We start from the raw sequence: 288,358 nt of genomic DNA, 5'->3' as shown, positions 1-288,358 counted from the left end.
CATTCAGCATTCTGAACTGTTTGTGTTTGTATTTGAATATTATTTCTAAACATGGGTGAAACACTGCTGAAAGGGATATTAAGCCTCAGCAATCTCTATGTAATTGATCACATTTGCTGTAGACAAAGAGACATCTAGATAAGCAGAGGTGAGAAAAGGACTGCTGATAATTCCAGTATATGCCTTCTCTCATAGAAATCAAGATGTCCTGGGTAAATCTGATGAGAATCTGTAAGAAATCTGACTTTTTAAAAACAAGAACCTGAAGATGATTAAATCTAGGGTATATAATCCTTAAGACTTGGACTCTGATTCCTGTTCAATAATTCATAATTTGTGATTTTTCCAAATTCATTCTTTCTAAGCTTTACTTTTTTAACCTCTACAATGAGGAAAATATTCCTACTTGACTTACAGGATTATTGTGAAAACTACATATAAAATAACTGTGCATTATTCCTAGCTGGATCTCTTGCTCATATTAAGTAACTGTTTAATTATTATAAAGATTATTATTTCATCAGAGTTGTTATGGGCTTCTTGACAGACCGGAACCTGGGGACAGGAGTCAACGAAAAGAAAGCAAAAGAGAGAGAGACTAACATTCCCTGGGTTACGTGGAAAACCAGTAAAGCCCAAGAACAGGGCTTGTACCACTCACGAAGGCACAGGGCATCTTCTCAAGGAGGTCTTGCCATAACTTGGGTAAGAGGGTCGTGACTAAGTAGTTTTACCGTAGGGTAAAAGTTACTGAAGGAAATCCACGTATGCGTTCTGTCCCATGACCTCAGTCCTGGGAACAGCATGCCGCTCCACTCGTTCCTGTATACCAGGAACTGATAAGGAACAGAGGGTTCATGAGAAATAGAAAACAATACACAGGATTCCTAAAGTCAAACGTTCCCTGACAAGAGTAATTTCCATACCAAATCTTAACCTTGAGAAAGGTCTGCGGTCTGAGATCCGGCAAATTACCTTCAGAACACACTTGAAAAACGCATGTTTCAAACTTTGGCCTTTAATGATAGATCTGCCCACATTTTTTGACAGTTAACTACTGGAAATTGCTGTATTGTCATTATTTTTTATATTAACACATTTTACTGTTCATTTTAATTTTGTTCTTTAGCCTCAAGTTGTCTCCAGTATGAATGGAACATATGTTCTTTAAAGCACATGGAATAAATTAATTGTTAAAATACATGAACCATACTTTCAAGTTGAAAAGATCTTCACTTTTTCTGATATAAATAATCCTAGAAACTATGTTTTACCTCTAGCTTTTGCTAGATTTTCAGGAGTCTGAGATTTTGTCCTTTAAATAAAAGTCATGTTTTTGTCATGGCAGTGGCTTTTAACAATGAAAATTCACTTTTATTGCACTAGGAAATTACTAAAGAGAAACAGTCCATACCTGGCAGTTGAGAAAATAAACAATTGCCTTGTTCCAGGAAGTAAAGTTTCTTTGTGTCAGTTAATATAATAGATTCCAACAGACTTAACTAAGACATAGAGTCTATGTGAGAACAGAAGGTGGGGAAAACATTCATATTCCAGTTTTATTTCAAGCCCATAGTGTTTGCTTATCAGAAAGTTCATAGGTTATTTTAATTACAAATAATGATTGAATACTACCATGGGAGGCAGAAAGTATAATAGACAAGAATATCAATTTTGGAATAGCTCCCTGAGGTACAAGCTTTATACTTGGTAAGATGTCATGTCCTGTTACCTACAGCTTTTCTCTACTGTAAAACAGGAAAAATATCAACTTATCCAAGTAACTGTAGAATTAAATAAGATCATGCATGTACAACGTCTGGTACAGAGAGCACAGAAATGATTCCCCTCTCCACGTTATGTTACCATTAGTATCATTATTATTTTTTTATATTGCTTTGGTGCTATAGATAAAAATATTAGACAACTGTCCAATCCAAATATTACTTTATTAAAACAACCTTGGCTTCCCTCATAGCTCACTTGGTAAAGAATCCGCCTGTGATGCAGGAGATCCCTGTTTGATTCCTGGGTCTGGAAGATCCGCTGGAGAAGGGATAGGCTACCCACTCTAGTATTCTTGGGCTTCCCTTGTGGCTCAGCTGGTAAGGAATCCACCTGCAATGCGGGAGACCTGGGTCTGATCCCTGGGTTGGGAAGATCCCCTGGAGAAGGGAAAGGCTACCCACTCCAGTATTCTGGCGTGGAGAATTCCATGGACTATGCAGTCCCTGGGCTCACAAAGAGTGGGACATGACTGAGTGACTTTCACTTTCACTTACCTTCTACTAAAAAAGCCTCTCTCTCCTCATTCCTATGATACACGCTGTATATTTTACATGATTCCATACATGTCTATGTCTTAAAAATAATAAAAGTCTTGAGACTCTGATATCCTCTGAGAAGTTTACCCAGGAAGTGTTCTTTTCTCTGCAACAGGTCCAGCACAGAGCCTTCTGTATTCACAGGCACAAACATATTTGAAAAGGAAAGGAGAGGGGAAGAGACAAGATCAGAAGAGAGCACGGGGACAAAGGGAACATACTGGAATAACATGAAATAAAGGAGAGGAAGAGATTTGTGACATGTAATGCAAACTAAGGAAGAAAGAGTTTCTCTGCTAGAAAAAGACAATCCTTCCTGTTTTTTTTTCTTTTTCAAGTTCTTGCTTACCAAGACTGAATTATTAAGAGTAAAATTAGTTTGGGCCTACATCTCAAGCAATCAACCACTTTGGATAAGCTCTGATTATGAGGAACAGTGTTCTTACCTGAAAATAGTTTAAACCATAATCCTTCAATAATACAATATGAACTAAAATTGGAAATATGAATTGGTCTTTAAAATATGCATGGTGAGATGATTACTTCATATAGGAGACATACTTTTTATTTACTTTTGACTTGTTTTTAATTAATGTTTTTGATTCACATGATTGACACTTGCATGGCAGTAGACTCTGATGTTGCTTATCCAATGGTGATTTCCCATTCTCCCTTGTTAATCGTTCCCTGATTTATGTGTCCCTGATTTTTCACATTCCTCAAGAAAAAGTTATTCTCAGTCCTAGCCACTGAAGTGAATTCTAACCAATCTAAATCGATGATGATAATTCTAATCTCCCTTTCCACTGATTAAATTAGTTGGGTACTATTGGTAACACAATTCCTACCAATGAGGAATTGATATTGACAAATTGGAAAAATTTTCTGGGCTTTTAGGAAATATATTTTAGTTATTAACAAAGAGAGATAAAGGTAAGTGTTTTTCTCTTTTTTCAGTGTCTGAACAATAGTCCACATACTTGGAGCTGAAGCAGTAATACACGGACCAAGAGGTATTGTAACAAACCTGCTGAAGCTAACCGGATAAAAATATGGGAAGCATATGGGTTTCTAGTGACAGTTCTGGGAGGTGAATTCACCAGAAGAATTTATTATGTGAGATAATAAACACAAGTTTTTAGATTGGCATTTTGACTTTGGGTTTTTTGTTCCTTGCAGGAAACACACCAGTATATAACAAATTACAACTACAGAGACACTTAAATAGATTTTAGTTAATAGATATTGATCAACATAATTTTAAAATAACAAATTATTACTGCAAATATTTTTTTTCTAAATTGAAAAATACCATTCCCCAAGTGAACTAGTTTGTTTTTTTCTATATTTTTGAATCTCCTTTTCCATCCCACTCTTTGTAATTTCCTTCTGTATTTTTCTTTTAATCTTCTAGAACTCTTTGAATATTAATCTTGAATAAAGTGAACACTTTATGACAGCAGAAAAGAAACTGTGTTTTGTTCACTACTTACTACAACTTTCATGGCACATACTAAGGCATTTTCTGAAAATAATTAGTTTTAAGAAATACTTTGATTTTTAATAAGCTTGTGTTAAAGAAATATTCTATATGTAACTGCCTCATGAAAGTATCAACTCATTAAAGATATTTCTAAATCTATTTTCAAAAGAAATTGTATTAAACCATAAATGAACCAATGCTTTTAATATTGTTGTACTCTCCTAGGATAAAACATTATCAAAGTTGCTGTTAAGAAGTGTCAAAAAATGTGATTATGTTTTCATTTATGGCTAGATGACTAAAGCCGTACATATACATGAAAATGTATTAAAATACCAGACCCACAAATATGACATAATTTTCAAGGCTAGAAAAGAAAATTAGTAAAGGGAATGTGTTTGGCCAGATCCTTATCTGAACCAAATGAGATAAATGTTGAAATCTTATAGTGTTTGAGCAGACATACAAGATCAATTTTCCTAGTGACTTAAATAAATTCATTCCTAATCTTAGGTAATTGACATTCTGTGGTTAGAATTTAATTCAATACTTATTTAAATAGCCAATTTTAATGACGGCAAAGGGTCATTTTTAGTAATTTTAAATTAGAAGAATAAATAAGAGAGTAAATTAATGTTTTGAATTTTCATACTTTTTGAGAGGGAATTATCTCAATTCATTTTATTGGTTCCAAAGAGAAAAATAATGACAGCCTGATACTAAATTTAAATGGTATTTATATATATAGAAAAATACGTCTTGTGAGCATTTTACCATGATGAAAAATTCCATTTTCAAACATTATAAAACATCACAATATTGTAAAGTAACTATCCTCCAATTAAAATAAATAAATTAATTCAAAAAAAGAAATAATATTTCAGATGCAAAATATAAATGATGCTTTTTTGTATCTTCTAAAAACAAACTTATTGTATTTTATTATAGACATTCTGTGAAGGTTGAATGCTGCCCTACGAATTTCTGCTAATTTATTTTTTAAACATCTTTTGTTTCAAAGTTGAAAAATGCACTTTATTTCATGATGTCTTCTGAGTTAATCTTACAACTATATTCACTTCAATTTTTTTCAGAAAAATGAGGCTTTCTCATTTGTAATATCTATATGACAATCGGGGTTATTAGAGTCACATTTGTCAAGTATGCCAAAGTTATGTCTGTACTTATGATATGAGGCAAGCTACTGAAGATGACAAAATAATTGCTGTATTCTTCTTTTTGTTTAATAGACTGTATCTTTTAGAGCAGCTTTAGGTTCACAGCAAACTTGAATAGAAGGTGCAGAGATTCTCATATACCTCCTGCCCTACACAGGCATAGCATTTCCTATTGTCAACATCCCCCAACAGAACAGTATCTTTGTTACAATCAACGAACTTATACTGACATATAGTTATCACCCAAAGTTCACCTTTGGTGCTGTACATCCTATGAGTCTAGACAAATTTCCAACAACATGTATCTACCATTAGAGTATGACACAGAGTAGTTTCACTGCCCTAAAAATCCTATGTTCATCTTATTTATTATCCTCTTTTAACAATTATCATAGGCCTGTTATTAGCTATGTGTATACAAGAAAAATATGTGAAGTTTAATACAGCCTTGAATCACATAACTTTTTTTTTAAAAAACAGAGAGCAGAAATTCTCAAGGTATGTAAAACTACAAGTGTAAACTTAACATTTTCTGGATGAGTAGGAAGATCCCCTGGAGAAGGGCAGGGAAATCCATTCCAGTATTCTTGCCTGGAGAATCCCATGAACAGAGGAGCATGGCAGGCTATAGTCCATGGGGTTGCAAAGAGTTGGACATGACTGAGCAACTAACACTTTCACTTTCAGATGCAATCTGAGCTATATTTCCCTTATGTTAAATGTTATTTTTTTTTTCAAATTGTCATTTTGAACCTAAATCATCTGATAGGTCAAATTTCTTCATGATTCAGGATAGAAATTGACTCTCTTTTATCTTCTTACTTCCTCTCTTTTTACTTTTTTAAAATCATATAGCTTAGAGATAACCTGCAGCTAGATGGGGTAAGTCAAAGTGGCTGGTCATACCCTCCCACTGCATTGCTCTGGTAACAGAAATTCAGCTAAATGCCAATGCCTTTGACAGCCACCTGTAAGAGCTTCTCGAAATAAGAGAATACTCATTTACACCTGTGTTGAGGATAAATTTAGATAATATCATATTCTGAGAGGATAGGTTCACTAATATTAGCTCAAGTGCCAATCATCCCTGCAAAACTCTCCTTGTTACAAAATATTACACAATGGAGTTAGAAACATCTGCAAGTGTTGGTGTCATGTTTCCTTGTGCCTTTGTTGGGGATTCTACAGAATTGTGAATTTGGTCAAGTGATTCTCCTGTAACAATTAAATGATTATACTATTTCTTAGAAAGCAAGTAGCGGAACATACAGCACAGAAACAGAGATGGAAATATCTAAATTTCATAGGTTTTAAGAGCTGGTAAGATGGTTGACAACACTGCCAAAGAGAAGCTACCGTGAGGTCTGAAATGCCCTCTGTGACAATAGTAACACCTGTTTGCTCCATGAAGCTCCTACATATATATCTTGTGAGTAGGAAACACTTAACACTGTGACAAAATGGGACTTTCCTGGTGGTCCAGCTGCTAAGACTTCAAGTTCCCAATGCAGGGGGACCAGCTTCAAACATTTTTGTCTGACACCAAATACGGTCATCCACAGGGCAGGCAATGCCCTTTGATTTAGGGTAATAACATTAGAGATGAAGAAAGAATGATCCGAGAGCTTAGGCAGGGCACACAGATAAAATGGGGGGGAAAAACTGATGGAGGATTCAATTTGGTAGATGAAATCAAGAATTATTGACATTTAATTTTGTGATGACTTAGACATCCAACTATAACAATTATGCAGTAACTTTTATATATACAGTTGGATGACAAGGAGGCATTAGAGGTAGATGTATATATTTAAGGGCTTCCTAGGTGGCGCTAGTGGTAAAGAACCCACATGCTAACGCAGAAGACAAAAGAGACAGGGGTTCCATTCTCTGAGTGGGGAAGATTACTTGAAAGATTACTGCATGGGAAACCACTTCAAAATTCTTGCCAGGAAAATCTTACGGACAGAGGAACCTGGCAGACTACAGCCCATAGGGTCACAAGAGTCAGACGTGACTGAAGTGACTTAGCACACACACATGCACTTGCATATTTGAGGGTCATAAGCACACAGGCTGAAGTTAAATGTACATGAAATGACCTATGGAAAAAATGTAGATAGAGAAGAAAAACAAAAAGATAACCTCCTTGCTGGTCACAGATCTGGCATGCTCTCAGGATATTCACGAGAGGTAGGAGAAGCACTAGATCAAATAAGAGGATTTAGAAACTACAAATAGAGCAGGATTATCTGAGAGACCTGGACTTCTGATTGTAGTTCAGAAGACAGGCAGAAGGGGAAATGGAATAAGTCTTAAGAGTCTCTTGAAGGCAGGTTCATGATTGGCTCATACTTTATGCTGCTTGGTTATTTCTTCTGAAGTTCCTGATGATGTCTGAAGTGGTCTGGGGCAGGACCAGTAACTGCCAATAGTATGCTGTATCCTCTTTCATTATTATTATTATTTTTAAAAGCCAGAGAGTGACCATATAATTTATTTGTAGAAATATCAAACAGTAGTATCTTTGTCACTTTAGATACCTGGAAAGCTTTGCTGGACATATAAAATATCCCATCTGCAGTCTCCTGTTAGGAAATCAAAATGACAAGGACAGCAAAAACAACAATAAACCAAAACTATATGGAGCAAATATTCAATACATATATTAGTTTATTAACGTCTATATAGAAGTACTTCAATTTTTGCTTACCTCATCTATATTTAAGAAACACAACCACACACACTAGAATGAGTAGTTTATAGTTTACACACATCAAAAGTTTTAAAATCATTCTAACATAGTGATTGGATGTCGTGTAATTTGAAACCCGTGTTGATATAATTTTGATGTAGCTTAAGAAATATGTGACTTTTATGACCCCATGAAAAGTTAACTATGTAACATCTTTTTATGTTATGATATGAAGTTTTATTGTAGGATCATTACCAAAAAACATCTAAGATTTATTTTACTACCCAAATTTGGACTTAGTCCAAAACAATGATGGTTTTTGAATCAAGAGTGCTAACATCATTTATATTTAATGCTTAAGTTTAAGGAAATGTAGTAGATACTGTTAGGCAAGAATTGACTATTTTGCACATAAACTAGCACTCCATAACTGTTTTAACTTTGAACTTACACACTTAGACAATTCTTCAAAATATTCTATGTAAGTGGTGGGATCTGTATACTACTGAGTTTCAAAACCAATGAGGATGATGGTTTTGTTTCACATGTTTGATATAATCAAGTTTAATCCATGTTTGAGTCAAATAACTAAAACCTTTACAGTAGTTAATTGCAATTAGTTGTAAAATAATTGAAAGTGTATTAATGACCTAGGAAGTTGCAGTTTAATATATGAAGATAACCAGCTAACATTTCAGTACATACTAGTTACTGTTTATAGCATTATTCAAGAATTAATTTACCTTAATCTCACCTGGATCCAATGACGTAAAAACATTATTATTATTCCCATTTTATAGAATAAAAAAGAGCGACATAGAAAATGTGCAAAATTGGCCCAATGTCACTCATCTACTCAGACATACATCAGGATCTGAACCCAGGAAATCAAGTTTTAGTACTCATATATCTAACAGTGTCACACACATGCTTCCAAAACAAGAACAACATTAACGATCAACATTTTTATTTGAATATCTTGAATTTACTTTATGTGAAATGTTATTTCTTATAAAATTGAATATGAAAGTGAACAAACTGAATTGCATTTCTCTTTTCATTAGCATGGTAACGGATTTACACACCTTGAAAATAACCTAAGGAAAAAAAAATAAAAAAATAAAAATAGAACTAGACCTTTGTGAAGTCTGCAAATGTCAAAAGATAAAACATCCAAGTTATCAAATTAAATCTTTAAGCTCAAGGATGAAGCAATGTCTGCTTAACAACAGAGTGTCGGCATAGGCTATAAAGAATTCATGAACTCTGTATGATGTTTTATTCATATATTGGTAAATGAATATATAACTATTTGAAAACATTTTTGTTTCTGACATAAACTACCTCATGGAATATGAGGAGTTTTTTTTTTAATTCTTTGTGCAATAACAGATACATGATCTTGCTTATTTCATTAAAAGAAAGAAATCATTGTTATCGACACATGTTAGAACTATTGGTGTTAAAACCCTAGTGAATGAAATCTGCTCTATAGTGGTTAGAAGCTTTATATTGTGATGGGAAGTAACAACAAATTTTTGAAAAGGAGATGGATACATAAAGCAACTTATTTTTTTAAATGTAAATTAAAATAAACTTGATACTTCTTGCTGATGGTTTATTTCATAAGTATGTTCAGTTCAGTTCAGTTGCTCAGTCGTGTCCGACTCTTTGCGACCCCATGAATCACAACACGCTAGGCCTCCCTGTCCATCATCAACTCCCGGAGTCTACCCAAACCCATGTCCATCGAGTTGGTGATGCCATCCAACCATCTCATCCTCTGTTGTCCCCTTCTCCTCCCACCCCCAATCCTACCCAGCATTAGGGTCTTTTCCAAGGAGTCAACTCTTCGCATGAGGTGGCCAAAAGTATTGGAGTTTCAGCTTCAACATCAGTCCTTCCAGTGAACACCCAGGACTGATCTCTTTTAGGATGGATTGATTGGATCTCCTTGCAGTCCAAGGGACTCTCAAGAGTCTTCTCTAACACCACAGTTCAAAAGCATCAATTCTTCGGCGCTCAGCTTTCTTCATTGTCCAACTCTCACATCCATACATGACCAGTGGAAAAACCATAGCCTTGACTAGATGGACTTCTGTTGGCAAAGTAATGTCTCTGCTTTTAAATATGCTATCTAGGTTGGCCATAACCTTCCTTCCAAGGAGTAAGCGTCTTTTAATTTCATGGCTGCAATCACCATCAGCAGTGATTCTGGAGCCCAAAAAAATCAAGTCTGACACTGTTTCCACTGTTTCCCCATCTATTTCCCATGGAGTGATGGGACCAGATACCATGATCTTAGTTTTCTGAACGTTGAGCTTTAAGCCAACTTTTTCACTCTCCTCTTTCACTTTCATCAAGAGGCTCTTTAGTTCTTTTTCACTTTCTGCCATAAGAATGGTGTCATCGCATATCTGAAGTTATTGATATTTCTCCCAGCAATCTTGATTCCAGCTTGTGTTTCTTCCAGCCCAGTGTTTCTCATGATGTACTCTGCATATAAGTTAAATAAGCAGGGTGACAATATACAGCCTTGACGTACTCCTTTTCCTATTTGGAACCAGTCTGTTGTTCCATGTCCGGATCTAACTGTTGTTTCCTGACCTGCATACAGGTTTCTCAAGAGACAGGTCAGATGGTCTGGTATTTCCATCTCTTTCAGAATTTTCCACAGTTTATTGTGATCCACACAGTCAAAGGCTTTGGCATAGTCAATAAAGCAGAAATTGATGTTTTTCTGGAACTCTCTTGCTTTTTCGATGATCCAGCAGATATTGGCAATTTGATCTCTGCTTCCTCTGCCTTTTCTAAAAGCAGCTTGAACATCTGGAATTTCACGGTTCACGTATTGCTGAAGCCTGGCTTGGAGAATGTTGAGCATTAGTTTACTAGCATGTGAGATGAGGGCAATTGTGTGGTAGTTTGAACATTCTTTGGCATTGCCTTTCTTTGGGATTGGAATGAAAATTGACCTTTCTGCGTGCTGTGGCCACTGCTGAGTTTTCCAAATTTGCTGGCATATAGGGTGCAGCACTTTCACAGCATCACCTTTGAGGATTTGAAATAGCTCAACTGGAATTCCATCACCTCCACTAGCTTTGTTCGTAGTGATGCTTTCTAAGGCCCACTTGACTTCACATTCCAGGATGTCTGGCTCTAGGTGAGTGATCACACCATCGTGATTATCTGGGTCGTGAAGATCTTTTTTGTACAGTTCTTCTGTGTATTCTTGCCACCTCTTCTTAATATCTTCTGCTTCTGTTAGGTCCATACCATTTCTGTCCTTTATTGAGCCTATCTTTGCATGAAATGTTCCTTTGGTATCTCTAATTTTCTTGAAGAGATCTCTAGTCTTTCCCAATCTGTTGTTTTCCTCTATTTCTTTGCACTGATCGCTGAGGAAGGCTTTCTTATCTCTCCTTGCTCTTCTTTGGAACTCTGCATTCAGATGGGAATATCTTTCCTTTTCTCCTTTGCTTTTTGCTTCTCTTCTCTTCCCAGCTATCTGTACGGCCTCCTCAGACAGCCATTTTTCTTTTTTGCATTTCTTTTCCATGGGGATTGTCTTGATCCCTGTCTGCTGTACAATGTCATGAACCTCTGTCCATAGTTCATCAGGCACTCTGTCTATCAGATCTAGTCCCTTAAATCTATTTGTCACTTCTAGTGTATACTCATAAGGGATTTGATCTAGGTCATACCTGAATGGACTAGTGGTTTTCCCTACTTTCTTCAATTTAAGTCTGAATTTGGCAATAAGCAGTTCATGATCTGAGCCACAGTCTGCTCCTGGTCTTGTTTTTGCTGACTGTATAGAGCTTCTCCATCTTTGGCTGCAAAGATTATAATCAATCTGATTTCGGTGTTGACCATCTGGTGATGTCCATGTGTAGAGTCTTCTCTTGTGTTGTTGGAAGAGGGTGTTTGCTATTACCAGTGCATTCTCTTGGCAAACCTCTATTAGTCTTTGCCCTGCTTCATTCTGTACTCCAAGGCCAAATTTGCCTGTTACACCAGGTGTTTCTTGACTTCCTACTTTTGCATTCCAGTCCCCTATAATGAAAAGGACATCTTTTTTGGGTGTTAGTTCTAGAAAGTCTTGTAGGTCTTCATATGTATGTTTGTATTCATGTATGTATGTATGTATGTATGTATTCATATGTATGTTAATGAACACATTTGAGTTGTTCTAAATTACAAGTATAATAATTTTCTAGAACCAAGCCTGAAACCTAGCCCGAGAATATAAAACTATGTAGACTGGCAGTGGGCCTTGAAGAATCCCTGTGTACCCAGGGTCACCAGATAAAATTCAGTTCACATAGGTATTTAAACTTCAGATAAACAGTGAATATTTGCTTAGTGTTAAGTGTGTCCCATTTGGGTCATAAGAATATTTGCTTTTTACCTGGAATTCAAATTTAACTGGATATTCTGTATTTTGATTTGCTAAATTTGGCAACTTTATGAACGTTCCATGGCTCTTTGGGCCTCAATTATGTTACTGACCATCAACCTATTTTATCTATAACATTACTATGGATATACAGAATGGAGGAAGTCAGAAAGAGAAAAGCAAATATCCTATACTAATGCTTATGTGTAGAAAATAGAAAAATGTTATAGATGATGTTATTTGCAAAGCAGAAATAGAGACACAGAGAACAAACATGAGTAACAAAGGAGAAGGGACAGTGGAATGAATTCGGAGATTGGGATTGACATATACAGTATTGATACTATGTATAAAATATATGACTAATGAGAACCTACTGGATAGCTCATGCAACTCTATTCAATGATCTGTGGTGATTAAAATGGGAATAAAATTCTATATACATACAATATATAGGTATATGAATAGATGATTCACTTTGTTGTACAAGTAGAAACAAATACAACATTATAAAGCAACTGTAATCCAATAAAATTTAATTAAAAATAAAATAAATTTAAAAAATAAAAATCTTTGAATGTTTGCTTCAATTTACTATTCAAAAATAATTAAGTTCTTCATATTACTGTGAATGGTCACTGAGACAGTTGTTATCAGTGAGCAAAATGCTGTATGTTTTTGAACACAGTAGCAAAGCCAAGAACTGATAATTACAGGAATTGATCTCAAAGTATCCACACATATCTTGGCCAGAAAAAAAATGTTACTTACCATGGTTAATGGCAAACTTTTGAAAAAATATAGGAATGTTTGTATAAAAGTATTTTACACGTACATAACACAGTCTCTGTCTACACAAATCCATGTTTTTGACTGTTTTAAATTTTATTTTCAGCATGTAGTCATTCACCTTTTCATTCAGTTCACATTATTAATTTGAACAGATAATTTAGAAAGACTGGTGAAGCACAAAATATATTTGTCTTGTTAATTTTCTTAACAAAGCTACAAAGAGACTGCATTTTCATAAATAGCTATGACAGCTGCCTAGTTAAAAGCATGAATTCTTCATTCACCAAATAATCGCCAAAGTGAAACATAACACTTTCTCCTTATTTTCATAACTCTTTGCTTAAGAAAATAATAACATCTAAATGATTATTCAAATGAATATCCATTGGATAAATATATGATTATCCAATAAGAATTCCTATAGTCTTTATCATGGCCATATTGGAAAATAAAGAAAAGAAAGAATCTTTAAACTGTAGTGGAAGTCATTCAGTCATGTCCAACTCTTTGCAACCCCATGGACTATACAGTCCATGTAATTCTCCAGGCCAGAATACTGGAGTGGGTAGCCATCCCCTTCTCCGGAGGATCTTCCCAACCCAGGGATAGTGAAAACACCATAATCCTAAAGAGACTCCAGGACAGTATACTTTTCTGCTTCTAGAACTATAGACTGGAGAGCCTATGTTTCCTTTTTGAATAAGAAATAGATCCTGCAGGGTCCATGAGTAATATTTCATCTCATTTTAGTTTCTGAGTGGTGAAGAAGTTGATCATATTGTAAGAGATGTCATCAGCAACACTATACTTTTTCCACTACTGAGTCTGATTTTTAAAGTCTCAAATCCAAAAGCATCAGAATTATGAGTATGACTTTATCGTCTTTGCTTTTTAATCAGTATCATATTTTAAGTTCTAAGCTCCAGTTTTCAATATAAAAGTAACAACATTAGAGAAAATAAAAAAAATATATGATTAATAAAACACTTAATCCTATGACCTAATAAAATGGAAACATACTTTTAGCTTTTTTCTCTGCATTTGTGTATATGTGTGTGTATATATATGTATATATTGAATGTGTACCACATTCATTTTATTACACATGTATGTTTCATCTTATGGTTTACTAAATAATTAAATGTGCTATGAAGTATTAGTTGAGTGAATATTCAAATTTATCAATACCTATTAATTCATCTATTTAAAAGTCTACAAGATGACTACCTGGAGATTGTGGGTGATTTTAAATTTTTGGAAAATTTTATATCAGTCTTTGTGAAAGGCTTTCTTGATTTTGGAAATGATAGTAGGCTAGGCCCTGTCTTGTAAATTTTACAAAAGAAACTGTGAAGTCTAATCATCTAAAAAAAAAATAAAACAAAGCCATTCTATATTTAAATGCAAAAGTTTCAAACTGAGATGTTAAGTGTTCTGTTAAGTAATATGAATTGGGTTGATTTTAGACTGTCCAGTTAAAAAATTAGTCACTTGGAATTTTTAAATCATCTCAGATTTTGTCTGGACTGTTAAGCATCCATCATTGTCGAAGATATTATTTAACTTGGATTATTCTGGGGTTTGAGAATGTTTTATGGTGACTAGATGGGCTGAGGGTGTCCTATGAGATAATTTCATATGCACATCAATCATTTTTGAATGGGGCCAAGTCAATTTTAAATTGAGACTTGCATGGTAGGGAGTTCATTTTTTGCAAACATGTCATCAGACACACACAGCTGAGCCTCTTCTTTGCTATGTGACAGCCAAAATTTGGTTCTAGTTCTGTGTAATTGTAGAGCTTGTACTGTTTCTGGTTGAGAAACAAGTTGCTGTAATATTGAGGTCTCCTTTTTGTGAGTCCTCCTGGTAATAGTCCCAACTAGCACCTCTTTTCTGGCTTTTTCATGAGCTCAAGTGATTAGCTAAAACCAGCTTCCTTCTCTTCCTCAGTATTCCATTACTGCCTCCCATACACCCACACTCACTGAGTGAAATGCCTGGGTTATGATAGTCTATCTCCATTTTCATACAATTTATTTTGGGATGGGGCGGAGGTGGCAGCAGGGCAGTTCTTCAGCTCCCTGATAACTCCCCCATTCCTTGGAGATCACTTCTGGTAGGGAGTGGTTTTTACTGCTCTGTTTGTGGCAGTGTATGCCTTGTTCTCAGCAGCTCCTAACTCAATGATGACCCCTGTCCTGTTTCCCCAAAGCATCAGCCAGGCCAGAGTGATGTGTTACAGCTGAGGGAAAGAGTCCCAGCTCCCTCAGAAATAAAGGGAGTTGAGCTGCAGTGTTACACTGGGCTTCTCAGCCTCCAAGACCTCCTCATATTTCCAGAATCCAGACATAACTTTGCACATTTCCCTTCCCTTCCCAGGATAAAATCAACTGTCAGAACGGGATGTTCCCGTTCTTCACCTGAGCTGATCCTAGCTTTTCATCCTCCTCCTCTGCAGTTCCTGGTAGACAAGTGCTATGTTGAAGAATACAGATAGACCTTGTTCAGACTGTCCTGTAGTTTGGCATTACAGACATGCTATTAGTGCAATAATGTGAAGGCTGTCTGCCCAGAGAAATATATAATTTACATAAGAAATTATTTTAACAAGTTGCTTTCCTACTACATGTTTTCCTTATCTGCTTTATTTGAGTAGATTTTATTCATTCTGGGACAAAATAAAATCAAAGACAACCAAGATTCTCTTGTTAGTTCCAGTTCCTGGTGTCACCATTTCTCAGCCCCCATTCAAGGCTTCTCTGTGTTAAGGACTGAAATTCTTGCTTTATGGGTGTTGAGAGGGTGGGAACTTGATCAACTAAACAATAATGCACTTTCCTTTTGCTCTGAAATTGCATGTTTTCTCTTTCTCTGAGTTGTAAAGAGTTCTCTGACCTAAAGAGTTAATTTCCTTTGTATTTTTTTAAAGAAAATATTAAAAATCAATGGGCCTCAAAAAAAATGTGCAAACTCACATCCTCACTTCATCTGTCTGTTGAGTGCAGCTGACTATCAAAGGGTAATTTATTTACATTTGGAGAATAAAAGTTTCAGTCACATCCATTCCATTGATTTGTTATTTTATTGGAAGTATCCTTGGTTCTGAAATATGATGCAGGCTTACCTGACATTGCCTTGCAAGTATCAAAATTAAAAACTTGTCACTCAGGGGAAGAAAACTATAGCAATGAGAACAACCACAACAGGAGGAAAATCCCTGCTGCTCACCTGACGTTCTGATTTGCTCTCCAAATTCCCTATTGTCCAACAGCTCAAATTTCTGTAGCTCTATTTCTGCACTGTCAGAAGATAATTTAAAATATCTTCTGCCAGCATGGACATAGTGCTCTCACTCTTATAAGCCTACAATTTACATCTTTTAAGATTAAAATACGTGACCGGTTGCAGCAGGGGAAGTAATGTGAACTTCACAGAATTCTGCAAACTGCTGCTTTGAGACCAGAAGACGGGCCAGCAGGTTCAATCGCTATTCATTTGATCTTAAGATTTTGCTATGTCAGGGAGAAATACTGTGTTTAGGGACAGGAGGCTCAATCTGCTGCTGGCCAACAAACTAACTGCGTAAAGTGCAATTTGCTATCTGAATAAAGAAATATTTTGGAATCACAGTTGGACTTGGATATTTGGTGCCTGTGCTGAGAAGCAAATTCAATATATTAAAAGATTTACTCCATCTTTCTGCTTATAAAATACCTCCCCAAACTATAATGATGCAATGTACTTGAGGGGGGAAGGGGATTGCTGAGAATTCACACAACACATTCCTGATTGTAACTATTTTCTTTTTTTTTCAGTTTTTTGCCAAATCAAGTACCATTTATAGATAAAAGCTGGGGAAAAAACATAGTGTTTCAAAGCTTAATGGACCTTATGAGCATTTTCAGCTTATATTCTAGACAAAATGACTAATGTTGGTTAGGAAGGAGCAGTTGGTGAGTAGAAGGGCTGAAACTGCATCTGATTTTTCTCACTGGAGATCATTTATTAGCAACTGGAGGCAGCAGGTAACAGTTGATGACTGAGTAGCTTTCCATGTGCTATTTCATGGGTTTCATTCGATATGTTATCATTTACACAGTGTGAAGTTTAGTAGCTAGCTCGGCAAGAGTGAAATATTTCCATTTTAAAAAACCAAGCAGTCTAATAGAAGCTATTCATCATGGAGAGATTCCTAACCATTTTCTTTTTTTGTTTTTTTTTTTTTGGTTGCTCTGACTCCGTCTCCTCATCTTTCAATTGTGATGATGGTTGTATCTACCCCAAAGGGTTGTTTATAAAGGAGTGTTTTATGAAGACGTGTAAAGCATATGTACGTAGGCACATGATAATTAGTGCATATGTGCTTGTTATCGTTAGAGCCTTTCTGTTCTAGAAAAAAAAATTAAAACTTAACCAGTTGAAAATGATTTTATTATTGAAACAAAAAACAATTTCTGAGAGTTTGATATTGAAACTCCAACTAAAAATCTTAATTTTTCTACTTAAACAATTGTAATATATAGTGGAACTATACGTAACTTTGTATTTTCCAAGTCCCCTGTAAATGTGTTATTATAGTTTAATAAATGAAAAAATAAGAAATATAAAAAGAAAAAGAAATAAGATTGGGGCCTTCCCTAGTGGCTCAGGGGTAAGAATCCATCTGCCAGTTCAGGAGACATGGGTTTGATCCCTGATATGGGAAGATCCTACATGCCAAGGAACAATTAAGCCTGTATTCCATAACTACTGAACCTGTGCCCTAGAGCACAGGCACCGTAACAACTGAGCCCATGTGCTGCAACTACTGGAGCCTGTGCGCCCTTACAGCCCGTGCTCTGCAATGAGAAGCCATGACAATCTGAAGCCCGTGCACTGCAACTAGAGAGTAGCCTCAGCTCACCACAACTAGAGAAAGCCCTCGCAGCACCAAAGACCCAGTGCAGTCAAAAAAAAAAAAAAACATGGAATGGTGCTCTGTTTCACATATGACAATACACATGTCTCAATGCCATTCCATGTTCGATGCATGTGACAAGGGCTCGGGGCCGGGGCAGTGGGATGATCCAGAGGGATGGGAGGGGGAGGGAGGTGGGTGGGGGGTTCGGGAAGGGGAACACATGTAAACCCATGGCTGATTCTTGTCAATGTATGGCAAAAACTATTACAATATTGTAAAGTAATTAGCCCCCAAGTAAAATAAATAAATTTATAAAAAAAAAAAAAAAAAAAAAAAAAAAAAAAAAAAAAAAAAAAAAAAAAAAAAAAAAAAAAAAAAAACCCAAAAACTCAAATGAATTTTCCCTGTGAAGAAGACAGCCAGTGCTGTTTCCATGAAGAAGCAACGTGTCTTAAAGTGCAACTAACTGTTTAGATTATGGTTTCTGTAACACCAACAGGCTTCAGCTGGGATTCACTTGAAAGACTGAGGCAAAATAATGAAACAGAGAAGTCACTGGCATGACTTGCCCTCCTGTTTGTCACTGAACCTGTACTTTCTGGGCCAAACATCTTACAAAACATTAGTTTTAATTGTCTTCTTTAGGGGAGGGGGAATAGGGCAAGAAAAACATGGGGAAGAAAATTCTCATTAAATTCACTGAATTATATATTACAGATATTTTTCCATGGAATGTTGGCATCCTGAAAGTAATACTTAAATAATTTCCCAGCATGGTATAATCTATGCCTGCACATATTTTGCATAAGTTATTACCTTCCATCAAGGAATGAAAATGAGAATTGTTTAAAATGGGATATGCTTGATAGTGAATCAAATTTCCCTAGTATGTAAATTATTTCCTGGGAGTGAATAAGGCACATTGGGAGCAATTTAATAAATGATACCCTGGAGGGCTGAATGGATTAATGAACCTGATTATCCTTCTCCTGCAGAAGGAGAAAACTGTCACTCTGCAGTTAGCTGAAAATGAGCTCTCCATAGTGTCACTTCAAGGTATTTTGTGGGGTGAGAAGAGATAAATATAGGTGCCCCATTTAATACTTCTTGGAGTAGAGCTACTTTATGTGGTTACTTTCTTTCTTTCTTAGTATGGTGTCATTAGCAAAAGAGCACATATAGTCTCACTGGGGCAGAGAGTGAACTAGTCTGTTAAAAAGTACACCTACTCTGGTGCTGTGGAGCTTAGCCTAAGGTGAATGCCACCGTCTTTCCTCCTAAATCCTGATGCTTAAGGCTGCACTTCGTTTCCTCCACAAATCTGCATAGGTATTTTCCCATAGAGCACTCTGTGGTATGGGCTTAGTGCCCTTTGTCGGCCACAGACAAAAGATGTATGTAAGTCTCAACAAGAAAACAAAGTCTCTTATCTTTTCATTAAAAATAGCTTATTAGATTGATACTCATGTGTGACAAATTACTACAAACGTAGAAGCTTAACACAACAAAACACCATTTTATTGTCTTGGTCATTTCAGGCCGCTATAACAAAAACACCATAGGCCAGGTGACTTAAACGATAGACATTTATATCTTACTGTTCTGGAGCCTGGGAAATCCAAGGCCAAGGTGCTGGCCAATTCAGTTCTTGGTGAGGACCTTTCTTTACAGATGGAGGATGCCTTCTTGGTGAGTTCTCACACGGTTTCTGCATCCTTTTGTGTGTAGGTGCTCTTGCCTCAGTTGTGTCTGACTCTTTGCGATCCCATGGACCATAGCCCACCAGGCTCCTCTGTCCATGAGATTCTCCAGACAAGAATACTGTAGTGAGCTGCTATGCCCTTCTGCAGGAGATCTTACCAACCCAGGAATCAGGAGGGATGACATCTTGGTGAATTCTTACATGGTGGAGAGAGAGAGAACTTGCTTTTTTCCTCATCCTGCTACGAGGACACAAATCCCATCATGGGGGCTCCATGCTCACAACTTCATCTAAACCTAATCGTCTCCTAAAAACCCCACCTCCTAATTGCATCCTATTTGGGGTATCAAAGTTTTGGGCCTATGTAAAGAATCTTCTAGGCTGTCCTTCAAATTCTTTCTTTTCCCATATCGTTCAACATTAAAGAAAAAAAAATCAATACCAACATATACCTATCCAAAAAGAGAAAAAAAAGTGACTTATAAGCTACTCAATCTAAAAACTAAGAAGAGAATGGGAGAAGTAGATCTATACTTAAACAATAAAATGCAGACTATATTCATTATTGTAACAAGGAACATACAATTATTTTATAGTAAGAACAAGGACAGATTAATTTCAAGAGAGTTGTAGAGGAAAGAGGAAAAGTTGGAGATCAGTTGATGGAGGACAAACTGGATGGGAGCCAGGCTTTCAAAGTTATGTGAGATTTTAACAGAGATATTCAGAGTGAAGATTTATAACATTTTAGAATATTTATCCAATTAATCATTGACTATTTAAGCAACACTTTTGTGCACTGAAATGTATATGGCACTACATTATTGAGTGCTGAGTATATACCAGGAACATGTGGTTGAACAGGCCACATATATTAACTCACTAGATAATTCAAACAACTCTAAATGGGGAAGCACCATGATCAGAGAAGCAATTATGGGCCAAAATAAGAGAGAGGACATTTTTAAAGTCTTCCTCAATGATATGACCCCTGAGTTAAATTTTGAAGGAGGTATAGGAATTGTTCAGCAATCAAAGAGGGGTAGAACAATTATGTACTGATATATAAGTCACCCAAGCACTGGAGAGCAGGGTACATTTGATAACAGTAAGTTCTTCAATTTTATTAGAACTTGGCTGTGCGGATAAGAGACTTCTATAAGCAAATGTGATAATTTAATGTGATTAAGAAGAGGTACTTCCTTCAAGCAGACATACTGTCAAAAAGTACCCCTCCTCCTGCTACCTGTAACCAAGGTATAAAGCTTCTAGAGTGGAATGGAAGCTAAATTTCAGATCCTGTTTATCCTGATGACCATAATGCCCAGAAAAATCATGACAAATTTATCCAAATCCCTCACCCCAGAAATTCTGATTTGGAGCACAAGGGAAGTAGAGAAATTCAGAGATGGAGTTTAAGGGAAACAAGTCAGTTAATAGCTAATGAAATCTGATAAGAAATTGTGTAGCAAGACGCCAAAGTTAATTCTACAGGGAAATAGTACAAAGTTATGTAATAAATATCTAGGCATGAAGATCCTGCTTCTCAACTGCAGTCTTCTGAGGAATCAGATCCCTTGTCAAGAACCTTGAGCCACCTTAACACAGAAGAGTAGATTAGAAAGAACACGCTATCTGTGAGTTTTGTGTCAAACTTACAGACCTGAATCTACCTTACAGAGTCCCAGTAGGCCTCACAATAAGTTTTCTGAGTAAAAGGGACATGGACATGACCTTGAGAACCATCAAGGAACATACGTGGAATGGGACCTTGAAGCCAGAGTAAAGCATTCAAAAATAAATAAATAAAGGAACTAGCAAGGTGACTGTGATCTCACCTTGACATCACTGGCTGGTGATGTCAGTTTGGATCAATGACCAGGATTAAGCTGAAATGCTGTCTCTCCTCCAGGTCCTCAGGCAAAATCAGTTCAGCTCAGTTCAGTCACTCAGTTGTGTCCAACTCTTTGTGACCCCATGGACTGCAGCATGCCAGGCTTCCCTGTCCATCACAAACTCCTGAACTTGTTCAAACTCATGTCCATCGAGTCAGTGATGCCATCCAACCATCTCATCTTCTGCTGTGCCCTTCTCCTCCTGCCTTCAAGCTTTCCCAGCATCAGGGTCTTTTCCAATGAGTGAGTGAGTGACTGAGTGGAATGACTGAGTCCTGTTATGAGCATAGTAGTGGTAGTTGAAGGCCTGGAGATGAGATGACTCACAAGGTATAGAAAGGTAAAAAAGAAGTTCAAAATAGAACACTAGAAGGTAGGGAAACACATGACCCAGAGAAGAGAATGAAACAAGTCACAGTGGAAACACCGCTTTCCAGGTGGACATGGAAGAACATAGTTTCACAAAGAAAAGAAAAGATCAACAGTGTAAGTGTCAAAGAGTTCAAGTATGATAAGGACTAAAATGTGTCTATTAGAATAAGCAAAGAATAAGACAGTGTTGACCTTTGTGAAAAATTCAATAAAAATGGTAAGGGCAGAAGTGAAATTACAGGAAGCTGTGATATGGGTGGGAGGTTAGCCATTCATCCTTCAAGTATTTCCATCATGAAGAGAAGGAGGGTTGGAGAACAGGTAGAAAGGTCAAAGTCACCAGAGTATATTCATAGAAGGGACAGTATCATCCACAAGGGACAAAATTAGTTTTTTAGCAAAGGAGTGGGAGTGAAAAAACTTTTACTTTTTGTGTATACAGCACTGTGATACACGTAGAACTCTAAGAGAGATAGAGTATATCTGTGGTATTAAAACTTCATGGGGTAAAACTAAGAAAAACTGTCTAAAAGTTTCCATAAGGGGATAATAATAACAGCAACAAGAATAATAATTAAGAAACACTTGTGTAAAGCAGTGATGTTTGCAGAAAAGGAAGTATTGGAAGATGGAGGAAAATAAAAGTATTTATAGTCAGTAAAAATTTTATGAAAAAGTTGGGATTCAAAAGTACCAGATAATGAGAAAAAGATTAACCTTTAGGAAGTATACATGATAACTCTTTGAAAGAAAGAAAGGGTAAGAATGTGTGTAGAAACCCATATTTTGTAAATGAGAGGGTCCTGTTTAATGTCTTTTTTCTTCTTGCTTCTAAGAAATAAAATCATTCACTCAGACTGAGGGATCAAGAAGTCAGGAAGGAGAGATCAGAAGTTTAGAACATGTTAAACTATGATGGAGAAAATAGTGTGGTAGGCAGAGTTCTGAGATGGCCTCCAAGACTCCTACTCCTTGGAGTACAAGTACTGTTTTAGTTCTCTCCCCTTGGGTGTGGACTTCCCAGATGGTGCTAGTGGTAAAGAAACGACCTGTCAATGCAGGAGATATAAGAGACAGCACAAGTCCGACCCCTGGATTGGGAAGATTCCCTGTAGGAGGGCATGGCAACCTACTCCAGTGTTCTTGCCTAGAGCATCCCTTGAACAGAGGAGCTTAACAGGCTACAGTACATGGAGTTGCAAAAGGGCTTTATAATCTTCTTAAAAGCTTCCCTGGTCTTTCCCATTCACAGTACAAACTGGCCTTATTCTGTTGGAATTATAGTTTGACTTGAACATATACAGTAAACAGTATCCCCTCAACCCATTTATATTCTCTTTCAACTAAAGAAGCAGATCCAGGATTTACCAATGCAGAAGGTCTCTGGTGTTTCTTTGGTTAACACATTGAAGATTTTCTCTGTGTTTGGAGAGCGGTGGGCTGTCCCGAGGTCCTTATACTGAGAGTTCAGCTCTGCTCAGATGTCATACAGCATGTGTTTGTCACCATAGCCCCGGAGGCTACAACCCACGGGGACACAACTGAGCAACTAACACTTTCACTTTCTTTTCTGGGTGTGGGAAGGGCTAGAAAATAGATTAATTTTGCTCTCAAGATTAGATTAATTTATATGACAAAGGAAAGGATTTAAATATGGAATTAATGCCCCAAATGCTTTTAAAGAGTCCAAAGAAAGATTATGCTGGGTGGGCTGATCCAATCAATCCTTTCAACCTTGATTGGGACTTTCCTGAATGAAGAATTTCAAATTTCTGTTAAGTTTCTCCTGTTGGCCTTGAAAAACTGAACAGCCATTCTGTGAACCACTATGGAATGTGTTGACATGATAGGGACCTGTGAGTGGCCTGTAGGAGCTGAGTACTCCTTGGTAGACATTTAGCAAGAAGATGTGTAACTTAATTATACGACCACCAGGAAAAGAATTCTGCCAGCAACCCAAATATGCCTAGAAGAAGATCCTGCCTTAGTTAAGCATCCAAAAGAGAATTTAGTCAGTGAGACTAGAATCAGTCTGCACAGCTACAGAATAATTTTCCAGAATCACTTAGTCACCTAGAGGTGTGAGTGTGTGCTAAGTCGCTTCACTCATGTCTGACTCTTTGTGATCCTACGGACTGTAGCCTGCCAGGCTCCTCTATCCATGGGATTCTCCAGGGAATAATACTGGAGTGGGTTGCCATGTCCTCCTCCAGGGGATCTTCCTGACCTAGGGATTGAACCCAAGCCTCTTGCATCTCCTGCACTGGCAGGTGGGTTTTTTACCACTAGCATCACCTGGGACACCCACTTAGAGCTGAAGAAGGAGGAATTAATTGCAATTTTTCTAGGAAAGAGTGGTAGAAGAGAAAGAGAGGGAAGTCAAAGAAGACAAAAAAGGGTGATGCTGGCAAAGAAGGGGTTTAAGTAATGAAACCTCAGAGGGACTCTGCTACTTGTCAGGAGTGTGATGATAAGAAATTTCCCTCTGCCATAGTTTCCTCATCTACAAAATGGGACAATAATAATAAATGCCTCATGGAATTGTTGTGAATACTTAAGACATTTGTTAGGTAGTTAGAATAGGAAAAAAGAGTCCAGAATGGTGGTGGCTAAAAGACAAAGAAAGGAAAAAGCCCATGAAAATAGAGCAAAAGAAGGTCCAGGACCTGAGTGAGAATCTCAGGTAAAACAAACAACCCTCCTGGCTAGCCCAGTTTACATAGGGCAGGCTCAGGGGAAGGAGAAGAAATCATATAAAAGGAGGAAGCCAAGACAGATTGAGGCCTCTCTTCTCTTCTCTTTTGGGTCACCCCACCCTTCACACCTTGAGGATGTATTTTCCTTTGCTTGCCAAATAAAACTGAGCTGTAACACCGGCCCATCCATCTCTTCAAATTTTGCTGTGGTGAGACAGAACTGAGGAAATTACAAACTCCTCTTACACATTTAAAGAAAATACAATAGTGCCTGCCTGTGGTAAGCCCTTCAGAACTGTTAGATAGTGGTTAAGGGAATAGTAATGTAGTGATAGTATTATAAGCTGAGTGAATGGAAAAAGGAAGATGAGATGAGAGTGGACAGATGAGAAGAAAATAGAAATTAAAGGATGGCTGGCATGAAAGCAGAGGGTCAAAGAGAAAATATGGGCAGTGCCAAGAAATGAGGGACCCTAAGGAAATCATAGAGTGTGATATCGGATTTACAATTTGGAAAAGAAGAGTATGTAAACAAAAGAATGGAAAACAATTCCAATCCAGTTTTCCAAAGAAGCAGTTGCTGACCTAGCATGTACCCTGAAAGAAATTCAGGATGAATGGCATAAGGCCCTCTGTGTTTCAGGAAAACAGGTGAAATAGACCCTATTTCTGAGCCTATGCCTCAGAGGCTAAATAGCTTCCACTCTTGCTAATTCTGTGACTGTCCTACAAAGAAGTACACACAATGAGAAATGTGAGGCATAAACCTTCTGCTGCCCTGGTCCACAATCCAGCAAGGGCCTCAAATGTGAGTGAAACCTTCCCAGGTCAGTTAACCATCAGCCGACCCACCAGCTAATGACATCCCATGAATGAGCCCATCAGAGTCAATCAAGTTGGCTCAGACTACAGTAGATGAACTGGCTAGCCAACATAAAATGGTGGGCTAAATAAGCATGTTATTTGGTGCCCCTCTGTTTTTAAATAGTTGGTGCAGACATAGTAATCCAATTAGAGAAAACAGTATTTTAATTATATACTCAATATGAACCACCTAAATGATAAAGGTGCTAAAATAGGCAAACATAGAAACAAAGTAAAGATGTAACACAATTTCTTAGGTTGTATTAATTGAAATAAAATGTACAGAACAATAATGATAATCATTCTAGGCTGCATTCTCACAGTCATGCTACAGATGAGAATTGAATATTAAAATTCAACATTTTATATACATACTAATTTATTGATGCATATGCAAGTAAAGTAGCCAGGATTTTACTCATAAGTCTCCATCATTCATTTTTTCTACAATATAGAGATATGAAAATTTATTAATAGGAGAACAATCTCCAATGTCAGATTTAACATGTCACAGAGAATTGAACTTACATTCTGCATGACTCTGAAACAATGAAAAAACTTTTGTATATATATGTTTTTGGGGGAACAAATATTAGTTTAATCCGAACAGAAATATTCAAGCAATTAAAATTCAAAGGCTTCCCTGGTGGCTCAGTGGTAAAGAATCCGCCTGCCAATGCAGGAGACACAGGTTCAACTCCTGTTCAGGGAAGATCCCACTTGCCATGGAGTAACTAAGCCCATGCTCCACAACTATCGAGCCTGTGCTCTAGAGCCTGTGAGCCAAAATTACCGAGCCCGATTGCCACAATTACTGAAGCCTGTGAGCCCTAAAGCCCATGCTCTTCAATAAGAGAAGCCTCCACAATGAGAGGCCTGTGCATCGCAACTAGAGAGTAGCCGCTGCTCTCCATAACTAGAGAGAAAGCCTTAACAGCAAGGAAGACCTAGCATAGCCAAAAAAGTAAATAAATAAATTCAAAAGGGAATGATCTGTAACTTGGTAGAGGGCCCCCCTCACAGGAAGCACAGTAATCAGTGTTAAGGATAGAACTCTAACAGCCCTTCCAATGTGGAAATGTTATCATGTTACATGCACTTTCTACCCAACACAAGGGACAGAATGGTCTTTAAGCTTGATCACATTGTTAATCAAGAGGACACCATGTCCCAAACTGGAAGTTCTATGGCTTGAAGTTCTGGGGATATAGAAGATTGAGGGGGAAAGAGAAAATAAAATGGGAAAGCATCCCAAACTCAAACTTCTTTATTTTCTCTTCTGTCAATTGCCAGCTAGCAATTGAGTTTACCTAGTCCATTCTCAGTTCAAGTACGATTGAGTCAGAGAACTTGTATCACAATATTCAAATGGGGAGAAAACCCCAAATAATCAGAGAATAGGACAGAGCTGGTCATAACTAAATGCTTGGTTTGATGGCCTCTGCTGTAAAAATTACAAGGGCTCAGTGAAACAAAACAATTTTATAGAGATAGTAGCATCTAAGAAAATTTTAAAATAAACTGAACCTTGAGTTTAGCTTTAAAAGATAGAAAGAAGGTATATTTAAATTTAGCTTCCTAAAGGTTATATCAATTCAAACAGAATGTAATAACAATGGGTAATATTTATGATTACTTAATAAGTACATGGAGAAGGAAATGGCAACCCACTCCAGTACTCTTGCCTGGGAAACCTCATGGATGGAGGAGCCTCGTAGGCTGCAGCCATGGGGTCGCGAAGAGTCAGACACGACTGAGCGACTTTACTTTCACTTTTCACTTTCATGCACTGGAGAAGGAAATGGCAACCCACTCCAATATTCTTGCCTGGAGAATCCCAGAGACGAAGGAGCCTGGTGGGCTGCCGTCTATGGGGTCGCACAGAGTCGGACACGACTCAAGCGACTTAGCAGCAGTTAGCGGTAAGTACATAAAACTCTGCCCGTTGTATCCATTTATCTCACTTCTAACTTCAAACAATCCTATTACATATGTATCCATATCTCTCCATTTTAGACATAGACTCAGAGAACAAAATGCTTAAGCAGTTTGCCTAAGGTTGCACTGCTAGTGAAGATCAGAGTCAGCAATCATCCTCATTCAGCCAGACCCCAGACTCCACGTGTTTAATCAGTAGAGTACTGCCTCAGGGCAAAAATCCTGTGCCAGACACTGCACTAGGCTTAGTGCAAGACACTGAACTAAATATTTCTAATTGAATGTCTAAAGACTATCACAGAATTAGAAGGACCAATATGGAACAACTGAATACATTGAAAAGAGAGTTTGGTAAATTTCAAAATGTACAAACCAAATGCTATGGGACAACCAGTGGGTGAGATCAGTCTGGCTGATGAGCTTAGACAACTTCATGGAGGAGGGACAATTTACCTTTGATTTTGAAGGAGGGGTATATTTAAAAGCATTTTTATCACTGACAATTTAGGAGAGACAGATGATGTTTTGTTGCTATGGGATAAAGCAAAAACCCCAGGGGGAATTGAAAGAGGATTTTTTTCCTCCTGTTCATAAGGCAAAGCATGCTCTGCTACCAAAAATGAAAAACCAAGTGCATGATCTCTTAGATTCCTGTGGATTTCTTTTACTAAGAGACTATTGTATTTCACACATGCTGCAATACATTAAAGTCTATCTCACACACAACTTTTTAAAAATTGTGTATGTTTTTTATATAATGCATCACTGCCAGAGGATTAATAAAATTAACATTGTAGGGTACAGTTATGTACTTAAGAACTATATATGAGTTCTTATAGAAGAATCTCCAAAAGAAGTTAGATCAATAGTACTTTAAAATCTGCAAACACGTTCAAGTGAGATTTTAAAAGCAGCCAAAATACTTTTAAAATCCATTACTAAGTTATCTTTTTTTTTTTTTTCTTCTCAGCCATAGACAAAGGTTTCCTTTCTTAGCATCACATAAAACAACAATGCCTAACTTCACTTTCAAATTAGAAACCCTTGCCCCCACCTCATCCCTTCTAGATAAAGTTTTAATGGAAAAGTGCATTGTTGGAACCAGCCTGTCACGTCTACTTGGTAGTTCAGTCTCCCATGAAACTTTCAGGGCCTTTTGGGTCATCTGCTTTATGTGCCACTGGCCTCGTTCACATCCCCAAGGTGTACCACACCATCCACAAAACTGACATCTCTGATGGAATGTCTCATGCTCAGTAATGCCTTCTTCCTAGAGATGTCCCTTTGGACAAAGACCAGAAAGTAGATAGGGTAGCAGAGACAGAGATGAACATAAAATATGAGCCTAAAAGAATACAAAACTAATTCTTTAAAGCTTGTAAATGTCATGCTATGATAAATGAACTTAACTGAGAAATTGGGGATTATTTAAACTTGGTGCCAGGATTATGATATGGTAATATATGTGCTGTATCAATGGCAAATAAAAACAATCAAGACAGTGAGAAAATAAAGGAAAGGAAATCAATTTATGATCTTGTAATGATTCAAATATGTGCTGAACATAGTCAAAAAGAGATGGCTGAAGTAATAAATAGGATGGATGAAAAGGAGCTGCAGAAATAGCATAAATAGAAGGTGATGCCATCACTAAGAATTGGTTAAGAGCAGAAAATAGCTAAGATTTTCAGCCTGGGAGGCTAATGAGTCTAATTCACTCAGGAAAACCTTACTAAGTATTCAAAATGTGCTCAGGAAGAGGTAATTGGATTCAGAAATGAAAGCCATAATCCTTACTATCAGATAGCTTGCAGTTTATCATGGCAGATCAGTAGTTGGAATAATAAAAATTAATAATAAGTGTAAGTATTGGAGCTTCAGCAATGTTTTGTATGTTTAAAAATAGGGACATAGTGTGAAAGTATGGTATTCAGGAAGAGCTTAAACAAATAGGCTACAACTGAGTGAATTATAGAGAATAAGTGTGTATCTATTTTCTAGAAATAGATAAAAGAAGGGTATACTTAGAAGAAAGTCAATATTTTTCAAATAGTTGTTGCCGGGGGTGTGGGGGATGAGAAACACTCACATTTTTAAAGCTATTATTCATACCTAGAGGTTAGAATTTAGGGGAAGAAGGAGAAAAAAGTAAAATATTGGGTGATCAGGGAGATTTTCAAGAAAGATTTCTGTAGATAACGCCTTGAATCAATGGAAAACCTAAAAGTATTTTCATCAAGGAAGTTCAAGAATCAGATTTGTACCTCAACATGATTTTGGACAGCATCATGGGGAGCTGATTCAGTGTTGGTCAGACTTGAGATGGAAGACTAGCTGGGAGAAGATGCTGTAAGAGAGGGGAGAAGCAGTGAGGACTTTTACTAATAGAAGGCAGGGAGAAAGGGAATAGAGGCTAGTTCAAAATGGTGTGTTGAAAGGATGTAATCAGTAGTATATGATGATTAAAAATATATGCTGAGATTCTAGTCCTTCAGAAAGCTCCCCTCACCTCTAATAAGGCTAACCAATGTCTCTTAGGTGGCAGAGACATCTGCCTGCCCTGCTCCTCCCCTCATGCTTTCCTTAATAACACGACTTCATTTGAAGTAGCAATGGAGATGCCAAAAGGATAGCATCCCCTTCAGCATGATGTAGCCAATTAGAATTAAAGGAACAGGACTTTTGGTGTCTTCAGGAATATTATTGAAAGGTTTTAACTCCTATGGTATGCACCTCTTCTGTCTTTTCTCTGCTTTGTTTTCTGCTGTCTGGAACTTAGACTCAATGGCTGAAGTCCAGCATCTTTCATGAACTGAGGAGAGATCTTGAGTTGACAGCTATCTTGGACAGCTCAGGCTGCTATAACAAAGCACCACAGCCTGGGGGGCTTATAAACAACAGAAATGTATTTCTCATAGTTCAGGAAGCTGCAAGTCTGAGATCAGGGTACCAGCCTGGGTGGGTTCTGATTAGAATCCTCTTCTGGGTTGTAGACTGCCAACTTCTTGCTGGATCCTCACATGGATGAGAGCAGACACAGGAAGGGATATCTCTCATGACTCATAAAAACACTAACTGTACTTGTGTGGGCTCCACTCTTATAAACTCATCTAATCCTGATTACTGCCCAAAGGCCCCACCTCCTAATATCAGTATATTGGGGAGATAAATTTTCAAAATGTTAACTTTTTTTCAGAGACATAAATGATGTATCTTTTACCCACTATGCTTAATATTTTTGTTACTTTCCATCATCTAAAATTATTTTCTGCTATCCAAAAGGCTACAAACAATAAATGCTGGAGAGGGTGTGGAGAAAATGGAACCCTCTTACACTGTTGGTGGGAATGCAAACTTGTACAACCACTATGGAGAACGGTGTGGAGACCCCTTGAAAAACTGGAAATAGAACTGCCAAATGAGCCAGCAATCCCACTGGTGGGCATACACACCAAGGAAACCAGAATTGAAAGAGACACGTGTACCCCAGTGCTGTTCATCGCAGCACTGTTTATAATAGCCAGGACATGGAAGCAACCTAGATGTCCACCAGCAGACGAATGGATAAGGAAGCTCTGGTACATGTACACAATGGAATATGACTCAGCCATTAAAAAGAATACATTTGAATCAGTTCTAATGAGGTGGATGAAACTGGAGCCTATTATACAGAGTGAAGTAAGCCAGAATGGAAAACACCAATACAGTATACTAACACATATATATGGAATTTAGAAACATAGTAACAATAACCCTATATGTGAGACGGCAAAAGAGACACAGATGTATAGAACAGTCTTTTGGATCTGTAGGAGAAGGCGAGGGTGGGATGATTTGAGAGAATAGCATTGAAACATGTATATTATCATATGTGACACAGATCGCCAGTCCAGGATCGATGCATGAGACAGGGTGCTCAGGGCTGGTGCACTGGGATGACCCAGAGGGATGGGATGGGGAGGGAGGTGGGAGGAGGCTTCAGGATGGGGAACACATATATACCCATGGCTGATTCATGTCAATGTATGGCAAAATCACTACAATATTGTAAAGTAATTAGCCTCCAATTAAAATAAGTAATATTAAAAAAATAAAATAATTTTCTTTGTTACTTATCCATTGTCTACCTTCTTCTTACTAGCTCCTAAGCACTATGAAAGAAGTTACTATTTATCTTGCTTATCATTATATCCCAAGCAACCAGCACAGTACAAAGTATAAAAAGGGCAGTCAATATACACGCTTTGATGACTAAAGGGATGAATAAGGTGGATGGGGATATGGAATAAATCAAATACTGGTTTCTGCCTTCAGAAGCTACCTCAGTGATTTAAACAGTTTTCAAATGGACAAAAACTGCAGATCTGAGGAAAGAATGAATTCAATTTTTATCATTTTGAACCTGAGATGTCTATTTCACATCCAGGTTGAATCATCCAGTAAAAGTCAGGTATATAAATTTAGAGCTCAAAAGTGTGTTCTGAGTTTGGGAACAACAGTATTGTTAACCATCAGTATACTGGGGATAATTTGAAGTCTAGGGAACTGATGAGGTTGTATAAAGAAAAGCATTGCAAGCAGAAGTCAGAGAAACATAATATGATGTGCAGTCGAAGAGGAGTTAGAAAGGCAAGAAAAGGGGAAAAAACCTCTTGCACAAAAGCCAGGGTAGTATTGAAAGTAAATAAGAGTGGTAAACACACTCAAATATAAAAAATAAATCAGCCTTTGAATTTCACAATTAGAAGACATCTATAAATATCAGGCCAGAAGTAGATTTTGTGGAGTGAAAAGGCAAAAGGACATGGAAACAAAATTGAGAAAGTAGACCACTTGTTCATTAAATTATAACAGGAAGGCAATGAGAAAGACATAGCAGGATTAAGAAGAAAAGATGGGGTTAAGAGAGTTATGTTTATTTTCAAATGAGAGCCATTTGGATAAATTTTTTATCTAACACGGGCTTCCCTGTGGCTCAGTTGGTAAAGAATCTGCCTTTACAATGTGGAAGACCTGGGCTCGCCCCTGGGTTGGGATCCCCTGGAGAAGGGAAAGGCTGCCCACTCCAGTATTCTGGCCTGGACAATTTCATGGACTGTATAGTCCATGGGGTCACAAAGAGTTGGACACGACTGGGCAACTTTCACTTTATCTAACACAAAGTAAGCAGCAACAACAAAAAAAGAAGCTGAAAATATGGGAAGAAGGAATTTTGATGGAATAAAATCTCTCAAGATCCTGAAAGCAACATCTTTGGAGTGAGATGTTTTGTAATTCTAAACTTGCAAGTAGGAAAGAGAAAGTTACTTTTATAGATCTAAATTCTGACTCAATTCTTGGTCCCAATTTGCACGGGCTTTTTGAAAACTATAACGGAAATGTTCAGCCTGACATTTTATATGGAATGATTTCTTCTTCTCAATCCCTGAAGAATATGAAAGGTGACTGGCTCCTTTCCTTGATGTGGAGTCAATACTTCCAAAATGTTTCCTGTGAGACTAAGATGTTATTAGGACTAAAGCTAAAGTCTGCATGGGATTGATGATTTCTCGGTTTTGAAAAGATGAATGTGGAAGTTGAGGCTATAATATTTCAGATCTCTAAAGTAGTGATTTTGAAGGATGAAAAAAGAAAGGAAACAAATTTTATCAAATGCCTGATATTTATATTTTTATCAATTCTAAATATGCAGGGATGATAATTTTATTTACACAGAGAGAGAAGTTGAGACATTCAATAACTTATCCTGGGGACAAAGCTAATAAATGGCAAGACAAGATACAAGTCCATTGATAATCATTTGTTTTATGGTAGGAATATGGGCACAGGAAATGGTTGGAGTTAGAGGCAGAGGAATAGAGATGGTGATGGTGGGACCTATGTCCCCTCCCCTTGAATCTAGATAGATTCTATGGCTGCATGACCAATAGCATATGATGCAAATGATAGTTAACAGGCTTCCAGGCCTGGTCCTTAAAAGGCTGGTAACTTGCATTCCTGTCTCTGCTTGCTCCCAGAACATGGTGTAAGGAAACTCCAGTCCTGTGGAGCAAAGCCCAGGCTAGGCTCCCAGCCAACAACACCACCAAATTCCCATGTACAGGAGCCACTTGAAAGTAAGCTCTGCACCCATGTAAGTCTCTCAGTGATCCTTCACAGAGCAGAGATGAGCTATCTCTTTAGAGCAACAACAACAACAAAATTACAGATTTTGAGAAAAATAAAAATCTGCTGCTGTTTTAAGCCAAAAAAAAGATACAAGTCCAATCTCTTTGATTCCAAAGTCTACATCATTCAAGCTTACTTCATGAATTCCTTAAAATTGTCCTAATTGAAATTATTCATCAAGATGTGTACTCCAATGTTGTGCATCCATCATCACATCACTTCCTGTGTAGAATAAATAATTACTTACCTTATTAAGGGTACATCCTGTACCACGGTGAAAAGGAACTGGACTGAGAAGCCAAACAATGCTATGACTTAAAGAATAAGAAAATATCTCAGAATATTTTAATTCTGAATTTACATATTAACCTCACAACATTAGTTCTTGCCAAAGACAATTATATTATTTCTTGACAAAATTCTCAGGTAGTAATTACTGAAAAAAATGATGTTGATTCTTTAGCCTTTACAATCACTCTACTTTTATCTGTATGCTTCATATTACTTAGCTCCTGTACCAGGGAAAGTATTATCCATTAAATATCAATGTTTTGAAAGTAACAACTTTGTGAAGTACTGTGTCTCAGTATTGAGCAAATTCTTTGGATTCTAAAAGTAAGAAAGCTTACTTATTTAAGTCAAGTCTTAGTGAATTAAATAAATCAAAAACCAAAAAGGAAATTTCTAGTCAAATAAAAATACAAAAGAATACAAAACCATTTCTTTGGTTTATTTTCATAAAGTCAATATTTTGAACCCAGCAATGTGATAAATGAAACACTGGATATTTAAGTAGTTGTTCTATTTAGCAAAAATATTACAAATAGAGACATCTTCATTACAGCAGTAATGTATTGCAGTTGGAAGCCTGGTTCTGAGTCAGAAAGATATGAGTTTAAATACTTGCTTTTTCACTTGCTACTCTGTAATTTTCAATGGTATATTCAAAATTTATTAGCCACATTTACAGAGTCTGAAAAATGGGGATACCATTATGTATCATAAAATTGTGAGAATTAAATAATGTATATCAATAACATATTTACTCTGTATCTGGATCATAATAAGTGTTTAGCTAGGTAGAACCTCTGCTAAAGTAAGATAGGTTAGCAGAATGGCTCAGCACTTAGATTTAGGAATCAGACAATGAAAGCTTGAATCTGCTCTACTGTTTAAAAGCATGATGTATGACAAGTTACAAAAAACTCCTTGGGCTTCAGTTTCTCCATGGGGTCATTTATACTATAAGGTTCTTTTGGGAATGAAGTTAGATAAAGCATGGGAAGCACCTACTGGATGGGGGATTAAATATCATACATCATAGACAATATGTAGCATGTATATGTCTGAGCTTATATTTAAGTGAAAAAGCTGCTTTCAGACTAAATATGTATTATACAATCACAGACACATGCATAATATACAATATACACACATATATATACATATATATATGATATATGATAATGCATCTGTATATTTTTAAATATATGCACACATGTTTGCTATCTATCATGCAAAATTTGGAAGCATTAACTGGAAATCCCAATATTTATTATGTATTCTAACCAACAGTTAACTATGTATTCATATTTCTAATTCAGTTGAATCTTTTTTCCCTTTATTTATATTTTCTGAACAGTTCTTTGTGTCATAAATTATAAGAGAAATGCTAGTTCCACCTTCATGGAAGTTGAACTAATGTAGGAATTTTACATTAAACAAGCATAAATTATGAATAAGTATATTAAAGTATATGGACAAGTAGGAAGAGAAATTTTAGCTGCAAGAAATAAAGAGCACAGCAAAGAGTCTTTAACAATATCAGAGTTCATACTTTTATCTGGAGTTAACAATTTAACTAAATCTTCAGCCCTCTTTTACTTATTTTTGAATCATTTATCTTAGATCTGGATCATGGAATATGAATGGAAGTGACGTATGATATTTATACCATGGAAAATAAAAATATCTCATAAAATCGGTCCATGTTTTATATCCTCACTTTATCTCTCTCTGTATCTGTGTCTATCTCTTTCTCTCTCAATTCACTCTGGGGAAAGTTAGCTGCCTGCACTGAGGGCTGTGAAACAACCTGATGGAGAGGGCCAAGTAGTGAGGAAAGTCCATGGGAACCAACTCTCTTGGAAATAGATCCTTAGTTTTAGTCAAGCACTGAATCTCTGGCTGATACTTTGAAATCTTTGACTTGAACTTTATGAAAAACCATGAGTCAGACCACTTGGCTAGGTCATTCTTAACCCAAAGAAGATGCTGGATGATAAATCTGGGGGTTTCTTTTAAGCTGCTAAATGTTGGAATACTTTGTTACACAGCAATGGGTATATTATTTTTAGTTTTCTGATACCTTGCTTTTGATAACAATGCTATGACTTAAAGAATAAGAAAATATCTCAGAATATTTTAATTCTGAATTTACATATTAACCTCACAACATTAGTTCTTGCCAAAGACAATTATATTATTTCTTGACAAAATTCTCAGGTAATAATTACTGAAAAAAATGATGTTGATTCTTTAGCCTTTACAATCACTCTACTTTTATCTGTATGCTTCATATTACTTAGCTCCTGTACCAGGGAAAGTATTATCCATTTGATAACAAAACCAAACAAACACTTTTAGTAGCAATCTCTAAGTACAGACATTATTATCATGCTAAACCTTAATCCAAGTCTATTCCCCAACTAATAATGATGAAGAAGCTGAAGTTGAATAGTTCTAAGAAGACTTACAAGACCTTCTAGAACTAACACCAAAATGGATGTCCTTCTGATTATAAAGGACTGGTATGCAAAAGTAGGAAGTCAAGAAATACCTGGAGTACAGAAAAATATGGGCTTGGAGTAGAGAATGAAGTAGGGCAAAGGCTAACAGTTTTGTCAAGAGAACTCACTGGTCATAGTAAACACCCTCTTCCAAAAACACAAGAGAAGACTCTACACATAGACATCACCAGATGGTCAATACCAAAATCAGACTGATTATATTCTTTGCAGAAAAAGATGAAGAAGCTCTACAGAGTCAGCAAAAACAAGACTGGGAGCTGACTGTGGCTCTGATTACAAACTCCTTAATGTCAAATTCAGATTTAAATTGAAGAAAGTAGGTAAAACCACCAAACAATTCAGGTATGACCTAAATCAAATCCCTTATGACCATATAGGGGAAGTTACAAATAGATTCAAGGGATTAGATGTGGTAGAATGCCTTAAGAACTATGGACAAAGGTTCATGACATTGTATAGGAGACGGTGATCAAGACCATCCCCAAGAAAAAGAAATGCAAAAAGGCAAAATGGTTGTCTGAAGAGGCCTTACAAACAGCTGTGAAAAGAAGAGAAGCGAAAAGCAAAGGAGAAAAGGAAAGATATATCCGATTGAATGCAGAGTTCCAAAGAATAGTAAGGAGAAATAAGAAATACTTCCTCAGTGATCAATGCAAAACAATAGAGAAAAACAATAGAATGGGAAAGACTAGAGATCCCTTCAAGAAAATTAGAGACACCAAGGGAACTTTTCATGCAAAGATGGGCACAATAAAGGACAGAAATGATATGGACCTAACAGAAGCAGAAGATATTAAGAAGAGGTGGAAACAAGACACAGAAGAACTGTACAAAAAAGATCTTCATGACCCAAATAATCACGATGGTGTGATCACTTACCTAGAGCCAGACATCCTGGAATGTGAAGTCAAGTGGGCCTTAAGAAGCATCACTACGAACAAAGCTAGTAGATGTGATGGAATTCCAGTTGAGCTATCTCAAATCTTAAAGGATGATGCTGTGAAAGTGCTGCACTCAATATGCCAGCAAATTTGCAAAACTCAGCAGTGGCCACAGCATGCAGAAAGGTCAATTTTCATTCCAATCCCAAAGAAATGTAATGCCAAAGAATGCTCAAACTACTGCACAATTGCCCTCATCTCACATGTTAGCAAAGTAATGTTCAAAATTCTCCAAGCAGGCTTCAACAGCATGTGAACTGTAAACTTCCAGATGTACAAGCTAGATTTACAAAAGGCAGAGGAACCAGAGATCAAATTGCCAACATGCTTTGGTTCATCAAAAAACAAGAGAGTTCCATAAAAACATCTATTTCTGCTTTATTGACTATGCCAAAGCCTTTGACTGTGTGGATCACAACAAACTGTGGAAAATTCTTAATGAGATGGGAATACCAGACCATACCTCTTGAGAAATCTGTATGCAGGTCAAGAAGCAACAATTAGAACTGGACATGGAACAACAGACAGGATCCAAATAGGGAAAGGAGTACGTCAAGGCTGTCCGTTGTCACCCTGCTTATTTAACTTATATGCAGAGTACATCATAAGAAATGCTGGACTGGATGAAGGACAAGCTGGAATCAAGATTGTTGGGAGAAATATCAATAACCTGAAATATGCAGATGACAACACCCTTATGGCAGAAAGTGAAGAGGAGCTAAAGAGCCTCTTGATGAAAGTGAAAGAGAAAAGTGAAAAAGTTGGCTTAAAACTCAACATTCAGAAAATGAAGATCATGGCATCTGGTACCATCACTTCATGGCAAATAGATGGGGAAACAGTGGAAACAGTGACAGACATTTTTTTTCAGGCTCCAAAATTACTGCAGATGTTGACTCCAGCCATGAAATTAAAAGAAACTTGCTCCTTGGAAGAAAAGTTATGAGCAACCTAGACAGCACATTAAAAAGCAGAGACATTACTTTGCCAATAAAGGTCGATCTAGTCAAAGCTATGGTTTTTCCAGTAGTCCTGTATGGATGTGAGAGTTGGGCTTTAAAGAAAGCTGAGAACGAAAGAATTGATGCTTTTGAACTGTGGTGTTGGAGAAGACTCTTGAGAGTCTTTTGGACAGCAAGGAGATCCAACCAGTCCATTCTAAAGGAGATCAGTCCTGGGTGTTCATTGGAAGGACTGATGTTGAAGCTGAAACTCCAATACTTGGGCCACCTCATGCAAAGAGTTGAATCATTGGAAAAGACCCTAATGCTGGGAAGGATTGGGGGCAGGAGGAGAAGGGGATGACAGAAGATGAGACGGTTGGATGGCAACACTGACTCAATGGACGTGAGTTTGAGTAAAGTCTGGGAGCTGGTGATGGACTGGGAGGACTGGTGTGCTATAGTAAATGGGGTCACAGAGTCAGACACTTTGATTTGGTTTTCAGTCTGTATGCCCTCTGATGGAGAAGGATAAGAGGCTTAAGGAAGCTTCCTGATGGGAGAGACTGACTGAGGGGGGAACTGGGTCTTGTTCTGATGTGCGGGGCCATGCTCAGTAAATCTTTAATCCAATTTTATGTGGAAGGGGGAGGCTGTGTTCCCTCCCTGTTATTTGACCTGAGGCCAAACTATGGTGGAGGTAATGAAGATGTTGACCTCCTTCAAAAGGTCCCAGGCATGCACTGCTACACTCAGTGCCCCAGGCCCTGCAGCAGGCTATGGCTGACCCACGTCTCTGCCAGAGACTCCTGGACACTCACAGGCAAGTCTAGGTCAGTCTCTTGCGGGGTCACTGCTCCTTTCTCCTGGGTCCCAGTGTGCACAAGGTTTGTTTGTGCCCTCCCACAGTCTGTTTCTCGGGTCCTGTGTAAGTTCTCGTGGCTCTATGGTGGGTTAATGGTGACCTCCTCCAAGACGCCTTATGCCATACCCAGGTTTACTGCACCTAGAGCCCCTGCCCCACAGCAGTCCACTGCTGACCTGTACCTCCTCAGGAGACACTCACACACACTTTTGTCTCAGTCTCTGTTGGATCTCTGGGTCCTGGTGTGCATAAGGGATGTTTGAGCCCTCTGAGCATCTCTGGTGGGTATGGGGTTTGATTCTAAATGTGATTTTGCCCCTCCTACTGTTTTGCTGGGGCTTCTCTGCCCTTGGGCATGGGGTATCTCCTCACAGCCGCTCCAGCACCACACAGCCATTGCTCTAGCGCCATGCAGCCACGGTTCCATGAATGTCAATGGATACTTATAATTTCTAAAGATCTTAGCAGTCAAGAATTTTTTTTTATATATGATTAGATAATGTTTTACTGCTTATTCTAAAATAATCCCAGCAATGATTTCAAATTAATTGCCTAGCAGGACTTTAGAGGAAATACTTGTGCACATTATTTTTAAGAGCAAGGGTAAAGGAAATAAAACCCCAGTTTTAATGAAGCTGTATCTTGTAGCTGCCATTGATTAAGTCCGCAACACAGAAAATGAAAGTGATTTTTCAAGGTCAAGGTTACAATATACTGCTCCAAATACATGGATCCTTACCACTGAGTAGTTTCATCCATGAGATCTTAGGCTTCCTGGAGTTAAAGGTATACTGCATGGTATTCAATTGATCTTCAAATAATAGCATGTCTCTAATTCACACTCTAAATTAAACAGCTGAAAACAGAACTTTGAATTTATGGTACTTTTATTTTCATTGAATATCAAAGATGTTACTATTTGCTTTAGGTACATAAAGTCCCTGTCATCATGGAATATTTAGTGAGGTGGGAAAGAAGGGAACTCCCCTGGAATGCTTATAAGATTTTCAATCTTACTGAACTTTGGAAAAGCATTTGATTTTAGGGATCATAGACTACTTGCATGGACTAAAATTATGTTGACCACAAGACTGCTAAGATGTTTTAAAAGGTCATTTGTGTGGAGGTGGGGTGGTGGATTAAGGATATTTTATCTAGAGAATGTGCATTACATTACCAACTAGAAAAGAATGTCAGTAGATAATACTTATATGTAAAAACATTTTTAAACATGGTTTTGGTAATTAGGACTATAGAGATCAGTGGTCTAATGGAAGAATCAGTTCAAGTAACTAAAATTTGTTACCTGTAGGAGGAAGGATTTAGGATAGAAATATATGGGAACAAATAATTTTTTATTTGTTTTTCTTGTCTTGAATTTTTGTTAGGCCATATAGTTCTATTTCATGTTATATAATATGGAGACATATTATCTAACTACAAATAAAAAATATTACTCTAGACTTTGTCTAGCAGTATCTGATAAATATCAATAATAGGCAGTCAATAAATGTTGGTTCCTTTTTGTGAGTCTCCACTTAAATGTCCCAAGAGCATGTAAATAATTTTTATAGTTTAGGATGCAAATATATTATTTTCTTCTTCTTCATGGTTATTTTTCCATCTTTAATGGTTTGGTGGTTTAGTCACTAAGTCGTGTCTGACTCTTGCGATCCGTGGACTGTAGCCTGCCAGGCTCCTCCATGGAATTCTCCAGGCAAGAATACTGGAGTGGGTTGCCATTTCCTTCTCTAGAGAATCTTCCGGACCCAGGGATCAAACCCGGGTCTCCTGCATTGCAGGCAGTTGATTTACCAACTGAGCTATGAGGGAAACTCAAATATTGATGTCAAAAGAAAGAGCAAGTGGCACTCTAAAATGATGGTATTTAGAATCGGGTACGATTTTTCAGAAAAGGTTGCTGGTAAACTTCTTAAACAAGTATGTGGTGAAGCAAAAGGTAGTAAGTGTAGAGATAGCTGCCAGAGGTCTCAGAAGCAGGAATCAATATGATGTGTGGGGTCAACTGCAAACTGACTTTTATGACTTAATTATGGAAATACTTTAAACAAATAACATAAAATGATATTTTTAAGCTTATACAAAATACTATTTTGTTGATATGTTCACTTTGTTTTTGTTAGGGAGTTTAAGAAGCTTCTGCATGTTTCTGAGGAAAAGGTTAAAAAAAATAAAATCCAAATTTGAAGAATATGATTGCTGAATGAACATACACAATAGTTTGAAAGAGAGGCCAAACAACTACTTTATGTTCTGGACTTTCTCATGTAACAGTAACTATATATCTTAGTTTTGCTTCTTTCTTTTCTTTTTATTTTACTTTATTCATTAAAGTAAACAAAATTTCATCTCTGTCTAAAGGAAAAAATTATCTCCTACACTTTTTAAAATGAGATACAATCACAAATTTATCTAGCTGCTAATTTCCTTACACTGATTTGAGTTTACTGGGAAGGCTAAGAGTGGATGATTCACTAGTTTCAGAGGAATAAATGTTTAATTTTTACTCGATCTACTCCAAACATCAAGAACACTAATTAGATAACATTAGAGAAATTTAGTTTAAGTCCCATCTCTGAAATGCTCAGCTCTTTCAGAGGAATATTATATAAATCAAAGAATGCATTTACATATTCCCTGATTCTATAGAAGATTAATCAGTTGATAAGCATGCATACAATAAAATGAAAAAAAAAATATAACCAGATAAAAATTGCCACCAAATATATGGATTAGGATATGGCAGAAAGATATGCAGACCACTATCCTACTAAGTTATTAAAGCTGAACTTCATGAATGGCTTGAGTTTCTAGGACCCCCAAATTAAATGAGAATCATAGTAACGTGGTGCTAGTGTTAAAGATTCCACCTGCCAATGGAGGAGACATAACAGATGTGCATTAAATCCTTGTGTTGGCAAGATCCCTTAGAGTAGGAAATGCCACTCCACTCCAGTATTCTTGCCTGGAAAATTCCATGGGAAGAGGAATCCGGTGTACTACAGTCCATGGGGTCGCAAAGAGTCAGATATGACTGAGCGAATGAGCACTACTGCTACAACAGTAATAGTTCTCAATATTGTAAGTTAGAAGAAATTATAATTTCTTACATGAAAACACATCTTTTTTCTGGAGCTTATGTTTGAAAACTTCTCTTAGTGGTGTTCATGCAAGAAACAGAGCAAAAGGAATAATAATAATAAAAATAACTAAAATTAACTGGTTCTTAGTATATGTAAAATACCATATTAACCATGTAACAGAAATTGTACTACTTAGCTATTAACTTAGTTACATAATTTCTATTTTATAAAGAGGAATAAAAGAGCAAATTTTAAAACTGTATCTAAAATCACACAGCTAAAGGTAGCTGAAAAGTGATTTTATACTTTCTTTTAGTAAATGACATACTCAGTTGCAACCCTATGAATGGAAGATTAAGGTACTAAGGGATGGAGTATTATGTGGGGCAAATAAAGAGAGTACAGGGATTGTAAAGGAAGGGGGACCTAAGAAGTTTATTTGGTTTGATAATTGCCTTATGAAATGTCATTTTTCTTTCTACAATGTAGCTGCTTCAATTAATGAGAATGTCTTCTGCTTTCACTGCAGGCTTTTGAAGATAAGCCAAACCAGCATGCAGCCCAGAGAAATGTACACATTGAAATTAGCATTTTAGTGCTTTAAATATTAAGAGGAAACTTGCCTTATAGTGTACCCTCTAGTTTTTATCCTTCTATAGTCAGCATAATAAAATCTAGAGTGCTAAGACCATGGTATGACTCTTCAGAAAAGGAGGCATCAAGAAAGGAACTCAGTCTTCTGAAAGTCTAAGGACTAGTCTAAAGGTTTCAAAAGCATTATTTTCTTTCATCTGTGACCCAACTGAATTCAAGAGATAAGAGTACCAGATAAGAGTTTAGACCCCAAATTTTGTCATCAACAAAGAGTATTATCTGGCATCAAATGGAATTTATGGTGGGGAATCTAGAATTCTGGTTGTACAGTTGAAATAGTAAGATTTCATTATTTTACCATCTGGACTTTCTTCCTTTGAATATAGTGAAATACCAGGCATGTGCTTACTCTTCAAAATACCTTGACATACATGAAGAAATAAGTAAAATAGGGTGTCTACTGAGAACCTTATAGGAGAAAAGACAAACAAAAACTTCTGTTAGAACAAACTTAATTTTCTCTTGGAGTTCTAATTTGATTATTATTTGAGAGACTCAATGGTTTGGGTAGCCTCTATGGATTCCTTCTTGAAGGGTTTTACCATCAAATAGATCTGTCATTTTTTAGTGATTATTCTTCATCATTTTCTCTTCTAACTATGATATTATCTTTGTTATACTGTTTGCAAATTAAAGAATATTAGATTGAATGGACCAAAATATGTTCGGGGGAAAAAACTGCTCTGCATTTGATATGATTTAGATTTGCTGGAAGTTCTAAAATCAATTACAACTTTCTAAAATTCATAAGCATCAGAGTCTCTATGGATATTTGATGACAAAATTGATTTAATTTTGGAAGGATAGACATATTCTTACCTCATTGAAATACAATGATTTTATTAACAAGCATAGTTTATTCTAAAGGACTATTAGTGTGCCAAGGCAATTAAAAAAATAAAATTACAATGTTAGAAACTTTTTTGTATGTCAAAATGGACTATTGATATTTCCTATCACATGTTGATTATCCAGAATTCTTAATATAGCCAGTCCTTTATTACAAATATTTGATTTGAAAACAAATCCTTCCTCTGATTATCTACTGCCATTTACAGTCAATTGCTGCCAAAAATGTTGCCTTCTATCAAAATCTGTTTTTGAGGACATCTAACCAGAACTTGTTGCTCTTGGAAGCTTTTTCAAATCTACCACTGTAACTAACCTGCTTTGGGTACAGATGTACAGATTTAATTATCTACTTAATTATTTACTCTCTTAAGACTTAGAAAACTTAAAGCCCAGAAATCAGATTCAGAATGACTTGTATGAAGATTACATGGTATGTAAAATAATTTACATATGGAATACTGAGAATTTAAACAACACATTCTGACATAATTTTTATAAGAAATGTTCTGGGTTATAGACAACTTACTCAAATATGAAAATTTGAAAAACATTCTATTAATCATCGCTAAAGTGTCTTCAAACTTCTGTAGAAATTTACTGGGGGCAAGTCTTAAAATACATTTACAGTGGTACTACAATTAACTGTGAGTTTTAATCTCAAACCACTTCATTGCTCTAGATATTTCGAAGAATTACACTAAGCTGAATCAGGGTTAAATTAAAGAGCCTGGTAGATAAACTACCCTTTAAGTATGATGTTTTATAATTTTTTTTTCACTTTAGGATGCACTTAATACACATCTAAATAGGGATACAACAGTCAATGGATTATTCATCTCAGCATAGCAATTTGGACATAGATACTAACAAGGTAACACAGATGAATGATGTGATACAAGCACTCTAACAAGAAAGAAGACAGAGTATAAGAATAAAACTAAAAGCAATTATTTGGATCATGAAAGGCACAAAATAGGAAAAATAAATGTCTCAGAGGAAGAAAATAATTACATTTTATTCTTTTCCTTCACAAAGACTATATAAAGACTATTCAAGTAGTGTAATAAATAGACTAACAACCAAGAATGCACTCAAGATAGCTGAATGATCCACAAGTCACATAGAAGACACATCCAAAATAGTAGGTAAGATGCCAAGAAGCCTTGTAGCAAGTGTCAGACCAAACACTTTACAACAAGCCACAGCTGCAAACGCCTGTCATGGTTAATTTTATGTTAATTTGACTGACCTCAGGTATGACTCGGAGAAGGCAATGGCACCCCACTCCAGTACTCTTACCTGGAGAATCCCATGGACAGCGGAGCCTGGTGGGCTGCCGTCTATGGGGTCGCACAGAGTCGGACACGACTGAAGCGACTTAGCAGCAGCAGCAGCAGCAGCAGGTATGACTAGGCTTTCCTGGTGGCTCAGCTGGTAAAGAATCCAGCTGCAATGTGGGAGACCTGGGTTTGATCCCTGGGTTGGGAAAATCCCCTGGAGAAGGGAACAGCTACCCACTCCAGTATTCTGGCCTGGAGAATGGAGTTGCATGGAGTGGGACATGACTGAGCGACTTTCACTTTCACTTTTCAAGGTATGACTGGTAGCCAGTAGAATATTATATCTGTGTGTGTCTGTGAGACTGTTTCTGGAAGACACTAGCATTTTATTCAGTAGACATAGTGAAGAGAGGAGGCCCCACCAATGTGGATAAGCAATCATCCAATCTGTTGGGGATCTGAATGGAAAATACTGCTGCTACTACTACTGCTAAGCGAATGGAAAATAAGGGTGAAGAATAGGTGAGTTCTTGTCCTCTTTTTGAATTGGAAGTCCATCTTCTCCTGCACTTGGATGTCACCAGAGTTCTTGGCTTTCAACATTTGATCAGAAACAGGGAATTAGACAATTATTTCTGCTGTTCTCAGGCTATTAGAATCAGACTGAATTACAATGAATTCTCCAGCTTGCAGGCATCATACTGTGATACTTCTCTGACCTCCATTATTTTGCAAGTTACATCCTATGAGAGAATCCTGACTATTACAATGTCTAAGATTATGACTAGGTAAAGAACATTTAAACATTGAGGATTCTGGTATTATTGGAAAGGTTTTGCTTCCATATCTCTAATTTGATATGGAAACAAGATACCTTGATTTGCAATATCTTTAATTTTGCTACATTTTTTGTTACCTGTCTTGATTTCACACTGTATTACAAAGTGATAATAAAGCAGTATGTTACTGGTATTAAAATAGACACATAGATCTATGAAACAAAACAGAGTCCAAAAGTAAGTCTACAAATTTGTGGTCAGCTTCTCTGACGAGCATGCCAAGTACACACGCAGATAGTCTCTTCCAATAAATAGTGTTGGAAAGCTGGAAAGCCACGTGCAAAGAATGAAACTGGACCCTTATATTACTCAGAAATATTAACACAGACTGGATTAAATACTGAAATGTAAGTATTTATGCTTCCGCTCATTACTTTAGTTTTCTCTCCTTGCTTTTCCTTTTATTCTTGCATATAGAATAATTTGATATTGGACATATTTGGGTAATTAGTATGGATTTTTTGTAAGATAATTAGCAGAATATCTCTTACAAGGTGTTTCGTAGGGAATCTATTGTAATATATTAAGATATCTTTTTGTATTTGTATTCTTAACACTTAAAAAAAGGAAACAATACACAGTATAAATATAACTAAAGTATCCAGTCTTTGTATTTTAAGTATTCTTTATGATAACAATTGCTGTTAATGAATTAAGTTTCTTTTTAAGCCTATGTGCAAGGAAATATAGCTGTTCTCTTTAAACAGGCAAAGCTTGAAACAACTGAGACAATGCCGACTATGACTGGATGAATTGAGTTGATTTCCTATCCACTTTGCTCATCTGATGCTCTACAGTTAGTGCCTTTCTTTCAATATTCTACATGTCATGCTTTAAATTAAAAAAATAATAATAATTCATACTTTGTGCTTTGAGGCTATGGTTTCAGAAGTATGTTAAATATATGACTCTTGTATAGTAGGGATGAAGTTAATTGCATTATTGAAATTTCTGATGTATCTATCACAAAATTTGAAAGATGTTTGCTGTTTGCTTGCTCTTTGCTTCAAGGTAGTATTAAAAAAATTTAAAAAAAAAACCTTGCTTCAGATTGAAAAAAAGTATTAGTTTTTCTCTTATAATCTAATAACAAATAATTCTTTGTTATTATCCTGTTTGGCAAAAATAAATGTGCAATATTTCACAAAATCAAGTTGGGCCCAATGATTGTGCTAGTGCAGGGTGTCTAGAGGATTTATCATATGTCATCCCATATGTCCTTTACGTGTTTTTCATTCTAAGCACACTGGGATGAATCATATCCCTTGAAGAGTGTGATATAATTCCTGATACTCCTGAAGCCTGTGTGGATTTGGCAGTGTGGATTTGGCTGGTGGGGATGGGGGAATTGCTGTTTTTTTGTGAGTAATGTCTGAAGGTAACTCAGTTTTCAAATCGTGATCACTTTGTTTTTCTTTCCTTTTATTTACTTTCTAGCAAACACCTAATATACGTGTTAATAATAGCACTGTAATATATTTCATTATATGTGAAAGTAAATCCATGCATTTAAAAAATGTATTCAAATCATTTTCATTATTTAAATGGAACATTTAATCCCACTCTATTTTCTGCTAGAAATAAATGCCTAAAGGCTAACAATTAAACAAGAAGAAATTTGCTGATAATTAGTCATAAAAATTATCTAAGCATTTATATTTCCGTATACATACAAATGCACCCCACTCCAGTACTCTTGCCTGGAAAATCCCATGGACGGAGGAGCCTGGTAGGCTGTAGTCCATGGGGTCGCTAAGAGTCAGACATGACTGAGCGACTTCACTTTCACTTTTCCTGTTCATGCACTGGAGAAGGAAATGGCAACCCACTCCAGTATTCTTGCCTGGAGAATCCCAGGGATGGCGGAGCCTGGTGGGCTGCCATCTATGGGGTCGCACAGAGTCGGACACCACTGAAGCGACTTAGCAGCAGCAGCAGCATACATACAAATAGAATGCTGCTGCTGCATACATACAAAGAGAATGCTGCTGCTGCTGGTGCTAAGTCGCTTCAGTCGTGTCCGACTCTGTGCAACCCCATAGGCGGCAGCCCACCAGGCTCCGCCATCCCTGGGATTCTCCAGGCAAGAATACTGGAGTGGGTTGCCATTTTCTTCTCCAGTGCATGAACAGGAAAAGTGAAAGTGAAGTCACTCAGTCATGTCTGACTCTTAGCGACCCCAAGGACTACAGCCTACCAGGCTCCTCCGTCCATGGGATTTTCCAGGCAAGAGTACCGGAGTGGGGTGCCATTGCCTTCTCCAAATAGAATGCAGTATTATCTAAATATAAATATTTCTCTAGACAGTGACTTGTAATCTCTGTGATTATCTATAATAACACATTTTAATATGTTTTTGTTCGAAGACCAAAGTTATTTTATAATATGGAAGCAATTAAGCCCAGTTCACTTCTTCATCGTTAAACAAGCATTAAATCCTACAAACAAGGGTTGTCGATTGAGGTCAGAACCTTCATTCACACCAGATACTCAGGTGTGAGTGCTGTATGTGGACTACTGATTGTCTTTTTTGCACTGTTTCTGGATGTCATGCCTTGTATACACTGAGTCTTCGACTCAAATACAGCTCAAGAATGAATTAAATCTTCTATCTCTACTTCTCCATATTGTGGACACTTCTTGTCCCTGAAAGAATTATTCTAAAAGACTAAACTGTTGAAGGGAGGGGGGGGAGAAATAAAGGAAGGAAGGAAGAAAGGAAGGAAGAAAAAGGAAGGAAAATGGAAGGGGAAAGAATGTGACACTGAACAGTTAATAAATTCAATCGATTCTACTTTAAATTGATACAATAAAACTTAGAATGGAAAAGTGGAAAAAAAGAAAAATATACTGATCTTAACATTTTTATTAAGCCTTTCTCCTTTGTCTCTTCTTGCAGTCTCCTTCAACTTTTCAATATACAATTTATCAACAGGAAGCACTTTTAAAATGTCCTTGTCATCAAGATAGTTTCCCCAGCACCGTTTAGATGTAACTTTGCAAAGAGAGAGAAAAACCCATTAGGTTCATTCTGTTTATACTCTATTAAAAGTCATAACAATATAAGAGCTTATTTGTGTATATGACAATTGGTTTATAAATGTGAAGGATGATGAACAGGCAGTTCTTGTGGTGGGTATTTGTCACTGAATTGTCCTTTAGTATTCTATTGAAGTAGAACATCTGACCTACATAAAAATAAACTGGGTTGTGAGTTATTTAGTTAATTACTAAAGAAACCCTCATTTAGTAATTTTGCATAAGATTATGCCTAAATACAAATTAAAACAATCAAAATGTATATTGAGTAGCAGAGCTACATATTTTATTTATTTATTCAATTATTTTTTTACCTTTGTAGGCAAAGACTCCTTCCTCTTACAGCCAAAATTCAAAAATAACATGGAGGCAGAAAAGGTAGTAGAAATGGCCATAAGAGAATACCAAAAGAAGGGGGAATGTGAGAAGTAAAGTGAGATGAGAAGAGATTAGTTGATGTTAATGTTTGGTCCAGAAGAAAAATCATAGAGGAAAGACTTTGGGACATGACCAAAGCAGCCAAGAGCATCAGATCTCTCTGCCTTTTTTTGTTTGTTTGTTTATCAGATTGAACTTTTCTCTCTGTTCTGTGCTGCACTTGAAACATCCTTATTTTTGACAGTTGACTTTTTTTTTAATTAGTAATACAAAAAAGTTTCCCAACATATGATTTGCCATCTCCTTTTACTTCTAACATCCTCCTTGAATGTATACTACCTCACATCAGACCATTCTGTTTTCACACAAGATTCATTTACTATGCATGTACTTTGTGTCTGTACCTCCTTTCCTTAATTTAGTTGCTAATATGTAAACAGATTAAAATGTAGTACTTCTGTGTTCTAAACAATATGGTATATGAATAAACTAGCAATTCACCTACAATTTTAAAGATTAATCCTCATTTAGGTGCATATAATAATTATAACAATTTATTTAAATTAAGAAATTCCTTAAAGTATTCTTTAAACAAGTGAAAATCATAAAAAAATAAAAATGAAGTTCTTGTGCATATACAAAGATGAGTCTTATTAAGGAATATGATCAAATTACATGTCATGACAGTATTTGATTTACATTCTATTGTTGCAAAGATCGTTCTTGATCCTCTGTTGACTTTATTAATTGCTTCTGTGAAATGTAAGTGGGTGTTTAATGGGTTATTATATTGCAAGGTCTTTTTCAAAGTGGTTTTGTACTTGTTCCTCTCAATTCATCTTGAATTTGTGTTTATTATTTTGGAGTTTAATTGTGTATTTCTCTCTGATTAGATTGGAATGTGTTTGGTGTTTAAACTGTTCTAGATGATAATTGGCCTTAGCAAGACAGAATCTAAAAATAAAATCAGAAAATCAAATAAAACTCTAGCTCATTATTTTAAGAGAAAAAAAGCACTTTGTCTTTAAAGGAGAAGTAGTTCAAAACAATGTCATTCTTTGTGTCCTATCCTTTCATGAACTGCAGTTTAAATATTATTTAATAGGATGTATCTCTAGAGATATTTATTCACAATACATGGTTTTCTCCTAAATTCTTTTCCTTTAGGGACAGTTCCAATGTTTGTGTATTCTGCTTTGTTGGATTTGCCACTTTTCCCCTTTGTTTTCTCATCTGGTAGTCAGTCTAATATTTAAGATTGAATATGTTTTGTATTGCAGGAAATCATAGAGTGCTGAATACTAAAAGATGAGTGAAAATTGTTCATTTTCTTCATGTTACTGATGGTTAAATGTCAGATATATAGTCAGTGATTATAATAATGTCATAAAAATTGTGGCAGAGGCTCATAATAGCCTGCATAATAGAACAGGCTTGTAGCATAAGGCTTATCTGGGGAATTCCTTCAAGTTATAAGTTCTAGCATAACACAGCTACCACACACTCTCTATAAAATGTATTTCAATAGAACCTTAAAATTTTCCTTTGCTTGATCTTTCATTTTTTCTTAATAGTGCAATACACTTCCATTTATTAATTTAACATTCATGGTCTTAAATATTCATTATTTGCCCTTCACTGAATGAATCATGATGTCCTTATGCTTTTATGCTTAGATTGTAAGAGAATTTACAGAGGGAAAGGTAAAAAAGAAAAATGGATTGATGGTGGGGGATGTCAGTCCACACAGTGACAGGAATGTGCCAGATCCATTCAGAACATAATCACAGAAATAGTAACATCAAATATCAGCTTTCTAAGCTAACTTCTCTGTTGTCTCACTTTGAACTGAATTTTCAAGGATAGGTAAGACCTAGAATATGCTTAAATTTTTTCACTCTTGAGGTTTATGATGCATTTCTAATTAAATCATGTTTTGAAAAACATTTACATCTAATTCTCATAAATTAAAAAGCTGACTTATAATTTTAAATCTGGTACAACACACTTGTAGGAGTGGACAGTAGCCTGCCAAAATGTCAATTAGGCCAATGTACACCGAGCCTTTGATGCTGGGAAAGATTTAGGGCAGAAGGAGAAGAGAGTGACAGAGATGGTGTAGTTGGATGGCATCATCGACTCAATGGACATGAGTTTGAGCAAATTCCAGGAGATGGGGAAGGCAGAGAAGCCTGACCTGCTGCAGTCCCTGGGATCACAAACAGACACCAATGAGCGTCTGAAAAACAACAATACCTAGCCTTTGCTATACAATGTACATCTATTAATTTATTTAATAAAATAATATTTACTGTTTTTTATATGAGTTAATTAGTCTACTTTATAACTAAATCAAAAAAATAGAGGTAGCTTCTAAACTATGTTTTAGAGGTGAAACTACTCAACAAAGTATAGAAATGAGGAGCATTTTGAACAGAAATAATAGCATGTAAAATGTTATAAAAGGTAGAAAATTACAAACAAAATGACCACTGGAAAAACCATAGCCTTGACTAGACGGACTTTTGTTGGCAAAGTAATATCTCTGCTTTTCAATATACTATCTAGGTTGGCCATAACCTTCCTTCCAAGGAGTAAGCGTCTTTTAATTTCATGGCTGCAGTCACCATCAGCAGTGATTCTGGAGCCCAAAAAAATAAAGTCTGACACTGATTTCACTGTTTCCCCATCTATTTCCCATGAAGTGATGGGACCAGATGCCATGATCTTAGTTTTCTGAACGTTGAGCTTTAAGCCAACTTTTTCACTCTCCTCTTTCACCTTCATCAAGAGGCTCTTTAGTTCTTCTTCACTCTCTGCCATAAGAGTGGTGTCATCCGCAAATCTGAGGTTATTGATATTTCTCCCGGCAACGTTGATTCCAGCTTGTGTTTCTTCCAGCCCAGCGTTTCTCATGATGTACTCTGCATATAATTTAAATAAGCAGGGTGACAATATACAGCTTTGACGTACTCCTTTTCCTATTTGGAAACAGTCTGTTGTTCCATGTTCAGTTCTAACCGTTGCTTCCTGACCTGCATACAGGTTTCTCAAGAGACAGGTCAGATGGTCTGGTATTCCCATCTCTTTCAGAATTTTCCACAGTTTATTGTGATCCACACAGTCAAAGGCTTTGGCATAGTCAATAGAGCAGAAATAGATGTTTTTCTGGAACTCTCTTGCTTTTTTGATGATCCAGCGGATATTGGCAATTTGATCTCTGGTTCCTCTGCCTTTTCTAAAACCAGCTTGAACATCTGGAAGTTTACGGTTCACATATTGCTGAAGCCTGGCTTGGAGAATTTTGAGCATTACTTTACTAGCGTGTGAGATGAGTGCAATTGTGTGGTAGTTTGAGCATTCTTTGGCATTGCCTTTCTTTGGGATTGGAACGAAAACTGACCTTTTCCAGTCCTGTGGCCACTGCTGAGTTTTCCAAATTTGCTGGCATATCGAGTGCAGCACTTTCACAGCATCACCTTTGAGGATTTGAAATAGCTCAACTGGAATTCCATCACCTCCACTAGCTTTGTTCGTAGTGATGCTTTCTAAGGCCCACTATTTATTCCATGCTAAGCATGTCTTTAGCATGGGAAAGTCAAAGTAGAAAGTTAAGAGATACATGGAGTAACAGGCAAATTTGGCCTTGGAGTACAAAATGAAGCCAGGAAAAGGGTAACAGTTTTACCAAGAGAACGCACTGGTCATAGCAAACATCCTCTTCAAATAACACAAGAGACAACTCTACATATGGACATCACCAGATGGTCAATACCGAAATCAGATTGATAACGTTCTCTGTAGCCAAAGATGGAGAAGCTCTATACAGTCAGCAAAAACAAGTACAGGAGCTGACTGTGCCTCAGATCATGAACTCCTTATTGCAAAATTCAGATTCAAATTGAAGAAAGTGGAGAAAACCACTAGAACATTCAGGTATGACCTAAATCAACTCCCTTACAATTATACAGTGGAAGTGACAAATAGATTCAAGGGATTAGATCTGATAGATAGAGTGCTTCAAGAACTATGCAAAGAGGTTTACGACATGGTACAGGAGGCAGTGATCAAGACCATCCCCAAGAAAAAGAAGTGCAAAAGGGCAAAATGGTTGTGTGAGGAGGCCTTACAAACAGCTGTGAAAAGAAGAGAAGCTAAACACAAAGGAGAAAAGGAAAGATATACCCATTTGAATGCAGAGTTCCAAAGAAGAGCAAGGAGAGATAAGAAAGCCTTCCTCAGTGATCAATGCAAAGAAATAGAGGAAAACAATAGAATGGGAAAGACTAGAGATCTCTTCAAGAAAATTAGAGATACCAAGGGAACATTTCATGCAAAGACAGACACAGTAAAGGACAGAAATGGTATGGACCTAACAGAAGCAGAAGATATTAAGAAGAGGTGGAAACAATACATGGAAGAACTGTACAAAAAAGATCTTCATGACCCAGATAACCACAATGGTGTGATCACTCACCTAGAGCCAGACATCCTGTAATGTGAAGTCAAGGGAGCCTTAGGAAGCATCACTACGAACAAAGCTAGTAGATGTGATGGAATTCCAGTTGAGCTATTTCAAATCCTAAAAGATGATGCTGTTAAGGCACTGCACTTAATATGCCAGCAAATTTGGAAAACTCAGGAGCGGCCGCAGGACTGGAAATGGTCAGTTTCCAATCCTAAAGAAGGGCCATGCCAAAGAAAGTTCAAACTACTAACAGTTGCACTCATCTCACATGCTAGCAAAGTAATGTTCAAAATTCTCCAAGCCAGGCTTAAACAGTATGTGAACTGTGAACTTCCAGATGTTCAAGCTGGATTTACCAAAGGCAGAGGAACCAGAGATCAAATTGCCAACATCCGTTGGATCATCGAAAAAGTGAGAGTATTCCAGAAAAACATCCACTTCTCCTTTATTGACTATGCCAAACCCTTTGACTTGTGTGGATCACAACAAACTGTGGAAAATTCTTAAAGGGATGGGAATACCAGACCACCTGACCTGCCTCCTGAGAAATCTGTAAGCAGGTAAAGAAGCAACAGATAGAACTGGACATGGAACAACAGACTGGTTCCAAATCAGGAAAAGAGTACATCAAGGCTGTATATTGTCACCCTGTTTATTTAACTTATATGCAGAATACATCGTGTAAAATGCCAGGCTGGATGAAGCACAATCTGAAATCAAGATTTCCGGGAGAAGTATTAATAACCTCAGATATGCAAATGATACCACCCTTATGGCAGAAAGCAAATAATAACTAAAGAGCCTCTTCTTGAAAGTGAAAGAGGAGAGTGAAAAAGTTGGTTTAAAACTCAACATTCAGAAAATGAAGATCATGGCATCCCATCCCATCACTTCTTGGCAAATGGGGAAACAATGGAAAGAGTCAGACTTTATTTTTTGGGGCTCCAAAATTACTGCAGATGGTGACACAGCCATGAAATTTAAAACGCTTGCTCTTTGGAAGAAAAGCTATGACCAACCTATACAGCATATTAAAAAGCAGAGACATTACTTTTCTGATTGAGTTACTTCTAGTCACAGGTATGGTTTTTGCAGTAGTCATGTATGGATGTGAGTGTTGGAATATGAAGAAATTTGAGCACTGAAGAATTGATGCTTTTTTTTTTTTTTAATTGATGCTTTTGAACTGTGGTGTTGGAGAAGACTCTTGAGAGTCCCTTGGACTGCAAGGAGATCAAACCAGTCAATCCTAAAGGAAATCAATCCTGAATATTCACTGGAAGGACTGATGTTGAAGCTGAAGCTCTAATACTTTGGCCACCTGATGAGAAGAACTGACTCATTGGAAAAGACTCGGATTCTGGGAAAGATTGAAGACAGGAGGAGAAGGGGATGACAGAGGATGAGATGGTTGGATGGCATCATCTGCTTGTTGGACATAAGTTTGAGTAAGCTCTAGGAGTTGTTGATGGACAAGAAAGCCTGGTGTGTTGTAGTCCATGGGGTCACAAAGAGGTGGACGCGACTGAACTGAACTGAGCTATGTTTTTAGGGAATACGGTAGTGAATAAAGTCAATAGAAAGGGAGTGGATTATTAAAAAAAAAAAAAAGACAAATCAACAGGTAAGTTAAATGCTACTAAAAATGAGAAAAGCTGGTGTTTGATCATATACTCTTGCAGAAAATAATAGTCCAAAACACAGCAGCTTAAAAACAAACTATATTATCATCTCTTATGAGTCTGTTGTTTGACTGGGATCAGCTGGGTGGTTCTGATGCATATTGTAGTAGCTGGAATTTCAGTCATGGGAGGATTCAACAGGGTGGGTAGATCCAAAAGAGCTAACTCATAACTTTGTTGCCTTGGTAAAAACACCCAGAAGATTGAGAATAGTCGGTCTACTGAGGCTATTTGGCTTCCTTCTCTTTCCATGTAGTCTCAGTATGTTCTACAAACCTCCGTACATGATGATCTCTCCATGAGGCCTCGTCAGCAAGGAAAGCAGATTTCTTACATGGTAGCTCAAAAACAGAAACTGTTGGGTCTTCTTAAGATTTGTTGTTGTTGTTATTCAGTTGTGCCCGACTGTTTGTGACTCCATAGACTGCAGTACACAAGGCTTCCCTGTCCTTTATTGTCTCCCAGAGTTTGCTCAAACTCATGTCCATTGTGGTGGTGATGCCATCCAATCATTTCATCCTCTTTTGCCCTCTTCTCCTTCTGCCTTCAATCTTTCTCAGCATCAGGATCTTTTCCAACATTGGCTCTTCACATAAGGTGGCCAAAGGTTTGGATCTTCTTAAGATATAGCCCCCAAATTGGCACATGTTACCTCTGCCACATTTTCATTGGCTACAGTTAAACCCAGGGCCAGGCCAGATTCCATAAGGGGGGCAACACAAAGCCATAAATATTGGAAAGTATGGTTCACCAGAGATTGTCTTTGGAGAGTAGCCACTGCAGTTGGGGTGAAGATACTTCACAGGGAATGATCAGACACCACTCCTCTATTGAGAGAGCATCTGACCTGAGAGTTGAGTGAGGAAAGGAGTCAGTTATATAGCAGTCTGAGGGAAAAGCACTCCAGCAATGCAGTATGAAAACACAGAGATGAAAACTCTGGAATGTGTGAAGAACAGAAAGAAGCTGGAAGATCAGTGTGGCTACCGTCAAAGTGAAGGAGGAGACAATGGCATAAATGGAGTTTGCAGAGGTAGTAAGGACTAAAATCACAAAGGACTTTTCATGCCTTGTTAAAAGTTAGGACAAGTTCTCAAAAAAACAGAAAGTTAATAAAAGATTTGATCTTGGTTTTATTTCTTAAGTAAAGAGGTGGTATGATTTGAATACTAATTTTTAAAAAGAGCAATCTACTTCTGGTAAAAAATAAGAAGTCTAACAAGAGAAAGAGTGGAAGCAGGGAAGCAAGCTAGGAGGTAACTGCCACAGTCCAGGCGAAATGTATCAGTGATCTTGAAGGGGATTCATGAAGATAAAGAGAACTAGAAACTTCCTAAGAACATATTTGGAAATAAAGCCAACAGTGCTTGCTGATGGGACTGACATTAGAGAAGGGGGTTAGAAAAGGGGCATTATAAGGGGGTTATATCAGGGCATATAACTGTGCTTTTGGCTGGGTGAATGATGTGTGCTACTAAATGATGTGGATAACCCTAGGGAACTGTATTTGACTTTTGGCACCCGTTTTTTCACCACTTTCTATGGATGGAGAGGGCATTATTCTACCTTGAAAGTCTTGTCCTTATTAGAAGCAGGCTATGCCCAGTATTTACATTCCTGACCCCTGTCATAGTACAGGCACTTGTCCTGGGATGGCTTAAACAATGTATGCATCTCTTTGATTTATAGCTAGTGATTTGAAGAAGCTATGCAGTACCCATCCTAGAGAGCATGTTCAAAGCATCAGCAGTCATATCAAGTTATGGGGATGCAATTACTGTAGCAGAAGTATGCAGTGTTTGATACCAGGATAATCGACTCTGTAAGTGATGTAGTCTGTCCCTAGCAGTGATAATGCAGATGTTTTCAATAGACCATTCTGTGGCATGATTCTGGACATTATAACTGCTTAAGCTCTGAGACATATGCTTTAAACTTTCCATAAAGGGATGAGAGGCATTATGTTAAAACACACTCATACAAATGGTGGAAAATGAATCCCATGAACATATCAGGCTCGTCAGTAAAGTTTCTGAGAGCTCAGTACTTGATACTTGTGTAGTCACCAAGTTGTGTCCAACTATTTTCAACCCCTAGTACTATAGTCGGTCAGGCTCCTCTGTCCATGGAATTTTCCAGGCAAGAATACTGGAGGGAGTTGCCATTGTCTCCTCTAGAGGCTCTTCCCAGCCCAGAGATTGAACCCATATCTCCTGCTTCTCCTGCATTGGCAGGCAGATTCTTTACCACTGAGCCACCTGGGAAGCCCTCAGTGATCTTGGTACAACATTATAACATAAACTAAAAGGACAACTTGCCACATTTTGTTCTATCTATCACTAAGAAAGAGGCACAATGCTTCTCTGGTTTTAAAAAGCTCCTTCTATCATAGAGCATGTTGTTTCAATCTATTTTTCAGTTGAGCAAAAGCCTTTGAATTTTGAAAGGAACAGAGAATGAAAGGAAGGCTTATACATACTGTAGTGCAAGTCGCTTTACCACTTAGCCTTCACAACCCAGACACTAAACTCATCTGCAGCAATTGAAGGCTTGCGGAGACTGTGGCAAGTCCTATTAGTAGTACGTGAAAATTCTCTAAGATTTTTCTTTTCTTTCAATTCTAACTAATGGAGTCATGCAGATGATGAAACCTGGCTATCAACAACATGTACACGTATGACATGTGCTGTCCATTCTATAATGAATGCTATCTAGTCCACAAACCCATAAAGTTTGAGGCCCTTTACTCACTAAGTGGAAGTTTTTATGTGAGGTGATCTCAAGCAGTTACTGAAAGTGTAGGCCAATAGCTGGAGCAGACAGCTCGTAATCACTGTTGCCTATTTCTCCCATTCACCAACTTTCTTATAGCTTCACACAGAAGTCCCTGTCACTATATGAGATGAAAAAAAGTCTTAAGTTGCTATTCTATAATATTTTTCTGCTCGAGGAAAGAACTCTATGTACAATATTATAACCCAAGTGGAAAAAATAAATGCCTCCAGTGTGCAGAACTTCTAGAACTATACCAAGATGTACCCTCTGCTTGGAAAGCTAGATGGCCTGAGGTAGGGAGATACATAGATACTTGAACAATGGCTAACATATGGCTTAAGAGGTAGAGATATGAAAAGAGCAGCTTATAAGGAAATTACTAGTAAAGACGTTAGGGGGAGAGCTATACAACATAATATTGCATGCTTGCTCAGTTGTGTACAAACAAATAAACTGATCAAAAAGAGATCAGATTTGTGGTTACCAGAGGTGGGGGTTGTGAGGAGGGGGAACTGGATGAGCTGGTTAACAGATGCAAGTTTCCAGTTATACATAACTAACACTGCTGAAAGTTACATAGGAAAGTTTTCAAGAGAGTAAGTCCTAAGAGTTCTCACCATAAGGAAAAAATATTTATTTTGTGTTTCTTTAATTTTGTGTCTATATGAGATGACTAATGTTCACTATATTTATTGTGATAATCATTTCAGGATGTATATAAGCCAAATAATTATGTTTCACAACTTATACAGTGCTATATGTTAATTATGATCTCAATACAACTGGAAGGAAAAGAAAAAAAAATGATTCTTGAGCTAAACAACCTGGGTTCAAATCCCATTTCCACCTCTTAATTATTTTGTTATTTTTGTTAAATTTCATGTGCCTCAATGCTTCTATCTCTAAAATGGGGATACAAATTATAACAACATAGGAGAGTGAAAAAGTTGGCTTAAAGCTCAACATTCAGAAAACTAAGATCATGGCATCTGGTCCCATCACTTCATGGCAAATAGATGGGGAAACAGTGGAAACAGTGGTGGACTTTATTTATTTATTTATTTTTTGGCTCCAAATCACTGCAGATGGTGACTGCAGCCATGAAATTAAAAGACACTTACTCCTTGGCAGGAAAGTTATGACCAACCTAGACAGCTTATTAAAAATCAGAGACATTACTTTGTCCACAAAGATCCGTCTAGTCAAGGCTATGGTTTTTCCCAATAGTCATGTATGGATGTGAGAGTTGGACTTATTATAAGGAAAGCTGAGCACCAAAGAATTGATGCTTTTGAACTATGGTGTTGGAGAAGACTCTTGAGAGTCTCTTGGACTGCAAGGAGATCCAACCAATCTATCCTAAAAGAGATCAGTCCTGGGTGTTTATTGGAAGGACTGATGTTGAAGCTGAAACTCCAATACTTTGGCTACCTGATGTGAAGAGCTGACTCATTTGAAAAGACCCTAATGCTGGGAAAGATTGAGGGCAGGAGAAGGGAATGACAGAGGATGACATGGCTGGATGGCATCACTGACTCAATGGAGATGAGTTTGAGTAAACCCCGGGAGTTGGAGATGGACAGGGAGGCCTGGAGTGCTGTGGTTCATGGGGTCACAAAGAGTCGGACATGACTGAGCGACTCAACTGAACTGAATGGGAGTGTTAATAAGATTAAATATAAAATACCTGTAACCGTCTCAAGAAATGTCTAGTTTATAACAAGCAATCGTATTACCTATTTACATTAATAATTCATTTAAATAAATGCATTAAAGTGTCTCTAAGAGAGGAAAAGAATACAAAATTTTATCTGATGTGCTGAAAAAGTCAACTATTCCTGCTAAAACATTTTTACTAGCATAATTTTAATCCCTTAATTTAACTAAGGAAAGAAGATAGGCATTGACTCTCACTTCGCTGTAAGCAGAGCTGTCTCAACAGTAGCTAGGGTTAACTCTCTTACTCTTTCTACTGCCAAAAAAAAGACAAACAGAAAAATCCCATCTGTCCATGTGACAAGTCCAAAATCAGACACCTGCGTGGCAAATATGCGTAGCAATGAGTATCACAGATGCTCTATATTTAGTGCAAACCATATGCTCAATGATTTACTTAAATTGAATTGGGAGGATGAGCCACTATAGAAAAAGTCCACAGAGCAATTAAGGAACAACATGTTTTGCTGCTCTCATCTCATCTTTCCTCCTTTAGTCCCAGATGTTATGAGCACTACAGAGACATTAGTCAGTTTGTTAATTTATTGTCAGATTGTTAAGGGTTTATGAAGATTTTGACCCATTTTGCTACATTCATTTTGGCAGCAAGATTAATTTAATTATAACTGTCTTGGGGACAAAGGAACACAGTAGGATATCATATGTTATATCTGAACGGTAGTGCTTTCACCAGACACTCCAGCATTTGTGCATTCCCAATCTTCAAGTGTGTGATTTATCTAGAGAACAGAAGAAATAAAGGAAGCTGGCAGCTATGTACATTCTCTAAATGTACATTACCTGGTTTCTCAACCCTTATAGTTCTAAAGGAAAGTCCATAAACTCCCTAGACTTCCAATAGCTCTAGGATTTTATTCAAAGCCTTTTAATATGTATTTTATTCCTATGTTTGAAAAGTTGTCACTTAATATTTAGAGAAGTTTAAAATAATTGATAATATTCTAGCCTAGGTCATTACTAGAATTCTTCAAACAAAATGTGATTAACTTTTTTAAACTGATTTAAAAGAAAAAGTCATGGTGTAGGTTTTGCCCTAATTTAGTCCAATGCAAAACACTTGTTAATCCAATGATGTTGTTTAGACATGGACTCCCTGAGTTGAGGTTTTCTCATCTAATAACGAGGTTTCTCAACAATGTCCACACTAGTGGACTGTTACTGTACAGATTAAACAGAATAATATGTATAGAAGTGTTTTCAATATGTTTATGGGCAATACTATCTTGAGATTAGTATTTTTCCTATTTCTTCAGGTCATTTCTCCAGCTAGATCTAATTTCTACAAGGATAGTATTAGTCTATGGATACTAATATGTTACTAATACAGATACTTCTAATACAGAGACCTAATGAGCTCTTATTAAAATTAAATACATCTTGAATTAAAGTGAGTTCTACTTACTTAAGTATGCTGTGTAAATAAAAGCTGCCAGGTACAAAATGTAAAACTCAAAGAAAACAATGATCAAATAATTCAAGTAAAAATAATCAAAGAATATGGAGAATAAATATATAAATATGCTCAAGTCAGTGATTCTCAAAATGTCTTCTCCAGACCACCAGCAGCAGAATCACCTGGGAACTTGTTAGAAATCCTGAAAATCCTCAACTCCAGCTCTGACCTAGTGACTCAGAAACTCCAGGGGTAGAGGAAAACATGCTGTTTTAACAAGCCCTCCTGTTATTTGCTGAAGTGTGAGATGTACAATAATGATATGTAGAAAATACTTGTTTCTGTTATTGTACAGAATCTCCTCCAGGAGTTTGGGGGCCACCATCATTCCATAACAACAACTTAATTACTATACTTTAGTGAAGGAATTACACTAAAATCCATTTGGAAAAAAATTTAAAAATACCCATGAGAGAATCTTAATCCTGTAGTGTAGGGAGCACTGACAACTTTCTGCCATGATAGAAATACTCTGTATCTTTGCCATCCAACTGAAATGTGCCTAATGTGACTAAGAAACTGAACTTTTTAATGTCATTCCATTTTAATAATTTCAATCTAAATAGCTGCATATGGCTAGTGGCTACCATACTGACACAAATCTAGGGCATTTTTCTCTAATGGAGGTTGTTAGAAACTGTACAAAGATCTTCAACATTAAAAAAAATGGGGTTTAAAAAAGGCATAAACTATGAGAGAGGTCAAACTCTAGAGAGATCATCATTTGAGTCGGGCCCTGGAGAATAAGACAGAACTTCAAAAGATAGAAATGGGAGAGATATTAGACAGAGGCTATGACATACTAGAAAAATGCAGTGGAATACAAGTTTCAGAAATTGCCCAAATTGATTTGTGTACAAAACATATGTTGTGAAATTATGGAAAATAAGGATGGAAAATTTACTGCATCCAGGATATGAAAGGCTAAAAAGTTTGAGTTTTATTTTCTATTCTTTAAAAAATCATAGCTATTTCAGGTAAAGTAATGATGGAATTGGGAAGATGGTTAATTGCACAGGATGCACCAAATAGAGGAATGAAATAAACAAGGCAGGGAAATGTAACTTGATATAAGTTACATTTAATATAAGTTACTCTTGATATAAGAGTTCTCATTTAGTCATGTTTCAGTTTAATTGATTATTGGAATACATATTATAAATCCAGCATTTGCTTATGCACTAATTAGCAATGTTCATAAAAGTGTTGCCTAACTCAGCCAATTTCAAGAACTCCCATTTGATTCTCTAAGTTCAAATCTCCAAGTGTGGGGTCCAGGAATCTACAAAAAAATCAGCAAATTTATTCATGATTGTTTAGAGCACATTTTAGAACTAATGGGTATGTGATAAATAGTAAAAACTTGACTTAGATGGATCAAGTATACAGTTAAGTAAATATAAATACTTAGTGATTTGGCTGTAATATTTGCCAACTGATGACTTGGTTGCAGCAGAAGATATTAAGAAGAGGTGGCAAGAATACACAGAAGAACTATACAAAAAAGATCTTCACAACCCAGATAATCTCAATGGTATGATCACTCACCAAGAGCCAGACATCCTGGATTGTGAAGTCAAGTGGGCCTTAGAAAGCATCACTACGAACAAAGCTAGTGGAGGTGATGGAATTCCAGTTGAGCTATTTCAAATCCTAAAATATGATGCTGTGAAAGTGCTGCACTCAATATGCCAGCAAATTTGGGAAACTCAGTAGTGGCCACAGCACGCAGAAAGATCAGTTTTCATTCCAATACCAAAGAAACGCAATGCCAAGAATGCTCAAACTACCGCTCATTTGCACTCATATCACACACTAGCATAGTAATGCTCAAAATTCTCCAAGCCAGGCTTCAACAGTATGTGAAACATGAACTTCCAAATGTTCAAGCTGGATTTAGAAAAGGCAGAGGAACCAGAGATTAAATTGCTAACATGCGCTGGACCATTGAAAAAGTGAGTTCCAGAAAAACATCTACTTCTCCTTTATTGACTGTGCCGAAGCCTTTGACTGTGTGGATCACAACAAACTGTGGAAAATTCTTGAAGAGATGGGAATACCAGACCACCTTACTTGCCTCCTGAGAAATCTGTATGCAGGTCAAGAAGCAATGGTTAGAACCAGACATGGAACAACAGACAGGATCCAAATTGGGAAAGGAGTATGTCAAGGCTGTATATTGTCACCCTGCTTATTTAACTTATATGCAGAGTACATCATGAGAAACGCTGGGCTGGATGAAACACAAGCTGGAATCAAGATTGGTGGGAGAAATATCAATAACCTGAGATATGCAAATGATACCACCCTTATGGCAGAAAGCAAAGAAGAACTTAAAGAGCCACTTGATGAAAGAGGAGAGTGAAAAAGCTGGCTTAAAACTCAGCTTTCAGAAAACAAAGATCATGGCATCTGGCCCCATCACTTCATGGCAAATAGATGGGGAAGCGATGGAAACAGTGACAGACTTTATTTTTGGGAGCTCCAAAATCACTGCAGATGGTGACTACAGCCAAATTAAAAGACATTTGCTCCTTGGAAGAAAAGTTACGAGCAACCTAGACAGCATATTAAAAAGCAGAGACATTACTTTGCCAACCAAGGTCCATCTAGTCAAAGCTATGGTTTTTCCAGTAGTTATGTATGGATGTGAGAGTTGGACTATAAAGAAAGTTGAGTGCCGAAGAATTGATGCTTTTGAACTGTGCTGTTAGAGAAGATTCCTAACAGTCCCTTGGACAGCAATGAGATCCAACCAGTCCATCCAAAAGGAGATCAGTTCTGAATATTCATTGGAAGGGCTGATGCTGAAGCTGAAACTCCAATACTTTGGCCACCTGATGCAAAGAACTGACTCATCTGAAAATACCCTGATTCTGGGAAAGATTGAACCCAGGAGGAGACGGAGACAACAGAGGATGAGATGGTTGGATGGCATCACCGACTCAGGGACATAAGTTTGAGTAAACTGCTTGAGTTGGTGATGGACAGCCTGGCATGCTGCAGTCCATGGGTCGCAGAGAGTCAGACTCGACTGAGCAACTGAACTGAACTGAACTGAACTGACTTGGATTGATTTAACTTACACTGATTTTTACTTTCTGTTTCTCTGCCATACCATTTTCATAAGATTAATGAGTTCTAAGAACCAGCTGTGTGAGCTTTTAAACCCATGGGGTCACACAAAGTGACATGTCAGATTAAGTCAACAATCTCTGCAGTTTAGCCTAACATCAATTTCATGAAAAGTAATCAGATACTTTAAGAAAAGGAATTTCGTGTTAAACTGTTTAAATGCTTGTGTCAGTGTGGTACATTACTACTTGGTCAGATATATCCCAAATGTGTCTTTCCAGTAAGTTCACATTCCCCATTTTGCAGCATTAGGAGTTATTGTCTTATACTCCTCTTGTAGTTGGGAATCATCCTTCTTATTAGGAGAGGACACTAGGTGGAATACCTTTCCATACTCTATTCATTGAGAGAAGAGGCCTAAAACGGCAACATGAATGCATGTCCAGGCTTTTCTGATTGCATCGTTAGTTAAGAATATGTAATAAAAAGAAACATTTCCTTGTGTTCCTTATAGAAAGGTATTTCTTGCATAACTTGCACTCTATTAGCTAGTAAAGGATTTCTAACAAAGAGAAATATTTTCTTGTATTTATATCCCTAGCGACCTATTTAGACTCCAATTATTAGGAGTATGCAGTTCGACTCAGTAAGGAAAAAGGAATGGGGAAAAAATTTCCAATAGATGCTGATGGAGACAAAGTCCATTGTCCTATAGGCTTTATTTTGACTGCAGTTATAGACTGGATGCCAAAATCACAGTGCTGTTGTACTAAGCCTGGAAGTGGCAATGGCTCCAATGGTATGTTAGTGACAGCAGTAATCAAATGAAAGGAGTGACTTCTTGCTTCTCAGCCACACTGTAATGACTTGGGCTGTTCACAGCCTTCATGGAGAAGGTAAGTGATTGAATTGTGAAACATGGACACTTTCCTGACTTCATTTTACCAGCAATGAATTCTATTTCCTGCATGTTAAAGGAACTTCTGCTCACATACTGCTTTTGATACAGGAAATGAGAGTAATGGACATACTTTATAAAAACGAATATACATTCCCACTCGGTTTACAAAATGCTGCTTCTCCTACCTACTGCAATTGATTAAGAGTGAAATATCAGCCTTCACTGGGAACCTCTAAGCACTATAAATTTTTCTGGTCCCATGGTGTGTTAAAGATGTTTCTCCCTATAATTTAATTTTATTCACTAACTGTTTGCATATTGCTTATACATCATGGAGACTGGAAAATTGGGAATCTGCAGCCAGAAAATAATATAACAAACATTTACATTCCTTCTGTTAAATATTTATAAAACTTTAAAAACTGCTAGGAGCTACTTCCATTTTTAATTACAATCACGAAAATGAAAACTGTTCAGTTTTTCTCTGAAGAGCTACTTTATTATATACTGAGATAGTTTATTTTTTTAATAATGCTAGTCAACTCTTATCATTTCTTAATACAACTCTAACAGTTACTCTGTGCAATTTTATAGCTCAACTATAATGTTCAATGCAAAGTAATTCACATTATAATAACAATGGAGTTTTGCAAAAAGGTTCATATAAACTTAGTAAATAGTAAAACAGCAAGTTGACTATGTTTTAATGGACTTTTAAATGTGAGTTAATAGTGTTCTTTCCTGAGGTTTTTCTTCTTTATGGTTGAAATTGCTTAACCCCATGAAATAGAAAAATGCTCTCCTTCCTCCCTCATTTCAGTGCACTATGCTTTACATACAGTCATTTTACAATAGCGATGTTTGCACATTCAGCCACCTTCCCATCCACTCACTTCTTAAAAGTTGGGGCAAACTTTATGTCTTAAAATGAAGCTGATGTTGCATAGTAACAGTGACCTGTTCATTTTAAGCTGTATGCTCATGACTGTTTCATAAGAGCAACAGGATATACTCAGTTTTGACTGTAAATAAAATATAATAAGTAAATCAAACATATGAATTGAATCATGTACATCTAATCTTGTTGCACAGCAATCAGGCATACCTCATTGAAAAATAATTTTTAATTATCATAACTGAAACTCCATTTACAAATAAAGTTATATGTATATGCATATATATATAGTTTCCTACAATACATGATTAGCAATGAAATATGCAAAATTAAATTTAGAAACCACAAAATCTTGGGTCAATTTAGCATGGGTAGCTGTTTTCTAGGTCTCTTCTTTCGAGATCCCCAACACTCGTTTTCCCAAAATCATTGATCCAGGATGTTTTCTGTCTTCATGTAACTCACTTCTAAGTTCCTAAAATCTGGTGTATGCGAGCTCTGGGGGCCTAAATCCAATAGGAATTCTGTACCTCAAGCCTGTCCAATACTGATGAGGCAATCTTGAGAATGCAGCAATAATGTAAACCTTAGGTAAGAATTCAAGGAAGACTGGCTACCAGGCCATTTTGTATCAGCAAGGGATGATAATGTTGGAGCTCAGGCCTTACACTTTATTAAGCAAGGCAGGAAAATGAGCTGTGGTTTCTGGAAAGATTAAAAAAAATCAGACAACTCTCATAAAATAACAAAAGGACAGGAGTATAGTTTAAAGGCTGATATATAAAAAGCAGAAAACGCAGCAAGCACTCAGAGGAGAAAATTTTGGTTTGAAGTTCTCAGGGAAAAGTGATAAAATGGGCTTTAGGCAAACATGGAATTTAAATACACTAGAGGAATTGTAGTCTCTTTCTGGACATAACTCTTTGCTAGATACTTTATACAAGTTTACTAATGCTTCCAGCTTTTATGTGTCAATGGTTAATCAGGACACATATTTATAAAATATCTAGGAGTAACCATGTAATGAGCAGTGCTATTAGTAGTTAGAATTGTAAAGCAAACACTTTTGATTCCTTAAGAAAACTGAAATTATTTTTTAAAGAAATATGAAAGTGAAAGAGGAGAGTGAAAAAGTTGGCTTCAAGTTCAACATTTAGAAAACTAAGGTCATGGCATCTGGTCCCATCACTTCATGGCAAATAGATGGGGAAACAGTGGAAACAGTGGCTGACTTTATTTTTTGCGGCTCCAAAATCACTACAGATGGTGATTGCAGCCATGAAATTAAAAGACGCTTACTCCTTGGAGGGAAAGTTATGATCAACCTAGACAGCATATTAAAAAGCAGAGACATTACTTTGTCAACAAAGGTCCGTCTAGTCAAGGCTATGGTTTTTCCAATAGTCATGTATGGATGTGAGAGTTGGACTATAAAGAAAGCTGAGTACAGAAGAAATGATGCTTTTGAACTGTGGTGTTGGAGAAGACTCTTGAGAGTCCCTTGGACTGCAAGGAGATCCAACCAGTCCATCCTAAAGGAGATCAGTCCTGGATGCTCATTGGAGGGACTGATGTTGAAGCTGAAACTCCAGTACTTTGGCCACCTGATGCGAAGAGCTGACTCATTGGAAAAGACCCTGATGCTGGGAAAGATTGAGTGCAGGAGAAGAAGGGGATGACAGAGGATAAGATGGTTGGATGGCATCACCGACTCAATGGACATGGGTTTGAGTGGACTCCGGGAGTTGGTGATGGACAGGGAGGCCTGGCGTGCTGTGGTTCGTGGGGTCACAAAAAGTCGGACACAACTGAGCAACTGAACTGAACTGAATATGAATTAAAAAACCCAAATATCCATTAAAGATACATTCCTTCTAAGGAGTCACTAAGCTACTTAGTGAGACAAACGGGGACTTGAGAGCATAGAAATGCTACACATGTGCTTTAGAAATTCAGATTCCTATCCATCACCAATTTGTTTCTCTAGGAAAAAAGTCACTTGGATTAACCACTCATCATTATCTGGTGTTGCTCTGTTGCCACTTTCATCTGAATATAGTTCAGATATAACTTCTTAAAACACACACACACACACACACACACAGAAATAGAATATATCCTTTCTTTTTCAATATATATATGGATCCTCCACATGAGTATTGAAATTGCATTTCATATCTGGTTTGGAACTCAGTTCTTGAAAGCTAAACATAATCATCCTTAATCCTTCTGGCTGCTTACTTATTACTTTGAAGAGAGGGGAGAAAGGTGCCTATTGAGTTTGCTCTCCAATCTCTGCTTCTTTAAAGAGTGCAGGTGAATAATCTCTATTTCAAAGAAAGATGACCTTTACTTGATTTAATGGAATCTTTCTTTCAATATCTGAAATGAGAAAGTGATTAAAGCTTTGGTTGATAGGCAAGATGTATTTAGGAATAGATAAGCATAAAGGTCAGACACTGTCAGAAAGGATTTTGACTTCCTTTAATATTTAAGTACTTCATATGAATCACGGTTTATGCATTAATAGTATATTTTTAAGTTTGATTAAAACTGCTGCATTTTTGTATAATTCAAAGTTGGTTTCTGACATAAAGATATTGGGTATGGCAGGTATATTTTTGTTGAGATTTTCATTAATACTGGATCTGTACTCATAAGACCATATGAGAAGATAACGGTCATGTAACACTGCTTTGGAGATTTTTTAATTGTTTGACATATTCCTAAATTATAATTAATTTGAATTTTAATAGCTATGTTTTGACTGTTACCTGTTTTTAAGGAATATCTCTCAACAAATTAATAGGGAAAGAAATATCACATTTATGGACGTATTACAAGGTATTGAATGTCCCTAGGTGCTTTACAGGTATCAATTAATTTAATATGCACCTACACCGTTTGACCCATAGTCAAGGCTTATTGACAGAATGAATGATGAAATTTATAGAGCAGTTTTTGGTTTTTTTCTTAGGATCATTTTATAGATCAGAATTCTATGGCACAGAGAAGGTAAATGGTTTGCCCAAGATCATGAGATGAGTAAGTGATGGGTTTCAACACAGGCCGCAAGCTATAGCTTAAATTCTTAACCATGATGTCCTGCCATGTGTTCTTACTGTTAATAATAGCATGCAATTCATATTTGTTTAGCATCTTATGTTGTACAAAACACATTAGCTCAGCTTCCCTTTATTTCCTAATAACACTGTAGTATATGTATATTTCATTTTTTTAAAGATTTCCAACCACACTAGTTATCACTATGTATAGCTTATAGGTAAGTTCTTGGGTGATTATCCAAATCAAACAGAATAAATGTATAAAGACAACTACTAGGAGATTTAAAGAATGGTTACAGTTTGTTTCTGGATCAAGAAACATTTTATTGATGGAAAGGAAGTGTGATGACCATTCAAGCAAGATTTTGACTGCTAAAATATCTCAGGAAGAAAGTATGCCAACAGTAGGACAATAAGGCAGGTATTTACTGTAAAACTCTTCCTGGAAGTCAACTTGCACTTACATTCAAAATGCTCCTTAGGTTTCCCCTACATAAGAAACTTTGTTACCTGCCCTGACATATTCCAAAGTTTGTTGATGGTGCCCCAAATCTGTGATACCACTGGCTTCCTTTATCAACCCTTTACTCTGCCCTTTGTAAATCTAGAATATTATAATTAACCAGAAAAAGATACCTGGGTGAAATGCTTGGTGTAATGTGTTTAAGCAGTACAATGTTAGGCAAATTAATTAGCTATCTTTAATCTATCTTCTTGTTTTAAAAATGGAGATAAATATTAATATTACTTAATTCTTTAGAAAGTTTCTGAGAATCTTGTAAATTACAATGGATGTGTACTATAAATCTCAAAAATTTGATATATATATTTCGTGTAGAATATCACCACAATACAAAACATTTCCTCTATTTGACTTTTTTCCTGCTCTTTTAAGTATGTTTTTATTACCAAAAATAACATAAGAGCTTATTTCTACGATATACTTTTGGTAATATATAATATATGAAGATGACGTATGCTACTAATTAAGAACAAGACTCAGAAATGCAAAAATAAAAAAGTCAACATATATTTTAGATATTTACATTCAAAATCATAGTAAGGTAACTTAAGAAAATAGAGAACAAAACAAAAGCAAACAGAATCCCTCCCCTCCCAAGGGAAAAAAAAAAAAAAAAACAAGCCTGACAGTACCTACTGGAAAGTGAACTCAAATTCGAATCAAACTCTCTTACAGGCAGCAGTTCAGAAGAGTGTTGTGTGCTCCAGCTGCTGCCCAAGTCCCACCATCCCCATCACTGGAAGGGATTCCTCCTTTAGCTCCCCAATCCTCACAGTGCTCCAGGTTTTCCCATCACTCACTATCTGGGCACCCTCAAGGCTAACTCAGTGACGTCCTCAGTCACCACTAGAAGCTGTGGATTGCTAGTTTATTCCTCAGTGCCTAAGATTTTTAATCCTCTAGACAGTGATGTACAAACTCTTCCTCTCAATAACTCCTGAGGCTTTTCCACCGTGTCATCTGGAATACAGAGTCTTCAGTCAATTTCCCTGATGCTCAACTATTTGCCAAAAATAGTTATCGTTTTCCTTTGCCTTGTTGCTTTAATTTGGTTATCCCTTCAGGACTTAGCTCTCTATGAAGTCCCCAAACTGTTCATGAGCTGTTTTTCTTCCCATGATTCTCCTAAAAGTAAGCTTGATGGTAAGGTAGGTGTTCTTCTTGCACCTCATTCCCAGTTTCACACCATTTGGTCCCTTACTTCGTTAAAAATAGCCAGTATTGAATGACAACATCATGAATATATCATCTTGAAATGCCTTGCTTCAGTCATTCACCAACTTCAAGGTCACTCCCAATCATTCCTCAGAGAGTTTACTTAGTCATCACCCTCTCTCATTTACTCTTGCCATATTCTTGGCAACACCAGTGTTCTCATAGATCATTCTCCCAGCAGCCCAGCTTCTCAGTTCCTTCACTTCCTCTCTTCCATTTGTCTCGCCCCATATCCTGCCTTTCACTTCCTGAGTTAAACTCTAGAACATCTATCATTACCAGTAACTGAAGCCCCTCTACAATCTTAGGTTCAACCACCCAGTTATGACTCCACTTCATCCAGATAACTCCAACTAGCACTGAGACACCAATAATTTTTGATTCCTTCTGAGAATTATATTTGAACAATTATTATTCCTCTTCATGAACTCTCACTCACTTTATGCCCACACATCACTCTTTATCCAAATTAAATTCCTTGCTCCTCTAGCATCATAGACAGCCAATATCATCATCTCCTTATTTTATTTCATTTCTTAAAAACCTATAAACAGGCCTTCCCTGCTGGCTCAGTGGTAAAGAGTCTGCCTGGCAATGTAGGAACATGGGTTTGATTCCTGATCCAGGAAGATCCCACATGCTGCAGGGCAACTAAGCCCATGCACAACTATTGAGCCTGTGCTCTAGAGCCCAGGAGCCACAACTACTAAAGCCTTGGTGCCTAGAACCCATGCTGTGCAACAAGAGAAGCCACCGCAATGAGAAGCCTGCGCATCACAACTAGAGAGTAGACCCTGCACTCCACAACTAGAGAAAAGCCCTTGTGCAGCAGTAAGACCCAGCACAGTCATAAAAAAACAAATAAAATTATACAAATATAAACAACTTATTATGATTTGTAAAATATATTATTTTTTTAGATTTTTTTTTTAAATTGGAGTATAATTGCTTTACACTGTTGTTTCTGTTGTTAGTTGGTTAGTTTCTGCTGTGCAACTAATCGTAAACAATTTCTGCTTTACAATGTTGTTTCTGTTGTTAGTTGTTATTTTCTTCTGTACAACTAAGTGAATCAGTATATGTATACATATCTCCCCTTTCTCTTAGACCTCCCTCCCAACCCCTCACCCCATCCATCTAGGCCATCACAGAGCACCTTATTTAATAACCTCAATAATTTTACCCCTTTCTCAATTCTCAGATACTTATGTAAGATAATACTCAACAATGCTAAATATCTGCTGGTTTGGCATCCATACATGTAACTATGCTAACTAGTTTCACATTAGTTGCTACCACTCTTTTCAATTGAGCCCTTAATGCTGCCTGATACCCACACTACATTACTACATTTCCTTATCCATTTATTTACCCATGCTCCTGGACAATTATTAAACCTGTTATTTTCCCTGCTGAGACCCTCAAAATTCTTTCCTTTGTTCTCACACACAATGAGTTTGTTTCTTACTTTACCAAGAAAATAAAAGCAATCATAAGGAAAATAAAATCCATAAGCAAGATACCATCATCCTTTCTATTTGTTCCCATGCTTCATTTTATTACTATGGATTCACTTTTTGCTTTTATCTAAGAGTAACTCATTAACTTATGCTTTATATTTCATATTCTCTCATTTAAACCCAAGCCATTGTTCCAGCAATACCTGCCTTCCTTTTATTGAATCTTTTCTATCTGTATATAGTCATCCTAATACTTTAAAAGTTAAATACACAAATCTCTCTCATGAGTTCATATCTTCTCCTAGTTACCACTCAAACACTGATGTTTTCATTTACAGCAGTAATGGTCTAAGAAATGTGTACCCTTGAGGTCTTCACTTTCACTGTTGCTTGAAATTCATTCCAGTCAGGTTTGTCTCTAGCACTTCACATTGCTCTTGTCATGATCAACAACAACCATGACCTTGATAAATTATATTGTCAGTCTCAGCTCTCATCTCACTTGACATAGCAATACAATTAACACAGGTGATCTCGACTCCCGTTTGTCATACTATGTCATTTCACGTCTAGAAAAGAAATATTCCCTCTTTTTCTTCTTACCTCTTGACTGTTTCTAATTCTTCTCAGTCTCTTCACAGATTCTGAATAATCTCTCTAACTTTTTCATATTGGAGGACTCAGAGCTCTCAGTTTCTAGACTTCTTTTGAGATGGGTAACTTCTTGCCTAGGGGAACTGAGAAACATTGTCATATGAGCACAAATATCAATGTAACCTCATCTTTGTTGTCTCATGCAATTATTTTTTATATAAAGATGATAAAGTGTTATATATTTTTGTGTTACTGGAACTGGTGGGGAGTGGTTGAAAAAATGTACTGCTGCTGTTATAATAGTTCAACATAAATCTTGGAAAGGAAAAAGCTAAAATTTTTCCCAGGTCAACTGTTCTCAGTAACCAGCATGTAGTAAAAAGAGCATGGGGGAAATTTTGGCATATCAAGATTTGATTCCTGTGTTTGCCAATGATTAGTATGACTTTCTGATTTTATTTTAAGGTTTCTTATCAATAAAACATGGCTGGGAAATGATACTAAATTTTTACAAGTGATAAACCAGAATTTGGCTTCACTTTCTGGTTCCAAGGATGATTTATTTTTTTTCTGATATTCAAAGACAGTCATTTCCCTTGGACTCTTGACCTCATCTTTTGTTGTCATCTTTAGACCTTATACCAACCCTCAGTTACTCTCTCTTCTCTCTCTGACTTCCTAAATGCTTCATTTCATTAGTTGACAGGTTTGCCCAAGTCTCTATAATCCTAAAAGAAATTCATACTGATCATTCTAGAAGACTATACATTCCAGTGTCAACTTTAATAAGATCTAAAATAATTTATATATTTTCCATTAAATATTCCATCTTCATTAATTTCCATGCCAATGCTCAGTATTGTTATTCAGCCAGTTACCCAGTGAGCAGGGATTTAGAATTGCCTCCTTGACTTAACATCTTCCACATCCACCAGTTCTAATTAACAAGTTTTATTTATTGTATCTCCTAAATTATTCTTAAATCTATAACCCTCCTTTTCATCTGTATGGTCACTACCATAATCCAAAACTTTATCATCCATTGCTTAGATTATGGTAAATTTCCTTCTAATTTGATTGGAATTTTATTTATTGTAATCTATTATACTGTTTCAAGTTCACATACTTCAAGCTGACAACCTCAGCTCTCTGATAAAAGCAACTCATTCCTCATTTTGCAGCACTTGAACTTTTTCAACAACATATTCCTAATGGCAAAGAGTGGCTTGCCATGTACTTTAAAATTTTTGAGCTCTATTTCATGATATGTTTGTTATAATATATAAATAATTTTAACATCTTATAATATGTTGAAGGAAATCTTTCCTTCTGTATTCCATTCTACTTTTCTGCTTGTGTGTTTGGATCCTCCATTAGATTAAGAGCTACTTGATGGAAAGACATTTTTCTGATTCTCTGTTTCAAAAGTATAGTCAATACTGTCCAATTCATAGAGAAAATTTGATACATACAAGTCAAATGAATGAGAAAAAGGAAAAAGAATAATGTTGGCCATTATGTCAAGTTAGAAGTCACATACTCAAATACTCAGATTGAATCCATATTTCTTTCTTCTTTTGTCAATTACTAACAGTAGAATGGCAACTGTAAAATTAATCTCTCCCATTCTACTCATTTATTATCTATATTCTTTTTTATAATTTATTTATTTATTGTCATGTGCAATCCTCCCAGACTAAGCACTGAACCTATGTCTCCTGCACTGGCAGGCAGATTTTTTACTGTTGAGCCACCAAGGAAGCTCTATTATCTATAGTCTTGATTTCCTTGTTTGTAGTCTACACTATTGTTCCTTCCCTTTCAGGTTTTCTCTTTTATCATAACATATATGCTCTCTTTCTATGCCTCTTTTAGAAATGGCAATTAAAATGATTCGCTGGGGCAAGCATTTCTAGTAGTCCCCAATATATGCTCAGTCACTTCTTTAATAATAGAATTCCTAGCTTTTGACTGGGCATATAGCCACTGGGAATTCAGATGCAGGCCTGACATTCCATTAAAAGCTAGTGTGGTAAAACAACTAACTTTTTGGCAGAAATGCTTTGTGGGAATTCTAGGAAGTGGCCCTAAATAGACTATCCATCCCTTTTTCTCTCATTCTTGTTCCTGCTGACTGGAAGGTGGACATGGATGACTGAACCTGTAGGAGCCATGGTGGGCCATAAGGAAGCATAAATCTGTGATGACAGTGGAATGGCCATGCAGCCATGGGCTATCTTCAGATCCCACCTACCTAAGAAGACAATTAAGTTATATCTTGTATTAGTGAACTGCAGTTTCAATTTTACCTGAACACAGAGCTAACTTTAGTTCTAAGGAAATTTCTCAAATTAACATGCCACCAGAATTCCTCTCAGTATAGGGACTGTGGAGCTTGGGTATTGAAAGCAAGCATCCCTAAAGTCTTGGATTTGTAGACAAGATCAAATTGCCAACATGCATTGGATCAAAGAAAAAGCATCAGAATTCCAGAAAAATATCTACTTCAACATCATGGACTAAGCTAAAGCCTTTGTCTGTGTGGATCACAACAAACTGAGGAAAATTCTTAAAGAGATGGGAATACCAGATCACCTTACCTGCCTCCTGAGAAACCTGTATGCAGGTCAAGATTCAACAGTTAGAAATGGACATGAAACCATGGACTGGTTCAAAATTGGGAAAGGAGTATGCCAAGGCTATATATTGTCACCCTGATAATATAAGTTATATGCAGAGTACACCATGCAAAATGCTGAACTGGATGAAGCACATGCTGGAATCAAGACTTCAGGGAGAAATATCAATAACCTCAGATATGCATGTAACACCACCTTTATGACAGAAAGAGAAGAGGAACTAAAAAGTCTCTTGATGTAAGTGAAAGAGGAGAGTGAAAAATCTGTCTTAAAACTCAATATTCAAGAAATGAAGATCATGGCATGTGGTCTCATCACTTCATGGCAAATAGATGGGGAAACAATGGAAACAGTGACAGATTTTTTTCTCTTGGGCTCCAAAATCACTGCAGATGATGAATGCAGCCATGAAATTAGAAGACACTTGCTCCTTGGAGAAAAGCTATGACCAACCTAGACAGCATATTAAAATGCAGAGGCATTACTTTGCCAACAAAGGCCCATATAATCAAAACTATGGTTTTTCCAACAGTCTTGTATGGATGTTTGAGCTGGATCATGAAGAAAGCTGAGTGTCAAAGAATTGATGCTTTTGATCTATGGTGCTGGAGAAGACTCTTGAGAGTCCCTTGGACTGCAAGGAGATCCAACTAGTCAATCCTAAAGGAAATCAATCCTGGGTGTGCATTGGAAGGACTGATGTTGAAGCTGAAGCTCCAATACTTTGGCCACCTGACGCGAAGAACTAACTCATTGGAAAAGACCCTAATCCTGGGAAAGACTGAAGGCAGGAGGAGAAGGGGACAACAGAAGATGAGATGGTTGGACGGCATCACCGACTCGATGGACGTGAGTTTGAGCAAGCTCCAGGAGTTGGTGATAGACATGGAGGCCTGGCATGCTGTAGTCCCTGGGGTCACAATGTGTCGGACACGACTGAGCAACTGAACTGAACTGAATCGTCCTAAGAAAGCAAAGGATAAAGGAGAGAGAAGAAAAATAATATGAAACAGAAGAAGCGTAGTGGAAACATAATGGGATAACAGTGTGCTCTATTACTGTCTATCCTAATATCACAAAATTCTTGCTGTGATTAGAATGGAAAGATTTTTAATTTGGGCAAAGCTGAGGAAGTTTGCCTGTAAGCAGGGCAAGGAAGTTTAGAGGAAAACAGAAATATTGGGAACTTTATGAAATCAAGGTGACATTTCTGGAACTTTATAAGCCCTGGAACTGAGGTTCAGTCAGATATGGCTATATCTATATGTGATAGTAGTTATTTTGAACTTATAATCAGTAGTGACCACTCATATTTAATTTTCATGATATAAAAGTACAGAGGCATTTAAAGTCTCAAAACAAAACAAAAACAATTTCAAAATTATTAGTTTGGAAATTCTAAATGGACCTTAGGACCACCTGAATCTGGAAGTATCACAGCTTTGAAAAGTACTTCCATATAAGAAAGCAGTATCATATAACTATACAAAATTCATTGGTATAGCATTAATTCCATGATATATTAGTAAACTGTATAAAAGGCAAGGTACAAAAGATTATATACCTACACATATATGTATGTATATTTCTACTCTTTTGGGTAAAAAAGAAGGGTAAATGAGAAAATATACACATATCTACTTCTTTTTGCAAAGGAAATGCAGGTTATGCATTTTTAACTGGCATGCCTCTTAAGTGATCCTATATCACTTAAAGTGGATGCTTGGGTATCAAAATGGATACCTATGAGATTCTTTTGCAAATTATTATTGATGTTAATTGTATTCTTTATCAAATGACTCCCCCCTGTTGATTAAGCCATCACTGATGATTCCTGCCGGAATCAAATTTTTATGGTTACTATAAAAGCTTATTATATTATTTCTTCTCTATTAATTCATATTCTATTAAAAGAATAATATTTTCTGTATTCATCCATTTTGCAAATAGGTATCCTCATATGCACATATTTCTTTTCAATGTGAACTTATAGATTCTTACTTTATTTATAGAGATAAAATCCATAAATATCTTTGTATATTTTGATGCTCAAATTGTGCCTATTTAGCTCTCTGGAACTCATTTCAGCTTTTTGCTCTATCCTTCTGACATACCTTCACCATTATTTTAATCACTTTCTTATAACCTGGCATAGTGAGTTATTTCTGGGTCATTTGGTAGATTTTCCATCCCAGATCTGCAATCAGCCATTTCTCTCAGTTTCTGATAAATTGTTCCTTAACAAGTGACTCCAAAACTTAGTGGCCTAAAGTAATTCTACGAGTGTATTTTTCTCACAGCTTCTATGGATCAGAAATTCAGGAGTGCTTGGCTGTGCATTTCTGGCTTGGGTTTCTTGTGAGGTTTCTTAGGTGTCCACTGGGCCTGTGGTGATTTGATAGGTGAAGAGTGACACTCCTCTGAGTATACCTTTCTGTATAATTTTGGCTGTCTGAATCAACCTGTAATATTCTACATAGTCTTAACTTTTAAATTAAATGAACAAGATGGGAAAAAATAGTAAATGCAAGAAAAAAAAAAAACATGAATTCAATTGGATTTTAAGTAAATAAAATAACCACATTCAAGGTGAATATTTTTAAAAGAAAATAACAGGTTCTATTAACTCTTAAATAAATTAATATTCCTAGTCTAAAGAATATTTCAACAACTAATAGTTCTTGAATCCTTCTCAGTAGGCATGTGAATAGAAACACTGAAACCATATGATGCATGCTGAAGGACTTATTAAGTAAGTAGACTTATACGGTAATTCATTATTTCATAATTTCAAATATGTGTACATATGTACATATGTACAAAATGCACATACATGCACACATAACTCACTACATATTTTGGCTCTGTTCAATGAAAACCCTAGAAGCAATGACGTTATCAGTAAAAATCAGCACATCAAGGTCATTGATTCTTGATTCCTGGTGTAATCAGCTTCTAAGGTTTAACCCAATGATATTTGTCCCCTCCTCTGTACCCTAAATAGTCACTCTCACACTGAATCAAGGCTTGAATGACCAAAAGATACCAGAAGTGAGAGTGTGTGATTTCCAAGTCTAGGTCATCAAAGATATTAACAGTTTTATCTTGTTTTCTTGTGTCTATCATTCAAGGGGAAGTCAGCTACATTATTATGAGAACACTCGAGCAAGCCATCTTAGGGAGATATCCACACTGGAGAGGACGTTAAGGTCTCCATCAAAAAAACTAACACCAACAGGCCAACCACATGAGTGGTCCATGTGGCTCCTTCAACTCCAGTCAAATCTTTGGATCACTGCAGGCCCAGTGGACAAGCTAACTGGGAAAACTCATGAGAGGCCCTAGCCAGAAACATCCAGCATGAATCCCTGACCCACAGCAACTCAGGGATAATAAATATTTGATGTTGTTTTGAGTCATTGAATGTTGAAACTAGTTAGGTAACAACTGAGCATTAATAATGGTTTCTAAATATCATTAACCACAAAAAGGGGCTTCTCTAGTGGCTCAGATGGTAAAGAATCTACCTGCAATGCAGGGGACCAGGTTTGATCCCTGGGTCAGGAAGATCCCCTGGAGAAGAGAATGGCAACCAACTCCAGTATTCTTGCCTGGAGAATTCCATGGACAGAGGAGCCTGACGAGCTACAATCACAAAAAGAAATGGCAAACCTTGGGAAACTGACTGATTCAGGTCTGAGATAGGGAAGTTAGATGATAAGATTGAAACATTTTGCTTTGCCAGAAAATAAGAAAGTGCTTAAAGACAGTGATGGGGGTTGCGGCAAAAGATTAAAGGAGCCAGCTTGGCAGTGTTCCAACTAGCCAAACTGGTGCAATTTACCATCAAAACATATAAATATATTAATGGTCTTGTTGATTAAAGTAAGGCTATGTGAGTTTATATTGAAAATAATCACACATACATATGTATCTATGTGTTTATAAATGTATAACTAAATTAAAGAATAAATAACTAGTGAAAAAGAAAAATTCTTTATTTCACTATAGTATCAAATTATAGAGAAAAAAGTGTATAATTAAATAATTATCTCTGTAGCCAACATAGTATGAATTGATTCTGGCAAGAATCAGCAATACATGCTTAATCAGTAAGAGGATGGCATTTGATGAGGAATAAGATATTTACATATTCTTATAGGACCTCTTCTCAAATTAGTTACTAATTACAAAAGGAAAAGTACGACTTATGAAATGGATAAAACGACATTATTTTAACCAAGTGATCAAAATTAACATCACCAATAAATTGCAAAGGAATATCCCAGGCCTCCATTGTGATGTCCTGAGAAGGACACAGAATCACGCTGAGAATTGTGCCAGCCAAAAATGCATAACCTGAATCTAATCATGAGGAAACATCAGACAAATCCAAACTGAGAGGTAGTCTATAAAATAACTGGCTTGCATTCTTCAAGGAATCTCAATGTCAAGAAAGTCAAAGAAAAGCTAAGGAACTGCCCAAGATGAAAGAAAGCTTAAGAGACAAGCAAACTTCATTCATTATATGACCTGGATGAGATCCTGCACTGAAAACAGTGCTATACAGGACATCATTGGCACAACAGAATACACTGGAGTGGGGATTGTGGGTTAGAATAAAGTACTGTATTACTGTTAAATTTCACAAATTTATTAATTTTACTGAGGTTATTTAAGAAAAATCCATATTTTTAGTAAATGCACATTGAAATGTTAAAGGATAAAAGGTAATGTCGACTAAAAAAAGATGTACGACTTGAGAGTTGTGAGTTAAGTTTTATTTGGGGCAAAATGAGGACTGCAGCCTGGGAGGCAGGATCTCACATAGCTCTGAGAGACTGCTCCAAAGCAGCAGTGGGGGAAAGTCAATACATAAGGTTTTGGTGAAGGGGGAGTTCAATACCATGCACTCAATTTACAAAAGGTTTTTTGTTAATCATGAGGGTCTGATGTCATCATGAAGGGATTTAGTGCTTCTCTAGATATGAGGAGATGCAAGGATTGCGATCATAAAATCTGTTCCTAAAAACAACCAACTATCTAAAGACCAATACTTTGAAACTCCAATACTTTGGCCACCTGATGAGAAGAACTGACTCACTGGAAAAGACCCTGATGCTGGGAAAGATTGAAGGCAAGAGGAGAAGGGGACGACAGAGGATGAGATAGTTGGATGGCATTACCGACTCAATGGACATGAGTTTAAGTAAACTGCAGGAGCTGGTGATGGACAGGGAGGCCTGGCGTGCTGCCGTCCATAGGGTCGCAAAGAGTCAGACATGACTGAGAGACTGAACTGAACTGAACTGATCTAAAGACCTGTCCCACCAGATTCGCTGGAGCACAGTGTGCCTCACTCCACCCTGAACTCCCTCAGGGATTGTTGAAGGTCAACAGCTATAGCAGCATGGGGCTCAATCACTGTAGAGGCAGATGGCAAATGCCTTTGTTGTTCAGTCATTGGCAATGCTCTTGGTAAGTGCCAGTTTGTAGTTGACAGTAATGATACTTGAAATCTACTCTTACATGCTAAAAAATGCATATACACACAAACACAGACACAGACACACTCACACCCACACACGGATATAGTGAGAGAGACAGACAGAAACAGACAGACATAGATAGAGAGATCTCAGAGGAAATGAGCTAATAATTGGTAAAATTGCACAAGGGAGATATTATTCTTGTAACCTATCCAAAGCTTGAACCTACGATTCTTAGGGAAATTTTCATTCCTTTAATATTTTACTCAAATTAGTGCCTCTTTTTGAGAGCAGAGAAAATTGTAGACATTTAAGTGGAACGGCAATTCAATTTTTGGCAGTCAGAAGGAAGAAAGAGAAGTCAACTTCTGTATAAGGACAACAAGTGACAATTCCTATTAAGGAAAGATGAAATCACAAGCATGGCACAAAGAAGGAGAGGGCAGACTATAAAAAAGGAAATTCATCCTGGAGTACAAAAGATTAGAAGAGGGACTCAGTATTTATCTAGGCTGTGATAAGCAAGTTATAACTCTGTCCTTTTTTGTATCAATTTTGATTCTCTGCTATACTTGGAAATTTTTGTAGTGCTATGAATTCTTCCTAATCATATATGGAAAACTAAAATTGTGTTTTTCTAACTGGATCTAATTATATAACTTTCAATCTTCAATTTAAATTTTTCAATCCAATTCAGAATATCTCAGTAAATTAAAGTTTCTCCCTTTTTACTTTTCCTTTTTTCCCCCAGGTGTGATCTAAATAGATGGGAATGAGGTATGGGGTGATCTAAATAAGGATGAAGGAATGTCTATGAAAGGAATCACATAGGCAAAATTAAGAAGGTGATTCAGGTTTTCTTTCTTTATCAATCTTTGATTCAGAGGAGCATCTATTTTTAACTTTTCAGGCTTTATTCCCACATCACCCACTGCTGAGCTGTCACAGTCTCCCTCACTCCCCCAAACATTCCTGACATTGATATTTCTTTATGAACACAAACCAGTTATTTTATAGACTACTAGGTCACTGAAGGGACTCTTTCTCTTCACCAGATATAAGGCCTTTCCAGTTCCACTGGCCCACTCTTAGCTTTCTTTGATTTTTTAAAGATGTGGGACATTTTTTAATAATCTATTGTACCCCACAGAGTCATTGGAGGTAGGGGAAATGGGTATCTGTGACACTTTCTGAACAAACACATTTTTCCTCTATTGTAACTCTTCTTTGTTGAATACCCTAAGGGAAAGCGGAAGGCTTTATCTATGACACCATTGTCCACTTTATTTCCACTTCTATGTGATCTTTGTAGGGATCTGCCTAGTTTATTTCTTTTTACTGGAAAATTGGCTCTTATATAATCAACACATACCTCTCATACCCCCAACACCAATACACACACACATACACACGTTCATATGTGCAAATTTGGCATTTATTTTTAAGCATAAATTATGTTTGGAATCCACCAAACTCTTAAAACTTTGGATTAAGCAAACAAAATAATTTCATTCTAAATGTCTTATCTCTTGAAAATCTCAAATCACTTGACTTATTAGACATTTGTTCCTGCTTTTTGAACTTTATAAACTCTGAGATACTCAGTGACTTCTATCCTCTGGTTATTTTGTGTGCTTTCTTTCCTAGAGAAAATAAAATCTTTTAGGCATAGCAGCAGTTGATCCAGTGAAGACTAGGAAAGAAAGTATGAGAAATAGCAACAGCAGAATGACTTTAATGTTGCCAGAGTTTCTTCCCATTTTTCAATTTATAATGTAGTTAACACTTAATCCATCATTGTATTTATATACTCCTATTTGTGCCAGGAAATATATAAAACACATTTAGATGGCTAAACCAGAGTTTCTGTCTAATTGATATTCATGGTGAATACAGAGGAAAAGTATGTTCAGAGTAGGTCAAAGGATGGTTCTTAAACTCTTCAAAGCTGAGGGGGAGCTCAGGAGGGACTTCCAGAGGAATTCTGACACTTGGCTTCAGAAAAGACTGTGCTGGAGCAGCCACTGGCCCCTAAACATGGCTAGTGAATTCTGGAAGTTTCTTATATCTGTAAGGTATATGGCTTCAGAGTTTGTTTCATCAACCTGCCTCTGAGCATTACTGAACAGCAGACAGTAACACAGGCACTAGAAATACAGTCCTTTAATATAACTGGTCTGGTAACATTGAAACAATATTCATCATAACACAGCTCTACTAAGCTGCACATGTACAGAAAATAGAAGACAGCAGGACACTCAACTGCTGCTGTAAAGTGAGCTGAAATGGGGAAAAATCACAAGCAGAGAGGGCAGTAGAAATATGTTAAGGATTCATAGAGGCACAGCCTCAAGCAATGTAGCATAACTGAATATATGAGAAGGGGCATGCTGCTGAAGGAATGAAAGAAGAAATTTGCTCTTAAAAATCGATTTCTGATAAAACAAGACAATGTCATGCACCTATATGCAGCTCTGTTCATTTCTGGTTTTAAATAACAAAGATTAATATGCAGGTCAAACACTGTTAGAAAGTATGCATTGATCTAGTGTATTTGAGTTGTATTATAGTCATTTTTTACTTATCATTTTCCTAATTAAATGAACAGTTTTTTGCCTGATAGATCAAGAACAATTCTATTAATATTTTCAAAGACAGTCATAGTTAATCTGGAGCACAGTTGGCATATTTTTCCTGTCTCTTGACCTTGAAATATTATATAATCACATAGCAAAAAAACCAGGAAAAATTTCAAAAAGGAAAGAATACAGATGAGAGACTGTTTTTGCTTATATATTGTCTCAGCAGAACACAAATAAATAAACCTTTCTGAAGGTAATTTATGGAAATTATTCTCATTATTTCAGGCACATACACTCATTCATTCAATGCATTCAACAAGTATTTATTCAATATTGTATGCATACACCATGCTACTCACACCTGAAGACAAGAGATGCAGACAGAAACTATTGGCATTCATAACAAGAGCTTTTATTTTTCCTTCTAGATTTTAGTTCTAAGTAGGTAAAGAGAGTAAACTTATTTCCATGCAGGGAGTGTCACTCACTCCATATAACAAGAAGTACTTAGCTCTCACAGACTAAAATTCTGGCAAACAGCCATTCAACCTTAGAACAACTTCCAGAATTACAATGACTTTAGATATAGAATCAACAGTACATTATTATGATGAAGGTATCCTTTTTTCCCCTCCTGTCTGAAGAAAATTTTGTGGCAAAGGTGAGCTAAAAGGTTGGAAATTAAAGAAAATGTAAGGAAATTAAACAGCTAGTAAATAATTAGAAGGGATAATTTAATTTTAAAGGATTATGAAAGCACACAGAGGCTTTTCAAGGTCAATTTTTAGATAGTTCAATTTCAACGTATTTTTTGAGCTGATTCAATTGAGGTTATTTAAAATTTTGCAAGATGGCTTTCTTTATTCTCAGAAGCATTAATGAGGTACAGTTTAATTGAACTACCTGGAAAGTGAGTGAGTTTGATTATAAATGTACATAGACAATTACTCAGTTTATGCTAGTTGAATGCCATTCACTTCAGTGATGATTTTATACACAGCTCAGGTTCCTTATTAGCTGTGCAGTTCCTGTCTCAGTGGAAACATTTACCAATATCTATTGAAGAGTAGAATTATTGAGGAAGAGAAGGCAAGAAGTGAAGGGGTGGTTTCCTCCTATCTGACTGTAATCCTAGGGGCTTTATTTACAGCAGCTTTGAATTAGGTGCAAAGCATAACACTTCTACATTCTTTTTAATGAAAGGGATTATTTTTCATTTTCTAATAAAAGTTCCTTTCATCTCAGTACAGAGCAAACTTCTCAGATTTCTGCAAAGATAAAAAGGTCGAGACTATAAATCCTTCCTTTTTTCAAAGGCAGTTTCCATAGTCTGTGAGTTTTATTATTTAGCCAACAGTGGACAGGTTTCTGTGTTTAATGGAACTAAAAGTAATAGAATTTTTAAAACCCTATAGTGTTAATGGGGGAAAAATCACTATTTAGACTGTATTGAGTTGTTATTTCTTTGCATGCTTTTCTCATTAATTATTTATTTATGCATGAAAAAAAGTGTTGTTGCTGATTTTGTTCCAGAAATTCATACCAAAAACTCTGTTTTGGAATGTAGTATTTAGAACAAAAAACATCACTCAGCTAAGCACTTATTCTTGGGCTTCATGTTTATGTCACTGAAAGAGATTGCCATCCCTGAACGGAGCAGATAATAAGTCAGAACCTGTCAGCCTTATTAAATTTGGCTAGTCTTTGCCCCATTGCTGAATGCTTCCTGGTTGAAATCAACCCCATTAGAAAAAGGATTATTCTTAAGGTGATTGAAGTAATACTCTTTTGTGCTTGTGAATTGCTATCCTATGCTGATTTATTCCTTTAGTAAAAACCAAATTAAAAATTACAATTTTGTAGAAACCATTTGAGTATAAGAAGATTATATTTATAGTTTTAATTGCTATGTCTCTATCAGTAAGCAAGGAATAAATCTTTTAACACTTTGAAACTGCACAAAATTCCTTTGCTCTGTGAAAATTCCATTTAATTATCTTTTTTAGAGTAGCAGGTATAGTAACAAGTGAGTGAACTATTATCATTTTTTTTCCTCATGAGCACATCTTGCATGTATATAGGTTTATCCTCAGAATTAAAAAAAAAAAAATTAAGCCATAATTGAGATGTTCAATTTCATCAGTAAAGTCATGGTGAATGTTGGATCCCATCAGATCCCTCATTGTTATTGATAGTCACATGATCTATTAATATTTATTATCTATTAAAGTGAAATCATCTTATTTTCAAAAATATGTGGTAAATAAATTTTCACTTCTGTCAGACCTTAATAAAAAAAATGTCATTTCCTTTATCTTTCAACCATATAATCATTTATTTTGAGTCCTTCATAATGTTTTCCACACTCTAATTCAGTCATCATGCATATAACTGATAAAGGAACACTATTCTCATAATTCTAAATAAAATAAGAGCCTTTCTCAGAAAACTCACCCCATCTCCTTTCCCATATGCACTCCTAGCAAAACGTTCATCCTTAATTTAAACGTATTCAAGCTACACTTTCTCTCATTACCCTAGGCCAGATCTTTATTATCCATCACCTCAGACTATGGAAATAATTCCTAAAGTGCCACCTGTCCCTCATTCACACCACTCACAACTGTGCCTTCTTATACACTGCTACTGCTAATGCACAATTTTCTCCATGATTACCTTCCAAAATCAGAGTAGGATTTTAGCCAAGCACTCAGGGTTGACCTCACCTTATGCCAAATCTCCTTTTCTGATTTTACCAATCTATTCTCTTCCGCACAGCCTAATGCTAAAGAACAAATTATACACACACACTTTTCAAGACTCTTAAGTCTTCTCTAAAGGTATTTTTCTCTACATGTAAATTGCTATAATTCATTTCAAACTATAGAAATTACTATGATTCCATCAAGCCTTGTTCAAAAGTGACCCGTATGCTAATATTTTCCAAAAGCAGAAGTTCTCTCTCACTTTTGAACTGCAGTATTTTGTTTGCACGTGATATATGAAACTCAGTACACCATATTTTCATATTTTAAACTATGTTATAGTTCTTTCACAATTAAAAAATTTCTAAAGCTAGAGATAATATTAATTTATTTTAGTAGTTTTCAATTTATACTTTGTGAGTAGTTTTGAAATAATCATTAGGCTTCATTAATTTATTAAGCTATTCAAGTATTAGTAAAATACATATTAATATAAAATAATTATAAAAGTAAATACAATTTTATGGACTCTGAGGGAGAAGGTGAGGGTGGGACGTTCTGGGAGAATAGCATTGAAACATGTATATTATCATATGTGAAACAGAACACCATTCCATGTTCGATGCATGAGACAAAGGCTCAGGGCCGGGGCAATGGGATGACCCAGAGGGATGGGATGGGGAGGGAGGAGGGTGGGGGGTCCAGGAAGGGGAACACATGTAAACCCATGGCTGATTCATGTCAATGTATGGCAAAAACTATTACAATATTGTAAAGTAATTAGCCCCCAACTAAAATAAATAAATTTATTTTAAAAAAAAAGTAAATACAATAATGTAAAGTTTGCTGCTGCTGCTGCTAAGTCGCTTCAGTCGTGTCTGACTCTGTGCGACCCCATAGATGGCAGCCCACCTGGTTCCGCAGTTCCTGGGATTCTCCAGGCAAGAACTCTGGAGTGGGTTGCCATTTCCTTTTCCAAAATGTAAAGTTTATTCATAGGTAATACTTTTTGAACACCAACTCTGTCGGGAAATACTTTCAGTGTTTTATGTTTATCAACTTACGCTTATTCTCGAAAAACCAAATTGAAATGGTTATAACTGCCCTTATTTTACAAATCATGACGCTGAGTGTTAACTAAATGACTTTTTAAAGGGCACAGACATAATGATTAGGAAAACACATGCTTGATCTCTTACCTGTTTGAAGCCATGGGCAGTGCTATTAAGTATTATCCAGGAGATAATTGAACATTAACACCGTTTTTAAAAAGTATTTAATGCGAAGAATATACCAAATAGTTGAAATGCTGGTAAAGAGTTGCTCAATGAAATAAATCCTCAGAAGTCCAGAGGGTGAAAAATCGATGTAACTTATTATAATACAAAGATTTCTGGAAATATATGGATATTTGGGATGGGTTTGGGAAAAAAACAGGACTGAAAGATGGATGAGAACATAATATGTGGAAATGATAATAAAGATACTTCTAGGTTCAACCACTGAATACAGAGGCACAGATGACTAAAGATTAGGTGTGTTCATCAATAATGACATATTTCATTGGAGATGATTGTTGGTTAGCAGAGCATGAATATGGAAAAGTTACTTAATGCAAAGTAATAAATATATTTCACCTGTGTGCTAAGTTGTCCTCTTCTCCTTTTGCCTTCAAATCATCCCAGCATCAGGGTCATTTCCAATGAGTTAGCTCTTTGCATCAGGTAGCCAAAGTATTGGAGCTTCAACTTCAGCATCAGGCCTTCCAATGAATATTGAGGGTTGATTTCCCTTAAGATTGACTGGTTTGATCTCCTTGTAGTCCAAGGGACTCCCAAGAGTCTTTTCCAACACCACAAAGACCATGGAAATAGTTCAAAAGCATCAGTTCTTCAGCACTCAGCTTTCTTTATCGTCCAACTCTCACATCCATACCTGACTTCTGGAAAAATCATGGCTTTGACTAGATGGACCTTAATCAGCAAAGTAACTTTATGCTTCAAATCTTACATTTTATGCTTCATATCTCACATCTGTGTACAACTACTGGAAAAACCATAGCTTTGACTAGACGGACCTTTCTCAGCAAAGTGATGTCTCTGCTTTTGGTACATTGCCTAGGTTTCTCATAGCTTTTCTTCAAAGGAGAAAGCATCTTTTAATTTCATGGCTGCAGTCACCATCCACAATGATTTTGTAGCCAAAGAAAATCAAATCTGTCAGTTGCACTTTTTCCCGTTCTATTTGCCATGAAGTGATGGGATCAGATGAGATGATCTTAGTTTTTCGAATGTTGAATTTTTCTTCTTTCTTTTATATTAGTTTATTTATCTATTTTTTAACTTTACAATATTGTATTTGTTTTGAATGTTGAGCTTTAAGCCAGCTTTTTCACCCTCCTCTTTCGCCCTCAAGGGTTTCTTTAGTTCCTCTTTACTTCCTGCCATTAGTGGTACCAACTGCATATCTGAGATTGTTGGTATTTCTCAGAGCAATCTTAATTTCAGCTTGTGATTCATCCAGCCTGGCATTTCAAATGATGTACGCTGCATATAAGTTAAACAAGCAGGGTTACAATATATATCCTTGTCATAGCTTTCCCAATTTTGAACCAGTTCATTTTTCCATGTCGGGTTCTAACTGCTGCTTCCTGACCTGCATACATATTTTTCAGGAAGTAGGTAAGGTGGTCTAATATTCCCATCATTTGAAGAATTTCCCACAGTTTGTTGTGATCCACACAGTCAGAGGCTTTAGTGTAGTCAATGAGGCAGATTTTTTTTCTGGAATTCCCTTGCCTTTTCTATGATCCAAAAGATGTTGACAATTTGATCTTTGGTTCCTCTGCCTTTTCTAAATTCAGCCCATACATCTGCAAGTTCTCAGTTCACGTACTGCTGAAGCCTAGCTAGGAGGATTTTGAGCATTACCTTGCTACCATGTGGAATCAGCACAAGTGTATGGTAGTTTGAACATTCTTTGGGATTCAGTGAAAACTGATCTTTTCCAGTTCTATGGCCACAGCTGAGTTTTTCAAATTTGCTGACATATTGAGTGCAGCAGTTTAGGAGCATCATCTTTAAGGATTTTAAATAGCTTAGATGGAATTCCATCACCTCCACTAGCGTAGTTCGTAGTGATGCTTCCTAAGGCCCTCTTGACTTCACACTCCAGGATGTCTGACTCCAGGTGAGTGACCATACCACTGTAGTTATCTAGGTCATTAAGTTATCTAGGTCTTTTTTTTTTGTATAGTTCTTCTGTGTCTTGTATTCAGAAATAAGATTTAAAGCCTAGCATATATAAATAAATGTGAACAATTGACATGTATTTTTGAAATCTATATTTTTAATTTTTCATTTTTACTGTTGTAAATTTCTGAATTATACTATAGATTCTGATTGCTCTTCATACTTGTATAATTAAGACTCATAGATCCCCTAAATTTTTTTTAAAAAATCATCAAATAATCGCTTGACAATATGAAAACATCTGTCACTCTGTAACCTGGGGCACAATACTGCCAATTTATTTTTTCTTTTCCTCTCCACACAATGTCAGTTATTACTAAAATTTAAAATAAAATTCAGATAAAAATAAATATCTTCTTCTAATTTATCTTTTAACCATTAAAAATTAACTGTATTTAACCCCAAATAAAATTTATTTTGCTTATACAGGTATAGCAACATTAGTGTATAGTAACTCAAATGTTCCTTTCTTTTTTCAAGAAACACAGCTTAATGATGTTTCCATTGTGAATGGAATTACGGAATCAAGTGTTCAAATTAAGCTGCTTAGTTTTCTGAGTCCAGTGTCGATTTAATCTTATTTCACTCTATTGAAACAGAAGATAAAAAGAGTATAACACTGTGAAGTCCTTAGTTTGATGGTAATTTGTAGTGACATTTTATCAATACATTTTTCTTTCTCTCTTTTTTTTCCTATTAAGCCATTATTTCTAGTTGTGTTGTTTCACATTTAATTATAATCATCATTTTTAGGGATGTTTCTATACGAACAAATGATAAAGTAAAAGTAAAAATTCCAATTTCAATCTTACCAACTTTGCATTTGACATAAATTAGAGACACTCTAAAGGATATTTCACCTTAGTATATAGACAATAAAAAAATTTTTAGCTTCCCAATGAAACAAATTACTTTTAAGCATATTCAAACTCTAACTTGCTCTTTCTTCCCTTCCCACACAATTTATACAATACATAGAAAGTGTTTCATCATTTTGTATGTGCTATTTACATATATATACATTCTTATGTATATTATCTTATATATCTTATGTATATATTATACATATTATCTTGTATATATTTTATATGTATAATTTTATGAGATTATTTTCATAATAAAATATAATGCATATATATGACTTGGTAAGTAGAAATTATTCAATTTGTTCATTTGCTTTTAAAGACTAAGTTCAAAAAAATTATTAAGCATATAAGAAGAAATAGATCCATCAGGCTTTACTTAATTAATGACTTTAGTCCATCAAAAAATTACATTAAGAAAGTGAATATGAAATACATGAATGAAGTTTGTCACAGATAAGGCCTCCAAAGTATATGAATCTAAACTACAAAAATAATCTTCAAAACAATAAAAAGGTAGATGAGCAAGTTTTAGTACAACTATGTTTTGAATAGGCACTGCTCTCATGAAGTAGGCATGTTTTAAAATACATAAAGTACGCTCAGCATTATTCATCACAAAACATGTAAGTATAAACCATAACTAGGTAGTACTAAACACTCAGCAGAATGGATAAAATTAAAAGACTGATATTATCAAATGTTAGCAAAGATGTTGAGCAGTTACAACTTTTTGTTACTTGTGTCAGTGCAAATTAATACAATTATTTTGGGAATTATTAAATAAAATTAATCACACATGTATGATAAAGTCTGGCAATTTAACTCCTGATATATGCCCAGATATGCCTGGATATGCCAAAAACTTGGATTAAACTATTCATAATTGCCTAAAATTAGAAACAATTTAAATGACATCAAGTGGATAAAAATGAAATAATAATAGTTTGTTCATACAATGAGTAAAGCAATAAAAATTAAGAACATGCAACAAAATGGATGGATCACAGAGAATATGTAAATGTTCTATAAGTTGATCTTGGCAGAGTTTTCATGCTGTGTGCTCACCTCAGCTTGTTTTACACTGAGTTGGACACTTAAGATTTCTATGTGTTCTTCATAAAAGCTATACCTTAATAGCCTTTCTGTATTTGACTCCTGGGTCAGGAATATCCCCTGGAGAAGGGAATGGCTATCCAATCTAGTATTCTTGCCTGGAGAATTCCATGGACAGAGGAGCCTGGCATGCTACAGTGCATGGGGTCACAAAAAGACAGACATGCCTGAACGATAAACACTAACATTATCTGGCCACTAAAAAGCATTTCAACTCAAGCCTATATATCTCTATATACCATTGTCATTGAGTACATAATGGCTTTCATTTAAATGATTTCATAAATTGCAAAATGGATATGATACTCTTTTCCTCAAGGAAATAAATAAAAGAATAAAATCAAACAGGATTTCTTTAACAAATTATCAATAAAATTGTTTAAAGTTATACTTTATGATACCTTTAACATTTAAAATACTAGAAGTGATGCTCCTATTGGAAGCTGTGTTCCTTATAAATAAACTGTACAATGTTTTTATTAGGAGTAGTTTTATCTGTGAGTGAAAGAAAATCCAAAATGAAAGAAGCTTAAAGAAGATAGAATGATATGACAAATAAGCTACCATCTTGATAATGCTGTGAAACAAACTATCCAGAAACTTGGTGATTTGAATTAGGTCCGACCATATCGCATTGGTCAGAACACAGTCAGTCACATGTCCACTCTTAGAATGAAGGCTGGACAATGCGGTCTGGGTATGATACTCTGGCTGGTCAAGTACTTGGCTAAATACTGCTGGTTCTTTTAGTGAGGAAGAATAGGACAAGAGGATATTTGGAAGAGTCAGCAGATCGTTATCCAGTGATTATCACAGAATCTCCAACACATACACAAACCAAAAACTGGAAATGATGGTAGAATCATGTCATGTCAGAAAAATAACAACAAAAAATAATAATTTACTGATGATGAGATACAAATTACATATTTGTTTATATTTCTTCCTTAAGGGATGAAGGCTATTTTGCTACTTGGAGTGAAGACTCAGGAAATGCAAATCCTTGCTGTTTGTGGATGTTACGAGAAAACTCATAGGAGGATTATGTCAAAAAACTTAGTGAGGTATTGATTTACCCTTCTAGAAAGTGTGTGTATATTTGAGCACACGTGTGTTAGTTTATCCAGGCTATATACTATTTTTCTGACTGCTCTGTATACCTTACATATCTGTTTACCTAACTTTAAAAATATGTGAATCTGATCTCAGGCTTCCCAGGTGGCACAGTGGTAAAGAATCTACCTGCCAATTCAGGAGATGGAAGAGACATGGATTCAATCCCTGGGTCGGGAAGATCCCCTGGAGGAGGAGATGGCAACCCCACTCCTGTCCTTGCCTAGAGAATTCAATGGACAGAGGAGCCTGGTGGGCTACAGTCCATAGAGTGTCTGATAATCAGACATGACTGAAGTGACTTAGCACACACATATGCACACAACCTAGTGAAGAATGTTTTATTACTTTTCCACACTGTCAATGAAGAAATGGGACTCTGAGATGTTATTAATAGATAACCTTTGAAAGTTTGAGTTTGCATAAGTTGGAGCTGATTCTTCTCCCCTAGACCACGTGCATCTAAGTTCAAGTTTTAACCATTAACTTTCCTGTCAGCACTTTGATTAGCAAAGCTTGTGTATTTAAAAAGGAACTCCAAATTATTTTTATATTATTTTTCAAAGTAAAAGGATGAAAAAATACTACAATAGGAGTGTTGGCAGTAAACATAACCCCTTTTACCCTTGTATGGTGGGGGGAGATATCTCTTTCTTTTACCACATACATTCTACACTGTTGAAACAATACATGTGGTTATGCCTCGAATCCATGTATTACATAAAATTCATGACATATATAAAACATTTTATCTTGGAATTGGGCTTTTCATTACCAAGAACAGGACACAGTTAGCATGGAAGGCTTACAAAAGTCTTTTATTAATAACCTTTAGGTATATTCTACAACTTACTTCAGAAGAAAGGTAAGTTGTACCTGAAGGGACTATTTCATGTGTTTCAGGAGAATATGTCAATCAAAATACACACTCAAACTTTGCAGATTATCTTCCAAACGATCAAACAAATAGTGATAACCACAGCCATGTGACTTTTACATATTTTCAGAAAGCACTGCATCAGTCCTAAATATTATATTCAAAAGACAAGGATAGCAGAGCGAAAAGAGCAGAATGTTTATGGTTAGAAGATAGGAACTTCTAGACTGTTTCCCAAAGACACATTCAAGAACCAGAACTGCCTGAGGATGAAGCTCACACTAGTATGTAGTGATAGCAGAAGAATAAAGACATCATCTTGGGTTCTTATGGCAGACATTTCTACTTATGTACCAAATGCCCATATCCCAGGGCTTCCCTCATAGCTCAGTTGGTAAAGAATCCACCTGCAATGCAGGTGACCCTGGTTTGATTCCTGGGTCGGGAAGATCCCCTGGAGAAGGGATAGCCTACTCACTCCAGAATTCTTGGGTTTCCTTTGTGGCTCAGCTGGTAAAGAATCTTCCTGCAATGTGGGAGGCATGGGTTCGATCTCTGGGTTGGGAAGATCCTCTGGAGAAAGGAAAGGCTACGCACTTTAGTATTCTGGCCTGGAGAATTCCATGGACTATAGAGTCCATGGGGTCACAAAGAGTCGGACACGACTGAGAGACTTTCACTTTCACTTTGCCCATTTCCCTTCCATCCTTGCTAAAGAAAAAAAAAAAATCATTTTATTCTAGTCAGAAAAGTGTCTGATTTTTATATTTCCAGAATCATTTGCAAATACACTGATGGTGTGACATAGTTTCATACATAAGACATCAGCAAAAGTGGATAGAGTGGAAGCAGGGCTTATAGACACATAAACAGAATATATCCCACATCTTTCTATTTTATTCATATTTAGAATGTGGAGGTCAACGCTAAGCGGTGGGCCAAGCTGTACATAATGAAAACTAAATTATAGTAGACAAGAAAGCCAAAAGGAACTTGGTTTCTCAAATAATTCTTTCATCAACTGAACCTTATCTCAACTAGATACGCTAGATATCATGTTTATGAGTAAAATAAATTTCTTATTAACATCCACATTAGGTTTATTTACTTTCTTCCAAAAGCACTCCTATCTAATACAGTTCTTCATTAAGTCAAATGTAGCCCATGTGAAGTGCTGCTTTCATTCTGAGAGAAAGTCCAGTTTCTTTTGGTTGATATTTAAGAATATTTAAGAATAGATGATAGTTTTTGATTATTGATCTGTCCTTTATGCCTCTAAAATAGAAGTTGTTACATTGAAAAGACAATTATTCTGAAACTTTGAGTATATTTCACTAAAATAAATAATTCTGGAATTAGGAGGCTTAGTTTCCAGGTTTTCCACTTCTCACCTCAGTCATCTCTGGCAATTCAATTGACTCCAATTCTCAAGGCGTGTAATAGTTGCTCAGCTCATAGAATTACTTGAGGATCAAGTGAAGTAAAGCATTTTATAATTCATAAAGCACTATGGCATTTTCATGGTTATTACTAATAAAATCTATGTCATGGCAATCACATTTCATTCTAAATCTGTGCCTGAATGAAATAAATGCCAGCAAAATGAAATTTCAGTCTATCTTATAACTACATCCTAACTATATTTCCTAATTTATGATTCTGTAGCAGAAATTGTCAGCATGAATGTAAGTAGCTCAATATTTTTCTTTTCTTTGTCAGAACGGTCATCACTGTGATGAAGGAAGAAAGGACATCTGTGCACATAAATTCCATAATGTACAGGAAAGTGGCTTTAAGCCAAAATATATTAGAAACAATGCAGTGTCTCCTTGTAATAACAGTCCTAGTTACAAGCCCTGCAGGTGGTAATCTTGTGTGTTTGCATATCTCAGAAGACTCCTATCAGCTCTCCTCACCTGATTTGCAAATTCTCAAGTGAAAAATGCTCTTTATTGGAAACTTTTTCATGAATGTCTAATATGAAGAAATTACAAATCATTAAAGATTTGAGAAAATAATGGTACCTACTTTTTAGGGGAATGATTCTTAAATTTTAATATAGCAAAAAGCCTTGCCTGAGAATCTCCTTAAACGTTGCCAAACTCTACCTGTGGACAGGAAATTACCACAAGCTATTCACAGGTGATTCAAATCAAGGGGCTCAGATATGACACTTTATAAAAATATAATTCAGTTACATTCACAAGTTACAGATTATAAATAAAAATATAGCAAAAATATAGCAGTGATTAACACTTACACATTCACTACCCTTCACATTAGTCACCTTAGCAATCTCTATACTTAAGTAAATATGTAACCATCATTATACATATCAAAGAATTTCTTTTTCAGACCTAACTCCTGTCAAATTTGGTAAAACCATCATCCTTTTGCATACATTTCATTTTTTCCAGTTGTATAAATTATTTAGTGAATATATGTATAATTATCTGAGAGATGCTAAGCAAAACTTTTTACAGGAGCAGAGGAGTATTTGTATGAAATAAGAGAAAAAACTAAGTATCCAAATAAATAGATTTTATATAATTTCTTACAAACTCTAGCTATTGATTTACATGATATTTTGTTTCATTTTTTTTTTTTTACATTGCAGAGCTAACTTTACAATCACATGCGCACAGTAAAAGATTCAACACAAAGAAGATGTGTTTTTGTTTGGTAGATGCCAACCAAACAAAAAGTTAAAGATTAAGCAATCACCCTACCTTTTAAATCAATGGGTCTTTCTGAATTCTTTTGGTGGCTAAGTTTAGGCTCTGTAGGTTGACTTACTAGTTCAAATCTCTTGTTCTGCCACTTACTAGCCTTGTGACCTTGGGCACAAGGTCACTCTTTTGTCTCATTTTTCTTAGAGGATTAATGTATATACTAAATGAGTCAATTAAAGTTTGAACTTACTGAGTTAGCTGTCATTTCTACTGCTAGCCATTTTTTTTTAATTAGTCTGAATTTTTTCAAAAAATTTTAAGACTTCATTGACTACCTACCTAATTGTCTGTTTGCAGCCACTGAAAAGATCAAAAAGAAAGGGTTCCAGAAGTTAAACATGAAGACATTGCTATATTCTAAACACTCACTTTATAAGGTCCCATAATTGAGGCACCTTGGAAAATGAAAGTGGGTTGCTATTGCTTTTCTACTCAGTTTCACTAAAAAAAAAAAAAAAAGAAAAAGAAAAAAAAAAAACTGAAATGCAAGGGACCCACTTGTTATTATTTACTTAATCAGTTTTTGGTGATGGTGAGGTACCGACATAACCTGAGCAGCTAAAATCACATCAGAGTCACATTTGATGCAGCTGAAAAATAGAATATACTCAAGGCCCCAGGTTTATGTGTTCATGAAAGAGCTTTTGGACATGTTGTCTTACCTCCTAAAGTAATTATCTCCCATGATATGTAATCTTCTGTGAATATTCCCTCTTTTAAAAAAAGATGAACCTATAATTTCGTGAACTCGAGGACTGATACATGTACCTCCTCTCTTTGCAAAAAAAAAAAACAAAAACAAAAACATAATACTGTGTGTTAAAGGATATAAAAATAAAATCAGAAAAACTGAAAAATCAAATTTGGATTGATTATATCAAGACACCATGATAAAAAATGAGTTAGTCTTAATTCAAAGAGTGTCTTTATTTAACTCATTTGTTTGAGAATATATTCTAAATTCACCCTTTTTCTAGTCCCATGCTGTTTAGTTCATAGTTTTATTAAATGCATGTTCAAATTATCATTAATTCTCAAGTCTCCTGTGCTTCTAAGTAATTTGTGTCACAGAAGGTTTATTATTGAATTCTCATTTATATTAAAAACAGATTCAAACTCTGATGTTTTAATTATAGCTCAATATCAGACAAAAATCTCTCTTTCCTATTATCCTTTTTATTAGCATAATAAATTGTTCTGATGGTGCTGAACAATCAGCAAAACAAAAAAGGCAATATGTTCTCAATAGCATGAACTATCATATATTTCTTCTGTGAAATATATAGTCAGAATTATTATATATCAAAATATTATCATACTTCAAGGTCATTATCAGGCTGCCTCTGCCATAACACTGTGCAAATGTAGATATCATAATCTACCAGATTTAGAATACTGGATCTAATATCTACTGATAACAAAATATCTATCAGAAATTAGTTTTAGAACTATTACCTGAAAAAATGGACTTAAAAAAAAAACTGATCTCTTTATTAAAATACGAGTATTGTAGAGGGGGCAGTGTCTGGAATTTAGGGCCAGTTAAATTCAAAATACATATGCAAATTATATATTAATAACCACAATTAAAAATCTTTTGTGTTTTACCAATCAAGAGATTAATAATATGTTTCTATGAGCTTTATGCAATACACTAAGTCATAATGAAAGATAAAACAGTAGTGACAGCATTTTTTGGTTAATACCTTTCTTTAGTTCAGCATCAACATTTTAAATACATTTAAATGTACAATAATACATTCTGGCTTAGAATATGTGGCAAATCTACCATATGTTCTTCCTACAAAATGTGATTGACACTCCTCCTGCACTTGAATCTTGGTGGAGCTGTGAATACTATGGATAGAACACTCTGTGACTTTGAGGTTAAGTAATGAAGGTTGACAATGTTTCTGCTTGGTCATCTTGAGGTGCTTGCTCAAGGAACCCAGCAGTGCTGTGAGGAACATCTTAGTTTTTTGAATGTTGAGTTTTACGCCAACTTTTTCACTCTTCTCTTTCACTTTCATCAAGAGGCGTTATAGTTCCTTTTCACTTTCTGCCGTTAGAGTGGCATCATATGCATATATGAGGCTGTTGATATTTCTCCTGGAAATCTTGATTCCAGCTTGTGATTTATGCAGCCTGGCATTTCACATGGTGACTTTGCATATATAAGTTAAATACACAGGGTGACAATATACAGCTTTGTCATATTCCTTTCCCAATTTTGACTCATTCTGTTGCCCTATGTCTGATTCTAACTGTTGCCTCTTGACCTGCATACAGATTCTCAAGAGACAGGCAAGGTGGTCTGGTATTCCCCTCTCTTCAAGAATTTTCCAATTTGTTGTGATTCACACAGTCAAAGGCATTAGCATAGTCAATGAAGCAGAAGTAGATGTTTTTCTGGAATTCTCTTGTTTTTTCTATGATCCAACAGATGCTGGCAATTTGATCTCTGGTTCCCCTGCTTTTTCTAAATCCAGTTTGTACGTCTGCAAGTTCTTAGTTCACATACTTCTTCTGAAGGGTGTCTTGAAGGATTTTGAGCATGACCTTACTAGCATGTTGAATGAGTGCAATTGTAAGGTAGTTTGAACATTCTTTGGCATTGCCCCTCTTTGTGATGGAAATGAAGACTGATCTTTTCCAGTCCCATTGCCATTATTGAGTTTTCCAAATTTGCTGACATATTGAGTGCAGCACTTTACAAGCATTGTCTTTTAGGATTTTAAATACCTCAGCTGGATTCCATAAACTCCACTAGCTTTGTTTATAGTAATGTTTCTTAAGGCCCACTTGACTTTACACTCTAGAGTCACATTATTATGGTTATCCCGATCTTGAAGACTTTTTGGTATACTTCTGTGTATTCTTGCCACTTCTTAATCTCTTCTGCTTCTGTTAGGTCCTTACCTTTCTGTCCTTCATCATGCCAGTCCTTGCATGAAATGTTCCCATGATACCTTCAGTTTTCTTGAAGAGATCTCTAGACTCTCCCATTCTATTGTTTTCTTCTATTTGTTTGCATTGTTCATTTAAGAAGATCTTCTTATCTCTCCTTGCTATTCTCTGAACTCTGCATTCAGTTGTGTATATGTTTTCCTTTCCCCCTTGCCTTTTGCCTCTCTTCTCAGCTATCTGTAATGCCGCCTCAGAAAATCACTTTGCCTTCTTGCATTTCTTTTTCTTGGGGATGGTTTTGGTCACTGCCCCCTGTTCAATGTTATGAACCTCCATCCATAGTTCTTCTGGTACTCTGTCTGCTAGATCTAATCCCTCAAATCTATTTGTCACCTCCACTGTATAATCATAAAGGATTTTATTTAAGTCATATATGAATGGCTGAGTAGTTTTCCCTACTTTCTTCAACTTAGGCATGAATTTTGCAATAAAGAGCTCATGATCTGAGCCACAGTCAGCTCCAGGTCTTGTTTTTGTTAACTGTATAGAGCTTCTCCATCTTATGCTACAAACAATATAATCAATCTGATTTCTGCTCATCCGACATCCGGTGATGTCCATCTGTAGAGTCATCTCTTGAGTTGTTGGGAAAGGGTGTTTGTTATGACAAGTGTGTTCTCTTGACAAAACTCTTGTTATCCTCTGCCCCGCTTCATTTTGTATTCCAAGGCTAACCTTGCCTGTTACTCCAGGTATCTCTTTACTTTCTATGTTGTATTTGAATTCTCTATGATGAAAATGGCATCTTGTTTTGGTGTTAGATCTAGGATATCTTGTAGGTATTCATAGAACCATTCAGCTTCTTTGGCCTTAGTGGTTGAGGCACAGACTTGGATTAGTGCTATGCTGGATTGTTTGCCTTGGAAATGAACTGATATCATTCTGTCATTTATGAGATTGCACCCAAGTACTGCATTTCAGATTCTTCTGTTGACTCTGAGGGTTATTCCATTTCTTCTAAGGGATTCTTGCCCACAGTAGTAGATATGTGTGTGTTAGTCACTCAGTCATGTCCAACTCTTTGCAACCCCATGGACTCTAGCCCGCCAGGCTTCTCAGTCCATGGGATTCTCCAGGCAAGAACACTGGAGTGGGTTGCCATTTCCTTCTCCAGGCAATCTTCCCAACCCAGGGATCGAACCTGGGTCTCCCATATTGCAGATTCTTTACCCCCTGAACCAGAGCAGATATAATGATCCTATAAATTAAATGCACTCATTCCTGTCCATTTCAGTTCATTGATTCCTAAGATGTCAGTGTTCACTCTTTCTATCTCCTGCTTGACCACGTCCAATTCACCTGGATTCATAGACCTAAGATCCCAGGTTCCTATGCAATATTGTTCTTAAGAGCATTGGGCTTTAGTTTCACCATCAGACACATCCACAGTTGAGCATCATTTCTGTTTTGGCCCAGCCACTTCATTCTTTCTGAAACTATTTCTCCACTCCATCCCAGTAGCACATTGGACACCTGATCTGGGGGTTCATTTTATGGTGTCATTTCCTTTTGCCTTTTCATACTGTTCAAGGGGTTCTCATGGCAAGAATACTAGAGTGGTTTGCCATTCCCTCCTCCAGTGGACCATGTTTGTCAGAACTCTTCACTATGACCCATCCATCTTGTGGCCCAGCATGGCATAGCTCATAGTTTTATTGAGTTACACAAGACCCTCTGTCATGGTGAAGCTGTGATCCATGAAGTCGAAGAAGTTTAGAGAAAAAAGTATTTCAAAAAAGCAAATGACTGGCATATAGAATGACCTTAAAAGACAGCTAAAGAAGAGAAGAAGGAAATATTTGTTGAGTTGGTAAGAAGAAGGTGATAACAGAACCTCAGAAAAAAAGTTTTAGTTGATTGGTGGGAATATAAATCAGATAAGAGAAAGTAAAGTTTGGACAGGACACAATAATTAAAATAATTTATAAATTTTTCTTTCCTTAGTTTTTTTTTTGAGATGTAGTTTAGAATAATGAATATTATCTAAAAGTAATGTGGTGTAAAATCTGTTTTATTAATGAAGGCAAAAATGGTCATCTGTACATATATAGACACATAGGTAAGGACAGCCTGAGGCAGTAAGAATTATCAAGTTGAGAGGAAGCGATTAATGATGGTGAATAAAGCAGAGGTGACGCAGAGTCCTTGAGAAAAAAAAAGGCCTGGCGTCCAAACCACAAAATAAAGTATTGGCCTTTGAGAACACAGACTCTTCTTTCATTGTAACAGGAAGGACAGTGGACAATTTAATTACTGATTCAATTTTCTGTACCGATTCCTGGACAAGAAGATGAGGTATTTCCTATCGACTATTTTTTTTTCCTCTCAGTGAAGACTAACATAATGTCATTGCCTAAGAGTTAGAGAATAAAGAGCTAGAATTTAAGGAAGAGAGAAGACAGTCATCACCTTGAAACCTGGAAAGTGATTTTACTGGGCAAAACAGGTATTTAAGTATGTTGAAAGATTAGTTGATCTCTATGTTTTAAAGCAAATTTAAACTTAAATTTAAAATGAACTAATTAGTCCAGTTTTATGATGTTTGCTATCATGTCCAGTTGCTTTGGTTTATGCACAGAGTTAGTCCTACACCCTTTCAGATTTGCCAGGTCAAAATAGGACAATGAGTGGCTTGAGAGGAATGAGAGGAATGAGAGGAATGACTGAGGAATGAGAGCAGCTTGCAAAAGACTGGTTGTCATAATGAGTTTGGAAAATAAAATTATGGTATCAATTACTTAAAAAAAGAGACATTAAATGTTCTAATTAAGGAATAAATCAATGGCTAATAAAACAAGTTTAAGGGAGTCATATATTTTATTTTATAAAATACTATTGACTGAATACCTAGTTACTTTTAACGGTAGCAGTAAAGTTTTTACTTAAACTCAATCTTAGTTAACTGTTAACCAAAAAAATGCTTAGCATTTTTCCTGTCCTGGCATGATTACTCATTTTTTTTTCCTCCAAAATTACTTATCATAGTTGTTGATTTATATTGAATTGCCATTGCTGATGCTGTTTGTCTAAACTACTGAGTCGTAGCAGTAAAGAAGGTGAGAAGGATATAAAGCATGGTTTCATTTAAACCAACTGAACTGGGTCTATACATCTATGAATACAAAGTAGATGAGAAAGAAATATTTTTATTGAGTTAACTAATAGTATTTTAGTCTTAAGGAGAGCTGCTTCAGTGTACACATGGTAACATGTGTCTTTGAGATGGGAAATAGCCATTCTTTAGCTTCTGCACTGACTGAAACAACATCAGGGCATCCTGAGAACTGGAAGTTTGTATATATCTGTAGTGACCGCTCTTCACATGGCCAATCTCGTGCCAATGGCAGGCAAAGACAGTAAAGAAGTTTTATCAAATGACTTCAAGGAGATTTTTCTATAACAGGTGAGTAACGGAGCAAAGAAGGAAGAGGAAATCTTCCACAAGAACACTGTAAATAAGAGTATTTATAAAATACTACTATGGTGAATCTTAGATAAAACTGATAGATATTTTGAAGAGAACTAATTTCTAGAAATAAAATAGGTGGGGGATTTTGCCATAATATCTCAATTTTTAAAAAGAGAAGTGTTCTAATTGAAGATTATCTCCTGATGAAGATTTAAATATATGAGTCATATAAAAAGTGAAATGTATTTTTAAAAAGTAATCTTGATTAACTTCTAGTTTATTACATTAAAATCAAGAAGTAGTGGAATGCTGTCTTCACAAAGAATAAATCAAACCCAAACCAAAATAAGAATATTATTTGGCCACGAGATAGACTTTTAACCATCCAACCTCATGATTTCCTCAATCTCTGTGTTTTTGTGGGTCTGTGGTTAGTGTGTAATTGTAAGCAACTTTACAATTCCATCTGTGGAGTCTAGAACCTATTCATAGGTGACTTCTAAAATAAATATTTTTGATCTTGACAGGATACCGCATACTGTCTTGTCTTTGAAAACTTAATAGTAAATTTATAACCCAGGTAAGAAAATAGGATACATCAACTTAATGTTTCCACTCCAGTTTACCACTATATAACTCAAATCTTTCTTAACATTTCTGCAATCGTGCAGTTTCAAAACTTGTGGTAGAAATAAAGATAGGTTTTTATTTAAATTTTATTTTTTGATCATCAATCCTCTTCCAACATTTTAAAATGCCCTACACTTATGTCTCTTTAGGAAAAAATGATTATTTCTAATCATAGCATTACACATGTGGAAACAGATATAAAGAGATAAGAATTGCTCAAGGTCATTGGCAGATGTATGATTAAGTGACAGCAAGCAACCACAGAATACAGAACATTAGACAGATGTTCAAACTGTAAAGAATATGAACATTTGCAAATTTAAACAAAAAGTGACTTTAAAAATCATTGTTTGCTAGTGAGAAAATAAAGGAAACACATTGTAAATAAAGTTAACATGAATGTAATATTTAATACAAACAAAAGTATATTATCAATATGTTTACTTAATAAACAATATAATATTTACTATAAATAAATATAAATGTGTATCATCTGATTTTTATCACACTACTTTTCTTAAAACTGAGTTAGTTATAGAATGGCATGGTCTAAAGCTGGCTGACTCTTCTCAGATTGTGTGAGAATCATAGGCTGTATTCCAACAGATTTGGAAAGAGAAAAGCACAAGAATCTACAAATAAAAATGGCAAATTTCTATCATCAAGTAAATTATGGTCTTGGTAATATGAAGAAATGTAAGTAGATGTCTGTTACTGATACACTGTGCATACACATGCACTGTTGTAAGTGCATACAACAAGCATTTGAAGTGTGAGGCCTATTAATGTTTCCATGGCTCTTTTCTATATCAAGAGGAAAAAAGTGAGTTTATTCTTTACCAAACCTATGCTGAACAAGTCATGTAGGTTGTTTCAGTTAGGTCTAAGAAAAGTCCTAGAAAATAATTCTTATTCTCCATTAAAAGTGAAGGAAACAATCAAAAGTACTGTATTACTGAAAGCACAGAATTTGCAGAAGATGTATCTAAAACTGAAGTCTATCTACCTACTCATCCCTACCAAGAGACCTGTGAAATTTAACTGTTAACTATGAATGGAGCGTGGGGTTTGGGGATGAAATGGAGAGAGAGAGAAAAGACATGAGAAGAGAGATGAGAGGGGAGACAGAATTTGTAATCATCATGGAACAAAGTGAAAAGTCCAATAATAATGTTCCCTACACATACATTCTCCAGTAGCCAGAATGAGCATCCTTCCCCTCTAGTTTGAATCACCCTCTCGTTTGAATCACCACCAGGAAAATAATTTGGCACTGGGGCAATCATTTTAGAAAACTCACATCCGCAATGCAATTGTTAAGAGTACCATGGCGGGGCAAGGAAGAAAAGGTTCAAAATGAGGACTGTTTTCAGCATATGCCATATTCTAACTGATAATCCACTTCAAATAGAGTAGTGTTATTTCCTCTTCATTTCTCCTCCAATACTGCTTTGAATATTGAATTTCCTTGTGATAAGGCTTCCAAGTTAATGATCAAAGTGCACTTCATGAACCAAAATGACTTTAACTCAGCTTTTCAGTTAGTCTTTCTAAAATGTTCCCTGGGGAGTCAAATTTTCCTGACTTAAGATATTTCTATTCAAGGTCAAAAACTGCTTTTGAGGGTAATAGCTAAGTAAACACTTATATTTTGGTTGGATGAATCTGAATGAATTATTTTTCATTAAATGCAAAATCTAATTCCAAGGGGAAGAAAATCTTGTTAATTGTTTTCAGAAAGATGTGCCCCAGGGCAGCATTTAGTTTTTCACTGACCATGGGTTTCCTAAAGCTTTTCATTCTGCCAAATCATTGCTTGTTTATATTATTCATTGAAAATGAAAAAATAAATAAATAAAAATGACCTTTTATGAGGAGCACTTGTTAAATATATTTTTCCTTCTAGCTAAAAACTTCTTAGTATGAATATTTACTCTAAATGAAAAAGACACCAAAAGCAAGTAGACTCACCCAAACAGAACGTTTACCAATTACCAATTTCAAATCATCTCTCTCTAGAAAAAGTTACTAGAACTCCTTGTTCAGTTTTCAGAAAAAAATGTCATCTGGAAAAAAACAAAAAACAATGTTCTTTTGAGACAAAATACTTTGCTCACCACAGATACTTCAGACTCACACACATACACTCAGTATTTTTAAAAATGCATTGCAAGAGAGAATGAATGAACCATTGTTTATTAAAACTAAGAATGATTTTTATTTGTGGTTAAGGATCTAGGGCAAGGATACAAAGCAAACTGATTATTCCACTTCTGTAGTCTCAAGGAAATTCTTTTGTGCACATACCCATGCACACTCACATACTCACTAGGGAGTCAGGTGAAAATACTGTTTCAGTTATATTTTAAGCTCAGTCTTTTCTCATGACCAAAGTTTAGATTTTGTAGTATAACATCATTTTTATAAGCTGCTTTTATTTTCACTATGGTCTAGAAGTTTTCTATTGTAGAATGGATCGATCTTACTCCAGCTTACAAAATTACTCCAAAATGGACTTGATTCCTTCAACCTTTCTACTTAAAATGTCACTAAAGCTTGCATGACCAGGGCAGGATGTTCTTTTGCTCCAGTACATATTACTTGCATACCTTATTGTGTTTCCTAATTGAGAAAAATTGTCAAGAGGCTGACCTGAGTGCTTCTACTAATAAAAACTGAACTCAGGAATTCAAGTGACCTTAGCTTTCTTGCAAATGTCCTTCAAATATTAAAGTAGAAAATCTCCTGGAGCTTCAACAGTGGTGCATTCAAGTGGTTATTTCTACATCCCAGAGTCAACCACAGAGACTAAGAGATAAATTATACACTTCATAAAATAAATAGAATATTCAGACATCATGTTAGTAACATTAACATAGTCTATAAACACTCAATTACAAAGACATTGTAACCAAATGTCAAAATATCAAATTTCAAAATGAATTTATCATTCTCTCCATGAGAGAATTTTTAAAATTTATTTATTTCTTGATGAGTTTAGTTGAATTCCCATTTCATGAAATCTATCTCAGTTTTGAGTAAAAACCACAGCACCTATGGGCTGCATATAGGGAGCAAATATATGGGCATTTTCTCTGTCTCTTTATCTGAATTTCAAATTCCTTAAATGAATGGAAGCCATGTTTATGTTTTAGAGTAACTAACCTCAGACATTGAACAAAAAGCTATTCTACCTCCCAGTGAAAAGCTAGCAAGACTTAGTGAAAGTCATCCTAGATTGAAAGAGACTCACTATACAGGTCTTACATTACATTAATTCAGGATTTTACATTAACACGATATTATTAAACCATTTGAAACAATTTTCTGAACTTCAGTTTCCTCATCAGTAAAGTGAGGTGCATTATAGGAATTCAGTAACAATTCACTGGTAGGCTTTGTAAATGGATTCCATCTGTTTGTTGGCTTCCCTGGTGGCTCAGCGGTGAAGAATTGTCCTGCATTGTAGGAGCATAGGTTCAAGACACTAGTTTGATCCCTGTGTTAGGAAGATCCCCTGGAGAAGGAAATGGAAACCTACTACAGTATTCCTGCAAGAAAAATCCCATGGACAGAGGAGCCTGGCAGGCTACAGTCCACAGGGTCGCAAGAGTCAGACATGGCCTAGCAACTAAACCACCACCACATGTGTTTGTAAAAAGCAGAACATGCATTGTTACTTTGTGAGAAATGATCTTAGTACCAGAAAAAATGACAGCTGTAAATTATTGAGAAACATCCAAATACTGAGTGTTGAGTGTTATCCAAATTATATAGATTAGGAAAAGAATCCACCTGCAATGCAGGAGACCCAGGTTCAATCCCTGGGTTGGGAAGATATCCTGGAGAAGGAAATAGTAACCCTCTTCAGTATTCTTGCCTGGGAAATCCATGGACAGAGGAGCCTGGTGGTCTATAGTCCACAGAGTCATAAGAGTCAGACACAACTTAGCAACTACACCACTACCACCAAATTTTTCATATACATGAGACTTTATAAAATTGATAAAATTCTCATCTTTTAAAATGTGTATCAGAAAAGCATAGGATCTTACAAATTAGTAAATAGAAATATTAAATCCAAACTGTTCTGTTTACTCTTAAACAGTATATTCTAATAATAAAAATAGAATCCTTCAATTCATTGAAATAATCTATGTTTGTGCATAAAAACTGGGATGTATGTCAGGGAAACTGAGTTAAGCTATTAGAAATGGGAAAACAATTGAAGTATCTGAAGAATAATTTAAATACTAATGTGATTGGTTACCTATAAGGAATGAATGGGGGTGGGGTGTGATTATGACACATCTCCTAATTTATCTTTTTTTAATACAATCCTGATTTTGAAATTTTTCCATTGTCTCACAAACTCAAAGAAAAAAAAAATTAAAATCAAAAAGTTTGGGAGAAAATCTTAAAAGTTGAATGAAAACAGAAACAACTTAACCAAAATGTATTTTAAATGAATAATATAACCACACTGAAAAATGAGGGGGAATAAAGAGGTAGCTCAAGTATATTTTAAACACATTACTTGGAATATGAGCTCAGCAAAAACAAACACCAGAAATACTGAACTCTCGTTAGCAGACTTCTTTTCTACAAAGACAGAGACTAGCAATCCTGAAACTAATCTTTTTATACATTTTAAGCCTGTTCAAACACATAGATATATTATAGACAATGAGAACCAGCTTTGTCAGAGAAGGAAGTTATAGTATGGAAAAGAAAAAGGAAAGAACAAACCATGTCTTGTGTTGGAATTTGGTTTATTCTATGTTCTAAAGTAATTGGAGAGTTACATATAGAAGTAGATGTGTGTGTGGTATGTGTGTCTGGCACATGGTTCCCTAAATCTATCAGCTAAGAAGACTAAGAAGCAAGAAAAAAACAGAAGCAATGTGCACATAGTACCCAAATTTTGGTTTCTAAATACTATTCTCCACAAAATGGAAAACGTGAGGAAATGCCTGAATCCAAAGATGTGGCTGAAAAATAAGATAATCTTGGAATATCCCAATGAATCAGAAAACAAGAAAATATTCAACTAGACTAAAACAAATTATGATGATGGGTCAAAGAAAAAGGAACTAGTTTGAAAAGGCTTAAGCTAGTGAAATATGGAACAATTTGAGGTTGAAAATACATAATGACAGTGAAGGATTATAATATATCAATAAAACGATTCAAGGATTCACAGATATAAAAAAATAGACGAACAATAGATGGTAATGATAGATAGCTAACAGATAGATAAAGAAAGGAAAGCTCCCCCTTATGAAAGAACACCAACTATTAAACTTAGACAATGATAGAATTGGAAAATAAATCCCTATTTGTCAACCATGGTAATAATAACTGAATCAAAAACAAGTTATCATAGATCATAGATACTAAAATTTGTTGGAGAAAGTCTGAGGAATATTAAGATGTTTACATAATTTTAAAATATCTCTCTAAAGGATATCTATTAATTAAGAAGGATAAAATAGTAACGTTATAGTTAAAAGCAACCCTGGCAAACAGCAACTTAACCAACTATTAAAGTTAATATCTCCAATATTTTAACACATTAATATTTTGTACCTATTGATATGAGGCACCAAGAAAGATAAACATCTGTTGTATTCCTGTCACTAAAGTGTATAACCTGAATCTAATCATGAGATAAAATAATTTTTATCATCAGATAAAACAAAACTGACAGACATTCTGCAAAATAACTAGACTAAACTTCTTGCAAATGTCACTGTCCAAAACATAAAGAAAGATTCAGAAACTGTGTCAGACCAAAGGAAAATAACATGACGAATGTGATTCATAATTCTAGGTTACTCTTGCTACAAAGAATATTATTTGAACAATTGGCAAAATCCAATTATGAATTTTGGCTTAAATAACAATATAGAATCAATATTAAATTTCCTGATTTTGATGATTATACTATGATTATAAAATGGAATGTCCGTGTTCTTATGAAATAAGCACTTTAGTGTGTAGGGGTAAAGAGTCATCAAAATAGACATAAATAGATGCACCAAAGAAAGCATGGCAATATATAGCAATATACAGCAATATATTAACACTTGGAAAAAATGTATGAAGAACACAGGGATTTTTTTAAGTACCATTCTTGCAAGTTTTCTATAAGTCTGAGCTTACATTAGTATATAATATTCCTTGAAATTTAGCAATAATGAGTTTCAAACTTCTCTTCTTGAGAATCTGTGATGATTTCAAAGATTCCTTGCAAATGTAACATTCTCTAATTCAATAAAACACTTAATCAAGATAAGCCTTCATGGTAGCATACTTCACATCAAGCATGATTCTTAAAGCTGAATTTTAAAATTAACTTTACACCATACCAGCTGTAATCTAGCAGGATCTTTGGTTTAGAAAACTAATTTTTCATCATAATAAGATACATGCTGGGCCTGAATGTCATTAGACAAAACATGTTTATCTGCTGCCTTGTTAAGTGTTTAATATTGCCTTAAAATCAATGATATTTACCATAACTCACTCTCTTTTATTTTCCCAATTCTTACTGTATTGTGGAAGCTTATGCAATGATTATCATAAGTAAAAAAAAAAAAACCTTAAATGGAGGTGATATGATATGTATTTTTTTTGAGTTTTATCTGTCCATAGCAAGACTATTTTCATTCTCAACTTATCTTTAGACCCTTTGGGTATGTTTGTGAACAAGGCTTTTTTTTTTTTTTAATATACTGTTTGGGTATTTTCAGATTGCTTCATGAATTCAGGGTTTAGAAATATTTAGAAGACAAAACTCACTATTTTCTTAATATTGCTGCTCAAAGTGAGTTGGCTTTATGTGAAACTATAATTGTTGAAATTAATTGGTAATTTTAAAAGAAAAAAGTATGTAGGCATAATTTATCCTTGGAGGAGGAAATTAGATAAAGAAAACATAAACTATAGAATAACTTAAGTAAGTACATTTTAAAGATCTTACTGGCTTTATTCAGTGATTCCTGAGTCAGGAAGAATCCAGTATGGCAGAAAGAAAGGAGCTCCAAGGGATGTACAAAATGAAAGACTTCTGCAGAGAGAAGGCAGCGAGAATAAAGAAATCATGCTACCCAAAACAGCTACTTGGTTATTACAGAATCACTTTCCTTTAAAGTATGGAAGGGGTCTATCAGGCAGATTACCTCACTAGTGCTGAGTTTGCAATTCCTGATTGACTGGTTTAAGATTCCATTTCTGAGAGAGACAAAATTATAAGTTTTAGTTTGGTGACTTGGGATTCAGCAAAAGCAACTCCATTTTGGCTATGCTGTCTTGTTTAAAGCAGAGCTTATAATTAGCTCTTTTGGTTGTTATTTAGTCACTAAGTCCTATCTGACTCCTTTGAGATATCATGGACTGTATACCACCAGGCTGCTCCTCTGTCCATGGGATTTCCCAGGTAGGAATAGTAGAGTGGGTTGCCATTTCCTTCTCTATGGGCTTTTCCCAACCAGGGATCAAACACACATCTACTGCATTAGTGGAGAGATTCTTTACCACTGAGCCACCTGGGAAGACTTTTAGGGGAAAGGATAACATTTTTTAAATTAAGAATTTGGAACACAAAATATATGTGTATATTGATGTATAGTTGTTTGATGTCTTTACTTTTTTTTTTCAATTTAACACATCTCCTTACTTGTTTTATTCAAAGGGTCAACTGATTACATGAGAATACTATAGTGGAATGTTTACTAATGACAGATGACAAAAGAATGTGGATTAAGAGAGCAAATAAGCTTAGAGAAAATAATTTCTTCATCCTTGAGTGAAATACATACACAGTGTTCTCCATAAATTATCTTCTATTTATGCTCAATTTTCATTGGGTTCAGAGTTTAAAATAAAATTGTTTTGCACAGCATATGTGTCTTAAAGCTCAACATTTTTGCAAAGTCCTTTAGAAGCAATAGCCCAACAGTATCTTAGATGATATCCAATAGATTAGAAAATAGAAGAGGACATTTCTGCTACATCAGTGGTGCTAGTGAGGAAAATAGGGAAGCAGACCATAGCAGAGACTCAGAGAGAATAACAAACAGATCAAAACTAAAGAGGATCCAAAGAAGTCAGTTTTGCATTGGTATGTTTTTTTCTTTTCCTTTCTTTTTTATGTCTCTGTGGCCATTTTCATTTTCTCTGGACAGATTATGTTTTTTAACATTAAACAACTTCCTCTAGCATACTGTCTCACTTCTTTAGCACCAACAGAAAGCTGAATTAAAATCTGTATGAAGGACTGAGAGCTTTCCTGGTGACTCAGATGGTAAGGAATCTGCCTACTATGTAGGAGACCTGGGCTTGATCCCTGGGTTGGGAAGATCCCCTGGAGAAGGGAATGGCTACCCACTCTAGTATTCTTGCCCATAAATCTTAATATACTGTATGTTGATAGCAGAATATTATGCAGTATATTTTTAATGAAATTTCATTGGTTATGTCAGTTCATCTGATCTGAAAACTTGGAAGTTGGCTCTAAGAATTTTGGTCAATTTCTTGAGACAATTACCAGGGATTTATCAGTCATGGTTCTCCAATGTTAAAAATATTTTCACAGGTAGCCTACTTAAATGATTGTAAATTTGAATCTCAAGTATAACATACCTTCACAATAGCACCTAGACCAGGGTTTGATCAAGCAACTGGGCACCACAGCCTTGCCAAGTTGACAAAACTCACCATCACACTGGTGATTGGGCAATATTCTAAATGAAGTCCTACCAAAGATATTTCACAAGCCCATTGACAAAGATCCTTTCCTTGACCAAATTCTAGCAAGAATCCTGTGAGGCCCTTTTTGACTAGACTCAATTTTGGCCTTTAAAGATTTGGACAAAAGACTAATACAGTTTCTAACAACTCAAGGCTGCATCCCTAAGATGATCCTAGCCTCCTCTTAAGTGCCTGGCTGAGAAAATCCAGGACTCCTCCCCACTCCCTGTCCTAAATCTGCTGCTTTTTCCAGCTATCACTGAAGATATGACTGACTCTCAGTCTCTGTGGGAGGGTAAGAACCTATGTTGATACGGTCCAATTAGCAAATCCACATGAGTATCACACAGACCAACCCTCTTTCTCATCTTCTGTAGTTTTCCATATTACTAACTCATGAATTCTAGTTCATCCGACTCTCTATTCCCTTATTTTCTGTATAAAACTCCTAGTAACCTCTGTACAAATCAAAGTTGAGTTCAGTTCACCTTAGAGTTTTTTGGGATTTTTGTGCTATTGCAATAGCATATTACTGATTAAAAATCTGATCTTACTACTTAAGCTAGTTGTCTGGCTTTGTTTATCTCTGACCACATTCTCCTTTCTAAAACACAAACATTAAGGAAATAATGGCAGAAATATATTAATTAAATGTAACAGAATTATATTATAATATTACTAATTAATTGATGAGTCAATTAATATAATATGAAGACTACTTATAATGAAACCAGAAAAAATTAAATTTGATAAGATGGCATTAAGGAGACCTGAGGTGGCTCTAATGTCTTGGAAGTTTATGTAAGCAAACCAAAATCCAAATGACTAAATGCAAAGTTATGAAATCAAAACCTTAAGACAACTAATCACAAACAGCCAACTAGATTTAAACTATATCCAATTGATAATGTTCTTGTTACTGAACTCAGATTCAGCTACTCACCACTCAAAACCAATAATTCAAGGGGCCAAGTGTCAGGAGAAATGAAAGCTATTTTAATCAGAAAAGCTGGCAATCTGGGGAGAAGGGGGACTCTTGTCCTGAGACCAAAGATCTCCTCAGCCATGACAGTTTTTAAAGGAGAAAAAGAGGGGAGACTCTCAGGGAATAATGGAAGCAGGAGGTTGCATTCTGCATCATTCTCCCCTGCATGCTGACAGTCTGATGTTATCTTGCCTGCATGGTCAACCTGCAGGATTACTAAGAGGGATGTTAGAGAGAGAGAACTAGTCATTTTTTAATTACTTATTTCCTCATTGTTACTTCTTTTTATGTAGGAAAAGGAACAACAGGTTAGGCACGGCATGGTGTGCCTTCAGGAGAGCGTAAGCCACGTGTTAGGTTAAACCACCTAGTGATCTCACTTCTATAATTAGGTTCTTTAAGGTTAGAGGGGCACAGAAAAAGGCAAGCAGGAAAGGGGCAAAAGAGCTGCTTTCAGTGTTCATTTATATGGGATTACGGGTGAAGTGACTGAACTGAGCTGAACTGAGGGGTGAAAGTGCTCTGTAACTTCTTCATGCTGGTATCAGTTCAGTTCAGTTCAGCTGCTCAGTCATGTCAGACTCTTTGCAACCCCATGAACTGCAGCACACCAGGCCTCCCTGTCCATCACTAACTCCCAGAGCCTACCCAAACTCATGTCCATTGAGTCGGTGATGCCATCTAACCATCTCATCCTCTGTCATCCCCTTCTCCTCCTGCCCTCAATCCTTCCCAGAATCAGGGTCTTTTTGAATGAATCAGCTCTTTGCATCAGGTGGCCAAAGTATTGGAGTTTCAGCTTCAACATCAGTCTTTCCAATGAACAACCAGGACTGATCTCCTTCAGGATGGACTGGTTGGATCTCCTTGCAGTCCAAGGGACTCTCAAGAGTCTTCTCCAACACCACAGTTCAAAAGCATCAATTCTTTGGTGCTCAGCTTTCTTTATAGTCCAACTCTCACATCCATACATGACCACTGGAAAAACCATAGCCTTGACTAGATGGACATTTGTGGGCAAAGTAATGTCTCTGCTTTTTAATATGCTGTTTAGGTTGGTCATAACTTTCCTGCCAAGGAGTAAGCGTCTTTTAATTTCATGGCTGCAATCACCATCAGCAGTGATTCTGGAGCCCAGAAAAATAAAATCAGCCGCTGTTTCCACTGTTTCCCCATCTATTTGCCATGAAGTGATGGGATTGGATGCCATGATCTTAATTTTCTGAATGTTGAGCTTTAAGCCAACTTTTTCACTCTCCTCTTTCACTTTCATCAAGAGGCTCTTTAGTTTTTCTTCATTTTCTCCCATAAGGGTGGTGTCATCTGCATATCTGAAATTACTGATATTTCTCCCGTAAATCTTGATTCCAGCTTATGCTTCATCCAGCCCAGAGTGCTGACACAGGTCACTGCATTCTCAGAGTGGAAGATGAAAACAAGAGTCTATAGCATCTCTTTGCTGACATTTTTAGTTTCCCAGTTACATACATGAGCAAGGCAAACCACAATTTATTTTGTCAGTTTCAGCTACTCAGAAGTCGCATGTCTATAATCAGAGGAAGTACTCCTGCCTGCACAAGCTTCCATAAGTTGGGAACATATACCCAAAGGTTAAAGTGACAAAATAATACTGCTTTAAAATGAAAGATACTAAATCACATTTAACTGAAGTGTGTTATTTTCAATCCTGAATATCACCATCTATTTTCTATCATTTGGAGTAGGAATGACAGAACAATATTAGATTTTTTTTAATAAATAAACTTTTCAGCATGTTAGTTATATTTGAATACATTTTACCCCTGCCATAAGAGAATATCCAAGCTTTTTAAATCTATAGTCTCAAAATATTCTAATTTACGATCTAATACTTAATTCTCTCCACATCCCACTAAGAAGTCATTTTAGAGTATTTTTAAATGATTAAAACATCTTAATCATCAGAGAAATCCATGGTTGAGTTACTCATAAAAAAAATAAACAAGTAAAAGAAAGCCCACAACATTTCATTGTTATGATGTAAGATCTAGACAACTAGGCTCTGTTGTAGAAAATTTACTGCTTTTGTTCAGCTAAATTTGGTTTTTCTTTCACTAGTAAAAAAATCTATTGTTCTTAATGAAAAGGTAGGGCAAAGAATTGAACATAAGTATTTTGCTTGTTAAATCATCAAAAAGCAAAAGGACTGCCTCTGTCAGTGCTAATGTTTTCATATGACCAAGCATCTATATAACAGAAAGATTTTACAAAATTTTTACCCAAACCTGTAATTATCATCTTAAAGATTGTTAATCATGTATTTCCAAAATAACTGAAATTCTTATGACACAAAAAGGGGTGGAAATATAGCATAATTGCTTCTAAGTCTTTCATGCAATAGCCATATCAAAGCAAGTTTTATGGAAAAATTTATATTGAGAAACTAGAATCTTAGTTTGTAAGCTGAACATTGGTAATCATGTCTCTTAGCTTTACAAGGCCCACATTTCCTTATCTGTAACAGAAGAGGCTTAAAGACGTCATGGACATACAGTCCATGGAATTCTCCAACCAGAATACTGGAGTGGATCACCCTTCCCTTCTCCAGGGTATCTTCATGACCCAGGAATTGAACCGGGGTTTCCTGCATTGCAGGTGGATTCTTTACCAGCTGAGCCACCAGGGAAGCCCATCAAACCCATAGAGTTTTCAATAACTTGAAAATTCTAGGATTTTCAAACTCTCTCAAACAAAAGAATCAATCTTACATATTTGTTTTTTTTTTAATTTTCTAAACATCAAGAAAATATAATTAAAATGTAAAAAAATAAAAGAGTGTATCTGAAATGATTACCTTTCTTCATTATTTAGCTTATGACTTTAGCCACTTTATAATGTTGCTAGGCAGACTCTAAGGCAACTCTAATGAGATTAAAAACAATAATATTTACTATGTCAACAACAACCCATATTAGCAATACTGAACACAAAAAAGATTTTCTAAATTCCTGGGGGAAATTAAAGAGATATCCGGCTATTGGAACAAACAAAAATATTGTATGAAACAAACACAAGTATAAGGAGGAAACAACCAAATATACAACAAACCAAAATAATAATAAAGAAAACTAGAAATGAAGAATAATATTGTTTGAAACTGGACAGTGCTTTGTTTGTTGTATAGGTTTAGAAATTTGACCACAAAAAAATAATGAAAATATCTAATTTGTCTTTTGGACACTTAAAAAGATAAAACAAAGGGATTTAATTCATGTTATAACTCATATATGCTACCAAGAGGGATCAAAAAATACTTTTATTTCCGGCTTGTCTACATTATCTTAGCAATCTAACATACTGTAGTAATTTTCTGATAAAATATTCCTTATTTAAATCAACTTATAAACAACTGTCAACATGAATTCATATGAGAAAGATTAGGTTCTGCATTTGTGAACATGGTTTTAGATAAGATTTTTGGAACATAGACATAATTTGGGAGCAAATCAGATTCTGGGATCATGTTTAGGAGAGATCCTTGGGTTTCCCAAGTTTCAAGTTGGAGAAGCATTACAGTCAACTGGTAGAATACTTTACAATTCATTTGATTGACTGAACAGATAACTGAAAAAAGCAAGATTCATTCCTTCCCACTATATAGCATTATATATATTTAGATAATAAAGTTAATTTCCTCATAACTTCAAACAAGTTCAACCTATTATACCATTTCACGCCAGTCAGAATGGCTGCTATAAAAGTCTACAAGCAATAAATGCTGGAGAGGGTGTAGAGAAAAGAGAACCCTCTTACACTGTTGGTGGGAATGCAAACTAATACAGCCACTATGGAGAACAGTGTGGAGATTCCTTAAAAAACTAGAAACAGAACTGCCATATGACCCAGCAATCCCACTGCTGGGCATACACACCAAGGAAACCAGAATTGAAAGAGACACATGTACCCCAATGTTCATCGCAGCACTGTTTACAATAGCCAGGGCATGGAAGCAACCTAGATGTCCATCATCAGACGAATGGATAAGGAAGCTGTGGTACATATACACAATGGAATATGACTCAGCCATTAAAAAGAATACATTTGAATCAGTTCTAATGAGGTGGATGAAACTGGAGCCTATTATACAGAGTGAAGTAAGCCAGAATGAAAAATACCAATACAGTATACTAACACATATATATGGAATTTAGAAAGATGGTAATGATAACCCTATATGTGAGACAGAAAAAGAGACACAGATGCATAGAACAGTCTTTTGGACTCTGTGGGAGAAGGTGAGGGTGGGATGATCTGAGAGAATAGCATTGAAACATGTATATTATCATATGTGAAACAGAACACCATTCCAGGTTGGATGCATGAGACAAATGCTCAGGGCTGGTGCAATGGGATGACCCAGAGGGATGGGATGGGGAGGCAGGTGGGAGGGGGGTTCAGGGTGGGGAACACATGTAAACCCATGGCTGATTCATATCAATGTATTGCAAAAACCAAAAAAAATAAATAGCAAACAAAAAAAATTCAACCTATGAAACCTGAGCAACACAATTAAAAGTTTTATTATCAAGTTTACTTTAAAAAAGGAACAAACTGTGATAATTTCCTGAATGTTAATTGCAAAAGTATTATCCTTATATATGAAAAAAATACTGACTGATGTTTAGTTTTAGAATCTTTAATGGTCACTAGATGTGAACTTTTATACTTGAGTGGTTAAGCCTCTAAAACTTTCTGAGATCAATGGTCTTACAGAAAGCTAATTGTGATAAGTTCACATTCCTAAAACATTTTAATTTAGATTACAGATAGGGGAGCTAGGTTCTGAGTTTACAACTGAATGTAATTAAATATATCTATTACCTTCTGTTCAAGAAAGTTGCATTGGGATAATTTGTGCCTTCTATGGTAAACACAATAATTCCATAAATTTAAAAAAGAATTTAGGTTCTTCATGCTTTTAGGTTGTAAATAGTAAAAAAAAGTTATAGGAATTAAAACTGTAATTTGCTTATAAACATTCAATCCTAACAGATATATATATTCCCTCTGTTCCTGAGCTACTGGTTTCCAGTCTCTTCTATGCATATTGACATTCCCTTCTTCATAGTGTCAAGCAGTCTGGTTTCCTAGCACATTTTAATAATATGGACTACATCAAGCAGTAGGTCATAAAACACAGAGAGACTTGTTGTTAGGGATGGGGCCAAGGCATAAATCTCAAACAATTTTCTCCTCCCTAATGTGGAGAAGTTTGTGAAATTGTAAGCATTCCTATATTTGGTGCAGTAAATTAAGCTTCTCAGAAATTACACTGATGAAATGCTGATAAATAGGATTATCAACATCTTCACTTACTCCATAAACATATTTATTAAACACCTATTTTGTGATACTAGTGATCAATTCTGAGATGAATAAAGTAGGAAAAAATCTCAGACATTATGAAACTTACACATTAATAGTTACTAGATACAAGAATTTTATAAAAAATAACAATGTACTGTTCTTGTTCTTGAGAAGCTTAAATTATTAAAATAGGAGCTAAGAACTTGATGATAGAAAGCATTTGAATAATATAACTGCACAATATGTAATTAAGAAAACATGTAATTATATATAGTTACAAACAGCATTAGTACACAGAAAAACAGATCAGTATGAGTTCAAGGAGTTAGGAAAGATAGTCTCAAAAAGTAAAAACTAAGAATCAGTACATGTTTGCACTTTAAACAGCAACAACAAAATGAATGTGCACGTATTTATCAGCATAAGGAAGAATCTAAACAAAATAACATACAGGGAAACCCATTTGGCACAAATAATGGATGAATAAAGTCCCTCATGGGACTATGACAATTTCATATGTTTAATTAGATGTATGAATATGGGAGAGGGGCCAGGCCCAGATAATTAGCTTCCTTAGAGGTAAAAGCACATGTAATAAATAGCAGCTAATAAATCACAAGTAATGTGCTACTCATTTCTATAGAATTAACTTTTGTCTTGATTTTTTTCATGGTGGCTTATCTGATTTTATACAATATTATTTCTTACAGTAAAGTGACTAAATTTATTTTGTGTATATAAATTAAGTTCTCCAATAATTCGGTGTGTTGTTTGGGACTGTCAACATAAAAATGGACCAACTCTCTTAACTTTCAAAAAGCTCACAGCTGAAGTTAGGGGAGTGAGGACACTGCAGTGGTACAATAGACAGAGGAGCCTGGAGGGCTACAGTCTATAAGGTCACACAGAGTTGGACACAACTGAAGCACCTTAGCACAATGAAAGACAAATGTAAATGTGGAAGCTAATTTTCTGAGTTAATGTTTATCTTTGAAAAAGTTTTCATAGAAATAAATTTTCAATTTGAAACAAAATATCAAATGATAAATCTCAATTTCTGACTCAGAAAATGTGATCATCATGGAAGCAGGCTAGAATCAAGCTCCAAGCACTGTTTTGTGAATTATAGGAGTGACTGCAATTAGTATGCCTGCCATATGTTAATCTCCAGATGGTCAAGAGCTTTGGAACACATTGTCTATATGTACTATATAAATAAACCTGTTTAACTTTGTCTAATATTCTTCTTTCATTGCAACATAAGTTGAAAATATTTAAAAGAAACAAGGGCCTCGTCTCTTTAAGACGCCATGGAGTGACCACGAGTAAATTAAGATCACTGAAGGCAGGAAAGTAAATTGTTACCATTAGGGAAGGTCAGAATGATTTGAGGAAAAAATAAGAAATCCAGAAGATAAAAAATCAGAAGGAAGGTTTAGAGGAAACTAACCATTGTTTCCACTTTGTACCCTAGCCAGAATCTTGATTAATAAAGAACAGATTTTGATGCTCATAGTTATTCTAAGTAGCAAATGAGAAAAACATAGGAATAATAATACTAGTCTGTGTTAAATGAAGGGGAAATATAGAAACAATATATGTTAAAATTGAAATTCAAAAAATAGTAACTTGAAATTTACTATGTGACTTTGGTGTCAAAACAGAAATTTATTAAAATATGCAAGTAAATATGCAAGTAAAATATGCAAGTAAAACATAAGATCTTTTTTGCATATTTTTTAATAATTGAATAATCTTATGAATGAATTTAGTACCTGGGGTGAATATCATATTACCAATTACAAATGAGAAAAATACTAGTAATACTGAAATAATGTGAGGTATAGAAATAATACATGTAATGCAACAACCAGAGCATCTGTGCTCTCACAAACAGTAGCAAATAAATGAACAAATTGTCATTGATTCCTAAATAGATATTTTTATATAAATATATTACCATGCAATATAAAGCAATTATTAATAATATCCATTCATGAAACAGTTCCTCTCTGGTAGACAGTTTCCTATTGTCACTGTATGAATATCATGAAAAACTCATTATCTCACAATTCTAGAGGCTGGAATTCCAAAAGGCATTTTCCTGGGATAAAATCAAGGTATTGGCAGGGTTGTGTTCTTTCTGCAGGCTCCAGAGAAATATCTCTTTCTTTGTTTCTTCCAGCCTTTGAATGCTGTCTATTCTCTGGTTCACAGCCACTCCCTCTGTCTTCAAAATACTGTCAGCCTTTCTTTCTTTGTCGGATCTCTTTTTTCTCTGCTTTGACTTGCTCAGTTCCCTTTTATGATGACTCTTGTGATGACATGGTCCTACTTAGATAGTCCAAAATAATATTCCCACCTAAAGGTTCTTAGTCCTATTTACAAGTTCTCTGTGCCACCTTAAGCAATATATTTGCAGATTCGAGGGTTTAGGATGTGGACATCTTTGGAAGAGCATTACTCTATCTACCACACAGTTTTAAAAAAAATACATACTCTACTTACTTACTCAAAACAACACAGTGAAGTGGCAGTTACCTTTCCTATTTTACACATGGACAAATCTAGACACAAATCTAACCGACTGGTTTCATCCCTCTTCTAGCTACAATTTTATCTTTCCACTTGGCAATCTTGCTTCAGTCTTTCCCACTGGGAGTTCATTCCTCTGCAAGGGATATAATTAAAGATCCCACTGTTCAACCTTCTTGTGGGTAATGTATTAGGATGATGAACACTAGTGGTCAGTCTACCCTGTGAACAGCCACAATTTAACAGATGCTTCTGGTGAAGCATATGCAGCAACAACCATCAACACAGGGACTGCTAGAAGCTGACATCTACTCTCTTTGCTAGTAACTTCCCAGGAAGTGCTCCTAGTGGCATCTTTTTAATCCCTCCCATTTCTCTCATGTTTTATCCAGATCATTCTATGGCAAAACATTTTAAAGATACTGTTTCAGCAACTAGAGTGTTGTTCAAAGAACAATTCCTGCTGAGCCCTCTATGAGCCTGTGGTGGCCATAGGGTGACACAGCCTTTTCAAAACAAGTGTTCGGTGCTACCTATTATACATCATCTGACAGCACAACTTGAGTGAGCCCTTGGCTCAATTTGACTGATGTTAAGTGGAATATAACCATTAAAAGACTTTGGAAGCTTGGGGTAAACCTTAGAAATATTCTCCCATTACATCTTCTTGTCACAATACTGTAGGACCAAGACCCAGGTTAGACTAGGCTGTTAACAATATTCCCTAAAATCAATGTCCTAATTAATCTCTAGGAGTAATGTGTTTTTGGCACAGATAAATATACTGGTATACATATCAATATAGTACATGTATATTATATGTATATGCACAAGTATACATCAAGGGATATATTCTTACTTGACACCATTAATCTCAACGGAAGTCCATCTAACTTTCCCATCCCTACAATTTATCTCAGTTTAGGTAGTGTATTCCCCAGGAACGTTTTTCTGAACTCTTCCTTTAATGCTTCTGAAGTGCCCTGTACATAGCTCTGCCACTGCATTTGCTTAAAATTGCCTGCTTTAGTCAGTCCTCTTGACTTAAATTATACTACAAGCAACTTAAGGGGACAGACCATACATTATCCATTTGCATAATCCCTGAGACATGATAGTTCAAAAATAGCTGGCTGACTTAAACAGGCAGTTAGTCATACAGTAATTACTCAAAGTAAAGATAGATGGTGATGTGCATTGGAGAATTCAGTAAGGTATTCGGGCTTACCCTGTGGCTTCACACCTTTACTGGTGACAGAACCATCACACAAGGGTTCAGATTTCTGCATTTTTCACTCAGTGGTATCTACCTCTAGTCTCCATTTCCATTATTGTCCTGTATTACACTAATATGATTTATGGTAGTCTAGGGCTCTTCATGCTTGGAGCTAGAAATCGAAGAAGCTATTAGAAAAAAAAAAAAATCAGAGCAGTATTAGGTAGCAGTCCAGAAAATATGTTAAGGAGACAATATTTTTCTAGGCTGTGTACAAAGACTATAAAAGGAATAAAAACACAAAAACAATAAACAAAAAAGTAAAATGAATGCAAACAGCCATGGAAGCAAGCGAGCAAACCACCCAACCGACTTCTGCATTCTTCCAATTTGGAGAAATTGCAACATCAGAACCATGCTGGCCAAATTAGGCCTCACACAGATTCCATTATGTAAGTTCACTGATTGCTTGATTTAACCCATTGGAGGCACCAGAATCTTTGCCACAGTGTTAGTTTGGTTGATTAGTCAGGCAGCTTTCTTTAATATCACCTCAAAGGGTTGTGGCTTTTGGCAAGAACAGAGCTAATTTCAGCTTAATTGCCACATAAAGTTTTCCCTAAAGCACAGAAGCCACTGACCTTATGCTGCTTCCTATGACATACTTTTCAACACCCCTCCTGAGTGTAATGACATATCCTGAGTTGGCTGTTTAATAGCTTATGCCTACAGTAGATGATCTTGTCATCACTGTCATTTTACCTTTCCTGCAAAGAGGAAAAAATGTCAGGAGTCTAAACCTCAGACCTCTGAACCCCCATTTTGTTGTGTTTGAAACAACTTCCACAACTTCCAGTAGCTGTCCTTTGTCCTTCACAGGGATTCTCAGCACAGAGTGATTCAAACACTAACTCTTCTTCTCCAAAGTCCTCTCACCTGTGTGTAGTCTCTTCTCCCCGCAAAGTAGAAAGGATTCCATGTGCATCCTTTCCTAAATACAGCATTCATTTTTCCCTCTCCACCAGCGCCTTAAGGAGAAAAAACTATGTTTTATACACCTTTGAGCTTGCTACAACATGATTAAACTTCTATGTTCTATTGATTCTCTATTTATACATCACGACTGTGGTTCCCTCATTTGTTCCAAGAACTCCGTGGTGTGTAATGTCTTTGTAGTACGGTATATGGTAATTGTGTATTCCTATAGTGTTTGGCAAGCTCAGTAGGACCACACTCAATTATTTGTATTAATTTCAAATTTTCAAAGAATCTGGGAAGAAAGGTTAAAATTAAAAAAAAAAAAAAAACTTTCTATTAGACAAAAGCATGTAAAATTCCCAAAGATCTAACCTTCCCTATGCTTCTTCCCAACCTCAAACAAAACCCAGGATAATCTGGATGTCTCCGGTTGTGACTTGTTTTCTCTGGTTGTGACTGGCTTTCCAGAATAGGGTTTTATCTGAAGGATCTTTCTGACCAGGAATGGCTAAAGTAGCCAAGTGTTCTGCCAGAATGAAAGCATTTTTATCTGTCCAAAGGTAAATCTTTTATAAGATGTGTCACAAATGTATTACTTATGATTCATGATTTCAGATATGTTGAGTTTTTTGGTTTTTTTTTAATCTTAAAACTACTCATTAGGACAGGAGATAACTGAAATAAACAGAACAGGTCTATATTTCAAAGAAATGTTGGGTGGGATTTCAAGCACTGAAAAGTTTACAATACCTCCCCCATCACTCATATACAAATTTAAATAAAAACAAAGTATCAAGACTTGGAACACCTAGGAACAAGTGCAAAAATTGTAGCAAAATTCTTCCTACTTGCTTCCTTATTGTGACTATGTCAAGACTTTCAAATATATGAATTAGGAAATTATTTAAAATAACCTCTCCCGTTATTGGAGACATGCTCTTGGCAGCTACCAACTGGGTTCTCTGGCATTACTAAAATGGATTAGAAAAAATAATAAAAGTGTCCTTTATTTCAGTTTTCTAAAGTCTGCCTCTGAATTAAATTTGAACTTGTGTTTGGCCATCCTCTAAATAGGAAATCTCAATCAAATGTCATCTCTCATTTTATATAGTTCTCTGCTTTAAGAGTCCCCTGTAAGCCTCCTTCTTAGCCTACACTCCTCACTCTCTCCCTTCAGTCCTTTGTAGCACTGACTTCTAGGCTTTGGAATAATTTTAGAAAAATATACTGAGGGTCATATACTGTATTATGGAGACTTTTTGTTTTTTTAATTTTATTGGAGTATAGTTGATTTAAGATGTTGTGTTAGTTCCAGAGGTACAACAAAGTGAGTGATTCAGTTATACATATTCATATATTCATTCTTCTTCAGATTCTTAACCCATATAAATTATTTCAGAACATTGAGTTTCCTGTAGGTAAGTTCTTGTTGGTTATCTATTTCATGCACAGTAATGTATGTATGTTAATCCCATGTGCCTAACTTATCCATCTCTGCCCCCCCCAATTTCCCCTAATCATAGTTTTTTTTTTTCAAAATCTGTGAGTCTCTTCCTGTTTTGTAAATAGGTTAACTTGTATCATCTTTTAAAATTAGATTGCACATATGATATTTGTCTTTGTCTGACTTACTGCACTTAGTTTGATAATCTCTTAATCCATCCATGTTGCTACAAATGGCTTATTTCATTCCTTTTAATGGCTGAGTCATATGCCATTGTGTGTGTGTGTGTATATATATGTGTGTGTGTATATATATATATATATATATATAGATAGATAGATAGATATATATATATGTCTTCTTTATACATTCCTCAGTCAATGGACATTTAAGTTGCTTCCAAGTCTTGGCTTGGACAGTAAATAGTGCTGCAATGATCACTGCGTTGCATGTATTTTTCAAATTATGGTTTTATCTGGATATATGCCCAGTAGTAGGATTGCTGGATGATATAGTAGTTCTATTTTTAGTTTCTTAAGGAATGACCATACTGTTCTCATAGTGGCTGTACCAATTTACATTCCCACAAATAGTGTAGGAGAGTTCCCTTTTCTCCACACCCTCTCCAGCATTTATTGTTTGTAGACTTTTTGTGATGGCCATTCTGATTGGTGTTAAGTATATATAAGGGAATTCTTAGAAAAAATGAGGAAACCGTAGCCTTGACATGTCTAAGTGTTGGCCCTCATTTAAGATCTGTATGGCATGCTGTGCCTCAGACTTTCATCAGTGGAAAAAAAATAGCCCTTTATGACGGTTAAATAAGATAATGTGTTGTAGTGCAGTACATGGTATACAACAATCAGACTGAGAACTCAAGTTCACCTGTCATAATATGTTGCACATAACATCCATTTTGCTTTGGAAACATGCCTTTCAGGTTTTAGTCATGATCCTAGTCAAGAAAGGGGAAGCAAAATTCTAAGCAGCCTGCATTCTCAACCATACATACTTATAAAAAACATATTTCTCCTGCTTCTAAGATGTCTTTCTCATACAGCTTTTCTTTCCTGGGTTGGGGAGGGGATAAAAGGAAAGGTGGGAATAAAAAAAAAAATACCCCAAAGTTATGGAATTGTGCTCTACGTGCAAAGAGTACATTTGAGGATTATACTCCATGAAGAATACACTTATGGCTTATACAGAGCACTCCATTAAGATTCGCTCCAGTAATATTTAAACAGCATGAAGTTATGTGGGCAAGATGATAATAAGAATACCCACATATGAGAACTGTGTGCAGGTAAGCCATCCAATACCAATTACAGAAATTAATTCTATTACTTATTAAGCCACTAACTTCTTGAATCATGAAGCTTTTGGGTGTTTGAACATATAAAACACATTTAAATGAAATGTTGTTTCTATGAGATTCCCAATTTCATTACACAAATACCCTCTATAAGCTATTACATTTTATTATATTATTTATTAAGCAATTGAACTCATGTGCCACATCATCTTACATTCTAATGACATGTTATATTGTCTTAAGCATTTTATATTTGATCCTTTTTGTATGCATAGCTTACTACATTTATAGATCGACATTTGCACATCTGATCAATTACAAACCATCAGCATACAGTGCAATATGATACCTTAGTTTAATTCAATTCCACTTTCAATCGGTTTCATCTTTAAATATTAATTTAGGTAAATGTGACTGCACAATAGTGTAATTGCTTCAAGCAAGAACAGATTTAATCTATTTTTAAAGCTATAGAAGTAAGATTTATGGGTCTACTCTCCAACTATTAAAATGTATTTGAAAATTGTCATGCATATGACATACTACTTTTTGTGTACCTCCAAGTCACTTCATCAAAAAACAGATTATGACAGTTTTAAGTAAAGTTTCATATAAGCATACGGTCACTTTCTAATGAATAAAAAACACAATCAAGCCTCTGTCTGAGATTATTTATGGCAGAGGTTGAAAGTTGCCTGCCTGCAAAAGTTCTCCGAAGCTCGTCTCTGGATGGCTTTTGTTTATCCTCCATACACACACATACATACACACACACACAGCTAACATTTTAATTTTAGACACTTTTGCATTAAAGTCAAAATCAGTGTTCCTGCACCACTGGGTACACACTTCTGGATGGCAACAACTGACATGTTAAGTGGCAGGTGTGTTTGACCTCTTTAAATGGATGAGGCAGAGTGACTGCAGTCTGCTACAGCCAGACCGTATTTGTAATACGATGCATGCATAATACATGTATAACATAGCTACACCCTGCTCAATATTGAAGGCTTTTGTGTTTTCTATTCTTCATGGTATCTACAGTGTGGGAAAATAGAAATGCAGAATACTTGGGGTGGGGGTGAGGGTGGAGATCAGCATCAGTGCTAGTTGGAATGCTGTCTTGGAAACATAACAAAGAAACTCTTCCAGAAATGCATGCCTCTAATTCTTATCTTTATGTTTACAAAATGAAAAGCCCATAGGTGTCCTTCAACATGCCTCACTGTTTCTAATCCCCACCCCAAGCCACCTCCTTCTGCTGCTCCTCCTCCTTCTTTCTTCAGCTCAGATTAAGGTGAAACATTGTTAAAATACAGTATCATTCACAAAACACTGGGGGATATAGCTAAGGAATTATTTTTTCCCCTAAAAAGTGTTTATTTCCCACCTCAAGAAAACTGTAGTAGAAAGTGAATAGAAATCAAAAGATACTTTACATCAGAAAAATGTTTGATTATCTTGAATTATTTTGCTGAGTTTTCCACCAATTTATTATATATTCAAGTGTTCTGGGAGAATATTGCTCGTGTTGGGTTTTCTGTGAAATAGCTTTAAGACTCTGAGTAAATCACATAGCCCCTCTGGGCTTCAATTTCATTTTCTTTAAGGCAGTGTCTTACATGGACTGAGAAGTCTGAACGCTGGCTGTGCCATTAATTTCAAGGCCTGGTGCAGTGCACACAAAGTCTCTTGATATCTTGATATCCTAGCAAATAGAGAGGATAACAATAGCATTTTGCTCATAGGGTTATTTTCCAAAATAAGTGAGCTAATAATGTAAAAACACTCAAAACTATGGTTGGCATATATTAAGTAAGATATAAAAATTTGTTAAAAATAGATAAAATTGTTTATAAATTGTTTGTACTGAAATAAGCCACCAGCTTTAAAATTCTACTTTGATTTCATACTCTGTGACTTGATAATATCAATAAATTAATTAAAATACCTCTTAAATGTGTGATATTAAAAAGACTTGCCCTATTATTTATGATTTTAGTTTTACAAAAAATATCTTGGCCATTTTTTTCAAATGAATTTGTGTACAATTCTTAATAGTAAAAAGATAAAAGGATAGAAGCTTATATATGGAAATTCACTGTTCAATGTCACCTTGGTTCCTTAGATTGAAGTTTCAGTTCTATTTCAAAAAAATAAATAATTTGGCATATTATTTCCTATATTTCATATATAGAGAAGTTGGAAATATTGTGACACATTTATCCTGAGAATGTATGTTGATAATAAAGAAGGAAAATTTAACATGGGGTAACTATACTGACTTTCTTCCAACCTAATTCTGTTATCAAATTTTCTTTATCCTTACTTAGGAATGTTACTAATTTTCTTATGTTTTATTTGAGGATCCCAACTTAAAAGGAAGTATTACTTCTTTAAATCTATTCTTATGCTCTTTATACATAATATAGTTTTATATACTTAAATATTAAAATTATTCTTCACAGAAATTTTTAATTTGCTGCTTAATTCCAGAGTGATGAAATGTCCAACAATGTTGAAATGCCTTACTAAATTGTGTGACCTAATTCCATATGGAAATGCAATTTTAAACCAGTACAGTTCTCTGCTAGAATATTTTAATACTTTCCTATTTCCAGTGAAAATCTATTTTAAACTACACTTCATGAGTCATTGAGAACTACTACTGAAAGGGACTTAATTCAAAAAGAAAAAAAATTATATACATATACACAATGATGAAACAGGAAGGAAATATAGAATACATCTGGTTCAATCCACTTATTTAAAGGAAAAGAATCTTAAAACCAGACAGGTTAAGTTGTCAAAGGTTTATTCAATAAGGCAATGTCATAGCTAAGACTGGATAAAAGTTATCCTACTTACTGATCATGTTTCATGAGCAGTGTTTGATATACTTGATACAGGGTTTTGCAAGTGATAGGTACACAGATATTTTGTCAACTTGTTTTATTTACCGCCATGACTTAGGTTTAGGGATTGTCTCTGTGTTGTTTTATTGCAAACAATATTTTTTAATAGAAGATGCAATTTCTATTCTCTACCCTTTATACTCCCTAAATCACATAATACTATAGCTATGAAAGGTACCACTTAATCTTTGAAATTCCCTGAATCATCAGTGAAATGGTATTACAATGTGTTTTCTTTAGAATAAGGAAACTCTGACCAGACAATATTTTCAAGTCCCTTGCAAGTTTTAAACTTGCAAGTGAGACCTTTCTGAATTTACATGGAAGATATGTCTCTTGGTGTAGAAAGTAATTCCTTTGCGTTATTCACAAGGGAATTATAACGATTTATGGAAAGTACAAATGACCTTCCTTTAATTCTTACCAGGATTTCCAGATGGCTCTGTTGTAGAAAAATGTTCTTACTGAGAAAAAAAAAAATTGCCTGAAATAACAAAGTAAGTTGTGGGATTGGACATAAAAGAGAAATCCAACACACTCTGAATTTAATCTAAAAGTGAAAATAAAGGTTTGAAATAAAAACGATGGGGGAGTTACAGAGAGGGGAAAAGGCAGTTGTCAAGCATGTAACCAAACTATATCAAGGCTAAATCCCAAATGGGAAAAACACTTGAAAAATCAATAAATCTAAAGATAAGATGACAAAAGAATTTTTAGGGAGGTGTGTAACACGCTAGACCTCACACTGCTTTTTACTAGCTCTTTATTCGTTTTATAATAATCTTTGATTTGGTTAGATGAATGAGACTTACGAATGTTTTGGCTGGTGAAGAATTTTGCACTGTTACAATGAAGAGGAATATGAGTAAGAGGAATTTAGAGGAGCTCATTATTTATCAATGTTTTAGCATTTGTCTTCCATCTTTACTTACCTGTTCTATCATCAGCTGGAAAACATTATCTGCTTTTAAATGACTTACACAACTATCTCAGTTCTGCCTAGATATTTTCTCTATCTTGTGGTCAAGTCAATATAATATAACATTATCACAGGAGTGAAATCTCATCATATTTATCAGTTCCAGTCACATCCCAAGGGTAGGAGATTATTCAAGGCCAGGGTCACTGAGGATCATTTTTAGAATTCTGTTCACCAAAATAGGGAAAAGAGTTCTACTTTAGCCCAGATTTATAAGCTTTCATTCAATGCAAAAAGGAGGTCACCAGTTATTTTTAGTGTATATTGACTGTTACATTTAATAGATAACATAATAAGAATAATGAGACTTTGCAAAGCATTTTTCCTCAGACACTTTCACATTTGCCTCTCATGGGAAAGCTTAGGCAATTCCTATTATATCTACTTTCCAGGGGTAGAAATGGAGCACAGAGATTTTAAGTAAACTCTTCTGAAGTTCCACTAGTGGAAAATTCTCAATTCAAGGGAAAGTCTGATTCTAAACACATTATGTTTTACTTTACACTGAATTATTTATTGTAGATAATTTGCTTTACCAGAATCATCAAGCATGATTGCTTTCACTATCGACAGAGTCAGTGTCTTCTATGGTGTGATGTGCAATATAACTACATGAGTTAGAAATAATGAAAATATTAAAGTAAGGGTAGTATCAAATATGAAGTGAATGATGTTTCCCTGCCTCTCTGAGGCAATGACAGTGTTGAATATTAGACATGAGAATCCAGAGAAAGAACTCCTAATTCAGGACTCTCCATCATCAACTGACCCACTTCTCTTTAGGGGGTTCGCCAACTGCTTGAGTTGTGGAAATCAGGCTTTCCCCTCCGCTAAATGTCTGAAAGCCTATTGTGACCTACTTAGGTTTCTAAATAGCCTTTCCTGGTGCTATGTAGTAGTTACACTGAGGAGAGGAAAACACTACTTCTTACACTCCCTTAACCTGTTGACTGCCAGATCTGTTCCTTCCCCAAGAACTGTGCCAGTCTCTTTTCTTCTGTTTAAGTTAGCTATCTGTTATAATGTAGCTTGATTATACAGAGAGCTAAGTAAATGAAGTATCATTAGATGCAGATTCAGAGGGACACTGAAATCACTTAAGACATCATAACCCCTTCTTCAGGATGACATTTTCAACAGAAATTTTACCTCTGGAATTTATTCTGCCAAGTTAAAGAAACATACAACTTTAGTAACTAGTTGATCTTAATATATTGCTTGCAAAATTTGTACAAGGAATCTCAGTGATGGTCTCTGGGAGAATTACACTTGAATAGGATTTAGATTTATTAGTTCATGCATTGTTGATTTCTGACTGTTGCTCTTCTGAGAAAGAATACTTCATGAAGTACGTACTTTAGCCTCCATGGCCTGCGAATTTCTCACATATTCTGCATGTGATTACATATTACATAGCATCCCTTTTTAAGAGTTCAAGCCTCAAAGCAAAGAGCTCTATAGGAATTAATTATTATAGTACTTTCAAACGGAAAGATAACCAGATCTAATAATAGCATAGGTCAAATGTAAAGGGCAATTAAAAAAAAAAAGAAAATATAAGTATACTTATATGACAGAGAGAAAGAAAGGTAAGTAGATAATAAATGACAGATAACAGATTTGTTCACTTTCTGGTATTTTAGCTTTCTGAAACTCTTAAATTTGGCACGGTAAAACAATTTAAAGATATTTTCCTTCAATTTTGACATTTGGATAAGGAAGTTCAGTTCAGTTCAGTCGCTCAGTCATATCCAACTCTTGTGACCCCATGAACCGCAGCACGCCAGGCCACCCTGTCCATCAACAACTCCCAGAGTCCACCCAAACCCATGTCCATTGAGTCGTTGATGCCATCCAACCATCTCATCCTCTGTCATCCCCTTTTCCTCCTGCCCTCAATCTTTCCCAGCATCAGGGTCTTTTCAAATGAGTCAGCTCTTCTCATGAGGTGGCCGAAGTATTGGAGTTTCAGCTTCAACATCAGTCCTTCCAGTAAACACCCAGGACTTATCTTCTTTAGGATAGAGTGGTTAAATAAGCAGGGTGATAATATACAGCCTTGATGTACTCCTTTTCCTATCTGGAACCAGTCTGTTGTTCCATGTCCGGTTCTAACTGTTGCTTCCTGACCTGCATACAGGTTTCTCAAGAGGTAGGTCAGGTGGTCTGGTATTCCCATCTCTTTCAGAATTTTCCACAGTTTATTGTGATCCACACAGTCAAAGGCTTTGGCACAGTCAATAAAGCAGAATTAGATGTTTTTCTGAAACTCTTTCTTTTTCAGTGATCCAATGGATGCTGGCAATTTGATCTCTGGTTCCTCTGACATTTCTAAAACCAGCTTGAACATCTGGAAGTTAACGGTTCACGTATTGTTGAAGCCTGGCTTGGAGAATTTTGAGCATTACTTTACTAGTGTGTGAGATGAGTGCAACTGTGCAGTAGTTTGAGCATTCTTTGGCATTGCCTTTCTTTGGGATTGGAATGAAAACTGACCTTTTCCAGTCCTATGGCCACTGCTGAGTTTTCCAAATTTGCTGGCATATTGAGTGCAGCACTTTCACAGCATCATCTTTAAGGATTTGAAATAGCTCAACTGTAATTCCATCACCTCCACTAGCTTTGTTCGTAGTGATGCTTCCTAAGGCCCACTTGACTTCACATTCCAGGATGTCTGGCTCTAGGTGAGTGTGAGTGATCACACCATTGTGATTATTGGGGCTTGAAGATCTTTTTTGTACAGTTCTTTTGTGTATTCTTGCCACCTCTTCTTAATATCTTCTGCTTCTGTTAGTCCATATCATTTCTGTCCTTTATTGAGCCCATTTTTGCATGATATGTTCCCTTGGTATCTCTAATTTTCTTGAAGAGATCTCTAGTCTTTCCCATTCTACTGTTTTCTTCTATTTGTTTGCATTGATCACTGAAGAAGGCTTTCTCATCTCTCCTTGCCATTCTTTGGAACTCTGCATTCAAATGATTATATCTTTCCTTTTCTCCTTTGCTTTTCACTTCTCTTCTTTTTACATCTGTTTGTAAGGCCTCTCAAACAGCCACTTTGGTTTTTTGCATTTCTTTTTCTTGGGGATGGTCTTGATTTCTGTCTCCTGTGCTATGTCGTGAACCTCTGTCCATAGTTCATCAGGCACTCTGTCTATCAGATGTAGTCCCTTAAATCTATTTCTCCCTTACACTGTATAGTCATAAGGGATTTGGTTTAGGTCAAACCTGAATGGTCTAGTTTTCTTCACTTTCTTCAATTTAAGTCTGAATTTGGCAATAAGGAGTTCATGATTTGAGCCACAGTCAGCTCCCAGTCTTGTTTTTGCTGACTGTATATAGAGCTTCTCCATCTTTGGCTGCAAAGAATATAATCAGTCTGATTTCAGTGTTGACCATCTGGTGATGTTCATGTGTAGAGTCTTCCCTTGTGTTTTTTGAAGAGGGTGTTTGCTATGACCATTGCATTCTCTTGGAAGAACTCTATTAGCCTTTGCCCTGCTTCATTTTTCACTCCAATGCCAAATTTGCCTGTTAACTCCAGGTGTTTCTTGACGTCCGTCTTTTGCATTCCAGGCTCCTATAATGAAAAGGACATATTTTGGGGGTGTTAGTCCTAGAAGGTCTTGTAGGTCTTCATAGAACCATTCAACTTCAGCTTCTTCAGCGTTACTGGTCAGGGCATAGGCTTAGATTACCATGATATTGAATGGTTTGCCCTGGAAATGAACAGAGATCAGTCTGTCATTTTTGAGATTGCATCCAAGTACTGCATTTCAGACTCTTTTGTTGACTATGAGGGCTACTCCATTTCTTCTAAGGGATTCCTGCTCACTGTAGTAGATATAATGGTCATCTGAGTTAAATTCACCCTTTCCAGTCCATCTTAGTTCGCTGACTCCTAGAATGTTGATGTTCACTCTTGCCATCTCCTGTTTGACCACTTCCAATTTGCCTTGATTCATGGACCTAACATTCCAGGCTCCTATGCAATAATGCTCTTCACAGCATTTGACCTTGCTTCTATCACCTGTCCCATCCACAGCTAGGTGTTGTTTTTGCTTTGGCTCCATCCCTTCATTCTTTCTGGAGTTATTTCTCCACTGATCTCCAGTAGCATATTGGGCACCTACCAACCTGGGAAGTTCATCTTTCAGTGTCCCCTCTTTTTGCCTTTTCATGCTGTTCTTGGGGTTCTCAAGGCAGAAATACTGAAGTAGATACTTAGATAAACTGATTTGGTAGAGTATTCTTCCAGCTGTGACTCAGAGCACACATGCTTTGCTTATATAAGTATCATATTTGAACCCAAGTTTCTAGACTCACCTTCTGAAATGAAACTAAATATTCTAATAAAAGCAGTTTCCAACTATTTATAACATATTGATTTAAAATAATAAGAGTGTATAATTGGTATCTTAGAACAAATAGGTACCCAGAGTTTTTATTATTCAAGGAATACCTAGAGGATTTTTGACCTTTTTGTTTTCCAAAGAAGCCACAGATGGGTATGTATTTATTACAACCTGGTAGGTTAAAATGTCATACAACTGCATGCTTTTTTTTTTTTTTTTTTACTTCCACTTATGCATATATCAACATTGTAAGTATATAATTCTGTATTATTACTGATTAATATTAGCAGGAAGACATTTGTCAAGGTTTATTAGAAAAGGGTAATAGTAGCTCAGCAAATTTTACTCTCAAGTTTGCAACTGTGAGGATTTTACCTTAGTTTCTAAACCAGCTAAAGTGCTGGTTTTCTTGAAGTTTTCATAAAGCAAAGAAAAAAATTAAAGTTATGATAACAATATTGGATTTTATGATAACAATACTGGATTTTATTCAAAATGAAGATAATGTATTTTGTTGACATTAACATACATGAAAATATTGATTCAAGAACTTTATTAAAGACATTTTTACTACTTTTGTAGATGTACAAATGCAATCTTTTTCAGAGCATGTATTGTAGTTAAAGATATTGTTTTCTCCAGCTTTAATATTGAATCACTAATTGCCTTACTTGGTGCCTGTCAAAAAATATTCCACACTTAGTTTTTGTATGTTTTTAATTTTGGTTATGTGAATGAGACCAATGAGAAAGTTTGATACTCATTTGGCCTTTTAGAAATACAAGAGAAATATTTTCCCTGGAAAATGGTTTCTTGGAAAACTGAGGTTGAAAAAATTCTATTTATTTTAAAAACATATTAAATAGCATATATTTTTTCTGCCTTTTAAAACATAATGCATGCCTTCTAACAACAACAAATTCACTTGAAACCATGAAAGATCTGTGTTAAAGAAGGTGTTACCCTCTTTAATAATGGTATTATCTCTTTTATAATGAAAAGCCAGTAGAGTAGATAGACAGTGTCTCTGGTTATAGATTTATTCCCAGGTAGATGTGTGATCTTACACAAGTTATTTAAAATTTCAAGAAATCAACTCCTTACTTGCAAAGTCAGATTAAACTAAACAGAATCTCAAAGGGTTCTGGTATCACTACGATCAGCAAGACTACACTGGTATAATGGGGAAAAACATAAAAATCAGTCACTTTTTCTTTTTACTCTCAAAAATATTCTTCTGAAGATCCAGGCAACTCTCTATGGCCACTGTCCTTCATGCACTTATTTACTGACTGAGAATAAGGCTGCTGTTACTATACGATCTAGAAACATGTGGGTTTCGTGGATGCTCAAGAAAATACAGGACGATTGTTCATAAGCCAGTATAGGATTTGGAACTGACAAAGATGGTCTGCTCAACCAAACTCTAGAAAGATACCTCTGAGACCACTTTTAAACAGGTGCTGTCCTTGTGCCTTGTCCTCAAGAGCTCAGTTGTAGCAAGAATATAGCTGAGTCAGTTTAATGAGAATCTTCCACCCTCAATAACTGATCAAATTCTTCATCCTTCACTACTATAGACTGAATATTTATGTCCCCTTAAAATTTCTATGTTGGAATCTGCTGGCTCCTAATTGGCTTCAAAGGGACAGTATTAGGAGGTGGAATCTTTGGGAGGTGAGTAGGTCATGATGGTGAAGCGCTTAGAAATGGGGTTAGTGCTCAGACTTCAGAGAAATCTCTTGCTCTTCCCACCATGATGAAATTACAGCAAGAGAGAGCCTTCTATGAAACAGAGAGCAGGAGCTGCCAGATGCTAAATCTGCGGACTCCATGATCTAGGAGCAAAAAGCCTTCAGAACTGTGAGAAATAAATTGCTTTTGTTCATAAGCTACTCACAATAAAGGACAGAAATGGTACGGACCTAACAGAAGCACAAGATATTAAAAAGAGGTGGCAAGAATACACATAAGAACTATACAAAAAAGATATTCATGACCCAGATAACCACAATGGTGTGATCAACTCACCTAGAGACAGGTATCATGGAATGCAAAGTCAAGTGGGCCTTAGGAAGGAAGCATCACTACTAACAAAGCTAGTGGAGGTGATGGAATTTCAGATGAGCTATTTGAAATCCTAATAGTTGATGCTGTTAAGCTGTTGAATTCAATATGCCAGCAAAATTGGAAAACTCAGCAGTGGCCACAGGACTGGAAAAGTCAGTTTTCATTCCAATCCCAAAGAAAGAAATGTCAAAGAATGTTCAAACTACTGCACAATTGTACTCATTTCACATGCTAGCAAAGTAATGCTCAAAATTCTCCAAGCTAAACTTCAACAGTGTGTAAACTGAGAATTTTCAGATATGCAAGCTGGATTTAGAAAAGGCAGAGGAACCAGAGATCAAATTGTCAACATTTGCTGGATCATAGAAAAAGCAAGAGGGTTCCAGAAAAACATCTACTTCTGCTTCAGTAACTATGCTATTGCCTTTGTGTGGATCACAACAAACTGTGGAAAGTTCTTAAAGAGATGTGAATACCAGACCACCTTACCTGTCTCCTGAGAAATTTGTATGCAGGTCAGGAAACAAGAGTTAGAAATGGATATGGAACAATGGACTGGTTCCAATTTGGGAAAGCAGTACATCAAGGTTTTATATTGTCACCCTTCTTATTTAACTTATATGCAGAGTACATCATGTGAAATGCCAGGCTGTATGAAGCACAAACTGGAATCAAGACTTCTAGAAGAAATATCAATAACCTCAGATATGCAGATGACACCACACTTATGGCAGAACGTGAAGAGGAACTAAAGAGCCTCTTGATGAAAGTGAAAGAGGAGAGTAAAATAGCTGGTTTAAAACTCAACATTAAAAAAAAAAAAAAAAAGATCATGGCATCAGTGCCATCACTTCATGGCAAAGAGATGAGGAAACAATGGAAACAGTGACAGACTTTATTTTCTTGGGCTCCAAAATCACTGCAGGTGGTGTCTGTAGCCATGAAATTAAAGAATGGTTTCTTCTTGGAAGTAAAGCTATGACCAAATAGATAACATATTAAAAAGCAAAACATGATTTTGACAACTAAGGTCTATATAGTCAAAGCTATGGTTTTTCCAGTAGTCAAGTCTGGATGTGAGAGTCTGGACCATAAAGAAGGCTGAGCGCCAAAGAATTGATGCTTTTGAATTGTGGTTTTGGAGAAGACTATTGAAAGTCTCTTGGACTGCCAGGAGATCCATCTAGTCAATCCTAGAGGAAATCAATCCTGAATATTCATTGGAAGGACTGATGCTGAAGCTCAAGCTCCAATACTTTGGCCAGGTGATGTGAAGAGCTGTCTCATTAGAAAAGACCCTGATGTTGGGAAAGATTGAAGGCAGGAGGAGAAGGGGACGACAGAGGGTGAGATGGTCAGATGGCATCATCGACTCAGTGGACATGAGTTTGAACAAGCTCAGGAAGATGGTGGAGGACAGGGAAGACTGGCATGCTGCAGTCCATGATGTTGCAAAGAGTCAGACACGACTGAGTGACTGAACATAATAATAAGCGACTCATCCTATGACATTTTGTTGTAGTAGAACAAACAGTCTAATTTCCCCAGGTAATACTTGATCACCTTTTTTTGACTTCCGTGAAACTTCTTTTAGGTCAGTTTGGCAAGAATTTGTCTATCTTCTTAGTAATTTTCTATCCACTGACCTTCCACCACCACCAGCCCTGCTCCTTAACTCTAAATCCCCATTTTTTCCTGTTGAACTTGAAACTGAGCCTATTTACATTCTGAGGTCTTTTTTTCCCTCCGTTGTAATAGAGCTTGAATAAGATCTCTTTTTACCACTTCTACAATTGTCCAGCTTTGGTTTCCTTTAAAAGATGGAAGTGATATGTGACTCTTTCCCATACATTTCTTTGGTCACAGCTTGTCACACAGCCATTTTTATTCAAAGAGGCATGTGGAAGCAAGATGAGAAGCACTGGAAATCTTTGTGAGAACTGATGATGTCTATTGTATTTCTTTGTAATGTAACTTCCTAAAATTCCATTATGCTTTGAAATTCCCCAGGGAAAAAGTATGGGGGGGGGAATAACAATTTTACCAATAATAAAAAGCACTTTATACATATATAAAGTGCCATTGCCGGAGAAGGCAATGGCACCCCACTCCAGTACTCTTGCCTGGAAAATCCCATGGACGGAGAAGCCTGGTAGGCTACAGTCCATGGGGTCGCTAAGAGTCGGACATGACTGAGCGGCTTCACTTTCACTTTTCCCTTTCATGCATTGGAGAAGGAAATGGCAACCCACTCCAGTGTTCTTGCCTGGAGAATCCCAGGGACGGTGGAGCCTGGTGGGCTGCCGTTTATGGGGTCACACAGAGTCATACACGACTGAAGCGACTTAGCAATACATATATAAATACCTTTTCTCAATATATAGTCACAAAAATATTCACTATTCATGTTTTATTTATGTCTTATAGATATCATTTCTGTATCACCAATGAACAAATTGAGGCACAGAGTAATGAAATACAATGATTAAAAATCTAAAACAGACTCCTGCTTGGAGACAAAAAATGTCTAGAATCTAAACTCCTACATTCTAATCCAAAATTCTTTTCTACTATACTATGTCAAATGTAAATGTGACTGGAAAATGCCACCAGAAATCACCATCAAGGAAAACTAGCTTGAAAGTACATCCTAGTATTTGACTGAAAACAAGTAGTTTAATTTCTTTTTATTAAGATATGAGTTTCCCAAAAAAGAAGTTGTATTTCATTCTCTATTTGTTTCCTTCATGATGTTCAAGACAGGGTAAGAAAGTGTTAGCTTCCTCCATCGTACCCAACTCACATACAGGTGTGCTCACTCAGCACAACTCTTTGTGACCCCATGGAGTGCAGCTCACCAGACTCCTCTGGGCATGGGATTTTTCCAGCAAGAATACTGGATGGAGTGGGTTGCCTTTTCCTCCTCAATGAGATATTCCTAACCCAGGGATTGAACCCACATTTCCTGCGTCTCCTACACTGGAAAGTGGATTCTTTACCATTTCACCACCTGGAAAGAAAACCCCAAGTGCATGCCCCCATCAGAATTTGATTTTTCCAGGACACTACTCACAATATCACAAATGAACCCATGTACCAATTTGTGATCATGTGTGATGCACCCCTAGGTAACAGTACCTTATAAAATATTAAAACATACAAACTCATAGAGAATATCTAAAGTTCTCATTTGTAGATAAGACACCTGAGTCTCAAGAAAAACCATCTGTTTTTCCATTGCTACTAAGCTACATCATTTGCTTTGTGTGAATGCTAAGTCGCTTCAGTTGCATCCAACTCTTTGTGACTCTATGGACTGTAGCCCATCAGGCTCCTCTGTCTATGGGATTCTCCAGGCAAGAATACTGTAATAGGTTGCCATGTCCTCTCCCAGGGGATCTTCCCAACATTCCCAACATAAGGACTGAATCAGTGACCTTTGTGTCCCCTGCACTGACAGGTGGGCTCTTTACCACTAGTGCCACCTAGGAAGCCCATATTGTTTGCTGTATTAGGTATTATTGAAGAAGGTATAAACAACCTATTTGGGGAGTTTATGTTAGAGTACTTCCAATAAGAAAATTCATATAGCTTGATTTTAAAAAGTAACCACATTGCCACTAATCTTCCTTACCCCTTATATGTTCCTTATTTCCTCCAGTTATCAGAGAAGAACAAATACTATTACAAAGTTCCCCAGCTGGTAGACCTAGGTAAGCTTCCCTTGCTTATGAGAGAAAGCACAAATTTTGCAGTCTGTTTGCTACATACTTCTTCATATTCATCAACAGTCCCACAGCCCATATCACAATCAGAGTAATGCCATTCCTCTTTGCACACATGATGGTATTTCATAACTCTACTGAGCGACTGAGTGCACAAAAATACACCCTTTTGCTATTGCTCACCTTTATCCCATTTCCCTTTCTTCCAGTCCTTCCAAGTCCTATCATTTTCCTCCCTTCATTTCAAATGGTGTCTCTTTAGGAAAGACACCCATCTCCCTTAGGAGAGGTCTGTATGTGATTGCAAAATATTTTTAATATCACTCTCAAAGTATTTATCAAACTCTTATACAATTTTTCTGTTTCACCCAATAGACCCTTTGAAAGCAGGCACCGCATTTCATGCATTTTCTTTTTTCAGAGATATCAGAGTCTCTGGGGCTTCCCTGGTGGCTCAGTGGTAAAGAATCTGCCTGCCATGTAGGAGACAGGGGTTCAAACCTTGGGTCAGGAAGACCCCCGGGGAGTAGGAAATGGTAACCCACTCCAGTATTCTTACCTGGAGAATCCCATGGACAGAGGAGCCTCATGGGCTAGAGTCCATCGGGTTGCAAAGAGTCAGACACGGCTTAGAAACTGAGCATGCACCCATGCACAGAGTCTTTGACTTCTAATAGCTGTCTCTAAGAAAATTTGTGGAAGAGTAAAAATATCAATGAATAAAAATGACTTTCACAGGACTCCCCTGGTGGTCCAGTGGTTAAGAGTCCCTGTTTTCACTGCAGGGGACAAACGATCGATTCCTATTGGAACAAAGATCCTGTATGCCATGTGGTGTGCCCCCCTCGCCAAAAAAAAAAGCTTAAAATAAAGCTAAAAATGACTTTCAATGATACAACACTTTACATATCTCAAGTACTTTTCCTATTGTGTTATACCTACCCTTTACCACATAATGTCCATCTGTTTATAATTCTTAGACACAGGGTTCACCATATTCAAGTCCTAGCTCTAAAGAAAACTGCTAGCAATTGAGCAATGGGCAACATTGAACAAACTCTTGACACAGCTGTGACTCCTAGTAACTCATCCAGTTGTGTATCTCTCTAATTCCAAATGGCATGACCACAGCTACATGGCAGTAATTTAAACGAGCACTAGTCACATTTTCTCAAACTGTAGAAAACAAGGATTTCAAGGCTACACACCAATTTCCCTTTGTAAGGTGTTTCACTCATTATGTTCACTGACCTTATTTCCACTGTGTTAGTTTATATTGCTCTCTGCTTGAGGAGTTTAATGAGTGTGTGAATTCCACCGGGTATTGTGATTACAATACCACTGCATATGTGTACCTCTTTATGAGAAAACACATTACTGTGAGTCCAAAAAAAGGTGTTTTTTGGCTCTTCCATCTGAATTTATACTTTCCTTCAATCATGGGTTTCTTAATCCAAATTATAATATTTGTGACAAATAAGCTGGTGTGTCAAGAATAAATTCATGTGTTCTATTTCAGCCCAGCAAGAAGCAGAAAGAACATGAGATTTTTGAGTGAGATGACTAGTTCTACCTCCACTACTTACATTTTACTTGACACTGGGGAAGTCTCTAACCACACTTAGCCTCAAGTTCTTCTTCTGCTAAATGTGGATACTAATTAGATACAGATTCTGTCAGAACCAAGAGAGAGGACAGATGTAAATGTGCCTTTTTATATTCAAGGATGTATATGAATTTCACAGTACAACATTATATATGCACATTGTCATTGGTTTTTGCTAAATCCTATTCAGGTATTGACCTGCTGCCTCTTAATGCAGTCAAGGAATATAATTAAGCATATCTGACATCTAGCGCTGGCTCTTTAGTCAGGAGCATTAATGGGTGACATTGGGCAGCTCACAGTAACCTTAACCAAATCTGGCTCCTACCTTGGGTATTAACAGACTTCTGAGAACTAGCCCTGTTTTGGAGCTACTGCATAAGAGTACATCACCACCTGTCAATATAATTCCTTCTCTTTTGTATCTTTCTACCTTCCATGACTCAAATGCCAACATAATTTTTGCCTCTAACTGGAATCTACTCCTTGTCATTCATTCTGAAGAATATGCCAATAACCCTACCCTATGATATGGTAGTCAATAAGAAAAAATTTCAAATAAAGTGCTGACCCAATTATAAATTAGAAATCAAGAAATCTGCCATCTAATATAAGGGTTAGCATTTATGTGCTGTGCTAAGTCACTTCAGTCATGTCCAACTCTGCAACCCTGTGGACTGTAGCCTGCCAGGCTCCTCTGTCCATGGGACTCTCTAGGCAAGATTACTGGAGTGAGTTACCATTTCCTTCTCCAGGGGATCTTCCCGACCCAGGGAATGAACCCATATCTCTTATGTTTCCTGCACTGGCAGGCAGATTCTTTATCAGTAGTGCCACTTTTACGTACTGGACATCCCTAAATTTATATCATGTATCAGAAATCTTCTGTTGGAATTCAAGAGCCAAAACATTCAATTGACTATACGACATTACAATTGAAAATTATAAAATATATATGCAAACTTCAGGTTTTGGTCCAGTGTGTAACAAGTTTAGAAATCATCATTCTAGCCTAACAAAATGTAAAAAGCCGAACAAACTGAAAAAACCAGCAGTTCTTTTTAAATGTGTCAGAGAAGTGAGGTCACAAGGCACACCACTGCACAGAAAGGTGTAGACCACATGACTGGTAGTTGTTAAAACAGTTTCTTTCTCAGAGTTTTTCAGAAATTCCCAACACTGGACATCTCTTATTCTTACTTAGGGCACATGCATTTCTCTCTTGGGTGTTTTTTTAGTTCTCAATAATTCAGCATTCACTACCAGTCTCTTGATGCTGGAGTTTCTCCACTTCTCTCATGGACTTTTGTACGGGACGGTAAACAATCCTATTCTAGCTTTCTCTCTTATGGTCTTATCTCTAAATCTATAGAAAATACACATTTCTTGACTCAACAAATTCTGGAGTAACTTGCCCATCTCAATTAGCTTACATTTTGCTTTCACGTATTCCCAGTGGTTGTCAAGTCCCAGTCTATGGTGACACAACGTTCAGGAAAACACATCAAGTTCTCTGAAACAAAGAGGTGACTCAGAGAACTTTAAACTCTGGAAAACTTGACTAAAAATGTAATAATAATCATTGATATCTGCTGAATCATCATTTCAAATAAGGGGTGCAACTTTTAAAATTTTGAATACATTTATCTTGGAGTATTGTAACTCATACCAGAGTTTGAGTGAAACTAGCTTATCAATAGTCTTTTTCCCTTTTTTAAAATTTCACTTGTCTTTCATTTGTCCTAAATTTGAAAACACTTAACAACAATTATAATCTATTTTAGTAAAAGTTGGACATGCATTTTGCAATAAAATTTCCCTAAAATTACATATTTTTCTCTTTATGTTGTTTTGCCTTACAAGAGTAAATACATGTATTCAGTTGTAAAAATGGTAATTTTGTTAGAGGAAAAGCCATGATTCCTAGAGAATGTGATATCATAGCTATCATATATAGCCTTCAGTAGATTGCCCCTCAAGTCTCTTGATTTTAATACCTGCAGCACTGCAGAAAACTACTCTTGTGAGCAGGCACAGGGCTTCCTGAACAGATGGACATATCGATATGAGTGAAGATATTCAAAACATCACTGATAAGCATGGAACAAATTTATATGTATTTGAATGTGTTTACTGAAATCACAGATTTCAGTAAATAAGAATCCAGATGGAATATTATCTTGCTGGAAATGATACATAATTAAGAATATGTGCATGCATGCTAAGTTGCTTCAGTCATGTCCAACTCTTTGCAACCCTATGGACTGTAGCCCGCCATGCTCCACCCTCTGTCCATGGGATTCTCCAGGCAAGAAATCTGGAGTGGGGATCCATGCTCTCCTCCAGGGGATCTTCCTGACCCAGGGATCCAAATGGGGTATCTTATGTCTCATGGCAGACAGGTTCTTTATCACTAGTGCCACTTGGGAAGCCCCGATTGAGAACATGGTCACTATTAAAATACTTCTCAATATGCATTTATTCCATCTAATATATATGTGGGCATAAAAATTAAAAGGGAGAAATCATATGTTAAGCTTTACAGTAAAACATTACTTAAAAGAAAAAAAATTATGTGAACAATACAGTCCCTTAGGACATCCTTTCTCCTGTTACCTAATAGTTCCTATAGCTAGTCACAAGGGCCAGTAATTAAACCAAGGGAACAACAGCATGACTACCATAAAATGACTTGCTCCCAGTGGGTAGGGAACTGGTTTGCTGCAACTAGCTACAATGTTTGCTGTTTCTTTCAGAAAGTGAGGCTTTTAACAGGAGTTCCTCATTTGTGATGCAAACTCACTGTTATGAATAGCGTCCATCTGGGCCCACTGGGACTTGCAGACAAGGGAAAACAATGCAAATGTGCTGATACCTGTGTTGCCTGCTATGCTGTGGGTAATAAATTCCTTTGTCTCTGATCCAGAGGCCTTACACTGTCTCTCAGAAAAATTTTAGCTTAAGAAGTAGGGTAAAAACCTCAGACACTTTATAGTTCTAGATATATTCCTTAATCAGTTTGAACAAAAGGCTATTTTCAGACTGAAATTGAAGTCTTTGAGTTCATTTCTCAGATAAATCCACACAAACACAAATTGTTATATAAAGTTTAACCAATGTGTTAGCTTCCTACAACTGCTATGACTAATTACCACAACCATACAGTGGCTAAAAGAACACAGATTATAGTTCAATAAGTCAGATGTCCAAAATTAGTCTCTCTAGGCTAAGGTCAAATCACTGGCAGTTTGGAGACTCGTGAAGAGGTTTATTTTTTTGCCCTTTCTTTTTTCTGGTACCAGTCCTGACCACTGTTTCAGTAGCCATATTTCCTTCTTCTTACGCTGACCCTCTGCTTTTAAAAAGACCCACTGGACTTACCCTGGATAATCCAGAATAATCTTTCCATCTCAACATCCATAACTTATTCACATTTGCCATGTATGCCATCTTCTCAGGTTCTGGAGATTAGGAAATAGACACAGATAATTTTGTTCAGTTCAGTTCAGTCACTCAGTTGTGTCTGACTCTTTACAACCCCATGGACTGCAACATGCTAGGCTTCCTTGTCGATCAACAACATCACAGTTCAAAAGCATCAATTCTTTGGTATTCAGCTTTCCTTATGGTCCAACTCTGCCAGCTGAAAAAGCTGTAGCTTTGACTATGGACCTTTGTCAGCAAAGTAATGTCTCTGCTTCTTAATACACTTTCGAGATTTCTCATAGCTTTTCTTCCAAGGAGCTATGGTGTGATCACTCACCTTGAGCCAGACACCTTGGAATGCAAAGTCAAGTGTGCCTTAGGAAGCATCACTACTAACAAAGCTAGTGGAGGTGATGGAATTCCAGATGAGCTATTTGCAATCCTAAAAGATGATGCTGTTAAGGTGCTGAACTCAATATGCCAGCAAAATTGGAAAACTCAGAAGTGGCCACAGGACTGGAACAAGTCAGTTTTCATTCCAATCCCAAAGAAAGGCAATGCCAAAGAATGTTCAAACTACCTCACAATTGCACTCATTTCACACGCTAGCAAAGTAACACTCAAAATTCTCCAAGCCAGGTTTCAACAGTATGTGAACTGTGAACTTTCAGATGTTCTAGTTGGATTTAGAAAAGGCAGAGAAAGCAGAGATCAAATTCCCAACATCCATTGGATCATTACAAAAGCAAGAGAGTTCCCGAAAAACATCTACGTTTTCTTTTTTGACTACATCAAAGCCTTTGACTGTGTGGATCACAACAAACTGTGGAAAATTCTTAAAGAGATGGAAATACCAGACCACCTCACCTGCCTCCTGAGAAATCTGTATGCATGTCAAGAAGCAACAGTTAGAACCGGACATGGAACAACACACTGGTTCCAAACCAGGAAAGGAGTATGTCAAGGCTGTATATTGTCACCCTGCTTATTTAACTCATATGCAGAGCACCTCATGACAAATGCCGGGCTGGATGAAGCACAGACTGGAATCACGATTGCAGGGAGAAATATCAATAATCTCAGATATGCAAATGACACCACCTTTATGGCAGAAAGCGAAGAAGAACTAGAGAGCCTCTTGATGATAGTGAAAAAGGAAAGAGAAAAAGTTGGTTTAAAACTCAACATTCAGAAAACTACGATAGTGACATCCGGTCCCATCACTTCATGGCAAATAGATGGGGAAACAATGGAAACAGTGAGACTTTATTTTGGGGGCTTCAAAACCACTGCAGATGGTGACTGCAGCCATGAGATTAAAAGACACTTGTTCCTTGGAAGGAAAGCTATGGCAAACCTAGACAGAATATTAAAAAGCAGAGACATTACTTTGCTGACAAAGGCCTGCCTAGTCAAAGCTATGGTTTTTCCAGTAGTCACATATGGATGTGACAGTTTTACTATAAAGAAAGCTGAGCACCAAATAACTGATGCTTTTGAACTGTGGTGTTGGAGAAGACTCTTGAATCCCTTGGACTGCAAGGAGATCAAACCAGTCAGTCCTAAAGGAAATCAGTCCTGAATATTCATTAGAAGGATTGATGCTGAAGCTGAAATGCCAATACTTTGGCTACCTGATGCAAAGAACTGGCTCATTGGAAAAGACCCTGATCCTGGGAAAGATTGAAGACAGGAGGAGAAGGGGACGACAGAGGATGAGATGGTTGGATGGCATCACTGACTCGATGTACATGAGTTTGAGTAGGCTCTGGGAGTTGGTGATGGACAGGGAAGGCTGGTGTGCTGCACTCCATGGGGTTGCAAGGAGTTGGGAATGACTGAGCAACTGAACTGAACTGAATTTTCTTTGATTCATGGACCTAACATTCCAGTTTTCTATGCAATACTGCTCTTTACTGCATTGGACTTGACTTCCATTATCAGTCAGATCCACGACTGGGTATTGTTTTTGCTTTGGCTCCAACTCCATTCCTTCTGGAGTTATTTCTCCACTCTTCTCCAGTAGCATATTGGTCACCTACCGACCTGGGAAATTTATCTTTCAATTTCATATCTTTTTGTCTTTTCATACTGTTCATGGGGTTCTCAAGGGTAGAAGATTGAGGTGGTTTTCCATTCCCTTCTCCAGTGGACCACATTTTGTCAGAACTCTCCACCATGACCCGTCCATATTGGGTGGTTCTACATGGCATGGACCTTTGAGGGGCCATTTTCTTATCCACCAGGAGAGGCTCAAGTATGCTAAGAAGTCTGACAATGGCACAAAGTTGATCACACAGAGAAAATTTCAAGGGAAACCTTTTGGGGATTCACAGACCTTTCCAGGAAGCCTGAGGATCCAAGAATAAGAAACAGAAGTTTATACTCAGAGACTCTTAGTGCATAATTAGGACTTAGCTGCATCATATATAATGCAGCATCATGAAGGCAACTGTGATATTCTACCTAGAGCAGTACAGATATGATAGACTTGCAATCAGAAGTAAAGGATTTGAATTCTATCCACATTGTTACTTGTGTGTTCTTGATAAGAAAGGAATCGATATCTCTGGTTGAATTTTTATAATGGTTACCTGGGTAAAACACATTATTAATTGTAATGTTACATAAATATATAATTTGTATCATGATATTTCAATATTATAATTTAGTTTATGAAAATGTATTTCTATTACACATTAAATTGTTATGGAAAGAGAATTTATAAATATCAATCAATATCTAAAAATTATAACACATTCTTTAATTTAAAAATTATTAAGGCCTCTCTCATGCTCATATTTGCAGTATGGTAACAGTTTAACAGTTGTTTTCTAAAAAGCTTCTATTCTGAGTTTTAAAAAAAATCGTTTTCCAAGATTTTCAGAATATATTTAGAAGATAGTAAAATAAAGTAATATATATAAGTACTATTTGCAGACTACCCCACGTTATAGACTGAATATTTATGACCCCACTCCCTCCAAAATTCAGATGCTAAAATCCTCACTCCCAGTATGATATTAGGACATGATGTCTCTGGGTAGTGATTAGGTTATACAAGGAGAGCCCTCATGAATGTGATTAGTGCTCTTATAAGAGACCACAAAGAGCTCTCCTGCCCCTTCCATCATGTAATGATCGTACAGAAGGACAGTTACCTATGAACCAGGAGGGAGGTTTCACCAGTTACTAAGTCTGCCAGTGCTTTGATCTTGGATTTCCAGCTCTGGAAAGGTGAGAAATAAATTTCCATTGCTTATAAGCCACCCAGTCTATGGTATTTTGTTATAACAGCCTGAATGAACTAAGACACCATACTTTTGAATAAAAAATATATTGACCTTTATCCCCAATGTACCTTAATGAGAGAAAGTCACATACATATACAGAGTTTTTGAATTTACCTATTACTTTAGAAAATTCAAGGATGTATTCTTCTTTAGCTTCATAATTTATGGTTTTCTAGTATCTGTCTGGATAATTCTAATACAAGGGAACTCACCACTAAAGGAAACACATTCTTTTTTTTTTTAATTTCAGGTAAATCTAATCCAACAACGCAAAGATGATACAACACTGTTAGTAATAACTGCTACTGTTCTCTTTAAATACATATGACACATGAAGATCTAATGAAAAATATATTACATATATTATTCTTTTAAAATTCTGAACAATCCTCCCCAATTTTTTTTAAAGCTAAAGAAGTTTCAACTCAAAGAAGTTAAGTTGCTATCTCTATATCACCAAACACAGAATTTCTTTTTTAACTTTTCAGAAAAATGTAAAAAGAAATGTGTGAGGAAAGTTTCCTGAGGAGGAGGTTGTATTTGAACTAGGTTTTCAGAGATATAAAGCATTTGATCAGTAAAAAATTGATAGATTTTTGGCAAAGGAACTTAAAGCATACCATAACATATCTTATAGTTTCTTAGAATAAAAATTATATATGAAAAATACACATGAAGATTTTAAAAATATAAAGTAATTTGAAAAGAGATTTGGTTACACAATTGGGAAAAAGGTGTTCTAGTTATATGTAATCACTGAATCTCCACTCTTTAACGGGATATGCTAAGTAAGTATATTTATGTTCTTTTCCAAAAAGACACACAAAAATAAAAAAAGCCAGAGAGCTTTCAATATATTATCCACTTAAAGACACTTAACAAGGATACCAAACTCATTGAATGAGCTGGACAAAATGGAATATGAGCAAAAAGTCATTTTCGTTTCTACCACCACAATTTAAACTTATTCCATTGAATGCAAGATTACTCAGCCATTAAAAAAAATGCATTTGAATCAGTTCTATTGAGATGGATGAAACTGGAGCCCATTATACAGAGTGAAATAAGCCAGAAAGAAAAACATCAATACAGTGTACTAATGCATATATATGGAATTTGAAAGATGGTAACGATAACCCTATATGCGAGACAGAATAAGAGACACAGATGCATGGAACAATTTTATGGACTCTGAGGGAGAAGGTGAGGGTGGGATGTTCTGGGAGAATAGCATTGAAACATGTATGTTATCATATGTGAAACAGAACACCATTCCAGGTTCGATGCATGAGACAAGGGCTCAGGGCTGGGGCAATGGGATGACCCAGAGGGATGGGATGGGGAGGGAGGTGGGAGGGGGGTTCAGGATGGGGAACACATGTAAACCCATGGCTGATTCATGTCAATGTATGGCAAAAACTACTACAATATTGTAAAGTAATTAGCCCCCAACTAAAATAAATAAATTTATTAAATAAAAAAAAAGAAATTTTCTGAGTCAATACATTAAGATATTATGAAATGTTTGTCCTCAGAAAGTAATATCAGCATAGTAATCAATGAAAGTGGTGAACTGGCAAAACTGACCTAGAGTTTGAATATACCACAAATTCAGTGGGATAAATATATTAAAAAAAAAAATTTCTCTGGATGACAGTTATAGTAATAGGAACCCAGATCAAGATGGAAGGATTGGATGTAAATAATCATCCAAAAGATACTGTGGAAGAAAAATGGATTGTCCTGAATGACTAGGTGAATAAAGGAAATGAAGAAAATAATTAAATGTGAGCTCCTGCTCCTAAGGATACTGCTTAAGGAAAAAAGTTATAGTATTATTGACATAAATGTGGAAATTAAAAAGCATATTGATTTAAGAATAAAATATCAAATATTGGTATTTAGATTCTGAGATAGCACTCAGACAGTCAAGTGTAAATTTCTTTTTCTAAATTTAGAAACAGAGAAGTAAAGGATTAGTTAAGATACAAAAATCAACATGTGGAGTTATTACTAAAGAAGTGACAGCTGCATTGTGAGCCTAAATTAATTGGGGGGAATTATATATAGTACATTTTCAAAAGCAGAGGAATCAACACTGAGCTCTGACTTCGAGACTGGAAATGCTACCATTTACTGAGTATGTAGCGCATGCCAGCTAGAGAGAGGAAATAAGGTTTAGGGAGGATAAAGAAGTTTCTGAAGATCACACAACAAGTAATGTTATCAAATTGAATATCCAGAACTCATCCTCACTCTATTTCAAAATCTCCTTTTCCCACAAGTTCAACAAAAGTAATAAATGAAATGGACTGAAAAGGAAAGTTAATACAGGTTTTAACACAGATAAACATTTTAAGAGTGGATTCTTAAACATATAGTTTGATATACAGAGAAAAGTTGAAGATGATGAAAATAAAATGCAATAAAATAACCAAACTGTTCTTGAATGGCCATGCTTGTAAAATGGTGTCACTCTGAGTTCCAGCCATCATTGAATAACACTTGCGTTATCCAGGCCTTTCCTAATGATTCAAATTCTTAGGTTTTATAAACAGTCTTCTCCATTGCTTCTGGCAAATTTGTCTTGAAAGATTTCCATAGCCCTGTATACTCAAGGTCTCATGAAACTGACAAGATAATGACAGGGGCAATTTTAAACTGTTAAAAGACTGCTGTATTTGATCTTTTCCACTGCTGATTTCAGCAAAAGAGGGGAAAACGTTCATTATGTCAAGAAGAATGTAAAACACAAAATATGATGCCAATTTCTGAGACTTTTCCATTCAGATCTTATCCTACCAAATGACAGGAATATGTCAAAATTATAGCGAGGGAAAACGAAGTAAATGTTGGTGGATCTCAAGCTAAGAAAGTCATTACTGTTAACAAGGTTTGCATTTTTATATAATAGTATATGATTTTATATTAGCCAGAAAAAATGACAGGGAAAGGGGTATTATTCACCACCATAAAAATGATCTTTGCTTATATGAGGCAGGTTTTATTCTTTGATTTCAATTTGATTCAGTGTTCAACCTAATGAAAATGCTACAGCAAATAAAATGTATTTCCATTGCACAATCATATGTGATTTTGTTTAGACCAGCTGTGAGTAACTTCAGTTTTCATAAATGAAATTATTTGCCCAATAATAAAATGCTTGCTATATTGTGAACAACACAGGAGAAGAGGTTAATTTAGAACAGCATTAAGAGAAAAAAAAAAAAAGGTTCAGCAAGGGAAAATGCAGGGTTTAGTCAAAACAGACAATTGGGAACAAATGGCAAGGAGCAAAATACACTAATTGAAAACCAGGCAGGACATTCTCTATTTCTTTCTTCTTTAGAGTACTGATTTAAAAAATAGTTAATTTAGCACACATCACCAGATCTACTCCACAATGGGAGTTTAACCTTGTAATTTTGTCATTTTTCAAAGAAGCAGAGTGTTTAATGAAAGCACCATTAAGTTATAAATGCATAATGAGGTGTATTGTCGATAAATTGAAGACTACTCAAAACATGCCTCTGTAAATATTGCATATTTCCAGCATTTATCTACCACTTCATGTTTACCAAGTGCTTTATTCTGGTTCAAAAATCTGTTTTTCAAAAATCTGTGGAAATATTTTTGTTCAAAGGCTATTAGAGCCTACAATGGTGACACTTCTCACTGGTTTATTTTTCTTAACAGTGTATATCATTTACATTATTTAACCACAATTACTTTCAATTATATAGGAAAGTGTTGCAATTTTGCAGCACCAGTAGAACTCTACTACATGAAGCAAAAATGTACCTGCTAGATCCTTATATTTTCAAGAATTTTTGTAATCTATTGGAAGAAACAGATTCCTCATCATGTGTGTTACAGTAAAATAAGGCCATTGAATCCTAGGTAGCTTCTTGGACCTATACTGATGCAGAATTTCTTGAGGCATGCCCTCTGGCATTCACTACCACATACAACATGTCCCCAACTTAAGCATCCAGGGAAGAAATAACTGCATCAGATGACTCACAATGATAAAAGGCAGCATTAGTTGAATATGTGTTCTGCATCAAACATTGTGTTAAGCATGTTTATCAAGAATTCACCCTTTGTGGCTCTTCATAACTCCATAAGGCAGCTGCTACAATTACTTCCCATTTTTAGATGAGAAAACTGAGTTTTAGATAGTCTAAATTGACCAACATTATGTAATTAGATGAGATGGAGCTGGTATTCACATTCATATAGCCTGAATCCACACTCTTTACTTTTATATAGCAAAATATACTTTATTTTCATCACACTGGGAAAGCCTCCCCTAGTAACTGTTAGATAAGCACTACTTTAGCTTAGCTGTCTTTCTACTATCCTAGCTACAGTAAAGAAGACAAGCAGAGCCAGGATTATTCTATTAGGTGAAAAAAGTAATCCCGATCTACTTCTGTCCATCGGGATTTGTCTCACAGACTTGACTCATGAGGCATCTGAGCCAACAAAAGTAAATAAAGAAATTAATTAAATAATCCAAGCAGAACTGTTTAAGCTTTGCCCAGCTTCTGTGCATAGTCAGTAGGGCAGCTGTTCTTGTGATGGCCAGATTCTCTGGGGATACACTGGTTGTGACTACCCATATGATTATGATTGCAGACTTCAGTTGGGCAAAGAGAAAGCATGTTCAGACCAGAGCAAGTGAAGGAGAGAGGGTCATGCATTCAGAGTACTAGGGAATTCTATAATTTTAAAGTTGGAAAGTCTCTTGAAGTTCACTATCCCTCCATATCAGCAGTGCCTGACCCACTTCAAATGATCATGATGCATCCCAGCACAGCTGAAAGAGGTGAAAGCCTTGTTAAGTGAGCTGGTCAGAATAGTCTAATTATTTTAAGTATAATATTGGGTTGCCTTTTGTAGTCTAATTATTATAGATTGCAAAAAAGTGAGTAAAGTTACTATGTATTGCATGTTGTTGTTGTTTAGTTGCTAAGTCGTTATCTGACTCATTGCAACCCCATGGACTGTAGCCTGCCAGGCTCCTCTGTCCACGGGATTTCCCAGGCAAGAATACTGCAGTGGGTTGCCATTTCCTTCACCAGGGAATCTTTGTGACCCAGGGATCAAACCTGCATTTCCTGCATCGCAGGTGGATTCTTTACCACTGAGCCATCTGGGAAGCCCCATATATTGCACAGGAAGGGACAGATAAAAGGAAGACAACACTGACTCAGATACATCACCTCAATTGGTGTTGAACCTTACTTTCTCTTGCTTCAATTGCTAATACAGTCTTACAGTCCAATCTAGGCGACTAGTCAACCCTAACAAATTTGATAGCATTATTTTGAGCTCCATTACCGCTTCATTGTATCGTTGTGGGCCACAGATACTGACAATCAAACAATGTTACAATTTTCATTCTTGCCATTTTGCCCTTGTCAAGTTTAATGACCTTGACAGAAATTTATCCCCTGCCATTTTCACCCAGTCTCTCAAGTGAGACTTGTATCTTTCCTTCTCTTATTGAGTTTTTCTATGTTAGGTTTAAGTCTTGTCTTCAATCCCAGGGCATATGACTAGAACACCCACCTGGTGAGCCTTCCTAGAAGCTGAAATTTTGTTTTCTGACTCCCAAGTCATTACGTTATTTGTGATCCAGTTTTAATTTAGCTGAGTCTATCACTCATGGCTTTCTAACCTCACACTAATTATGGCTTCAACGATATCCTATTTGCACTACTGAAGCACTTATTGCCACAAGATCACACTGAGTTTCCCCTATGACTAGAACTAATAGCCACAATACTTAGGAGGCTTTTCATAATGGCAGATGGTCCTCCTAGGCTCAGTCCTACATTTTTTCCCCACTGATCATCCATCATTTAGGTTTCAACGTGCTTTTCAGTTGTTCTTTTTCAAAACTGATAGAAGGGCATTTCTTGGTATTCTTCCTTACTCTAAAAAGTTTTTTTAAAAATATCCTTCTGGACATAAAAGGAGGATTGTCTTATACCAAGATGAAATACCCCCAAAAAATTATGACAGCAATAACTTTATTATTTTGAAATGTATTTCCAACTTTTTTGGAATAATCTTCTTGTCTTAAGGAAAATCCTTAATCTTATCAGCTAAGAGGTTTTAATAGATGGCTTTTAAGTCCCTGGTATTCTCCAGAAAATAATCTATTTATAAATAAAAGTGGCATTAGGAAAATGGCTGAAGAGGCTTTGCCTGAACTTTTGTAGTGCATCAGTCTCTGTACACTTAAAGAAATGAACCGTCTTTAAACTGTCTAATGGCTTTTAGAGGCACTCTAACAAAACAACACTTCCTTTCAGTTATTTGATGCACTAAATGTATTTCTGCTCCAGCAGTTTCATGTTAAGTGTTCATTTCTCCCAAATTGTTTCTGTATTTGCATATATATTTCTATAGCTATAGATATATAGTGCATTTTGCACAATTAAAGAAAAAGTATTTTAGACTAGGAAGTTCAAACGTAAGAAGTAGAGTTCTCAGCAACCCTTTAGTATGTCTTTTCAAACTGTTTTTTTCTAATTCAGAGTTTTCACTTATTTCAAATGATCCTTCTTTTTATTACTTTAATTCCATGTTAATAGTGATTAATCTCCAAAAGCCATTCATAAACCTGTCATTAACAGTTAACATTTAATGACTATTTTACTAGTGGTGGATACTGTGCTAAGGGTTTACATGCAATAATTTATTTAATACTCTCCAGAACCCTTTCGAGTAGATGCTATTATTATTTTCATTTTATAAATGAAGAAAGGAAAGAGAAGTTAAATAATATGTACATAGTTGCCTGGTAGAGGAGGAAACTGCCTTCCAGAGGATGCAGAGATGAGAAAGTCAGACATTAAACCTGGTGCTCAGATCAGACCTCACGGCATTAGCCTCTGCTCTATTCTTAGTTAAAAAAAAAAAAATCAGAGAATCTTAGTAACTCACCTAAGACTACTAAGTACCGTTTGCTACAATGGGAATTTCAGTTCCAGTTTTCCAAATCCAATTCCAACACAGCATTTATTTTACTTGTGAAAGTTTTTGTAATAAACTGCTTATCATATTATGCCATAAGAAACTATGCACTCCCTGGTATGGTCATAGAACTGAGCATTTTAAAATACTTTCATCAAGAAGGATATCAAGAAACCTTTCTAACATTTCCTCCACTACCACCACCACTGACATTCTCAATTGGAAAAGGTCATTGGGGAACATTCTGTTAATCTAGAACCTTTGCAGAAGGATAAGTATGTCTGGATTGGGGCAGGGAGAGAAGGTTCTTTTTCTCTTTAGCTGTTGTGTTCTGGATTGATTTCTCCTTGCTCATAGACAATGTAGGCACCTGAGGCAAATGGCAGGTATCCTAGGCTTCAGACTGAGTTGAAAGCAGAAACAGGATGTGAGAATCAATGAAGGTATTTCTTATTTATTTCAAAAAGTAAAGCATGAGTCTCAGAATTCAGAGCAAAATTCAGCATCAGAGATCTATGCTGTTACATTTGAGATACTTGCCATAGGATAATTCTTTTATATATTTACACGGCTAGTATGTATTTGGTACTGTGTCAAGCTTTAGCGTTAAAAAAGAGAGAGAGAGAGAAATAGAAAGTGGATTTTACCTGCTTTCATCAGTATGATATCCAGGGGGAAATGCTACAAGTTTGAAGCAGTGTGCTACCTCCTGGTAGAGAAGAAGAAGAAACTCCGAACACTTACTGTTAGACCTCTTTACAGGCCATAATGGGTTGTGTTTTGCTGGTTGCTTTCCTTTTCAACCTCCTGTTGTAGGACTTAGTTGTTGAATGATGCATGACTTTAAACTTCCACTTTTTATTTTTTTTCTCTAGCATAAACCTTGTATCACCTCTGTATTCCAGACTCATACCTCTGTTCTCAGACCTAATACAGACAAACTCTCATTCCTGACCTCACTTCCTATTCTCCAAATTACTCCACAGTATCCTCCATTTATCTGATAGAATCTCCATTTTTTCCAATTTCTCAGTTAAAAACAAACAGAAAAATTTGAGACTCATCCATGAATTCTCTCACCACCTACTTTCAATGGGCTTGGAAATTCTGTTCATTCAACTATTAAAATAAATACAGAATCTGAAAGTTTCCCACTTTGTTCACCTCCAGTATGGGTCCTAAATCAAATCCCTTACGATTATACACTGGAAGTGAGAAATAGATTAAGGAACTAGATCTAATAGACAGAATGCCTGATGAACTATGGATGCAGGTTCATTACATTGCACAGGATACAGGGATCAAGACCATCCCCAAGAAAAAGAAATGCAAAAAAGCAAAATGGCTGTCCGAGGAGGCCTTACAAATAGCTTTGAAAAGAAGACAAGTGAAAAAAAAAGGAGAAAAGCAGATATACTCATTTGAATGTAGTTTCAAAGAATAGTAAGGAGAGATAAGAAAGCCTTCCTCAGAGATAAATGCAAAGAAAAAGAGGAAAACAATAGAAAGGGAAAGACTAGAGATCTCTTCAAGAAAATCAGAGATACCAAGGGAACTTTTCATGCAAAGATGGGTTCAATAAAGGACAGAAATGGTATGGATCTAAGAGAAGCAGAAGATATTAAGAAGAGATGGCAAGAATACACAGAAGAGCTATACAAAAAGATCTTCATGACCCAGATAATCACGATGGTGTGATCACTCACCTAGAGCCAGACATCCTGGAATGTGAAGTCAAGCGTGCCTTAGGAAGCATCACTACGAACAAAGCTAGTGGAGGTGATGGAATTCCAGTTGAGCTATTTCAAATCCTAAAAGATGATGCTGTGAAGCTTCTACACTCAATAAGCCAGCAAATTTGGAAAACTCAGCAGTGGCCACAGGACTGGAAAAGGTCAGTTTTCATTCCAATCCAAAGAAGGGCAATGCCAAAGAATGCTCAAACTACCACACAATTGCACTCATCTAACATGCTAGTAAACTAATGCCCAAAATTCTCCAAGCCAGGCTTCAGCAATACGTGAACCATGAACTTCCAGATGTTCAAACTGGTTTTAGAAAAGGCAGAGGAACCAGAGATCAAATTGCCAACATCCGCTGGATCAGCGAAAAAGCAAGAGAGTTCCAGAAAAACATCTACTTCTGCTTTATTGACTATGCCAAAGCCTTTGACTGTGTGGATCACAATATACTGTGGAAAATTCTGAAAGAGATGGGAATACTAGACCACCTGACCTGCCTCTTGAGAAACCTGTATGCAGGTCAGGAAGCAACAGTTCGAACTGGACATGGAACAACAGACTGGTTCCAAATAAGAAAAGGGGTACGTCAAGGCTGTATATTGTCATCCTTCTTATTTAACTTATACGCAGAGTACATCATGAGAAATGCTGGGCTGGAAGAAGTACAAGCTGGAATCAAGATTGTTGGCAGAAATATCAATAACCTCAGACATGCAGATGACACCACCCTTATGGCAGGAAGTGAAGAACTAAAGAGCCTCTTGATGAAAGTGAAAGAAGAGAGTGAAACAGTTAGCTTAAAGCTCAACATTCAGAAAACTAAGATCATGACGTCTGGTCCCATCACTTCATGGCGAATAGATGGGGAAACAGTGGCTGACTTTATCTTTTTGGGCTCCAAAATCATTGCTGATGGTGATTGCAGCCATGAAATTAAAAGACGCTTACTCCTTGGAAGGAAAGTTGTGACCAACCTAGACAGCATATTAAAAAGCAGAGACATTACTTTGCCAACAAAGGTCTGTCTAGTCAAGACTATGGTTTTTCCGGTAGTTATGTATGGATGAGAAAGTTGGACTATAAAGAAAGCTGAGTGATGAAGAATTGATGCTTTTGAACTGTGGTGTTGGAGAAGACTCTTGAGATTCCCTTGGACTGCAAGGAGATCCAACCAGTCTAAAGGAGATCTGTCCGGGGTGTTCATTGGAAGGACTGATGTTAAAGCTGAAACTCCAATACTTTGGCCACCTGATGTGAAGAGCTGACTCATTTGAAAAGACCCTGATGCTGGGAAAGATTAAGGGCAGGAGGAGAAGCAGATGACAGAGAATGAGATGGTTGGATGGCATCACTGACTCAATGGACATGAGTTTGGGTAGGCTCTGGGAGTTAGTGATGGACAGGAAGGCCTGGCATGCTGCGATTCATGGGGTCGCAAAGAGTCAGACAAGTCTGAGTGACTGAACTTAACTTAATATGGGTTCTGATCCCAGCTGCCCTCGTTTATGGCCTGGATGACTGCAATATCTCTCTAATCAGCTGCCCTCCTTCCTTGCCTGCCCCCTTACTCATATTCTACTCTAAAGCAACGCTGGAGTCATCTTGCTGTTGTTGTTGTTGTTCAGTCTCCCAGTTGTGTCTGACTCTTTGCTATCCCATGGACTGTAGCACGCTAGGGCATTCTGTCCCTCACTATCTCCCAAAGTTTTCCAAAGTTCATGTCCATTGAATTGGTGATGCCATCCATCCATCTTATCCTCTGACACCCTCTTCTCCTTCTCCCCTCAATCTTTCCCAGCATCAGGGACTTTTCCAGTGAGTCAGCTGTTACCTTCAGATGACCAAATACAGGAGTTTCAGCTTCAGCATCAGTCTTTCCAAGGAGTGTTCAGGGTTGATTTCCCTTAAGATCGAGTGGTTTGATTTCCTTGCTGTACAAGGGACTTTCAGGAGTCTTTTCCAGCTCCACAGTTGAAGGCCTCAATTCTTTGGTGTCTGCCTTTTTTTATGGTCCAGCTCTCACAACCATACATGACCACTGGGAAGACATAGCCTTAACTATACAGATCTTTGTCAGCAAAGTAATATCTCTGCTTTTCAACACAGTCATTTTATTCAGTCCTAATTCAGACCTGGTCCACTGCTCTGCTGAAATTCTTCCACTGGCTTCCATTTCTCCACAAGTAGTAGCTAACTTCTCTCAAAATGCCTGCAAAGTCCAATATGATCTGGAAAACATCACCTTCCCAACCTTACCTGCTACTACCTCTCTCCTCAGTCATTCCAATCATAACTGGCCTTCTTGCTCATTCCAGAGCATGTCAGGAAAACTTTTGCCTGATGAATTTTCTGCCTAAAACGTTCTTTCTCAGATAATAGCATGGCTTATTCATCATTTCCTTAAGTTTTTACTCAAAGTTATCTTTCAATCAAGCCTATCTTAACTACCTTACATTAAGTTGTGACCATTCCCTTCCTCTCCCTAGTTGCTCTTCATACTTTTGCACATCTTCACTTTTCTCTACTATACCTACTGTATTCCACCATATGTGACACATTTATTAGTGTCTTAGCATGGTACTTAGATTAATTTAATCCATTTAATTAAAACTCAAGTAGGCAAACACCATTATAATATCTACCTTAAAAATGGGAACACTGTAACATGAAAAGATTGAGCATCCTATTAGATTTACATTGCTAGGAAGTGGCTGATCTGGAATTTAAAATAGTCTGACTTGAGACCCATTCTCTTAATGACTATGTTATGCTGCTTCTAGGTGGCAACATGAAGTTTAATAAACTATAATCAATGGTATAGAAAGAGTTACCATGCGGACACACAGGAAAGACACCCAAGGGAGGAAAGTTTCAGCTTGGAGTTTAGGAATTAGCAAGGATGTTTTCCAAAGGAAAAAGAGTTCACTATTGAAAGGTACAGTGGTATTAGGCCAAAAAGCCTTAAAAAATAAACAGCAACAAAAGAAATAGTAGTACAGGAAGGATAAAATACAGAGAGAATTCCTGGCATGTTGGGAGGACTTATCAATTTATAATATCACTTGAACATAAAATACCAAGTCATAAAGAACCACATGCACCATAATATTGCAGACAATGCGACTACATGGAGGAATACGAGGTGGGTTGCTATTGTAAGCTGAGTTTCCCAGAAAGGCCCTAAGGAAGATATCCATGTGAAGGAGTAGGAGAGGAGTCAAGTGAGAAAGTAAGGAAAGGAGAACCATAGAGGGTGGGGTACCAAGTCAAGGAGTGTGAATTCGGCCCAATCTCACAGGGAAACTGCATAATTAGCTTTCAAGTAAATGATACAAAATAGAACAGCTAGATTAATATACATCCAGGAATGTTTCAGGAAAACTTTATTAAACCAAAGGTATATTCCAAAATACATATTAACTATGTAAATACAACCGTGTTCAGCTATTACTTAGGCAGGGAGAAAAAAATGCCCATGTGAGAGGACAATTTTACCTTCTTATAGCCACACCTTCTCAAGTGCCCTTCTAGGCAAGTTTTCCATATCTGGTTAATGTGTAGTGAACAAAACAATGATGAATAAGCTTAAACGACAAGTCAAGAGAAATCTGCAGAGGTCCTTAAAAGAGATATTTGACTTTGGTGCCTAAAAACTGGAAAGACCTAATTCAGTCTTCAGAAAAATATTTCTGAAACATTTAACAGTTTACCAATGATTCTTTATCAGTAGAAGGTGGGGGTGTCCCAGGTGGCACTAGTAGTAAAGAACCCACCTGCCAATGCAGGAAACATAAGAGACGTGGGTTTGATCCCTGGGTCAGGAAGATCCCTTGCAGGAGGAAACAGCAACCCAATCCACTGTTCTTGCCTGGAGAATCCCATGGACAGAGGAGCCTGGTGAGCTACAGTCCACAGGATCACAAACAGTTGGATGTGACTAAAGAGACTTAGCACACCCACACACAGAAGCTAGTAATCTCTGCCTTGCCAGCTTATACTATTATTATTGTTAGGATGAAAAGATAGAAAGGATATTAAGAAATTAAAAATTGTAATGTAAAACAAGGTTGGATATACATAAATGAGTTTGTGATTTCTGGTTCATACCATCTAGAAAGGACTTCTCTGGGGGCTCAGATAGTAAAGAATCTGTCTGTAATGCAGGAGACCTGGGTTTGACTCCTGGGTGAGTAAGATCCCCTGGGGAAGGGCACGGCAACCCACTCCAATATTCTTGCCTGGAGAATCCCTATGGACAAAGGAGCCTGGTGGGCTACAGTCCATGGAGTCGCAAACAGTCGGACACGACTGAGTGATTAACAGCACAGCACCATCTAGAAATGATAGCAGTAATTGTATACCATCCAGAAATACTATTGTAGACTCTTTAATGGTATCTTTGTATATTTGTACAGTATGTTTTTATGTATGTTTGTGATTATAAGGACACAAGTGTTTTTCCCTTACCCACAGAGGTAAGAAGAATAATGGTCCTCTAAAGATTTCCATATCCTTATGCCTAGAACCTATGTTGTGATACATGGCAAGCAGGAATTAAAGTTACAGACAGAATTAAAATTCTGTCAATGTGCTGCTGTGCTTCTCTGGTGGCTCAGATGGTAAAGAATCTGCCTGCATTGCAGGAGACCCAAGTTTGATCCTTGGGTCAGGAAGATCCCCCTGGAGAAATGAATGGCAACCCACTTTCCTGGAGAATTACAGTCCATGGGATCACAAAGAGTCAGACACGACTGAGTGACTAACACACTTTACACACTTTAATGTGTTACTATGTAGAGATACTATGTATTTTTACAATCATTTCTCAAGCTTAATAATTATATAAGAATATAATATCTGCAGAGGCAGCAGAAACACTGGATGCGTAAGCCAATTTGTGTGAAAATTACCAAGCTCTTAATATAAATTTTAGGGTTGCTGGTGTTGTTGTTATTATCATTATGACAAAGAAGGAATACTTGTTTGGCAAAGGAATCTTATCTTTCATTGAGTAAAAAGCACCCACTTTCCTTTTTCATTAATTAAGGTCCTACAGAGGAAAAAAATACATATAGGAGCTGTGAGGAAAACACAAATATACACTTATTCTGAGTTATTTTAATGGATGCAAAAGCCCAGTTACTGCTGAGAAAAGAGAATTCATTACATACTATGACAAAAGAGATACAGTTAATGCTCAAAGAGCAAATCTTTTTTTTTTTGGTTGTTTATAAGCCAATAAAATATCTGATTGTGATGACTTTTGATATAATTAACATAACGCTCTAAGAAAATTAACACTTCCATGTACAATGATTCTTTCATAAATGGGGAGGTAGAAAAGGAAGGGGGGGAAGAATGAAGAGGGAGAGAGAGACTGAAAGAGACAGTGGGTTCTGGCACCATCTGTCGATGTGCTAATAGTTGCTTCTATAGCAGCAGCAGGTTTAAGTCAAGAAAATTAAGCATTTGGATGATTCACTGCCACATCAGCTGTTGTCGTTTGCATTTTACTTTTGCTCATTATCTTTATTAGGTAAAAGCATTGAATATCATGTTGCTTATTCAAAGCAATTATTGAGCGAGGGAGGAAAAACAAAATCGGCACATAGTATTCTAGAGACTGATAAATGAATAAGGCAAAGAAAAAAGCTATTTTAAGAGTAACTTTTATTTTGGTATATTTTGGAATTAAGATTTTTCAAATAACAGATTTTAAATATGAGTTGCCACATAGAATTGAGATTGTTATACCAATTGACTGCCTCCCTTTTCATGGATCTAACATGAATTATTCTTAAAAAGTGATCAAACAAAATTTTTATAGCATGTCATAGTTCACTTGCCCCTGACAGTCTCTATTCTTTCATAATATGACCTTTATATTTTAGCTGAGATAGATCAGTAAATGCTTCATGCTGGGCTGTTTCTGTGCCTATCTAAAGCTTCCATCTCCAAGATAATCAAGATTTCAAATACAGAGTTCCTTCAAGAGCTTATATAAATGTCACTGCCTCTGTGAAATTACATTGACATGAATGATAAGTAAGTATTTAATAAAGTTAGTGACAGATTTAAATAATGGGAACAGAGATAGACATATAGACAATGAAACTTACTCTGAGACTGAATATGAAATTAAGAATAGAGTGGTCAAGATAATATCCAGTGGATGAGTGATACAGTGTGGCTGTTTTAAAGAATAAACCCTCTCCCCAAATTAGGAGAAAAATGCAGTCTTTATCAACTTTAACCGCCTTATATACAAAAACACTCATTGTCTTTAAAAAAAAGTGTTTTATGAATTTGAAAAGATATTCTTAGTTATCTAATTTCAGTCACATATCAGAAAAGTGGAATTCTTCAACTTTATACTCCTATTTTTAACATTTGCCCAACACAAGCTACTTCTGTATTTTCACTGATCCCTGGACCTGTTTGTCAATTCCTTGTTGGGAATTGGTGGCTCTGAACTGTATGCTAATCATGGGTATAGAGTAGACACTCAAAATTTACAAAGAGAGTGAATGAGTGAATGAATGATAGGTTGAAAGACTTAAGACAACTATTCTTTTATTTGTATATTATTACATTCCTTTAACTAACATGGGAGCAGAATCAGGTAGACAGGACTTTAAAAAGTCAGGATTATAGGCTAAATTATAAGCAATCTTAGCAATCTAGGAACATATAGGAATATCCATCATTTAGACTCAGATATACACATAATACAATCAAAATTTTTAAATAATGTAGCTTCTGTGGTCACTGGCTGTAATGTTGAAAATGTGAGCATCATTACCAGATGGTGTACACCCTGATGGACAGTGGTCCAAAAATGTGTGCCTATTTCAATGTCTGTCCCTGTACCCTTGATACAAATTTATTTACACCAGAGAACTTGGTATCTTTCCTAACTTTTCAGACATTTTGTAAAAGGAAAATACATAATGTAATATTATACACCTTTAAGCAGATATAGCAATTTAGTCTGCAGAGATGTTCTGGAATAGAATACCCAATATAGCCTAAGAAGGAGAGTTAGTGAGTTTTGGTGTTTTTTTAGGCCAGTTCTAAATGAAAAAAAAAAAAAATCCAGAAACAAAACAAAAGATAAAACAGTTAATGAATAAAATAGTCACTTACCTGTATAAACTAATGAGCCACACATGTTTGCCAACATTTTTTCCCTAATCTATACTTTACAGACACAATAGGGACATACTCAACCAAAATATTCAACAAACAGTCTGACAACATTTTATTGTAGACTGTCTGATTCCTAAGGTAGTGAAATATAAGGCCAAGGAAATGTCACTTTTGTTGTTACTCAAAAATAAGTCTACAAGTTTCATGTAGTTATGTATATGTATATATACACATATATATACACATATATACACATGTGTATACACATTATACACATATGTATACATGGACATACACACACTCAAGAAAGATGAATAGCAGCTAAAGTCTTAAGTGTACGGACCTCACCCATTTCCTGTAGGGCTTGTAACGATTAGCCTCTCAGGGAGCACAATACAGATGCTTAAAGGATGTGACCACTCTGTTGTATTCTAATGTAGCTTTTAATTCTTCTAATGTTAAATTTTGGTGACACTGCCATATAGTTCTTTTAAAAAACTTTACAATTCTGTCTCCTACAAGTAACTACTATGCTATCCTGAGGCAAAAATATGAATCATCATATTTTGTGATGCATTGTGCATTTCATCATGCATTGTGAAAATGCAGCTAAGCAATTACATAATTCTCCAAAGTAGGAAAAAATAACCCCTTAGCTAAATGGGAAGAAATACAACAAAATGTATTATTATAGCAGCTATAGTTTTGAAGAAAGCTGAGTGCTGCAGAATTGATGCTTTTGAACTGTGGTGTTGGAGAAGACTCTTGAGAGTCCCTTCGACTGCAAGGAGATCCAATCAATCCATCCTAAAGGAGATCAGTCCTGGGTGTACATTGGAAGGACGGATGTTGAAGCTGAAACTCCAATACTTTGGCCACCTCATGCAAAGAGTTGACTCATTGGAAAACACCCTAATGCTGGGAAGGATTGGGGGCAGCAGGGGAAGGGGACAACAGAGGATGAGATGGTTGGATGGCATCACTGACTCGATGGACATGGGTTTGGGTAAACTCCGGGAGCTGGTGATGGACAGTGGGGCCTGGAGTGCTGCGATTCATGGGGTCGCAAAGAGTCGGACACGACTGAGTGACTGAACTGAACTGAACTGATAGTTTTGTAATGTATGCACTTCCCTTCCCCCCCAAGACCATAGCATCTCTCCTACTCCAACATATAAGCAAAATTCCAGATATTACAATTTTACCTGTAGCCCTCAGTGAGGTTGTCCAATCTACCACATGCAATCATTCATTCTTTCCACTGGCATGGGTGTGCCCCAAGTCTTTCTTTGGAGTCCACCAAATAAATATGATTTTGTTTCAGTAATATTTTTTTGTTTGAGGTGGGCTTAATTTCATATTATTACTGAATTAGAATCTACTATATTACAATTCCACTTAATACATTTTCTCATGTCTTCCTTGTAGCAAATCTGCCAGGTAGCTGCTATTTCTATTGTAAAGAGAAATAAAATTGGGGTTTGAAACATTGACCAACTAGTTAAGTTCTCACATTTTTATAAGTCACAGATAAGAGATTCAAAATTAAGTCAGGATTCTTCTGAAATCAGCTTAGAGTTGGATCATTCTCCTCCTCTTTGCAGCTTTGGAGTGATTTCTTTTGAGAATGTCCTTGTCTAGGACCTGAATATGCTGGAGACAGTAGTGCCATCTATGAATGGATACTGTCCTATTTTAGGGACTTGAAAACCTCCTCCTCCCATTGCCCCCTTTGCCCTACCTGGAGTTGACCAGATAAGGGTTTTACCCAAGGAGCTCCAAGACTCACACCAGTGGAGTCATGGTCCTTGTAGCATGGCCAGAAAAACAGATATCTCTCACTATCTAGCATGTTATTTCTTTCACAAGATCCTTGAATTTGGACTACGAGGATGGTGAAAGTGTGCTAGTCGTTCAGTTGTGTCCGACTCTTTGCAACTCCATGGACTGTAGCCCACCAGGCTCCACTGTCCATGGGATTCTTCAGGCAAGAATACTGGAGTGGGTAGCTATTCCTTTCTCAAGGGGTCTTTCCAACCCAGGGATCAAACCCAGGTCTCCTGTATTGCAGGCAAATTCATTACCATCTGATCCACCAGGGAAGCCCCTCAGAATGGTAACAATACTTTGATTTGGGGTTACTTTCACTCATTTTAGACATAGGAAGAGTGCAGGCCTCTGAGCTAGAGTTTATCAGTCACCCTGGACTTAAGGCTCTTGCTTCTTGCCTATATGTTCTGACCTTGGTGCTACTTTCAGTGTACAGTGGTGGTAATAAAAGGGTCCTAAAAGCATCTTTAATCCTGTAGGCCCCCACCACTGGCACCTAAGTCACTATATCACATTCACAGGCTCTATGTCATATGCCAGGCAGTCCTGTGGAAGAGTCATGCTTGCCACTTTCTATGGCTCTTAAGACCTTTTCTCTTTAATGCCAATGGAAATATAACTGATGTTTTCCTCTGACTGATCCATGTGGAGATTTTGTACTCCATAAAGTTGGCCTTAAGAATCACCAGATAAGAGAAGGATTTTCCTTGAACAAAGAGTATTGTGTGGAAGGAAGGGTGTGTGGTCAGTATTGAGAGCGATCATATTCGATATAATGCAGTCCTAAAGAGTTCAGGAGATGATGTTTGAAGAACGTGTTTTCTACGTTGTGGTAAGAAATTCTGCAGTCAATTTAAAATGACCAGAAAACAAAATATAGTTTACATTTTCCCTCATACCCCAAGTAAGACCTGCATTTGTGGTCTTCACCAATGAAGCACAGAGCAACCTTTGAGAGAATTACTCCAAGTGAATAATAATTGTGGCATAAAGTATGATGCCATTACATCTTATGAGTAATGATACAACCAGCTTGAAATAAAGTGCAGAGGTAAGGGGCTCTTTTGTTTCAAAACAAGGTAGTTCCAAAGAACCATGGACTCCTGACTAATAACAGTTTTGCTCTGTTTTATTGAGGTGAGAGATATGAAATTAGCCAGGAATGGCAAAACTGACAATAAAAAATAGAAATAGTTGGTCCCTCAGTTCAAGAACTACAAACAGGAAGAGTTGGTGCTGGGTATGTTCTCTGGTTGGACTGAAACCAAAAACTTCTTTTCAATCCAATGTTTTAAACCTTCTACTCACAAACCCCTCTACTTCATGTAGACTCATGAATTTTTAATATAGCTCTTATTCAAATTGTTAATATATAAGGTGGCCTCACAGATATTATTTTACCAAGGTCTAACAGGTCCTACTGGTTGCCTCGTTCCAGGATATTGCCTTACATAGCCTTCTGTGTCTTGCCATTTAGACACCTGCTCCCTCCCTGACACTACTTCTAATGTAATTACTGTCTTGTACATCAATTAATGCCACTGAAATGGCAAAGCTGTCACAAGAGTCATTTATTCTGAATTATATGAGTCAAGAAACATTCGTATTTTTTAATCACTAATATTTGGAGAAGTTTTCATGAATCATCTTCCCTTTAATATTCTTCCACATCTCTCTAGGACTGAGTTTCAAGTCTGTAAGCTGGGTCAGAATAAAAAGCCTTAAGCAGCTTGTATATTATTTTGCAGTTGCCTCAGAAATATCATCGAGTTATGAAGCCTCAAGAAAGAAAGTTGTCTTTGTTACTGATAACCACTAGGCTAAAGGTTACTAATTCTTACCTCACAATCAGGAAGAATTACTGATCCAGTCTCAGTCATAGATGGACACTGGCTGGTCTTTTGACATGACAGAATGCCTGGTAAAATCTAAAACATGAAGTGTGTACTTCCTGAAGGGCACCTCTATGAAGCAGAAAAATTACAAGGCTGAGCCACACATGCTCAGCATCCTAATCTAACTCACCTGTCATGCACATCACCTGTTTTCCCTTGAGGACACCAGTGAGGGTCAGAGGGGCCAGAAGTGTGACTACTTGATGTCTTGCTGAATGGCTTCAGAATTTCCATCCGGACACTAAAACTATTAAAATACATTGATAGCAGCACTAGTAATCAAACTTGGACATACTTAAAAGTGAAAAAAGTACATAAATCTTTCTTTTACGACAGCAAAAGGCTAAAGTAACCAACACTTTTTTGCGATTCCACTTTGTGCCATAACCTTTGTCTGTGAAAGAGTAACATCTCAAACAACCACATCACTGGAGTTGTAAAATGAAACAATAATTGCTAAAGAACTTCCTGAAAATAATGTGAGAAGATTATTACTATGAGAACAGAAGCTATCAGAAATATTGGATGAGAAAGAGAAGGGAAGTATTATTTACTTCAATTCTGAGTCTATATGAAGAAGCTGGCATAATATAGCAGTACAATGAATCAATGAACCAAAAAAAAACAAAAAAGAGCTTAAACTGTAGATTTCAATTACCATTTTAAAAATCCCACCCCCCACTCCTCCACCCCCACTCCTGTTTGCTGATTTAGTTAGCATAGCCTATATCAAAGCTCATGTCTGCATTCCACAGAGCCACAGGAATAAGGAATAGTAATCTCTGAACTATGGGAGACATTGTAACAGAAAACTTGAAAATGAATTGGTGGCTAGTACCATACAATTAAATTCCCCATATAGCCTTAAAATATGGCTTTAAAATTTGTCTGCTGTGATCACATTTGCAAAGAGGCAAGAAAGGAATTAGTCAAAATTAAGGCTTTTTCTGCACTTCCATGCACCCTCTGTCAACAGCGTGCTAGTGAAAAGAATCATCAACATGGCAATTGTGATTCAACGAGGAATAATTACATAGCAAATACATTAAATGGCTTTGTTTCCCTGAAAATGTTTTTCCCTTCAAGCAAGCTATTTTTTAATCCTGAATTGAGAATTTTAGTGATTGTCTTTGAAAGCTTTACAATCCTAATAGTACCACCAGAATAAATCACTGTAAATCTGGATATAAACTGCTGATTCTTCTCTAATAATCCTAAATCTCATAATAAAATAGTTGCATTATAGGATAGCAAGTCTAAATGAATATACAGCATAATGTTGTCATCAAATGCCAATGCAGCATGATTAAGCATGAAATATTGATAATGAGCTTGTCTCTCAATTTTTACCAATTCTACTGACATAGAATGAAAAAAACATAAGACAATTTACTGTAGATAGGAGAAGCAATAAGCAGCTGAAAATTTCTACAAGGGAAAATTAAAAAATACATCACCAATTAAAGGAATTTGTCATGTATGTTAGCATGATATAACTTTAATGATGAAGAGTCTACTTGGCTAAAATCTCTAACAGAAGGTGTTATGTAGTTAGACTGTGATAATGACCCTTGTTTTTTTTTAAGACGTCATGCCCAAGAAGGAAGATTAATGCAGTTCCACTGTGATGTGTGCTGTTTATATCCCTCATGCCTGATCATTTAATTGATATTAAAAATATCTTGAACTCTATTCATTAGGCAATTATTTTTATAATGAAATAAGAATTAGGACAGATTTATCTTGTCACAGCAAGATTTTTCATGGAAAATTTCTAACTGAAATTTTTTAACTTTCCAGTCGTGTGCATTTAAATGAAATTTCTTTGAGAGAACAGTCAGAGATTAAAGTAAACCATTTTTTTCTTAAATACAGCAGATCTGGCTATCAAATATAGTAACAGGTGTTCTTGCAACCAAAACAGAGTAAGAAAATTCACAGGAGACAGAGTCAATCTTTTGGTCTTCTTATAGTACTAACTGAAACAAATATTACTAATTTAACAAGGTATAGGTTAAATGTATTAGTAGAAACTTGGAAAATTATATTGTATTATAAGTGACTTTAAGTATATTAAAAACATATATCTGCAACATGATATTTCTGAATTATTACCTCATGCTTATGCTTAGACCACTAATCCAATTTTATTACAAATAATAACAGCTGATTTATAAAAAGAGAAGTCTGACCAACTCCCATTTTGTAACTCCAGTTTTCTTACAAAATATTGTCTTAACAAGAAGCTTACAAATAATACTTTCAGTTCATTTTTCTCCCCCTTGGTCACACATTTAAATCTATGCCCTTCTGAGCAGCAGTGGTGGCTTTAAAAGATGTGGGCATACAACATTGCAAGGAGGAAAAATTTTTCCTTGACTCTTAACGTCCCTGGCTGAGTCTGAAGAATGAGTTAATAATAGGAGAGAAGACAAATTAACAGGAGAAAACATAAGTTTTATGTGACACGGGAGCCTTCATAAGGAAATGATGATCCAAAGAAGCAGTTAAACCTGAGTATTTTATTCTCAGTTTGATGAAGAATGGACAATCATGAAGGAATATGACAGGTTAGGAGTATAAGGTAATTGCAGTAAACAGTAGCAGGAAAGGGGTGGGAGAGGGACTTAGGAAGGCCTGTAAGTCAGGATTCTTCTTGGCATCTCTTTCTTTGAAGATAAGGATTTGCCTTTCCTCTGGGTATAGGAAAGGTATGTCTCACAAGAGGATTTAATGACCTGTTTCAGAAGAAAAGGGTGATGAAAGGGAGGTCAGTGATCTTCCTGCTTCTGCCATTTTCTCAAACTTTTTCAGCTTAAGATATTCAATATGCCAAAGTGCCATATTTTGGAGTAGCATGTCCTGAACTCCATCAACATCTCACCTCACTTCTCTGACTCTTTCCTGTACTTATGAAAAAAGGAGAGAAGACTGCTTAGCAAAGTAATGAGACATCTGTATCTTTTCCATGTTTAACAGCAAAAGCAGAATCTGCTGATGATAAAAAGACTCAACCACTTACTTTCAGCCTTATCCCTTTGATTTAAACCCACTTCTTTGCATCTCCTGCTCTCTTGCCACCACCTGGAAGCCTCACTGTACCGCAACTTTTCCCAATACATGGCCATTTTTGCATGTTTCTTTTCAACACAGTTAAAATATTAAGAACATCTTAAGTAAAATGTTAAGAAATTTTTATTATCTTCCTCACCTTTAGTCTTTAGGCTTCCCTGATATCTCAGTTGGTAAAGAATCCACCTGCAATGCAGGAGACCCCAGTTCGATTCTTGCATCGGAGGGTCAGCTGGAGAGGGATAGGCTACCCACTCCAGTATTCTTGGGCTTCCCTTGTGACTCAGCTGATAAAGAATCTGCCTGCAATGCAAGACACCTGGGTTCGATCCCTGGGCTGGGACAATCCCCTGGAGAAGGGAAAGGCTACCCACTCCAGTATTCTGGCCTGGAGAATTCCATGGACTGTGTAGGCCATGGGGTTGCAAAGAGTCGGACATGACTGAGCGACTTGCCCTTAGTCTTTAATAAACAAATAATCTACTTTCTTTCCTGTCAAAGAAATATTGCACTGGGTAGGTTTAAAATATCAGAAAACCTTTATTTTCAGCTACTGCAGTAAGAGAGAGACTCTCATAATAAGAGATAGAGGGAACTCAGAACTCAACTCTGTTGAAATAAAAGATGGGGGAGTTCTTAAAAGTAAAGAACAATATTGCAAAGGAATCTGAAATACTAACTAGGTCCACGAACGAAGGTAAATTGGATGGGGTCAAACAGGAGATGGCAAGAGTGAACATCAACATTTTAGGAATCAGTGAACTAAAATGGACTGGAATGGGCAAATTTAATCCAGATGACCATTATATCTACTACCGTGGGCAAGAATCCCTTGGAAAAAATGTAGTAGCCCTCACAGTCAACAAAAGAGTCCAAAATCCAGTACTTGGGTACAATCTCAAAAATGACAGAATGATCTCTGCTCACTTCCAAGGCAAACTATTCATTATCACAGTAATCCAAGTCTATGTCCTACCAACTAATGCCAGAGAAGCTGAAGTTGAATGGTTCTGTGATGACCTATAACACCTTCTAAAACTAACACCAAAGAAAGATGTCCTTTTCACCATAGGGGATTGGAATGCAAAAGTAGGAAGTCAAGAGAAACCTGGAATAACAGGCAAGCTTGGCCTTGGAGTACAAAACGAGCAGGAGACAGTAACAGAGTTTTGAAAGAGAATGCACTGGTCATAGCAAACACCTTCTTCCAACAACACAAGAGACAATTCTACACGTGGACATCACCAGATGGTCAATACCTAAATCAGACTGATTATATTCTTTGCAGTCAGAGATAGAGAAGCTCTATAAAGTCAGAAAAATAAGACCAAGAGCTGATTGTGGCTCAGATCATGAACTCCTTATTGCAAAATTCAGACTGAAACTGAAGAAAGTAGGGAAAACCCCAGGCCATTCATGTATGATCTAAATCAAATTCCTCACAATTATACAGTGGAAGTGACAAACACATCCAAGGGATTAGATCTGATAGACAGAGTGCATGAAGATCTATGGATGGAGGCTCATGACATTATACAGGAGCTTGTGAACAAAACCATCCCCAACAAGAAGAAATGTAAAAAGGCAAAACAGTTGTCTAAGGAGGCTTCACAAATAGAGAAAAGTGAAAAGCAAAGGAGAAAAGGAAAGATATATCCATCTGAATTGAGAGTACCCAAAGAACAGCAAAGAGAGGTAAGAAAACTTTCCTAAGTGATCAATTCAAAGAAACAGAAGAAAACAATAGAATGGGAAAGACTGGAGAGCTCTTAAAGAATATCAGAGATACCCAAGGGAACATTTCATGTAAAGAAGGCACAATAAAGGACAGAAACGGTATGGAACTAAGAAAAGCAGAAGATATTAAGAAGAGGTGGCAAGAATACACAGAAGAACTATACAAAAAAGATCTTCATGACCCAGATAACCATGATGGTGTGATCACTCACCTAGAGCCAGAAATCCTGGAATGCAAAGTCAAGTGCGCCTTAGGAAGCATCACTACGAACAAAGCTAGTAGAAGCGATAGAATTGCAGCTGAGCTATTTCAAATCCTAAAAGATAATGCTGCGAAAGTGCTACACTCAATATGCCAGCAAATTCAGAAAACTCAGAAGCGCCTATAAGACTGGAAAAGTTCAGTTTTCAATCGGATCCCAAAGAAAGGCAATGCCAAAAAATGTTCAAACTACCGCATAATTGCATTCATCTCACATGTTAGCAAAGTAGCTCTCAAAATTCTCCAAGCTAGGCTTCAACAGTTCATGAATCGAGAACTTTCAGATGTTCAAGCTGTATTTACAAAAGGCACAGGAACCAGAGATCAAATTGCCAACATCTGTTGGATCATAGAAAAAGCCAGAGAGTTCCAGAAAAACATCTACTTCTGCTTCATTGACTAAAGGCTCAAGCCTTTGACTGTGTGTATCACAACAAACTATGGAAAATTCTTAAAGAAATGGGAATACCAGACCACCTTACTTGCCTCCTGAAAAATCTGCAGGTCAAGAAGCAACAGTTAGAACCGGACATGAAACAACGGACTGGTTCCAAACTGGGAAAAGAGTATGTCAAGTATACTGTCATCCTGCTTATTTAACTTGTATGCAGAGTACATCATGCAAAATGCCCAGCTGGATGAAGCACAAGCTGGAATCACAATTGCCAGAAGAAATATCAATAATCTCAGATACACAGATGATACCACTCTTATGGCATAAAGCAAAGAGGAACTAAAGAGCCTCTTGATGAAAGTGAAAGAGGAGAGTGAAAAAGATGACTTAAAATTCAACATTCTGAAAAGAACATCATGGCATGTGGTCCCATCACTTCATGGCAAATACATGAGGAAACAATGGAAACAGTGAGAGTTTTTTTTGCTGGGGCTCCAAAATCACTGCATATGGTGGCTGTAGACATGAAATTAAAAATGCTTGTTCTTTGGAAGAAAAGGTATAACAAACCTCGACAGCAAAGCAGAGACATTACTCTGCTGACAAAGGTCTGTCTAGTCAAAGCTATGGTTTCTCCAGTAGTCATGTACAGATGTGAGGGTTGGACCATAAAGAAGGCTGAGTGCCGAAGAATTGATGCTTTTGAACTGTGGTATTGGAGAAGACTCTTGAGAGTCCCTTGAACTGCAAGGAGAATAAACCAGTCAATCCTAAAAGTAATCAATCCTGAATATTCATTGGAAGGACTGATACTGAAGCTGAAACTTCAATATCTTGGCCACCTGATGCAAAGAACGGACTCATGAGCAATGACCCTGATGCTGGGAAAGACTGAAGGCAACACAAGAAGAAGACAACAGAGGATGAGATGGTTGGATGGCATCACCGACTCGATGGACATGAGTTTGAGCAAGCTCCAGGAGTTGGTGATGGACAGGGAAACCTGGTGTGCTGCAGTCCATGGAGTTGCAAGGAGTTGGGTGTGAACAGAACTGACTGAGAAGAGTTTGCTCTTACATTCCCAGAGCACATTGGGTGGTGGGAGGTTAGTTAATGTGATGTTTGTGTTTGCTGATTGGTGCTTATGGAGTTATACTTCCATCTTCCCACAGAGGCTGAGGGATAGGGGTATTATCTTTTTTTTTTTGTATTATCATTTTTTATTATTATATTCCAAAGGAACTTCTCATATATCTTTGTTAAAGAGATTCTTGTGTTGTAAAACTCATAATAGTGTGGCAGTACACGTAACCCCAAAGGAACAGAGAATTTATAATGGCAACTTTTGTACAGTAAATGCTCTAAGGGAAGGGAGCTCAGGGGCTTCTAGGGTTGGAAAAATACATCTAAGCTTTAGCTAAATTGAGGGAGTAAGATCTGAAGTTACTGTAGCCATCTCAAACTATGACATAAGGGCCTATCTAAGGAGAAATGAGGATGGGAGAAAGTGCATTCTAGAACTATTCTCTGAATACTTATGCATCAATATCTAAAAAAAATTTTTATGTGGACTTTTCATTAAGTTATAAATTTCGTATTTTGCTTTGGAATTTGGATTTTCTGCCACCTAACATCAAAAGACACCTAAGTAATGTCTCACAGATATAATCTCATGTATGGTGTTCCCATACTGTGTTATGTCTCTAATAAACTGCAACCCCACTGCTTCTAAGAAGTAAGAAAAATAAAAAAAGAAACAAAAACATTCATCTGATTTCCTGTTACCCAATTATAACAAAATCAGTGATATGTAAAAAGTAAAGCAGCTATATTAGATAAAAATAAATGAAGATAAAGATTTCTTCTCTTATTATACATTGATATAAACTTAAAATAAATATGTACCCTAAATGCAGTGGAGATAGCGTTTTACATGTTTATGCAAAGCTGTGTCAATTGCCCTCTGTGGATTCAAGATCATGCTCAGAAGCTTACCGATGGACAAGAAAGGAGCCCATTAAAATGTATTACCAAAGAATAAGACCAACCATCACTTTAAAAAAATCACCACTGGTTACATTCAAATCAAGTAGGATTTTTCAAGCTAAGGGTTTCCTTTATTTTTATAAGTGGAACCACTATAAGCATTTATTAACCTTTGTCCAAAGTTTGCTTCTAACTTGGGTTGAGGTGGGCACTGTATTTCTAAACTACAATGGAAGACCAATACAGAATCTGATACATTTGGTGAACAAAATAACATCTTATACATGTGTTATTAAATGAATTTTGTGATTAGGGGAACAAAAGAAATTTTACTTATAAGTGCAAAATAAAATGCTGTAATGAACATCACAATGTGCACCAAGTGGAAAAAAAATGTGTTTTATAGACAAGTAACAGAGGCTTAGGGAATGTTTTTTAGCTTTAGTAACAGCAAAAGCCAAATTGTAGAAGTGTAAATTCATGAAGACAGAGGCCTCTGGAAGAAATATGAAGAGCGGTACAGTCAAATCAAATCATTGTTTAAAGAGTTATACAGGAAAATAAATCATTCGGTTGTAATTTTGATCCCATCCAATAGGATGAAATTAATGAGAAGCTATTATTAATTTTATTATTAAATGGATCATTATAGTGATTTGGTTATGCAGTTATTGCCTGTCATTTGCCATATTCCAGACACGAGGAGCAAAATAATGAGCCAAATAAACTGAAGTATCTGCCTTCATGCCATTATGTGCTAGTGAAAAAACATAGAAAATAACCAAGTGAATGTTTACATTGCATAGCGATAAGTAATACAAAGAGAAATAAGAAAAGCTAAGAGAATGGAATAGGGTGATAATTTATTTGGATTAGATGATCAGTAGGTATTTCAAGGAAGATAAATTTTCAGAGAAATTCAAATGTATAAGGGAATGGGATATGTGGATATCTAAGGCAAGAACTCCAGACTGAGAAAGTAGCAAGCAATGTGAGAGACATTTACATAAACACCAAAAGGCCAAGCGGTCACGGCAAGCAGAGCAAAGGACAGAGTGAGAGGAAGTTAAGTTGTGGTAAGATGCAGCAGCTGGGCCATGTGGTGCCATGTTCTCTTCGGTATCACTCACCCACTTGTCCTTAGTTAACCAGGCCCTATGCTGTGCATGAGCTGATGATTACTATCACGAGGTGAGAAGCTATGCAGTGTTTTGGGTACAAACTCTGCTGAGTGGTCGACACGCAATGCGACGGCAATGCCGATGAGAGAGAGTGTTTTTCTGGTGGTTTCTTACTACTAGAAGAAGTAAGAAGTAAGATGGTTTCTATCCCATCTTACTTTGTCCAGGGTCATCTTTGATCCTGTTCCTCACAGCCTCTCTAGCAGCAAGGTGGCTTTACCTTCAAAAAACAACCTAGCTTCGTGTATTTTCTCCATCTTTACTACTCATTCAAGTCACCCTCACCTCTCTATCCCTAGATGTTCCTCTTCAATTGGTTTTCCACATAGCAGGCATCAGAACTTTAAGAGATATAAATGAGTATATGATTCTCTGCTTCAAATTTTCCAAAGTTTTCTCATGCATCATAGAATGTAATCCAAAATGCTTCCCTACATTCAAGCATTCCTGTATAGAATGCCTACAGCATTCTATATGATCTGCCAGGTGCTAATCTCACCAGCTTTATCTGGAGCCTATTTCTCCCTCTCAACTAAGTCCAGTTAGGCTCTCTTTCCTGTGGTTCTCAAACATATTGAGTTGTTTCTTCCTTGTGACCTTTAATTTGACCATACTATTCTTTGCCTACAAAGCCCTTCCTAAAACAACCTGGAAAACTGTTTGCACAGCTGATTATGTCCTATTATTTAGCCCAAAGCTCCTCTAAATGGCTTTACTTTACAACCTAATAGAAACCAGCTTCCACACATACATCCCACCATGTACTCATGAATTCAATATGTTATTGATAAAGATGGTAAAAATCTATGATGAAAATTACAGAAATTTCATTTTCTACAACCTAAAGACCTTGAGTCTTCCAGCATTGCAGTCATCATCAGCTTTTGTTGCTGCTTTGTCTTCATCTTAATATTATCCTCACTTTAAGGTTGACAAATTCTCTTTATTTTTCTTTCAAGACTGAAATCATGTGCAAGGGAAACTGCAATTTGACTTTCTCAAATCCTAAAGAAACAACCTGAATAGATATCCAACACACAGCAGGTACCTAATGATAAATTCTGATTTCGCATTCCTGTCAAATTAGCTATGCTTCTCTTTACCTTGTCACACTCCAACTTCACATGAAGCAACAAAAAAATGGAGTGATATTATGAAATAGGTGACTTCAGGTCATATTATGAATAAACACCTCTTAATTTCACCTTCTGTGCATAGTTTAAGAAAGTCGGTCATTTACAAAGTACATACTTTCTATAGAAGTTGACATTTGATTTTAGCATTATACTAACACACACTAAGTTTGATACAGGAATTAGAAATTTCCTTATGCTGTCCACCTCAGGTGACACTGAGGGCCATATGTGTAAAAATGAATGCACCAGAGTTAGGAAGTGACAGTCACACAAACTAACATTCTGATAATGAGTCTTTAAGAGGTATACTTAGTGATTTACAAATACTATTGCAAATGGAAAATTTTAGGGACTGTATGCCATTCCTAACTTTCTCAGTCTCCACACACATGATGGTGGTGGTATTATTCATCATCATGGCGGCCTGGCCTCTGGATATAGGAGTGACTCTGTGATACAGGACTGACCACTGTGGCACACAAACCATTTTATCCCTGTCAGTGATCCAGGCACACTGTGAACAAAAGGTTCAGGCAAAGTTAGCTAATTTATAACACACACATATGCACACACACTCATATATGCATATATGTATGTAAGTGTGTAAATATTTATACTTATATATGAACGCATACATATTTGCACATGCTTGTGTGCATATGCACACATGTATATATTACAGAAGAAAGAGGGACATTGTCAAATTAGCAAACAAAAATAACCCTGTATCTCTGGAAGTGTTGGTCCCATTTTAGTACCAGGTGGAACAAGTAAGCTAGGGAACAAAATGAATTCAGAAGCAAGCAGTTCTTGAAGATAAATAGCAGTGCTGGTGAGATCAGGAACACTCAAACACCACTGACAATTTTAGTCTTGGGCTCAACCTATATGGAAGGCGAACTACCTACCCTCCTTGGATATCTCAGTCATGAGTCAATCTATCAGCCCCTCAAAGGAGCTCTTCCTACTACAACACATTTGTGCTTACATTCTTCTATTGCTGTCAGCTAAATCTCTTTTAAACTTACTTTCTTCAATATTTAAAGTGGAATGCTTATAAATATAAAAAGACAATTGACCTATGTTGAGAAAATTCAATATGCAGAACTGGCTAGCTACTATGCACATTTTTCTCACAGAATCCTCGTGGAGCCATGTGGTTTTTGTCATTTCTATTTTACAAATGATGTAACTGAGGCTTAGAGAGTTAGAGACGCTTCTCCAAGGTCAGACAGCTTGCAAATGGTAATTCTCATGTGTCTCAGAACTGAGTTAGACTGCCTCTTTGTAGCACATGAAAAGCGTATTTGTACTATTAGTACTATTTGTACTATTAAGTGGAGATAATTACATATATCTCCACTTATCCAAAATATTTATAGTTAAGCAAAACTAACACTAACACATAAAAGTCTTCCAGAATAAATTATTCTCAAATGGGTACATTACTGATTCAAATATAAAACCCGCTATAAAAGAAAGAAGACCAATTTGTAAACTATTACAAAGGTAAAAACATCCTTCTTAATATAGAGAGTATTAAACTTTAAAGCTCCCATTAAATATTTAAAAGTCATAAAGTTAAAAGAATTTCTCAACTCTTTTTAACAAATTGAAGAACTATCTCAAAGATAATTGGAGGACTCAAAATGAGAAATTATAAAGGGTTAAATAATTCATAAGTAGAACAGGATTTTAGGGAAAAAGGCCCATTTTAGTAATGTATTCATTTTAATGAATTGTGTGTTTTTAAAGTATATGAATTTCATTCTAAGAAAATATAAAAAATTATACCATTTCTCATGAGAAAAATTCTTATGAATTAGAAATTTATGCACATAATAGAAATCACTTAATTTCATCATTTATGAAATTAAACTATATAAAAATAAGATATCTTAATAAAATAAATCAGCTATAACTATATTTTGTGTAGGCATCAAACAATATCTCACAAATGAGGGGAAGGATCAAGTAGTCTCTATGAGAGAGTAACCGTATTACTTTTGAAATCGACACCATTGTGTAACAAACAGTTGTTAATTTTGAAGAAAAAGATAGCTAGTTTGAAGCACAGCGGAATATTTCAGTCCACAACATAAATCTTTTTATCATAAGAATTAAGATAGGAATATGAATTACTTATAGAATCTCAGTATAAATAATGTTTAAATTTAAAAACCCACTCCTTGTTCAATAAATGATATTGGGAAAACTGGAATAACCACATGTGAAAGAATGAACCTGAACTCCTGTCATATATCATAACACAAAAATCAATTCAAAAGGAATACTTGAAGGTAAGACCTGAAACCACAACACTTCTAGAACATAGGGGGATAAATTACTAGCTATTTTTTTGCAGTGACTTTTTTTTCAGTTGACAAAAAACAAAGAGGACAAAAGCAAAAATAAACAGGTGGGACTATTTTAAACTAAAAAGTTTTTGCACCTTAAAGGAAGGCTTCCCAGGTGGCTCAGTGGTAAAGAACTTGCCTGCCAATGCAGGTGACATGGGTTTGATCCCTGGGTTGGGAAGATCACTTACAGGAAGAAGTGGCAACTCACTTCAGTATTCTTGCCTGGATAATCATTACAGAGGAGCCTGGTGGGCTACAATGCATTGGGTCACAAAGAGCTGGACATGACTGAGTGACTGAGCACAACAATACCGAAAAGGAAATCATCAACAAAATAAAAAGGAAACCGACAGACTGGCAGAAAATATTTGCAAACCACATATGTAATAAGAGGTATGTCCATATATATACATACATACATATATATATATATATATATTTTATTCAATATACAATTCATACAACTCAATAGGGAAAAAAAGGCAAAAAAAAAAATCCCACAAATAACCTGATTAAAAAATGGGTAAAGGATCTGAATAGACAATTTTCCAAAGAAAACATACAAATGGCCAATAGGTACATTAAAAAAATGCTCAACACCACTAATCATCAGCGAATGCAAATCAAAACCACAATGAGATATTATTTCATATCTATTAGGATGTTTACTATGAAAAAAACAAGAGATAAATGTTGGCAAGGACATGGAGAAAAGGAAGCCCTTGTTTATTCCTGGTAAGAATGTAAACTGGTGGAGCCACAAGGAAAATAGTATGGAGGTGCCTCATGAAATTAAAAAGGGAATTATCATATGTGAAACAGAACACCATTCCAGGTTCGATGTATGAGACAAATGCTCAGGGCTGGGGCAATGGGATGACCCAGAGGGATGGGATGGGGAGGGAGATGGGAAGGGAGTTCAGGATGGGGAACACATGTAAACCCATGGCTGATTCATGTCAATGCATGGCAAAAACCACTACAATATTGTAAAGTAATTAGCCCCCAACTAAAATAAACAAATTTATTAAAAAAAATAAAATAAAATAAAACAAATGAGCAAGCAAAAAAAAAAAACAAAACAGAACTGCAATATTATCCAGTAAACCCAGTTCTTAATCAATTATTTTGACTGACTTTATTCGTGTTATTTTATTCATTTTAAGTGATAAATATTATTTAATCAATAAGAAATTAAATCATTATCTTGAAAAATATCTGAATTCCCATCTTCACTGAAGCATCATTCACAATAACCAAGGTACAGAAACAACCTAGGTGTCCATCGAGACATGCAGGGATAAAGAAAATGTGGTATATATATTTACAATGGAATATTATTCAGCCACAAAAGAAGGAATTCCTGCCTTTTGTGGTAACATGGATGGACTTTTGACAGCATTATGTTAAGCGAAATGTCAGACACACAAAGACAAATATTGTACACTAACACTACTATGTAGAATCCAAAAAAGCAAAACAAAAGAAAAAAGTGAACTTATAAAAACAGAGTAGAATGACAGATGTCAGGGGCTGGGGCTGGGGGAAATAAGGAGAGGTAGGTAGAAGGGTATAAACTTTCAGTTATAAGCTCAACAGAGTTTGAGACTCTAACGTACAACCTAGAGCCTGTAGTTGGTAATATTGTAATGTATAACTGATATTTACTAAGAGAGTGCTCTTAGGGAAAAAAAAGGAAATATGTCAGGTGGTGGATGTGTTAATGAATTGGATGGTGGGAAACATTTCACAATGTTCAGTTCAGTTCAGTTGCTCAGGTGTGTCCAACTTTCTGCCACCCCATGGACTGCAGCACACCAGGCCTTCATGTCCATCACCAACTCATGGAGTTTACACAAACCATGTCCACTGAGTCGGTGATGCCATCCAACCATCTCATCCTCTGTCATCCCCTTCTCCTCCTGCCCCCAATCCTTCCCAGCATCAGGGTCTTTTCCAATGAGTCAACTCTTCGCATCAGATGGCCAAAGTATTGGAGTTTTAGCTTCAACATCAGTCCTTCCAATGAACACTCAGGACTGATCCCTTTTAGGATGGGCTGGTTGGATCTCCTTGAAGTCCAAGGGACTTTCAAGAGTCTTCTCTAATAGCACAGTTCAAAAGCATCAATTCTTCTGGCTCAGCTTTCTTTATAGTCCAACTCTCACATCCATATATGACTAGACGGACCTTTGTTGGCAATGTATGTGTGTGTATATATATATATATATTAAAAAAAAAAACCACCTTAGATACCCTAAATATAATACAATTGTAAATTATACCCTAATAGGATGGAAAAATAAAAGTCACACCTGCTAGTTACTGCCTCTCTTAAAGAAAAGCATACATAGCAAGAAAACTCAAGAAAATTTCATTTCTATGAAAAAAGTGCTGAAGTTACATGTAATAGGAGCTTTAGCAGTAGTAGCATAAGTCAGCACAGCCCTACTCTAACACTTTCCCACCAACTTCATTTAAAGGCTACCTCAGGTAAGTTGTTTTACCTCTCTCTGCCTCAGTTTGCTAATTTATCAAATACAGACAGTAACAATCCTTACTACAAAAGAGTGCTGTGAAGATAAATGATAAAATAAATGGTCTTTTAGCACAGGTCCTAGAACACTGTTCTTGTTCAGTATATCCATTATTACTCCTGATACAATTTAATCATGGGAATATGAACACAAAGTAGAGAGTGAATAAAATGAATGATAATTACAAACTATATTAAACTTTTTTAAACATTCAGAAGTATATATTTTTCCAATACAGAAAATAATACTCTGTAATTTTTTTTCATCTTCAGATAATAAAATTCCACTTGTTTTATGACTTATTGCCTGATAATTCTGACATATATCATGATTCTAGAGTTTATAGTAGAGTGTTTTTAAACTCCTCCTCTCAGAATTGTTTCAGTAATTTATATTATAGACAAAGTACTGAACTAATCATTGTGGTATGTTTTATTTTCCTAAAATACTTCCTCTCTGGCATCAAGCTTAGATATATGACTTACGTTAAGTCATAGAATGTGTTTCTTGCAAGCAGAAACTTTAGAGCCAAGTTCTCTTACTCCTCTGTCATGACAACAATGTTCAAGCCAGAGGCTGCTTTCTCAGCTTGGCTCCATGAGTGGAAATGGTGGAAATGGTGTGGAACAAAACTGAAGCTGATCCATGCTGGATATTTAGAAGTAAACTGTTGTAAGCCATTATAATTTTTTGGTGTGCTTTCACCATAGTGTAATCTAGCTAGCATTTATTGAAATCATGTGTATGTCTACTAAATTTTCCATTTTTCCTAAATACCATTCTTCATTACTGGTTTGTGACCCTGCATCCACCTTGCCAGGAGTAGCAGAAAAATAACAGAGGAAATGCTCTATGTAGTAAGAGGAAAACGAGGACTGAAAGCGAAGACCATAAACCAAAGGAAGTTCACTTGATCAAATGGCCATACGCCCGAGATGACTTGAGATGTGCCCAATTCAATTCATTATCTGTCAAGCACCTACACTGGGGCAGGGATTTGGTGGAGCAGTGGGGAAACAGATGAATAACAATCCTTATCCTCAAGGTTCTTTCAGCTTAAGAGGGAAGGTAAATTTGCAAAACAATACTAGGGGCAGAGTTTAGGGTTAATGACAGCACAGTGAAAAAAGTGGTCAACTATATATAGAAGGTATACAAAGTATATAGGTTGGAAGGAATCACAGTAATAAGTAGAGGTCAGATACTTAGGGTGGAACATTGAAAACAAAATCACTGCATTTGGCAATTAGAATATCCTCAGAAGCACAGTGAGATACATTTTAGGATGGCTCTGGGGGCAATGGTAAGGTTTTAAGCACAATAGGAAGTGAAAAAAAATATGGCAATGATTTTTTCTTATTTTTCCTTTTTTGATGATATTACACAGGGAAAGAAAAAATAAAAAAGACATGATGCTGACTAGAGGTAAATTTATATCAAGACAATTGAAAAAACCATTTCTTCCTTACCCTGAAATTCTACCTGCAGGAATTTACTGAAAGCAATAAACTGAAACACAAAAAAATTCTGAATATACATTTATATGACACACATATTTCTTGAGAAACATTAGAAATAATCTCAAATCAGTTCAGTTCAGTTCAGATGCTCAGTCGTGTCCGACTCTTTGCGACGCCATGAACCGCAGCATGCCAGGCCTCCCTGTCAATCACCAACTCCCGGAGTCCACCCAAACCCACGTCCATTGAGTTGGTGATGCCATCCAACCATCTCATCCTCAGCCTTTCCCTTGTCCTCCTGCCCTCAATCTTTCCCAGCATCAGGGTCTTTTCAAATGAGTCAGCTCTTAGCATCAGGTGGCCAAAGTATTGGAGTTTCAGCTTCAACATCAGTCCTTACAATGATATTCCGGACTGATTTCTTTCAGGATGGACTGGTTGGATCTACTTGCAGTCCCAGGGACTCTCACGAGTCTTCTCCAACACCACAGTTCAAACGCATCAATTCTTCAGTGCTCAGCTTTCTTTATAGTGCAATTCTCACATACATACATGACTACTGGAAAAACCATAGCCTTGACTAGACAGAACTTGGTTGACAAAGTAATGTCTCTGCTTTTCAATATGCTGTCTAGGTTGGTCACAACTTTCCTTCCAAAGAGTAAGCGTCTTTTAATTTCATGGCTACAATCACCATCTGCAGTGATTTTGGAGCCCCAAAAAATAAAGTCAGCCACTCTTGCCACCGTTTCACCATCTATTTGCCATGAAGTGATGGGACCGGACATCATGATCTTAGTTTTCTGAATGTCGACCTTTAAGCCAACTTTTTCACTCTCCTCTTTCACTTTCATCAAGAGGCCCTTTAGTTCTTCACTTTCTGACATAGGGTGGTGTCATCTGCATATCTGAGGTTATTGATATTTCTCCCACCAATCTTGTTTCCAGCTTGTGCTTCTTCCAGCCCAGTGTTTTTCATGATGTACTCTGCATATAAGTTAAATAAGCAGGGTGACAACAGACAGCCTTCACGTATGCCTTTTCCTATTTGGAACCAGTCTGTTGTTCTACGTCCAGTTCTAACTGTTGCTTCCTGACCTGCATACAGGTTTCTCAAGAGACAGGTCAGATGGTCTGGTATTCTCATCTCTTTCAGAATTTTCCACACTTGATGGTGATCCACACAGTCAAAGGCTTTGGCATAGTCAATAAAGCAGAAGTAGATGTTTTTCTAAAACTCTCTTGCTTTTTTGATAATCCAGCAGATGCTAGCAATTTGATCTCTGGTTCCTCTGCTTTTTCTAAAACCAGCTTGAACATCTGGAAGTTCACGGTTCACGTATTGCTGAAACCTGGCTTGGAGAATTTTGAACATTACTTTACTAGTGTGTGAGATGAGTGCAATTGTGCAGTAGTCTGATCATTCTTTGGAATTGCCTTTCTTTGGGATTGGGATGAAAACTGACCTTTTCCAGTCCTGTGGCCACTGCTGAGTTTTCCAAATTTGCTGGCATATTGAGTGCAGCACTTTCACAGTGTCATCTTTCAGGATTTCAAATAGCTCAACTGGAATTCCATCACCTCCACTAGCGTTGTTCATAGTGATACTTCCTAAGGCCCATTTGACTTCACATTCCAGGATGTCTGGCTCTAGGTGAGTGGTCTCACCATCGTGATTATCTGGGTCGTGAAGATCTTTATTGTATAGTTCTTCTGTGTATTCTTGCCACCTCTTCTTAATATCTTCTGCTTCTCTTAGGTCCATACCATTTCTGTCCTTTATTGAGACCATCTTTGCATGAAATGTTCCCTTGGCATCTCTAATTTTCTTGAAGAGATCTCTAGTCTTTCCCATTCTATTGTTTTCCTCTGTTTCTTTGCACTGATCACTGAGGAAGGCTTTCTTATCTCTCCTTGCTATTCTTTGGAACTCTGCATTCAAATGGGTATATCTTTCCTTTTCTGCTTTGCTTTTCGCTTCCCCTCTTTTCAAAGCTATTTGTAAGGCCTCCTCAGACAGCCATTTTGCTTTTTTGCATTTCTTTTTCTTGAGGGATGGTCTTGATTCCTGTCTCCTGTACAATGTCACGAACCTCTGTCCATAGTGCACCAGGCACTCTATCAGGTCTAGTTCCTTAAATCTATTTCTCACTTCCACTGTATAGTCATAAGGGATTTGATTTAGGTCATCTCAGATCAAGAATAGGGAAATTATGAATTTTTCAGTATATCCTAAATGTACTAAGATATAATCATTATAACTTCTTAAAAAGAGTTTACAATGATATGGAAAAAATGCTTTTGGTATAAAGCTAAGTTTACATCAAAATCTATCAGACATATATGATATGTGAAAGTGTTAGTCACTCAGCCACATCTGACTTTTTGCAACCCAATGGACTGCAGCCTGCCAGGCTCCTCTGTCCATAGAAATCTCCAGGCAACAATACTGGAGTGAGTTGCCATTCCCTTCTCCAGCGGATCTTTTCAACCCAGGGATTGAACCTGGGTCTCCTACGTTTCAGGCAGATTCTTTACCATTTGAACGACCAGGGAGGACCTATATATTATATACATAACCTTAAAAGATAAATAATACAAGTCTTATATTAAAATGTCTTTGAGTAGTGAGAATATATGTATTAGTATATTATATAATTTTATACATTATATATTAATTTTCCTACATTCCTGTGTTTTCCATATTTTCTCTACTGAAAAGCAACTGTTTTTGTAATAAGATTAAATATACCTTATGTTGAATGTATCCAAATGACAGAAGGACTCAATAGATTGTAGAAATACATTTGTAGAACCAGGACAATAAGTTCCAAATTTGTGTGGTTATTCACTTCTGAGGCTAGTACCTCACAGATATGAAAATCACAATGTATCCTTAATTAAGGATTTGGGTGCAAAGTGAAAGAGAAAATTAAGTGGGCCAAAAGTTTCATGAGGCTGACCAAAACAATTCAGGTAATTAACCATATCAAGGCCAGTGTTTTTCCAACCTTAATCTATACTAGAATCCCTTGCTGCTGCTGCTAAGGCGGTTCAGTAGTGTCTGACTCTGTGCGACCCCATAGACGGCAGCCCACCAGGCTCTCCCATCCCTGGGATTTTCCAGGCAAGAACAGATGAAGTCTTGATTCAGTGGATTGGAGTGAGATGGAGACTTTGCATTTCTAGCAAATCTTCACTTGATGTTGATGCTGCTGTTAAGCGTAGGCCATAATGTGAGTAACAGTGATTTAACTTAGGTTAGAAATTAATCAGTAATTAGTCAGGAATTAATCCTAAATCTTTATGAAACAATCTCCCATATGCTTTCAAATCACAGCAAGATATAATCGGCATCAAAAACTCAAAGAAAAAGTGTCCCTGAATCTAGGTCACAGAGTAACAGTTTAGAAGTGATCTTAAGGAGACAGCAGATTTCCAATACAGCCTTCTGTCTCCTTAGAAACAGAAGGAATAACCTGAACATCTGGGCTACCATAGCAAGTTGTGACATTTTCCTTTCTGGCTTTAATTTTAATTGATAAAAACAAATATGTTATCAGTAGACAATAACAAGTATAATGAAATTGCTACCAAAAAAGAGAGAAAAAGCAGTTAACTCTGCCTTCTTAACGCTGGGCATAGATTTGATGCCCCATATTTGATGGGCCAGTACAATGGTCAAATACCTGGGGAGATACTGAAGGAATTTGTTACAAACAGAAGTAGATTTACCACATAGTCAGTGATGCTTAAGATTCAAGCACTTTCAGTTGTACAGACCTTTCTAGGGTCCAGGTGAAAACAATGTGTCCACATCATGATACGCTATCACAAATTTTTCAATATAAGGTAAATAATTTAATCAAATTGAATAAGACTGGTATCTTTTTCACCATGTCTTCATTTGTTTCACTTTCTTTGTATCATGTGGTATTGGGGTAGCAGGAAACAACTTTGTGGATGCAGCTTAAACAGAACTTGACTTGGATATATGTTTAGTTGGTTTAATGGTATAATAGTTACATGATTCACAGTCAATGCCACTTATAATTATGCTATTGCCAACTGCTAGCCTTATATCCCAGCCTATTCAGGCTGCTAAAACAAAATTCCATAGTATGGAGGCTGGGAAATACAAGATCAAATCCAAGATCATAGAAGCAAATTTAGTGTCTGGTGAGGAACTTCTCTCTGGTTCATTGATGGTGCCTTTTTTGCTGTATTCTCAAATGATACAAGGAACTAAGGATATCTGTGGGATCTCTTTTATAAAGGCACTATTTCCATTTATAAGGGCTCCACTTTCATAATCTATGTGAGTACTAGGTCGTTTCAGCCATGTCCAACTCTTTGTGACCCTACGGACTGTTGCCTGCCAGGCTCCTCTGTCCATGAGATTCTCCAGGCAAGAATACTGGAGTGGGTTGCCTTGCCCTCCTCCAGGGGATCTTCCCAACTCAGGGAAGATACTTATGTCTCCTGCATTGGCAGGCAGGATTGACAGGCACTTTACCACTAGTGCCACCAATAGCACCTTCCGAAAGCTTCACCGTCTAATACCGTACCATCACTCTAAGTGTTAGGTTGCAATCTATGAATTTTGGGAGGACTCAAATATACAGCACATTGCCACCACACCGCCCCCTCAGTTGATTTACCTGGAATTGTGATAAAAAGGAGAGAGATTGAGCTTTATTGCCAAAAGACTGAATTTTGGAACTTCCAAACCATATAATTTATAAAAAGAAAAAAAAAAAGACATATTTTCCAGTTGGACAGCAAACAAATTTTTTAACCTTCAAAAACACTTCTAATCTATTAGTAAGTTTAAAATATTATTTTAAACAATTACACCACAGGGGAAAATTGATTATCTTTATTTATATAGAAAAATCTTTAAAAAGTATCATTTGAAGATAGAATACGTACCCTCAAAATGTAGGAAAAGAAGATTATAGAAGTATACTATCTAGTATTTACTATAGAATTAATGTATTTTTTTTTAATTTGAGGGCATTTAGGCAATGTGTTAACTTTGTAAAATTTATAATTTATTTTGTTTCATTTTCTCATCTGAAATACAAATGACCTAATTTTGTATTTGCCACTCTCAATTCTTTTTTTTTTTTTTTCTTATTAAAGACTCTCACATTGCAAAATGTACAAGGCTACACTGGGTATAATTGCTTCAACTCTCAGAATGTTTCCTCATCTGTAAAATGAGGACAATAACAATCTCTCTGGGTTAGAGCAAGAATCAACTGAGATAATACATTATATGTGTTCAGTAGAGGCTCTAAGACACAGCAAAGGACCAGTAAATACTAGTTTTGGTTGTTGTTATTCTATGTATGTGTAATTATTACTTTTATTTCAATTATTAGCAGATATTTCTTTTTTTCCATCCAGTCTAATCTTCCCTCAGGAGGGTGTCTAACATCAAAAATCAAATTGTGATCGTCTCCTGCTGAAATCCTTATAGGGATTTCTATAGTCCACAAAGCTCTTTACAGCTTAAATTCAACTTGCCTCTATAACTGCATGTCTTGAAATCTCAACTACTCATAGCCCTCAGATAGATGCACTTTTACCCACTGGTGACCAAGTCATGAACTTTTACTTTTCCCTGCTTCTGTACATGGCTTTCCCTCTTCCTGGAAAGTTTTCCTCTCTTTTACAACAACATAAAGCTCTGGTCATTCCTTAACAACGATCTGAAATGCCACTTTTTATAGATGATAGCATGATGGACAGGGATTTGCACTTACTTTGCATCAGTGATATTCCCCAAATGAGAATACAGCTACATGTAAGATATGATTCATACAATACAGTGTAAGTTACAGTACAGCTACAATATTGTATGAGTTCTATTTCTGCAGCAAGAAACTCTCAAAGTCTCCAGGGGAAGTCATGCTCATAATAGTACTGATGGTTCAGAGGAATCTTGAAAGCCATACAGATGAAAGAAATGAATATGTTAGAAGCATACAAAGAAATAATTTGAATAGTCAAGTTATATATCCACTTATTTATTCCTACAATTTTTCCCTAATTTTGAAGGTGTATCATTTATCTTTATTTCAAATGACAACTTTTAAAGATTTTTCTATATAAATGAAAGTATTAAGTAACATATATGTTCATTTGTATTGTTGAGTGAATAAGTAAAACATAAACACAGTTTTATAAATTAAAACACATACAAAACAGATTTTGTTATTCAAATACACAAATATTAGATATTAATACATTTGAGTCAGTGCCTAGGTAAGGAGAAAAGTAGAAACAATATATGTAATTTCTAATGCATAATATCTTATTATTGCAATACTATTTTCTCTCTATCTTTATTTCTCTGTCTCTTCTTCAATAACTTTTGTCTGGGTAGTATCATTTAATTAGAGAGATCAGTGTCTGAAAAGATGATCTTCACAATAATCACATTACAGTCATCCAGGAATATGTGTCAGAAAATCAGATACCCAGGCTGGTTTTCCAAGTACTGAATTAGAATCTTTCCTAAAGAACATAGAAATATATCTTCTGAAAAAACAACCAGGTGTTAGGAAAATACCTTTAGAAAACCAACTTAAACCATGGTGCAGATGAAATCCATCACACTCGAAATGGACACAATTCTCCATGAGACACAGTCAACCATTTATTACATAGATTAAACTTTCAATAGAGTAACTATTCAATACGTTTTTATTCAAAGAATGAATTAATGAATGAATGGGATTATTTCAAAGAGGATAGATTACCATAATAAAGGTTGCCAGAAAAACATACTAAAAATAAAACATACAACTTGATAACATAGAAATATATGTACAACTGTACAAATATAAACTTCTAAGTTCATTAATCAATGCAAAATAAATGTTTACATTAAACAAACATATATACACAATATATAGATATACATATATATATGAGAAACTTTTCTAGTTTATAACAGAGTAAAATAAACAGTGTCCATGACTTGAGAAGACTAACTGCTAGTATTCTAGCATCCATTTTGTCTGCTGCTTATATGCCTGAAATTTGCATTAGTTTGTTGTTGTTTTTTTTATTTAATTTTTCTTAATATGATTGTTAGTCAATCTGGAGAAGATTTGAGCCAGACTTTGGAACCATAATCCATCCATGATGATATAGGTCAAATTCACTGGGGAATTTACACCATTTCAGGCAATCTGAAAATGCTCTTTCATTTGAATAGCTGTGTTCAAGCCCAGGACATGCCAGGGTTTGCCATTTTTGGCTGCCATCACAATTACCCCTATCAGTGTCTATGCACAGATGCTGAGTGTGGGTAACTATTGTTGGCAGGTTATGCTGGCGGTTCATACAAATGAGTAATCATTGGCTCATGATCACCTTAACTCCCCAGATCACTGGGAAGGCCCAGCTGGGCTGAGCAAGAAATCGAGCTAACGAGACAGATTGTTTTTTCCCAGTGTGGTAATTCAAAACACAAAATACAAGGTTTTCAGATAGCTGTCTTTTAAAAAGTTTATATTAAACTTCGAAATTTATTTAAATGTTTTCAGTCTTATCTTATTAATGAAAAATAATGTCATGTATATAGGGTGTAAGAGACATTCAGTTAGGGAGTTAAGATTCTGAAATACATACTTGAATGGAACATTACTTTTTCCTATGATATGTTGTACAATTGCTAATGAATAGCATTAGTCCAGCTGCTTACTGTGAAACTGCCACTCTTACACCATGCCTGCAATAAAATAAGTGACACAAAGACTGTTATTAAAGCTGAACAGAAATTCTATTTTTGAATGACCCAATCTAGGTAACAGCAGCTAAGTAACAAAGTAAACATCATTAGTGAGTTTGTCAGTGTATATTTACATTTTGCTACCTTTTCTCCGCCCCATTCTACAAAGTTTCTGAAGATAACAGCTTCCTTTTTATGTTTAAATTGTCTTATCTACAATTTACTGGGCCATTAGCATTAAGAGGATATGTGCACCATATTTAGCATTTCACTATAAAGAAACAGACATGGAGTAATGGAGGAAAGGATCACTTTAATGTGCTCCCATCAGAAAGGATGATGGTATTGAACACAATGTCCCTAGATGCTATGAAAGTCAGAAATTTTTAAGAATGAGAAAAACATTGCCATTGCAAAGATGAAAAAGCAAGTCCCCTCCTCTGCGCTCTTCAAAACCAGACAGTTAATCCAATGCACATGTACATGAAAAGATATTAGGTTTTTTAAGATTGAGATAGTTTAAAAGTATAATGCTTCCCAGGTGGCACTAATACAAGCAATAAATGCTGGAGAGAGTGCGGAGAAAAAGGAACCCTCTTACACTGTTGGTGGGAATGCAAACTAGTGCAGCCACTATGGAGAACAGTGTGGAGATTCCTTAAAAAACTGGAAACAGAACTCCCATATGACACAGCAATCCCACTGCTGGGCATACACACCAAGGAAACCAGAATTGAAAGAGACACGTGTACCCCAGTGTTCATCACAGCACTACAGCCAGGACATGGAAGCAATCTAGATGTCCGTCAGCAGATGAATGGATAAGAAAGTTGTGCTACATATACACAATAGCATATTACTCAGCTATTAAAAAGAATGAATTTGAATCAGTTCTAATGAGATGGATGAAACTGGAGCCCATTATACAGAGCGAAGTAAGTCAGAAAGAGAAACACCAATACAGTATATTAACGTGTATATATGGAATTTAGAAAGATGGTAACAATGACCCTATATGCGAGAGAGCAAAAGAGACAGAGATGTAAAGAACAGACTTTTGGACTCTGTGGGAGAAGGTGAGGGTGGGATGATTTAAGAGAATAGCAGTGAAACATGTATATTATCATATGTGAAACAGATCGCCAGTCCCGGTTCGATGCATGAGACAGGGCACTCAGGGCCGGTGCACTGGGATGTCTCTGAGGGATGGGATGGGGAGGGAGGTGGGGGGGAGGGTCAGGATGGGGAACACATGTACACCCGTGGTTGATTCATGTCAAAGTATGGCAAAAACCACCACAATATTGTAAAGTAACTAGCCTCCAACAAAAATAAAATTAAAAAAAAGAAAAAAAAAAGAGGGAGGGGACATATGTATACCTATGGCTGATTCATGTTGACGTATGACAGAATCCAACAAAATATTGTAAAGAAATTTTCTTCCAATTAAAAATAAGTTAAAAAAGAAAACAAAGCAAAAAAAGAACCTGCTTGCCAATGTAGGAGACACCAGTTCAATCTCTTGATCAAGAGGATCCCCTGGAGGAGGGCATGGCCACCCACTCCAGTATTCTTGCCTGGAGAATCCCTTGGACAGAGGAACATGGTGGACTATAGTACATAGGGTCGCAAACAGTCCGACAAGACTGAAGCGATATAGCATGCACTCAAGAGTATAAAGCAGGAAATTTCCTAAGGCCTTTTATCTCGGACTTTCAAGTGTAATTTAAAGGGAGGCTATCATTTCTAATTAGGAAGTCACTAAGAATTTTCCTTCAAGTTGCTTTCTTTCTACCAGAGCAGTACCATATTTCTTTCATGACTACTGTTGTTACTATATTGGTGGTGGTGGTTTAGTCACTAAGTTGTATCTGACTCTTGTGACCCCATGGACTATAGCCCACCCAGTTCCTCTCTCCATGGGATTCTCCAGGCAAGAATAGTGGAGTGGGTTGCCATTACCTTCTCCAGAGCATCTTCTCAACCCAGGGATTAAACCTGTGTCTCCTGCTTGGCAGGCAGATTCTTTACCACTGAGCCACCTGGGAAGCCTGTTACTATCTATAAATTTAGTTGTTGTTGTTGTTGTTTTTCTTTTTCAAAGCAGTTGTTTACTTTGGCCTCCAAGATGCAGTGGTATGTTGTTTTTTCCTTCTACCTTCCCAGTCTCTATTTAGCATTCTTCTTCAGCTGCACCTTGAATCTCAGAATTTCTTCTATCTGCAACTCTCCTTTCTTATCACTTTGTACACTTGTTCCAGGTAATTTCACTTATTAATATTTCAATCTATCAACATACTAATGACTTTTTGATCAATACCTTCAGGCTATTTCTCTCACCTGAGTTCTAGTCCTAAATAGCCAAATGATAATCCAGCTTAAAATTCCAGTAAAACTCTAACATTCACCATCATCATTCTCTCCCCACACTTATTTCTTCTTGGTGTTCTCTGTCAGCATCACTATGCATCAAGATCAATAAGGAAAACTTGGACACATTATTGATTTCTTCCACTCTCTCATTCCACACATCAAATCAACCACCAAGTCAAGATAAATCTTGCATAATTCTGTCGGCATTTCACAGCACTGTTTCCCATTAACCTAGCAAAACACCATAAACTTTTTGGTTTTTTTTATATTACAGCAGTATAATAACTGCTGCCTGCCTTGGTTCTGGCAACTCACAATTCATTCCCCACTGAGCATCTCAAATCATCTTCTTAATTTGATCCTATTGTTCTACTGTAGTGGGTCAATGATGTGATATCTTCCAATTCTCTTAGGATAAAATACAAAGGAATTTGAGGAGAACAAGATATTTTGATGCTATAAAAGCAAACACCAGCAAAACATAGAGTGTAAGTAAGACAGCTGATATATCTAATTTAATTCAAACATTAAAAAATGTAGTCTACTATCTTGGAAAATTCCAAGATAAGCAACTGCATTCATATTCAATTTGGTATAATTTTATAAATCTGAACATCAATTATCTTAATGTTTAGAATGATTAAATGAAACAATGTTATTAGCACACTTTCAGTTTCATTATATGAATAATGAAATTGAAATGTAATGTAAAAATCTTGATACAAACATTGATGGCAATATACCTGAGGTAAGATTAATACCCAGATCCACAGCTCTTAACCTCACCCTAAATTATAAAAATAATTTATAATTATAAATTATAATAACCTCACCCTAAATTGTTATAATTTAGGGTGATTATAACCTCACCCTAAATTATAATCAGCAGAAGGTTAATAAGAATGTACTATATTTTCAGCCAACTCTAGCCACTGGATTAGACAATTATCCAGTTCTCTCCATTGATCATTCATACATCAAAGTCCAAACTTTTTATGCTATAACCACTCATAATATAACTAGAAAATTTTCCATTTATTTCAGAGTACTAGACTGTTTTGAAGTTCTAAGATAATCAACTTTTATTAAGATGTCTTTGTCACAAGCCAGAACAGTCATGGAACAAACTGAACTTTTGGAATTCTTCAGGAACCAAATGATGTCCATTTCCTTACCAGGAGGTATCATCACAATGAGTATTTCCCCTCTCCAAACTTGTTTCAATGCTATAATCTGAGGCATTTTTTTAAAAACTCAAAATTATGCATATTCCAGTTTAGAAAATATAAATGATCTTTCATAAACATGACAGTTATTCTATGTTGCTTATCTTATATCCATTTTCCTTTTCCTTTATGTCAATAATTTCAACTCTGGGTGATTTTGCCCTCTAGGAGACATTTGTCAATATATGGAGACATTTATAGTTTCCAAAACTGGGGAAAACGGTACTACTGTCAGCCAATAGGTATAAGACAGGAATGCTGGTAAATATCCTCAATGAATAGGGTAGAGTTCCTCATCAAAGAATTCTCATGCTCTCAAAGACCAACTGGAGAAGGAAATGGCAACCCACTCCAGTACCCTTGCCTGGAAAATCCCAGGGACAGAGGAGCCTGGGAGGCTACAGTCCGTGGGGTCGCAAAGAGTCGGACACGACTGAAGCGACTTAGCAGCAGCAGCAGCAAAAGCCAACAGTGCCAAGGTTGTGAAACTCCACTTTATGCTAACAATATGTCAATTCATTCATGTCAATAAGGTGATAAAGTCCAAATTAAAATCAGCATACAAAGTCTTTCATATTTAATCCCTGCAGACATCTTCATGCTATTTCTTGTCACTCTACCTCCTTGTTTTGAATTATTTATCACTTTAAAAAAAAAGTTATGTGTCAGTCAAAGTAGGGCAAGCTGTGACATGTTAAGAAACACCACTAAAATATCAGTAGTATAAGACTCAGGCAGCTCCACCACCTTAAGGAGCTTCCATCCCAAATTGAGTCTTCAGGATTCACTGCATCACGGCAAGAGCATGGAACAAGCACCCTGGCCCTTAATTACCTCTATCCACTAGTAAAAACCTTGTCACCTTCCCCCACGTGGGTCACATTCACTTGGCCAAACAAATCACATGGCTTTGTCTAACTTCGAAGGATCTTTTCCTGTCAGAAAAGGAAAGCTAGACCTCTTAGTAAGCACCAGTATCATTTACTCCTGTACCTTTTCTCCTATTTCCAGGGCTAACTCATTCTTAAGCTTTAATCTATGTAACACTTTTTAGATAAAGCCTTCTTGATGTGTTTTCTTCCAAGACTTTGCTAGGTGCCTTTTCTTGGCCCACGTATCACACCTTGTACATAGATTTTACAGCATTTAACCCTTGTTATTATGAAAGTCTGTTCACTAGCTTGCCTCTTCTAGATTATTAGCTCATGATGGTAGGGAAAGTATCTTATTTATTGTACGCACGAAATCTACCACACAAGAAAGAATTAAATTTTGCTTATACAAACAAAATGACCAATTACACAAATGACATAATAGAAGATACAGGATCTTTTTTTTTTCTATCAAACAAGAACCTCTTGTCCAAGCCACCACTAATTCACTGACTTAAAGCTCTGTTCATATTTCTCCCTGATCCCAGTGTGAGGAAATATGTCTCAGATCATAGCACATGAAGAGCTCAAAGTGTCATAAAATATACGGTAAAATTGTGCTGGGTAAATTATATCAATTTTAGGATACTCAGGGCAATAGTTTTCCTTTTTTAAAAAATGTCATTACTAAGTAAAGATAAGAGACATTGTTGAGGATAGTCATATCTTGTTCAACCTAGATTGCCTTCAAGCAACTCAACAGCCTTTATTTTTAACTGCATACAGCTTTAAGCATCCCCTGAAGAAAACAAATGATCAGGAAAACTATGGTAAATATAATGGGTCCCAAAGAAACCTAAAGTTGTTTGAAGAAAACTGAATATTTTCTCTCTTGCAGATCCAGCTTTTTCCATATTCAGTGAAAAACATTTACTTCATCACTGTTGCAGTAGACTGAGTTTCTGCATAAAACTGAGACTCTCCACTGAAAAACCATAGCTGTATTATTCAAGTGAGGGGAAAGGTCACTGGAGTAAGACAAAGGGGACTAAAGTTCTTTCCCCAGTCTTGCCAGGTTTAGTCAGGTCACTCTGATTAAACAACTAAGACTTTATTGAGCCTTTCCATTATGTAGCTATAATGGTCTAGTAACAGCTGGCTTATTAAGTTACCAGCAAAAATAAAGATATTTAAATTAGTATATATTATTAAAAAATATATTTACAGTGAGGGCTTCCCAGGTGGCACTAAGAAGAATTCACCTGCCAATGTAGGAGTCATAAGAGACATGGGTTCAATCCCTAGGTCGGGAAGATCCCCAGGAGGAGGGCACAGCAACCCACTCCAGTATTCTTCCCTGGAGAATCTCATGGACAAAGGTGGGCTACAGTCTATGGGATCACAAAGAGTCGGGCACAACTGAAGCGACTTTGCATGTATGCACAAAATATAAAAGAAAAATGGATATAGAGACTTGCTATTACTATCAGTAAAGCACAGTAGTTAGAATAGGTGTTAAATTCTATCAATGAAAGTTAGTTAGCCTCTAAGCTCCTTTGTAGGCATAAAATATAGCAATTTATAGGCTTGTTATAAAAATTAAGTATTTATAACTTAGGGCATAATATATGTTCAATAAATTGTAGATCCTTAAAATATATAATTTCCTGAAAATACAGCATAATACATTTCCAAAAAATAAATTATAAGTGTTATACATATGCATGTGTTGAAAAAGTACAGTTAATATTTTCTGTGAACCAAGAAAAGCAGAAGACTTAGCTTTATATGTGAAAACTTGGAGTACCTTCTCTAGAAAAAGCAGATTAAATTTTCTTTAGCTCCAAAATAATACTGTTCCACCATTATAAAAATCCAAAATAAATACAGATTTGAGAGAAATACAGGAAATATAAAATGTATAATAATTATACAATTTTTAAGTAGAAGGTCAGAAGAAACTATTAGGAAAAGAAAGAAACAAATGGAAATAAAACAATAGCAATGAAGAAAAACAGCACTGATGAAATGAGAATCTGAAAACTGCAAGCCGTAATCCTTAAAGATCAGAAACTGGTTATAACGTACGTTTCACATCCATTGTGGAAAGCAGTAAAATATGGTGCTTTATGAATGGAGACTATGGAAATCTGCTCTAGCACCAAAGAACATTATACCTAATATGTAATAGAGACTCAATGAATGAGTTAATATTGCTCTTTTCAGTAGTCATGTATGAATATGAGATTTGGACCACAAAGAAGGTTGAGCACTGAAGAATTGTTGCTTTCAAATTGTGGTGCTGGAGAAGACTCTTTTAAAAGGAGTCTGCTGGACTGTAAGGAGATCAAACCAGCCAATCCTAAAGGAAATCAACCCTGAATATTCATTGGAAAGACTGATGCTGAAGCTGAGGCTACAATACTTTGGCTACCTGATGCAAAGAGCTGACTGACTAGAAAAGACCTTGATGCTGGGAAAGATTGAGGGCCAGAGGAGAAGAAGGTAGCAGAGGATGAGATGGTTAGACAGTATCACCAACTCAATGGACATGAGTTTGAGCCAACTCCAGGAGATAGCAAAGGATGGGGAAGGCTGACATGCTGCAGTCCACAGAGTTGGAAAGAGTCAAACATGACATAGCGACTAAACAACAACAATTGCTATTGATACCTTTGAAAATCTTACAGTTTAAAAAAATGTGGATTTTTAAACAAACAAAGAGATCTATAAACAAAAAAAGAGATTTCTGCTGTTTAGTCTCAAGCCCTCAGCTTCCATCCTCAGGAACAACAGAGTGTAACAACAGAGATGAAAAGCTGAGTAGTTCTGCTTATTTTCCAAGCCTGATGGAGCTTGCATGCAAGGCAGAGTCTGGTGTAGGATTTCAAAATATTTTCATTAAATACACTGGTTGTTCAAAAGTATCCCAGGTCCCCTATGTTTGTAACTACTCAGTAAATATTAAACAATCAATAAACTGTTAACTTCCTCTCTTCTTTCTCCGCCCCCTCCATGGACAAAATGCAGGGGTTTTTTGAAGCTGGCTCTCAGAAACCCGCTGACTTGAGCCTTCTCTTCATTTTGGAAGGCTTTACCTACTGTGATGTGTCAAAAAGCTGAATACCCTACAGAAAGGAATGTATGAATCCAGTCTTCTCTTACTACAGTTCAAATATCAACTGCTGTTATTTACCCTGGGATTTCTCTGGAATAGCTTTTTTGTTCTTTGCTTTCCACACACGAAGATAACAAGCTGAAGTTCACCATCTCATATAATTCTTAAAAACGTATATTGGGGGAAATCAAAAGTAGAAAAATTAGGATCCTAAATGATTTATTACCTTGGATCACTAAAAAATATAAAAGGGAAAATGCATGTTTGCCTTCCTTTTGTTCCATATTAATTTCAAAGTACAGTTTGGCAAATAATATTTTTTAACACATTTATATTTTATTATATTTCTGAAAGGTAAAACCAGATCACCACTGCAATTTTTTTTTAATAGGACCAGATAGTTAAAAATTGTAAGCTTTAAAGTCCACATATAACCTTTGTTACATATTTATTAATATTATTCATTTCATTTGTTTTCTTTAATTTGTAAGCACATTAAAAGTATAAAAAACGTTCTTACCAAGCAGACCATACAAAAAACAGTCTGATGCTGAACTTGGCCCTTAGTCCCTTACTCAACATCACAGACTCTTAAATGAAGCATTTTGTTGTTATTTAGTTGCAAAGTCATGTCTGACTCTTTGGCGAACTCATGGACTGTAGCCTGCCAGGTCCCTCTATCCACTGGATTTCTCAATCAAGAATACTGGAGCAGGTTGCAATTTCCTTTCCAGGGGTCTTCCTAACCCATAGATCGAACCCATGTCTCTTGAGTCTCCTGTATTGGCAGGTAGATTCTTTACCGCTGAGCCACCTGGGAAACCCATTATATGCACTTTAAGCACACTGAGGGTAAAGATGCAGAGGAATGGGGTTATGTGAAAAAGATGTTTCTTATTGTCTGAAACTGAAAAAAATCAATGAAAAAAAATTCACCATGAGGACTTAATCTTCCACCACAGAAAATATATACAAAGTCATATTTGAATTTATACACATATTGAGATGTGTAGCCTCTAGGATGGCTCCCAAAGATCTCTACTTTGTGCCACTCAAATTCATGGGTAGACTCCTCGCTTGGAATGTGGACTGTACATACTGACTCACCTCCAAGGAACACAGTATCACAGAAAAGATGATAGGTATGTCAGTTCTGAAATTAGGTTATAAAGACTGGCTTCCACTATGGGTGTCCGTTTCTGTTTTCTCTCTCAGGTCACCTGACCTGGGAGAAGCTAGCTATCGTTTTGGGAACAGTCGTAAAAAGAGGCTCATGTGGCCGGGAACTGTTTCTACAGCTGACAGTTATCAAGAACTCAAGGCTCACCAAAATACAAGAGTCAGACTGGCAGGGGAGCCTTTCCCAATCAAGCAATGAGGTGACTGCAGCCCTGTGATGGCCACTTGTTATGAGTCAACATGGCAGGACCGTGGCACCCAGACATCTACTTCTGTTTCACTGACTATGTGAAAGCCTTTGACTCCGTCATTAACAAAAAACTATGGAAAATCCCTAAAGAGATGGGAATACCAGATCATCTTACCTGTTTCCTGAGAAACCTGTATGCAGGTCAAGACACAATAGTTAGAACTGGACATGGAACAAGGGACTGGTTCAAAATTGGAAAAGGAGTACGTCAAGGTTGTATATTGTCACCTCGTTTATTTAACTTATATGCAGAGTACATCATGTGAAATGCTAGGCTGGATGAAACACAAGCTAGAATCAAGACAGTTAGGAGAAATATAAAAAAACTCAGATATGCAGATGATATCACGCTTATGGCAGAAAGCAAAGAGAAATTAAAGAGTCTCTTGAAAAAGGTGAAGAGGATAGTGAAAATCCTGGTTTAAAACTCAACATTCAAGAAATGAAGATCATGGCATTCTGGTCCCATCAATTCATGGTAAATAGATGGGGAAAAAAATGACACAGTGACTGATTTTATTTTGGGGGGCTCCAAAATCACTGCAGATGGTGACTGCAGCCATGAAATTAACAGACGCTTGCTCCTTGGAAGAAAAGTCATGACTTACCTAGACAGCATATTAAAAAGCAGAGACAATACTTTGCCAACAAGGGTCCGTCTAGTCAAAGCTATGTTTTTTCCAGTAGTTATGTATGGATGTGAGAGTTGGACTATAAAGAAAGCTGAGCACCAAAGAATTGATGCTTTTGAACTGTGGTGTTGGAGAAGACGCTTTTGGACTGCAAGGAGATTCAAACCAGTCTATCCTAAAGGAAATCAGTCCTGAGTATTCACTGGAATAACTGATGCTGAAGCTGAAGCTCCAATACTTTGGCCACTTGATGCAAAGAACTGACTCACTGGAAAAGACCCTGATGCTGGGAAAGATTGAAGGCAGGAGAAAAAGGGGACAACAGAGGATGAGATGGTTGGATGGCATCACTGACTCAATGGACACGAGTTTGACCCCAGTTCATGGGGGTCACAAAAAGTCAGACACAACTGAGTGACTGAACAATGACGACAACATTCATGATAATGTCAGTGAGCCTCATCTGAAGGCTTTAAAAGAAGACTGTTTGTTGGGGTAACAGTGATGGGTTCACTGGAATGCGGAAGCCCTGTGGGGACAAAGAGCAGAGCTTTTGCTGTGAAGCTTAGTCTAAAATGTTTACCCTTTGACTACTACACATTTAGACAATTTTTATCGCTATACACAGATACATGTTTGCCATCAATCAACACAGATTTATAAAGGCAGATGACTTAACTGGAGCCATTCTCACCAGCCAAGTACTGGCTGTTGGTTTAGTACAACTGGCTTCTCTGGTGGCTTAGACGGTAAAGAATCCACCTACAATGCAGGAGATCCATGTTCGATCCTTGGGTTGGGAAGATCGCCTGCAGAGAGGAAAGGCTACCCACTCCAGTATTCCTGCCTGGATAATTCCATGGTCAGAGGAGCCTAGTAGGCTACAGTCCATGGAGTCACAAAGATTTGGACACGACTGATTGCTTAACACTTTTACTTATGTATACCTAAAGGAACAGAAATAAAGTGATTCTCCACATCATTCTCTCATCACCTTCAGCAACTATAGACAAAGATTCAGTGGCTCACCTGGCTCCATGTAAACAATCATGTGAACCTTCTTGGGAATTGAAATTAAAACTGCCTCAAGAGAAGGAGGGCTTCCCTTGTGGCTCAGATAGTAAAGAAACTGCCTGCAATGTGGGAGACCTGGGTTCGATCCCTGGGTTGGGAAGATCCCCTGGAGGAGGGCTTAGCAACCTGCTCCAGTATTCTTGCCTGGAGAATTCCAATGGACAGAAGAGCCTGGCATGCTACAGTCCATGGTATCACAAAAGAGTGAGACACGACTGAGCGACTAAGCACAGCACAGGAGAAGGAAAGGTAAGAGCATCTCTGCTTAATCTAGAGATTAAACAGGAATTCCTCTAATACATAAAGAAAACTTAAAATAGCTAAAGTTGACTTTAATCTCTGTTAACAATGTATACGAAAATGTTTGGATCAAAGTGTAACAGGAAACTGGATGGAACGTGGACCAAGCTGCCCAGTTATTCAGGGACCACATCTGCAAAATCTTCAGTAACATAATGGGGCAGGAGCTTGAGCCACCAAAATGAGCTGGTTATGGACTAGGGTCCATGCAGGATCAAAGGAGGCAAGCATACAATTATTAGAGGACTAAACACAAAAAAAACAGAACAAAGCAAAAAACAAAAAAAATGCTCCTCCTTAAAATGTGCCTTTCTATCAAAATTCCAAATCCCATGAGGAAAACAAAGTTTAGAAGAAACTATGTAAGCAATGAAGTGATTACTTTGTTCTGAATGAAAAGGAAAATAAAAGAGAGCATTCTAAAATGGTATTACAAGAGACTAGAGGAAAAGGGAAAAAAGAAGAATATTTACAAAGGAGAATAGGAAATTTAAAAGAAAGTAGAGATAGAAATTACATTAGTATAGATGGATATAAAAATAATTAACTAGAAAACTTTCAAATGAAAAATTTAGTCTGTAGCACGTAAAATTCTAGAGCTGTTATAAACACTGGATGGAAGAATTGGTGAATTAACATACAATTCTTAGAAATGTACCTAAATACAACACAGAGAGTCAAAAATAATATATATATAAATAAGCAATATATTGAGGGATGATCCTTATGTCTGATTTTTTTTTCTATAAGTGGTTGCTTATCCATGAAAGAGCCCCACAGACAGTTAACTTCTAGCCTCTCTTTATTCATTTTGTCGTTTATCCCCAGGAGTTTTATAGAGATATATAACTGCAAAATTTGGGAAGAATAACCAGGCATTCTTTGCTGAGCTCTTCCTCTCTTTCCCTCGGGGATCAGATGATCCGGGAAGTCAGAAGTCTCCTGTTTCTTTAAAGACTAGCTTGCTTCCTGCCATATAAACAATTCTGCCTCAAGCTCAGCACTTGCAGGTCCAGATGGGGACATGTGCTTAATTCTGCTAAGTATCTGCAGATCCACTTGATTAATATACCTGTTCATGTCCTCCAGCCTGGCTGCAATCAATAGTAGAGAAGTTATTTGGTTACCATATGTCATTCTTCTGTGTCATGTCTCAAATATTTTAAAACCTAAGCATGCAAAATGGGTGCGATTTAAGAGAAACCTGCCAGAAATCCCAATACATGGATGGATCTTATGCATATGTGTGTTTAGGTTGTATTTTTTTTATCTCTGCTTCTCCTTTATGTTTTACTCCATGAGTGTCTGTGCAGGACTGGACTTGTACTTTTGGTGGCCCGGAACAGCATATGCTACAACACTTTTGGCAGCTGTGTCCATTTTTCCTGAGCACCCTGAGGATAGACTTGTCTGTGGTTTGACTGTTCTGCCTGCTTGAAAAGTAGGACCACAGGGGACATGACAAAGCTTCGGGTACTATAGGATCATCACTATTTGGATCGGATAAACCCAGCCACCTTCTGTTAGAAAGGATTTGGTGGAGTACTTTATTCCTCAGTATTTGGCAAATGGGATCTTCTGTAAAAGCTACCCGGATATTTCTTTTTTTTTTTTTTACAGACTCTGAGCCTTATTCTCTTGAGGTATTAAAACAAATTCAGGGTAAGTAATGGGTATTCAAGTAAGAGAAAATAACTCACTGAATTAAGAACACAGCAGGGATTCCCCAAAGATAGCACCCCTTATTGTGTTCTATGAGATTGTGTATTCATATATCAAGCCTTAAGTGCAGCAGAATGGATGAGTCCGGTCCATGCTGTCAGCCATTGGTACTGTACGCCTAAAATATCTTACACAAATAGAAACCTTCTTATGTAAGCAGACTCATATGAGATGAATATATGGCATGATCATAGATGTATCAACATTTGATATATACTCCTCTGTGCTCCCAACCCTGGGTTGGGAAGATTTCCTGGAGGAGGGCATGGCAACCCACTCCAGTATTCTTGCCTGGAGAATCCCATGGGCAGAGGAGCCTGGAGGGCTGCAGTCCATGAGGTCGCAAAGAGTAGGACGTGACTGCTGTATCTTTCTGTTTCCAATGAACAATTTAATAATTCAGTATATTCCTTTTCTTAAGCAAAGGGTGGAGGCTAACAAAGCATACTTTATTAAATCACTCAGGTGTTCTCTATGTATTTCTCTGTTCAAATTTCCCAATTATAAGGACACAAGTATTATTGGGTTTAGGGACCACCTTAATGTACAATTGCCTCATCTTAACTTGATTCTATCTGGAAAGACATTATTTCAATATAATGTCACATTCACAGGTTCTGAGTAGACAGAAAATTTCACAGGACATTATTCAACCCACTATAAGTGGTATAGTTATTGGAAATACAAGTGCCCCCTCCCCCTTAAATCATTATGACTTACTCTTGTACCTCTTGCACAGACATGGGCCTGAGGGATGGACATTTTTCCAACTTCATCAAAATGTCTTTGAACCAATATGTAAGTACCCAGTATGACTGAGAATTTATCATCAAAATCAGCACAGACAGGGGGATGCCCTTTTATAAGGCTTCACAGGTAATACTGTTATTAGAAGAAAAGGAAAGAGGAAGTAAAACGTCTGATGTCCCATGGTGGCTGAGTATACCCATGCAAGAATTTCAAACCTTACCAAAAGAGTTGAGAAGATTCTAGGATACACCGAAGTGTGGGGAGGGGACTACATGTTCATCAATAGAAAGTTATCAGAGTGAGGTGATGGTAGAGAAATACATGTAACAATAGATGAAAAATACAGTCCTAAAGATGGAGGACACACATTCCTCCAAAGTCCTCTTTTTAACAACTGAACAAAAATAAAAACAAAACCCTGGCTATAACACAAGTAAACACACTTGGAAAAGTGGAAATAAGAAGGTACACTGTGCATTGCCTAGAGTTCTCCATACTTGAAGAGCCACATGGAAGAATATTCCCTGGATTTTGTTACCTCTCAAATATCGTCGACAGAGAGCTCTAGAAGCCTCTAACCCAGTACCGTTACTTGGCACAAAAAAAGCTTTAAGTCTGCTCTCCCTAGCGGAAATTCCCGGAAAAGGGTGGCCTCACAGAAATCCTTTTTGGAAAGACCTCTCCTACTCCCTTTTGCACTGTTCATGGGGTTTTCATGGCAAGAATACTGTTCAATATTGTTAGATAGAATCATCAACTCAATGGACATGAATTTGAACAAACTCTGGGAGACGGTGGAGGACAGGGAAGCTTGGCATGCTGCAGTCCATGGGGCTGCAAAGAGTAGCACATGACTCAGTGACTGAACAACAACAACATGTCCTACTCCTGTAAAATACAAACGGAAAAAATCACCAAAACCTACTATTACAATTTTAACAAGGCTGAGTAGAGAGCTGATCTTCTACTTTTCCTACCTACACTGCAAGGAAGCAGGCATCAGGACTTCTGATCCTTCTTGCCCTGTTCAGTGGAAGCAGGTGGTGCTCCTCTTTCCTTATCAAGGTGGTGTCTGCCCCCTCATTGGCCAAGGAGTTGAGCTCTAGATGCTGAGCTTCTACCTCACCCTGCTTCCCTCCTCCCTTGTATTAGCTTACTGGGAGATGACCACATAACCTGACTTCAGGGCCAACAGGGCAGTGTGTATCCACGCCCTACTTTCACCAGGAAATAGCTATCTGAACTTCCATCCCAAGGTAGTCTGAGTCACCTTTCATCACTTTTGCTAGGTGGGATAGGTAGGGTCCAGTGGGAACCTGAACTTACACACACTCAGATCTGATCTGATACACTTCAACAGGGAGAATGGCTGATGAAAGAGAAAATTAAGTAGGACTCAGAGTCTCATAATATTCATTGCTGAATATGATTAATAGTAGAGATGTCAGAGCAATGAACTTGAAGACTTATTCAGATTTTCTCAATCTGAATAGAGAGGTAAAATAGATCGCCCCCACCACCACCAAAAAAGAAAAAAATTACAGTATCTAGAGCTTGCAAGAAATAAGCTTGAATCAGTGGACTCTCACAATGAAAGGAAAGAGAAAGACTTAAAAGACTATTTAAAAATAATGAATGTAAACTTTCCAAACCTGTGGAAAGACAAAACCTACAGACTCAAGAAGCCAAGATAACCCCTCAAAGGATAAACTGAAATAAATTCATGCTTGAACACATCATAATTAAACTTTTAAAAGGAAATGTCTTGAAAGCAACCATAGAGAGATGTTGCATTAACTGTAGTGGAACATCAGTTAGAATTACAACAGATCTCTCAACTTCCAAAAGGAAACAGCAAAAGAAAAGAACTGTCAACTGTGAATTCTGAAGAAATATTCCTGAATCCTTAAAAATATGTTTCAAGAATGGAGAGGAAATAAAGTAATTCTCAGACAAAAGAAAACTGAGAGAATTTATTGCTAGAAAATCTACCCCTAAGAATGGGTCAAGAAAATTCCTTAAACAGAAAGAACATAATAAAAGAAGAGAATGTGAAACTTTGGAAAGGAACATATTGGAATGAATAAAAATAAGAATAAATATAAGAAAAGAGAAATGACCTTACAAATGCCATATTCATATTGCTAATGCAAACATATCGGAGAAGGAAATGGCAACCCACTCCAGTATTCTTGCTCAGAGAATCCCATGGACAGAGGAGCCTGGTGGGCTACAGTCCATGGGGTCAGGTCGCAAGAGCTGGGCATGACTTAGCAACTAAACCACCACTAAGTTATAATTCTCCACTTTAATTTAATACCAGTATATTATATATGTTTGTGTACCGTGCTGTGCTTAGTCGCTCAGTCATGTCCAACTATTTGTGATCCCATGGACTGCAGCCTGACAGGCTCCTCTGCCCATGGGGATTCTCCAGGCAAGAATACTGGAGTAGGTTGCCAGGCCCTCCTCTAGGGGATCTTCTCAACCCAGGGATTGAACCCAGATCTCCCACACTGCAGGTTGATTCTTTTACCATCTGAACAACCAGGGAAGCTTAAGAATACTGGAGTGGGTAGCCTACCCCTTCTCCAGGGGAATTTCCTGACCCAGTAATCAAACCGAGGTCTCCTTCATTGCAGGCATATTCTTTACCAGCTGAGCTACCCAGGAAGCCCTGTGTGTGTGTACTACTTGTTGCAAATAACAGTTCATATAGGCAAATGAAAACTTAATCCCAACAATCAAGATTTCATGTAAAAATTCAACACAATTAATCTCATTTATCCAGATATGTTTCCTAATTTTCCAAACCGTTAGAACACAATCCCAAATAAGGACTGATGCAAAGACTTATGAACATTACAAAAAATTTTTCATATTCTTTACTTTATATTGAAGTCCTTTTCATCTTACACAAAAAACTTTTTAATAAACTCCTATTTAAGTTACCTCACCAAACTGTCATTCTGATTTTCAATATCCTGGCAAATTATACAAAGAAAATAATGGGGATTGGAGAATGGAATAGAAGAGGAAATTTCTAGAAGTAAGAATTACATTCTAGACAGAAATAGAAGGAAAAAAAAATAAAAGCAAAGTATTATTACATCATATTTATAAACTATTAAAGAAGATAGAAAAACATCTATTTCTGCTTTATTGACTATGCCAAAGCCTTTGACTGTGTGGATCACAATAAACTGTGGAAAATTCTGAAAGGGATGGGAATACTAGACCAACTGACTTGCCTCTTGAGAAACCTGTACGCAGGTCAGGAAGCAACAGTTAGAACTGGACATGGAACAACAGACTGGTTCCAAATAGGAAAAGGAGTACGTCAAGGTTGTATATTGTCACCCTGTTTATTTTACTTATATGCAGAGTACATCATGAGAAACACTGGGCTGGAAGAAGCACAAGCTGGAATCAAGATTGCCGGGAGAAATATCAATAACCTCAGATATGTAGATGACACCACCCTTATGGCAGAAAATGAGAAGGAACTAAAAAGCCTCTTGATGAAAGTGAAAGAGGAGAGGGAAAAAGTTGGCTTAAAGCTCAACATTCAGAAAATTAAGATCATGGCATCTGGTCCCATCACTTCATGGGAAATACATGGGAAAACAGTGGAAACAGTGTCAGACTATTATTTTGGGGGCTTCAAAATCACTGCAGATGGTGATTGCAGCCATAAAATTAAAAGACACTTATTCCTTGGAAGGAAAGTTATGACCAATCTAGACACCATATTAAAAAGCAGAGACATTACTTTGCCAATAAAGGTCCGTCTAGTCAAGGTTATGGTTTTTTCAGTAGTCCATGTATGGATGTGAGAGTTGGACTGTGAAGAAAGCTGAGCGCTGAAGAATTGATGCTTTTTAACTGTGGTTTGGAGAAGACTCTTGAGAGTCCCTCGGACTGAAAGGAGATTCAACCAGTCCATCCTAAAGGAGATCATTTCTGGGTGTTCATTGGAAGGACTGATGTTGAAGCTGAAACTCCAATACTTTGGCCACCTCATGTAAAGAGTTGACTCATTGGAAAAGACCCTAATGCTGGGAAGGATTGGGGGCAGGAGGAGAAGGGGATGACAGAGGATGAGATGGTTGGATGGCATCACCAACTCGATGGACATGAGTTTGGGTAAACTCCGGGAGTTGGTGATGGACAGGGATGCCTGGCGTGCTGCAATTCATGGGGTTGCAAAGCGTCAGACACGACTGAGTGACTGAACTGAACTGAACTGAAGGAAGACAGAAGTCTGGTCTGAAGGCAAATGTCTGCAGTGTACCTATGTGTCGGTGGTAGCAGAAATGTTCGGTGGGAATAAAATCCCCAGGAGACACTAAGATGTCCTTCCAAAAGAGAAAAATCTGAGGAAAATACAACATTTTAAGATCAAGTAGAGAAAGACAAGAAGCTTGCAAAATTTGTAACAATAAGGAAAATATAAAAGCATCACACTTACTTCAGTAGGAGAGTTGGAGAAACCATTTGCAAGTTCATGTTTTATGAAGAGGGCCATAACATATAGCTTGAACAAGAGAAATAAGTAACTGATTTTAGTTCAGTTCAGGATCAACACTTATGACATAAAAAACAAACCAAAACTTTTATGTACTATGCCTTAACCTAAATTAATTCACATTCTTACCACAAAAATAGTAACATTAAAAGAAATCTCATGTATTTGCCTATGTAACTTCTTATCATGAAATTATAAAAGAGGACACAAACAGATGGAGAAATATACCGTGTTCATGGATTGGAAGAATTAATATAGTGAAAATGAGTATTCTACCCAAAGCAATCTACAGATTCAATGCAATCCCTATCAAGCTACCAATGGTATTTTTCACAGAACTAGAACAAATCATCTCACAATTTGTATGGAAATATAAGAAACCTCGAATAGCCAAAGCAATCTTGAGGAAGAAGAATGGAACTGGAGGAATCAACCTGCCTGACTTCAGGCTCTACTACAAAGCCACAGTCATCAAGACAGTATGGTACTGGCACAAAGATAGAAATATAGATCAATGGAACAAAATAGAAAGCCCAGAGATAAACCCACGCACATATGGACACCTTATCTTCGACAAAGGAGGCAAGAATATACAATGGAGAAAAGACAATCTCTTTAACAAGTGGTGCTGGGAAAACTGGTCAACCACTTGGAAAAGAATGAAACTAGAACACTTCCTAACACCATACACAAAAATAAACTCAAAATGGATTAAAGATCTAAACGTAAGACCAAAAACAATAAAACTCCTAGAGGAAAACATAGGCAAAACACTCTCCGACATAAATCACAGCAGGATCCTCCATGACCCACCTCCCAGAATATTGGAAATAAAAGCAAAAATAAACAAATGGGACCTAATTAAACTTAAAAGCTTTTGCACAACAAAGGAAACTATAAACAAGGTGAAAAGACAGCCTTCAGAATGGGAGAAAATAATAGCAAATGAAGCAACAGACAAACAATTAATCTCAAAAATATACAAGCAACTTCTGCAGCTGAATTCCCGAAAAATAAACGACCCAATCAAAAAATGGGCCAAAGAACTAAACAGACATTTCTCCAAAGAAGACATACAGATGGCTAACAAACACATGAAAAGATGCTCAACATCACTCATTATTAGAGAAATGCAAATCAAAATCACAATGAGGTATCATTTCACACCAGTCAGAATGGCTGCTATCCAAAAGTCTACAAGCAATAAATGCTGGAGAGGGTGTGGAGAAAAGGGAACCCTCTTACACTGTTGGTGGGAATGCAAACTAGTACAGCCACTATGGAGAACAGTGTGGAGATTCCTTAAAAAACTGGGAATAGAACTGCCATATGACCCAGCAATCCCACTGCTGGGCATATACACCGAGGAAACCAGAATTGAAAGAGACGCGTGTACCCCAATGTTCATCGCAGCACTGTTTACAATAGCCAGGACATGGAAGCAACCTAGATGTCCATCAACAGATGAATGGATAAGGAAGCTGTGGTACATATACACAATGGAATATTACTCAGCCATTAAAAAAAATACATTTGAATCGGTTCTACTGAGATGGATGAAACTGGAGCCCATTATACAGAGTGAAGTAAGCCAGAAAGAAAAACAACAATACAGTATACTAATGCACATATATGGAATTTGAAAGATGGTAACGATAACCCTATATGCGAGACAGAATAAGAGACACAGATGCATGGAACAATTTTATGGACTCTGAGGGAGAAGGTGAGGGTGGGACGTTCTGGGAGAATGGCATTGAGACATGTGTATTGTCATATGTGAAACAGAGCACCATTCCATGTTCGATGCATGTGACAAGGGCTCAGGGCCGGGGCAATGGGATGATCCAGAATGATGGGATGGGGAGGGAGGTGGGTGGGGGGTCCGGGAAGGGGAACACATGTAAACCCATGGCTGATTCATGTCAATGTATGGCAAAAACTATTACAATATTGTAAAGTAATTAGCCCCCAACTAAAATAAATAAATTTATAAAAAAAAAAAAAAAAAAGAAAAAAAGAAAAACCTACACATTTGGTGTCAGACATGTTGAGTACAGAAAAAAAAAAAAAAAAAAAAAGCAGAGACATTACTTTGCCAATAAAGGTCCGTCTAGTCAAGGTTATGGTTTTTTCAGTAGTCCATGTATGGATGTGAGAGTTGGACTGTGAAGAAAGCTGAGCGCTGAAGAATTGATGCTTTTTAACTGTGGTTTGGAGAAGACTCTTGAGAGTCCCTCGGACTGAAAGGAGATTCAACCAGTCCATCCTAAAGGAGATCATTTCTGGGTGTTCATTGGAAGGACTGATGTTGAAGCTGAAACTCCAATACTTTGGCCACCTCATGTGAAGAGTTGACTCATTGGAAAAGACCCTAATGCTGGGAAGGATTGGGGGCAGGAGGAGAAGGGGATGACAGAGGATGAGATGGTTGGATGGCATCACCAACTCGATGGACATGAGTTTGGGTAAACTCCGGGAGTTGGTGATGGACAGGGATGCCTGGCGTGCTGCAATTCATGGGGTTGCAAAGCGTCAGACACGACTGAGTGACTGAACTGAACTGAACTGAAGGAAGACAGAAGTCTGGTCTGAAGGCAAATGTCTGCAGTGTACCTATGTGTCGGTGGTAGCAGAAATGTTCGGTGGGAATAAAATCCCCAGGAGACACTAAGATGTCCTTCCAAAAGAGAAAAATCTGAGGAAAATACAACATTTTAAGATCAAGTAGAGAAAGACAAGAAGCTTGCAAAATTTGTAACAATAAGGAAAATATAAAAGCATCACACTTACTTCAGTAGGAGAGTTGGAGAAACCATTTGCAAGTTCATGTTTTATGAAGAGGGCCATAACATATAGCTTGAACAAGAGAAATAAGTAACTGATTTTAGTTCAGTTCAGGATCAACACTTATGACATAAAAAACAAACCAAAACTTTTATGTACTATGCCTTAACCTAAATTAATTCACATTCTTACCACAAAAATAGTAACATTAAAAGAAATCTCATGTATTTGCCTATGTAACTTCTTATCATGAAATTATAAAATATTATATTTAAATTTTATCAAGTCTAGTAGTCTTAAAAATGCTATTTAAAATATATTAGGATTTCATGTAAACTCCCCTTGGGTATTTTTAACTGAAGCTGCTAAATCTGGGATATGAGAATTGTAAAACTATTTTTCACACTTTATTTGGTATCTTATTTTTTGCTCTGCTAGACTGCTAACAAATAGTATGATACTCATTTCAAGAGAATCTTTAGAAACCAGTTATTTTTTGATTTATCTCTTTGAATATAGCCCAGAGCTTAGAAGATATATTTCTCTGGTCAAAGCAATCCCTTTGGGTAGGATTTGATCAGAGGGATAGTGAAAGATCTTTCCACTGATTAAGCAGAGTGCAGAAAATCTTTACCACAGGTTGCTCTTCCCTGGACATGATCTTCAAAAAATGAAGATAAAATGAACAAACACGGGAAAAACACTAGTGTATTAATTCTGGAGCAAAAGCTGTAGCTTGATAAACAAAACACACACACACACATGCACACACACACACACACACACACTCCTAGAGAATATGAAAAAGGTAGTCACACAATGAGGCTTTCTGGAGAAAATGGGGAAGGCTCTTAAGCAGTTTCTTAAATGTCTTGAGAGCTAGAATCAGTGGCTGGCTTTGGCATTTGTTGAGGATGGGGCTGGAGTGAGATTTCCTATGTGTACCTATAGGTCATGGCAGGCAGGGTCCAACCAGTCCAGAGAATGGAGCACCTAGGCTTTCACCCTGGCTTGCTGAGATGTAACAGTGGAAAAGGGCTAAGTGAAGATTGAAGCTGTCAGCAAACATCAACCACGGAATCTGACTCTATCACGTTACCACAAAAGTATGTGCTCACCTCTTCTGCATGTTTTAAATTTCAGAGGGGTTGGCCTTTCGGGCAAGGACTCCTGCCATTGCCCTCATTATTTACAAATGGCATTACTTATCTACTGAGTTAATATTTATTGATGCATAACTAACAGAAGCGTGAGTCATAAAACAACATATATTATCATGTACTTTCTGGGAATCATGAGCCTGAGTCTTATTTAAACCAGGTCCTGTGCTCAGGGTCTCAGAAAGAAGCAATGTAAGTATAGCAAAGCCGTATTCCTTTCTGAAATTTGGTTTCACCTCATAAATTTAGTATTGGCAAAATCTAATCACTTGTGCTTGCAGGACTGAGATGCCCATTTTTTGCTGGCTGTCATCTGGCTCTCACATCCTGGAGGCTATTCACATTTTGACGCCACGTGCCCTTCTTCACAGGACCTTTCGCAACATGGCAGCTTACTTCTTCAAGGCCACTAAGAGAATTTCTACTTATAGTCATGTTAAGACGAAGTCTTATATAAGAAAACAGAACCATGGTTGTGACTACCCCATCATTTTTTTCATATAACACAATCTTTTCAACAGAGTGACATCCTATTACCTTTGTCATACTCTGTTGACTGTAAATAAATCAAAGTTGCACTCACACTCAAGTTGACCCTTGAACAACACATGTTTGCACTGTGCAGGTCCACTTAAAATCTGATTTTTTTTCCAATAAATACATATTAAAGGACTACATGATCTGTGGTTGGTTGAATTTGTTAATGTGGAACCGTGGATACACAGGGCCAACTGTAAAATATTAAGTGGATTTTCAACTCCTCAGGGGTTTGTGTCCCTAACCCTCATGTTGCTCAAGATGACACATAAGATTAACCATCACAACTACTACATACAGTCCCCCTACCATTCATATTTCAAGTGAGGGCTGACACATTTGTCTATCTTGTCCATGACACAGCAGGGGGACAACGCTGCTCTACCAAACCATCTGCATAAATCACAGTTGATAGTTCTTTCCAGTGTTTTCATTTCGTACTGATTTAGGTGATGATGTGTTCATAGAATTGGCCGATCTCTTAACCAGTTGCTGGAGAGGCTGCTAACCCTCTTCTCTCCTGCTGCCAATGAAGACACAAAAAGCTCTACAGTCTGAGAATATGGACAGGTGACTATCAGAGAAACTAAGTGTGCAATATGGACACCTCAAGGTTTCTGGCAAAACAAAATACTTCCTCATGGGGTGGGTTTTGATCATTGCAACACAATGCTGCTGCTCCTAAGTCGCTTCAGTCGTGTCTGACTCTGTGCAACCCCATAGACGGCAGCCCACCAGGTTCCACTGTCCCTGGGATTCTCCAGGCAAGAACACTGGAGTGGGTTGCCATTTCCTTCTCCAGTGCATGAAAGTGAAAAGTGAAAGTGAAGTCGTGTCTGACTCTCCGCAACCCCATGGACTGCAGCCTACCAGACTCCTCCGTCCACGGGATTTTACAGGCAAGGGTACTGGAATGGGTTGCCATTGCCTTCTCTGAATACAATGCTACTGCACATTTAAGATACCTCACCAGGTGATAATTTCCAGGAAATATTGATGAGTTCCCATATTCCTTTTCTCAGAGGACGATTTAAAATATAGTACAGGACTCCCAACAGAAAATTTTACTGTGTTAATACATCAAAAGAAGCATATATTATGAATTGTGATATGTAGCACTGAGTAGTATGTAGATCCTGATAATTACTAGGTACTCTGAACCTTGCAACACTTTTGTCACTTGACCTAAAACCACTTGGGGCAATGAGTCTCTAAATTTTATGTATTCAGAGACTTTATTTATGAAATCATTATGAAATTTCTCAATTTCCTATCCTGAACTTTTAATTTAAAATTTCCTAGAACTTCAATTAATTTAGACTTCATCTTGCTACATATTAGATACATAATGCTACACATACATACCTATAAGATACATAATTACTAACCTATATGTCATTCACTTCTTAAGACTAGCATTATATTAGTATTTGAAATTTAGGGATAAAAATAAAATATTTTTTAAATTATTGCAAAGAATCAACCACCTATTTCCCTGGCAACTTAAGGGGAGAAAAGAGGCAAAGAAAGCAAAAACCCTGATTCTTGGCTTCAGGAATGACCATGTAAGCTTTTTAAACTTTGTTGCCTACCAACTGTAGAGTCAACATAAATGAATAATATAAATGATATTTTACTTTTCTTTGGTTACAAAGACTAAAATAGGACCCAAAAGCTAAAGTGTATTAAAAGCCTTCAGTAATTACAAAGTTGTTTTTACAACTGCCTTACATGGCTATTCCAAAAATGAATTGATATTATGCACACAAAACCTTTTTTTTTTTTTTTAATACCTTTAAACTGAATAAAACCCAATTATGTTATTCCCTTCCCAGATATGATTTGAATTCAGAGGAAATATCATAGCAGCAGTGCTGGTCCCAGATCTGGCAAGCTGCATGCTTAGTCTGTTTTTCAGGACTGGCTCACTGACTGCCAAGAAAAGAGGACTGATTGAGGAAGATAACGTGTATTAAAGAAAGACAGAGGAAAAATCATGAGAATGTACATTTGTATATCTATTGTAGTTCAGTCTTCAGGGACTTGGAGTCTTTAGGAAGTAAAGGGATTTGGGATTAAGGGTGCTACATGCAACATTATGAAAGACATATTTCATACATAAATACCTTCATTGGAACTTGAGAATTATGTAAGAGAAAGTATTCCAGAAGCTGGGGAAATAAATTCTCCACAATCAAACACACTATTACTTTTAAGGGCATCCAAAGAAAATGGTGACACCAGAACCATCAGTCATGGGAAAATTTTAGCTAATTTCATCAGTGGGGTTTTAGTGTATCAGAAGGTAATGAATTCAATGAAATGTTCACATGCGGTAAAAGTCAAGGGACCGATGTCATTCATTCAACCTGATAGCCTGTATGATGGTAGAAAAAGAACATGTTAATAGATTGTGACAATATTTCTCAAGAGCAAAAGACAGAATTCATTACAGGATTGATGAGCTACATCTGAAGCTTGGGGAGACAAATTCTCCCATGTCTCATGTCAGAGACACTTGACGTAAGTATCAGGTGCTGAGCAGAGGAGGTGCTGTCACAGTCTTCAAAAGCACTAAAAGAAAATACACGTGCTGATGAAGCAGTCTAGGACAGGAGAAAAGGAAAGGAGCTCATACTAGTATTAGCTGGAGGTACCAGAATGCAAACCTCACCCCCTTCAAATGACTATAATTTAATGTTCAATAACACTCATTGGAATGGGAGAATGGATGGAAAATAAGAACCAGCAAAAGTTTATTACTGTTAATATATTCCATTTTTTTTAAATCCCAATATTATCTTGGGATCACATAATACCAAGATTATGTGATCAATTAGTATTGACTAAATTATATTTTTAAGGAAATAAATATAATAATGTGATATCTAAATTACAGTCATTAGTCATTAGCTTACACTAAGCTCACTTAATAATTTCTCTTTCCTGCATAGTCTTTCTTAGGCACAAATGTAAACACTCCCTATTTTCTGTGAATCTTTCTCTAATAGCATGACATCATAGACAAGGCTGAATTTTTATGTGGAAAAAACACTGAAAAAATTGGTCAGGTAATTGAGATAGAAAATGTTACTGGATTGCAGATTATGTAAAAAAAGCAACAGGGAATCCTCTCTTCTTTTCTGCTGCTTACTAAAATATCAGATGCCAGTGTGATCTAAGCTTAGTTATGAAAAGTTGAGTCATGGTTTCCTTATCTTTAAAATAAGCATCAATATTGTATGTCAGCTGTAGACACCCACTGGTACTGCTTGTTCTGGGTACTCTGTCTCTAGTTACAAATGTCCCTTTCCTCTGGAAAAACATGTAATTCTACTGAAAGTGACCCACATGGGCTCATAACCCAGGCCTGCCCAGTAATGACGCCCAATCTTCTTGGCACAGTGATTAGCTCATGAATAGGCATGTTATGCCAACTGTCCAAAATAAGTCCCATGGGGGCTTTCTGCCTAAGCCTTAAAAAGATTCTCTTTCCATGGGGCCATTACAGTGTCAGGATAAAAGTCACTGCCCACCATGACACCCCACCATTTGAAGACACTCTGTTTAAGGGACTGAAAGAAAAGAACTCCTGAAGGTACCACTTCCGCCTTAAATTCAACAATGCTTGGAGCCAAAATAGCCTGGCTTTTTCGGTTACTTGAACTAACAAATTTACTTCTGTGCCTAAGCTATCTTGAGCAATAATGCTATATGAATAGTACAGTAATACAACCTCATAACTTGTCATACTGACAAATGTACACCTCATAAATAGAAACTAAGCATATATTTGTTTCCATATACTGGATACAGCTTTGAAAGTCATGTTTTTAAAATGTTCAGAATAATAAAATATATAGTATAACCTTTTCATCCATAAAAGCTATTCTGATTTCTTTCAATGCCAAAAACAAGTATGTTTAGTTTTATACGAAGAAAAGCAGTTTGTATGGAGGAGTGATATGTCTGGCACTTCTTGTGTCACACATTTCACTGTTTTCTGCTGAAAATTTATTGAGTGAATAAGGCATATTCACAACCACAAAGAGAGTTCATCAGGCTGTGAAGCTTGTGTCGTCAGTGATTTTGCTGTAGTGAGAACAATTTTCAGAGTCCTAGCATGTGTGAGATGACCGAGTGACTACATCAGAGAGGCTGTGAAGAGGAGTGTAAAAAGGAGAAATAAGAACTAAATATATCAGACCCACACTTGTCTTTTTTTTTTTCTTTGACAGTAAGGGGAGGAGTGGGGTGGAAGTAGATGTGGATGAGGACACAATACATTTTTTAAGTGCTGTGTTTCATGAAATAGATCAAAGAGAAGCAGAAAACCCCAAATAGACTTCAAGAGACTCTTTCTTTTTCTATTAAAAACATCAGAATCTATAAAGGAAATAAAAGAATTGCATTAGACCTAAATGACCTCAGAAAAGTGTCAGAAGAACTGACAGGTAAATGGATAACCTATCAGTATTTTATTTTATTATTATTTTCCTAAAAATCACAAAGGTGGGGAAATGGCTGACTTTAAGTCCCTCTCAGAAGAATCACAAAATTATATCCTCCTCCTACTGTTTATTTTGTGTAGAGAGTATCTTTTATGTAATCAATTCTGTAAGTGCAAATCAGTAGCACAACAGATGATTTCATTCAAATGACATTCACTGAGGATGTACTGTGTGCAAGGCAGTGAGCTAGGCTCTTCACGCATGGAAAATAAATTATAGCATAGCCCCTGGTCTCAGGGATCCCAAAGACAAGTAAATCTAGATAATTCAGGGTAAGAAAATAATTATTCAAGCAACATGCTCTGTTTCAGAAGTGCGTGTGCAGTATTATTTATTGAGATTACACCATGGAGGGCCAGACTATGAAACTGGAAGTTTAGTAAATATTTAGTCTTCTAACTGTAGTCATTATTTTACTCAGGCAGTGGCTTTGGAAAGTAAATTTGTAGATATACTTTGAAATATTTTACTTGATCTTTCTCTTTCTGAAGCTGAGGGCTAAATATTGCCGCGGACATCCAGAAAAGAAAGCCTGGTCAAAAATTTGCCCCTCATCTCTAACTTGACTCTGCCCAAAAGGCAGGACTGCATGAGTGCAAGCAGAAAGAGACTTAAAAAACTAGATTACTGACTTGCTTTCTTCATACGTGGTGCTCTACAGGCAGGTGCTAGTATTAAGAAAGGATCACAGTATCTAATGCAAGTACTTGATGTAGAGTCATCATTGACCTGTGTTAACACCAACACCAGGAAGCTGAGCTGCCTACAGCATTTTAATGCAAAATGACCTGGGGAAATTACCTGTAGATTCTGGTTATTTCCACATACAAAACTCACCAGGATTAGAGGTCTATTTTTCCTACATGTTTATGATTACAATGTATACAAGTGCTGTGAGATTTTTCTCTTACTCCAAAGAAAATCAGAGAATTCTCACCAATATTTTACCCTCTACAGCTTTTCAGTACCTATTTCTTTATCAATCACTTGTTGTAGCTACTTTCCCTTTATTTTATTTTCTGTGCACAGGATATACATTGAGGACAGATGCTATGCCCCTTGCTTGACACAATAAAGATTATTAATAATGAACAAGTGTTTTTGCTATGAATGAAAGAATGTGAGGGTTCACCTTTCCTAAAATGTCATGTATAAGATGCAGAGGAAAAGGAAATAATGCATCTCACATTTTTACCCTTATACAAGTTATATACATGCATCAAATTAGAATTGTTTGGTTATCAGAAAATTTTAAACGACACCAGTTCCTCTATATGCACATTTTGTGAAGACTTTAAACTTTAGTTTATGTGTACTTACATCCATGCTAAAATTATAAAAATATTTAGCGTTTCAGTGATTATATATTCCATCTCATAGTATTAATATTAACACATGTAGAATTTTATATATAATATCATTCAATGAATTATATGATTACATATGTATTTAATTGTGTGTTTGTATGAAGGCAAAAATGTATTAATTTGCCTGCCATTCACCTACCCATTCTCAGAGAATAAATTCTAGGGAAACAGTTTATTTGATCAGAGTCCCTAACTGAAGCATACCAATCAGATTCTCTCACGTGGAAATTGAAAAAGAGATAGTGATACCAGCAAGTCTTCATTTTGCAGTTGAAATGGGAAAGTCATTGCATTTTTTCCCACTCAGAAGACAAGACATCTGTCTGCAGAGAACATAAGGGTCCACTTCAGTGAATATAGATGAAGCAGCTGCCTTGTTTCAGAAAGGCTTTCTGGTTCTTGTCCCTAGACCCTCACGAAGCCTGGCTTCCACCTTGGTCTTGAGTTGCCTGGATGCCCTGTAACCTGCCAACAATCAAGATGTCTTTCTTAAACCAATATGAGTTGTCTTCAGTTGCTACATCACATTGGTAACAATCTTCCAAATGCAATTCAGTAATTTAAAAAATATTGATTGATGGGACTTCTCTGGTGGTCCAGTGGCTAATACTCTATGATTTTAAAACAGGGGACCAGGGATCAATCCCTGGTCAGGGAACTAAATCCCACATTTTGCAACTAGATATCCCACATGCCATAATTAAGACCTGTTGCAGCCAAATAAATAAATATTTGGGGGAAAAAAAAAAGAAATATTGAGAATTACTCTGTATTCTATACTGTGGAATGGTCTAGGTACGCAGAAAGAAAATCTGCCCTCAAATGATTCATTCTGTAGTGGACAAAGTGGGTATGCAAATAGGTAACGTTAGTAGATGTGTAGTATGATTACAAATGATATAAAATTTTCTCTAAGCAAATAGAGAAGTGCCTAGCAAACACTGAGATGCAGGTGGAAAGTAGAGGTGGAGTATCAGAGAGAGTATAGGTGATGCATAAAGTATGTGCAGACAAACAGCCAGACTTTTAATAAGGCAAAGGATGAAAGAAGGACATTATAGGCAGAAGGAAAAGCAAGAGTAGAGACACAGACCTGTGAAGTCCTACATTCACTTCTTCATTTATCAACAGTTGTGTAGCACATGCTGTAAACCAGCCACTGTTTCAAAGGCTTTGATAGCAGGGAGTAAAAAAGAAATATCCATAAATTCTTCCTTCATGATACTTACACTTTTGGGGAAGTATATGTGTATATAATGTATGTTAATATATATTAATCTAATAGATAAAATATACTATAATAAAACATATATAAAATATAATAAATAAATATATAGTTTTCAAATTTCAGCATGCATCAGAATCACCTGAGTTGGCATCTATTCATCACATTTCTGACTCAGTAGGCATGTACCAAGTGCCGAGAATTTTCATTTCTAACAGATTCTCAGGTGAGGATAATGCTGCCAGTCTGATCATCATATTTTGAGAACCACTGATAAAGTATATTAGACAGTGATAAGCGCTATGGAGACGGTTGGGAGTCTTGAAGAGAGCTATAATGTTAAATCGCATAGTTAGGCAAAGTTTCTTGAAGAAGACCCGAAGAAGGCAGCTATGTGGGTTATCTAGAGAAAGATCACACCAGGTTATTTTCTTAGAGCAAGATGAGAAGTTACTGTCGAGTTTTAAGCAAAGACGTGGCATGATCTACTATGACTTCTTCTTGGCTGCCGCACTGAGAATAGGAGGAAATGAAAGGAGGTAGAGAAATGAAACTAGTAAGGAATCTACTGCAATAGCAGCATTATGAAGAATGGTGGTGATCTGGACCAGTGTTGATAGCTGTGGCACTAATGAAAACACGGCTGGGGTAGATAGCAAGGTGAACTTTGAAGGTAGAAGCTTCAGGAAAAATGAGGGTTTGAGTTGGGATGTGGAAGAAAGAAGAGTCAACGAGGATTACTAGAATTTTGCTCCTAACACATGGGCTGGGGGGGATGGGGAGGGGAGGGGAAGGGTGATGGATTTATCATTAACTAAAAGTTGGAAGGACTGTGGGAGAAAAGAGATTAGGGAGGAAGATCTGGAGCTCAGCTTTTGACATGTTCATTTTGAGCTACAGATTAGTAACTCAGCTAGGGACACCGAGTAGGAAGTTGTATTTAAGGATCTATAGTTCAGGGCAGAAGCCTGAGCTTGACATAAACTTGAGAGTTATGAGTCTATGCCTTTGTTCACAAAGGGAGTGAGTGCAGAGAGAAAAAGAATGTGATCTGCAAGCTTAGCCCCAGGATGATGTGAGGGTAGAGGTAACAGGGGAATAAATAAACAAAAGGAGCAAAAGTCAGTGGGGTAGAGCCAAAGGAAGAAAATGTTTCAAAACAGAGAAATTGAGCAGTAAAAATAGCCAGAAATATGCAGAGTTTAAGGAAGTTAACAACAAAATGGATTGTGATTGGCAGAATTTGGTTTGGAGTTGACATAGGAAAAAGAGGAAGAAAATGCTTCTGTTTCATCTTTTTTCTGACATAACTGGTCCCCAGAATTGCCTCCTGAAGAGAAAGTAACCATTACTTTAAAGATGAAACCAAGGAGTTGCAGTGCATTTCCTGTACAAACCATTTGACTCTTCTGATGAGGCTCTTTATATCTACGAATGTAATTTATGCTTAGAAAAAAATATCATGCTCTGAATACAGGTGTTAAACACAACTAAAGGAAGTAGCTTATTTTCTGAAATACAGAGAATAATTATGAGCATTTTTTTAACATCTAAAAAGCATCCTAAAAGGTTCCATCAATAATTCTTGAGAACAATGACTCCATAACATCTGAAAAGTCCCATTAGTGATTGTTGAGAACAACAACGTAGTTAGCTTTTTAAAAATGAAAATAATGATGCACTTTGAAGCAGACCTCAAGCCTGTCTGTCTTTAATAGAAAGTCATGAATTTTCACACAATGCAAGAGCAAGTGCTGACTGACATCTCCAAATAGGAAAAATTAAATAGTATCCTATCATCTTGCAAACAGCAAGCAATTCTTGGTGATGAAAATCATTGTGATATATTATCTATAATGTGTGCACCTTTGAGAGGAAGGTGACATACTTGGGATCCACAAAAGGAGAACATTTGGAGACACAAACAGTTCTTTTCAAGATGACAGTTTATGCTGGAATACTAAGTTTCCATTTGTGATAAATGGAAAAGCAGATGGCTAAAAAAAAAATATTTTGTCAAGTTTTTAACATAAACTACCTAGTTGTAGGAAAAATGTTTTTCTCATCCTTGGAAGGAGTAGAAAGTGAGAAATAAACATAAATGGTCTGATTTTTCCAGAATGAAGCTTCCCTTTGGGTTTTGAGCACCCATTAATTTAAATATTTCTCCACAGTTAACCAATTAGTCAGTCAAAAATGCATGTAGTTAACAGATATTTATTGAGTTTCTACTATGATCAGGTACTGTTTTTGCTGCTGTAGAGAAACAGAAAGTGATGAGACATAAATCCCAACTTCCAAATTCTAATTATATGGTAATTAAAGCATGTAAATACTTAAATTCATTCAACAACAAATATTTAGTAATTGCTTACTGTGTTTACTGGAAATACCAGTATAAATAATCCATGGTGATGCAAAAGTGAATTAGACACTTGTCAATTAATATGTAAATGGTAGTTAATATTTAGTAGTGGTTTCTGCTGTTGAATGGAATGGTGGGGCAATAGAAAAGGTATTACTTTTATTGCACATATTTCTGTGCTGTTTATAATAACGTGTGTGAATTATTTTTTCATTACCATTAATAATGACAATGACCATTATTTGTTCTGTGCTTTCTATGTGTTATTCCTTATAGGCATTACCTCATTTAACTGTCACAACAACTCTTAATGAATGTACTCAAGAATAAGTCCAATGTATAAATGTGGCAACTGAGGCTTAAAGAAGATAATTACCTTGCCAAAGATCATATTAAGGGGCAGAACCACATTTTAACCCAATCCACTTGTCTTCAGTACTCAAATTTTTATCTTCTATTGCAAAAATAAACATGTGGAACAGAGGAAGAAGAGTTTAAGTATGATGCAAATTAAAGATTTTGTGGAAAAAGCTAAAAAGACATGGATTATCTTAAACCCTATCCCTTCACCAATAAATAAACCAACATTGGCACTTAATATTTCTGTTTATTTCCTATCTCAGTGGAAAAGCTTTCTACCAGTTATTCTAGTCTACCATTTCCACATTTCCTCAGTTCACTTCATCAAATTCAAGATTCAGTTATTTTTCTATTCCTTATTCTTTCCTCCTTCTTTCTAGTTAATGTAACAATTTTGTGGCAAGTCCAGGACAATAATCATGATTGTACAAAACCAATCTTACCTATGTCATTTCCCACTCTTTTTTTTTTTCTTACTCTTTTAAATCCTCATAAATGGTGTCCACATGACCACTTCTGATTAATATCGCTTAATTTGAAGCTGGATAAGCCTCAGAAAGTTATTATATCCCCCAAGTAAGAGGGTGGCAGTCCAAATGCAGCTGTCTCCTTCCTGTCATCAATGTCAACATGATGGCTAAAGATTTAGCGGCCATCTTCTTGTCATGTGGGAAGGACTTTGAAGAATTCTTGCTACATTAGAAAAATATATCCCTATATGTTTAATCCATGATAGATATGTTTTCTATTTTTGCATCAAAAAACAATTTTAACTGATGTACCTTTCCTCTCCACCTCCTCAGAATACGTCTCATCAGTTTTCACCTAACTTTACACAATTTTCAATCATCCCCTCTATAGTCCCACCTTCCCAAACCTATAAACATGCTCCACTTTCTTCTATCCAACAAAACAACATACAGCAAACCAAAAAACACACAGGTACAAGTTTTATATATATGTGTGTGTGTATATATATATATACACACACATACGTACACACATACACTCACTTCTCTTCTCTGAGTATTACTTAAAAGTTTAAAGCAGAATTTTGCATTTGCTGCAGTTTGACAATGTACAGAGAGATGGGTTCATTGTCTTAATATTGTCTTAACTGCATCTTTATGTCTTTTTTCTTTCTTTTCTTTTGAACTGGACATAGGCTTATCCAAATTTCTATGCCCTCACCCCGTAGTTTAAAACTCTTGTTCCAAAATAACAGACTAATCATTTTAGGAGAAAAGAACATAAAATCTCTCTCTTTTTATTATTAAAAAGTTATTAGGAATACCTGCAACCTCCATATTTTCAAATGCATATACAGAGTTAACTACATATCTCCTTTTAAGAACATTTATAAAAACTGTGGCATAGTGAACACAAAAGGAAGTTTGAAATTCTTCTTATTTGAATTCCATTGTCAAATCTCCTTTCTAAAATCTATCTCGTTGACATTCTTTCAACACATTTTAAAATTATACAACAATGCTTAGGTGATTGGTAAGGCATTTTCAGAATGCCACTGGTAAATCTGAAACATTTTCTCAGATCCAAAATAGAATAACAAGCATGGCTCCCCCCTGTTGAGAAGCTTACTAATTCAAGAATTGTGCAAACTCTCACAGATGCTGATGTTCCCACAGGGAACTGAGTTAGTGCTGCTACCTTTTTACTTGTGGCACCTCACATAATTAAGAAAATTACAGTTATGCTCCTTTCTCTAAGATAGGAACAAAAATGATCCTTGGACTCTATCCAAAGATAAATGGGCAATAAATCTCTCCAAGCTTTTTTTTTTCTCCCCTAGTTAAGAAGAATATGAAAAAAACATACAGGCATTACATTTTTCAGTAGTGGGGAACAGACTAGCAGGAAAAGTTTAATTTAATTTATGCCTGGTGCCCCTTATGCTCTCTCATTTAGAAGGATGTGGTAATGATTATTTGAATATATTCTGTCTAAGATGAACTTTAAGATGTATATCAATGCACTCAAAGAAGGTAGGAGTTTGGAATAAAGGTATAAAGAAATTCCTAAAAGATGTAATGCATTATGTCTATTCATAGTTGCTTCATCTCTAAAAATGGGGAAAAGCAGAGTTCAGGTACTAAGGCTACCTACCATTCCACCTCAGTATAGCCCAGACACAGATGCCACTTCCATTTATTTCCTATCTCGTTCATTGATTTCTTCAGTTTCTTGTGCTGCTCCCTTTCCGAGTTGATATTCATTCTGTTATATCAGAGCAATTATTACAGAGCTTTCTTACTATTCAAGCCAACACTTACTCAATGCCCTTATTTCACATGCTCAACTTTAGTCCATGATGTTTTCATAGACCTGGTTATTTATGCCCTTAAATTCATGTAATTTAAAAAAGATTTAAAGAGATTTACTTCTGACACCCTGAGAAGAACATATGCTATATGTTCACTTCTAATGTCATTCCTTTGTCTGGCTTTTTTCTTCTTTATCCACCAGATAACTCTGAGTTACATCTACAATCTTAACCTCCAGCATTTTGACTGAAGTATCACATCTTTCATTTCACCATATAAAGCCTGCCATGCATTTAGCTATTAACACACATAGGCAGTACACAGTGGCACTCAAGGGAAAAAAAACAACAACAACATAATTTTCCTTACTCAAATTTGTATTTACATTCTCATTCAGAAGATGGGAGAATACTTTCCTTTACAAGTATTAGTATTACTTGTATTTTCTTTACAAAGCTATTCAGTTAAATAATAAGAAATGTAAAACCAGGCAAAAGCATAAAACACAACTGAAATACTCAGAATCAATTAACATTCAGAAGAAAACAAACCATAAGTAGATAATTACCTTACCTCAACTACATGCCAACATGGAAATAAAGTCTGATGGGACTGTTTGTGAGTATCCCATGAAAAACTATGCCATATATATGCAAGCAGTTACTGTTTGGACTAACTCTATAGAAAGCTGTACTTGTTGCTAACCAGGTTGAGTCTACTACAATAAAGGCTAAAAATAAATGCCCAGGGGAGAGAGACAAAACTAGAGCTATTCATTCACTAATGAATGAAAATCTAGAAAAAAGAAGTCAAACACTGCACTGGCAGACTGAAACTGAAGAGTGTAATAGGACATATACAAAAAGTATTCAGAGTCATGTTTAAAGTAGGATGGAGCATTTAGATTAATAACAATAGACACTGTAATTAATAAGAGTAATGGAAAGATGGAAACTTCTTTAATAGTGTCTCCCTCTGTGAAATGGAAAGGGCACATTTACCTTAGAGGAATATAAATTTATGTTAGAAAATGATCTTACAGGAAATTGGCAACACTACCATGTAAAAAAGGGTTTTAGCAAATGGGACTCACATTTACCATAGTACTGCTTATTATCTTTCATATAATGATACTGAATAGACTATGTACAATCTGCAGCACATTTCTCTGGTTCACGGGACTGTTACCCTTCTAGTATTTGTACAAACTTTTTGCCTTATCAGACTCCAATGGAAGCAGCTAATTTGTTTGTGAAGTAATTGGAATTGTTTGACTTGTTTTCATTTTGAATAATGACTCAATTTCAATCTATATCACTGTAATTGCTCTTTTTATGTTGCTACCGTACATGCTTTTATAGGAAATTATTCAATAAATGTTGTGCTGTTTTGTTCCTAAGCCTCTTATAATAGTATGTAAACAACGTGATAAATGTGATATTTATGTATTTTTAAAAACAGCAAATTAAATTCTATTAAAGAACTTCACTTACTAAAGTTGGCAAGAAATTTATCTGAGCTATGCTGAATGCTTTTTCTCCCTTTCTTCAGTTGTACCAGAATCTTGGAACTAACATGGTGAAGACACCAGGGAAAGAGCCCAGGGTTTTGGTTATTCAAAGAATGGCTCTTCCTACAAGATTCATTCTACATGACTCACTAAAATTTGGGAGTCAAACTCAGTAATAAGGACTTAAAAGTTTTTCTAGAGATAATCACTTACAAGATTTTTCCATCTCCCCAGTCTGTTTTTCTTCTACTCTTACCTTATCTCTCTAAGCACCTGAGAAAATTTAAAATAAAGGACTACACAGAGATTTTGTTCAGAGTGGGCCTATCACACGCTGTTAGTTAAATCAACACAAAGTCTGTTCCTTTAACTCTGGAATTAAGGAGTTCGTATCTTAAGGAAAAAAAAAAACCCAACAACTTACAGTAACAGTGAGGATATGCAAGAAATTGTCTTTTCATCCATTTACAACTCATGAATGCATTTATGTAACAACGACAACAAAAAAAAAACAACAAAGCACAAAATAATTTTCTACAATAAAATGCTAACAAAGCACATTGCTGCACATAAAACTATGTGTTCTGGAATAAAAAAATCAACTAATCTATTTCTTATATACACAATAAATTATACAATTGAAATTATACAATTGAACAAGCTCTCCTTTTTCCACATAATTTTATTTTGTTATTTTGCTCTGTTTTACCATTTTTCTACAAAGAGAACAGATCACATAATCAGATAAACACGAATTTAAATACTAGCTGCTCCTCTCATAATCAAAGGACATTGACAATTCACTTTATTTCTTTGATCCTTTATTTCTGCACCCACAAGATATAGATTATAATATCCAGTTTACAGGATTGTTGTAAAGATTTTCAAATGGATATAAACCTTGAAGTTAGAAATGCTCAAAACACTTATCAGCCTCTTTACTCCCCTAACAACCCATGAAGTAAATATATTAATTCCATCCCTAATTTTGTGGTGTATGTGTGTATGGTAAAAATTATTCATGTAACTACCTCAAATCTTTCCGTTTTCACATCTAGGTGAAGTTTTAAGATTCAAGTGATTAGATCTGATGGACTGCCTGAAGAACTATGAACAGAGGTTCATGACACTGTACAGGAGACAGTGATCAAGACCATACCTAAGAAAACGAAAGGCAAAAAGGCAAAATGTTTGTCTAAGGAGGGCTTACAAATAGATGTGAAAAGAAGAGAAGCTAAAGGCAAAGGAGAAAAGGAAATATATATCTATTTGAATGCAGAGATAAGAAAGCCTTCCTCAGTGATCAATGTAAAGAAATAGAGGAAAACAATAGAATGGAAAGACTTGAGATCACCTCAAGAAAAGAGATACCAAGGAAACTTTTCACGCAAAGATGGGCACAATAAAGGACAGAAATGGTATGGACATAACAGAAGCAGAAGATATTAGGAAGAGGTGGCAAGAATACACAGAAAAATATACAAAAAAGATCTTCACGACCCAGATAACCACAATGGTGTGATCACTCACCTAGAGCCAGACATCCTGGAATACGAAGTCAAGTGGTCCTTATGATGCATCACTACGAACAAAGCTAGTGGAGGTGATGGAATTCCAGCTTAGCTATTTCAAATTCCAAAAGACAATGCTATGAAAGTGCTGTACTCAATATGCCAGCAAATCTGGAAAACTCAGCAGTGGACACAGGACTGGAAAAGGTCAGTTTTCATTCCAATCCCAAAGAAAGGCAATGCCAAAGAATGCTCAAACTACTGTACAATTGTACTGATCTCACACACTGGCAAAGTAATGCTGAAAATTCTCCAAGCTAGGTTTCAACATACATGAACCATGAACTTCCAGATGCTAAAGCTGGATTTAGAAAAGGCAGAGGAACCAGAGATCAAATTGCCAACATCCATTGGATCATCGAAAAAGCAAGAGAATTCCAGAAAAACATAGACTTCTGCTTTGTTGATTACAACAAAGCCTTTACTGTGTAGATCACAATAAACTGTAGGAAATTCGTCAAGAGAATGAAATACCAGACCACTTGACCTGTCTTCAGAGAAATCTGTATGCAGGTCATGAAACAACAGATAGAACCAGACATGGAAAAACAGACTGGTTCCAAACCTGGAAAGAAGTACGTCAAGGCTGTATATTGTCACCCTTCTTATTTAACTTATATGCAGAGTACATCATGCAAAATGCAGGGCTGGATGAAGAACAAGCTGGAATCAAGATCACCTGGAGAAATACCAATAACCTCAGATATGTGGATGACACCTCCGTTATGGCAGAAAGTGAAGAAGAACTGAAGAGCTTCTTGATGAAAGTAAAAGAGGAGAGTGATAAAGCTGGCTTAAAACTCAATATTCAAAAAACAAACATAATGGCATCTGGTCCCATTACTTCATGGCAAAAGATGGGGAAACAATGGAAACAGTGACAGACTTCATTTTGGGGGGGCTCCAAAATCACTGAAGATGGTGACTGCAGCCATGAAATTAAAAGACACCTGCTCCTTGGAAGAAAAGCTATGATTAACCTAGACAGCATATTAAAAAGCAGAGACATTACTTTGTCAACAAAGGTCCATTTAGTCAAAGCTATGGTTTTTCCGGTAGTTATGTGTGAATGTGAGAGTTGGACTATAAAGAAAGCTGAGTGCCGAAGAATTGATGCTTTTGAACTGAGGTGTTGGAGAAGATTCTTGAGAGTCCCTTGGATAGCAAGGAGATCAACCCAGTCCATCCAAAAGGAAATCAGTCCTGAATATTCACTGGAAGAACTGATGCTGAAGCTGAAACTCCAATATTTTGGCCACCTGATCTGAAGAACTGACTCCTTGGAAAAAAACCTTGATGCTGGGAAAAACTAAAGGCAAGAGAAGTGGACAACAGACAATGAGACAGTTGGATGGCATCACCAACTCAAAGGACATGAGTTTGGGTAAATCCCGGGAGTTGGTGATGGACAGAGAAGCCTGGCATGCTGCAGTCCATGGGGTCTTAAAGAGTCGGACATGAGTGAGCAACTGAACTGATATGAAAGTTTTAAGTGCTCAGGAAAAACAAAAGTAAGTCATGAGAAAAATTTTATAAAGAAAAAATCATGGTTCTATCTCTGTTTCAGGAAGTTTCAAATAATTGCTTCTAGTACAAATCATAATTTGAAAGACAATAATAATAAAAATTAAGAGTAAGGTGCAGTAATTGATTGCTGCTGCTGCTGCTAAGTCGCTTCAGTCATGTCCGACTCTGTGCAACCCCATAGACGGCAGCCCACCAGGCTCTCCCGTCCCTGGGATTCTCCAGGCAAGAATACTGGAGTGGGCTGCCATTTCCTTCTTCAGTGCATGAAAGGGAAAAGTGAAAGTGAAGTCGCACAGTCATGTCCGACTCTTAGCAACCTCGTGGACTGTAGCCTACCAGGCTCCTCCGTCCATGGGATTTTCCAGGCAAGAGTACTGGAGTGGGGTGCCATTTCCTTCTCCAAGTAATTGATTAAGTAAATGATAATATTAATTCTATTTGCAATATTGACAAGATAAATGAGCAATTAAAATCAACATGATGGTGACAGTGGACTGCTGTCTTAACTTTCCTGATCATCCTACTGCCAATAATGACTGCTTGAAGCAAAGCTGTATGTCAAAATATTTCGTGAAATCAAGATAATATTTTGAAAAATAAAAAGGAGAAAATGGATAACTAAATAAGCTTAATTAATGTTTCAAATGATAGGAATGATAATTCAGTTCAGTTCAGTCACTCAGTTGTGTCTGACTCTTTGCGACCCCGTGAATCGCAGCAAGCCAGGCCTCCCTGTCCATCAGCAACTCCGAGTCTACCCAAACCCAAGTTCATCGAGTCGGTGATGCCATCCAGCCATTTCATCCTCTGTCATCCCCTTCTCCTCCTGCCCCCAATCCTTCCCAGCATCAGGGTCTTTTGCAATGAGTCAACTCTTCACATGAGGTGGCCAAAGTATTGGAGTTTCAGCTTCAACATCAGTCCTTCCAATGAACACCAGGACTGATCTTCTTTAGGGTGGACTGGTTGGATCTTCATGCAGTCCACGGGACTCTCAAGAGTCTTCTCCAACACCACAGTTCAAAAGCATCAATTCTTTGGCGCTCAGCTTTCTTCACCATCCAACTCTCACATCCATACATGACTACTGGAAAAACCATAGCCTTGATTATATGGACCATTGTTGGCAAAGTAATGTCTCTGCTTTTAAATATGCTGTCTATGTTGGTCATAACCTTCTTTCCAAGGAGTAAGCGTCTTTTAATTTCATGGCTGCAATCATCATCTGCAGTGATTTTGGAGCCCAAAAAAATAAAGTCTGACACTGTTTCCCCATCTATTTCCCATGAAGTGAAGGGACCAGATGCTATGATCTTAGTTTTCTGAATGTTGAGCTTTTAAGCCAACATTTTCACTCTCCTCCTTCACCTTCATCAAGAGGCTCTTTAGTTCTTCTTCACTTTCTGCCATAAGGGTGGTGTCATCTGCATATCTGAGGTTATTGATATTTCTCCTGGCAATCTTGATTCCAGCTTGTGTTACTTCCAGCCCAGCGTTTCTCCCAGCCCAGCGTTTCTCATGATGTACTCTGCATATAAGTTAAATAAGCAGGGTGACAATATACAGCCTTGATGTATTCCTTTTCCTATTTGGAACCAGTCTGTTGTTCCACGTCCAGTTCTAACTGTTGCTTCCTGACGTGCATACAGGTTTCTCAAGAGACAGGTCAATGGTCTGGTATTCCCATCTCTTTCCGAATTTTCCACAGATTATTGTGATCCACACAGTCAAAGGCTTTGGCATAGTCAATAAAGAAGAAATAGATATTTTTCTGGAACTCTCTTGCTTTTTCGATGATCCAGCGGATGTTGGCAATTTGATCTCTGGTTCCTCTGCCTTTTCTAAAACCAGCTTGAACATCTGGAAGTTCACGGTTCACATATTGCTGAAGCCTGGCTTGGAGAATTTCGAGCACTACTTTACTAGCGTGTGAGATGAGTGCAGTGTGCAGTAGTTTGAGCATTCTTTGGCATTGTCCTTCTTTGGGATTGGAATGAAAACTGACCTTTACCAGTCCTGTGGCCACTGCTGAGCTTTCCAAATTTGCTGGCACATTGAGTGTAGCAGCTTCACAGCATCATCTTTTAGGATTTGAAATAGCTCAACTGGAATTCCATCACCTCCACTAGCTTTGTTCATAGTGATGCTTCCCAAGGCCCACTTGACTTCACATTCCAGGATGTCTGCCTCTAGGTGAGTGATCACACCATTGTGATTATCTGGGTCATGAAGATCTTTTTTGTACAGTTCTTCTGTGTATTCTTGCCACCTCTTCTTAATATCTTCTGCTTCTGTTAGGTCCATACCATTTCTGTCCTTTATAGAGCCCATCTTTGCATGAAAAGTTCCCTTGGTATCTCTAATTTTCTTGAAGAGTCTGAAATGCAGTACTTGGATGCAATCTCAAAAATGACAGAATGATCTCTGTTCGTTTCCAAGGCAACCATTCAATATCACGGTAATCGAAGTCTAGGCCCCAACCCGTAACACTGAAGAAGCTGAAGTTGAATGGTTCCATGAAGATCTACAAGACCTTTTAGAACTAACACCCAAAAGAGTTGTCCTTTTCATTATAGGGGACTGGAATGCAAAAACAGGAAGTCGGGAAACACCTGGCATAACAGGCAAATTTGGCCTTGGAGTACAGAATGAAGCAGGGCAAAGGTTAATAGAGTTTTGCCAAGAGAATGCACTGCTCATAGCAAACACCCTCTTCCAACAACACAAGAGAAGACTCTACACATGGACATCACCAGATGGTCAACACCAAAATCAGATTGACTATATTCTTTGCAGCCAAAGGTGGAGAAGCTCTATACAGTTAGCAAAAACAAGACCGGGAGCAGACTGTAGCTCAGATCATGAACTCCTTATTGCCAAATTCAGACTTAAATTGAAGAAAGTAGGGAAAACCACTAGACCATTCAGGTATGACCTAGATCAAATCCCTTATGATTATACAGTGGAAGTGACAAATAGATTTAAGGGACTAGATCTGATAGACAGAGTGCCTGATGAACTATGGAAAGAAGTTTGTGACATTGTACAGGAGACAGGGATCAAGAAAATCCCCATGGAAAAGAAATGCAAAAAAGCAAAATGGCTGTCTGAGAAGACCTTACAAATAGCTGTGAAAAGAAGAGAAGCGAAAAGCAAAGGTGAAAAGGAAAGATATTCCCATCTGAATGCAGAGTTCCAAAGAATAGCAAGGAGAGATAAGAAAGCCTTCCTCAGAGATCAATGCAAAGAAATAAAGGAAAACAACAGAATGGGAAAGACTAGAGATCTCAAGGAATTATATAATACCTATGACAATTAGAAATGAGTGAAGAAATTACATTATTATAGAAATCTCTTTAAAAATAACCTAATCAAAGGCCTCTTCTTCTGGTAATAATGCTTTAAAAATGACTACATTCATTTAATTAAAACATCTCTTGTATAGTCAATGACCATCTTCCAGCATAATACAGAATAAGATTTCTATTTTACAGAACATAATTTATTGGAAAGCTTGTTTGGGTTTAAGTGCATTGTTTGCTCCCCAAGACTGATTTTTTTAATAGTAGTGACAGTTCTGATCTCCGGTGGCCTCGGCCTGCTTGGGGTGGGGCTTAGTGTTCAGGCCAGAAATTAAGGCTGGGTTCAGAGTGGTTGAAAGCACCAAATCCTAGCCAGTATACCAATGGTCAGTGACAGGGCCCTGGCCCTTTTGCTTTGTGGAAAAGAATTTCCAGAAAAACAGAAAGTAGTGAAGCAAGTGAAGTATTTATTAAAAGGAAAAGAATACAGTGCGTGTGGATAAACACGCAGGCAGAGTCACAGGGAGAGTACCTTAATTGTTGAGTTGCATCTTCATGGCAGTTTGAAATACTCATATGGGAATTTCTTTTGGGTTTCCTTTGGCCAATCATTTTGATTTGCCTCATTTATAGTCCATATTTGGTATATCTCAGGATCCTTCCATCTGTGCCCACACATTCTTAGCCAAGATGGATCCTTTGGGTAGAACATCCCTAGACATTGCCCCCAACATTGGGTTGCAAGGAGCTTTTCTGCACATGTATGGTAGGAGAGGTCTCCAGACCCTGGGAACTAGAAATATGTGGTATGGGCAGGGCTGAGCCTCCTCCCTTAATTGTCCTGCTATTCTCTACTTGCAGTTTCAGTCAATAGGGAATGAATCTCCAATTGTTTTACCCTGAAGGGGCTCATCTGCTTTCTGCCTCAGTTCCACAACAATGTAAATGTCCTTGATGCCACTGAATTGTTCAAGAAAAAACATTCAAAATGATACCTTTTATACTATGGACATTTTGCCACAATAAAAAATTCAGAAGATAGGAAGCTACATTTCATTGACAGAACAGGATATTTTCTAACAGATTAAAAAAATAATGATTAACTTCTTGTAAAAGAAAACATTCCTTAAATGTGAGTCTTCTTTTTTATCTCTTTATCATTAAATTTTTCCTTTAGATTTCCTGTATTTTTCCATTCCAATCACAAATGAAGACAATGCCAAAGAATGTTCAAGCTACCACACAATTGTACTCATCTCACACGCTAGCAAAGTAATGCTGAAAATTCTCCAAGATAGGTTTCAACAGTATGTGAACTGAGAACTTCCAGATGTTCAAGTTGGATTTAGAAAAGGCAGAGGAGTCAGAGATCAAATTGCCAACATCTGCTGGACCTTAGAAAAGAGCAAGAGAATTCCAGAAGAATATATATTTCTGCTTCATTGACTACGCTAAAGCCTATGACTGTGTGTATACACAACAATCTGTGCAACATTGTTAAAGACATGGGAACACCAGACTATCTTACGTGCCTCCTGAGATATCTGTATGCAGGTCAAGAGGCAACAGTTAGAACCAGACATGGAACAACAGACTAGTTCAAGATAGGGAAAAGACAATGTCAAGGCTGTATATTGTCACCCTGCTTATTTAACTTATATGCAGAGTACCTCATGTGAAATACCGGGCTGGATGAAGCACAAGCTGGAATCAAGACTGCCAGGAGAAATACCAATAAACTCAGATATGCAGATGACACCACCCTTACTGGCAGAAAGTGAAGAAGAACTAAAGAGCCTCTTGGTGAAAGTGAAAGAAGAGAGTGAAATAGCTGGTTTAAAACTCCGCATTCAAAACATGAAGATCATGGCATTGGTCCCATCACTTCATGGCAAATAGATGGGAAAATGATAGATACAGTGACAGGTTTTATTTTCTTGGGCACCAAAATCACTACAGATGGTGACTGCAGCCATGAAATTAAAAGATGCTTACTCCTTGGAAGAAATGTTACGACAAAACTAAACAGCATATTAAAAAACAGAGACATTACTTTGCTGACAAAGGTCCACATAGTCAAAGTTATGGTTTTTCCAGTAGTCATGTGTGGATGTGAGAGTTGGACTATAAAGAAAGCTGAGCACCAAAGAATTGATGCTTTTGAACTGTGGTGTTGGAGAAGACTCTTGACAGGCCCTTGGACTGCAAGGAGATTCAACCAGTCCTAAAGTAAATCAACCCTGAATATCCACTGAAAGGACTGATGCTGAAGCTGAAACTCCAATACTTTGGCCACCTGATGGGAAGAACTGACTCTTTGGAAAAGATCCTGATGCTGGAAAAGAATGAAGGCAGGAGGAGAAGGGTATGACAGATGATGAGATGGTTAGATGGCATCACCAACTCGATGGACATAAGTTTGAGCAAGCTCCAAGAGTTGGTGATAGACAGGGAATCCTGGCATGCTACAGTCCATGGGGTGGCAGAGTCGGACATGACTGAGCCACTGAACTGTACTGAACTGATTTTCCCATATTCCTTTAAAATGTTAAACCCATTATAGATGTCATAGCAGAGAACAACAGAAGAAAAAGATATAGCCTATAAAGTAAAATACAACTGCCACAAAACAACCTAACAAATTTAAAAGAAAAAAAACTGAAATCATACAGGACTCTCTCCTCTAACCATAATGGAAGCAAATTAGAAGTTCTTAAGGAGAACACAACCCACTCCAGTGTTCTTGTCTGGAGAATCCCAGGGACAGCAGAGCCTGGTGGGCTGGTGTGTCTGGGCTTGCACAGAGTCGGACATGACTGAAGTGACTTAGCAGCAAGGAGAAGACAAAATGAAACTCTCCAAACATAGGGAATTAGACAATACTTTTCTAAGTAATCTTTAAGTACAAAATGCAGGATCAAATGGAAATAATAAACTACATTGACTTGAAAGGAAATTAAGCTATATAAAAATATATGAAAAACACAACTAAATTGGGGGCTGAGGGGCAAACTTATACCATTAATTATTAATAATACAAAATAGGAAAGTTCTCAAAGAAAAAAACTAAATCTTTACCTCAATAAAATAGAAAAATAAGACTTAAACCAATTTAAATCAAGAAAACTGGAAGGAAATAATAAAGAGTAGAAACAAATACAATAGAAAAAAGATAGGAGTATATAAAATCAGTGGAAAATATTTGGCCTTTAAAAAATTAATAAAATTGATAAATCTGTAGCAAAGTTGAAAAAGTTATATAAAAGAAGACAAGAATCATCATTATTTGCAATGAGAGAGGGGCTACCACTGCAGATCTTGTAGCCAATTTAAGTATGTATCAGTCAGTTCAGTCGCTCAGGCGTGTCTGACTCTTTGCAACCCCATGATTGCAGCATGCCAGGCCTCTCTGTCCATCACCAACTCCCTGAGTTTACCCAAACTCATGTCCATTGAGTCGGTGATGCCATCCAGCCATCTCATCCTCTGCCGTCCCCTTCTCCTCCTGCCCCCAATCCTACCCAGCATGAGGGTCTTTTCCAATGAGTCAACTCTTCACGTGAGGTAACCAAAGTATTGGACTTTCAGCTTCAACATCAGTCCTTCCAATGAACACCCAGGACTGATCTCTTTTAGGATAGACTGGTTGGATCTCCTGGCAGTCCAAGGGAATCTCAAGAGTCTTCTCCAACACCAAAGTTCAAAAGCATCAGTTCTTCGGCGCTCAGCTTTCTTCACCATCCAACTCTCACGTCCACACATGACTACTGGAAAAACCACAGCCTTGACTAGACGGACCTTTGTTGGCAAAGTAACGTCTCTGCTTTTTAATACGATATCTAGGTTGGCCATAACTTTCCTTCCAAGGAGTAAGTGTCTTGTAATTTCATGGCTGCAATCACCATCAGCAGTGATTTTGGAGCTCCAAAAAATAAAGTCTGACATTGTTTCCACTGTTTCCCCATCTATTTCCCATGAAGTGATAGGACCAGATGCCATGATCTTAGTTTTCTGAACGTTGAGCTTTAAGCCAACGTTTTCACTCTCCTCTTTCACTTTCAGCAAGAGGCATTTTAGTTCCTCTTCACTTTCTGCCGTAAGGGTGGTGTCATCTGCATATCTGAGGTAACTGATATTTCTCCTGGCAATCTTGATTCCAGCCTGTGCTTCTTCCAGCCCAGCGTTTCTCATGATGTACTCTGCATTCAAGTTAAATAAGCAGGGTGACAATATACAGCCTTGACGTGTTCCTTTTCCTATTTGGAACCAGTCTGTTGTTCCATGTCCAGTTCTAACTGTTGCTTCCTGACCTGCATACAGGTTTCTCAAGAGGCAGGTCAGGTGGTCTGGCATTCCCAAGTACATATAGAATATTGTAAATAACTATACACTCAAAGTCAACAACTTAGAAGAATCAATCAGTTCCTCAAAGACTACAAACACCCAAAACTTAACAAAGATGAAACAGAAAACCAGGATAGTTTCTATAACCATCAAAAAAACTGAATTTGCAATTTAAAAGCTCTTAGGGAAAAATTCCCAGGTCCAGATGATTTTACTACAGAATTCCACTAAATTTTCAAAGAACGATTAATATCAACTTTACAAAATGTCACTCAGAAAAGAAAAGAAGAGCAAACACAACTCATTTTATGAGGTTTGCATTACTCTTCTAACAAAACCAGGAAAAAGTGCAAATAAAGAAAACTACAGAATAGTATCTCTCATGAACTTACATATACCACTCCTCCAGAAATATTATCAAAGATAATCTAGCAATGTATAAAAAGACTAAGTGAGGTTTATCTTTTAGGTACGCAAGTCTGCTTCAATATTTAAAAATCAATCAATCCCCATATTAATAGTCTGATAAAGCAAAACCATATGACCATAATAATTGATGCAGAAAAAGTATTCAACAAAACCTAACATAAAACCTCAGCAAACGAGGAACAAAAGACAATGTTCTAAACTTGATTAAAAAAAAAAAACTACACAAAACTTATTGCTAACATAATATTTAATGATCAAAGAATGATTATGTTCCCCATAAGACTAGTGACATGGAAAATACGTCTGTCTTGTTTAACAGAGTACCAGAAATTCCAGACACTACTGGTGTAAGAGAAATAAGGCAAAAGAAATAAATAAAAAGGCAAGCACTCTGAAAAGACAGAAATGAAACTGTCCCTGCTTTGCATGGCATGACTGTCTGTGGGCTTTCCAGGTGGTGCTAGTGGTAAAGAATTTGCCTGCCAATGCAGAAGACATAAGAGATGTGGGCTCAATCATGGGTTGGGAAGATCCCCTGGAGTAGCAAATGGCAACCCACTCCATTATTCTTGTATGGAGAATCCCATGGACAGAGAAGCCTGGTGGGCTATAGTCCATAGTGTCGCAAAGAGTGGGACACAACTGAAGTGACTTAGTACACAGCATAGCACATAATTGTTTCCATCTAACATCCCAAAGAATATACAAAAAATAAAAGTCCTAGAACAAAAATGTAAGTTTAGCGATGCTTTAGGATACAAGATCAACATACACAACTTTGTCACTCATATATTGCTGGCAGGAATGTAAAATGATACAACCACTATGAAAATATGTATTTTCTTATAAAATATGCATCAACCCTACTCCCCAGAAATTGCACTCTTAAACCTTTACCTTAGAAAAATTAAAATAATCTATTATATCTATACAAAAACTTGCACATAAATGTTCATACACCTACATTCATAATAACCAACAGATTGGAAATAGCTTGAGTATACTTCAATAGTAAATGGTTAAACACTCTGCAGTACATCCACAACAGGGACTGCTAGTCAACAATAAAAAGGAAAACACTATGCTCCCAACAACTTGAATGAATCTCCAAGGAATTAGTAGAAATTGCCAAGTAAAAACAGGCAATCCCAAAAGGTTACATACTACATATTAGATAATTAAATTTATATCACATTCTTAAAGTAAGAAAACTATAGAAATGGAGAACAGATTAGTAATTGATTGGGGCGAGAGAGAAGGAGAGACAGAGAGGGAAGTGAGTATGACTATTAAAGGACACAGGACCTTTGCAGCTGATGGGAATGTTCTGCACTTTGAACGCAAGGATGTCAACATCAATATCCTGGTTCTGACACTGCACTACAGTTTTCCAATTGGCTATCATTGGGATAACTGAATACGTGATACACGGGATCTCTCTGTATTACTCTTACAAATACATATGGGTCTATATCTCAAACTTAAAAGTTTAATTAGAAAATTAAAATATGTTTCCAGATCTCTAAGATAAAAAGAGTGTTATTTTCAGCTAAGTAAAACAAAATTTCATTTAGCGTAGATCCAAGTAACCAGTACTGTCTCTCCTCTTCATGCTCCAGAGCAAATGATATACTGTCCATCTGAAACAGACTGCCAGGTGTTTTTCCAGCAAAGATGCTTTTATTAAGGATCAGCAGGGAACTGTAATTCAGTATCTGCAATCATGGCAAGCCACATGCAAGTTTCTCATGGCAAGGGAAGGAGAACACTTTTATAGAGAGGAAAAGGAAGTTGGGAGAGCTACAGTCCATGAAGAGAGTCCAAGGCTTTTCATTAGCTGGGTCTTTGCCAGTGTCAACTTTTAAAAACTTGCGCAATATGAACTTTGCGAGTTAAGCTTTAACTAGTGCAAAATGAGGACTTCAGTGCAGGACACAGCACTTCAGATAGCTCTGAGAAACTGCTCCAAAGAGGTGGGAGGAAGGTCAGTTTATATGTGATTTTGGTGAAGGGGGAAATATGCAATCAAGTATGTAGTTTTCCAGGTTTCTGCTAGTCTTGTCAAGTTTTCTACATGGAGCAATGGTCACGAGCAATATTTATCACCATGAAGGATTTTAGTGCTTTTCTAGACATGAGGAGGTACAAGAATCAGGCTCATGAAATCAGTTCCTGATAATATCTATCTGAAGACCTGTCCTACCAGTCCCTCCCCAACCAGCACACAGTGCCAAACAGAAATGTCTATTAAATACTTCTACCAAAAGTCATATGCAAATTGTTAAAAACAATACCAGGTATAGTAGCCCAAATGGAAATACTCCAAATGTTCCTCAATAGTAATAGCATAACTAAATAGTGGTATATTCAAATAATAGAGCACTATACATCAATGAGAATAAACAACTCTTGCCATTCTCAATAGTATAGATTAATTGAACAAACATACTATTGAACTAAAGAAGATAGTCACCAAAAGGTGTTCAAAGTATGATTCCAGTTACATAAAATAGGAAGAGAGGAGAAAGTTATAAACAGTGTTAGCAGTATGGATAGTGCCTATCTAGAGAAGACCAGTGTCTGGGAGCAAGATAAGGACACTTCATAAGGAGTGGCAATGTTCTAGTGCTCAACCGGGATACTAGTTACTAGAGTATATTCACTTTGTGAAAATTCATTCAAAGGTACACATTTCTTTATGTATGTTATATGACAATAGAGGGCTTCCTGATAGTTCAGCTGGTAAAGAATCTGCCTGAAATGCAGGAGACCCTGGTTCAGTTTCTGGGTCAGGAAGTTCTGCTAGAGAAGGAATAGGCTACCCACTCCAGTATTCTTGGACTTCCCTTATAGTTCAGCTGATGACAATAAGAAATGTACTTAAAACTTAAAAAAATGCTAAATTCTTCCCTATAGTTACTAAGTATGCAGCTCATATTCTTTCCATTTTTCTATAAATTTCTGTATGTAGACAAATAAAGGGACTGATAATGGTAGACTGGCAAAAATTCAAATCACTGAGGACAATATCCAAAGAAACAATAATGAAATAGTTTTCAGGAAATATCAAAACAAGAATTGAAACAAAATATTAACACTTTAATGATATCTTTTGAACACCTTCCTTAGTAGAATTTTATTACACCATTAAATAGAACATCACCATGTCAATGTAGATTTATCCCCTTTTATCCACTGAGATGTTCAGCTAGGTGTGTGTACAAAATCAGCTTTTCCTTATTCCATTTTGCTTCTTTTAAGCTCTCCTTTAGGGTATTGCTTTGCTCTTTCCCCCTTGCGTTGTTGAAAAAAAATTGATATAAAATTGTACTCTTACTAAAACTGATCTTATAAGGAAATCTATACTATTAATACTTATTTCATCTGTAAATGCAATGGGTATAGCCTAAGCTCTTTATCCAGGTCATGGGCAAAGATCTTAGACAATGTTTGCCTCAGGATATATTTCCTGCAGTGATCAGTGACTGGAAAAGCACAGCTATGGACTACAAGGCAGTCCTTTTGGCTATAATCCTTTCCACATGACATTCACATAAGAAATCTTCATTTTTCAGAGGCAGCAACTATTTGCCCAAACTAGTGTAGTTTAGGGTTCTCTCTTACAGGTTCACTTTGCCCTTGTTGTTTGTGATCAAAAAACCTCTTGCTTTCAGAGGGCCTCAGGCAAGGTGGGTCTGACAGCCACTGTTGTTTTCCTAACAGTACTCAACTCCTCTCCTCCTTTTGAAGCTATAACTCATTGTGCCCAGGGAGTACAGTATTTTTATCTGCCCTCGCTTTCTGACTCTCTTCTATTTGGCCGAGCTACACAGCTGGTGGCATGTCACATTAGGTGTCCGAAGAGTATTAGTATTATTTTGAGCCATTTCCATCCTTTAGAGGCAGGCTTAACTGAGATTCACTGTGAAATGTTATAGGAGCAGACTGGTGCTAAGAAGATAATACTGTACTGTGTAGCTGCCTTCTTCATTGTGTGTTAGACATTTGGAATATTTAACTTCTGCTGCAAAAGAGACTTCTAGGAAAGAAACCATCATTTCATAGGAATTTAACTCATACAACCATCATCTCCAATGTGTGTGAAAGAAGAAACTCTGAAATGGCCTAGTGTCAGAGAACAACGAGGCCATGCATACTTAAACACCAATGAAAAGGAAGTCCCTTTTGCTTTCTCAGCTACAGTCAAATCCATGCGTGATGAGACAGTCTGGTTCCAAAGAAAATATGGTGTTTGAGCCTTATTGAGCACTTAAAATGCACAAAGCACTACTTTTAAAACTCTGTCTGCATTGCCTCCATTAACCCTGTGATAAAACTGTGAATTATAATATCTATCCTAAAGATCTATCTATCCTAGGGATTTGAAAACTGAAGCACAAAGTTTAGTCACATGCCTCAAAACATTCCAAACATACAACGTGTTGTCTGAGGAACTAGGATTCCTGCGTTGGCTCTAAAATCTGAGTGCTTGGGTTGAAGGTGCCTCTGGATGATGGAGGACACGTGAAGCTTAGCAAAGTCCACTGGAGTCAAGTGGGCCCCTAATTCAGTATGACCAGTGTCCTTATAAGGAAGACAGACATGTGAGAACAGATGCTCCTGTTCTCCTGTGCTCCTGAAATCCTAATGAGATGCTAGGAAAACCCTCCCTCTCTGTTCTTTTTCTCAGGCTGCCACAAGAAACACATCACAAACTAGAGGTTCAGTAACTTGCCCAAGAGCCCAGCATCAGTCTGCAAAGCCTGGATGAAAACCCAGGTGGTCTAAATCCAAAGCCTTATGTAACAGTTTCCTGTAACTGCTGTAACAAATTATCACAGGTTGGGTGGCTTAAAACCATAGTTTTGAAAGCTGGAAGTTTGAAGTCAAGACGTCAGCAGAGCCATGACACCAGAAACCTGTAGGGACCTCCTTGCTTGCCTCTTCCTAGCTTCTGCTGGCTTTCCATCGATCTTTGACAACCCTTTGCTTGCAGTAGTGTAAGTCCAATCTTTATCTTTGTAATCACAGGGCTTTCTCTCTGTGTACATCTGTTCTCACATGACTGTCTTCTTTATAAGGACACTGGTCATACTGAATTAGGGGCCCACTTTACTCCAGTGGACCTCATCTAAATTTAACTAGTTTCATCTGCAAAAAACCTATGTCTAAATAAGATCACATTCTGAGGTATTGGGGGTGAGCATAAATCTTTTGAGGGGACAGGGTATACAGTTCAACATCAAAGTCCTCTCCTTTATGCTCTCTTAGCCCTGAATTTTAAAATCTTTTAAGGTATATCACTTTCTACCTTATTACCACGTATCTATTCACATGTATTTATTAGAGTATGGGATACCAGCAGGGTTACTACTACATCTTACATTTTGTTACCCTTTGCCTATCTTTTCGGTAGTCTATCGTAGGAACTTGAGCAAGCAGTACATTTTTGAATGAGCAGATGTATGTAATTTGATGTATGACTGTATTAGGTATATATTGCAGCATAACAAATTACTTCCAAACTTAGCAACTTAAGATAACACATTTACTGTTTCAGTTTCTCTGGATAAGGAATCCAAATGAGCTCAAATTAGGTTACATCATTCTTTCAATATGACTTTATTTTGCACTTACTATGGTAACTAACTATAAATATAAGCCTCAATAAATTGATTAGGATTTAAAGAGAGCTAAAATAGTGATTTATATGGTGGAAGTGTAAAGAGCACTCTATAGTCTCAAGTTTATATAGATGCCATTTAGTCAGCAATTCTTATCAGAAAAGCATTACACAAGGCACTGTGGGAACGCCAAATAAATAAAGCATTGTTCTTATAGGCTTTAAAATTCTCACAGCAAAAAAGCAGCATCTAAAAAGTAGAGAGAAAACTAAAATAACAAACAACAAATAAATGTTATATTGAATGTACCAAGATCATGTACGAACTTTTCTAGCTTAGTTGGTCCAATAGGTCTTCTATTCAAGAAAATAGTTTTTAACTGTAGAAGACAAAATATTTAAATTCCTGAACAACAAAGACTCTTGAATAGCTATTACTACCTGGTCAAGTCTAAATGCTTGTGTCATTTCAATTGTTATTTCAGATTAGTGTTACATTGTAGATGCTTTATAATAAGGAAAACTGAAATTCTTATTTATTTATACAGGATATCATACACCATTCTCTGTATCTGCATACATTTATATTCTTACTGAAAGCTGCTTAAATAAACAGCTTTATATTGACAAACAGAAGGAAAACTTTATATTCCTGACACTTTTACCCTTCTCTAACCTTAACCCTTTCCATTATGCCTCCTTACTTTTACAATTTGGGGAGTAGAATTATGCAAACAAGTTCTAGATTTCCCAGTGTGTGGTTATTCCACATATTATTTGAACACCCAGATATCATACTTAAGAGGAGACAGGATGGATGAAACCACATCCTTCACATATCACATAGCCTACTGAATAAATTAGGTAAACAATAAAAAAAAAAACCCAACATTAATAACAAAAAACAATGAGAAAGAAGGACAGTGAATGAGCAAAATAATGGCCAAAAGTGATGGGCCCAGTAAAGACAACCAAGTGGTGCCACAGAGGTAAGGAACTGGACACGGAATTGGGGTGGAGGTGGATAATACTTCAGAACCATCAACCATTTAGTCTGAAACATGAAGACTAAGAAAAGGACAGTCATGTCAAGACAAGGGGGGAACAGATGCCCTACTAAGAAGAAGGTGCATGAAGGTCTCAAATATCCTTAGACTTTGAGTCTAAAGACACAGAGTTTGTAAGTTGAGGAACTCAATGGCATCAATAGAATGTGTTTATGAAGAATAGGGATAAATGACTTTACCACCTACACAGGAATTCCAGTTAAATGTTACTAGATACCATCCAAGGAGATTTTCCTCCTAGTGAAAATCCAGTGAGATTTTTCTCCTAGTGTTATGTCTAGGGGAGGAAACATTGTATCATAAAAATCATGCAGTGGACAGCCTAAACAAGATGCTGAAGAAAGCTCATAACTTTTTCAGTTATGAAAAAGTTATCATTCTTTTGATCCAATGATCATGAATGTCATTCATTTGACAATGCTGTTAGGTAATAGTTAATGTTTATTGAGCTGCTATTCTGTTGAAGATACCAATCTAAGAATATTATAAGTGCTCTTAATTCTTAAGATTTATCCTATGAAGTAAATACTATTGCGATCCCTAGTTTATAAATGAGAAATCTGAGGTGTAGATAGGTCAAAAAACTTATCTAGTGTCACATAATGTCACTATAAACTGTAGTGATGAGTACTGTTTGAAATCATTATAAGCACTGTTGGTAATATGCTTTGCAAAATAGAATATGGATACACACAGAGGCCAATACAGTAAGATTCCTAATATGTAGATGCTCATATTTATGACTTGTACTGAGTTGAACTAAAACATAAACATCACATGGAAATATGATTAGAATATACAAAAAGAAAACAGAATTGAGGAAAAAAAAGTAATTGCATAAGGCTTGTTGACACAGAATAGGAATCTGTAACATTTGAGTTTGGGTAGTCCTACATTTTCTTTCCCTGACCCTGACTTCATGTTTTCTTGTTTATTGTAAGATAAATGTATGGAAAAATTATAAGTTTGCCAAGTTCTCTCATATTAAAAAGCAAAAATGAACAAAACAATTCTAAATAGACTGTCCAAGATCTATAAGGAAGATATAGCTAATGAAACAGTAATGTATGGAAAATTTGACTTTCATTATTTATCCCTGTAAAGTGAGAAAAAAATAAAAGCCAGGGCTAAAAAATTTGTTGACTAATATTCTAATAATAGATCCCTCTTATTTATCTGTTTTATATATAGTAGCATGTATATGTTAATCCCAGCCTCCTAATTTATCACTGAGCCACAAGGGAAGCCCAAGAATACTGGAGTGGGTAGCCTATCCCTTCTCCAGGGGGGGTCTTCCCAACCTAGGAAATGAATCAGGGTCTCCTGCATTGTAGGTGGATTCTTTACCAACTGAGCTATGAGGAAAGCCCACAGACACTAACACAACATTGTAAATCAACTATACTCCAAACAAAATTTTTTTTAAATATACTCTAATAACAGAATAACTCAGTCAATTGTAAATTATTAATGATCTCTAAAGAAAATTACTACTTTGGTATCATGTTACCAAGTATTATTTATATAGTTACTTAAATAATAAACTCAAAGAAAGAAGATAACATTTTAATGTTTTATAATAAACTCATATTCTGTTCCATTGACTTACATATATATATATTTTAAAAACATATACATATGCACATATCTATTCACACAGATATACACACATATGTCCATACAATATGGATAATTTTACCTTAGATTTTCAATGAAAACATTAAAAAATATGGATTCTATAAATGAAAATGCATTTAGAATCATAATATTAACAAGTGTGTAGATACATAATTTACTATTTTTAAAAATAACAAAAATGCTCCCAAAGTGAAATAATTTCCACTAGGTGACTTTAGAAAAAAAACATTAAAAAGATAAGAGTTTAATTATGAAAGTGGATATTTGAACCACGGGTACATTCAAGCATTTTAGAGATTCTGAAACAGATTTTTGTTGTTGATTTTGATATTTTGTTCCGTGGAAATAAATGAAGACCAACCAAATGAGAAAAGCAAAGGCTATTTATTCAGAGCTTGCTTTAGCAAGGAAGTCAGACACTACCACTTGGGGCGGGGGGTGTTTCATGGGGAAAAAAGGAAGCCTTTAGGTATACCCTGATCAGAGACTCGGTAGGCAGAAGCTGTAGGTCCTCTATGTGTACCTACATAGTGTACACATAGGGCATCCTGTGTGATCGATTTAGGGACACACATTTGACTTTTCCTGGTTTGTCCTAACTCAGAAGTAGGGACAAAAATTAAAGATGTCAGTTATTAATCAAGTCCTGGACATTTGGGGCTAAATGCTATGAAAGTTATCATTTAGTTCCCTGGACTGTTACAAAAGATGTTGTTCGGTCACTAAGTCATGTCTGACTCTCTGTGACCCTATGGACTCCAGCAGCCCAGGCAACTCTGTCCTTCACTGTCTCCCAAAGTTTGCTCAAATTCATGTCCATTGAGTCAGTGATGCCATCCAACCATCTCTTCCTCTGTTGTCCCCTTCTCCTCCTGCCCTCAATCTTTCCCAGCATGAGGGTCTTTTCCAATGATTTGGCTCTTCACATCAGGTGGCCAAAGTATTGGAGCTTCAGCTTCAGCATCAGTCTTTCCAATAAATTTTCAGGACTGATTTCCTTTAGGATTAACTGGTTTGATCTTCTTGCAGTCCAAGAGACTCTCAAGAATCTTCTCCAGTACCACAATCCAAAAGCATCAATTCTTCAGCTCTCAGCTTTCTTTATGGCCCAACTCTCACATCCATACATAACTACTGGAAAAACCATGGTTTTGACTATACAGAACTATGTCAGTGAAGTGATGTATCTGCTTTTTAATACACTGCCTAGGATTGTCATAGCTTTTCTTCCAAGGAGCAAGCGTCTTTTAATTTCATGACTGCAGTCACCATCAGCAGTGATTTTGGTGCCCAAGAAAATAAAATCTGTCACTGTTTCCACTTTTTTCTCCTTTTATATGCCATGATGTGATGGGACTAGATGCCATGATCTTAGTGTTTTTTAATGTTGAATTTCAAGCCAGCTTTTTCACTCTCCTCTTTCACCCGCATCAAGAGGTTCTTTAGTTCCTCAACAAGAGGCTCTTAGTTCTTTAGTTACTAAAGATCACAATCTGATTTCCTAAAAGTCTAACTTATAGCACGCTGATGTCCTGTGCTGTGTAGTATATGGGAAGGTTAACTTCCTAGGCAGGTTTCTGCAGGTTATGGGTCAATGTTCTATTTTTATATATGGTTCTGCCATTTCCTGTTTGTATAATTAGTTTCTCAGCTCCTTAGTTAGTTTTCTCTATCGAATTAAGTTCTCTCCAATTAAAAATGAGAAAAGTATAAAAGGATGCAAATGTTGGTACTTGAAACTTAAAAGTAGCTTTCTGGTGTGTGTGCCTACGTGTGTATACGTGGGTGTAGCTGTCTGTATCTATAACAAATCCTGGTAATGTTGACAAGTTTTCTCTTTTCAGTCTAGAAAATACAACCTTCTTACATATAAATATAGGGAGCTTTTTGGCAATAGAAGAGCTTACATTGGTAGGATAATATTGGACTGTGTTTCTCTTGACAATAGAACAGTTTAGAGCCTTTCTCTTCTTTCTTTTGCCATTTTTCTAAGTTTGCAGATTATAAGAGTACAAAAGGGGAAGCTGCCAAAAAAAAAAAAAAGAAGGAAGCATAATTGGATTTAACTTGCCCACTGAATTGGAAGATATTTTATTCCCAGAGGCTCTCTGAAAAGTTGTAAAATTCCAGGCTTTATGAGTCTTGATTGCTATAATTAACATATGTGAAGTCTTTCAAGTGTCTTCAGAATCAAGTACATCTACTGAAAACTACATTCAAGCAGCATTTAAATAGAAGGAAGACTGCACCATAGCTTAAAGCTCTCCATAAATGCTTGGCTATTATCAAGGTCACAAGTTGATGCATAAAAGTTAACCTGGACCTAATTTTTTCATTAAATGTAGGAACTTAACTGTGGGAGGAGGGGAAGTATATATTCTATTAAAGCTTTTTCATTTCTACTCTCAGGACAGCAGCAAATCTACATATATATGCATATGATGCAAAAATCATTCTCAATAAAAATATGAAAGAGAAAGCATCATTCAAAAAGGATTTGTTATCGCCTTTCCAGTAAATTCAGAATTTGATCTCTAGAGTTATTCATCAATATGTGGACCAGATCTGGGTGCAATTTACCTTATAAGAGCAAACAGATATACTGAGGAGAAGATTATATTGATTTAGGAGTCAAAAGGCCTGAATTCTAATGGTCTTCCTCATACTATCTAGGTAACCTGTTTCCCTATCTCTGAATAAAGTACATTTGAGAATTTTATACATTCTTGAAGACTTCTGGTTATTTATATGCTTAAAGCAATTTTAATCTTACAGACTTTTAATCTTAATATCATCATGAGTTTTTCTACTACCAAAATCATGATTCTGTAGTCTCACCTCTACTCCCTTTTTCTATTTAGCCATGTTGATAAGAACTGAACAAGCAAAGAAAAATAATAACACAAGTTTTCTTCCCAAGAAAGTTAATACTCTAGTTATGAATATCTTATTACTCTACAGTCATCCCTCAGAATCCACTGGAGATTGGTTCCAGAAGCCTCTACCTTGTATAACAAAACCCACAGATGCCCAAGTGTCCTATATAAAATTGCATAGTACAATGAACAGTCAGCAAAGAATCTGCCTGCAATGCAGGAGACTTGGATTCAGTTCCTGGGTCAGGAAGATGCCCTGGAGAAGGAAATGGCAACCCACTCCAGTATTCTTGCCTGGAGAATCCCATGGACAGAGGAGCCTGGTGGGCTACAGTCCATGGGGCTGCAAGAATCGGACACAACTGAGTGACTTTCACTTTCACTTCACTTTTCATGTCAGCAGATTCAACCCACCATGTATGGAAATTTAGATCTACAGTTGACTGAATCCACTGATCCAAAGCCCATAAATCGAGAGGGTTGACTGTATATATATATTTTTTTAAATCTGTTAGGTAGTTAGAATAGGAAGAATGAGTCCAAAATGGCAGTGGCTAAAAGACAAAGAAGGGAAAGGCTGGTGAAAATAGAACAAAGGAAGGTCCGAGGACCAGAGTGAGGACCTCAGGTAAAAAAATCAGCACTCCTGGCTAGCCCAGTTTACATAGGGCAGGCTCAGGAGGAGGAGGAGAAAAAAACATATAAAAACAGGAGCCAAAATTGAGCTGGGAGCCTCTGTTGTCTCTCGTCTTTTGGCTCGACCCATCCTCACGCCTTGAAGATGTATTCTCCTTTGCTTTCTAAATAAAACTGAGCTATAACACTGGTCCATCCATTGCTTCAAATTTGTGCTGTGGCAAGACATAACCAAGGAAATTACACCCTCTCCCGACATATATGGTGCCATCTCTCAGATTTAACTTGGCTGAAATAACCTTGGCTCCGCTGCCATCGTGAGGCAGAGGCCAAACACAGCAGAAGCCCAACTCGGTGAAAGCTCCCAAAGAAAACCCAGCACAGTGGAAGTGACAAGACAAGCGTGCTGGAAACTGGGACAGCATCAACAAACTCAGCAAAAAGCTCGCACGGCTCAGTCTCAGATTCCACGAGACCCTTGGTTGGGATAAGAAGTCCTCACTCCTACGGCTGGAAGGACATATGGCTAACAAAATCTTAATTCCTTTACAATCTCTCGTTTCCTGTTTCCTTGAAACCCCTGCAAACAGGCGAGCAGCAGGAGTATCCCGAAGGCTCCACTATCTGTAGTGCCCTAGTAGCTGTTGCCCAAGCAAGTGGGGGTTCTTATGTCCTTAACCTTCTTTGTGCCAAGGATAGGCCAATGAAAACTGTGAGCACAGGTCAGGTATTTAGCAGATTTTCCGGCAGGTTATAAAAGGGATTCTTTGGCATGTTTTTCCCACTGCTTTTTCCTCCTGCCCTTCAGCTCCTCACTCCACCAATGCTACTGCTTACAAAGTATTGGGCAGGTCATCACCTTTCCATTTTCGAAAGTTGTGCTTGAAACCATTTACCCGTGATTGGGACTCAAACCCACGTGGTAGAGACTGTGCTGTGCTTAGCCACTCAGTTGTATCCAACTGGGACTTGAGGCCGGCCAAAACCCATGGTGCCTGGTTTTAGGACCTAATGAAGCTCAGGAACCAGAGATCAAATTGCCAACATCTGCTGGATCATCAAAAAAGCAAGAGAGTTCCAGAAAAACATCTATTTCTGCTTTATGGACTATGCCAAAGCCTTTGACTGTGTGGATCACAATAAACTGTGGAAAATTCTGAAAGAGATGGGAATACCGGACCACCTGATCTATCTCTTGAGAAACCTGTATGCAGGTCAGGAAGCAACAGTTAGAACTGGACATGGAACAACAGACTGGTTCCAAATAGGAAAAGGAGTACATCAAGGCTGTGTATTGTCACGTTGCTTATTTAACTTATATGTAGAGTACATCATGAGAAACGCTGGGCTGGAAGAAGCACAAGCTGGAATCAAGATTGCCGGGAGAAATATCAATAACCTCAGATATGCAGATGATACCACCCTTATGGCAGAAAGTGAAGAGGAACTAAAAAGCCTCTTGATGAAAGTGAAAGAAGAGAGTAAAAAAGTTGGCTTAAAGCTCAACATTCAGAAAACTAAGATCATGGCATCTGGTCCCATCACTTCATGGGAAATGGATGGGGAAACAGTAGAAACAGTGTCAGACTTTTATGTTTTTGGGCTCCAAAATCACTATTGATGGTGATTACAGCCATGAAATTAAAATACGCTTACTCCTTGGAAGGAAAGTTATGACCAACCTAGATAGCTTATTAAAAAGCAGAGACATTACTTTACATTACAACAAAGGTCCGTCTAGTCAAGGCTATGGTTTTTCCAATAGTCATGTACGGATGTGAGAGTTGGACTGTGAAGAAAGCTGAGCGCCGCAGAATTGATGCTTTTGAACTGTGGTATTGGAAAAGACTCTTGAGAGTCCCTTGGACTGCAAGGAGATCCAACCAGTCTATCCTACAGGAGATCAGTCCTGGGTGTTCATTGGAAGGACTGATGTTGAAGCTGAAACTCCAATACTTTGGCCACTTCACGCGAAGAGTTGGCTCATTGGAAAAGATCCTGATGCTGGGAAGGATTGGGGGCAGGAGGAGAAGGGGACGAGAGAGGATGAGATGGCTGGATGGCATCACTGACTCGATGGACATGAGTTTGGGTAAACTCTGGGAGTTGGTGATGGACAGGGAGGCCTGGCGTGCTGTGATTCATGGGGTCGCAAAGAGTCGGACACGACTGAGCGACTGAACTGAACTGAAGCTCAGGCTCTTGATGTCTCATTGCAAAAATTTCAGTGAGAGACACAGCAATAGGTAAGAGGTGGATTTGTTCAGATTTAGAAAGAAGCACACTCCCAAGGGTGTGGGCCATCACAGAGGGAGAGTGAGGCCATGTAATGCAGTATGGTTAGTTACCCCTGCCCCAGCCCAGCTGGGTGATTTCATATGCTAATGAGTGGGAGGATCATTCCAACAACTGAGGAACCACCCACTCCTTGGTCTTTTGATAGTGCCTTGGAACTGTCCTGGCACTGGGTGTGTCATTTAGCTTGCAGATTGAGGATCAAGTTTTAGTTGAATTTGACTTGTCATCTTGGACCCTTCTGATTTTAACTGGTTTATGTTATGCCCTTGGGCTATGTCATTTTTTTCAAAAGTTGTGCTCTGCCCTCTGCCCTCCTATTTCATGCTTTTCTCTTGAGCCCCTTCAGGGCCCACAATGTTGCCTCTACAATCTTCTGGAAGGACAACCAGAAAATAGCTGGCCTTTGTGAGAGAAATGCTGTATAATATCCAATCTCTCTAGACATTCAGGCCTTCATCTTCCATGTTTCCTACAGCATGTGCAACAGCATCTCTCAGTGAACCCACTAGGGTGGGTGACAGGCACTCAATGCCTGCTAGAAGTCCAACTGTGGGTGGCATCCCTTCAAGGGCAATTGGGCTTCTGGGGATAATGTTTGCCACTTTGGGAGTTAGCCCTGCGAGCCGTTTTGGCCCAAACCACTACCACCCTTCTCCTAAATGTACAAACATACCCCCAGGATCAAATTGATATCTATTGCTTCTTATCAATTTGTTCTTAGGCCATTTACTACAACTAGGACCCTGCCCCCTTGTAGGCAACATCCCTCCACACTGCTTATTATTAAAATAATTTTAATGCCCCTAACAGGACCAGATAACCCACTCCTTTGTCATTACTTCTTTTATTACCTGAAGTGGGTCTATGACAATGAAATGTTTACCACTGGAAATACCCTAAACTGCTCTTATGGAGGACTAGGGGAGGAAATCAATGACTTACATTCTGTTGGAGCAATAAGAGGATCAGGCTTATGGCTGTTTTGTCAGGTTCCCAGTTTCAGGGCACAGACTTGGATTACTTTACATCATGGTATCTATTTTCATCCTCAGTGGACAAACTAGCAATGAGTTAAGATTACAACACCTTAATCCAACACAGCACTAGTCACACTGGAGAGCTTGGGGATACCCAACTCCAGCCTGGGGATCCCAGGAGGTCGACCTGCCTGGGGATCTGGTTCCTGGGAGGTTGTCATGCCTCAGCCTGCTCAGGGATCCACTAGTCCAGGGGTCCCAGGAGGTCAACATGCCTCGACCTGCCCAAGGACCCAATTCTTGGGAGGCCGACCTGCCTTGATCTGCCCGGGGATTAGGTCTCCAGGAGGCTGTCACATCTCAACCTGCCTGGGGATCTGCACCCTGACCTGGGGATGCCCAGCTCTCAGGTTGCAACAGTACTGGGTAGGATAGGCTTCAGAAAGACTCACCCCTAAGAAAGTCCACCCATGGAAATAGAAGGAAGCCTATTACTTGTGGGACTGTGCCTGGTCTCAGCAATAACTCAGAAGTCCAACGAGAACCCCATTGCCTTTCTGGAAATTCTAAAAGAGGCCCTCCAGAAGTGTGATTTTAAAGGACAAATTCCTGTCCCAATGCCCATTAGACATCAGGATAAAGTTACAACAGCTACAGCAGCAGGACTCTGCCACCTCTTTAGATGAGATGGTCCAGACAGCCACCAATACCTTTAATAACAGAGAACAGAAGATGGAGGCCAAGGCCCAGGAGAGGGAGAAAAGGAAAGAGACAAGGCATGCCCAGATGCTGGCCGCCCTCCAGGGAAGCCCTATGGCAATCCCCAAGTCTTTGAAGGACAAGGCATGATGCAAATGCCTAATCTGTAGATAGGCAGGACATTGGGCCAAAGAGTATCCAAACTGTGACAAGTCTCCTAAAATGGCTTGCTACAAATGCCATCAATTTGGACATTGGGTGGCACTTTGCCCTTGGGACCCAAGAGCCTCAAGGTCAAGCGCCAAGCCTTCCCTCATGATGGTTCAACAGGACTGAAGCAGCCCACTCCAGTCAGTCCGCCTGTTACAGATAACCATCACTGGGCTGGAGCCAAGAGTGCAACTGGATGTGGCAGGTAGGTCCAAGAATTTCTTGGTTGACACAGGGGTTACCTACTCTGTCCTGACCTCCTACTCCAGAGCCTTCTCCTCCCAAACTTATACCATTTTGGGTGCTATAGGAAAAACAATTACAAAAGGTTCACCCAAGCACTTCTTTGTTATTGGGATGGACAAATATTTTCCCACCAGTTTCTGGTGGTCCCTGAGTGTCCTATTCCCTTATTGAGAAGAGATCTTTTCCTGCCTTCAAAATCTTGCAGCTATTGAAGTCCCAATAGAAGATGCTTTAAAACTCTCTTTGGGGGGCAAATAAACTATTTTTACCAGCCACCAAGTGAAACGACTCCTAAATGGGAGAGGCCATTTATGGATGTCTGATCAAAGAATCCTCAGATACCAAGTAGTGCTAATGGAAAATCCAGGCCTGACTATATCCTCTTGTGAGGTTCTTAACCCAGCCACCCTCCTGCCACCCCCGAAGGCTCTCTCCCCTTTCACTCTTGCCTAGAAACCTTAGACTACTGGACAAAACCTTGAGAGGGATTGTCAGAAGACCCTCTGACCAATACTGAGGAAATCTGGTACACTGATGGAAGCAGCTTTGTCTTGGATGGAAAAAGAAGAGCTGAATATGCAGTAGTCTCCAATTTTGAGACCACAGAGCCTAAACCTTTGCCACCAGGTACTTCAGCCCAATTACCTGAGCTCATAGCCCCGACTTGAGCTTTAGAGCTGGGAAAAGGTAAAAGAGTATCCATTTACACTGACTCCAAGTTATTCATGACAGATACATTCATAGGGTGGATTTAAGGCTTTCCCACCTGAACTGAGAAGACTGAGAAGGTGGTAATAAAACTGCTCCTCCATGAAATCATTCCGAGATTTGGTCCTCCCAGGTCATTACAAAGTGACAATGGGACATCATTTACTTCTAAGGTCACCCAAGGGGTCTCTAAAGCATTGGGCATTATTTATTATCTTCATTGTGCCTGGAGGCCTCAGTTTTCAGGAAAAATAGAAAGAGCCAACCAATTCTTAAAATAAGCGATAAAAAAGATTACCCAGGAGACCTTCCCTGGGATGGAAGAAGGCTTTACCTTGGCTCTCCTCCATACCCATATTGCTTATAAGGAACAGGTTGGTCTTAGTCTTTATGAGGTGCTATATGGGAGAACTTTTGTTTATGTCAATGACTCTTCCTAGATCCAGAGGCTCAGACCCTCCAGTCTTATACCATGGTCATTGGACAATTCCAACAAGATATATGCTTGTGGGGTGTCAACCAGGACCCAAAGGATTCTAAAGGACCACCACTATATGCTCCAGGGACTCAAGTCCTAATTAAAGTCTGGAAAGATGGGTACCCAAAGGCTCAACTACAGCCCACATGGAAGGCCCCCACCCTGTAATACTTTCTACCCCCACAGCAGTCAAAGTACCAGGACATGACTCCTTGATTCACTACTCACAAGTCAAGCCATGGAAGAAAACAAGAGGACACTCAATACATCTGTGAGCCCCTGGGAGCTCTCAGATACTTATTCAGGACTACAAACAAGTGTCACGCTAATGAACATGCCCAAAATCAAATTTCTGGGGATAAGATTTCTCAGGATAGCTCTAAAGAGCCAACACAGCTTGGCAGGGGTTGTACTCCAAAATAGACAAGAGATAGATCTCCTGATCCCTGAACAAGGAAGGACTTGAGCCATCTTGAATGAGACATGTTGTTTCTGGGTAAATACCTCCAGCTAAGTAAAAGAAAGTCTAAAAACATTCAGATCCTACAGGATCTCAAAGAATGAGCTGGAGAGATCTTGGGGTAGCTACAATCTCTGGGGGATCCTTCTCCTGGCGAAGAGGAACTTGGAGTTGGCTAATGCCCCTCCTAATCCTTGTTATCACCATATTGATGCTGCTTATGATTGTTCCATGTATTATCAATTGTCCAACCCATTTTGTCTCTGCCCAAGTCAACAAGCTACAATATGCAGTGCCAGTTCAACAAGGATATATAAGACTACAGCTGACCATGGAAAATATCACTCAACTTTAGATGGACATTGCTATAAGGATTCTGAGGCTTGAGACTAGCAAGAGGGGGAGGCCCAAAGCCCCTTGCCACCTCAGTTCAGCAAGAAGTAGCCAGAGAGACCAGGACACCCTTATTCCCAAATAATTGGGCCTCCCATCTCTTGAGGGGGGAATATTAGGTAGTTAAAATAGGAAAAAGGAGTCCAAAATGGTGGTGGCTAAAAGACAAAGAAGGGAAAAGCTCATGAAAATAGAACAAAGGAAGGTCTGAGGACTGGAATGAGGACCTCAGGTAAAACAAACAGCCCTCTTGGCTAGCCCAACTTACATAGGGCAGACTCAGGGGGAGAAGAAAAAACATATAAAAGAGGAGCCAAAATTGAGCTGGAGGCCTCTCTTCTCTTTTGGGTCGACCCGCCCTCATGCCTCGAGGATGTATTTTCCTTTGCTTTCTAAGTGAAACTGAGCTATAACACTGGTCCGTCCATTGCTTCAAATTTTTGCTGTGGCGAGACAGAACCGGGGAAATTACACACTCCCCCAACAAATCCATGCACCAATGGGCCTGTGCAGTTCAAATCCTTGTGTATATGTGTGTGTGTACAAACATTAACTTGTATTATAACATTTACAAGTAATATCATATGCAACAGAAAATTATATATCAAGCTCTACAAAAATATGCTCATAGAAGGAAACTCAAAGATTTGTATCTGTTCTTTAAAAAAATAAAAGAAAGGAAAGAGGGATTAAGAGTAGTTTTTTTTTTTTTTTAGTAGACTTATGAAATTTAAAGCCCTTTTGAAGGGGGTGAATTTCAGTGCTTAAAGTATTTATCAAAGTTTATTGCAATTTCTAAATATTCCTTTTCATTGCTAAGTAGCATTTCATGTATTCCATTGTATGCACATACCACAGTTTGTGTATCCATTCACTGGTTGAAAGACATCATATTTGTTTCTAATATTTGGCTACTAAGGACAAAGCTGCTATACTAGTTCATCAACCTGCTGTTTATACATCTTTTTAAAAAGTCACTGTACTAAAGTTTACCATGTATATTGCAGTTAGAGCCTAACTTCAAGTTAGTATTGTATTACTTTCTAGTAGTTAAGAACCTTACCAGAATATTTCCCAATTCCACGACCCAACTTACTGTGCTGTTTTACTTCTACACATACTAACATAGAGCATACTGCTAGTATTTTTTGTATTGGACAATTATCTTTAAGGACTTTAATTTTTTTTTAAAGCCACAGAACTAAATTTTCCTTCCCTCTAAATCCTCTCCAGTGCTATTTATTTCTTTGCATAGTCCCACATTATCGAGTTTGAACGGGCTCCAGGAGGTGGCAAAGGACAGGGAGACCTGGTATGCCGCAGTCTATGCGGTCGCAAAGAGTCAGACTGACTGTTTGAATGACTGAACAACAACAACAACATTTAAGTCTACTATATTCTTTCAAGCTGAAGAACTTCCTTTAACTTTCAATTTCCTTAGTTTTCATTTCAGAAAGTCTCATTTTTGAAAGACACTTTTGTTTACTAGATTACTTAAAGTAATCTACTTAAAGTACCAGGGGTGACAGGTTTATTTTTTGTCTCCCTTTTTCACTTTGAAGATGTCATTCTATTGGCTTGTCTTGCATGTTTTTCTTCTTTTGATACTCTCTCAGCAATACTCTGAAGTTACATATTATTGAAAACTTCTTTGACTGGTGGTAGGGGATGAACATTTATTTTTATTAAGCCTTATTCTTGGGCATATGTCACGTCCCTGAGGTATGAGACTGTGGCTTTTCAGTCCTGCTGTTTTTCTGCCACTATCGCTGTGAGCTCAGCAAAGGAAGCCCCTTCCCCAGAAGTAGGCTTTTCCCTGCCAATTCCCTCTCTGAGCTGCAATCAGTTTTCAACTAAGAGCAGCAGTGATGGTTGCTCTCCACCCCATGTACACATTAACATTTTTTTTTTTCTTTTAGAAATAGGAGAAAATGGATTTAGATGAAGTTTCTTGACCCTCACATGCTTATATGGCCATTGCTCTTCATCTCCGTGCGGAGAAGGAAATGGCAACCCACTCCAGTATTCTTGCCTAAGAATCCCAGAGACAGAGGAGCCTGATGGGCTGCCGTCTATGGGGTCGCACAGAGTCGGACACGACTGAAGTGACTTAGCAGCAGCAACAGCTTCACCTCCCTGAGGTCAGCATTGCAATAGAAATTTCTTTTTCAATCTTTTTAATGAATGTTTGGTGGGCTTTACAGACAGAGACCCTGAGAGAATGTATAGCTACCCCCCAATATCTGTAGTCTTCAGAGTTTCAGACTATCTCATCTGCCAATAGTTGACATTATTCAATTGTCATTTCTTCCAGTTGCACTCTCTTTATTGTTATCCAGTTATGTTTATTTCAAGTGAGATGGTGCTCAAATCCTCTCACTCCCTGCAGTACATGACTGCTCTGGCAGTCACTGGCTCTGCAACCTCAACTCTCTCTTGTGTTCAGTCATAGTCATAAATTGATAGTAGTTGTTTAGAGCTTGAGAGTAATGCTACAGCTCTCTACATCCTGGACAGGAAGCCAGATACCTATGGGCTTTTGAGGATAAAAGGAGGTCATTATTATCACCACCACCACATCATCATTTTAAATATCTCATTGTCTCAAAAATATTATAAAGTCGGTAATTTATTTCTATTTTCCAGATAAAGTAAGAAAAGCATATAGAGAATCTATCACTTGCCCAAATTGCTGGAAGAGCTGAAATTTAATTATTAAAGTAGTGACTTTACTGTTCATACTATTAAACATCAAAACTTCAGTTTCTATCCTATAAACGAGCATGTGAAAGCATCTAAGAGAGTTTATGGGTATATTCAGTAAGTACTCAACAAACATTTTCATCCTTTCTCTGTTATTCTTTTTTTCAGGTCCTTGTTGACGTTTATTATCATTTCAAGAAGGCCAATGTTGATCAAATGGAATTCTTGTTTTTTCACAAGCCTTTCCAACAAGTGTGTGTGTGTGTGTGTGTGTGTGTGTGTGTGTGTGCATGTGTGTGTTTACCCTGTCATATTGTGACACATTTTATTCAGCAGCTTGAACATTTTAGTTCACAAATAGAATCTAAGTCATTATTGATTTCTATTTCCCTTTGTTAGGGGGGAAATAAGCTTTCCAACCTGCGTTTATTTTTAGAGGTTAATAATCAGATTGAGTAGTTAATGGGGTTGCTTGCTGTTTGTGGTTACTGTGCACAGAGCTGCAGCTTCCGGCCACTCAGGAAGGCATCCAATGTAAGGGTATGCTATTTCCCCTTTAGAGGCTAAGAAATGAGTATACAGCAAGAGAAATAAATATTCTGAGAGTATTTATAGGAGCTTGTGTATGCAATTTTGACCTAAGATATTTCCCAGAACAACAGCTCAATCTTACACTGATGATTTATAAAGGTTTAGATTGGCCTCTGGAAACCACAAATCTGTGACATTGATATTTTTAATTTCCTTTTGTTCTGTCCTAGGCTAACCCTATCATTGTCAAGCACCACCTGGTCACTGGGAGAGAAATGGAGGTTGGACCATTCAATTTACCCTGAAACTATCTTAAGGGGCGCCGCTCTTGATCTAATCAGAATTCCAGACATTTTCTATTAGCAAAAGGCTTTGTCTTCATATCCTATCAGAGGACAGAACTCTTAAAAATTCTTATTAGAACATGGTTCAATTTTAACCTCTGAGACACAATGGACTTTGATTAATAAGCTAATGGACTCAAATCATTTCTTTATTCATTTTAACAATCAATGCATGAACGTCCTACTTTGATTTGAGTGGCTTTTCTCATAAATATACCAATCTCAATGGTTACTCTTTTTAGTTCAGAACAGTCTTTTGTTTTATGCATTTTTCTCCTTGATGCCTCATTCTTTTTCTTTAAATGTTAGGACAATTTACCTAAAATTTTATTCTCAAGGATAAAATATCTAAAGTGATTCATTAAAATCTAAACAGACATTTCATTTACATAAGGTATTTATTTTATGTAGAAAACAAGGATTGCTTAATATTTTCAAGAGCACTTAGGTGGGAGGTAGAATTCCATGGTAATCCCAAATTATACTCAACTTTGTATAAGCTCTTCCCCTTGTGTGGATGAAACCTGTGAATATTAAGAGATATCACTCCTGAAACTATGTTAAAGCTTGACAAAAGTGATTTGCCAATTGTAGTTAATGTCCTGTAATGACTGACTTTAAGACAGGGAGATTCTGTAGGTAAGCCTGACCTAATCACCTGAGCCCTTTAACCCAGGTCTAAAGGTCAGAGATGGAGGAAGTAAGAGATTTAAAGCACAAGAAGGATTTGATATGCCTTTGCTGGCTTGATGACTGGGGATGCCCCAAGGTAGGGGATGTGGGCAGTCTCCAGGAGTTAAGAGTGGCCCCCAGCTGAAGACTGACAAGGAAATGAGGCCCACACAATCATTTAAATGCAAGGAACTGAATTCTGCTAAGGAGAATAAGCTTGGATTCTGAGTTGTCAACTCTTTTCTGTCAGCCTCCAGAAAGGAGCTCAGCTTGATTTCAGCTTGGTGAAACCATGAACAGAGAACCCAGCAATATTATATAGGACTTCTCACCTACAAAACTGAGAATTCATAAGTGGGTGGTGTCAAATCAAAATGTGTGATAAATTATTACACAGCAAGAGAAAAGTTAATATATCCTGATTCTTCTTATGTTACATTCACTATTCCTTTGTCTCATTCTCTTCCTGCAACTAATAATACCTAAGTACATATTACCTGGAAATTTAATTACTTAAAAGAAAAATGTATCCATCGAAGTATACATAGGTCAAACAGCTATTACACAAGTCATATGTTTACCTCACAAAAGAGGGACCTACTTAGAGTCTAGAGACATATATCTATTACCTATTTTAATAAACACATTTGTCTCATAATTTCTAGTCTGTAAGAATCAAAAGTTGATTATAAAAAGAAAGGGTACAGTGAAAAGGAAGAGCAAAAGTTTCATAGGAATGAAAAAAGCAGAACTTTGCAAAAGAAACATACAAGCATATTCTCAGGTCACTAACTCTTCATTGTGCCAACTCTAAGAAATACAAGGAGTGTCTGCCAAGCAATGGGTGACTTTTCTAACTCACCAGAGGGGTGGGTTACATTAAACCTTGAAATGAAAAAAGTTCTTGCTTGTTAAAAGGGATTATAAGAAGATCCTATCTGGCAAGGACTCTGCAGTCAGATAAAGCACCATAAAAAATAAATCTTTGTTGTTTTTGCCCTTGGAATTTTGGAATTTTTCATTACCACAGTATAACTCACTCTGTTCTGACTGACTAAATATGCTCCTTCTTCAGTCATCTTCATTTTAGTTTAGTCAAACTTCATTCTTCTAGTTTTTTCACAGGTAAAATACTAAAATCATCCTAAACCCTTCTCTTTATTAACTATTCATCAGTAAGTCCATAACTAATCATTATATTTCTATCTTCACATGCATTCACTTCTTCCCATTGTTTTACCTTAAGCTAATAAGTACCGTGAGCCTCAATGTTCTTTGCACAGATTCTTATATTAGTCTTCAAACTGCTTTTCATAAAGACTGACAATACCCTTCCTTAGAAAGTGTATTTGGTTAGTCTTATCATAAAATTGAGTATGTGATCACTGCGTAAATAAAATTTGTATTTTCATGATGCAAGATTCTTTAACATGAGATATATTTTTAGAAGAGAGCCTATCTATGATTGAGGCAAAAGGAAAAGAAGGCAGTGAAGGATGAGATGATTGGATGATATCACCAACTTAATAGACATGAACGTGGGTAAGTTCTGGGAGATAGTGAGGGACAAAGAAGCCTGGTGTGCTGCAGTCCATGGGGTTGAAAAGAGTCAAATATTACTTAGTGACTGAACAACAACAATCTATGATCGAGAAAGCATCTCAATTCTAGTGATTTCAAAAACAGAACAGAGACTTATGCTTGCTCACCAGGTAAACTCAGCAGACTAATCAATTTTACTAGAATAAGTTCCTCTAAAGAAAGGACTAATAAATATGAAAGGAAATAAGCCAAAAGGACCATGTTGTGTTCAATTAGAATTAGAAGTGTTAGTATTAATTTACAATTCATAAATATGTGCATTTCTTAAGGGCTAAGAGCTGAGAAACAGCCCAAAAAATCAATGATATCTCTAAAAGAAGCACATTTAACACCTTGATTTAATTTAAGATATTATCTCCCATCATTAAGGAACCAGGATCCTTAGAGAAATGGTCAATTCTAGTACCGGGGCAGGCAAAAAAACACAGTGTACCCAAAATGTGTTACTGTACCAGAAAGAAGGCAGAACTCAAAAACTGGAGAGTATGCACCAAACAGATGCAGAAGCCAACTTAAATGGGCTCCCACTGGCCAAATTAGGAACAATAGGGGCATCAAAATTAATAATGACAGTGACTTGAGCATAACACATGTCAACTACAACATATGTCAACTATACAATCTGTCCTGTAAAATATTTAAAGATACTATCCCTGAATTTATACTGAATCACATCCAGATAATTCAAATGAAAAGACTTAAATAAATGAACTATTTATACAGTATGAACAAGGCTGAATGAAGCATAAAGAGATGCTGAAGCCCCAGGAATCTACAGTAGTAGAAAGAATTGAATGGGCCAGAGGAGGGACTGGGGAGAGACCTGGTGAGTGTTAGAACTGTGGACTAAAAACTACTGAGGGTTGGTAGAGTTGAGGAGGTACCTGAAACTGTTGAGGGAGTGGTGATCTCTATCTGCCCACTTATTTCTTGCTGACAACTTCTACTGGCCCCACTGGCAAAAGTGTCCAGGTAATGTAACCACAGGAGTCAGCCCCACTTGTGGCTGAGCAGGGCAGAGAAAGGATCTAGTAGAGCCAATATAGGAGAAGGCAATGGCACCCCACTCCAGTACTCTTGCCTGGAAAATCCCGTGGACGAAGGAGCCTGGTAGGCTGCAGTCCATGGGATCGCTAAGAGTCGGACACGACTGAGTGACTTCCCTTTCACTTTTCCTTTCACGCATTGGAGAAGGAAATGGCAACCCACTCCAGTGTTCTTGCCTGGAGAATCCCAGGGATGGGGGAGCCTGGTGGGCTGCCGTCTATGGGGCTGCACAAAGTCGGACATGACTGAAGTGACAGCAGCAGCAGCAGCAGCAGAGCCAATATATGACAACGTTTGCACCATACCATCCCTTTCTAAAAATCCCAGCTAACTGGAAATTACAGTTTAGTCTATTTCTAGGATGTTATTTGAATTTTCTTTCCTAAATCACGGGCTTCCCTGATAACTCAGTTGGTAAAGAATCTGCCTGCAATGCAGAAGACCCTGGCTCAATTCCTGGGTCAGGAAGATCCCCTGGAGAAGGGATAGGCTACTCACTCCAGTATTCTTGGGCTTCCCTTGTGACTCAGCTGGTAAAGAATCCACTTGCAATGTAGGAGACCTGGGTTCAATCCCTGGGTTGGGAAGATTCCCTGGAGAGGGGAAAGGCTACCCACTCCAGTATTCTGGCCTGGAGAATTCCACAGAGTCCATGGGGTCACAAAGAGTCAGACACGAATGAGTGACTTTCACTTTCCTAAATCACTCTTGCTGCTAAGTCGCTTCAGTCGTGTCTGACTCTGTGCGACCCCACAGACGGCAGCCCACCAGGCTCTGCCGTCCCTGGGATTCTCCAGGCAAGAATACTGGAGTGTGTCAGTCCAATTAGTTCTATCCCTGGAATATGACAAAAATTTCTCATATATTGGCATGCAAAGCCCTTCCACTTGTACAAATACATCTTACAATAACTTTTTTTTTCAAGAAATTTTCCTAAGAATCTGCTCTTCAGTCTACTTCTGCAATGGTATCCAACAGATAAAAGATTCCTCGTGACCTAATGAGAGTTTTTTCCTTCCCTCTACATGACACAAAAGAGAAATGGAGAGAGAAAAACAGTGTGATAATGCTGAAGGCATTAAAACTTCAAAATTAGCTCAATCAAAGGCATGCAATTTCTACTTTACTCTTAAGGAAACATGAAATATTCTTCTGCATCATCATTTTTCCCTCTCTGCCATGTCATTTTCATCAGCATAGAAACATATTTAAAATCACTCATCTTAAAAAAGAAGTTAAGAGAGGAAAAACCCTCATTGACCCTATTCTTTCTCTAGGTATTTCTTCTTTTGTATCAAAACTCTTAAAATCACCGTCACAATATTATTTCTTGAACATCTCTTTTAATGCCTGTTGTAATCAGGCATTTTTTTTATAACACTTTAAAGAAAAATTCCCTTTTAAAGTCCTCAATAACTTTCACAGTACTAAGTCCAGTCATTGAGTTCAATTTCATTATTATCAGTATTAAGCATAAATGGTCACTCATTCATTCCTGAATTATTTTATCCTCTTGGCTTTGGGGACATTTTCTCTTGGTTTCTATTCTACCAAGCTCAGTGGGTACACTTTTTTAGTTTCCTTTATTTGTTCTCCTTCACCTTCCTGACCACTCATCTTTGTATATTGTATGGTTTAGGCCTAATACTCTTCCCCCTGTGCATTTGATTCTCAAGATTATGGCTTTAAATGTTTAATTAAATGATTAATCCAGATCCTTCTCCTGAAATCTATACCCATACAGGCAACTCCACTCCAGTACTCTTGCCTGGAAAATCCCATGGACGGAGGAGCCTGGTAGGCTACAGTCCATGGGGTCGCTAAGAGTCAGACGACTGAGCGACTTCACTTTCACTTTTCCCTTTCACGCACCGGAGAAGGAAACGGCAACCCACTCCAGTATTCTTGCCTGGAGAATCCTAGGGACGGCGGAGCCTGGTGGGCTGCCGTCTAAGGGGTCGCACAGAGTCAGACACGACTGAAGCGACTTAGCAGCAGCAGTTGGATTTATAATAAGAATGACAAACTTGGCACATTAAATGTCTTCTGAAGAATCCTAAGTGCTACTCCCAAAATATGTCCAGTTTACACCTTTGGCATCCATGGTAAAAACGTATCTCTAGCTTCTTTTTTAAATATAAATGTGGGCATGTCACCCACTTTGGCAAATGAATAACTGAGTGTTAAGTTATGAGTTTGATTTCTGGAAAGAAGCTTTAGGATCTAGTACATGATTCAATGTACCTAGCCACAGTAGCTATTAAATCAAGCATCAACATGGAGCCTTAGTCAGCATGAGCCCCTCTCAGACAGAAACTTTGTTGTCAATTTTCTTTGCAATGTACCATAGCTATAAAAGAATTTTCATTGTTTTTGGCACCTAAGATTTTAGAGTTGTTTGTTACCACAACACTGCCTATTCTGATTTGTACACCATTCTAAATGTGCCCTATCTCTAGTCCTCTTGATTTTAATTTGATGTCACTTTATCTTCCAGGTAGGCCTAAAATCTTGAAATTATCCTAGACTCTTCTTTCTTACTCACATTCCACATCCAGTCCCATCACCACTGTTGTTTCTATCTTCAAAATGTATCTACTCCTCACCCTTTACTGCTCCACTCAGGTTTAAGCAACTATAGCCCTCATTATCCTCTGCATGGATATTTACAACAGTCTCCAAACTGTTCATGTTCCTTTCTGTGTCTTTATAATATGCTTTCAACTGTGTAGCCAGAAGGAGTCTTTTCAATATAGGTCATATAATGTTACTGATCAAAAGCCTCCAGTGATTTTCCATTTCAATCAGAGGAAAGCCTATCTGCTGTAAAAATCATAAGGTCTGGTCCCTCATCTTTTGCTGATCTTATCCCTAGTACACTAGCCTTCTTTGGTTGTGGTTATTTTAAGGCTTCATGCAATGGATACATACATAGGCCATATCCTAGCTCAGGGGGAAAGTGCACCATGATAGTTTAGAGATATCTTCTATAACTTCAGAAGGGTTGATTTTTGCTGGCTTCTAGAACTTCTCATAAAAATAAACTGAAATATAATTTTGACATTAAATTGTAACCCTTGTTTATAAACAGAGATTGGACAAGCTTTAACACTTAGGCAGGTGGTGGGTGGGAATATTAAGTGCTGGCTTGATATCGTTAATGAGATTCCAAAATCATAATGGTGACCCTAGGTGCCCTTTCTTCATATACTCTCATTTTTTTCTCTTTCCATGCCTTTCTTTCCTTTTTCTCAGATATCTAATCTTTTTTACCCTCCTGTTTATATTCATCTCTTTTCTATGAAACTATTTGACTGCATTCTCAGATACTAGTTAGTACCACTAACAATAATATCAACTAATGATATTTTTCCTTCTGTTCTCTTTAACTTTAACTTTAACTTTAACTTTAATGGACCCAATGACCATTCTTCAGCAAATTAATTTCTGAACAGCAAAGTTTTCTTAAATTAATACTTTATGCCAATATTTTTCTATCCTAGAATAAGGCATTAGAGTTATCTAATGAAATTCCAAGATTATATTTGTAGGTACATGCTAGGACAGTGCTGTATACCTAAAGAAGAAAAATGCCGATTCAAATGTATTTTTTTTAATGGCTGAGTAATATTCCATTGTGTATATGTACCACAGCTTCCTTATCCATTCGTCTGCTGATGGACATCTAGGTTGCTTCCATGTCCTGGCTATTGTAAACAGTGCTGCGATGAACATTGGGGTACATGCGTCTCTTTCAATTCTGGTTTCCTCGGTGTATATGCCCAGCAGTGGGATTGCTGGGTCATATGGCAGTTCTATTCCCAGTTTTTTAAGGAATCTCCACACTGTTCTCCATAGTGGCTGTACTAGTTTGCATTCCCACCAACAGTGTAAGAGGGTTCCCTTTTCTCCACACCCTCTCCAGCATTTATTGCTTGTAGACTTTTGGATAGCAGCCATTCTGACTGGTGTGAAATGATACCTCATTGTGGTTTTGATTTGCATTTCTCTAATAATGAGTGATGTTGAGCATCTTTTCATGTGTTTGTTAGCCATCTGTATGTCTTCTTTGGAGAAATGTCTGTTTAGTTCTTTGGCCCATTTTTTGATTGGGTCATTTATTTTTCGGGAATTCAGCTGCAGAAGTTGTAAACCCATGGCTGATTCATGTCAATGTATGGCAAAAACTATTACAATATTGTAAAGTAATTAGCCCCCAACTAAAATAAATAAATTTATAAGAAAAAAAAAAAAAGAAGAAAAATGCCTGTTGAATAAATGATTTAAACAAATATGAGGCTGCCTACTCTATTGCAGTATTTTTCTTCAGGGTTTCAACAAATAAAAAAATTAAATAAAACATATAACAATAAACTGTGATTTTTGCTGAATCTATTTCAGGAACTTAGGTCTTATGACATTACTACTTTGAGGTTTGTACATATTCAGTTATAGCACACTGCCTCTTCATTTGAGCCTTCCTTCAGCATTAGACAGAGTATGATCATAAATTGAAAGGCCAAGTAGAAAAATTTTTCAATTACACAAAGCATATTTCCCACATTAATACCAAAGGGAGATATCAAATGAGAGTTATCAAAAAAGGCATACTTTCAGAAACTATAGAAGTTATATGCTGGTTTCATAATAATATCTGATTTTCTACAAGGAATACTTTTAGAAATACAGGAAAATGGTTTCACTCTGTGTATCCAACAGCGAAGAACAAAAGCAAAACAAATTCCTACAATATAAAATACTCTCACCATTTTGTATCAACAATCCTATCATCAATTACTAAATTTCCTCTACTCTACACTGATTCCTTCTTAAAACTCACTCAAATTCTCCCAGATGGTCTGTAGAAATGCAAAGAATACAAATAGTAGTAAAACAGGATCTTGACCCTGAAGAAATCTATAGTCTGGCAGGAGAGAAAAACTTATAAACCAACACTTCTAACAAAATATGAAGTTCCAAGGGTCGACAGTAACTAATTTTAGGAAAACACAAACTTTATTAATTTGACTTAACTTAAATGTCATTCTACTCAGGACTCCACTTTCAATACTTAATTCAATCCCAATATGGTATGTATGAGATTGTCTTTGTATATTTTTTAAGCCAGACAGAGGTATACATTTTCTTACTATCTTTGTTTTGCATATGTAAAGTATAGCATATTTTTAGACTATTTCAAGGGAGAAATAAGTTCATTTTTTGTCTCCTATGACACAGCTGTAGCTAATAAATTGAGCTTGTTTGCTCTTGCAATTCTAGTTTCTAAAGTTTAGCCAAGTTTTCCTTTATTTGCAAAATGGCTGTGCAATTTAGAGACAAATATGTTTAAGAAGGAACATTAATTTAACTAAGCACATTTAAGATTCTGCACATTAATTCTGAATCCAAGCAGTGTGTAATCTACACATGAAAGCATATCAAAAGACAAAAAGTGAAAAAAAACCCCAAACTTTGAATTCAAGGAAAAGAGACATTTTTGTCCTTTGGAGAAAATGTAAGATAAACATATATAAGTAATACAGACATAGCCCATACTCATCTTATTTAAGACAGGAAGAATTTTCCAAAGCAGGTACAAGTCCAATTGGGCATAGCCTTTCTAACTTAGACTAGGCCTAGCACTGAGCTGAGCTCAATTTATCAGAATTTTGTATTAGCCTTTTTGTACTGAGAAAGTTGGTTAACATCTGAAAACATCAGTTCTCTTGTTTTACAGTAGAAATAATTCATCTGTGACAGAACTGTTTTAAATACAAATGAAATAATGTACATGGAACAATCATGCACTTGATTATTTTTTAATTCCAAATCTTTCCAAATATAAGGAGCAGAAATGATTTTTCATCAAAATAATATAAAATTTATATCTTGCTTTTTTATTATCCTATAAATGTTGTATAAGATGTTTCTGGCTACATAGTATTTCATGTTACAGTTGTATCACACTGCTTATTCCAATAACACCAATATATTGTTTCCAACTGTCCACTTTATGTATAATGTTCTCTGAACATTCTTGTCCCGAAACCTCACATTTTATTTTTATTTTCCTTCCAAAAATTAATGAAGGATTACTAAGTAATGAGATTATTTTTATGGCTTGCAATATAGATTGATAAATGGACCCTCATATACTTAACTCCAAAACTCACGCTTTTTCCACAATATAAACACATCTATATTTTTACTTCACCCTAACGTACTGGAGGGACTTTGAGTAAAGCAATAAACATGCTCTAAAAAACATTACATATAAAATGGAAATGGACAGAAATGGATTTATATATAACTATCTTCTGAAGTAATCATTGACAAGTCAAGCACACAATTTGAATAATTTTTTTTTTTCAGTGAATGTAGTCATAAACTAGAAATGTTATAATGGTAACTAAGTGCGTGTACCTTTTAGAGTCAACCATAAAATGGTGACAGAACTTAAATTATTTGGAAAAATATATAGAAACCATATCCTTTAAGCTAGCTTTCTAAAATGAACTTACTGTAGGTAGGCTTTTTAGGACTAGAGTAGGAAATAGCTTCTGGTTATATTATGAGGTAAGTGTTGAAGGGGGATGATGTTTCATATTAATATTTCTAAAGTATTTTACATTTCTACATCTAGAATGATTTTTGGTTTATAATAGGCATTTGATAAATATTTGCTAATATAGGCTAAATAAGGAAAGACGTGAACACTTTGGAGACCAGGCAAAACAATATTACTGTAAGAATTTGAAAATCTCAAGCAAGAAACTGGTCTGACGGTTCATCAGGTCACTACTAAGTCAGGGAAGGTGTTTTGCTCTAAATGTCTGTATCCCTCTCAAAATCATCTGTTGAAACCATAATCCTCCATGCAGAGATGTTAAGAAGTGGCACCTTTGGGAGGTAATTAGGTTAATGAGATCAGAACCCTCAAGAATGAGACTAGTGCTCTCAGAAGAAGAGACAAGGAAAAGCTCACTTTCTTTCTGTTCTCTCTGCCACTTAAGGATAGCTCTCACAGCCATCTCCAAACAAGGAAGCAGACCTTCACCAGACAGAAGATCTGCTAGCATCTTGATCATAAACTCCCCAGCCTCCAGAAGGATGAGAAATAAATAGTGTTTATGCCACACAATCTATGGTGTTTTGTTACAGCAGCCGAACTGATTAAGATAGAAGGTTTATGTGCCACCTGAGTGAAAAACAAGGTCTTCCCCAGATACATGTTTAAATTAAATGTAAAACAATTTCTATAACCTTTGGACAATAATAGGTAAGAAAACACGTTTGGAGTTGAGTTCTGCTTGCTAAGGGAATTCAACCTCATGGAGAAGTTACATTTAGTCATGATACAGCATAGTGGTAAAACTATGGACTTCAGAGCCTGAATGTCTGGCTTCAAATTTTTGCTCTACATCTTAGCCACTGTGTAACCTTGGGGAAGCTACTTCAATTTCTCCATCTGTGAAATGGGAATGTCATGAGAATCACATAAATTCAGATAGATGAATCATTCGGAACAGTGTTTCAGCTCTATGTTTGTTAGTAATATGAACTTGCTGTCCTTATTAGCTTTCCCGCTGATTTGATGCACTTCAAATGTGCACCATTTGTACACATTATATGCTAAGAGTAATACATTAGAAAATTAGACAACAGTTGGATAATTCACAGTACCAAGCAAAAGATAAACTGGAATAAGCTTCAAAAAGAATGTACATGAATTATACTATTAAAGCCAAAAATGTCTCAAGCATTTTTGTTTTTTACAGACTCCTGTCAAATAATAAATGTAGCCATAAACAAGACATATAAAAACTCTTGCCCTTGTGAGTCTTACATTCCAGTGGCAGGAGAAATAAAATAAAAATACAAATACCAATATAGATAGATGGTTGACAGGTAATGTGTTCATCAGGAATTTCCAGAGAAACATAACCAAGAGGAGATACACACACACATATTTGGAGAGTGAGAGAGAGAGAGATCAGTCATCTTTGGAAACTCTCTCAGCTGCACTCAGATTTTAATCCCTTCTGAAGGGACACTCCTGCTACTATATTCACAGCTTATGATGATAGTGCTGATCTAAATTTAACTACAGTTTTAACAAACACTAAACTCAGCTTAACTACACATGAGACTGATTTGGGCTCCATTTCAGAGGGCTGATAGAGGAAAGGGTGTGTCTTTGTTGATGATAAATATTATCTATTTCAATATCTATTATTCAATATCTATTATTCTTTAACACTCAACATCTGGCATACAATTAAGAACTTTGAAACAGGTGAAGCAGGAAACTGTAACCCCCTCAATCACAAAGTAATTATGATTAAGTAATCAACAACAAAATATCTGTAATAGTGATTGCAGAATCATAAGAATGAGCATATTAACTTTCACTAAACTGTTCTCATCAGTTCTTGGAAAGAACTTATAAATTCATAAATATTCAAAATTCACATGGAGAAGCAAAAATTAAATTTTCTAAGTCCACTCAGTGCAATGCTCTATAAATCTGGGAACCTTCCACATCACTTATTTAAAGCCAACTGTGTTTTATATTTGGCAAAATTATGCTTTGTTTTATTATCCAAATTCTAAGTCCTTTGGAGACAATAAACTAGCAATTAGCAGGAGGAATATATTTGAAAAAGGGACAAAAAGAGAAAAAACTTGTCAAGGCATATCCAAGGAGGCTGTTTGGGAATACTTAGTGTAAAAGCCATTTATTGAAACCTATATTTCAATTGCTACTAAGGAGTCAATTAAATTTTCATCTGGAACTGTAAAATATTTTTTATATAAAAGGGTCATTAATGAGGTAAGGTTTTATCTGGGACAAAATGTTTTTACTAAAGCTCATTTCCAAACAATTCTCAATTAATTAGTACTGCACACATTTCTAAAGCAAGGTCAATACGTTTTCATCAACATACCTTCATTTGACACTAGATTTGGTCATCTAAACAGGTTTCATTAGTGTTATTTTTTTTTTTAACCACCATTTGTCCAACATGAAAAGATCTCAAAATAGCTCATCAACCCTTATTATTTCATCACCACCTCACCAAATTACATAGCTGATTTTAAGAGCAATTACTAATAGTTTATCTCTATTACTGTCTGTAAACAGCTCCAAGCACTAACAGAAGGAAGAATAACCACCTACCATGCAAATTTAGTAAATGGCAATATGTACCTGTGTTTTAGCTGGTAAAGCAATTATGTATTTGTAAGTATTTTTTTCTTTTAGCAGGAGGCCAAAATCTGAGATTTGGGCATTTTACTTCATGCTGAATATGATGACATAATGATATAATTGAAGCAAAATAAAGTGATATATACATTTTCTGTGAATTTGAACAGAATTTGAAAGACTTCAATTCCTAGAAAGCTTTAATGAATCTGATTCAAAAGGTTCTCTTACAGGAATGTTCCAATTTATATATATTGTAAAATATCTGGGCAAAAGCAGTAAATTAGAAACTTTAAATTGTTTTTTCTTATTTCATAATTTAAAGGAAAATGTTATTTTTCAGCTTTATTGAGGAATAATTGACAAATAAAACTGTACATATTTAAAGTACAACCTGATGATTTGACATGTATGCATTACAAAATTATTACCACAATCAAGTTAATTAACATATATAACACCTCACATATTAGGTTGGTGCAAATATAACTGCAGTTTCAGACCATGAATTTTAAATCATTATAACTAGGCTCAAACATATCTTTATCAATCAAAACAGGAACCATTAAAATCAACACATTTTTGCCAACAAGAAATAAGTTTATTCTTGTAGCATAAAAATCCATGCTTCAGGATTCAACAAACTCTTGGAAAACATTTTTGCCTCCTGCTGGTTGTGAAAGCCTTTTCACTGTCAACAGTTTTCAAGATGCTTGAAGAAGAGGTAGCTGGCTGGCAAGAGATCAGGTGAAAGCGGCAGATGAGGCAAAACTTCATAGCCCAATCCGTTCAACTTTTGAAGTATTGGTTGCGACATGCAGTCAGGTGTTGTGGAGAATTGGGCCCCTTCTGTAGACCAATGCCGGCTGCAGGTGTCACAGTTTTTGGTTCCTCTCATCCGTTTCCTGAGCATACTTCTCAGATGTAATGGTTTCACTGGGATTCAGAAAGCTATGGGCTTCTCAAGTGGTACTAGTGGTAACCTGTCTGCCAATGCAGGAGACTTAAGAGACCCAGGTTCAATCCCTGGGTCAGGAAGATCCCCTGGAGGAGGACCTGGGAAACCACCCCAGTATTCTTGCCTGGAGAACCCAATGGACAGAGAAGTCTGGTGTGCTACAGTCCACGGGGTCACAAAGAGTCGACATGACTGAAGCAACTAGCACGCACACAGAAAGCTATAGTGGATGAGACTGACAGGATGTCACCAAACCATGACCTTTTTTTGGTACTTGTTTTCTTTGGGAAGTACTTTGTGCCAGAGTCCTGCTCCAGCAGGTCCAAGAGTACCCAAGGGATGAACGGTGTCAGCAAGAGCAAAGAATCATACGGAGTCTCTTGAAGGTTCAAAGATAATCTCTGTTTATTGCTTTTAGTTTCTACTTACATAGCACATGTTTTTCTCCGTAATGACTCTTGCAATATTTTTCTGTTCAGATCAAAATCCCCTGATTCTAAGATGTGTTGAAGGTTTTTTCCTGGTCCTTTGTCACATTTTTGTTACATGTTTACTCCAAAACCTATTTTTAATTCTACTAAAACATGGTCTATGATGTCGTGAATCATATTGTTCCAGCTACTTATTCCGTACAGCCTGCTACTTCAGCGACTACAGCATCTTGCTTCAGCGAATAAGCACTATAGCGGCATGTAAGGTCAAGTGTTTCTCATAGTGTAGCCATTGTCAGTGGTGGTCTGTTTACCATCTACCCACATACCACAAGACTATTTCTGTCAGGGATAAGTCTTTTGCAATCTACCTTGAAACCATTTACAATAAAATTCACATATTTCTTTCTGTCTATGCTTAGATTCTAGGGGGTGCAAATATCTCTAGCATCCCAATCTTTTTGAGAAAAGGTAATTGGCTTAGTTTCTGTAATTTTCTCTGATACATAACCCAAGTTTTCCAGTTATCAATAATAATCTCCTCATGAGGCCAGGTCACAATAGGCTTAGGGCTTGTTTTCCAAACGAACATGGCCTTATTCCCTGGCTGAGTGTTAGGGACCCATCAGCTAGGGACCTCAGTAGGCTTAATCATTTTGGGAATATTTCTTTGGGACAGAGGATCATTTTTCTTTTCCCTGGGCTCTCATGAACTCACTACAGGAGCCTCTTCAAATCCTGCCAACAAAGAAAAACAGCTAGCCACAACAGAAGCATAGAAGCAGAAAGGAGCGAAGGTTCAGATCCTGGAGAGAAACCACTGCGCAGTTTCTTCTTGAGTGGTGCCGTGACTTTGTCATCCGGCAGTAGTTCCAGAACGGCTCCCAACAAATTTTGGAGCTTCTTCTCGGTACAACAACTGAGCTGGGCATCACTGGTTGTCGTATAAAAATCCATTTTCGTCACATGTCACAATCTAAATGAGAAATGGTTCATTGTTGTTGCATAGAATAAGAGAAGACACTTCAAAACGAAGATATTTTTGATTTGTGGTCAGCTATTGAGGGACTCACTTATTGAGCTTTTTCACTTTTTCCATTTGCTTCAAGTGCCAAATGACCTTAGAATGTTCGACGCTGAGTTCTTGGACAATTTCTCGTGTAGTTTTAAGAGAATAAGCTTTGATGATGCTCTCAATTGGTCATTGTCAACATCTGAGGGCCAGCCACTCTTCTCATCTTCAAGGCTCTCATCGTCTCTGTAAAACCTTCTTAAACCACCACTGCACTGTACATTTGTAAGCAGTTCCTGGGCCAAATGCATCATTGATGTTGCAAGTTGTCTTTGCCACTTTCTGACCCATTTTTGAACTTGAATAAGAAAAATCATTCAAATTTACTTTTTGTCTAACATCATTTCCCTAGTCTATAAAATAAATACAAAATAAGCAGCAAGTAATGTCATCAGCTGAAACTCCAATACTTTAGCCACCTCACGTGAAGAGTTAAATCATTGGGAAAGACCCTGATGCTCAGAAGGATTGGAGGCAGGAGAAAATGGGGACGACAGAGGATGAGATGGCTGGATGGCATCACCAACTCGATGGACATGAGTTTGGGTAAACTCTGGGAGTTGGTGATGGACAGGGAGGCCTGGCGTGCTGTGATTCATAGGGTCACAAAGAGTTGGACATGACTGTGCGACTGAACTGACTGACTGACTGAATGTCATCAGCGAAAAACATAAATAAAGAAACCAAGAAATGCACATTAAAATGATGTATAACATAGCTACATTTATGTAAGAACGTATTCCAATATCAAATAGGAATGTTCAACAATGCAAAACCGCAATTACTTTTGCACCAAACTTAACCGTTAACTAGTATGTGTGTGATGAGAGCCCCTAAGATCTAGTCTCAGCAAACTTCAAATATTGAATACGGTATTAACCATTCTGCATATTAGGTCTACAGAAATTACGCATCCAAAAACAAATTTAGTATAGTTGCAGAATACAAAATCAACACACAAAAGTCTGCTGTGTTTGTGTTTGACCAACAACAAATTTTCTGAAAAGAAAAATTGAGAAAGAAATCCCCTTTATAATAGCATAAAAAACAGTAACATATTTAGGAATAAATTTAACCAAGGAGGTAAAAGATGAGTATACTGAAAACTATAAGATGTTGATGAAACTAATTGAAGAAAACACAGAAAAAGGAAAGGTAACCTATACTCTTGGATTAGAAAAATTAATACTGTTAAAAGGTTCATAATATCCAATGCAATCTACAGATTCAATTCATTCCCTATCAAAATTCCAAAATACTTTCCCCCAGAACTTAAAAAAAAAAAAAATTTGTATGGAAGATACCAGTATGCTGTGATATAGTGCAGCTGCCCAATTCACTCTTACTAATTACTGAAATCACAGAAAAGGCCCAACCTCATGTGAGGAAACCAGTAATGATATAAGCAATCTGAATTCTATTTACTTAGTCAAATATGGAAGGTAAAAAACAAAGACAATTTTAAAATGGTATCAAGTTAGTGAAAGTGAGTGCACAGAGTTTATTGCTATAGTTTAGGGTCAGAAGTTCTTAGTTTGGAATACCAGAATCATAGAAGTCACTGCATTGGTTGATATTCTAAGGGCTAATGGAAAATCTTCAATCATGAAATCTAATTTTCCTGAAACAATGAGTATATAGTTGGTGGAGGCAACTCACACAGAGACTAAGAGCAACAAAACGACTAGATCTGGTTGAACGTTTCAAAGTTAGGACTGGTGAAGCCAGGCCAGCTAAACATTTTCCAGATTCTATACGTTCAGCCTTGGAAAGTCAGTTTGGAGATGGACTTTTCTACTAATTCGGGAGTTAACTGCATACAACACAAAAAGTAACTGCAAAGCTACCATGCCGGCTAAAGTGTCAAAGCTATTAGTCTAATGCAACATGGCCAAACAAACAAACAAAAACCCACAGCAAAACAAAACAAAAATATAACACGCACACATACTTTTTTTTTTCCTCCCTACCTTGGTGGTCACCTAGGGTGGGTTGAGTGCAGGATGTCCCCGGAAGGCAAACAGCACAGCTGGAATCTGCAGCGGACAGGTGAGTCCCAAGAGTCACTGTGGCTCCAGCTAGAATGCGCTAGGAAGCCCTGGGTGCCTAGAGTGGCAGGGAGGGTGTCTGAACCCGACTCTAAGCTCCACCGCCCCAACCACACTTCCGGGAGGAAGCGTGATCTCGCGGGATCTCAGACCTCAGGGCCGGAATTCTGGCAAGAGAAAGTCGGGGCTGCCGCAGCTGTGTGCGGCGTTGGTCTCTAAAGTTCTCTGTTAGGTGTGTCGTGTCGCTCACGTCATCTATCAAGCAAACCCCAGAACTCCTCAGTGCCACATCTGTCCCTGCAGCATCCCTACTCAGAATCACAGTGAAGTAGCGCCTTGCTTCGGAGGCCCTTGCCCAAGTGTGGGAATGGACTCGGCCTAAATACTGTGCTTGGCGCGATGTCTGGACCCTTAAGACATGTGAACCTTTATGATTTCATTGGTGATTTCTGACCACCTTTTATTCGGAATGTAAGAAATACTGTGTCAGGTAATTTGAAGAGTTTATGGAATTAGTGATTGATTACTCTGAGTAATTCACCAGAGTAATATTTTTGTATGGCTTTTAAAGCACTTCCCTGGTGGCTGAGCAGTCAAGAATCCTCCTGCTTAAGCAGGAGATGGGGTTTGTTCCTTGTGTCGGTTAAGATCCCCTGGAGAAGGAAATGGCAATCTACTCTAGTATTCCTGCCTGGGAAATCCCATGGACAGAGGAGCCTGGCGGGCTACAGTCCATGAGGTTGCAAAAGACTCAGACAGGACTTAGGGACTAAACAAGACACAATCTAACAGTATAAAATTGGGAGGGGCGTGTCAAGGGTCTTACTTGTCTGAAAAAGTTTTTAATAATTACTCCTTAGGCATAAATTAGGTTTGTGTGTGGTAAACAAATGAAGTCATAATAGTTTTAAAAGATATAACCTAAATTTAGATACCATTTAATGTGACAAGTGTTTATTCCATTGATTTATTCCTAGGGGAGGAAAAAAATTCCCTGAGTAGAGATGGAGAATAGCTAAGAAAAATAAATGTATTAGTACAAAAAGAACAATATTTGTTCCTAACGTTGCTGTGTCTTCAGCCCCTGTGAACAGATCTGTAATTATTTTTTGAAGATATGTTTTGCTATTTCTTGCCCAATTTTAATGTGACTAAATGTTGGCATAAATAATGTGAGACTCTTCTATTTACCAGAAGTATCCAGTAGAAAGTCAATGATATTCTGAAGTGTTTAGAAAAATAGAGATGAGATTTTTATCTAGAGAAACCAGGTAGTAGATATTAAAAATAACAGTCACAGGATATAAAGCTGTAGCTAAAATGTGTGATAATCTCTCGGGATACATTTTGGGAAGAATAAAAAGAATATTACAGTATTTAAAGGACCTTTCTTCAACAAATTTAAGGAATGAAAATTAAGTTATCAGTAATCCAATACGGTGAAAGCAGCAAATTGGAAAGATATAGACTAAAAGATTAACATACTAGACGAAAGAAAATGCTAATCTATGGCTTTTGGCATACAGATGGGCTTGCTGCAAAGATCTAGGGTGGAAGCTGTGTAATTTGTACTGTCAGCCACTTCATACAAAGGTCTTGTTATAGCAGTCTTCTGACAATATTCTGATACCAAAACATTCTTTAAGTAGCCACAGTTTGAAGTGTGTAGTTGGTACATTTTTTAATTAATTTTAAAGACTTGTGTTTATAATTTGAAAACATGGATCTTAGGAGCCTGCTCTTGAAATTTTACTGCTGAGCTGTTTGCTCACAGTAACTTAGAAGATTCTTTCCATTGAGATCCAATGATGTGAATTCTATGATTCCAGAAGTCCGAGCCTTCAGGTTTTAGGTCATCAAAGTCTTTTGGAAGAATGTTGAAAACGGACTATTTATACTTTTTAACGTCAAGACTGAGTATATATATGCTTCATGATTGCCTTGGCGATGTGCATTTGCAACCCAGCAAGTTCTCAGACCAGAAAAGATATTCCTAAATGCATAGGCTGCCAAGTTACTAAATGATTTGGCAAAAAGTGATAGAATTATTTCCTTGATTTTACTATTGATTTTCCCTATAACATGAAAAGTTGTAATTTTGTGTATGTGTGTAATTGTCTAAATAGCAAAGATTGGGTAGCTTTATGCCCTTAATGGCCTTCCCAGGTGGCTCAGTGGTGAAGAATCTGCCTGCTAATACAGGAGACACAAGAGACTTGGGTTTGATCCCTAGGTGTGGAAGATCCCCTGGAGGAGGAAATGGCAACCCATTCCAGTATTCTTGCCTGGAAAGTACCACGGACAGAGAAGCTAGACAGGCTAAGTTCATGGGGTTGCAGAGTCAGACATGACTTAGTAACTGAGCACACAAGCATGCCCTTAATACTTATGGCTTTAATTATTTAAGAAAATGAAGATTGCTTATTTATGAAGGAACTAATCTCTTTACAACCATGTTTTTCTTTTCTATGCTTATTTTTAAAGGTTTTGTAGTCATTTACATTTAATAGATGTCCAAGTTTTTTTTTTAGGCACCCACAATTTATGTTAATAAAATATTCAAATATCTTTTGACAACTTGTTGATTTCTGCTCCCCAAATTGGATTTTAATTATTTCAATTCAATTTAATTAAAATTAGAGGAGGTCTCTTACATCTATTACTATCTTTGATATATTTCAGAGGACCTCTGGAAACTTACAAAAATATATTCTTTAGCCTTAAAAAAGAAATGTGCTATAAATAATCAGGTTTATTTGATATGTTTCTGATGATGGGTTGCATGGAGGAGTTGAGAACTCAGAAAAAATGCTCAGCTTTTTCTTGGTTAAACTTATAGATGTAATAGGTAATTAAAACATTCAGAAATTATATGGTTTTGTGAAATTTTTGGTGATTTGCCATTTCTCTTATTTTTCATAATATGCACTAAACTCATAAAAAGTGTTGAAACAGTGTTTCAATGAGCTCATCTAAACTAATCAGATTCCTGGTGGTATTTGGCCTGATGATTTTAGGCAATAATATGTAATGTTATCAGTCAGGCACATTGTAGGGGAAGAAAAGTTTTTGTCAGCCCTCTTTGGGTCCCTTGCTGGTCTGAAAAGTAAACTGACAAGGACACACTAACAGGAAACAGCATGCATATTTTATCAAAATTGTTCATATACATAGGAGACTTCACAAGAAACTGAAAACCCAAAGAAGTGACCAGAGCAGGAAGCTGTTATACTTTTTGTCAACCAACCTATACATTTGTAAAGAATTTGGAAAGACAAAAGGGTTTGTACTAAGGGTAGTAAATGGTAAAGAAGTAACTAGGAAAATAAAGGTTAGATTAACAAGGTTTTTTTATATAGTATTTTTTTTCTTTTTTTTTGCCCCAAAGTCCCTGTTTCTGTGCTAAGAATGTCTTCATTCCTCCTGGTACAGAGAAGAGTATCTTTCACATAGGAAATTCATCTCCTGATTTCAGGAAAGAATGTGGTGTTGGGTTATCAGAGGGACCTTCCTGCTTCTTCGTTTTTCTTGATTTCTTTCCGTTTAAGATATTCAAAATGCCAAGGTGCCATATTTTGGGGATAGAATGTCCTAAACCCCATCAATATGTTAACAAGTGTTAACTAGGCAGCAACTTATAATTTGAAACTAGCGTCTTCTAGCCGTTCACAGCTCATCTGACTTACCAAAAGGGTTTAATACAATAGATGTCTTAATCTTGTCACTTGATATATTCTTGAATGTATTTTTAAGTGTATGATTTCTGTGTTCACATTATAGTATATATTTTTACTTCATGATTATTATATGTCTTATTCCAATGTTTTATCTAAAAATTATGTTTTTCCATTTTAAAAATCAGACATAGCATTCACTTTCCTTTTTGGAAATAGGATTAATATTTATATTATTGTGTGTTTTGTGTAGAACTTGTTTTTTTAGATTGATCTTACTCTATTGTTAGCATGATACAGAAACAACCATATATTTTTGTTAGCGATTTTGCATCATTCTTGTTATGATCTTGAAGGATATCAGAATATGCCCCCCAATACAAATATGCTGTTTTGGCATATGAATTATTTTTAGCTAAAGGCCATTGAAAGCGGGCTGACAGTGGAAAAGCTCCAAAAACAGGGCACAAGTGTTCCTTTTACAAGGGAAATTTATGTTTGTAAATGATGTCTCCAGATATCAGTAATAAGAGAACTCTTAATAACTCATACTGGTGGAGAAGGCATTGACTTACATCTGCATTACAAGACTAACTAACCAACATAATGAAACAAGCTTTGTTTAGCATACTTTTCCTAGTTATCTCACCATACCTTTCCTTCCCTTGCCCAGAAGTCCAAAGCTCCTTCTCCTTTCCTTTTGCTTAAAATTCTACATAAACCCAAGTTCTAACCACCTGTTTGAGTTACTCATCTCTAGGTACTCCCATATATAAGCACGATGCATGTGCTAATAAACTTATGTTTGCTTTTCTATTGTCTTTGATCTGTCTAATAGACAGGGCTCAACCAGAAATTTAGGAGGGTAGTCGGAAAAATAACTTTTCTCCCCTATAATCTCTTGTTAGAACTTTGAAATTTGGAAATTATTAATAAATTAACCACAGTTATTTTAAATCTCTGTTGTCTACCGGTAGTTTATTCTGATTTCTGCCTGAAGGCTGTCTCATCAGTCATCTGTTAAATACTGTGTATTGAACAAAGGAGACTGTCTCAGAGCCCCTTGAAAAAGGACTGTATCAGATACTTCAAAATATTTATACTTCAAAGAATAACCTTGCGGTCTTAAGCTTCTGATGTCATTTTGGTACCAGATGGCTAAGTCAGGATTCCTGAGATTCCACCTATGTACTTTTTCAGGTATCTTAATGAGACTGTTAACCAAAGTTAGTAGATTAAGAGTGAATTATAAATATTGCTGATTTACCATAATATGGAATGTCTATATTTAACATTGCTGTATGCTATAATTCTTAGTTGCTAAGAGAGTATATCCTAAGATTTCTCATTGCAAGGAAAAGAGAAATTCACAACTCTGAGGTGATGGATGTTAACTAAAAATAAATAAATAATAATGAAAAGAAGAAATAAAGAATGAATTTTGTAAGACGGGATGAACTGACAAGGGAAATGATATTTGAAATAACACTGTGTCTCTTATTCTGTCTCGCATATAGGGTTATCGTTACCATCTTTCAGATTCCATATATATGCATTAGTATACTGTATTGTTGTTTTTCTTTCTGGCTTACTTCACTCTGTATAATGGGCTCCAGTTTCATCCATCTCAGTAGAACCGGTTCAAATGTATTTTTTTTAATGGCTGAGTAATATTCCATTGTGTATATGTACCACAGCTTCCTTATCCATTCATCTGCTGATGGACATCTAGGTTGCTTCCATGTCCTGGCTATTGTAAACAGTGCTGCGATGAACATTGGGGTACACGCATCTCTTTCAATTCTGGTTTCCTCGGTGTATATGCCCAGCAGTGGGATTGCTGGGTCATATGGCAGTTCTATTCCCAGTTTTTTAAGGAATCTCCACACTCTTCTCCATAGTGGCTGTACTAGTTTGCATTCCCACCAACAGTGTAAGAGGGTTCCCTTTTCTCCACACCCTCTCGGTTCTACTGAGATGGATGAAACTGGAGCCCATTATACAGAGTGAAGTAAGCCAGAAAGAAAAACAACAATACAGTATACTAATGCATATATATGGAATTTGAAAGATGGTAACGATAACCCTATATGCGAGACAGAATAAGAGACACAGATGCATGGAACAATTTTATGGACTCTGAGGGAGAAGGTGAGGGTGGGACGTTCTGGGAGAATAGCATTGAAACATGTATATTATCATATGTGAAACAGAACACCATTCCATGTTCGATGCATGTGACAAGGGCTCAGGGCCGGGGCAATGGGATGATCCAGAAGGATGAGAGGGGGAGGGAGGTGGGTGGGGGGTCCGGGAAGGGGAACACATGTAAACCCATGGCTGATTCTTGTCAATGTATGGCAAAAACTATTACAATATTGTAAAGTAATTAGCCCCCAACTAAAATAAATAAATTTATAAAAAAAAAAAAAAAAAGAAAAACCTGTATAAAAGAGAATAAACATCCAGTATTTTGAAAAAAAAAAAAGAAATAACACTGATGCTGTTTAGTGTTTTCTGTATAACAAAGTCCTTTCTTTTCAATATATTGATAACTGCTGCTCACAAAAAAGAGCAGAATATACCACTCCAAAATATTCCACTTGGATATATTAATTATTTTAGGCAGTAAACACTTGAAAAACAGCAAATGCAGGTACAGGCTTTCTCTAAACTCCCTTATCTGGTTTGGGTAATCTGTATAGCTGGTTTGGGTTTTGAAAACTAATATTCAAATGAAAACAAACCAAGAAAAATAAGTTATTTTGAATTTTTAGGTAGTACTGTTGCCTTTTAATCTCTCTATAAGATTATCCCAAAAAGTAGAGTATGTCACCTATTATATGATTACAGGGACTGGGATTGTAACTGGCAGTGCAAACAAGGATGAGAAATCACTTCCTTAGACTAATGAAAAGCTAGTCAGAGTATTAGAAAAACAATTGAGATAAGAAGCACAGAGTAATTGACAACAAAACAAAACAGGAATTCTCAGTACAAGGGTCTCCTGAAAACACTTGAATTTTAGCCAAATAGATCTCTTGAAAATCTACTATCATTGACCGGTTTGTAGCATATTGTCAGTATAGCTGGTACTGGCACATTTCTACCTCTTCAGTTTTCTCTAGAGCTCTCATAAAATAAATATGTTCATAAATGTTATCATATTAAAACAACAAAAGAGTAACATTCTAAAGAATAGGGAAGACAGAGAAATCTTTGTTAAATATGTTAAGGAGGTTAGGTATTAGATCTGGGTGTGTGTTTATCTATGTAAGGTTAAACTTTACCTAAGCATCCTATGTTTGAAGAAGGCATCCTATAGTTTTGTTTGGTTGTTTGTTTCCCAGAATCTCCCCTACGTCTTTCAATGTAAGAGCTAACAGCAAAGGACTACCCTGTGCTAATATGTTCTAAGATAAAACCTTTCTCCATTTATCCTCATGAATCTCAGAATAATTACCAATGATTCCCTTCTTTACTTTCCTCTAAAGGATCCAAGGGCCTCTTCCTTTTCTCTGAGATATTCTTCATTAATGAATGTTCTCAACATTGCAATAAATTATTATTGAAAAAATAATCACTGTAACTGTCTCGTATTATATATGTAAGCATATCTATATATACATATGGATAAATATATTTGTATTTATAAATAATTATACGAGGCCATAAAATGATCAGTTTGGCACACTTCCTGTTTGATATTTAAAATGTCTGCTTTTGGCCTCTGTGCTGCCACTTCATCATTCACAAATACCGTGTAAAGCAGAATGGAGAGACACATTAAGAAAAGAATGAAGGCTCTATTTAATTCAGATTTTGTGCTCATTTTATTTGTATATATGAAGCAGCTGTAAAAAGTATGAGCTTTAGCATTTGACGCTTTAATTTTAGTTCTTCAACTCTTTATTATCACTTTGAGCATATCACTAAATGTTACTCTACTCATCTGTAAAATGGGAATAAAGTATACATACAGAAATAGATTTTAAATTATATAAAATATCTATAAAGTTCCTAGTATAAAGTAGGTGTTAGTATTCTTCCTTTCTCACAATGGTGTTTTGTTCTGTCACTTTATTAAGAAATGTTTCTAATAAGTTCATTTATATCAGTATTAAGATATAAATAAATGTTGAAGCCTAACATTTTTCCTCTGCTGTATTTGATTTTAGACATTATCAGAGCTATAATCCAGGGAAAACACAAAAAAGGATGATCTGATGCAGATAATTTTCAGTGGAGATTTTAAAGATGTTCCTGAATGCGAACCATCAGGCAGTCATCTTCTCTTGTCTCTGTGTCGGATCAATCTAGAATGAATTTCAATATGCAGATACAGTTATCCATCAGTTCAGTTCTGTTCAGTTCAGTCACTCAGTCATGTCCAACTTTTTGTGACTCCATGGATGGCAGTACATCAGGCTTCCCTGTCCATTACCAACTCCCAGAGCCTGCTCAAACTCATGTCCGTTGAGTTGGTGATGCCATCTAACCATCTCATCCTCTGTTGTCCCCTTCTCCTCCTGCCTTCAATCTTTCCCAACATCAGAGTCTTTTCAAATGAGTCAGCTCTTCACATCAGGTGCCAAAATATTGGAGTTTCAGCTTCAACATCAGTCCTTCCAATGAACGCCCAGGACTGATCTCCTTTAGGATGAACTGGTTGGCTCTCCTTGCAGTCCAAGGGACTCTCAAGAGTCTTCTCCAACACCACGGTTCAAAAGCATCATTTCTTCTGTGCTCAGCTTTCTTTATGGTCTAACTTTCACATCCATATATGACTAGACTACTGGAAAAAGTAATGTCTCTGCTTTTTAATATGCTATCAAGGTTGGTCATAGCTTTTCTTCCAAGGAGCAAGCATCTTTTAATTTCATGGCTACAGTCACCATCTGCAGTGATTTTGGAGGTACTATATATTTCTGTTTTTGTTCTAACATAGTTAATTTGGTTTTGGACTTGGCATAACAAATATATGACTAGTGTTTGTTTAGAATGATAATATATTAACATCACTTATAGGTGATCACATACATGGGGAAATAGCAACCAGGCCTTAGGACTTTAGAAGTCATATCTAAAATTCCAATTCTTACCTTTAGATTAACTATTTAATTTCCTAGTGAAAATGTCTCAATTGTGTCTGACTCTTTGAAACCCCACAGACGACAGTCCATGAAATTCTCCAGGCCAGAATACTGGAGTGGGTAGCCTTTCCTGTCTCCAGGGGATCTTCACAACCCAGGGATCAAATCCAGGTCTCCCACACTGTGGGCGGATTCTTTACCAGCTGAGCCACAAGGAAAGCACATTTGATTTCCTGGGATTGTTGTTAAAGAACATAGGCTTTTGATAATTACTGTCAAAATTTTGTGGCTTTTTTTTTTTTAATGTATACCTGATGTGCTTTGCTTTCATAATAAATCAACAAGCATTTAAGATTAACCTATCGGATGCTATGTAAAGTACTCTGGGATTGCTTGAGAAATTATGTTTAAATCTCTGTGGAGGAATTGAAAATGTTGAGGAATTGAGATGTAAAGGAGTAAATGAAAACTCTGGAACATTTAGTGCTATATTGAGTTAGTTGCTCAGTTGTGTCCGACTCTGTGATTCCATGGACTACAGCCCACCAGGCTCCTCTGTCCATGCAATTCTCCAGGCAAGAATACTGGAGTGGGTTTCCATTCCATTCTCTAGGGGAATCTTCTCTGACCTAAGATCAAACCCAGGTCTTCTTGCATTGCAGGCTGATTCTTCACTCTCTGAACCACTAGAGAAGCCCTTGGTGCAATATTAAGATGACCATACTAAATGTGTTTCAAAAATTCAAAGAGGAAAACAAAACGCAGTGTAAATTAATGTAATTGCATTATTGGCTCTCCAGGCTAGAATGTTTGTCACTATGTTTAATTCACAATAGGCAATTAATTGTTTTTATGAATGAATGAGTGTATGGATGAATGATTGAATGGTTGCACACATACACACACAGAGTAAAGCATTCATGATGAGGCATTAATTTGACTTTGACAAATATGTCAGTTAGGTGAATGCAAAGAAAGCAAAAAATAATTATATGTAGAAGGGGAATGCTAAGCAAAACCACAGAAACCACAGTTACAATGGATTGTAATGAGTTTAAGTAACAAGCATGTATGACAGTGTTGTTGAGAAATACAATGAATAGTTAAAATAAAGCATCATTTAAAAATTGTGCATATATATAATATTAAAAATCAATATCTCCATAAAATCATTATAAAAGCTACTAATATTCTTCCATCTACCTTCCTGACTCAAAATATTTTTTTCATTTCTCATTGGTAAGCACTTTCAAATTGTGACATAATTTATAGGTAATCACCTTCATGTTTATAAATAAAAGCTAATCCTGCTATTTTTAATATTTTAGAATTCAGTTCAGTTCAGTTCAGTCACTCAGTCATGTCTGACTCTTTGCGACCCCATGAATTGCAGCACGCCAGGCCTCCCTGTCCATCACCAACTCCCGGAGTTTACCCAAACTTACGTCCATTGAGTTGGTGATGCCATCTAACCATCTCATCCTCTGTCGTCCCCTTCTCCTCCTGCCTTCAATCTTTCCCAACATCAGAGTCTTTTCAAACGAGTCAGCTCTTCACATCAGGTAGCCAAAATATTGGAGTTTCAGCTTCAACATCAGTCCTTCCAATGAACACTCAGGA

At 36.8% G+C, this 288,358-nt stretch overlaps 1 long non-coding RNA gene across 1 annotated transcript; it reads right to left on the bottom strand.

The window, feature by feature from the left end:
* Window positions 1-48,471: 48,471 nt before the first annotated feature.
* LOC145521151 (uncharacterized) lies at window positions 48,472-278,092 on the bottom strand. Its single transcript, XR_014065183.1, has 6 exons — window positions 277,894-278,092; window positions 142,982-143,061; window positions 141,529-141,615; window positions 105,300-105,394; window positions 72,965-73,098; window positions 48,472-48,690 (listed from the first exon to the last, which is right to left on the bottom strand). It is a non-coding gene; the product is annotated as an uncharacterized LOC145521151 (long non-coding RNA).
* Window positions 278,093-288,358: the final 10,266 nt, after the last annotated feature.

The sequence above is a fragment of the Giraffa tippelskirchi genome, chromosome 1, assembly GCF_054371585.1.
Source record: "Giraffa tippelskirchi isolate mGirTip1 chromosome 1, T2T-mGirTip1v1.2.pri, whole genome shotgun sequence".
Taxonomy (NCBI): Eukaryota; Metazoa; Chordata; class Mammalia; order Artiodactyla; family Giraffidae; genus Giraffa; species Giraffa tippelskirchi.
The sequence above is the reverse complement of the archived record's forward strand: the minus strand, read 5'-3'. Positions and strand labels throughout refer to the sequence as shown.